Source organism: Podarcis filfolensis (genome assembly GCF_964270895.1).
Source record: "Podarcis filfolensis genome assembly, chromosome: 5".
NCBI lineage: Eukaryota > Metazoa > Chordata > Lepidosauria > Squamata > Lacertidae > Podarcis > Podarcis filfolensis.
Window position 1 is genome coordinate 40,889,316 of NC_139608.1, and position 237,598 is coordinate 41,126,913.

General features: G+C 46.7%; 10 protein-coding genes and 4 long non-coding RNA genes across 28 annotated transcripts; 7 read left to right on the forward strand and 7 right to left on the reverse strand.

Moving 5' to 3' along the window:
* Positions 1-6,495: 6,495 nt before the first annotated feature.
* Positions 6,496-40,034, forward strand: ENTPD1 (ectonucleoside triphosphate diphosphohydrolase 1). 2 transcript variants are annotated; one of them, XM_083615238.1, is made up of 10 exons: positions 6,496-6,644; positions 29,510-29,634; positions 30,759-30,876; positions 31,008-31,158; positions 32,528-32,687; positions 33,575-33,811; positions 34,803-35,063; positions 36,830-36,937; positions 37,864-38,001; positions 38,854-40,034. In XM_083615238.1, the coding sequence occupies exons 1-10, from the start codon at positions 6,533-6,535 to the stop codon at positions 39,058-39,060; spliced, it is 1,617 nt and encodes a 538-aa protein (XP_083471364.1). In that variant the 5' UTR covers positions 6,496-6,532; the 3' UTR covers positions 39,061-40,034. The 2 variants fall into 2 exon arrangements, with proteins under 2 accessions (XP_083471364.1, XP_083471365.1); XM_083615239.1 differs by lacking the exon at positions 6,496-6,644 and adding an exon at positions 28,619-28,812.
* LOC310763346 lies at positions 9,836-25,059 on the reverse strand. The gene is made up of 3 exons (XR_014548592.1): positions 23,367-25,059; positions 22,812-22,863; positions 9,836-10,198 (listed from the first exon to the last, which is right to left on the reverse strand). It is a non-coding gene; the product is annotated as an uncharacterized lncRNA (long non-coding RNA).
* Positions 40,035-42,846: 2,812 nt separating the features above from the next.
* On the forward strand, positions 42,847-55,147 carry CPN1 (carboxypeptidase N subunit 1). 4 transcript variants are annotated; one of them, XM_083616397.1, is made up of 9 exons: positions 42,847-43,336; positions 45,733-45,929; positions 47,558-47,713; positions 48,654-48,836; positions 49,065-49,176; positions 49,970-50,109; positions 51,152-51,251; positions 52,284-52,402; positions 54,863-55,147. In XM_083616397.1, exons 1-9 carry the CDS (start codon positions 43,114-43,116, stop codon positions 54,992-54,994), a joined length of 1,362 nt encoding a protein of 453 aa, XP_083472523.1. In that variant the 5' UTR covers positions 42,847-43,113; the 3' UTR covers positions 54,995-55,147. The 4 variants fall into 4 exon arrangements, with proteins under 4 accessions (XP_083472523.1, XP_083472525.1, XP_083472526.1 ...); XM_083616399.1 differs by lacking the exon at positions 42,847-43,336 and adding an exon at positions 43,490-43,678; XM_083616400.1 differs by lacking the exon at positions 42,847-43,336 and adding an exon at positions 43,562-43,665.
* Positions 55,148-60,219: 5,072 nt separating this feature from the next.
* DNMBP (dynamin binding protein) lies at positions 60,220-110,282 on the forward strand. Of its 2 annotated transcripts, XM_083615197.1 has the most exons (17): positions 60,220-60,347; positions 76,179-76,332; positions 78,536-78,658; positions 79,034-80,902; positions 98,799-98,992; positions 99,955-100,054; positions 101,494-101,641; positions 102,089-102,106; positions 102,880-103,079; positions 103,636-103,766; positions 103,854-103,958; positions 104,168-104,296; positions 104,782-105,114; positions 105,949-106,131; positions 106,300-106,498; positions 107,010-107,440; positions 109,124-110,282. In XM_083615197.1, exons 2-17 carry the CDS (start codon positions 76,185-76,187, stop codon positions 109,307-109,309), a joined length of 4,497 nt encoding a protein of 1,498 aa, XP_083471323.1. In that variant the 5' UTR covers positions 60,220-60,347; positions 76,179-76,184; the 3' UTR covers positions 109,310-110,282. The 2 variants fall into 2 exon arrangements, with proteins under 2 accessions (XP_083471323.1, XP_083471324.1); XM_083615198.1 differs by lacking the exons at positions 60,220-60,347; positions 76,179-76,332; positions 78,536-78,658; positions 79,034-80,902 and adding an exon at positions 83,210-84,393.
* A 362-nt stretch (positions 110,283-110,644) lies between these two features.
* ABCC2 (ATP binding cassette subfamily C member 2) lies at positions 110,645-149,083 on the reverse strand. The gene is made up of 32 exons (XM_083615192.1): positions 148,304-149,083; positions 143,727-143,900; positions 142,924-143,070; positions 139,177-139,311; positions 138,770-138,892; positions 138,384-138,439; positions 136,726-136,960; positions 136,008-136,183; positions 133,810-133,987; positions 133,033-133,287; positions 129,958-130,023; positions 129,402-129,539; positions 129,166-129,312; positions 128,527-128,611; positions 128,292-128,358; positions 127,890-128,016; positions 127,587-127,763; positions 126,567-126,734; positions 125,174-125,360; positions 124,269-124,395; positions 123,211-123,334; positions 122,403-122,622; positions 121,634-121,788; positions 119,561-119,716; positions 117,808-118,007; positions 116,527-116,653; positions 115,604-115,705; positions 115,350-115,493; positions 114,841-114,999; positions 113,517-113,683; positions 113,185-113,379; positions 110,645-111,557 (listed from the first exon to the last, which is right to left on the reverse strand). The coding sequence occupies exons 1-32, from the start codon at positions 148,343-148,345 to the stop codon at positions 111,428-111,430; spliced, it is 4,689 nt and encodes a 1,562-aa protein (XP_083471318.1). The 5' UTR covers positions 148,346-149,083; the 3' UTR covers positions 110,645-111,427.
* A 1,774-nt stretch (positions 149,084-150,857) lies between these two features.
* On the reverse strand, positions 150,858-159,008 carry CUTC (cutC copper transporter). 8 transcript variants are annotated; one of them, XM_083615281.1, is made up of 9 exons: positions 158,939-159,008; positions 156,728-156,799; positions 155,974-156,033; positions 155,126-155,335; positions 153,713-153,748; positions 153,241-153,374; positions 152,442-152,469; positions 151,608-151,713; positions 150,858-151,271 (listed from the first exon to the last, which is right to left on the reverse strand). In XM_083615281.1, exons 2-9 carry the CDS (start codon positions 156,795-156,797, stop codon positions 151,160-151,162), a joined length of 756 nt encoding a protein of 251 aa, XP_083471407.1. In that variant the 5' UTR covers positions 156,798-156,799; positions 158,939-159,008; the 3' UTR covers positions 150,858-151,159. The 8 variants fall into 8 exon arrangements, with proteins under 8 accessions (XP_083471407.1, XP_083471406.1, XP_083471405.1 ...); XM_083615280.1 differs by lacking the exon at positions 158,939-159,008 and adding an exon at positions 158,746-158,879; XM_083615279.1 differs by lacking the exon at positions 158,939-159,008 and adding an exon at positions 158,746-158,879 and having other exon boundaries at positions 153,241-153,377.
* Positions 158,982-165,180, forward strand: COX15 (cytochrome c oxidase assembly homolog COX15). Its single transcript, XM_083615268.1, has 9 exons — positions 158,982-159,122; positions 160,223-160,410; positions 160,976-161,098; positions 161,318-161,504; positions 161,793-161,960; positions 162,988-163,069; positions 163,358-163,512; positions 163,975-164,088; positions 164,524-165,180. Exons 1-9 carry the CDS (start codon positions 159,051-159,053, stop codon positions 164,653-164,655), a joined length of 1,221 nt encoding a protein of 406 aa, XP_083471394.1. The 5' UTR covers positions 158,982-159,050; the 3' UTR covers positions 164,656-165,180.
* Positions 165,181-166,684: 1,504 nt separating this feature from the next.
* Positions 166,685-169,597, forward strand: ATP6V0E2 (ATPase H+ transporting V0 subunit e2). Its single transcript, XM_083615304.1, has 4 exons — positions 166,685-166,957; positions 167,735-167,782; positions 168,461-168,582; positions 169,075-169,597. The coding sequence occupies exons 1-3, from the start codon at positions 166,854-166,856 to the stop codon at positions 168,552-168,554; spliced, it is 246 nt and encodes an 81-aa protein (XP_083471430.1). The 5' UTR covers positions 166,685-166,853; the 3' UTR covers positions 168,555-168,582; positions 169,075-169,597.
* A 397-nt stretch (positions 169,598-169,994) lies between these two features.
* ENTPD7 (ectonucleoside triphosphate diphosphohydrolase 7) lies at positions 169,995-182,831 on the reverse strand. Of its 2 annotated transcripts, XM_083615224.1 has the most exons (13): positions 182,110-182,831; positions 181,712-181,813; positions 180,258-180,437; positions 176,059-176,264; positions 175,782-175,932; positions 174,186-174,289; positions 173,647-173,703; positions 173,133-173,281; positions 172,864-173,030; positions 172,260-172,584; positions 172,093-172,178; positions 171,769-171,930; positions 169,995-171,066 (listed from the first exon to the last, which is right to left on the reverse strand). In XM_083615224.1, exons 2-13 carry the CDS (start codon positions 181,717-181,719, stop codon positions 170,838-170,840), a joined length of 1,824 nt encoding a protein of 607 aa, XP_083471350.1. In that variant the 5' UTR covers positions 181,720-181,813; positions 182,110-182,831; the 3' UTR covers positions 169,995-170,837. The 2 variants fall into 2 exon arrangements, with proteins under 2 accessions (XP_083471350.1, XP_083471351.1); XM_083615225.1 differs by lacking the exons at positions 180,258-180,437; positions 181,712-181,813; positions 182,110-182,831 and adding an exon at positions 178,375-178,625.
* A 5-nt stretch (positions 182,832-182,836) lies between these two features.
* Positions 182,837-187,001, forward strand: SLC25A28 (solute carrier family 25 member 28). Its single transcript, XM_083615264.1, has 4 exons — positions 182,837-183,292; positions 184,010-184,238; positions 185,423-185,479; positions 186,048-187,001. Exons 1-4 carry the CDS (start codon positions 182,852-182,854, stop codon positions 186,563-186,565), a joined length of 1,245 nt encoding a protein of 414 aa, XP_083471390.1. The 5' UTR covers positions 182,837-182,851; the 3' UTR covers positions 186,566-187,001.
* A 5,769-nt stretch (positions 187,002-192,770) lies between these two features.
* Positions 192,771-196,247, reverse strand: NKX2-3 (NK2 homeobox 3). The gene is made up of 2 exons (XM_083615000.1): positions 195,761-196,247; positions 192,771-193,952 (listed from the first exon to the last, which is right to left on the reverse strand). The coding sequence occupies exons 1-2, from the start codon at positions 196,092-196,094 to the stop codon at positions 193,336-193,338; spliced, it is 951 nt and encodes a 316-aa protein (XP_083471126.1). The 5' UTR covers positions 196,095-196,247; the 3' UTR covers positions 192,771-193,335.
* Positions 196,248-196,393: 146 nt separating this feature from the next.
* Positions 196,394-197,552, forward strand: LOC310763185. Its single transcript, XR_014548530.1, has 2 exons — positions 196,394-196,538; positions 197,396-197,552. It is a non-coding gene; the product is annotated as an uncharacterized lncRNA (long non-coding RNA).
* Positions 197,553-212,634: 15,082 nt separating this feature from the next.
* Positions 212,635-216,551, reverse strand: LOC310763136. The gene is made up of 3 exons (XR_014548507.1): positions 216,485-216,551; positions 214,233-214,291; positions 212,635-213,099 (listed from the first exon to the last, which is right to left on the reverse strand). It is a non-coding gene; the product is annotated as an uncharacterized lncRNA (long non-coding RNA).
* Positions 216,552-217,784: 1,233 nt separating this feature from the next.
* Positions 217,785-221,723, reverse strand: LOC310763107. 2 transcript variants are annotated; one of them, XR_014548489.1, is made up of 4 exons: positions 221,641-221,723; positions 220,539-220,738; positions 218,300-218,518; positions 217,785-217,942 (listed from the first exon to the last, which is right to left on the reverse strand). It is a non-coding gene; the product is annotated as an uncharacterized lncRNA (long non-coding RNA). The 2 variants fall into 2 exon arrangements; XR_014548490.1 differs by having other exon boundaries at positions 218,085-218,518.
* Positions 221,724-237,598: the final 15,875 nt, after the last annotated feature.

The following is a 237,598-nucleotide window of genomic DNA, read 5'->3' on the forward strand; positions in this document are numbered from 1 at the left end:
CTTCTCCTCTTGTAAAATGACCCCAGAGAGAAGAAGCCACATTAGAATGGTGGGTCTAGAGATCAGGGCTTCATAGGTCTACTCCAGACAATATGTTTATTGAGCATTCACCCTAACTTGCTTGCACAGTGGCTATGCATCTTCCTGTTAAGCAGCTGTTTATCCCACACTTTTTGAGTGCATTTCCCAGGCACTTTCTGAACCGCAAAGTTCAGTTTTGGTTTTGGTTTTTTAAGTGAATTTGTTGTGCTGGAGCACTTTACTCCACTTTAATTGTGTAAATCAAAATATCCAGTATGCTATTAAATCATCCCTGCAAAATATTGGCGGTCTAGAGGCGACCCTAATGGATTCCACACTACCTGAGTTGTATACAGGCTCATATTTACAACGGCAAGCTCAAGTCTCACTGGCACAGATCACTGGTGTATCTGGGGCTTTTAAAATACATTACAAATTGAGACGCCATGAAATGTCCCTTTATGTTCTAATACATTGCCTGTGGCACTGTTTAGAGAAAAACATTTCTCCCTAGAAAGTAGTGCTGCTCTGTGTTTCTTTTATTTAAGGCATGCTTTTTAGCATAAGGAAGTTGGGAAAGGCATGCCAATGCCTCAAGAGGGCATGTGGCAAGTCCCTGTGCAAGTTCAACTTTAAACCGTCCTTGTACAGTCAGCTGTAACAAGAGCGATAGTGCAGTAAAGTCCATTAGAAACCAAAGAACTGTTTAAAAAAACATGAGTTGATGTTGCCACTCGTCTGGGGGATACTAGCAGGAAAAACCCAGATGTGATGATTCAGCATGCGGGGTTTGTGGTAAGGGGAAGATATTTTGTGCTTAGTGAAGGCTGCAATCATTTACATACCTACTCAGTAGTAAATCCCATTAAGTTCAATGAGACTTACACTTAGGTAACTGCATAGAATTGCTGTCTGCTACCTATCTAGCCAATCTTGATTGGATTAGTCTCAAGAGACTACAAGTTGTGGGGCAAGTTTTTGAAAAACTGTATTGCCTGTAGTTTCTGTAAAATATGTCACTGCCTAAAGAGAAAAGGTTTCATTTAACTGTGAGAAAGATGGAATTCCCATTTATATGATAAGGGATCCTGAATCCTAGACTAGAGTATACAAGGATATGTTTTTATTACCCAAGATGTAATGTGTGGATTTGTAGCAAAAATCCAGCAAAGGATCAAACATTTAAATTATAACCAGACTAAAATATCTAGGATTCTAGATAGGATAAAAACTAATAGAGAAAATCCAGAAATAAAACCAGAAGAGAATTTGGCCATCTGTAGTTTGGTGGGTGGTGCTGTGGTCTAAATTACAGAGCCTAGGGCTTGCTGATCAGAAGGTCAGCTGTTTGAATCCCCGCAACGGGGTGAGCTCCCATTGTCTGGTCCCAGCTCCTGCCAACCTAGCAGTTCAAAAGCACATCAAAGTGCAAGTAGATAAATAGGTACCACTCTGGCGGGAAGGTAAACGACGTTTCCGTGCGCTGCTCTGGTTCGCTAGAAGCGGCTTAGTCATGCTGGCCACATGACCCGGTGTGATGGCCTGGGAATCCGATTCAGAGGCTGAACCGGAGGAATCCCAGCCTGCACAGGAGTCCCCGCCTCCAGGGCCGGCTGAACTGGGGCAGGGCCTTGATTCTGAAGCGCCTGCACCTGTGCCGGATCCTCAGGAGCAGGCACCAGGTGAATCCACTCTGGCTCCAGAGGTGGTTGAGGACTCAGTGCCTACAAGTGAGTCTCCCCCTGGGCCCAGTAACCCTTCAGCCTCTCCTGAACTGCAGAGGCTCAGGGCAGAGAGGCGAAGGGAACTGGTTTCTCCCAGGAGGAGTGCTCACCTTAAGGCCAGGAGAGGCGGGTCTCCTGGGGGCCGGGACCGCCCCTGGCCTCAGAGAAGATAAAGGCCAGTCAGCCCGGTCCCAGGTTGCGGGAGCAACGTCGTTGTTGAGTACCTGTTCCTGCCCGGACCCAGACCTGACCCTCCAGTGTTCCTGTCCCCACCTGGCTTCCTGCTTCGGACCTCGCCCCGCTCCTTGTGAACTGTTTCCAGGCTAGTGACCCAGGACCGGACTTTGACTACATCAACGGTAACCTTCCCCCCGGGACCAGCACACCCAGAAGCTGTCTACGGACAATCGCCAGCTCCCTCGGCCTATAGAGCGAGATGAGCGCTGCAACCGCAGAGTCGTTCGCGACTGGACCTAATGGTCAGAGGTACCTTTACATTTACATTTTAGTTTGGCCTCATACTGCATGACTGCCTTTTTATTAGAACTGGGAATGACCTGGCCCACAAATTTTGCATTTGTCTCCTGGTACCATGTCCCTGCTCCTCCCCATTCCTTAGACTCCAGCCTAAGAGAACAAAATTTGTAAGAGAACAAAATTTAAAACAGGAATGCAACTTTGAGGAGCTTTCCCAATGTTAGGAAAATATACTTTAATTATACTTCCTCATTTTCCTCATCTAACTAAAATAGTTTTTGAGGAACTACAGGACAGCATTGTTTCCTTGTGATGCCATGCAACTGTAGGGATCCGAACTCCTGGCAGTTGCTTGCCAGCCCAAAGATGTGTAGCCACTTGTGCTTCAGCTCTCAAATGAGTATCTCCTTGTACTGGGATGGAAAATGACACTTCTCTTTTCTAAATAATAATAATAATAATAATAATGTTAAGAATTAGCACAAAAGAGCTGCTTCTGTAGCTCACATGGAAAAGCATAGTGTACCTGGGATTGCCAAAAATGCTTTTTACAATGTACCTCAGCAAAGACCCCTGAGTAAGCCTAGCAGTACCCAATATCAGGTGTATGAACTGTGCAGTACAAATAAAAGCAGCCACAGTTTTAACGGATAAAAAGCTAACCATGCAGAAAAGCCCTAATTAGCCAGCTTCTTGCAAGCAGAAGCAGACGGCTTGTGGTTTAAAAACCCTGTGAACAAATAAACAATTGACTGCATAACCTGTGGAAAAGGCTTAGCAAGCTGAGTAGTGTTCATTTTCTGCTTACCACATGTCCACAAATGAATGTCACCCATGCGACCTGAAGTGGAGCTGACTCATCACAACTCTACCCTCTCATGTGGGAAATAGCATCAGTGGCGTAGCGTGGGGGGTGCAGGGGGGGCGGGCCGCACCGGGCGCAACATCTGGGGTTAGGGCAAATCCATGGGTTAGGGGGCGCAAATCCACGGGTTAGGGGGCGCAAATCCACAGGTTAGGGGGCGCAAATTACTTGCCTTGCCCCGGGTGCTGACAACCCACGCTACACCACTGAATAGCATATCCCCCCCCCCATACACACACTTTTGTGTGCTCTGAACCTACAGCGGAATAAACCACTGTTTCCTGAGGCTAGAGTGTCAATTGAATAGGACAGGGCATGCGACTCCTGTATTGTTCTTTGTAAGAAGAGAATTTAAACTAAAGATGGTAATATCCAGCCATTCAGGACTATGTGAGATTTTAAAGAAGTGAAACTGAGTCAAACAGTGAGAAAAACGACTGCCTGAATCACACATATTTTAGCTTAGCATTATGTACATGAGCCTTAGGCTTGTGTGTTCTCCTCTCTTCCGGGGCGGGCATAAGGAAAAATCGTAAGTTTTTCCTCTCATTTTCAACTAATTGTAGATGTGGTTTGTTATACGCAAGGTTCATAACTATGGTTAATCTTAACAATGGTTTAGGGAAGCCATTGACGTTGGATTGTTTATTTAAACCATAGTTAAAACTAACCACAATTTATCTGGGTTTGCCTATGACAAACCATAGCTAGCTGAAAATAGTAGCAAAACTCCTGAATCTCCTTATAGTCACACCAGAGGAGGAGGGCAGATCAGGAGCGTGAGGCTCATTCATGGAATGCTAAATGCATGTACTCTTTGTACACTAGATATTACCCTCAATCTCTAAGCATCTCATAGTTTATTTTCCTAAATTACTGCAATGACAACAACAAATCTTTATTACGGTTGTAGACCAAGCGTATAAAATACTGCACTTTGACGCAGTTTTCTCCTCAAGCCAGCTTCACTTATTTTACAATGTGTGGTGAATTCCAGGAGGAATTATACGATGAAAATGTTTATTGGGGTAGTCATACATTCCAAATATCAGGTGGGGTATCACAAAGGAGCACCCCACTTCCCATCCACCGCCACTACCTGCCATCTTGTCCTAATTCTGTTGATTTAGAACTAAGACTGCCTTTTAAACCATGTTTGCTCAGAAGTATGTCCTATTGGATTCCGTGGGGCTTCCAAACAGCTCCCTCCCTCCATGCCTCTCTTGCCAATAACAACACCCCATTCTGCACAAGATCACATCAGTTGCAACAGCCACTGCTCACCGGAGGAAAAAAATAGATTGCTGGCTTTTTAAAAGGTGGTAGTAGGTGAGTTGTCTGTAGGTCAAAAGAGGGGCTATAAATGCTAACGATAGGTTTAAACTTTACTTCTGTTGTGTTTCACTTAGACCTTTCTTCTCTTAAGGTAAAAGTAAAGGGCCCCTGACCGTTAGGTTCAGTCGTTACCAACTCTGGGGTAGCAGCGCTCATCTCGCTTTATTGGCCAAGGGAGCCGGCGTACAGCTTCCAGGTCATGTGGCCAGCATGACTAAGCTGCTTCTGGCGAACCAGAGCAGCGCATGGAAACACCGTTTACCTTCCCGCCAGAGCGGTACCTATTTATCTACTTGCACTTTGAAATGCTTTCGAACTGCTAGGTTGGCAGGAGCAGGGACAGAGCAACAGGAGCTCACCCTGTGGCAGGGATTCAAACCGCCAACCTTCTGATCGGCAAGTCCTAGGCTCTGTGGTTTAACCCACCCGGGAGTAAATCCCATGGCTGCAGATGGCAGCCACAGAAAGATGGTTTCTAGTGGGGCAGAGTTGCAGGGATAAAAGCTTCATCAATAGGAGTGGAGTGGGTGGGTGGGTGGAAGGCTGGTGTGGATGGAACCACATCAAATCATAATGATGTGTACAACACTGTGCAAACTTGACTCGAAACACAGTTTTAGGACACACACACTGAAGCAAACACATTTTAAAAAACTCTGACATCGGAAATTTCATGCTACCAATATATAGCGTATGCAAAAACTAGTGGGTGCATATTTGAACCTCCCAGGACACACTATAGCTGAACTTAAAATGTTCATTGGGCAACAAAGGAACTTCAAAGGGAGACTGCAGTATGAAACTACTGAATTACAATCCATTGAGAAGTTCAGTGCTATCACTTGTGGAACAAATCAGGACAAAGGATTTAAAAAAACCAAAACAACCCTTGCAACATATGTTGATTAGCTTGCCAATGCCAGGACGTCTGTGTTGTCATCAACAAATGTTGATAACGTAATTATTGGCAGCTCTACCTTTTGGCATTTCCTTTCCTTCTGATCTCACTGTCTATGCACACACCCAATGCATAGGGATACCTGCAACTCAGGAGATAAACGAATGTTTTTGATGAATATGCCATGAGACTCTTTGTAGTTACCCACAACCCCGCTCTGCATCTGATCCTATATTTCATTTCTATAGTGCCTTCCTGCACTATAGGCAATTTTTATCAAATGAAAATAAGGGTTTTGTTGTTGTTTTATTTTTTAAAAAGAATTATGGTGAATAACCCTCCATTTGATATAAACCAGGATGGAGGTGGTGTTCTGGGTGGAAGGCCAATATCACTGAGCATAGACTACATTTATACGTTAATATTGTTTGTGAGCTTTGCTATTTGCAAATGTTACTTGTTAAGCAATTTTGTTACGTAACTTGTTACTTGTTACCTTGCTATTTGTTACTTAATAAGTCACCGGGGGGTGGGGGTGTTGTATCCTGAAAGGTGGGGGATAAATAACGCTAATAAATCGACGGCAATATTTATAAGCCTGGAACATGGGCGTAGCCAGGATTTATGTTAGGGGGGTGGGCAGGCTTCATATTGGTGGGGGGGGAGCAGAACCTCAGTTAGTTAAGTATTTTTTATTGATTTACTTGATCTGGGGGGGGAGCTGCCCCCTTGCCCTTCTGCACTCCCCTTGGCTACACCCATAGCCTGGAAGCTAGCAGAATTGGGGGAGGCCAGGAGGCCTGGCCATGAACACGTCTCCCACTCCTGTACTGTCTCTTGAGTGCTAGGCAACTTCAGAGGCAGAAAAGCCATTGTTTTGTACACAGCAAAGTCACTGTTCTCCCGGCAAAGGACCGGCCACAGGGAGATAGATATGCGTCTATCTGCCTCTGGTTGCAGCTCTCCAAGTTGGGGAGGCAAAGCGTGCTAGTATTTGGATAAAAGGCACCTCAGCTGCCAACAAAAAAGGTGTGTGTGGCACTTGAGGCCCTGGGGGACTAGAGCAGGCTGCAACCCTGAGATATCTTGTGTGTGTGTGTGTGTGTGCCTTAACTGCACAACACTGACCTGCTTCTAGGTTCCTTCTGAGTCATGCCGAGTTAAGCTAACCCCTCCCACCCACAGTGCTCGACCGTTAAATAGCCCCGCTGAATGTGCCCCTCGCAGAGCCAACCGAAGCTGAGCAAAGGAGGCTGGAGAGAGAGAGAGAGAGGGGAGAGCGGGAAGTGGGCACAGGAGGAGGCAGTGATGGACGAGCCAAAGGGTAAGGAACCAAAATAAGTCGCTCTGAATTGGAACAGGGGAAGAAAAGAAGAAGAAGAAAGAAACCAGGCATCCCCCCTCCTTTCCCTCCCCCACCCCCTACTCTCCCCCAAAGGAAGAAACTGAAAGGCGGGGGGGGGGGGGAGAGAGAAGGATTTTTTTGCTGGCAGCTCTGCCGGGCTGTGATGTCAGCCTCGACACTCTCAGACAAAAAAGTTTGAGGAATTCATGAATATTCATGCGGAGGGTATAGTCATTCGGATTTGCCATTCAGGAGGGAGCTCGTGGAAGCGTCTTCCTTCCGAATGTGTCTCCCAGCAAGCAGGGAGGGGGCGCAGGCTGCACAAGCTCCCTGGGGAACCCTGTCTCTTCTCGTGTGTGTGTGTTGCTTCCCGAGGTGATGAGTTCACCGTTAAGGAGATTTAGTTCAGTCCCTGAAACATGCAGGTTTTCTGCATTCCTTCCAGTCTGTAAAAGTGGCATGGGTTTTTTTCTGCTCCTAGTTTGCGCTGTGTGGGAAGCGAGAGATGAAAGTGTGTGTGTGTGTGTGTGGTTGTTTTTGTAGCAGAGAGAGGGCGACCTTGCCTCGGGAGGTCAGGAACCAATGAAATGAACTCTGGTAATTGGGACATGTAAGGTGATGACACGGAGCTGGGTCTCCCACGCAGGGTTGTTGTTATCGTTGATAAGAATGAAGGACATGGAGTAGATTCTACTTGTATGTATGGCCATAACCTGGTAAGAGGGTGTGGGGAGGACACAGCGGTGCCTTGGGGTGTTTTTACTCAAGCAATTCAACTGTTCCTTCTTCAGCACACCGGCTACTTGGTGTTACCTTTGGCACTCCATACTGCATTAATCAAAATAATGTGTGACACAGATTCTGGGAGAGAGGCTCCAATGTGCTTTTATGTGTCTAGGGTTGCCACTCTCGGTGTCATCGCTGCATCCAAGAGAGAAGGATTGTAGCTTAGTGGTGAAACATATGCTTTGCATGCGAAAGGTCTTGGGTCCTGTTCTTTGCCTTTTCTGGTTATAGAGTCAGGGAGCATAGGGCAGGGTCATAGAACTGTAAAGTTGGAAGGGATTTCCCAACAATAATCTAGTCCAACCCCTTGCAATTTAAGGAATCATGGCTAAGGAATCTTTGACAGATGGCTGTCCAAACTCTGTTTTAAAAGCTCCAGTGAAGTGTCCACAACCTTCCAAGCTGGCCTGTTCCACCATCAAACCGCTTTTACAACCAGAAAGTTATCCCTAATATTGAGTTGGAATCTCCTTTCTCGTAAATTGAATCCATTGGTTCAGGTCCTATCCTCCTGAAAACAAGCTTGCTCCACCATTCAGGTATCTGAAGATGGCTATCATATCATCTCTCATTCTTCTCTTCTCCAGGCTAAACATTGCCAACGACCTCAACTATTTCTCATACGGCTTGGTTTCCAGACCCTTTGTCATGGGGAAAGCTTCTTTGCCTGGGACCCTGGAGACCTGTTGCCACTACTGGGCTAGATCACCAAATTCTGATCTAGTGTACAGCAGTTTTCTACCTATGTGCACGTGCGCAGCAGGGGTCACCAACGTGGTGCCCTCCAGGTGTTCACCACATCTCCCATCATTCCTGACCATTGGCCAGGCTGGCTGAGGCTGATGGGAGATGCAATCCACAACCCCTGCTGCTGCAGTCACTTGAGAAGGGAATGCAAAGCAGCTCAGGCTTTTCTGGCTTCACTGCTGTCAGAGCAAAGTGGCTTTTGTTTGTTTTGCAAAAAGTGCTGGTGGAAAGCAGTGGCTGCATCAAGGGACAGGTGTGAGTTGTGGAGGAGCTGGAAAGCTGTGAAAGCAGAAATTGGTCTGCCGGTAGTAACAAATGTACACAATGACACTCTTCATAGGAATATAGAGCAGGCATCGGCAAACTCAGCCCTCCAGATGTTTTGGGACTACAACTCCCATCATCCCTAGCTAACAGGACCAGTGGTTAGGGGTGATGGGAGCTGTAGTCCCAAAACATCTGGAGGGCCGAGTTTGCCTATGCCTTAAATAGAGGGTAGCATCATTTACCAAAGCAAATGGAATGTGAGAGTTGTCTATAAGTTGCATTGTTGATAGCAGTAATCTCTTTTCCCTGACAGAAGGCTGATTCTTGAGTCATGACTGTATTGGGGGTTTCTTCTGCTGGCAACTCAAGTTGGGCTGTTACAAAATTGTCAGTTACCTTTCCCACACATGATATGTTTTTCGTTGTTGCCCAGAAAGTTGTGCCATTCGGCTTGCCTGCAGCAGACGCAAGAAAGCCTCTTCTCCTTTTTTGTGGTCTCCTGGCTCGTGGCCTTCCACTTCCCCTTGGGACAGGAAACGGAGGAGCCACGAGGGGAAGCTTTACTTCATGCTGATGGGGTTGCCCTCTTTAAACCCTCTCCGCCATTAGTGCGGCAGAAAGGAAATCCAATTTGCCTGGAGTGACGCTGCCGCTGCTTCTCCCTCCCACTCCTTTCTCTCCCCAGCAATCACCTTAGATAAGAAAAGGAGAAAGTCAATCTCCTCTTCCCAATATGTTGCTCAACAGGTACTCGTAATAGTCAGAAGTTGGTTTGAAGTACGTATTCAGAAAAAGAGTGCTCATGTATTTGAGGAACATACTTTGCTAACCTCTTCCTGTTGGTTCTGGGGAAGAGTCTTAACTTCTATGAAATCGCCCTTTGAGTGATTACCTCTTTGTGATGCGGTAACCAGAGGATAACTGCTGTATGACTGACAAAGAAGTTTGAGATGGGTGTGAGGTTCTGTTGATGAAATCACGTCAGCTTTATCTGCCTGTTCCTGGATCAACTGGGCCCCTGATGGGGTGTGGGCCCCTTTGCAGATGCCTGGCAATGCCAACGCTTGACAGCAACCCTCCTAGTTATGCCCATTATTCCTCCTCCAGAGGCCACTGCATCTAGAGACTGAGCAGCTGGGAAATGCATGTAGGAAAGTAGTGCTGATGTACTTAGCACAAACCATGGTTCCCTTTAATGTATGGTTCAAATCTGAGATTTAAAGCACAGTGATTCCTCCAAAGAATCCCAGAAACTGTAGTTTGTTAAGGGTGTGTCAAGATGCTGTCAGTGGCTCCCGGCTGATTGCCCAGGAAAGTATAAAGACAAGGAAAAGTTTCTTACAATCCTTTTTTATTTCAGTCTTTTTACATAGAGAGGCTATAGAACCCAGCCTCATGGATAATGGTGTTGTCCCGAGTGAATCTCCACCCCCCCGTCTCTCCCGCTTCCTCATTCATCATCATCATCACCACCTCCTCTACGTTTGCTGCTAAGTGCCCTCTGTCTTTGAGCTCTCCGCTCTCCTACTTTTAAGGCTTGCCAGGTTCTGGAAGATGGAGGGTCTGGAATGCTTTCTAATGACAACGTGTCAGCCAGGTGTTGCTATGGCTCTCCCATGATTTCCCAACTTTTCTCCTCATCTGCCTCTGAGCTGTGACCTCCCTGAAAGGGTCAGGATGGGGAGGTTGTCTCCACCATTCCTCCTCTGCCCAGGGTGCTGGGAATTGTAGCTCTGTGAGGAGTAAGCAAGAGTTCCTAGGATTATTTGGGGACAGCCATGACCCTTAAAGTTGAATAAATGTGCTTTCAATGTATGCTGTGACTGTGACCTTTCTTCACCATAAAGTTCATGCAATACCAACTATCCAGTGAAAGATGTCCAATCGGGCTCCTGACAAATCAGTGAGGGAAAGATCCAGGACCTAAAGGAAGATAAGTCTGAGCACAGAATCACAGAGCTGGAGGGGATCTTGTCGGCTACCTGGTTCAACTTGGTGGATGCAGAAAGTACAGCTCTAGAGCATCACCAACAAATACTTGGCTAGCCTCTGCCTGAAGATTTCGGTGCAGTTAGGTGAAATGATGGTGAGTTTAAGGGAGGCTTCACCTCCTTGGTTGCTTAGAAAACAGAACAAGCAAACCTTAGAACCTCTTGTCTACAACAGAGATCTGTCAGGTTTTGTCACATTATCAGTTTTACCATGCTGGTTTCTAGAGACTTCCTGAAAGTCTGGCTTGTAAATCCCCTATCTCTTTCCTTCGGTCAGCTCTTAATGATGATGATGAACAGACAGGTAAAAGTCTTGTCAGATAAAATTTCCAGTACTACTATATTAATAAAAAGCCTTGTTACTGAGCTTTCAGACCCTGCATTCAGGTCCCACTTGAGTTTGAACCCTGCCGGGTCTGGAGATGGGGAAAAGGAAAACTCACCATCAAGTTGTTGCAATTGCATGCAACTATTCTTGGTCACCACTGCAGAGCATCAGAGAAGGGCAGGAAAAGTATCTGCCTCAACTGGTTGTTGCTTCCAGGAGGAAAGCAAAGAGGGCTAGATCCTGTTGGAGTGGTGTCTTTTCTTCAACATAACTGTGCCTGCCAGAGTCATACTGTGCCAGTAGGAGATGCAAATTGTGTGTTCCTAGGTGGTCTCCACAAGATGCATCTTTGTGGACGGTGCTTACTCCAGACACCAAGCAGAGAGTGTCTCGTAGTATGTGGTGAAGTCAAAACTGCCTTCTTTCTCCACATGGATATGAAAGATGCATTTCTAGAGAGCAAGAAACTCCCCATAGCACTGAACAGCAGAACTCAAATATGCTAAGTGTTTGGCAAACCAATTCCCTAATTGCTTGTGTCTGACTAGATGTTACATAGTCATCATGCAAGTGTTTACTGCATAGTCTGCTTCCCAGGTTAGACAACCCACAAAATTGTTATCTTGTTCTCATCAAGTCCTTTGCAAGAACCCAAACAGATTGGAGGTTGGAAGAGGCTGATAAAGTCGTGATGATGCTTCTCTTATATAAAAAAAATTCTTTCCCATGTTGGAATAAACAACAGAGGCTGTTATTCATGATCATTATCCAAATGACAGGGTGTCAAATGTCTCGTTTTCAAGCAGAAGGCAGAGAGAAATGAGAAGGAGAGGAGACACTGAGCTAAATTCAAACGCTTTTAAAAAACCCTGTATATCCCTCCCCCCCAGCTTTTCAGAATGATAAGCCCACAAAATATCATGAGTGGAAGGAACGCACCACCATTTTCCAAAACCCCTTCAGCAGAATGCAAAAAAATATATATAATTCACATTATTTTCAATTTCTGCAATGTGAAGCGCAGCTGGAAAAATTTAGCATTCATTTGTCTTTTATGAGGAAGGAGCTGACAAGAACTTTGCCATGCTTCTTAGCATACTTCAGGAACATTTCATAACAACACTGAAATGTAATGGAAATGTTGGCCGGGTTCTTAAAAGAGCCGACATTGTGTCCTATTACAGTACAAAACAGTATGGTAAATAAACCCACAAAAGTTATTAGCTTGCAAAGTTTTATAGTGGCCCACTATGAGGCCAGCAGCGTGCATTTTCACATCACATAACGCATTGCGTAACTATGGTGTTCACTCCCTCAAGAGGCAGGAATGGCCACCAACTTGCTTAGCATTAAAAGAGGATTAGACAAATTCATGGGGAATAAGGCAATCAACAGCAAAACCTGATGACTATGTTCTTCCTCCAGTGTCAGAGACTGTAGGCTTCTGAATAGTTCAGGATCATTCTGCCCCACCCTCTGCTAGTCCATGGCATGTTCCTTTCTCTGTAGGTAGAACAGAAACCAAGCAGGCTGGAGAAGGAAGGATGGGACAGTGTTTCCCTCCTGTGGGATTTCTCTCTCCCACCTGCATGGAAATCCTGAACTCCTTTGACTGCCAGGCAAGATTTTAAATACAAAGCTGTTTATAAAACATGATATTGGTTGGTCTTTAGCATTTTCAGAGAATCTGCCAGCAACATGTGACCAATGCTTAGAAATGGCTGGGTGCAAAGCGACCCTGTAACCTGAACTATCTGAAAGTGAGCTGTTTGGAAAGCATATGTCCAGAGGCAGTGCGAGATCTTTGTTGATGCTCAGATCTTTGAAGGTGTGCCTCCTCTTCCTCCATTCCCTGGAGGATAGGATTCTGATTCACTCTCTACAGTCCGTTACAGCACACCACCACCGGTCTGTAAACCTCATCCAAGGAGCATACGCATCTTGCATGACATAGGGTTATATCACCCTGTCCTCATGTCTAAAGAATTTAGAACACACATGTGGGGATTTTGATGATGGGGCCTGTGATGAAATGTCACGCTGCACAAAACTCTGTGTAAACAGCCAGGGCTAACAACAAAGTAAGGAAAGGCATATTGCTAACCCATGTCTTCTCAGGAGTCTCAGGAGGACTCAAGATGCAAATACTCAACAGGAGCCTCAGCTCCATACATGCCATGGGTGACTACAGGGCCGTCTTTACCTGGGGGTGCAAGGGGTGCTCAATAAAAGTTAATTTGGTGGTGGCTAAACTAAATTTGGGGGTGCTGGGCAGATCTTCACACCCCAGTGGTGCATATGCTAAAGACAGCCCAGGGTGACTATATTATCTAATACCGAAGGAGGACTTTGTGGCGCCAGAGACAGGGGACCTGAGTTGGTGACACACACAAAATAGAAAGCAGTACTTATTCACCCCTTACTGAGAATCTAGGCACAGGAACTATCTGTTGCATCTGCTGACCACTGCTGGTCATTGTAAGTTCCTGCGGTTGCATATACTGTACACACCAGACATTTAATGTACTTCACTTCCTCCCAAAGAAACCTGGGAACTGTAGTTTACCCTCACTGAGCTACAATACCCAGCATCCTTAACAAACCAAAGTTCCCAGGATTCTTTGGGGGAAGTCATGTGCCTTAAATGTATGGTGTGGCTCTGCAGGCAGTCCAGCAGCTCTCCTTGAGGGGCAGCAGCAAGGCCTGCAACACAGACAGCAGCATCAATGCCCAACCTGAAGCCAGCTGTTCCTCTGTGGCACAGTGGTTTAGAGCACCATTGCTGTTTTTGCCCAAGGGGTGTTCAAATGAACGTCCCACTTACATGGAGGCCACATCCATGCCATACATTTAAAGCTCTATTGTACCACACTTTGGCTTTCACCAAAGAACCCTGGAAACTGCGGTTTTGAGTTGCTAAGAGACTCTATCCCTGCCACAGAGCAGCATTTCCTAGAGTTCCCTGGGAAGAAGGAGTGATTGTTAAACCACTCTTGAGAATTGTAGCTCCATAAACTGCAGTTAACAAACTGCAGTTCCCAGGATCCTATGCAGAGAAGCCATGGCTGTTAAAGCGGCATCATAGAGTTTATATTGTCTGTTGTGGGTGTGGCCTCAGAGGGGGAGCAGGGTCATGCCCCCCTCAGTCCCCTTCATCCAAGCTGGCCACACACCAGACCAGCTGTGCGTTTGGTGAGGATGAGAAAGGGCGCTTCTTGGGCACTGACAAGCCTCTGTTGGCACACACATAGGACCTATGCTCATACTTGTTCAACTCGTGTCCTTTGAGGGTCACGGCTGGTGTGTGGTGGAGCTAACCTGTGCTGTTTAACTGAACCCCCTTTCCTGAAAAATACTTCCTCTGGAAGGACCTGAAGTGTTGGAACAATTGGGAACAAGTCTTTGCTCTTCTTCTTCTTCTTCTTCTTCTTCTTCTTCTTCTTCTTCTTCTTCTTCTTCTTCTTCTTCTTGTTTATCACCCCCTCCCATCTTTCTGGGCTTCAGATTAGCTGCCAGCCTCACCAAGGTGATTATCAGAAGCAGGTTCCTCACAACTAACAATTCTGAGAGTCTGGGAGTTGTACCTGCCAACATTAGCATGTGGTGTGCTTAACACAATGAACCATATGCTCTGAGAATAATTGTGAGCAAAATCAAACAAGTCAATGATATTGCAAATAGAATTGTTTTCAAACACTATCATAGACCGGAACAGTCTATCCTCTGTGGGTAAATATACTAAATAATGCTTCTTATGGGAGTAATCCATCTCTGAGCTCTTTGTTCTTGTCCTAAAAGGAACCTTTTAAATGAAAACAATACCATTACTTTTCTGAGAACTAACATTCAAAAACCGCCTGGGGGCTGAACAGAGAAATATCTTGGCCCTTTTTAACTGTCCACCACACGTTGTTATTATTTTTATTATTATTACAAATGATTTTGTACTGCTACGGAGTGGGCCTCATCGTACATGAAACGATTAAAATGCTTGCAGTGTTAACTCCTTGTTTTTGTTTATATTTAAAGTAACCTTTAGCTTAATGCTGCAAGAACTGCCAACTTAAATGTCTGCATAACTGCCAGCTTAAATGAACTGCCTGCATAAATGTCTGCTATTGTTGCAATAATCCGGACAAGCTTTGTTCTTTTTACGGTGTCTAATGACCACCTTTCAGTCTCCAGGAAACTACTGCTGTTCCTCTCCAGTGGCTGAGCTGAAACTAGGGGTATTTTGCAATGGTGTTTTGAAGTTTGTTAAATTCTGAAACTCCACCTCTAAGCGGTGCTGTAATTTGAATTGTGAAGGAGTACTTGCAGATTTTAGGAGCACTGAAGTTTGCGCTCATAGCTAAAAGCATCTGTATGCTTGGCACCCCTACAGGAAAATACCATAAATTATTAGAATCAGTGCTACCTTGGACATAGAAGCTATCTATGTAGACCCATTCCTATAGCTTACAAGTGGTGCAGGAAGCCCCTATTCTCAACCAATAGCTTGTCCCTCCTCTGCCCCCTTCCAGCAGGATTATCATAAATTACCCTTCATTTTTACAACACATCCATTCACACCAAGTTTTTATTCTGTTGTCTTATCATTTAAAATATCTTATACTGTATTGCAGTCACACCGCATTGTTCTCAGCCTCCCTAAGTGTGGGAAGTGTAGGATACAAATTAATAAATTAATAAGCGAAATAAGGCACCATTGCAGAGCTGTATACTGCATATATTCTAGTATGCACACTTGGCGTTGCAGAAATGGAAGCTGGTGCTCAGTGGTGCCACAGAGATTGCCCCATTTAAGCTTTGGAAACTGCCTGCAGAGTGAGACAGTTTGATGGGTAGCTCTTAATGTGAAAAAAGGGACACAGCGTGAGTATTGTTATTTGGGACATTTAGAACCAAATATGAAAAATGCAAAGCAAACAAAAGCTATGGAAGTTTAGCATCTGGTGTCATATGTTAGGAACACTTTGGTCAGTATTTAAAACTGCTTATATACCACAAACCAATATGGTGATTTGGATTTAAGCCAGTTTAGTCCTTTGTTCTTGATTGTATTCGAGTCTTGGCACTGTAGTATGGTGCATCTGCAACAGCCCAACTGGACGCCTTCATCTGACCAGCTGCAAGAAAACATGTCTCTCCCGTATCGGTCTCGGCATCCAACAGCTTGACCTCACAAAAACACATGCACCAAGGGGCAGTCCTCCATTGTCTCCTGAGACAGAAGGATGCCAACAAAGGATTTTCCTTTGAGTCTATGGTGGTAGCAGAAAAGACTACCACCACAGAATCAAAAGAAAATCCCCCAGACAAATTAGTCCACATTACCTCCTGCAAAATATAACGCTGTGTAAAATGATGTAAAGAAAATAGTTTTAATGCGGAAGTTCTGCCATTTCCCCAATGTGATGCTACTAACACTGTCATTTTATCTGAAACAGATTACACCAGTACCCGGCACTTTTCAAATAAATTGTGTTGGCCCCCATCCCTCCAAACTTGAGCTGACCCTGAAAATGACAAATTAAGCAAATTAACTGATTTAATCTCCTGCCTTCCTATAAGATCCAGCAGTTATTGCTGGAAATCATCCTCTAAGGAGACAATTGGAAGAGGATGTATGAATGAGTGAGTGGAGGCAATGAACTCAGATCACCCATGCAGTGCAGACACACTGATTATTTCCAGCCCTTTCTACTCCTGTCCCAACAGCTGTGGCTGATTATACTAACTCCCATTTCCTCACCAGACATGAACACAGTTACATAAAGCTGCTATGTAGGCAGCAGCATCTTAATCTCTTTGATGCCCCTAATAAGGTAAGTATGCTTGGTCCAAATGTGTGTACAGAATTTCTGTTTTGGGCAATCACATTCCTGAGCTTTTAAGAAGAACTAGAGGTGCTTCTTGGAGAAAGGTCAATGGGGGGAAAAACCCCTTTCTGCTTTCTTCACAGAAGAAGCAGTGTTTGCTTTTCATTTTTTTAACGTTTGCCATCCTTTGATCAAAGATCAGTTTGTTAGGTGGCCTGCATGAGGCCCAGGAAAAGGTGAATCGGCTGTCCTAGATAAATGCAGAAACAACTTTTTGCACGTGTCATCTCTGTTATCTTGCTGTACCAGACGGAGCACGCTACTGACTCTGATGTTGCTGCCCCATTTGCCTCCCTTCTGTAACCTCTGATGCCACCTTATGATGCATAGAAGAGGTGCACCTGGTGCTTGCTCATGTAGGAATGAGAGCACACTTTCCTCTGAACTTCAGCATCAGGAAGGTGCTGTTTTAAGTGGTGTTGATTATCAATAAGGATCAGGCAGCAGTATTTAAAAACAAGGAACTTTATTTAAACAAGCTTTCTTTAACTCCTAAACTGTCTCAGACCCTCGTCCTCTCTTTCTATACTTTCTGGGCTGAAACACTTTCTGGTAGCTGCCCCTGTGCCTTCCCTCTGTGTCACCACGTTTCTCTCTCCCTGACTGCTGCCCTAACCCTCTTACTTAGTTCCACACACTTTGATACAGGTGCAATCCAACTTGGAATGCTGTATACAGCTCTGGTTGCCTCACCCCAAGAAGGATGATGGAGCCAGTGTGGTGTAGTGGTTAAGAGCGGTAGACTTGTAATCTGGTGAACCGGGTTCGCATCTCCGCTCCTCCACATGCAGCTGCTGAGTGACCTTGGGCTAGTCACACTTCTCTGAAGTCTCTCAGCCCCACTCACCTCACAGAGTGTTTGTTGTGGGGGAGGAAGGGAAAGGAGAATGTTAGCCGCTTTGAGACTCCTTTGGGTAGTGATAAAGCGGGATATCAAATCCAAACTCTTCTCTTCTTCAATGGGAAGGAGTAACATTGCAGCCTTTGGGGCTTTTTTGTTTAGAGCAGGGTTTCCCAAAATTGTGTCTCCAGCTGTGTTTGGACTACAATTTCCATCATCCCTGACCTCGGATCCTGCTAGATAGGGATGATGGAAGTTGTGGTCCCAAAACAGCTGGAGACCCATGTTTGAGAAACCCTGCTCTAAACTAAACACCACTGGCATGAAGCCCTCATAATGTTGCCCAGAAGGGAGTCCAAGCCTTGGTCTGAGAGAGTCCCACCACCACCATCAGTGTAAGGGGAGAGAAGTTTGTCATCTTCTCCATGTGCCCCGAACTGCTTTAGCCCCCTCCAATCAGCATGCCCAATTGTCAAGGGTGATTGGCGTTGTAGTCCAGCAACATCTGGAGGGCACCACGTTGACTGCCTCTGCTGTAAAGCTTTTAAAGCAATGTGTAGTTTGGTCCTCAGAAACTCTGTCATGTGTGCAGAACTTTGACTCCTGTGTGCCTTTTAGAATCCTGGCTTAAGATTTCCAACTTCCCTCCTTTGTAGTGCTACCCTGGCAACTTTCCATTTTCTCGACCTTGTCCTATTGACAAGGCCCCCTTCACATGGAAGATAAGAAATGAGTAAGAACTGGGCGAAACAAAACAAAGCATCATGTTTCCAAAAAATACAACTGTGCGCCTTCCTACCCCCCCCCCCACCTTGTTGTGAACAACGATGGAATTTACTGCTGAGGGAAATGGATGGATTTAGGAAAAAAATGTCCAGAAGAGTTTGTGGAGGACAGAAAGGTCAACTAACAAGAGTTTCCAACATATTATTTTGAACAAATGTTCCCCACCCCATGTGGAAAGTGTTAAGTTGGGACTCTCATTCCTTGGGACTCTCGTTCCTATGGTAACTTTGGGTCTGTTTCCACAGATACCACATGTGCGACATCTGTGGAGAGGGGAATCAGAATGACATCCGTGTGGGTGGGAGAGTTATTAGCACAGGGATGTGGAATCTGGTGTCCCCCAGATGTTGTTCGACTACAGTCCCCATCACTCCTGATCATTGACCATGTAGGCTGGTGCTGATGGGCCTTGGAGTCCCCTCCATATGGGGGGATCACAGTTTCCCCACCCCTGCTTTAGGGATATACCGTATTTTTCGCTCTATAACACGCACCCGACCATAACACGCACGTAGTTTTTAGAGGAGGAAAATCCGTAGGCATGCCACCCATAGGCATTTCCTCCATAACACGCACAGACATTTCCGCTTACTTTCTAGGAGGAAAAAAGTGAGTGTTATGGTGCAAAAAATTCGGTAATCCTATGTACACTTTGCTGGGAGTAAGCCCCATGACACATAGTGATCAGCAGCAATAAGAATACTCTTATTAGCGACAAAGTCTGTTGCATATTTACTTGGCTTAAACCAAGGGTAACCACTGAGGTGCCCTCCAAATGTTGCTGTTCCCATCACCCTAGATCATGGACTATGATGGCTGAATCTAGTGAGCGTTGTAGCCCAAAATCTGGAGGCCACCACATTGGCTAGCCTTAGCTTAAACCTTCCCCAACCCGGTGCATACCAGATGTTTTGAACTGCAGTTCCTATCAGCACCAGCTGGCCTCGCCCAGTGGTCAAGGGTGACAGGGAGTTGTAGTTCAGAACACCCAAATAGCACCCCAGGGTGGGGGAAGTCTGCCTTAAAGCAAAGCTGGGCAGATTTCTGGCTTCTCAGATCCAGTTTGCTTTTTACTTGAACCCCACGATTTACCGAATGGAACCAAGTGTAATGACATACAGAAAGAATTAAAGATCAGTGGGACCAGTGGTGGCTAGTGCCTATTGAGACTGGTAGGGCAGAAGGCAGGAAGTCAACAGTAGGTAGAGTCAGAGCCAATGGCAGGTGCAATCGCAGCCAAGGACAGTCAGAGCCCACTGATTCTAGTTTTGCTGTAGATGAGTTCTACAACAGTGAGAATGAGGAGTAGGAAGCCAAGAGGCAGTGTCGCTTCCTGGGGAGTTTATAAGAGGGCAGGCAGGTGGGGACTGGCTGGTGGCAGGATGGAGTTTCACTGCTCCATTTGCCCTATTGAACTGCCATAGATCTTCATCTACTTTCTGCCTACCACTGTCTTAAAGCACTTAGCTCTGTTTCTTATTGGAACTGAACTACTGCACTGGCCATTATTATTTTGGGGTTGGAAAGCCAGTTCTAGTAATGTGATGAGCGCCGGCACTGCCTTTGTTCCCTCCTTCTCAAAACTGGAAGTCTGCCCACATGAATTAGCCTGAAATCCTGGCTGAGACTGGAATCTTACCTTATCAGTGTAGTGTAGTGAAGTCACATAATAAGTTGTTTCTTTAAAAAAACAACCAACAGCACCCTTCCCAAACCTCCCTTACTCCCTTTGTGTGATCTTCCTATCGTAATCAGAGCAGGGAGTTACTGGCGGCGGCAGATCTTTGAAACGCCTCATTCCTTAATTTGTGGGGCAGTTTGTTTGAATGTTAGGGATACTCAAAGAAGAAGGAACAGCCCACTGAAAAAAACTACTATAATTCTGTGTCTTATTTCACTGTGGTGTGGAAACTTTCACAGAATATGGACTTGCAATAAAATAGTGAGAGGGGGGTGTATCTGTGAAAGTATCCTACTATGTAACCAAGATTGCAGGAGACACAGATTTATGGCCTTGCCACAATGTGAGTTTCCAAAAAAGAGGCACTGTTTGAAATGAAATTAATCAGAACAAGTGGTGTTACGGCCAGGAAAGTTTGTATATTCTCGAGCTGAAATATTAACAATGGTAAATACAGAATCAATCGGCAGTGAGCTTTTATTTTCAGAATGAGACTAGTTTCCCAAGAAGAACTTTTCAGGGAGAAAAAAATAGGCAATAGATTTAGATTATGTAGCAAAACCAAGTACTCATTCTCCATTGATTCAAGAGCAAAATGTTGGGCGTATGCTGTCTGTGTCTCTCAACAATCTTACATAACTGGGTGTAGGCTAGGAAGAAATCCCATCTTGTCCAAATCTCCTTGAAAGAAAGGTGGGATATAAATCTGACAAATAAGCCATTTGTCAACATGACTTCTCCAAGCTCTAGGACTTCTGGTCTCTTTTCAAAACACCATCACTGCACCTGCTACTTGTGGACAACAAATGGGTCTCTGTGCAAGAGCTCATTCACAAAAAAGGAAAATCCATTTCATTTGGCAACCTTTCCTCAAGATCTTCTCTCCCCCCCCCCCCGCACACTTGAGCTGCTGTGATGTGGGGCTTCCTTCCACACTTGTATAAGGACTTTCATCTGGTGCCCTACAATAGGCTCTTGTCCTTGGTTCCCCACCCCCTACCATTTCTTGTTTAAAAATACTTCAGAACTTTTTGTTCATGATTGTTTGGAATGGAAATATGAGCAATATGGAGCACAGAGCAGGATATTCATGCTGAACAACATCCACTGACCTCCTAAGTTTCTAGGAAGTCCCACTATGGAAGCTGACCTCTTGGAGATCAATCTAGGCTTTAAAGAGCAAAGTCCATGGAGAAGAAAGGCAGACTGGGGTGCGGCTGGTTTCATTTCAGCCTGAGGGTTTAGAGCTTGACTTGGGGCTGCTGGGCTGGGTTCTTCCCGTTACAAGCCATTAAAGCTCAAATTCTTAAACTGGACATCTGTTTTTTGATGGACAGGCTGCCTGAGAGATTGCCTGGACTATACCACGCACATGGAAAATTGATCATCTGAATAATTTGTCATGAGGAGGACAAATCATGTTTTTGCTTGCTGTTTCTTGAGCCACATTAGGAAGGTTTGTGATAGTAGGCAAAAACACTCCTTGGACTTCTTCTTTAAAAAATAAGTAGCCTTTTGCATTTGTTTTTTTCCATTGGCACACCTGTGCAGGAAAAAAAAAGGTGAAATTGACAAGTGCATTGAAAGGCATTGTGTCTCAATAGCCATAACTTACCATGGCTGCCAAGTGACAATTTTATTGCAGTGCAGTGCAGTGTATTCATAGGAGTTGTGCTATTCACTTCAAACACATTATCACAGAGGCTATCCAGAGTTTTTCACCATTTGTTAGGCAACTTGTTTTTAAAAAGGAGAAAAGTGGAGTTAGGAACCAGAGAAGAGCAGGTAGAAGTACTCTAGGCAAGTGGAAACCATGGTGTGTACTAGAGCTTTTGCCAAGGGACCAGAGAGGAAGGATATTATGTGTATATTCAACAAAATTGCACATAAAATGTGTACAGGAGAAATTCACACACCAAAAAAGCTGATGAATTGTCGTGACTTTTTAGAAAATTGCGAACGGATGTGGAAATGTGGAAAACTGAACATAAGACTGGAAAAATGAAAAACTGAGACAAATCATAAATGACATTTGCTGGACTGGTTGGGTCTTTGGTGTGTTCCAGTAAGATTCTTCTTACACCAAGAAGAGATTCTTGGGGGATCCTAACATTAATAAGGGAAGTAGGGGAAGAACTTCCATTTATGGAAACATTATTTTATGTACACATAATTCCTTTTCCTCTTCCAGGTTCTTACCTAGGACTATTTGCTCAGGCTTTCCATGCCCAAGAGAGACAAGTAACAATGCAGAACTGCTGGCTCTGAACCCTTGCTTCAAAACATAAGAACATGGAAAATGAATTAACTTGAGAGTGAGATAAATGATTGTTGGATTGTGTGGCCTCTGCAAGAGTGTGTAGAATTGCATAGGCAGCTTTGCCCTTAGACACTGCTAGATCCAATAGGTTTCCAGACCACTCTGGTGGCATTTTGGAGAAGTTGGCAACTCTCCTCTTGGAATACCCAAATGACTCAGGTGGTTGACATGGTTGCCCCTGAAAGCGCTCTCCTATTGGTTCAGGGCAGCTCCCTGGTTCTCCAGGAATCTGCTAGAAATGAAACTGTTGTAACAATGACTACAGGGCTGATGGCAAAACACCCAAAACAAAACTGACCAAACACTACTTGAGAGTCCATTTGAAAGCCTGTTCCATGATAGCATAGGCAGCAATTAAATCTTAGCTTTTCCACCAGCTTTGCATCTGTACAATGCTACCCAGCACAACTATTTCAGATTGTCAAAAAGGCCTGCTCAGCTTTTTGCTGTTAAGAACCATACAAACACACAGTAGCCCACAACAAGCCTTAATTGCACTACAGACAAAGTTGCTCACATCCTCTCAAGGCTTTGTACTGGTGATCCCCTTGGCCTCTGCAAGAGTGGATCTACACACAGGAAAAAACCACGGTATAAATAAGTCAGAAATTACCATTTTCCCCCGTGTATAACATGCCCCCGTGTATAAGACATCCCCTATTTTTTGGGATTCTAAATTAAGGAAATGGGGGAAGATTGGCCAGAGTTCTTAAGCTTTTGGGGGGGGGGGAGGGTGCCGACAATCGCTCACCCGCCTGACCACCCCTGCCATTCTCACAACTCGACGAAGCCACCGATCTGCCCTTAGCCGTCAACAACCACCAATCGCATGCACACTTGCTGCAGCAGCAGGCATTGCTGCAGCAAACAATCACCCACCCAAATGCCGCTTAAAATCTGCTGCTCATGGCTAACACCAATAACACGTCCCCCTATGCACTATCCGTGTATAGGACGACCCCCCAATTTTAACAGTTCTTTATAATAAATAAACCTCGTCTTATTCATGGGAAAATACGGGAAATTGTTATAACAATAGAAAATAAACACTATGCAAAAATCTATGCCATACATAGCCCAAGTAGATCACTGTGAATATGTTTTGTCTGTGGTTGCCCTTGAGTGCGATTCAAGCCAAAGGACATGTTAAGCTATTCATGCTGCTGCTGCTTTTAAGTGTGCTTATGCTGGTCTCTTTTACTTTGAAGCAAAAGCAACCAAGGGTGAGGGGCAAACTGGGGCAGGGATCAGTGTCCTGTGTTGGTTCTTGCTGAAAATTGCCCTTCCCCAGTTGCTATTGGCTCTCTGCAAAGCGCTATTTACTTTATGCTCTGTAAATTTGTCTAATCCTTTTTTAAAAAGATGCTATCACCACATCTTGCATCAGTGAATTCCATTGCTAAAAGGTTTCTATATCAAAACAGTAGAAGTATCGGTGGGATTCTGCAGGCTTCAAATTTGACAAGGGTTCTGCCACCTCCATTGTCAAAGTCAGTTGTGCTCCGTTATCTTTTCCCATGTGACATGCCAGCCGCAAGACATATGTCAAATGCATCTGGCTGTCAACACCATCTAAGAAGCACTGAGGCTAACCATTTCATTTTCCTGAATTGGCCACTCACAGCGGAACCAGGGGGATGGAGAATGTCATTGATTAAGCCCATGTTATGAAAATTTGGAGATTCCTGACAGTGGTGAAGTTATGTAAATAAATGATCTTTCTAGGAGTGGGTTCTTAAGATGGCATTTGGGTATTACTATCCTTTCCTCAAAATGTGCAAAGCCTGTTGCATCTGGGGGCCCTTTTGCTGTGGGGTCCGGGGCCTCTGCCCCAAAGTCCTGCCCTGATGTTATCGCTGCTGCCAGGGTTGCTGCCTGCTGCCATTGCTCCAGCTTTGTGTCAGCAGGACTTGGGGAGATGCAGCTGGGAGCTGCTGTCTGCACTGTTGGAGTAAGGACCGAGTCTGTGGGACCGTCTCCAGATGGAAGGAATGCGCTTGGTGCTGATGTGGTGAATGGGGGGATTGTCAGGCCAAGCTGGCTGGGTCACAGGGAATTCCTGTCTGTAACCTTCCCCGACGACATTTTGCCAGAAATAAACCCTCGATTTGCTGCCAACACAAACAGAAAAGCTGGGATTCCACGCTGAGCACAAAGCCCCTGTGTGCTCACTTCCGGGCGGTGTGATCCTCTGTGGGAAAGGGGACTGGGATGCGGTATGTCTGTGTGTGGGGTCGTATCCTGGCTGTTCCTTCACTATAGAAACGGGTGCAGCCTCACAGCTTGGAATTGCAGCCTGCCCATCATATTCTGCTTACGCACCATACATTTCAAGCTCAAAATGTCCCTCAAAGCACCCTGGGAACTTGAGTAAATTACAGCGCCCAAGGAGCCTTTGCAGGAAGCTGTGTGCTGTAAATGTATGGAATACACGAGGCAAGAAGGATGAGCAAGGGTGTTCTGTTTAACACCAACCTCAGCTTTTTGTCACCTGCACTTGGTCTCCAAATGTTCAAAACCCTTCAGTTCCTCAAGGTTTTCTGTCACGAGAAGAAGCTGATGTTTTATTCATTTTACTCCTGAGAATTTCAGGCTACAATCTGTTTCCCACCTGAAGGGAAGAGGAAAATGAAGGTCAATGGTTTCCGTGGAGCCCTGAGCACAAGCTTGTGCCTTAGCATCAGAAACAGAGAAGGTGATGCATGAATAATAATTTGTTGTTGTTTAGTCGCTTAGTCATGTCTGACGCTTCATGACCCCATGGACCAGAGCACGCCAGGCACTCCTGTCTTCCACTGCCTCATTTGGTTAAACTCATGCTGGTAGCTTCGACAACACTGTCCAACCATCTCGTCCTCTGTCGTCCCCTTCTCCTTGCGCCCTCCATCTTTCCCAACATCAGGGTCTTTTCCAGGGAGTCTTCTCTTCTCATGAGGTGGCCAAAGTATTGGAGCCTCAGCTTCACGATCTGTCCTTCCAGTGAGCACTCAGGGCTGATTTCCTTCAGAATGGAGAGGTTTGATCTTCTTGCAGTCCATGGGACTCTCAAGAGTCTCTTCCAGCACCTTAATTGTACCCTGCCCACCTGACTGGGTTTCCCCAGCCACTCTGGGTGGCTTCCAACAGATATAAGAACACATAAGCTCTACTGTCAGGGGCAATATGCCTTTGAACATCAGCTGCTGGTAATCACAAGTTAGGAGAGCACTCAGGTCCTGCTTGCCGGCTTCCCATAGGCACCTGACTGACCATTGTGAGAATGGAGCACTGGACTAGGTGGGTCTGATCCTACAAGGAACATCTTACGCGGTGTTCTTATGCTCTGCATTGAGAGCATAGCTCCAAGCACTTGCATATCACAAAGTGGGGTTCAGAGGAGAACGTAAATGAGAAAACATGCATGCAAATGCTTTATCTCAGGAACAATGGCTTCAATACAGTTTTTCAGCTGAAAAACTACTGGGGAAACAATACTCATTCAAGAACACTTAAAACCCTGTGCCTTCTTTACAGATTGGTATAGCTTAATTTTCTATGCAGATGGAAAGCGTGTAGGCAGGAGACCTTGTTTCCTTTTATGGAATGATAGCTAGAGGTTCCCTGCTTGCTGCGTTTCTTTGTGAGATATCTGCACGTTCTTATTTGGTGTGATTGTAAAGAGATCTCTCTGCTGATACTGTTTGTAAAAGGAACAAAATGAGCTGTAAGTCTGCCTTCGGTTCTGTTAATGTTACTGTTTGTTAAATGAAACTGAATATATATATATATATATTTAATAACTCTTGAGAGTCTGTTGAAATGTGATCTGATCGTAAAAGGGATTGTTGTGCTTCTGTTATATTTTCATATTCATCCAGGTGCTTATCTTCGAATCATCAGAGCAAACGTAAGCACTAACTTAATTTGAACAAAAGTGGAAGGCTGCTCACCAAATTACTTTCACGGTGGACCTACCACTTTATTTCTAATGTTGTGTGTCCTGTATGTTCCTGTAATTTTTTATACTACAAATGTTCCAGGGATTTATTATCCCACTTTTGTCATGTTATAGAGCAAGCCCCTCCAGACAGCAATAATATTGTAATACTGGGGAAGCATAGCAGAAAAACCAACATAGCAGAATGGTGTGTGGATGGGCCAGTATAAACCCTCCACTAATGCACTATAATTACACCAGTGATGTGTTTCAGAATACACACAGAAACATACAAACCCCCCACACATTTGGAAGGGCCCTGACTCTCTGCTCAGTTAATTTGGTGAATCTCTGCTTCCAGCCAGCTGGACGCAGCCAGACAGGGAGTGTTGATGTGCAACTGCGGCACTTAAGCCACTTCCTCCTTCTCCTCCACCCCACAGGCCCAATGCCCAGTTTCCTCCTATTCTGTTGGACAGCCAAGGAGGTGGCTTTCTGCCACCCTGGGATTTCCCTTTGCTCTGGAGTCCTCTGATTTAATCATCCTGTTTCCCAGCCTTTCGAGGCATCGTTACCATGCTAATTGCCATCCCCGGCCAGCACCACGCAGCTCCAAGGACAAGAATAGATTCCACCCCTGTTCTCAGTGGGGTGTGTGTGTCAAAGGGGTGGGTGGGAAGGAAGACACTGGGAAGCATTGTACTCTCCTTCAAAGGGTTTAAATTTAGTTGCCTTATTTGTTGCTACAAATCACCTCAGCCAGGGGCCTCAAATGCTGCCTGCTTGGCAAAATGCTGCAGGGTGAACCTTGATTTCCAAAATGAGAGATGCTTAGCTTGAGCTGACCTGGAAGTCCTGCCCTTTGTGTCGGACGTGTGGGGGGTTAGTTAATGGTTATAAAGGCACCTCAGAGGTCCTCAAGTCCAACTCTCTTTCAGCGCAGGAAAGAGGCCCTTCAACCTTACCCAGAGGCTCTCTCTTCTTTTATTACTTAACACATGCTGAATCTTGACTTTGTAATATTGCTGGGTCTAAGTTGTGGCTAATATAAAACCCAGGTATTCCAAACCAACAGAGGTGGCTCTGATACCTTTAGGATAACAAATGAGAACTTATTTCAGTATTCCCTCTCTCAGCCTGGTAACATATGCATGTTATTTTTGATCTTTTTTCTCAAAGGACTTCTGCGTCTGTATGATAATCTTGAAGCCTATATATTGTGCTCTCACCATTGCTTTGTGTAGCGAGGCATTCCAGGTGCAGCACTAACCAGGATTAGCTTGCAATCCTATATCACAGCCTTCTTCAACCTGCTGCCCTCCAGTCCCAAGCATAGCTGTCAACTTTTTGCTTTTCTTGCGAGGAATCCTATTCGGAATAAGGGAATTTCCCTTAAAAAGGGGGGAAAGTTGACAGCTATGGTCCCAAGTATCTGGAGGCCAGTTGGTTGCAGAAGGCTGTTATATACATCTGCAGTCAGCTCCACTGAACTCAGTGGAACTGTGTAGACAGATGTAGATTTGCACTATGAGTTTCCCTTGAATGAAAGAGCACTGGGGGAAATGGTGGCATACAGTACTTGCTTCATTTACAAAAATGCATGCATGGTATAAGCAAGCAGGAGGCACTCCTATGAGGTGGGAGATCCTTCCATGGTTATTCGTCTTCAGGAAGGCATCTCACCACTCTTCCTTTCTCTTTGCCTCCATGTTCAATAGATTTGCTCCAAATGAGCACTAAAGAGTAGTTTTCCCAGGGGAAGCAGCAGGAGAAGAGGAAGTGTATATAAGCCCACCGTAATCAGACAGCAAACTCATAACCAAAGCTTTTTAAAGCCAACTAATACCACCTTCCTCTTTTGTTGATGGTTTCTATTTTCAACTTTTATTTCCTCTTCGTCAGTTAGCAAAACAATATGCTTGGTATCTAAGGTTGCAACAGCATGCTCTAACAGCCAGTATTTTGCAACTGGGTTAAAATAAATTATACTTATTAGATATACCACACACCAGTTGTTCTACTGCAGGGGTAGCCATATTGTGCCCTTCAGATGTTATGGACTACAGCATACATTGGACATGCTGGCTGAGGATTATGGGAGTTGTAGTCCAAAATGTGGAGGGTGCCACATTGTCTACTCCTGTTCTATTGCATTAAAGCTCTAACTCTGCCATTGTGTACAACAGGACAACTGCACTGACTTCAGACTTGCTGGCATGAGAAGGAAGAAAGGAGAATCATTCTTCCTTTCTTTAGGCTTGTGCTTAAAGAAGATTCTAATAAGTCTACTTATTAACAAATAAAGTGTTAAGTTAATAAAGCATAACCCTTTAACTTATTATGGATTTTCAAAAACCCATGACTTGACAGTGCTGCATTCACTGAATGTGCTTCAGTCCCTGAAAGACATTCTGGCAGAATTTGCATCCATTTCAAATTGTTGGCAGCAGTGTAATCAGACTGGAGAGCCCAGAACTGATTTGTTGTGGAATTTTAGAACTCCAGGAATAGCTTCTGCAGAAACGCAGAGACCAAAAATAAAAGCAGAGCTGGGGAGGCTTGTGCAGCTGGGCAGAGATCTAGCATCTGGACTAGCAGTGGGGTGAGTGGCAGCTGATTCCTGGCAAGCTTTGCCGCGCTGTGTTCCAGCTTCAAAGAGGAGTGGGATTGCTTCTTTTTCTGTAGCTGCATCAGATCAGGCAGTGACAATCAGCCTTGTGGTATAGCTGGCTAAAGGGTGGGAAAAGTGCAGGAAATTGTGGCTAAAATTATCAAGGGGGTGGAACAATTTCCTTATAAATAAATATTACAATGTGCGGGGTTCTTCAGTTTAGAAGAAAATGGTGAGCAAGGAGGACCACCAAAAGAGGTGCATAAAAGGGGTGTGGGAAAAGTGGGTAGAGATAAGTTTTTCTCCATTTCTCAATAATACTGAAACCCAAGGTCATCCAGTGTAGCGGAATGGTGGGGGATTCAGGAAAGACAAAAGAAAATCCTTCTTCATATATCACCTAGTTAGGCTTCAGAATCCTCTCTCGCAAGATGTGGTGATGGCCACTAAATTAGACGTGCTGTAAAAGAGGATTAGATTCATAGATCCCCAGTTGCAGTGGGGACCATGAATGGGAAGGGACTGCGGTGCTCATTCGCCACTTGCTTGCTGGCTTCCTGCAGGCATCTGGTGCCACTGTAGGAAAGCAGGTTGCTGAACCTGATGGGCCTTTGACTGTCCTGATCCAAGAGAGGCGTTCTTATGCTGTGTGGTTTGTAATGCCGTCTTCACTTTGCTGCGATTGCAGGTGCCAAGCTGTGCAAGCGTTTCCATCCAAAATATGCTGCCATGGGATTTCTTTTAATAGTGGCTATAATTGCTTTAATCACTGTGGCTGTCACGCAGAACAGTTCTGCCACCAAGAACAGAAAGGTAAGTCACAGGAGAGCCTCCTGCGGAAGCACTGTGAACAGTTTAGGCCAGTGATTCCCTGCACTAGTGCAGCATGGGAAGGGCTAATGCGAAAAACGGAGCATGTTGGATGCATCTACCACTCCCCGTGCATGTCGGAACAGAAATAATCTCTCCCTTTCTCTGCCAGTTTACCGGTAGTGGCAACATTTTGAGGGAGGGAGCAAGGATGCACTAGGGTTCTCTTATGCTATCCATTCTGCAGCTACAGGGCAATCCCAGAAGGTTCATCATTGCCCACAAAGTATGCTCCTTCACAAGTGTCCTGATTTCCTAGGCAAAGAGGAGGGTGGGTTACCTGGAAGCAACTTTGAATAATATAACCTGCATTTGCAAGAAGGATACCTGGTCCATTCTTCTTATCGGTGATCTGCGAAAAGATATATGTATTTTTCAGAATAGAAGAGTAAAGAGTGCCTTCAAATTTAAGCAAAAATGAAACACTTTTGCTCCAGGTTTCAAAGGTTTAGGAAGCACTGGCTTGAGTTCTTGAGCTACAAGATACCATGATTCTTTGTGCTCCCTCCCTGCTGTGCTTTTATGGTCTGGTTGATTCATCTTGTCTACCAAACATCTCTGCTGCAGAATTTATCCTGCCCTGTTCCCATGTCAAGTCAAATACCTTCCTATTGGTCACAATACAAAAAACCATTAGTGGTAATGTTAGTAATTCCTGCAAAGCCTGCTGAGGGTAAAATTCGGTCCAGAGACAGGTGCGTCTTTAAAAACCTACCGTGGCTTCTCATTTTAGGCCTGAGCATCTTACATTCAGCGCAGATGGACTTATGTCTGAAACCACAATCATGTGGGCAGATCACTCAAGAATTAATAAAAGGTCCCAGTTTTGCGTAAAGGCCATATTTGCACATCTGAAGGATGCAATGACTTGAATCTAATTTATTTGCAAATACAACATTGATTGCAAAAAGAGGGGTATGTTTGCTTAAAACACACACACCTGGCTTTTATGGTAGCTAGGAGAAACAAATTATAATTAAGTGCTTAAACAGAAATGCGTCTCCATCACATCTTCCCAATATGCTGAGTTTTACTGAGCAAAAATTGTGGTTTTGTTTCTTCTGCAGTATGGGATTGTGCTGGATGCTGGTTCTTCTCACACCAACTTGTATGTATATGAATGGCCGGCAGAGAAGGAGAATGACACAGGAGTTGTGCAGCAGGTGCATGTCTGTGAAGTGGATGGTAAGAAAGTGGGAAAGTTGGGGCTAATAGGATGTTGAAATGATAGTAGAGTGAAGAGGGTAGAACATAGCACGCTCAGGAAAACACCAGACTAAAACTAGCTGACAAAAGTTCTGCGTTTTCTCTCCCAGGTCCAGGAATCTCAGGCTATGCTGACCGTGTGGGAGAAGTTGGTGTCCCCCTAAGGCACTGCATGGATAAGGCAAAGGAAATAGTACCAAAAGAGAAACACCCAGAGACGCCAGTTTACTTGGGGGCAACAGCTGGCATGCGGCTGCTGAGGTACCAAAGGAGGATACAATCTGCGCTCTTTGAAATATCATGTTCGCTAGGGGTGAGATCGCAAATGACAGTTTTCAAAGGTTTCTTTGGAGTTGACAGGGATACTCAAACTTGGCCCAGTTTGTCTTTTCTTCCTCTCACCCCTGGGAAGATTTAGTTACATACCGGCACTGCACAGTGTCTGCATTTCACAAACATGTCATTGCTGCATTCAGTCCCTTGTTGTTTGGTCCATATATAGTGGTACCTCGGGTTACAAACACCTCGAGTTACAAACACTTCGGGTTACAGACTCTGCTAACCTGGAAGTAGTACCTTGGGTTAAGAACTTTACCTCAGGATGAGAACAGAAATTGTGTGGCGGTGGCGTGGCGACAGTGGGGGGCCCCATTAGCTAAAATGGTACTTCAGGTTAAGAACGGTTTCAGGTTAAGAACGGACTTCCAGAACGAATTAAGTTTGTAACCAGAGGTACCATTGTAGATGACAGTTCAAACCGGAACATGTATCTTTGCCTGGACACACTGATGCAAAGTGCCTAATTTGCTCTGTGTGCTTGGATTCCCAGCTTATAAAAGCAAGTGCAGGAAGGAGACCATCGACCATCTCTACATTTCCTTCACTTACTATTGTACATTGTGATGCCCAGAGGTGTTGCCATAAGCTTTGGATAAATCAGGATCTCCATAATGGCCATCATTCACTCACACAGCTATTCTGTGCCCAATCCACAGTCCTAACGCTGCAATAGTTGCGAAGATTATGAAGGCGACTTTTGCAAAGCCTCCTGGTATATCAGGTGCTCTTGGTCAGGAAGCTATGTGTGCAATAGAATGAAGGTTGCTTCTGATTATGATTAGATGTGATTACAGGGGCTTCGACTGGATGACTTTTGGGTCCCTTCCAACTCTACAAGTCTATGATTCTGTGATACATCCCCCCCCCCCGCTCCTGTTTGTAAAATCACATGGAAGTAGTATGGAAGGAGCCAGAAAAGGGCTGAAGGTGCCAGCCCTAGAGCAATGTTAGATAAGCCAGATATAAGTAAGATCTGCACCTTGCAAACCTCTCAGGTCATTCTTCATAATTTGCATGTCATATCCAAGCATCTGCTTTATCCATTGTCACAAACATGCACATCTTATATCATTTCTTGGCCACTTCCCAACATGCACTTTTAAAAAGCCAAAGAAGGAAATGGAACTATCAGACATCTGGCCTCAAGTAGCAGGGAACGCTGGCAGATTAATTTTTTTAAAATTGATGAGCTGCTCTTTGTCCAAACAGCTTCCAGGGCAGTGGTGAATGATAAAAATACAATATGATAAGACAGCACAATGTAACTCCTATCCCTCTTTTCTACATGCAGACTGGAGAATGAGAACACGGCTAAAAAGGTCCTCTCTGCAGTGGAGGAGAGCCTGCGCTCATACCCCTTCCATTTCCAGGGTGCCAGGATCCTCACTGGTGAGGAAGAAGGTGCCTATGGCTGGATCACCATTAATTACCTGCTGGGCAACTTCAAAGAGGTAACATGCCATGCCAGAAAGGAAACACTGCTCCCTGAAGCTTGGCCATGCTTACTTCCATTTTAATAGTGATGATTCCTTAAAGCAGGGATGGCAAAACTTGGGGCCAAGGGCTGCATGCACCCCACAAGCTCATTTCATGGCGGTGGCAGAGGAGGGGGGGAGGATGGAAGTGGCAGAGAGAGAAGGAAAGGGATAGCCCATCCCTTTTGACTCTGGCACCTGCCCACCAAGCAGCACATATCCCTCAAAAGATTGCCCCTCAAGGATCATGGCTCTTCAAAACAAAACAAAACAAAACAAAACAAAACAAAACAAAACAAAACAAAACAAAACAAAACAAAACAAAACAAAACAAAACAAAACAAAACAAAACAAAAAACAAAACACTCTAGTGCCATCTAAACCTCCAAAACAATTGTTAAGTATGGAATATAATGCATTGCTGCAAAACCGACAAAGCATATTGTGCTGCTTTTTAAAGATGCACAGATTGACTGTGGCACATGCTTTTGTTGACGAGAGGCCTGAATAAATGGGCTTCAATCTTTAAGGTGCCACAAGACTCTTTGCTGAAATACATATTGCTAGAATGCTGAGTTAAGAAGTCTCCAACCTGCCCCCCCCCCCCACAATTTAAACAAACTATTGTTGGCCTTCCCATACTGTATCTCATACTTGAATGATCCTTGGTTTCTCCCAACATGTCTATTCCTTACTAACCCACCTCTTGCCTGTGCTAGCACACCTCTAACCCTCTGATTCCCCTGACTCCATGCTTCCATTTTCCTGGGTCACATCCTGTGCCACATTTCCCACAAGCTTGGGTCTTCTGTCCCTTGACAAGCTCATGCAGCTTCCTCCCATCTGGTGTGCTCTTTTTGCAGTCTATCTGGCCAAAATTCCTGCCCCGCATCTTCTTCAGAACTGGAACCATAGGGGCGCTGGACCTTGGTGGAGCTTCCACACAGATCACCTTTGTTCCAGACCAGGAGACACTGGAGTCACCAGCAGATACAGCAAACTTCTATCTCTACGGCAAACAGTACACTGTGTATACGCACAGCTTTCTGTGTTACGGGAAGGACCAAGCACTCCGGCTCAAGCTGCTCCAAGACGTTCTGGTAAGTTTGGGGTGACTCTTAAGCTGCATGCCCAGCTTACAAGTCTGTTGTGTCCAGCTTTCTTCAATCTGAAGATTATTCTGGTTGCACTTGTACTAAACCAGGAGCAAGTGGAGCAGGGTGGCAGCAAGGTCAAAGCTATACAGGAACATTAAGAGGAACAGCATACTGACTCGTACTGTCTACCAAAGCAGCCCTGTCCCACTGCACCTATGACCTCATCACTTAACAACCTACATTGGAGTGGGGAACCTTGTCCAGCTGCTGGGCCAGATCCTATCTCCCCCATACTCTTTGGGCCACTTTGGCATCTTTCTGAATTCAGGCGACAAGTTTAAAGGGCCTTGTTCTCAGCACCAATCAGCTGATTGCTGCAGACGCTCGGTCCCACTTTGCCTGTTTACCTGCAAATGGACATTCTTCCTCTGCAGGCTAGAAAAACTGTCTGCAGAGCTTCTCTACAAAGGACACATGTCCACCTCTAGGTGGAATCCGAACAGCATCTGCCAACTCTAAAGGGGTATGCAGTCAGCTCCACTCAGTGCTGTTAGAGAGCCTCAATTTCCAAGGGATAATCAGGAATGCCATGTAAGCTCCTGATTGCTCCTTTGCAGCCACAAGTTTACCTGCCCATGCCAGACATCACAAATGTGGTGCAGATGAGTGTGGTTTGGGGGAAATAGCCTTGCAGGTCAAATTAGGATCCCTGCTGGCTGAAACTAGCTCCTAGTCCAGAGGTTCCCAATGGCTGACCTACATGCATGTTTTTCAGTATTTTTCCTGACATATTTCTTTCTGGCCATCCATTGGTGATTTTGTTTTGTTAACTTGGTAATAAAGTAAAAAAGCAAAAGCAAATATAGTAACAATATGGATATTACTTGCTGTGAGCCCATTCCTGCCTAGATGCAGGTTTTTCATTGTCTTGTGTCATAACTAGTTGCCGGTGTGTGTAACTACCCATCCACCCTTTTTCTTCTTTTCACTGCAGGACTCATCGAGTAGCAGAATCAGAGACCCATGTTTCCACCAAGGATATGAGAGGACTCTTAATATTTCTAACCTGTGCAAAAGCCCCTGTACAGCTCCAAACATCACCCTACCCTGCTCCTCACAGCTCCAAATAGAGGGCGATGGAGATTATGAAAAGTGCCTGACAAGCATTGAGAAAATCTTCAATACTGTCCACTGTCCTTACTCCAGTTGCTCATTTAATGGTGTTTTCTTGCCTCCAGTATCTGGGGATTTTGGGGTGAGTACATATAAGCACCTGCCTCTCTCCACCAGGCAGAAACTGGTGGCTTTACCCTGGAGGAAGGACTTTTGGAGTGCAATTTGCCTGTCCCGTTAGTGTAGGCTTGTATTTAAACAGTAGCCTGGTAGCCATGATGTGAGCAGGAATTACATGGAGGCAAAGGACAGACGGATTCTTTCACTCTTCCCCTGACATTCCCCTGGTTTTTCTGCTAGGTGCACCAATTTGTTATCTTCCTCTGTCTGCCACTAGGTGGCAAAGTCCAGCTGAGCTACACTTAACCATACAAGAACATGAAGGTTTCTTAAGATTTCATTAGCCCCCAGTTAAAGCAACAGATTGACTTAGCACATGGGTGGGCAAACTAAGGCCCGGGGGCTGGATCTGGCCCAATCGCCTTCTAAATCCGGCCCGCGGACGGTCCGGGAATCAGCATGTTTTTACATGAGTAGAATGTGTGCTTTTATTTAAAATGCATCTCTGGGTTATTTGTGGGGCCTGCCTGGTGTTTTTACATGAGCAGAATGTGTGCTTTTATTTAGAATGCATCTCTGGGTTATTTGTGGGGCATAGGCATTCATTTCCCCCTCCAAAAAAAATATAGTCCAGCCCCCCACAAGGTCTGAGGGACAGTGGACCAGACCCCTGCTGAAAAAGTTTGCTGACCCCTGACTTATTGGCATAAAACAGCTCCATGAGCAGCAGGAGAGAAGGCCTGCTGGGCATGAAGCATGGGGAGTGTCCATGGGGTCTACTGCTATTGGATGGGATGGGAACTCACAGCGGGAAGAGGGGCTTTAGCTTAGTGGTAGAGCACATGCTTTGCATGCAGAAGGTTCCAGGTTCGATCCCTGGCATCTCCAGGTAAAAGGAGCCTGCACCCTATGATGTAAAAGGCAGAGCCACTGCCAGAGTAGACAATATTGAGCCAGATGAGTCAATAGTATAAGGCGGATTCCTGCCTACCCTCAGAAAATATTGGCTCATTTATGTTGGAGACAACAAAGAACTGTTGATAATAATAGCTGATTAGTTAGTGAGCTAGAGATTACCTATCTCTTCTGCTAAACATATCCAGAGTAATGTACACAGCATAATCATGAAACCATACACATAATCATAAAAGTACATGTAAAAGCAAACAACAAAGAACATTTAACGCACTGCCACAACCTAAAATCATCCAGGGTAGAAGATAAAATGGCAGCAATAAGCCTAGATGTTAGGCAGAAAAAGTCTTTCAAAATAAAGATGTCTTCATTTTTGGTGAGAGAGATGCACAGGAGGCAGCCTGACTGACTTTGTTTGCTAGGCCACGTGGTGTTCTGTCTATATGGAGAGCCGAGGGAGTTGTAGCCTTCTAACTTTTGCCCCGGATTAGATGAAGTGGGAGTTCATTGTCTACAACCCATAGCCAACTACAGTGGTACCTCGGGTTATGAACTTAATTCATTCCAGAGGTCCGTTCTTAACCTGAAACCATTCTTAACCTGAGGTACCACTTTAGCTAATGAGGCCTCCTGCTGCTGCCGCCGCACAATTTCTGTTCTCATCCTGAGGTAAAGTTCTTAACCCGAGGTACTACTTCCAGGTTAGCGGAGTCTGTAACCTGAGGTGTTTGTAACCTGAGGTGTTTGTAACCTGAGGTATCACTGTACCTGCAAATCTCTCTCCCCAGACTAGTGAGGACTGATGGAGGCAGAGCCCTGGGCTCCATTTCATTTGCATTTTTTGCAAACAAGTTCATGTCTTTTGTTCTTCAGGCGTTTTCTGCTTTCTACTACGTAATGAACTTTCTAAATGCGACGAAAAAGCCTATGGACCAAGTAATAGAAGAAGTAAAGAACTTCTGCTCCAAACCCTGGAATCAGGTATGTCATTTCCCCAAACCGGGAGGAATATGAGTCTTGACTCTGAGGAGGTGTGGCTTCCATCTGGCATCAGTCATGGTTGGTTTGGTGGTGTGGAGCCACGCACCCAACACCAGCATTGCTGTAGCCTTCCTGGGCAGATCTGCCCTTGCCACTGCCCCAGCCCTGCTTAGGCAATTTGCAGCACTAGGGGAGTTGGGACGGCAGCTCTTCCTCAGCACACCAGCTGCTACTGGCATTAGTGATGCTTGATGCACCAAATCCAAAATCAAATTGGCTGTAGAAGAGAACCCCCACAGCCTCACTTGTCCTAACACAAGATCTGCTGGATTTAAGAGCTGTATTTGCCAGTATATATACGTGTTCATGGAAGACAATCTTACTTGGCTACCAGTGATCACCAAAGAATATACACATACCAAGAGAGTGATTGCAATGTTTGTTAATTTTTGATGCTATTATTGTGAACCCCTTTAAGCTCAATATTTGTTGCTGGAAAAGCGGAATACAGTGGTATCTCTGGTTACGTACTTAATTTGTTCCGGAGGTCCATTCTTAACCTGAAACTGTTCTTAACCTGAAGCACCATTTTAGCTAACGCTGCTGGAGCCCAATTTCTGTTCTTATCCTGAAGCAAAGTTCTTAAACCGAGGTAATATTTCTGGGTTAGCAGAGTCTGTACCTGAAGTGAATGTAACCTGAAGCGTATGTAAGCCAAGGTACCACTGTACAAAGATTAAAGCAAAATCACACCTATCTTTTTATCTATCTTTCTGTTGACACATGAAAGGGAACTTCATGTAGAAACACACAGCTCAGTCATGGTTGTTCCAGGGATGGTTGTATAAATCTGAAAGATGGAGCACTTTGCTTCCAGGAAAAGGAAGATGCCTGGAAATAAACTGTCTTCCTTTCTCTCTGTCCAGGTGAAGGCTGAATTTCCTGCAGTAAAGGAGAAGTACCTGAGCGAATACTGCTTCTCAGCGACTTACATTTTCTCGCTGCTCAGCCAGAGATACAACTTCACCAAGGAGAAATGGCAGGGCATCCACTTCCTGGGGAAGGTATCTTGGCATGCAGAGACAGGAGCTGGGGAATGGCGGGGGTGGTGAGAGGGAGGGCTGGGAAGCACCCCTTCCTCACTGGTGGAGAGGGAGCCGCATACAGGCCCGCAATACCTCAAGAACCGCCTCTCCCCAAATGAACCAACCCAGACTCATCGAACATCATCTGAGAGCCTTCCTCATGCGCCTCCTCTGCAAGAGGCCCGGCGGGTGGCAGCACAAGAACAGGCCTTTTCTGTGGTGGCCTGCCATCTGTGCAATGCTTTCCCCTGGGAAGTTCGCCTGGCACCTCCAATATATAGGCGAAAACATTTCTCTTCACTAGGGGTTTGGCTGATTAGCATTCTCTTGCTTTCTAAATGTGTTTGTGGGGGGATGTGTTATTGGTTTATTTTTGGGGTTTTTTATGTATTTTGTATTCTTCTGTTGTGAAGCGCCCTGGGATCTTCGGATGAAGGGTGGTATACAAATTTAATTACCATATTTTTTGCTCTATAAGACTCACTTTTCCCCTCCTAAAAAGTAAGGGGAAATGTGTGTGCATCTTATGGAGCGAATGCAGGCTGCACAGCTATCCCAGAAGCCAGAGCAGCAAGAGGGATTGCTGCTTTCACTGTGTAGCGATCCCTCTTGCTGTTCTGGCTTCTGAGATTCAGAATATTTTTTTTCTTGTTTTCCTCCTCCAAAAACTAGGTGCATCTTGTGGTCTGGTGCGTCTTATAGAGCGAAAATACGGTAATCGTAATAAATGTGTCACTGCCCCCATTCCTCACTTCCCTTAGCAGTTCCTCTGTGCTTTACATCTCTCCTGCTGCTAGTGACCCTTCCCTCTTCTTTTCGTATCTATTTCAGATTGGCAGCAGTGACGCCGGGTGGACTTTGGGCTACATGTTGAACCTCACCAACATGATCCCTGCGGAGCAACCCTATACACAACCGCTGTCTCAGTCTAGCTATATTACCCTCATGGCCATCTGCTCCATTCTGGTGGTCTGCTTGCTCATCATAGGCTATGTGAGCTATCGCAAACCAAAGTGCCTGAAAAAGGAAGTAATTTAGAACTGGGGTTGGCCTAGCCCACAGCAAAAACACAGCAAAGACCACTAGAGCCCAGTGTTCTGCTGAAATGGCTGATTTTGTACAAGGGCCTTCTGCGCCACTTACTCTAGCCACCGACAGATGCTAAGAGAGCAGCGTGCTTTCCTTCTGTCATCTTCCCCCATCCTGGAGATCCGCCTCCCATCCTGATCCTTGGTGGGGGGAGGGGAGCTGATTGGTGTGGGGCTCACATGCCGTATGAAGAACACCTGCTTCTCTCAGGTCCACCCCTCTGTGCATTGCCTCAGCCCTAGGAATGAAACATGTGGGGGAGGGGGGGCACCAAATCAAAAAATGGCCAGCTGGACAACGCAGGGACAGATTCTAGCCTGGAAGGACCAGCAGCTCTCAGGGTTCCACATCCTCTTTTTCTCCATTGGAAATGTCAACAGTCATTCATTAAAAAAAACCACCTCCCGGCAGCACCTGTCATGTTCATGGCGAATCAGCTAGCACTTGCCATGTCACTTCCTGGGGAAGATCCCCTCTTCGAGACTTTTGACAAAACAGGCTGTCCACACGACTAATCGCCAGCCAGGAGAAAGCAGCGGAATGCACCCTATCCAGAGAAGGGCTCAGAGCAAAAATGTGTATTTCACAGAAATTAGTCTGTGAGAGAAGAACTCTTCCCCAAAGTGCCATGGCTGCTACCTGGGCAATAGGCCTTGTGCTTACTGGTCGACTTGCCTGCTAATTGAATGGATTAGTCAAGGTGATCTGCAGGCGGCCGCTCCCTACGGACTGTGAGGATTCTGAACACTGAGGCCTGACGTAGCACACTCCTCCTAATGCGTCCTCCTATGTCAACAGTATAGGTCTCTGGGAACAGTTAAACCCCAGCCTTGGCATCCTGGTTCAAATGAAACCAACTATTCACTTTGCACACATGTGTACAGCTCTGTATTTGTATTAAATATTAAAGATGTTTTGATTAATGCCAGTGTAATTTTCTTGTAATTTTCCAAAGGAGGGGGGATGGGATGGTGCTATTAGAAGAGAAACCAAGTGGCCTTCAGAGAAAAAGGAATGACCTCACAGTCGGAGCAGGACTTGACCATACCTGCCATAGGTGGCAAGGCTTATTGTATTTATAGTTTCTCAGCAAGGAGAAGAAAAGGGGTGTGGCGGTTATCTTATTCCTTTTCTGTTGGCCAGTAATGTCATGAATCGGTGCAAAGGACTGGGAATTCAGCATCCCAGTGCTAATGCACAAAAAGGTGGTAAGATTGATTCCCACAATTGCAGGCTGAGGGCTTGTCCAGACTTCTACTTCTCCTACTACATTCCCCCAGGAAAAGCTGGTCTTTACCACTAAATCGGTACAAACGCCAATTGGGTTTTCTGCAGATAAATGTTTGCTCTGATTCAGCGTTAAGGAGTGGGTTTTCCCAGGGAAAGCAGTGAGGCAAACAAAACCTCTGGGACATGTGCCTACAAAACATGGGCCAAGTGGAAAGCCATTTGACCATACTTTCTGAGGAGATTTCACCCCTCCCATATCCAAGAATCTTCTGATGAGTCTGGTGATTCTCCAGAGAGGAGGGCGGTGTTCTGCTCTCTACTTATTCTGCTCCAGCACCACATCAAAGAGTCAGTCAGTCAGTGTGTCGGAGAGAGAGAGACTGAGTGTTAGAGATCGTGTGTATAGATAAGGTTGCTGCTAAGAGCAGCTGCAGACACTCAGTGCAGTGCAGCATTCTTTATGCTTAGACCTCATTTAGCTCTGTATATAGTTTGTATGATAGTTGTAGATAGAATAAATAAGTTATTCTACAGAGCTGCTCTCCGAGTCATTTATGCTCTGCTGTACTCTGCTATACTCTGCTGTGTGACGACTGTCTACTTGTGGAAGTGAATCCGGTGCTCACAACTCTAAGCTGTGAGTCCACAGCACTTTGACCTGTTCCTGTGCAGAAGGTGGTCTCTGGAAGTGCTACCCAGCTCACCTAGCCCAGTCGGGGCTGAAGTGTCTGAGTCCAGTTGGTGGCACTGGCTCAAGGGCGATGCTGACACTTTCTAAGGACAGGACAAGCAGGTTGGTGAGCCCTGATTAGCCATTTGGATGCAGCCTTAAAAAAAGCAGACCATTTTCCCCCTTGATGATTTAGAAGCTCAGTAGAAAGGCAACAACTGACTGTAGATGAACAAGGAGACTTCCGGAGAGGTAGCAGTACATTTGATCAATGCTTCGTTTTATCCCATCTGATTACCAAATAAATGCAAGATCTGAGGATTGCAGTGCTACAATCTCTGTCCAGTGGGTGGGTGGGTGTGGCTGGCCCTGTAGGCTCATCAAGCAGCAGCACTTCTGGGGCATGTGCTATGTGCCAGTCCCCTTCTGGGTTTCAGTCCTCTGCTTTATTACCTGAAGAGAACTTAAGGTCCCTGACACTGAGTAAATCAGAGACAAGTATGTTATCTGTTGCTGTACTCCGTCAGGGTGATCATTTGGTATTGAGCTATCTTATCAAAGATGATGCTAAGTTGTTGTTTTTTAAATATAGTAAATTTCTATTATGCATCATATTCCTTGTGCTGAATTTCACCTGAATTCTATTTTTCTGTGTCAAGTTTTCCTTTTTGCTGTTGACCTTTAGTTTCAGCAGATAAGGTATTGACTGGCAGACTGACTGAGCTTTACTCAAACGTTAAAGAGAACTATTGATTACTCCCAGAAAACAATCTCATCCATTTATCCATGACCTGGGAAGACAGCCTTTCCACTCATCCCCCCCACCCCATCCCCCGTCCATATCTGGAGAATGATAGGAGAAGGGAACCAAAGTGATCTTCATTCCAGCTGAGATAGCTAAGGGAACCAAATTAATAATGATGAACAACATTGTTGAAAAGTCATAATAAAGTTGTTTTAAACTGGCTGGCTAAACTAGGTGAGGGTAACCGATGGGTCTCAAACCCTTGGTGAGTTAGGAAGTTCCCCTGCATGTGAAGACAGGCCCTGGAAGATTTAGTGGATGAAACCAATAGTGGGTCCAATGTCTGAGAAGCTGGTTATGCACATGCAGTAGATGGAATTGAGGCAGCCCATCTAGGAGAAGGAAAACTCTGATCCTTTGCTCCCTTGCGGCTATACTAATCCATGAGAAAGGCTTCAGGAGCAAACCTGGAGGAAAAATCTGTACCCATTGTCTTGCAGGACAGAAGAAAAGGCTAAGGAATAAATCCTTTACTTCAAGGGAGACAGAGGCACAGGTACAGAATGTGCTGCCCTCTGTCCTTGGCCACATTCACTCTGCAAGGCACTTTATTTGGAACGCTGTTAGTTTGCTGCTTCTTGTTTTGGCATCATTAGTCCATGGGGCTGTGGCTTTTCAAACGGTCTGCCATACCAGGGCTTAACTTCTAAAAACAAAGATGTCAGGGCCCATGCCGGCTGTGCTTTGGAAGCCCTGTGTCTTAATCCTGAAAAAGTGGTGTGACAGGGTGCAGTTCCTCAGTGGAGACGGGGAGGCACTCTCCATGCTCAGAGGCGCTTTTCTTTATAGTCCCAAGTCTTAGGTCTGGAGCTGAAAAATGGCCAAGTCCTGGCACAACTGGAGCCCTCGGCAGAAGATGCCTCAGCTCCTGAATGCGCCCCTTGTTTGTAATAGTTTGATCAGGTTCCTCCTGGCCTGCAATGAGAGCCAGGCAGCTTTAGGCCCCTGTTTACCCTCGAGTTAATAAATGAACAGGAATCAGCACAACTTTCCAAATGTACAGAAGCTTGGAAGGATTCTGGCTCCAGGAACTCTTTGGGTGGGGGGAGAGAGAGAGAGAGAGACAGACAGAGAGCACACAAGAGCTCCGAGTTGTAAATTCTTCCTGAGCTGTGAGGGGCATTCACTGAGATAGCCCTCCCACCATGACCACGGCAGGTGCAGTGGGCTGGCACTTGGCTGTGAAACTGGAGAGAGCTGGTTTGAGTTTGCACTTTAGCTCCTGGTAGGCAGGGAGCCTGGGCTGTGCTCACATCTCCTCGGCGCAAAGAGCTGCCTGCCGCCCACCCACAGGAGGATGTCTCAGTGGCTCTGGATCCTTGGAAAGGTCCTGCTCCTGGCGAGGGTGGCAGCCTCAGTGAACTTCTTCCATCACCGCTATGAGGAGCTGGTGCAAGCCCTGTATGACGTGAAGGGTGCCTGCCCATACATTACCAGGCTGTACAGCATTGGGCGCAGCGTCCAGGGCCGCCACCTCTATGTGCTGGAGTTCAGCGACTATCCCGGCATCCATGAGCCCAGTAAGTGTTTTCCTGGGGTTGTAACCCTTTCCTGCAGCTGAGCAGTTGCTTCTTTGTGTGCTTCCAACCCCATGCCAAGTTCCGGAGCAGTGAGATTCAGTGCTGCCCTGGCTTCTAACCAGGAACCCCTGTGGCGGCAAAGCCCAGCCCCAAGGCACTCCTAGCTAGGGCAAGCAGAGACTGTGGGGAGGAGGAGCTGTGCAGGATGCAGCCGTGTGTCAGCTGACAGACACTCGCCATGGCGACCTGGCATGTATTTCTTTTCGTCTGTTGTTCATTTTACACTTGAGGAATCGAGGGAGAGAGATGTGTCCAAAGAGCAGTCCGAGGTCTGTGGCTGAGGTAAAATTTAAATCCAGCTCCCCGGGGTTCAAGTCCAGATCACTACCTGCTGCGCAACTCTGATTCTAGGAAGAAGAGCTGAGGGAACTGGTTTGAAGTTTATGGTTAACCTTGGCTGGTGAGGGAAACCTCCATTTGGGGCTGCCTAGCTTTTCATACTGCTATAGCAGATGTGGCTTTGGTGGAGCCTAATGCCTCTGGAAGAAGCGAGGGATGGGGTGTGCACTGAATTAGGTAGATGCTGAGGCCAATAGCTAGGTGATGACAGGCACCAGAGTCAGACAGAGGCAAGAGTTCTCAGGTCCTTCTCCAAGTACCTCTTCCATTGGAGGTGAGATGATCATCAACAAGAGGGGGGGGGCTTTTATCTGACAATGATGCCCTGGTTGTTGAATGACCTCCCCAAAGAGTTTCATCTGCTATAATATTGCTAACATTTCAGTGTTGGGCAAAAGCAGTTTTATTTACTCAGGCATTTCAACTGACATGAACTGATTCTAACTGATCAAGACTTTTTTTGGGTGCTTCCAGGCAAGTGTTTATTGTGGGAAGGTCATTAGTATCAAATGGTCAGCCTGTATTCCCCCTCCCCTCACCATTCAGCCCAGCATTTTGTCTACACAACAGCCCTGCAAGGCAAATTCTGCTAAAAGCCAGTGAGCTTCAGGCTGAATGTGAGGCTGTGTTTTCTCTCTCCAAGCTCAGCAGTATACAGTGTTGGCTAGGGGTGCTTCTAGATGGGTGCTTAATTTGCAAGCAGGTTATTGAGATATTGCAAATGGGCAATGGGATCATTATAGCACCAACCCCATAATAAACACCCAGCAGGAGGTACCATAAGAATGCCTGCAGGCCATCTATTTAGGTAGAGGATAGGAACACAGGAGAGGGACAAGGAGCAGAGGAAGAGTGGATAAGAAAGGGAAAGGGCTGTCTGCAGATGCCAGATTGCACAAGAGGTGTCTGGATACGTTAGGATTCCCTTTGACCTTGTTTTGTATCCTTTGGGACTGGGAAAGTTGTTGCAAGCACGCTGCCCTTCCATTTCTCCAATGTGCAATTTAACTGTCTTCTTCACCCCATAGTGCATCTCTGACTGTGGGGTTGAGCAGCAGGTAGGGTCCTTTTGCACCCTGAGGAAACCCTCGCCCTCCTGTACTCTGAAGGCTGCTTGTCTTGCATATGGAGTTAAAGGGGCCGCTTTATGGGGGGAGTGGTTTTAGAGAAAAGAATTTGAGGCCAGGCCAAGATGAAGGATTGATTTGATTTTGCAGTTCAGTCTAAAACCCCTCGAGGCTTTTGAAGTCTGGAATGTGACATAGCAGTGAGAGGAGATGAAGGAAGTGGGAAGGGGAGAGCTGGCTGTACAAAATAAGGGCATAGAGAGAACCTGACCTTTCTGATTTGAATGGACCCTCTCATCAGTCCTGAATCAAAGAAAATGCTTCTCTCCCACCCCAAAATTTACACCACTCCCATACAGGCCATTGCTTCTTGCAACTCTCTTGGGGCACGGATTCCCAGGGGTTGCGCCACCCTGATTCCACAATTCTTTGCGGGGTTCAGCAAGGTGGAGAAGAGCCACAGCTCAGTGACAGAGCTTTGTCATTATCAATGGCTTTGCATGCCAGAATATCAAGGTGGGGTTGGGAATCTCCCCGGTCAGTGCCACTGCCAGTCCATGTAGACAGCATCAAGCTAGGTGGACCAATGGCACAAAGTGGCCTAAGGCATCAGCAGTTGTCTATGACTCTGTGATACAGTAGATCAGCCTTTCCCAACCAGGTGCCCTCCAGATGTTTTGGACCCCAACGCTCATCAGCTGTGCTGGCTGGAACTGGTTGGGGAAGCCTGCAGTAGATGGTGGATGACCCCCACAGAGAGACTCTTCACAGCAGCACAAAAGGGCACAGCTAGAGTTTAATCCCTGTGGGACATGAATGGGGAACATGCGCCCTAGCCTTCTTCCCAGTGTCTAGGCTTCAGAGCACCAGCCAACCCTGGGTATTATTCCAGCCACTGTTCTAATATCAGCAAATCTCTCACTTTCCCAGTGGAGCCAGAGTTCAAGTATGTGGCAAACATGCACGGGAATGAAGTGCTGGGCCGGGAACTGCTGCTCCAGCTCGCAGAGTTCCTGTGTGAACAGTATCGGCATGGCAACCAGCGCGTCACGCAGCTCATCCATGAGACGCGCATTCACCTCTTGCCCACCATGAACCCAGATGGATATGAGGTGGCAGCTGCCCAGGTACCAGGCAAGCATCCCTTCCTTATCTCAGTAGCCATGGTGATGATGAAAGAAGGTTGTCTGAGGGAGGCAAAGGGAGGAATAGCAGAGGGGGAAACATGCAGGAGGTGGGGTCATGGAGGACAAGTCTATCAGACTCCACTAGCAGCTCATACCCATCATTGAACTTGGATCCAAATGAAATCAATGGGTTAAGATAATCATGACTTAAGTCACATTTATTTCAATGGGAACTAAGTTCAACTAACTTAGTCTGGATCCAACTCATGTTTAAATTACTATAATTATTTCTAAAGTTGCATCTATAGATATGAATTAGTATATGTACATTTTAATCCCTCTTTTTAATGTCCCTTTTAAATGAATGAGTGTATGGGTTTTGTTAGGGTCCTGAGCTCCTGGTCTTTTGCTGGATCTTTTCCTCCTTCTAAAAGGTTCTGTGTATGTGTGTATTTACTTTATTTACAGCAGGGGTAGCTAAGCTATCACCCTCCAGATGTTGTTGGACTACAACTCCCATCATCCATGACCATTGGAAAGACTGACTGGGGCAGATGGTAACTGAAGTCCAACAACACCTGGAGGGCCTCAGGTCAGCCACCTCTGCTTTACTGGGCACTTTGCAGAACACAGTGCTGGTGAGACCACAGTCACCCTCCCTCTTAATTTGCCCAGAGGCAAATTAGTGTCATGAGTCTGTGCCCCAAGATTTTTTTTAAGTACCTAGCAATGCTTTTGCCTAAGTGGTCAGCCTACACGTTGACCCTTCATAGCACAGTAATAGCCAAGCTAGTAGCACTGGGGTTTTTTTCTTAGGGATTTGATTTAGTCATGGCTTCTAGACAAGTTCTGTGCCCTTCCACTGCATTCTGGTGATGGGCAACCAAAGCAGGCCGAGATGCTTAGAAAGCCCATTTAATGATACTGGACTTGTTTCATCTGTCAAGAGTGGTACTAACAGCAGAGCCCCATGGGCCAAGCCCCAGAGCTATTGGTCTAGCTATTGTGTTGATTTATTTCCACTCTCACTGGATTTCTGATGAAACTCATGCGGTGTCAATATATATTCCCAGAGCTCCTTGATTTGAATGCATTGGTTTCATCTCTGGTACTGTCAGTAATTCCTAGCCTTTAAATGCCAGAACAGAAACTGTACTGAACAGGGCCTGGAGCACTGCCTAGTAAAGTATTTAATCTCACTGGAGACCCAGATTGGTCATGCTGCTCTTCTCATTACTTTTTCCTTTATTGGGCTTCCCCGTTCCGTTGTCTAGGGGACAAATAGATGCAAGAATTTCTGACCATAAAAATATGAGGATTTGCTGCTGGGAGGGGAGGCGGGGGATTCTGTGGATTCTGAGCTATTTTGAGTGCAACAGTCTGTTGGAAAGCAGCAAATAAATCAAACTCTAATCTAATTTAAATGATGGTGGCTGCTGATAATGTTAAACAGGGTCAGAAGATGCCTGCCAGCTGGGATTAACACTCAGAAACCCAGAGATTTTTGCATATCCTTGTGTTTCCTGAAATTCTCATTGACACATACACCAACAAAAGTGGCAAGGTGGGGTTTGGTGTGCACTTAGCCATGCCTAGAACTCACATGTTTACCATTCATTCTTCTCTAGAGCCAAAGTCCCTTAGGATACCTCGTTGGGAGAAACAATGCCAATGGAGTCGACCTTAACCGAAACTTTCCTGACCTCAATACTGTCATGTACTACAATGAGAAACAGGGTGGACCCAACCACCATATACCCTTGCCAGACAACTGGAGAAGTCAGGTAACACATTACTGTAGACTCACTCAATGCCTAGTCTGCCTGGGTGTCACAAAAACAACACTTGCTTTAGGACACCCCTCCAGGGCTGTGGCAGTTCAGGTTCCCCTCTCTAAGATCCTTCTCTTCTTCTTTTGCCTCAACTCCCACATTAGTTCCAGTGTTGCTACATCCAATATCCACCTCCCAGTTTACTCCCAATATCCAGCACACTGGATGTTCTGTTTCAGTGCCACTGACCCATGGCTGCAGCCTGACATATGGGGTGCTTGGGTTTCATCCCACCCACCAATCGGACCAGTGAGGGCTGTGAAGTCCACAAGGCTGATTTCTTGCAGTGATTCAGAAGTAAAATTTATTCCCCTTGCCATTCTCTTGGTCTTTCACTAGGAGCCAATCTACCCATTCAGGAAAAGCATGTACTTCCAGGAGTGTACCACTTCACAATGCAGATAGGGTAATCACATATTTGAAGATCCTCTTCAAAAAAACCATCTCCTCAGCACGTATAAAAGCGGCACATTCCAGCCTGGCACAAGCCTATGGCCTACTAGGGCAAATGCCAAATCCCTAGGAGGGCTCACTCCTGCCACCATTTTACTTTTCACAGGATGCAATACATCTGCTGTCACCATATGGTAAACAGGGGGGGGGCGGCGCTGGAGGGGAAGACCACTGAAGGTGTTTTATGTGGGCCACCCTCAAAAACCTGGCCATTAACACATTAAGGGGAAGGCCATGCAAGAACCTTTCTCCTTGATACAATAGCTTTCCAACACCAGGTGACTTGACATGGCAGAGCACTCAGTCATGGAGGTCTACCTCTACATTTTGAAGGGGTACGGTCCTAGCAGGACTCTGCCCCATGTTTGTACCAAACTGGGAATGCTGGAAATAAGGACGTGGTTCTTGCCTGGACTTCCCTGCTTCTCCCCCTTCACAGGTGGAACCAGAGACTTTTGCTGTGATTCAGTGGATGAAAAGCTACAATTTCATTCTCTCGGCCAATCTCCATGGTGGTGCCGTTGTTGCCAACTACCCATATGATAAATCCCAAGAGCAGAGAAGCCGGAGCGTCTGGCAAGCACAGAACAGCCCCACTCCTGATGACAGCCTCTTCCAGAAGGTGAGTGGTAGCAGACATAATAGCCACGGCACTTTCCCTGGGTGCTGGATTTTGTTAGCTCTGAACAGTGCTGGAGTGTAGGTCTTCTTGATGGGAAGCACAGGGAACTGATGTTGCAAAGTCTGTTCACAAATTAATGAATTTGAATCTGGATTCTGCCTGTGCCCTGCAATGCATATGAAACTGAGTGGGTAGGAATCTATGACTAGCTTGGCACTTTCTTTACAGCTGGCCAAAAGCTATTCATATGCCCATGGAACGATGCACCAAGGCACAAATTGTGGAGATATCTTTCCTGATGGCATCACCAATGGAGCCTCCTGGTATTCGCTCAGCAAGGGTAAGGCCAAGGGGGAAAGGCAGGGGCATTCAAAATAGCCCATGTAGGAGGAATGGGGGATGGAGAGATTGGGAGAAGAGGAAAGGGAGAGACTCAGCTAGGTAATTCTGGAGGGAAGAAACAATACATGTGACCCCATATGGAAATTCTGTACATTGGAAGAGGAGATGAAGAGCCAATGGTGCCTGTGTCTAAAGAAGCCTGTTTTGTAATATGATTGTTTTTCCATCTGTTCCTGAAATGTGGGGGTGGGGAACCTTTTTCACTCTAAGGGCACATTCCTTCATGGGCACCTTTCTGAAGGCCACATTTCAGTGGCGCACAGGGCCAGAGTCAAAGTGAGCACAGAAAGGGATGTGAAATTTACCTTTGTAACGTGGAAAACATTCCAGCCCTGCAAAGCTCAGACATTTGTACACACCAGAACTTACGCACGTCTCTTTACCTGGCCCCCGCAATCCAGCAAGGGGCTGAGGTGATTTTATCAAACAGGGGAGGGGAAACTTGCTTCTTCTTATGCATGTCGGTAGTGGGTGCGAAAGCACTGGATATAAATGTTACCTTTGTACAGCAGGCTGGTTTCCGCACAAACTCGCACGCCCCTCTCCATCTTCCATCCAGGTAAGCAAGAGGCATCATCAGAGGACAAGGGCATGTTCTCCAACCAAGCAAAAGCAGAGCCAGGAAGGGGTGTGGCTTGGGGAGAGTCCCAAGGGTCAGACTGAGAGGACTGGAGGACTGCATTCAGCCCCACTGTGGAACAAATCAATATCCTCATCTCTTTGCCTTGCAGGGATGCAAGATTTCAATTATCTGCACACCAATTGCTTTGAGATTACCCTTGAACTGAGTTGCGAAAAATTTCCACCAGAGAGCAGTTTGGTGTTTGAGTGGCGGAAAAATGCTGAAGCACTTATCACCTACATAGAGGAGGTAATAAAGCTGCCAGGGTGACATCCTGCACAATCCTTCTACAAAGTTGTCTCATTTCCCCCTGGATCCATTTTTAAAATATGGTGTTACATTGACTACTTTCCAATCCTCAGGTGCGGATGCTGATTTGGCAATTTGTCAGTTTTTATTTTGCCCATTAGCTAAATTTCTCACCAGCTCTACCTGCCTTAGTTCCCCAGACTCACCTCCAGTGCTCCATGGCAGCTCCTTATGCCCAGTGCTTTTTTTTCTTTAAAGAAAATGTTTAGGGGTACTTTAATTTTCCTTACTCATACTGAAATACTGCCCCTCAATGAGACCAAACTTAGATGCACAAAATGTTTAGGGGTATGCGTACCCTGCATCCCCCCAGAAAGCACTGCTTATACCAGACCATGACCAAGTAGAGCACTTGTCCATCCAATTGAGTACAGTGGTACCTCAGGTTACAGACGCTTCAGGTTACAGATGCCACTAACCCAGAAATAGTACCTTGGGTTAAGAACTTTGCTTCAGGATGAGAACAGAAATCGCGGGGTGGCAGCGGGAGGCCCCATTAGCTAAAGTGGTACCTCAGGTTAAGAACAGTTTCAGGTTAAGAACAGACCTCCAGAATGAATTAAGTTCTTAACCCGAGGTACCACTGTACTGAAAGTTACAGGCAGGGCTTTTGGCAACCTTATCTGGAGATACCAAGGATCTCTTGGGGTCTTTTGCATTTGGAACATGTGCTTTATCACTGAGCTAGAATGCATCACTTGTGGGGTGTGGGTCAAGCTCTGTTCTCAGGAGCTCTTCTTCCTTCTCCTCCTCCTCCTCCTCCTCCTCCTCTTCTTCTTCTTCTTCTTCTTCTTCTTCTTCTTCTTCTTCTTCTTCTTCTTCTTCTTCATTGAATTTATGTACCTCCCTATACCCGGAGGTCTCAGGGAGGTTCATAGAGCTAGGCAAGCCGAACTACTGCATTCTGGATCTAGGCAGTGTGGACTCCCTTTCCCCAGTTCTAAGGGTATCCACTTATTTGTTTGGTATTTGTGTTTTGTAGGTTCACCAGGGCATCAAAGGTCTGGTGTCCGATGACAACAACAACAGGCTCGCAGGTGCTGTCATCTCAGTCAAAGGAATTGCCCATGATGTCACTTCAGGTCGGTACCCAGCTTGACACAGGCCAGACTATTATCATAGGTGGTAATTAAATGGCATTACTGTATTTGTATGTCCCACAGTTATAATCTGAAAGAAAAACCTTCATAAAACTGCCAGGTATACTTTTGCTTTGAAAACGACTCTCTTCTGCTTTCTGCATTATGTTAACAACATTCGCAGTGAGTCATTCTGGAAGACTAAAAGGGGTTCTGAGAGTCTGTTGTGAAGATGTCTATTCCTTGTGACCATGTGCCCCACGCAGGGGCTGTAAAGGGTATAAGCTTCTCATATAAAAACAAGCAAAAACAAAATAGAAAACGCCAGGAGTTATGTCCGGTGCTTTTTTTCTAAAAAAAAAAAATGTTTAGGGGTACTCTCATTTTGACTCAAGAAAATCACCATTTTATAGTTCAAATTGTGAAAAATAAATACAGTAAATGGACAAAAGTACAAAGATTCACAAAATGTTTAGGGGGTATGCATACCCCTGCGTACCCCCCAGGAAAAAAAGCACTGGTTATGCCTATAGCTTTATGGTCTCTTATGCAGCCAATTTCAATATCTCAGTAGTCAAAGAGTTCATCTAGTCCAACACACACACCCCAATGCAGTAAATCTACTGCTGTAGCAGTGGGCCATTGAGCTCAATAAGCCTTTTTTTCCCCATTAAAATTTTGGGGTGCTAACCCCTGCCCTTCCCTGCATTTTCTGCAGGGAAGTATCAGTGATTACCGTAAGTGGAAATATTGTGAAACAAACAAACAAACAAACAAACAGATAAACTTGTTCTCTGGCCTGGCACAGAGCACATTGCAAGTTTGAGCTGTGTTCATAGTGAGTGTCACTGGGCAGATACATAATTCAGCACTTTGTTAGGGGAGCAATCAGGACCAACTGAACCCTGATTCTAGCCAGGGTTCCCCCCCCCCCGGACTCCCTAATTGTGGGGCTGAGGCCAGGCAAGTCAAGCCCAAGTGGTGTCCTCTGGCTCTGCTCTCTATACCTTCTCAGCCCCTCTTTCTCTCTGGTAGGAGAACATGGTGACTATTTCCGGCTGCTGCTGCCTGGTACTTACACAGTCACGGCATCAGCGGATGGATACCAGCCACAGACAGTGACGGTGACGGTGGGCCCAGCTGCACCCACGGTGGTGAGTGTTGGGGAAAGGTTAAAGGTGCCAGGTTCTGCTAAGCTGGGCCTTCAGGCGTGAATTAGAGTAGGGCCACCAGGGAGATAGTGGGAAGAAACCTTCCCTGCACCCCTATGAGAGTTGGGTCATGGAATTATGGTTAATAAAAATGTGGAAACACTGAGAGTATGGGAAAGCATTAGCCCAGCCCAGCTTCAGAAGTTCACCTTCCCTTCCAGACTGGTAAGGAGAAGACCTCCCCGCATTTCCCTTAACTATTGCCCTACTCAGCCCTGTCTATGACCTGCTCATTGGATGCACAGAAATCCAGGATGGATAGTTTAAAGCAGACCACTCATGTAAAGTTGCATCTCTTTGTGCTCCAGGTGCCCCACTAGAGCCTTGGCAGAGAAAACCATGCAGCTCCTACTCCTCAAGCTGTGCTACCTGGGGCCATGTCAGCACCTGACATCCTTAGGCCTAGGCCCCAGTTCTCCAGCACTGACACTGCCCTATGCCCCCCCTTTTAAAAATATTAATTCTATCCCAGAGTTCCAAGTAGCCAGGTGGCTGATATTAGCCACCATTTAAATTTTCCACATTTCTCCCCACATTAGTGTTACCTTCAGGCATTGTAGGAAATTAAACTGGCTGCTAGCCCAGCACTGCTCAGAGCACTCTTGTTGCCATTTAGAAATACCCAGCCCCAAATCTGGAACTGGTAGAGTGCTAAGTAATGTCTGTCCAAAGATATAAAATAGTTATTGCATCTTTTCTTGGCCCACCCCGATTAAAGGCTGTGGATGCTTTTTAGTTACACAGCGCTCTTCACCTCAGCTCTAATTCTGTCATTCTGTAGAGCTACAAGTAGCAAATAGCCTCTCTAAATTCTATTAAGCTGCTTTGGAAAACTGTATTTGAAGCAGGGGGTGTAGTTAGGGAGAATGAAGGCCTCCTGCCAGTCTGCAATGGAAAGTTGGAGAATCTCTAGATATGTTCTTCACCCCTGACCTTTTGCTTTGCTGTTTATTTGTCCTTGGGACCTTGTGTAACACAGTTGTGTTTTAACTCAGCAACCATATTCCATACAAAAGAAGGAAGTTTGGCAAGTTTCCATTTTTGGCAGTGCTGGAGTGTGGGGGCTGGGCGTTCTTTTAGTCCTGAGGTGCTGGAATGGTCATTTCTCTGCGTTAATTGTCCCTGTTTACCATCCCCTTGTGACTTGGGGCTGGCACAGGACTAGGCTTTCAAGACTAGGAAGCCCAGACTGATCTCAGTGAAATGAGCCATATACTTCAAGGGGCATTTAACTGTGATGTTGGGGAAGCAAAGGCAGCCTAACACCCCCTTCAGGAGAGCCTACTCAGTCACTGAGCTGCCTTCCAACCTCCTGGGCCTTAAGGCTGCATTCTGCCACTCAAACAGCCTGCAGCCCTCCTGCGACTCTGTGGAGGTGCCCATCTTCTCTGTGAGCTTCTGATCTTCCCCAGCTTAGCCCCACCCCATTTCAAGAGAGGAGACAGCCAGATTTTCTGGAATGCTCTTAATGCATTTCTGATGATTTACTGAGAGGCTCCACTGCCAGGGAAACCCTCACCCTGCAAGGGGGTGTAGCATATTGGGGGCGGGGAGTGGAGCGGTGAGGCAGTGCTGTGAATCAGAGCTCGGCTGAGCCACCTGCTGGTGGAAGGAGAGATGGAAACCTATTGCTGACTTTCTGGATCCCTAGCCAAGACCTCCATGTCCCATCAAAGAGTAAAATAAACACTTTCCCCCTTAAACTCATTGAGCTTTGTTACTGGCCAGGCCTTGTCACCCGTAGCAAGCCATGTTCTTCTGCTTCAAGCATTTAAAACATAGCATTTAGTGTATTTGAGGCCATCGCTGAATCATGGACTGTGTAGTTGTGGACTTGAATACTATGATGCCCTGTATGAGGCCAAAATTTGGAGCCAGCCCCCCCCCCCCCCGTCCAGCCCTTGCGCTGCCTTCCCAAAGGCAAATAAGGAAGTTCCCTGCTTTGGGAAGAAGGTGTGAGGCTCTGGCAGGGTGCTAGAGCCCTCCCATCTCCTTCCCAAAGCTGGGTAAGTGCTGATTAGTCTTTGAAAAGGAGGTGGGAGGACTCCAGAACTCTATCAGAGCCTCACACGTCCTTCCCAAAGCCCAGTGCCTCATTGACTGGGCTTTGAGATGCCCCCCCTCAGTTCAGAGCCCAGGCACCACTTGCACAGCCCAATTAGAGGACAGCAAATAGGACAAAGGGCCACCCTAGTATCAGCACCTCTGACATTGCTGAGTTGCTCCTCTTTAAATGGACATATCCTATATTGGGGTGATTACGTAATTTTACACCCGTTTTGGATTTGAGCTTACTTGACTAATCAAGTAATTAATCAAGTAACCAATGCAGGAGTCACATGATACAGGAGGTGGCTTTGCATTGAATGGCAGCAAGCACTCTAGTGGTCTTCTCTCTTCCAGGTGCATTTCCAACTCAGACAGAGCACTGTGGACAGCCCTCGTGTAGAAAAGGCTTCTGACAGGGTCCCCAACAGTAAAGCCCTGCATAAGAAGGTTGTGCCACGAGCTGCCCAATGGGAGACGCCACGGTGAAGGCTCGGCTGGGTGAAAGCTGGTGGAGATATCGAACATGAGATGTCAACAAGGCTGACTGATGAACTTTCCAAGATCCATCTGTTGTGATACCCATAAACATGAAATGAGCCTAAACCTTCTTGTTTATTAAATGGCTAGTATTTAACTGCACTATGGACAAAAAAAGACCTCTTCTAGTAAGGGGTGGGCAGGCCCTTCTGGTCTATGATGTGCATGCACAGGTGACAGAAATACCTATACACTTGTCGTGGTGGAAAAAGGTCAGGGGGGAGTAGTGATTGAAGGGAGGAACCAGAAAACATAACACCAAAATATTCCTTCAAGACTACCTACTAGTTCAGATCAGTGCTTGGAAAGTTCATTTTAACAAGAAATTCATTCCATTTCACCCCCTCCTAAAAGGAATTAGTTACCATTCAAGTTCACCCCCTCCAAAAAAAGGAACTAATTCTGTGCTGGTTCAAGTCTCAATTCATATTTTCCAGCCTTCATAATTTTACAAGCTGCTTGCTAAAATATATATGACAGCATCAAGATACACACACAGTGCAATGTGGGCAATTTTATGTATTTTCCCCAACAAGTATTATTTTAAAGTTTAAACAGCATCAGTTTTCAGATATGTAAAAATGGTAAATGCAATGGCCATAATCAAACACATAGTGGAATGAAAGTCCTGTAGAGTGGTACCTCGGGTTACATATGCTTCAGGTTACATACACTTCAGGTTACAGACTCCGCTAACCCAGAAATAGTACCTCGGGTTAAGAACTTTGCTTCAGGATGAGAACAGAAATTGTGCTCTGGCGGCGCGGCAGCAGCAGCAGCAGCAGGAGGCCCCATTAGCTAAAGTGGTGCTTCAGGTTAAGAACAGTTTCAGGTTAAGAACAGCCCTCCGGAATGAATTAAATACATAACCAGAGGTACCACTGTATAAAGTTCTGTGCACTGTAGTTTTTTAAAGGTTTCCTGGGAATTGTAACTCTGTGAGAAGTAACCTACAGTGCCCAGAATCCTTAGAAGGAAAGAATCTGCTTCAAATCTGCTTTATAAGTACAGTAGTACCTCGGGTTACATACGCTTCAGATTACATACACTTCAGGTTACAGACTCCGCTAGCCCAGAAATAGTACCTCGGGTTAATAACTTTGCTTCAGGATGAGAACAGAAATTGTGCTCTGGCGGTGCAGCAGCAGCGGGAGGCCCCATTAGCTAAAGTGGTGCTTCAGGTTAAGAACAGTTTCAGGTTAAGAACGGACCTCCGGAACAAATTGAGTACTTAACCCAAGGTACCACTGTATAGCATTTGCACAACCTCAATTGCGCTCCTCAATTGCATCAGAATGAGAAAGACCATGTTGCCCTCTACTGGCCACTGAATATTTTGATCATTGGTATGGAAGGCTTTCATGGGATGCTTTTAAGGTTCCTGGATATGTAAATTAACTTTTCAAATGTTTCCAGTATGTCGTGTTTCCTTCTATTTAAAAACAAAAAGCAAAAGCAAAAATAACAACCTTGTGCCCCTCCCTCTGATATTCTGAACTGTAGGTGCAACTATATTGGCTCATATGAGGACAGTGTGAAGCCATTTGGATGGGAGACCCCAATCCCAGCAATTATTCAAGTATTCACCAAGTATTCACTAGTGTTCAAGTATTCACTAGTGTTAACTGCTACGATCATCAAGTATTCACTAGTGTTAACTGCTACGATCATTTATAAGCCATTATACAGTGCAGTGATTTATATACCACTTTTACTGGTAAGTGCCTTATAATGGTGAGCATAGCAGGCTTTATAATCTGTATAATGCTTGCTAGCCTTGCAAAAGTGTTAAGATGCAGGCCCTTTTTAGTCACATTTTGCAGATGTGGAACTGAGGCTGATTTGCCCAAAGTCATATAAAGGGACCTTGGCTATTCACTGCACCACACTGGCTTTCTTGATCAGCCACAAATTTATTTGATAACCCATTCAAAAGCCTTTCGGGCTTCAAAATTTCCAGATTACATATCCTGGAAAGGATAGGGAGTCTTCCTACCTTATTAATTTACTGCAGATGAGAACCCATTTGGAAAACACAGCATGTAAAACCAGTCACAGTGAAACTAGCATTAAAGATGTAGGAAAGAGAGGCTCATCTTTTACAAATCACTTTCAACTTTTAGAACCTCCCAACAACCATTTTTGGAGCTCAGTTTTCTTTGAGAAAAAGTCTTCAAAAACCACACTCGTCAATGCTGCAAATTCCTTCTTTTAGCAGCAGCAATGTCCTCTTTGTTTCCCAAGAGGTCTTTGTGCGATTGTTGCCTGCCCCTCATTTGCATAGGTGTCCCACATTCCCTGCAAATAGTGTTAAACATTGCAATATATAATGCAGAGGCTTTGGAGGTCAACCCGCTTGGAAACACAGAGATTGCTGATGCAAAGCATTCTTGTGTCACGGTCCTTTGCCTTGCTTTGTTCCCCACTTATCCTTCAAATGGTTTCAAAGAAATAAAAACAACATGCACAAACATTTACAACAGGCACACACTGTACATAACTGTATACCTGATGAGCTGGATCTGTCCTTACGAAAAGAAACAACATGGTTTGTTCCCACAATAAGCTGCGGGTGAGATCCAACACAGTGCAAGCAGGTTCCTGCTTGTGAAAGCGGGCTTCTCCCTCTCCTCCTTCCTATAGCCCCCCCATGCACCCCCAAAATCTGCTTCAGAGGGCTGGGGGAGCCCATCTACTGTCATCTACTCTTTCCCATATAATCAACCCAATTATATGACTCATCTGGAAGAGCTGAGCCATGAGTGTTCACAATAGGAACAATGACCTACTGCAGGGGTGGAAGAGCTGAGTCATGAGTGTTCACACTATGCACAATGACCTACCGTACTACCGGGGTGGGGGACCTTTGGCCCTCCAGAGGCGGCTGGCTTCCCATCAACCCCAGCCAGCACAGTCTATAGTAAGGGATGGTGGGAGCTGCAGTGCAGCAACATCTGACAGGCCACAGGTACCCCATCCTTGACCTATTGGGGAATGAAAAGTGTGATAAAAAGACCTTTAGCTGGGGGCATTACCTTATAAAAATAAGTATTCAATGGAATAAATTGCATTGCACAGGCCTTTGAAGCCTATTGTGTCTAATGCATCCATCGTCCAAGGCAGTGGGAGGAAAGGGGGAAACCAAGAGAGTTAGCAGCAGTGATGGATGTGGGTGTCATCGCAACTACACTTAAGGGATAGTGCAGCAAACCCACTTCCCCCTGAAATCAGAGTTTGCAATAAGGAAAGTGACGGGAAAGGGCACTGGAAGGTGTTGCTCAATGAACAGATAATCTAGAAGTGACATTAGAGAGCCAATACAGTGGTACCTCGGGTTACATACACTTCAGGTTACATGCGCTTCAGGTTACAGACTCCGCTAACCCAGAAATAGTACCTTGGGTTAAGAACTTTGCTTCAGGATGAGAACAGAAATTGTGCTCCGGCGGCGCGGTGGTAGTGGGAGGCCCAATTAGCTAAAGTGGTGCTTCAGGTTAAGAACAGTTTCAGGTTAAGAACGGCCCTCTGGAACGAATGAAGTACTTAACCGGAGGTACCACTGTATACGGAGTGTTGTCCCTGAGCCAGTTTTGCTTCTGATGTCATCTGTTTTCCTTTCCACCTTCCTCGGTGTGGTGTTATCACAGTGAAACTTACTTCTGAATCATGCATAGGATTCTGCTGTGTTAGGCTGCATGCCTGCTGCTTATAGGCTGTTCCACCCTTCTTTCTTTTTGAATTTCTCCATAAATGGCAAGATGGCCACTACCCTCCTATATCACAGGGTAGTCAAATAGGGATCCTTAAGCCCAGCAAAGGAAAGAAAACAGATACACAGTGGTACCTTGGGTTACAGACGCTTCAGGTTACAGACACTACAGGTTACAGACTCTGCTAACCCAGAAATAGTACCTCGGGTTAAGAACTTTGCTTCAGGATGAGAAGAGAAATCGCGCGGCAGCAGCGGGAGGCCCCATTAGCTAAAGTGGTACCTCGGGTTAAGAACGGTTTCAGGTTAAGAATGGACCTCCAGAACGAATTAAGTTCTTAACCCGAGGTACCACTGCATTTCTCATATTTCAGACAGTTACATAGATTACAATCAGGGTTCTGTTCTGTAATAAATTTGGCACCATGGGCAACCCAGTTTTGAATGCCAAGACTCTGCATTTTGTGTGTGTGTGCGGATGCATGTGCAGAACATGGTACCAGGCACAAATGTGCAGTTCAGGAACACTACCATTTTAATGGAATCCTGCCAGGCAATGCATAAATGCATTGAGTTGGTATTTGCTGAGAAAGGCAGAAGATGATTTCTGGTCTCAATGAAGGAAGTAAATAAATAATGTGATGCATCTGAACTTTGCAAACTACCTGGAGATGCCTGGAACTGAAGCTGGGACACTTCTGCATAGAAGACAGATGTGCTACAGCTGAGCTATGTCACTTCCCCATTCTGCCTCTTCCCAGGCTCCTTTCTGGTTGTTCTCTCTGAAGCTGCAGCCTTCCACGCAGCGTAGCAAACCACTTCCGAAAGAAAGCAGGCTTTAAAAAGCAGCTGGGGAGAAATGGCATAGGCGGGGGAAGGGAGGGAGCCTCTTGTTCAAAGAAAATAGTCAAAACCCCCACGGGGCATGTCTTAGATCCCAGCCACAGCTGCATAAAGCAAACTTGTCTACTTGTTTAACTGGCTTGTGCAAGATGCGATTTCTCCAGCGCTTGGAGAACGTGCAGCATCTTTACTGCAAAGTTTCGAATTCCTGGTGGAGAGTTCTCGGTTTTAACGGCAATTATACATTTTCTTCCCAATTCATTTGGGACTCGAAAAAGATGGTGAAGATACATCCCAGCAGTATGGCAAAGGCGGATGCTAAAGAAAGAGGGAAAACACAGGGATCCTTCCCAAGATTTATAAGCCGTGGGATTAGTTTTCAGTGCAAGGCAAAGAAACTCAGAGCAGGGAGCGTAGGGGGGCACAGGGAGCGGAGCATGTGCAGAGTACCCCCGCGCCCCTAGCCGGCCCCAGCTCGCCCCTGGCCTCCAGATCTCCAGCAATGGACACGCCTCTGCCTGCTCCAGTGCCCGCTGCCCGTGGGAAACGGCTGCCTCGCTGGCTCCAAGAGCGGGATTCCGGCCCCAGCTGCACCCGCTTGCTGGAAGGGGGCGCTCAGAGCACAGCCGGCTGCGGAGGGCGGCGACTGGGGCCGGGGCGGAGCTGAGCTCCGGGCCGCGGCGGCTCCTGGGGGCCGAGGCGAGAGGGCGATCTGCCGGGGCTGCGACGGCTGGAGGCACCGCGCAACAGGTAGGGGCCGAGAGGGAGACATCGCGGCAGCGGGAAGGGCCCGGCCTGGGCGCCCCCTTCCCTCCGCGCCGTCGGGGCTTCCACTTCGTTCCCGTCCGCCCGAGAAAGCGCTGCTCCCGGGGCTCGTGTGGAAACTTCTCCGACGCGGCCCCGGCTCCTCCCTCCGCGGCTTGAGCTGCGTGGGCAACTGGTCTCCCCATCCGCTGCGGGAGATCGCGGGTTGCTATCCTGGCCAGCTCTCCACCCATCCCGCCCCGTTGGCTTAGGGACGCCCGGCTGAGCTTCTTAGTCGGAGGAGACTTCCTTAAGGCAGCACGCGCGCCCAGGACATCACCATGGTTTCCCACAGTTCCCCTGGGTCCAAGGGTCTTACCCCCTGGTAGTCCTCCTCGGTCCTGGTCTGGATCGCACCCAGGCGATCTTGCTTTTGGCTACTGGAGATGGTCCGTACTCCTTAGGAACACTGGTTTGCTCCCCGCCCCCAGGTGACAACACCCTATATAGGAATTCTGGGGACAGCATCGTTATTTAGCGGGTCTGATTCTGGCTCCTCATTCCGACCCTCCTTCACCCAAGTACAGACGACCCATGACTGACATGCCCCGTAGGGCGGATTCCAGTATGACAGTTGATGCTCATGGTGCGGCCTTTTCTTACAGAAGGAAAAGTTACATCAGAATCTTTGGGGTTTTTGGGAAAGTGTGTGTGTGTGTGTGTGTGTGTGTGAGAGAGAGAGAGAGAGAGAGAGAGAGAGAGATCCTATGGTTAGACTCTAGAAACAGGTATGTAGAGAGATGCTCAAATATTAGAAGCAGGAAAGGCTTTCTTGCTGATTGGAGATCTACTATAGGCTATCGGGTAACAGCTAAATTCGACCAAACAAGGTCAAAGAGTTTGTGTGTATGTTTTTTTTTTTGTTGTTGTTATATGTACATTGGTGCCTCGGTTTAAGAATAGCCCTGTTTATGAAGTCTGCAAAACTGGAAGTAGTGTCGCTTTGTAAACTTTACCTCGGTCTAAGAACAGAATCCGAATGGTGGAAGAACATTGGTGGTGGGAGGCCTCATTAGGGAAAGCATGCCTCGGTTCAAGAATGGTTTCGGTTTAAGAACAGACTTTTGGAACGGATTATTCGTAAACCGAGGTACCACTGTATATTGAGCTGCGATTGCAAGATTGCAAGATTTAAAGCTACAGTGGTACCTCGGTTTACAAACTTAATCCATTCTGGAAGTCCGTTCTTAAACCGAAACCGTTCTTAAACTGAGGCACACTTTCCCTAACGAGGCCTCCCGCCGCCGGTGCCCTTCCACCATTCAGATTCCATTCTTAGACCGAGGTAAAGTTCGCAAAGCAGGACACTACTTCCAGTTTTGCGGAGTTCGTGAACCGAATAGTTTGTAAAAAGAGCTGGTTTTCAACCGAGGTCCCACTGTATTGCCATTTCTTGTCTATTATTAGTTGTGATTGTGCATACTTCTTTGTGTATCTGCCCTGAATCTTTGGGATGGGATAAGTGAAACATTTCAGCAAATAAGAGCATTCTTCTCCTGCCCGACACAACAGTGCAGCCTTCCTCTGGATTCTTCTCACTCTTAAGAACCTCCCTGGAACAAGTAGGTGGGTCTCTTGAGCCCTCCATATTCCAGGCAGTTTGCCTTTTAACGTAATGGGATGTACATTGAGACCACGGTGGAGTTCAGAGTTGAGTTCATGTTTTCCAGGTCACAGTTCCAGCACTCATAGTTTGCACATTGCAGGATAGCAAATCCTACTGATCATCTATCATGTTCTAATTAGTTTAAAATCAGTATTTAAAATGTCACCTAATTGCATCTTGGGAATAGCATGGGACAGTGCAACTTAGAGACATATCTTTCTGCCCTGGAACCCGCTTCACACATTACCAAATTCCTGCACGCCAATTATGTGGTCCTCAAGTGCAAAAGTGATCCCACTTGTGTGGGAATTGCTGTGTGTAGATGACAATCTGCGTGTGCAGCCCTGGCATCATACTGTGGCATCTGCCAGTGCTCAGGTGCCCTGGGAGGTCCTACTGGGGCTGGCACCCTGGCTAGCCCACATACAGACCGCCTGTTATGGGCGTCTCAGTGGAGTGCTCCTGCAGTCACTAACTCCCCCCCACTTACTTATAGGGTTGTGTGATGGTCGTAGCTGCTCCTTACAGAGCCTCTCCCCATGTAATCTGATCCTGGACTCTGCGCTCATCTTCCAAGAGGTATGGAAGGTGGCAACACGAGAACGGGGCCTTTTCTGCAGTGGCTCCCTGTTTGCGGAATGCTCTCCTCAGAGAGGCTTGCCTGTCACCTTTATTATACATCTTTAGATGCTTTCAACCAGGCCTTTGGTTGATTAATATTCTATGACTTTTTTAATGTGTCTGTGGGAAGGGAGGTTATTGTTTTGCTGTTTTTGTTTACTTATTTACTTGTTTTTATTCTGCATTTTATTCTTTGAACCGCCCTGAGATCTTGTGATGAAGGGCGGTATATAAATCTAATAAAAATAAATAAATGAAAATAAGCCAGGGCCGGTACTATCATTACGTAAACTAGGCAGCTGCCTCGGGCACAGCTCTCAAAGGGGTGCAGTGCTGACCTTTGCGGAGCAGTTTTATACAGTTAGTTTTTGTTATAGCTTATAAATTTCTGATAATATTGTAGTTTTATATATTGAAGAATTTTATCATTTGTACAAGATATCTGTTTTTGAAAACTGAAGTCAGCAATTTTTTTGAGTGGTGGTGCTGCTGCAAGTAGTTAGCCTTACCAAGGGCGCAAAATAGCTTGGCACCCGCACTGAGGTCAGCCCCCTCACTTACAACCACAGGGGGAGTAGCTGGTGGCAGCACCAAGGTTCATTCACAAGTGTGTGAGGAAGAGACTGTGGCACGGGGACTGCAGTTGGCACTGGGGGTGCCCACCTTGAACAGCTTGCTCATGCCACCCAAAAAATCTGAAGCCAGACCTGCGCTTGTGTGTAGAATCATCACATGCTACTATATGTGACTTGCATGTAGGAATTCTACAACCTGTGAACAGAGCCTGAGCGACTTCAGTTTTACATTCCTTGCAACGCTGCTTTTAGTCTCTATTCATATTCCCTGTGCTTGTCATTTCCTTGGCAAAAGGCTGAGGAAAGGAGCTGTAGCTCAGCCATTGCTTATTCAATGGCCTAATATTTTAATCTAACTAGAAAAGGATCATAGCAGCATATAGGATGCTGGAAGAGTGAATTCTGGGTTTCTTAAACCTGAGTTTCGGAATTAGGGAGCCTGCAGTAGTCTGGAAGGGATAGGGTTGCAAAGAGATGTAGGCCTCACCACAAAGCTCTGCTGAGTGCGTTCCTCAGAACAAGTTTCCTCTCGCTGTGGAAAGAACGGTGTCACCGGCGCCCACGTAAAGCGCTCTCCTCTGCGTTTGCGTGCAGCTTTAGCTGGTGCTGGCCTTACTTGGCTCAAGCTGTTTCATAAGAGCTTGGGGGCATTTCTGCCATATGGACCTGCTGCGAAGAGCAGCTGTCAAGCCTACAGGGTGGGCCACACCAGTGCTGAGAACAGCAGTGCAGCTATTTCCTAAATCTTCGCAGCAACACTTTTGCCAAGATGCCCTAAAGTAAGCATTAGGCTTTCAGCACCGAATAAGCAACATTGCTTATTCATGTCCTTACGGAGATCAACACTCTGAATGTTTGCAGCAGTGCCATTCTTAAGGGTATGTGCAGATGAAAACATTTATGTCATTAAAAGGTTTGTAGAGCCCCCATTATATCATGTAACCCATCTTCCGCTGCAGTGCTATAGGCACTTACCCAGGAGGAATTCCTACTGACTTCAGTGGGACTTACTTCTGAGTAGATAGCCATAGGATTACACTGTCAGTTCCCAACATTGTCCCTTGTTAAATAGGCACTAGCCTTCTTGCAACGTTTCTTGTTTTATCTGGACAAATGCCACACAGTGTCCTTCATCCCAGCTATTATCCGAACCCCCACTTCCTTCGTTATTAGGGCCCTTTTCTCTTTTAAGGATTTACAAGGGTCTACTTATACTCATATAGGATGCGGGTGGCGCTGTGGATTAAACCACAGAGTCTAGGGCTTGCCGATCAGAAGGTTGGCGGTTCGAATCTCCGCGATGGGGTGAGCTCCCGTTGTTCGGTCCCAGCTCCTGCCAACCTAGCAGTTCGAAAGCACGTCAAAGTGCAAGTAGATAAATAGGTACCGCTCCAGCAGGAAGGTAAATGCCGTTTCCGTGCGCTGCTCTGGTTCGCCAGAAGCGGCTTAGTCATGCTGGCCACATGACCCGGAAAAACTGTCTGTGAAAGCCGACAAACGCCGGCTCCCTTGGCCTGTAAAGCGAGATGAGCGCCGCAACCCCAGAGTCGTCCGCGACTGGACCTAATGGTCAGGGGCCCCTTTACCTTTACCTTACTTATAGTCATGTGGGACACGGGTGGCGCTGTGGGTTAAACCACAGAGCCTAGGGCCTGCCGATCAGAAGGTTGGCAGTTCAAATCCCCACGACGGGGTGAGCTCCCGTTGCTTGGTCCCTGCTCCTGCCAACCTAGCAGTTCAAAAGCACAATTAAGTGCAAGTAGATAAATAGGTACCGCTCCGGCGGGAAGGTAAATGCCGTTTCCGTGCGCTGCTCTAGTTCGCCAGAAGCAGCTTAGTCATGCTGGCCACATGACTCGGAACCTGTACACCAGCTCCCTCGGCCAGTAAAGTGAGATGAGAGCCGCAACGCTAGAGTCATCTGCAACTGGACCTAATGGTCAGGGGTACCTTTACCTTTTACTTATTTGCCACAGCCATCTTTCTTTTGTTTGTGTAGAAGGGAGGGCCTTTATTTATTTCTTATTTAAAATACTGCTAACCCATAGCTCCCCCAACGCAGTGCATGAAAAAGAAAATCCAGATTGAACTGAGCCCCCTGGCTAGTTTCATGATCCTACTGATCCGTCTCTCACAAGTTTCTTCTCCCTGCTCCCCTTTTTTTGGCACATGCTGTAAAAGTTGTTGCACTGCACTAAAGCACATTTTTGTCTTTGTGTTAAGTCTCTCATGTCTGAACTCAACACACAACATGTTTTCCATTTCTCCTGGTGTTGTCACCCGCAACTTCCATAAATGTTTTCTCTAGTATGCACAAGTCATTTGGGTGAATTGTACTGGCCCGGTGCTCTCAAGAGTCTTGCCTACTGTGTCTCTCCGTGGCTTTCAGATTTTGACTGCAAAACTACTTATTGGCATAAAGGAACTGCTCATGTGCTACATAGGTAAAGTTTTTGATTTGACTCCCATTATATCTGAGTTATACATTGGAGAATTACTGGTAGTCATAGCTGACAGTGCCGAACTAGCTGTCTTATGAACGTGCTGTGCTCCTAAACCCTAAGTATACTGACTTGGAAGCCAGTTGGGGCGGCTGATTTTCTTCCAGGTGAACAGGTTTTGAGTTATTGTGTTCCTTTCTTATCTTTTCTCTTCTCCCCCATCCCCATTTCCCCCCTTTTTCTTAAGTAAACTCTTTGAAGTGTTAGGGGATTTGGCAGTATTGTTGAGGGTACTTACATGTTATTAAATAGGTGTTCAAAATAGTCACGTTGCATTGCACTGTGTGTTTATAACATGCCCGACCTCTCTCTCTGATTTTTTTTCTAAGAGACTTTCAGTACATGGCGGTATGCGGAGATGTTTTCTCGCCACACGTAAACAAGCTCTTGAAATGCAGGCTGTGATCTGGGGTGTAAGATCCACTGAGTGCAGTGGGACTTACTTCTGAGTAAGCGTGCCTAGGATTGCACAGTCCAGTTGGTTTCAATAGCACCATGACCTTGATTTTGTAGCCATTGTCCAATCAGGACTTTGAGAAGAGCCAGCACACAAATTGGCACTGAATTTTGTCACCCAAGAGCTACAGGCAGGTCTGTGTTCCTAAGTCAGGTGTAGGTAGCTCCATCTGTAGATTTATGGTCAGTTGTTTTTAGTATGGGTGAAAGCTATACCATTGAGCTTTCTCACCAGAGTGAACTCAGGTTTTCATGACAGCGCAGGAGAGGAGACTGCTTTAGAACTATGTAGGACGAGGAGCATGGATGACAAAGCTAGTTCTGCCTTGAATTTGGTAAATCCTTCCCCTGCTTATCATCAGTAGCTTCCTGTGGTTGTACGTGCTGATGTCACCTGTTTGTGGTGTGGCTTTTAAAATCCAGATGATTGCAGATGGGAAGGGAAGATATAATTTGTATCTAGGAACATGTGCTGCCTCTAGGCAAGCTCCAAGAGCCTCCAAGAGCCAGTTATCAACAGAAGTAAAAATATATGCTGCTCTGTAATGCTTAGTTTCATTCATTGATGTGATTCTGGGCCACGGGGCCGGTGACCCACCTTTTTTGGCTGAGTTGGCGTTTCTCGTGGAGTCTTGCCTATGTGGAAGCGGTTATCTTTTTCTGAATGCTCTGTCATGGGCACAAAGTACAGTTCATCATTTCACTCTCGGTCTGCTTCAGGATTGTTTGCAGTGGTAGTTTGTACCTGTGATGGAACACTCAGCTTCACCACTGACACATCGGTGCCCATGCAGATAGAAACTAAGTGGCAGGCTTTGTACCCAAAAGTTGAAGAGAATAGATTCTCAGTGCATTTCAGGAACAGGGCCAAAGTACAGTGGTACCTCGGGTTAAGTACTTAATTCGTTCCAGAGGTCCGTACTTAACCTGAAACTGTTCTTAACCTGAAGCACCACTTTAGCTAATGGGGCCTCCTGCTGCTGCCACGCTGCCGGAGCACAATTTCTGTTCTCATCCTGAAGCAAAGTTCTTAACCTGAAGCACGATTTCTGGCTTAGCGGAGTCTGTAACCTGAAGCGTATGTAACCTGAAGCGTATGTAACCCGAGGTACAACTGTATATGTATGGCATGAACTAGCCAAACAAGCTGCTGCAGACTCAGAGTGACACTCAGAGAGACCAAATTTAAAGGCTTAAGGCATTCATTGGGATACAGTCCCTCATCAGTGCTGGAAGGATGCAGTGAAGCTGCCACATGAGGTAGGCTTTGAAGATGCATGATTTGGCTTTCTTAAATATACTGCCCAGGGTGGCTGGTACCTTTTGAATGTTCTCTGTAAATGAATAAGGATGACAGGGACTTACTTGCACCATCTTTCCTGCTTGCATCAAATCTGCAGCTGAGGATCTCCCTTGGCATCCTCCAGTTTCTAGCAGCATTGCTGTACAGTTGAGTCATCAGCCCCTCTGAGAAAATTAGGTCCAGTTGTATGGAGCGGAATATCGGTGGAATGGGGAACATAGGCTTCATTGTACTTGTGAAACCCTTGATTTTCTGGTTTTGGCACTTAAGTGATGCAAGATCTTAGGTCTGACTTAGCAATACATTTGGTATTAATTTTGTGACACAGAGCATGATGGGAGATTATCCTAGCACTAGTAGCTGCTGAGGAGCACTCCCTCCTAAAAGTTCCAAGTCTATTATTACGATATATGTATTGAGGGGCAAATTGAGCCATTATTTCCCCGGGTGGGAAAATGCCCTTATCCCGCATGAGACTCTGTCACTGCTTAGGACTCCCTGCTGTGGAAGAGGCATCTCCCTTTGCTGTTTCTCAGGCCTGTGTCTCTGTGGCCTTCCTATCTAGGTCAGTGGGGTGGGCTCAGCCATATGGTGAGTGTATCATTGTTCCTTCCTGGCAATGCGGTATAAACTGGGTTTAAAAAAAGATGACTGAAAAAATAAAAGCAAGAGTCAGTTGTAAGAGCCAGGATGGATGGGGAAATGTAGCCCTAAAAATAAGCATTTCTAAACATGAGACTGCTGGAGGTAGGAATGTGTAGCAGGGCATAAGGGCTCTCTGTTGGTGTTGCCAGACATTCTCTGTGTTGTGCTGCACTTCCTCAAATATCAGGATCTGATCAGGAATGAAGACAAGGTATTTGGCATCAAGGTACCATAATCCAGCCCACTGGCCTTGCTGAAAGGTTGCTGATTGGTTGAGATAGGTAACTTGTAGGACTATAACTCCCACCAGTCCCAGTTTATGAAGGCAATGGTCAGGGAGGATGGGAGCAACATCTGGATGGCACCTGAAATCTATACGGAGGTGCCTTATACAGACTTTGGCCATTGGGGTCATGGTTAGAGCACAGGTGGCTAAAACATCATGCTGAAATTAGCTGGACTTATTCAGTCCATTTGACTCATGCTATGTTGGTTACCCACGCGGGTGGCGCTGTGGGTAAAACCTCAGCGCCTAGGACTTGCCGATCGCATGGTCGGTGGTTCGAATCCCCGCGGCGGGGTGAGCTCCCGTCGTTCGGTCCCAGCGCCTGCCAACCTAGCAGTTCGAAAGCACCCCCGAGTGCAAGTAGATAAATAGGGACGCTTACTAGCGGGAAGGTAAACGGCGTTTCCGTGTGCTGCGCTGGCTCGCCAGATGCAGCTTGTCACGCTGGCTACGTGACCCGGAAGTGTCTGCGGACAGCGCTGGCTCCCGGCCTCTAGAGTGAGATGAGCGCACAACCCTAGAGTCTGTCAAGACTGGCCCGTACGGGCAGGGGTACCTTTACCTTTTTATGTTGGTTAATGTGGCAAGCAATTCTTTCCTATCTATCAGTCCTGGAGTGTTGACCCAGGAGTGTTGTTGCTGTTTTTGCCAATGAAGGAACAGCAGATGCCCCCAGATATGGCCCACCCAGAAGGAGAGAAATCTATGGGCTGCTGTGACACATTTGTGAAGCTGTTTCCTCTCTGGTCCAGCTTGGAAGCCACAGTTGTGAGAGTGTCCAAGTCAGAGGTCTCCTTGACAACCTCTTGTTGTTGCTGCTTGGATCACTTTCAGCTTGTTTTGTTCTCGGATGTTGACAGGATACTTGGAGAACTGCAGGCGTCCGCTGTTGCTCCAGATTCAGGCCCTTGTCTTTCAGTGACAGATGGGGTTGGTTTACAAAGGCGGTTAGCTGAGGTAAAGAGAGATCCTATGTCCTGTACAAGAGGTGATCAAAACCTTCCTTTTAAAAAAAATAACATCACTTTAATAACCTCTCCAACTGCTGCCTATTCTGTAATCTCCCCTTTTGGGGAGAAACCATCAAGCAGGTGACAGCAATACAGTTTCAGGTACTTCTTGATGATCCCTCAACTCAAGGGGTGTGTTTTTTCAGTGGGAACTCACCAAAACTCAGTTCTGGCGCCTCTCAGGTGGGCACCATTGCCATTATAGGAGAATAAGGGAGCTGTTCTTGGTGAGTTCTGGCATGTCTTTTTCTAGAAAAAATATCCCTGAATCCAGCATTGTATTTCCAACCATGGCTATCCAGATGACTTGTGCTAGAATCCCCCCAATTTGTGGTTCCAAATGCAGTTTGAACAGCCTCACGTTCAGCCCAGGTTGTAGCTGGCTCTTTCATATAGCTTTTGTTTAACTTGGCTGCTCAGGCCATGGGCTTGGCTTTCCCGTACTGGCGATATATACTGCACTGGCTTCCTTTCTGTGCATGCTGCAGCATGTGGCTAGGATTCCTCCTCCTCCAGAAGCAGTTAAAGAACAAGAGAGATATCTACACCATGTTGGACACTGAGGGGACTGGAAGCAGGAGAGTCTTGCCACATGGAGGCCTGCTAGGAGAGTAGAGGCTTCTAGCTGACTTAACAGGCCTCCCTGTACTGCTGTGTTAGATGGATTTCTACTGTAGATCCATTTCCCTTTATCATCTCTGTTCAGTTGCAGATCTCCCAGAGGTAAAGGGGAGCGGTGCTGGCAAGCCAGCAAGGCGTGTGACTCATCCGTGACCCCAGGCCTGTGGGTGGGTGAAAACGCTTTCCCTTGGATCGTTGCCTCCTGCTGCAGCGTGTGCAGGGCTGTTACACTTGGCACGGATATGGCTGGCCAAGGGGAGGAGGCTCAAAGCACGGAATCTGGGAACAGTTTGCTGTTTGGGACAGAAGGCAGGGCTGTCTAATGATGCAGCCCGGATGGAGCTGGAAGGTTGTTTCCTCCCTCCAGGCATAAGTTTAGAGCAAGGCTTGGCAGGCAGATGTTCCTGAGAAGACAACACTCCGCTGTCATCCCAGTCGTGGAATAAGCAAGCCCTTTTGAGTCAGCCCACCAGAAGTGGAGGAGATCTTTCCACAGTGCATTAAAATAATCTTGCAAGAGGGGAAAAAATCCCAGGTTTCTGCCTGCTTATTCTCCCCGCCCTCACTGCCAGAACTTGGGATGGTTTGTGGCAACACTGGAAGTGTTGCATTTGTGGTGGACCCTCTTTCTCTTCATTATTTTGCAGACCTTTCACATGAGAGTGTGGTAGCGAATGCAGAGTGTTGTTGTTGCTGTTTGCTGCCCTTTTAACACTTTCCTTCCCCATGGCGTATAGTAACTGAAGGAATGTCCTGGCATTATCTCAACAGTCCTCCTCCTCCTCCATTTAGGACATTCTTTACTCATTAACACCCACATGCCTTGTCCAGCTGACTGAACTTTTTTTAATCAGTAGCATTACCAGGGCTCTTTCCTCAGCGTTCATCCTGCTGCATCAGCTGCTGTGAAAATGTCAGACCAGAAGCTGCGTCTTCTTTACCTGGGTGTATTATGGATGAGGGTGTACCTGAGTCTAGTGGCACTTGGAAGACAGTAGCTATTGCTATTATGGATCAGAACCCCTTGAGTGCAGGGGAATCAGCGTAACTTATGCTTCATGGCAGGCTTGGAACTGCTCCCAAATCCAGTTATTATCATTAATTTGTTTGTTTCATTTATGAATTGCTTTCCACAAGGCATGCCAAAGTATCCCCATTGTCTCAAGCCCCAATTGTTTTCCCCACCTTTCTTGACAGTCACAACAAATTCTGAGGAAGGGGATATGATTCCTGTCAGTTTACAGTAGTGGAGGAGACCTTTCCTCCTTGGAAAGGGAAGCTGCTTATGCCGAGAGCCAGCTTTTGGTCCATTTAGCTAAGTATTGTCTGCACTGAGAGACAGTAGTTGTCCATGGTTCCAGGCAGGAATTTTTCCTAGCTCAACTTGAAGATGTCAGGAACTGAATTTGGGACTTTTGCGTGCTAAATATGTTCTCTACCACTGAGCTGCATTTTTATTTATATAAATATAAATAACTCTATCTTTCTCTGCCTATATCCCATATCTCAATTTCAATCTGTATCTATATGGTGGTTCCTTTCCCCTTTCTTTTTCTACCATCTCAAATTCCAGATCTTGTATCCTATCCTGTTTTAAAGTCTGTCAGATGCTTTGGTGAATGTTTGTCCAAATCTGCCAGGGACTCCTGTTCTGTCCTGGATTGCACCTTGTGATGTTGGGCTGTATTTGTGACAGGTTGTGTTAATTTGTGCTCTGCATTTTAACACTGTTTAAACATTGGTTTCTCTACATTGTAGCATGTTATTGCAAAAAAAAACCAAAAAACCAAAACAACTTTTGGCCTGTGCAATTTTCTAGGCAAGACAGACACAAGGTGTGGCTTGTGCTTAATCATCCCTCAGTGCAAAGTAGGCTGAGATTTCTTGGCATGTAGCAGATTCCTGCATTAAGACAAATGGGCAAAGAATGTCTTTTGTTCCTGCCTATAGTGAATAATTAAGGTTTAGCATGCTACTTCATGGAAGTGTTTTGTGTTTGTGGTGGTGATTTCTAGATGCTCATGAACAAGGATTAGTGAAACTGAATGGAACCCTGTTGGGTATTTTAAATTGTTTCAAAGAACTTCAGGACATTAATTTGAGAGATTTCAGCTGTGTACACATTGCCATCTTAAAACACAGATAGATCCTTCTTTTTCTTAATTCACATCAAAGCTGACTTGGGCTAAACTTATAAAAACTCAGTATTTCATAAGAAATGTCAGGCTAGAAACAGGACAGGTGTGTAATGCACCTAATGTTGTATGTTCCAAACCACTGGAAGCAGAGTAAACTGAAGTGTGTACACAGCTTCACAGGCATGATACTTGAGAACTTGGTCTACTCTATACAGTTTCTTTCTTGACAACTGGAAAACACAGACTTCATGGAGGGATGTGGGAGCTATAAGAACATGCAGCTTGCATAAATTTGTTAGTTTGCTCCTTTTCCTTCTACAGAGCAGCAGCAGCATTTTATTGTCTTTGAGCTCAGATCAGTGCTATTGAAGGATAAGCATTGCTATTTTGCAGCATTCATTTTTACTGAAATGGTAGAGGTACAGTATAACATTTAACTTGTGCTGCTTCCTTAACTTGCTTTAATAGACAGCATTTTGCATCAGAATCTGAAACTTCATCACCCCGTTTTGCAAGTGAGCACTTTTCCTTTTTCCTGTGGTTTTGAGACACAGGAGACATGCAGGAAAATGGTCCCAGTCGCTATTGATGCTCTAGGATAGATACCTGTAGCAAGTCTACAGGTTGGTGGGGTGGGAAGTGTTGATCTGATGTGCTCCACAGAGGTCCAGGGAAGAACTCAGTGTACATATACTGCAGCCTGGGAGTATCATTTGAAGTGTAACCTATGGCATGTTTCTGGGTTTGCCTGGGGCTTAAACACTGGGAATTGCCAAGGCAGCATTTCTGAGAAATGCCAGCTTCACATTGTTGCCATGAGTGAAGCTGCTAGTGCCTGATAATAAAACAACGAATGCCATCAGCAAAACACATTTGTTCCCTCTAGCTCTTTCGCTCATCCATCCTGTATTATGGGTTTATGCACACACTTCTATAAAAACAACCCCAATTGTTCCTCCCCAAATCTAAGCACCTAGTGCCCTGGTTATTGCTCTGAGGTGCATGTTTATCACAGGGGGTATTTGGGTTTTTTGTGGGGGGTGTAGCATACGGTACTCTTCATTGCCTGAGAAAAGGCAAGTGTGTCATTTAATGTGTAACCATGTTTTCTGTGTCTGTTGATTTCTGATGTTGGTAGCAATGGGGAGTAGAATCATGGAAATATAGTGTAGGAAGGGACCCCAAAGTTATCTAGTCTAACCTGCTCCAGTGCAGGAATCAAAGCTATGCCAGTATATCAGCGTTCACAGTATATGGGGCTCAGGCAATCTGTATTCCTGTCATAAAGGGCTTACCCCTGCCCCCATTAAGTGCCCTGGGATAGAGCTGATTTTCTCTTTTCTAAAGGTACTGAGCATAGGGTTTCCACCTGACCTGAAAGGGCATCTGGCCCTCCTGTGCTTTTAGCAGCAGTTTGATGTGCAGAAACAGCAGACAAGCTTTTTCATAGTGTTGGGATCAGCCTTACCATCTGCTAACATCTGGTGATCGAGTTGCTGTTGCAGGTGCAGGAGCAGGAACCCGTAAAAAAGTTGGTCACCCTACTAGGGTCAGGAGGAACCCCCCCTTTTTTGAAGTGGCAATATAGGGGTTTGCTTCCTGGGTTTTGTATAGATTGTGCCTGTCACCATTTGCCCATAGCTTGCTGGTCGTTGGCAGCCCAGAGCCCAGTTTCTGTGCGTCAGGGAAATGCTAAGTTTCCGTTCCATCTTGCCGTCCCTTCCTGACAGGAATTCCTCCTTCTCCTGACCCTGCACTCTTGGTTCCTTTCACACAGCCTGATTCTGGAGATTGGGAGAATAGTCCAGAATGGCTACCCCCCTCACTGCCCACCACTTCCATTGCCTTCTCACAACAAACTTTCTGGTGGTCTGGTCATTTGGAAAATGCCAGCACAAACAGTGCATCTTTCGGAGGAGGAGCCTGTTCAGTGGTGGGACTGAGGTCGCTTGCCTGATTCTCTCTTTCCTATCACAGTATCTGATCTGTTTGCACACCATCTATGAACGAGGGTCACTCATCTTTCTTCTTTTTATGATATTTGTCCCAGCTGATACTTTGGACTTAGCTGTGTGCAATCCTCCCTTCCCTTTAAAAAAAGAGAGAAATAAAAATAAAGTCCTGATAGTGCTGTCTGGATCTAACACACAGTCTAGAGACTATGAATGTTTTCAGAGTGGCTTTCTAGCACCAGTGTTGTGCTTCTTTCTCCCCTCACATTGCTAAAAAAAGAAAGTGCGTGTTTTGTTTGTTTCGTTTACAAGTACAAAATTGTTTGGGGCTGGGGAGAAACACCTCCCCAGCAATGAAGTCCAAATAGATACTTGATCTTGACCTATTTGTATGCTTACTTAAATGTTTATATATGGTAAATGAACTCCTAATTATATGTATATCATAGAATTGTAGAGCTGGAAGGGACCCAGCAGTCCCTTACAGGGATCAAACCTGCGGCCTTGGTGTTATCAACACCATGCTCTAACCAACTGAGCTAATTGTTGGTTATTACTTTCTTAGTGTTGTGTTGCTGTGATATTATATGTCATATTTTGTACTTATGTCGTATTTTGTACTGCAGCTAGACTTTGTTTTTTGTGTGTGATCTGCTTTGAGCACATATTTACTTGTGGGAAATGTGAAATATAAATACATTGACAAGGACAAATGGCCCTTCCTGTAATGCAGTTGATGGAGAACAGCCCTCTGAGCTGGATGGCATTTTACCAAGGAAGTTAACTGCTCCCTGTGAATTATCGAGGCAGTTTGGGCTGTAGGAGAATCTTTGCAGGAGGCATTGCAGGATCCCAGGGCTTGGTGGAAGCTGGGTCAGATTCAGTATCAAGAACCTGTACCAGATAATCATAGGGATGTAGTCAGCCCCTGTATACCAGGTCAGGCTCATTGTCTTATCTAGTCCAGTATTATCTGCTCTGACAGGCAGGGCCTCTTCAAGCTCACAGGCAGAGGCAGAGGCCCTTTCCCACCATCAGGCACTGTATCACAAAATAAATAATTCTGGAGGTGCCAGGATGAAACCTTCTACATACAAAACAAGTGGTCTTCCATTGACCTATGGTTCCCCACCCCCACTGCTTCCCAGTCCCTAGCTATACAACTGGCAGCTACGTGTAATTATAAGATATGGAAGTTGCCACCCAATCCATCCAAGGTCAAAAGTGAAGCTGCAACAGGATGGAGGAACAGCTAAACTCATCAAGAACTAAACTTTGAAGGCAAAGCATGGGAAAAATGGATGGGGAGGGGCTGAAGTTCAACATACAAGAAACGTTGAAAAGGATAATAGATCACAGAATCATAGAAGAGACCACAAGGTTCACCTAGTCCAACCCCCTGCAATGCAATGCAGGAACCTTTTGCTCAACCCACGACCCTGTGATGAAGAGTCTCATACCCTACTAGCTGACGTAAGCAGAAAAGAAGGGTAGGACAGAATCAGGTCAAAAAAACAGGAGTCAGAATGGACTGCCGTTCAGACAAAGTCTAACTTCTTACTGTGAAGTGTTTGTAGAGAATGAGGGTCACTACCAAGCACTGGCCACAGATATTTGTAGGAAAGGATAGCAGTCTAGTGGTGGCTCCATTCAGTCCTGTTGAATGGAGCTGGCTGAGAAGATAGAGCATATGGAGCTCCCTTGCGCTGAACTTGAGGTACAGGGTGGCCACACGGGTTTTGGGTGCAAATGATTGCAATACTACACAAATGTGATCTTGTATCTGAGGAATGGGAAGCATGTGTCCCTCCAGATGTTGTTAGACTCCCAACACCCAGAAGCCCTGGTCACTGTGGTCAGGGACATTGGGAGGTGTAGCCCAACAAAATATGGAGGGTCATACATTCCCCATTCCCATTGTATCCAGACTGATGCAAACCTCCATGCTACTTCTGGAGTTGCTTAGTGCTTCTGAATCTCTGCTCCTATGTAAAATTCCCCTTGCAGTCTGTGACATGACATAACTGTTTCCCAGGCCTTGACTCTGTATCCTTTCGTTGCAGATCCCAATGATGGAGGCAGGCTCTGTGGTACGGGCTGTCTTTGACTTCTGCCCCAGTGTCTCCGAAGAGTTGCCGCTGTTTGTGGGGGATGTCATAGAAGTGTTAGCAGTCATAGACGAATTCTGGCTCCTTGGGAAGAAGGAAGGAGTCACAGGTGGGAGTCAAAAGGCCTGCGCTAGGCTCATAGGAATGGTTGGATTAGAAGCAAGCCAGCATGAAGCAAAACTCAGGGTGTGTAGGGATTAAAGCTATGTAAATGCCCCCCTTCTATTTGGGAGCTTTGAATATACCAGCCAAGTACCAGAAACAGGCCTCCAATATCTCCTTGGTGGCCCCAGCAGTCTCTCCAGAAGATGAGAGATAAACAACACAGTTAAGGAGTTGAGGGTCAATTTTGCAGTTACTAACGCACTAGAACAAGAGCTCCCTGTGTGATATGCATTTGCAGTGCCATGAAGGAAATGGGCTCGATTATGAACTTGGTGAACTACACACAAATGGAAGATACTATATGAGCAGCTACCACATGAAGTGGTCAGATGTGACCTCCGTATGTGGCCATAAGGTCTTCAAAACCTTCAGCTGGAACCTATCATCTATGTCCAAAAGCTTGCTTTGCTCCCTTTTCTCAGTTTCCTTCAACAAGCCAGCCAGTCTAATAAAAGATGCGTGTCTCAACATACTCAGGGTTCTCATATTGTGGGATTAGCATGACAACAGGGCCCTGAACAATATAGCAGATGGCAAAGCACTGAAACCAGCAAGCCAGTTGGTGTCCTGGTTGCAGTGCTGGGTCTTCCCTTGAGAGCCACCTTTTGATCTGTGCCTTGAAAAGGCTCATTTGGTGTCTCTGCCAGTGGAAGTGCACATCTCCCCTGGCTGTGCCAGTTTTTGTCATTAGCAAATGGCCACTTGGGGAGAAGTCTCTTGCCTTCAGCCCAGGGGAAAGAAGATGCAGTGCCAGTCCCTGCTCTCTCGCCCTCTTTTAATGGATCATTTCCACTTCTCTAAGCTTGTCCACGTTAGTGTGGCATGAACAAAGTGGCTGCTGTCTTGTCAAGTCGGCAGGATGCAGGTCACCGAAGCTTGAGAATTTCACTTCTCCTTTTGTAAATCCTTAGACTGAGCCTGAAGCAAGCTGTATAGCCGTCCAGCAACTGCCAGTGTAAATGAGACGTACCAAAGAGAGAGAATGCTTCATGGCCAGGAGAGGGTGCCATTCTCAAGCTTTCCTTTCCTTCTCCCTCAGGACTTTCGTCCTGCGTGCACCACAGGGCAAAGCTTAAAGCCGGATCTGTAGTAGTAGTCCTGTCTTGCCTCCTTCCTTTGAAAAAAACATGGAAGTTTTGCAAGGCCTTCTTAGCTGGAGGTAACATGTCAGCATAGAGGGATTTTCATCACCTCAACTCAAAATCCTTTCAAGTTCCAACTACATGCTGTGGAGTAATCTGTTCAATGCATTAAAATGAAATGGATCATTTCAACTTCGTTCTCAATGCTGAAGTTTAAACTGGAGTAAAATAAGGCTTATTCATTGGAGAGAAGAGGATCCTGCAGGTCTGGGATCCTACAGCTGTCTAGGTGCTAGGATGTGGCCTTTGTATTGAATGGATTCTGACATCTGGATCGGCCTCCTGGCTTACCAAGACAGGCTCCCAACTAATAATAATAATAATAATAATACCAGTCCATCACCATCAAGAAGTCCCAGAGTGGGTTACAGCTTAAAATTCAGTATTAAAAACAGTTAAAACAAATTACAGTCACAGGAATAGGGTGGATTCATTAAAAGAAAACACATCATGATGGATGGGTCTTTTATAAAAGATACATTTTCCAAGAAAGAACAAAACATATTAAACAAGGCCATTCAGAAAGGTTAGTTCAAATTACATCTTACAGTTTTCTTTGGAACTCTTCATTTGGCTAGATGGAATGGGGAAATGGTTCTTCACCCCTTTTGAAGATTCCTGCAGAACTTGAAAGCTTACATGCTATTTTGTGATGTTTTGGTTGGCCTAACGAAGGGTGGTTCAGTGAGAATTACAGATCCCTGGGCTGGATCTAGACATGTCAAAGAAGCAATTCAGTTAAACACATTGTAAACTCATACTGGAAATCCAGTTGGGAAAGACTAGACTCCACAGTGCCATCTGGTGCCACGGTGTTATATTGCATATACAATGCATATAAAACTTTCTTTACCAATCTTGCTGAGTCCCTGGAAAGAGATGCTTGCATGTCCTAGAGAACAGTGGGATGTATTGGTGCAGAGGCACTTGTGTAATCTGTGTCCACGGGAACATTTCCCTGCTATTGACAGTGTGTGCTCTCTCTTTCTCTCTCTCTTATTCTAGGACAGTTTCCCAGCAGCTTTGTGGAACCCATGGAAGTTCCTGCTTTGAAACAAGGAGAAAAGCTGTTTGTTTGCACCAGCAATTTTACTTCCCAGGAGCCTGGCAGCCTCAGCTTACAGAGAGGTACTGGTGGAATCCATCGGGTAGTCAAAGAGGGGCCTGTTCAGCCTGGTCCTTCTCTCCAAGAGCCCCTTTCCTAGTGTCTTCTTCCCCAGAACTCCAGCTACAATGATCCAAGGACTTTTACTGCTGGCAACTTCATGCTCTGCTGCATTTGCCATGTCTGGGGTTGAGCTCTGAGCACCTAGGATAGCAAGAAAGTGCCCAGAATAGTAGCCATGGCCCACCTTTCCTATCCCTGCGATGCCCATTGTTGGCAAGTGAGCCCTTGTGGCTTTGAGGTTACTCATATCTCCTTACCCTGAGGGGTTCTAAGCAAGGGGGTGCTGTAGGTGACACCTTAGAAATCCCCTGACTTCATATCCTTTATCCCTGCAGGAGACCTAGTGATTCTGGATGGTTCTGCGTCTTCTCCTTGGCCCCAAGGCCGAAGCTGTTTGGGAGCCAGAGGCTTCTTCCCCTCATCATGCGTGCGAGAACTCTGCCTCTCAGCCTTCGGCCCTCGATCGCCTTATGGCACCACCCTGGAGATGCCACCCTATGCCCTGGGCCAGGCCCGAGCGCTGATGAGCCTCTCAGCCCAGCTGGAGGAGGAGCTAGACTTCCGGGAAGGGGATATGATTACCATTGTGGGGATCCCCGAGCCTGGATGGTTTGAAGGAGAGCTCGGGGGTCGCCAAGGTATCTTCCCTGAGGGGTTCGTAGAGCTTTTGGGTCCGCTAAAAGCCAAGGTTGGTCCAGAGGAGCCCGGGACCTCAGAAATCCACAGCGTTAATGGGGTGAAAGGAACATACCCTCAGCCTGAGGAAAAGGCATGGAGTGATGGTGAGGAGTTTCTGGGGCCTTATGGGATCGCTCTCTATCAGTTCCAAGCCCTGGAGTCAGCAGAGCTGGACTTTGAGGTGGGAGACAGGATTCGGATTCTGGAAGTCCTGGAAGATGGTTGGCTGGAGGGGGAGCTTCGAGGGAGACGTGGGATCTTCCCTCACAGGTTTGTGAGGTTGGAGGAGAGCAGTCCTCCAGCTAGGGAGAAATGGGAATCTGGGTGTCTGCCAAAGGACATGGACTCTGAGGTGGTCAGCACCCCCAAAGCAGGTCCTCCTGCCATGTGGGAGGAGCCTGGACAGAGCCCGGCCTGCACTGAGGAGAAGCCTGGCCACCTTGCTGTACGTCATGAAGACCATTTGGACTCTGAGCTCAAAGAGAATGAAATGCTCAGCCGCCCAAATGAAGGCTGCCTGGAATCTTTTCCCTCAGATAGGTCAAGCTCTCCCTCAGTGGACCCTAACCAAGCCGTAAATGGAGTTTCCTTCATACCTCAGCCTGCTCTTCAGCCAAAGGGCCAACTCTGTGGTCAGGTGAGTAACGCAGAGTCCAACCAGAGCTCAAGGACCTCATGGAGCCACTCAGAGGCCTGCAAGCCCTTGGAGTGGGACAGAGAGGCTCACAGTCCTTCCCACAAGAACATGCGCTGCGAGGACTTGGCTGCTTACGTGGACATCCAGCGGCGGAAGCCCAAATCCCGCTCTTCCAGCTTCAGTGGGACCCATGAGGGCCTGGACACTTGGCCTGTCTGTCGTGGTGCTCGGGCCGAGCGCCCCCAAGGGGTGCTCCATGGGGAGAGCTGTGGAGACCTCGATTCCAAACTGACAGAGCAGCTGGCTCAGTTTGAGCAGAGCCTGGCAGGCCCCATTAGCCATGGCAGCTGCGGGACCCCCCAGCACGATAGCACCTCCCGGCACTTTTCCATCCTGGATTTCAGCTCTGAGAAGGACATCGTACGCGGTTCAGTGCAGCACACTCCACCGAGGAGGAAGGTGCTGCGGCCACCGCCTCCCCGGCCTAGCACCCCAGTCTCTGCCTCACTTCATTCGCCTGCAGGCCACAGCCCCAAAACTACACCTCCCTCTCAGGCTCTGCCAACCTCTATGAGGCCGTCCAGGCCAGCGCCGCTTCCACCTCCCAGCAGCCAGAGGAGGAGCCCAGCTCCTGCCAAGCTGCAGCCAGGGAGCAAAGAGAGACAAGGCAGCAGCGACGAGCCTAGAGGTGCATCTCCGTGCCACTTCCTGCTGAACCGTATCCAGGAACTGGAGCGAGAACTGGATGTTTACAGCAAGACCCGTGCGGAGCTCAGCACAATGCTGGAGCAGCCACAGGGTGGGCTTGGGCGAGCGGAGACTTTGGAAAACCTGGAGTTTTGCGACTGCAAAATGTCCAGCCTGCACTTGGAACTGCAAGAGCTGAAAGGTAAGTACAGATCAGTTCTTTATTTATCAGTTCTGACATGTAGAATGCTATGCAATTCGCTACCAGTAATCCAGTGTGTGAGGACATTACCGCTTGGGCTTTGGGGAAGATGCACTTAAAAGAAACCCTTTCTCAAATTCTTTGAGTGAATAAAGGATTGGGCAAATTTGCTTGCGTGTGGATAGTGTCATCGTATAGTTTAGCTGCTAGGTGGCACTAGACTTACTGGTACCTGGGTGGAGTCAGGAGCTTTCATTTTGCTGTTTTTTTCTTGTTGGAGAGAGAGGATAGATTTCTTGCGCAGCTTCCTGGCTGGTGTTTCCTCTAAGCCTCCCACAACTGCATGATTATTGTCCCCCAGGTTTTTCCCCTTTGTTCTTTGTGGTCTCTGGGCAGACCTGTACTTGGGTTCTGCACCTGCACAGACATTGTTTTGGAACTTTCTGCCACTGGACTAGCATTTTGACAGGCAGTTTGCTCCTAAATATATATATATATATAAATTATATATACAAAATATAAAAAATATTATATATATATATGTGTGTGTATGTGTGTGTGTGTGTGTGTGTATATATGTATATATATATATATATACAATATAAAATAAAATAAAATATATTTCTTGACTGTTTTTATTTTATATTGTTCCCTCTGTCTTTCCGGTTTTTTATGATTATTATTACATTTATACCTCACTTTTTCTCCAAGAAGCTCAAAGTGGCATACGTAGTCCTCCCCCTCCATTTTATTCTTGCAACAGTTCTATAAGGTAGGTTAGGCTGAGAGATTGTGACTGGCCCAGTGTCACCCAGTAAGCTTCATGGTCAAGTAGGGACTAGAACCCTGGTCTCCCAGTTCCTAGTCTGGCACTCTAACCACTACAACACACTCATTCTCCAAAATACCAGTTTTGTCATTTGCTTCCCTCCATTACTTGGCCACCCACCTCAGGGCACCTCTGCCGCCTTTTCTCAGGGCCTGTAGTCCTGCAGGTATCTCCTTTCCACAGGCGTTACTCCACTTGAATGAGTAAACAGCCTCGCTGACAGACACAGCCTGTGTCAGCTGTTCTGAGGTGAAAGGCAAAACATGCCAGCACCATTGGCGGTTTACAAAACAGGGCCACCAAAATCAAGGATGCTTCTCTAGGAAGAAGCAGGATGCTGAAGTGGAGTCCTGTGCATTTTCTTGTCCTCACTCTGGTCCTGCTGACGGCATTGCTTTTATTCTCTTTTTGTGGGGAGGGGTCAGGGAGAACTGGAAAAACAGGATTGAGTTATATGTGAAAAAATGTGCTGAGGATATCATAGTTGTCTTGGTAAAATATGGGCAGGGATCCAAGGGGAGTGGCTGGTAATTGTGTTTTGTGACCCTTGAAATCCCTCCCCAGATATCTCCCTCCCTCCCTCCTTTTCTCTAATTAGCAAAAACTGCCAACATGGTTTCAGGTTTTTCTCTGCATTCTTTTGGAATGAAAACTATTGGTTGCTGAGGCTACCAGGTTCCTGCACAAGCTGTTGAAGTCTGCTGGACTAGGTTTTTTGTCCCTTGAGCTTAATATTTCTCATGCAAATTCCTAGATGCTTGCAGTATATTTCTCAAGTTACCGGGACTGAATCTGTGAAATAGTGACTTGACCAGGGGCAAATACTTTTGACCTGAAATGTGAACCCTATTAGAGCCTGGGGCTCTAAAATCATTGGTTTCTCAAGGCTCTCACGGATCAAACAATACAGTCTTGTGATATACGTGTGGAATCAGAACAGCTTTAAATGTGTGCGTTTTTGTGCATTCTTGAGCGACCCATGGTGGCTGTATATATATTGATTTTATTTATATACAAGTTGGCTGTATATTTATTGATTTTATTTATTTAAGGTATTCAGGCACCATTTAATCCTTAGCATTTCTAAGTGGTGTCCATAAAAATAAACCATACAGAAAACAAAGCAGTAAAACACAGAACACTACCTTTAAAAACCAAGGGTGGCTTTGTTTCTCCCACGAGCAGATCAGAGGGAGCCCAGGTGGGTCCAGCCTATAGTTCCCCAGTGCGTGCATATCCCCCTTTTCCTTTGCCCCAGGGAAGCACTCCTGGGGTGTGGCCACTTAAGCCACAGGCTTTCTGTTTCCCTGTGTTAAGGAGCCCTGAGAGGGAGGGAGGGAGAGAGAGGTCACTGGCTGCTGCCTTCAGCATTGGAAAGCAGAGAAGCCGGTTTGGGCAGGGAACTTGTCCAATCCACAGCTCTCATCTGTGGGACTCTGGTTATTCATTACTTGCCAGCAGGTGGGTGAGGCTGTCTGGACTTGCTGCCTATTGGGTACGAAGGTTATGCTGCTTCTCTGTCGCTGGTGTTTAGTCAGCAGAGTCCCAGGCTGAGGTGGGGGGAGAGGTGGGGGTGTGTGGATGTCACCAAGAAACTGAACCCTGGGGAAGGGGGGGGGGCACGCCAAGAGGAACATGTGCACCTACCCCGAGGCAAGGAGCCTCTGGTTCCCCAGCTGGGAGTATGAGGACTACAATTCCACCGCCAGGAAAGGAGATGGTGCCAGAGGAACTGGCCAGAACAGTGATTGTGACTGGGACAACAAGCGCAGGAGCAGAGAACTGTATGGCACCACCAGGCCAGTGGGCAGAGCCTGTGGTCACTTCAGGAAGGGGGAGATCTGGTACAGAGACCGCGAAATGGCCAGAGTCTGCAGGGACTGTGGGGAGGAAGGTGGACAATATACTGACCGGAGGAGGAGAACCAGGAACAAGCTGTACGAAGATCACGAGGCAGTAGGCAATGGTCACCTGGAGGAAGCTGGCTACTACACAGACAGTGAGAAAGCCACCAGGGCAGCCTGCAGGAAGCCCTATAGCTGGTATCAAGATGGCTTTTACGTGGATGCTGGCATCAAAGCCTTGAGGAATGTGGATGCTTGGGGTGCAAACCACTGGAGAGAAAGTGGCAGCGACGATGACTATGGGAAGGGAGATGGTTGGTGCACAGCTGATCAACGCTTGGATGCGGACTTTAAGAAGGCAGGTGACAGGTACATGGAGCACAGCAGAACACATCGGAAATGTCGTGAGGAGGAGGAGGAGGAGAGGCAGTATGTGCTGCATGGAGACCTCCTTCACGATGCCCAGAATTCTGGGAGGACATTTGAGAACAGCACTGTGGATTGTAGAAACATCTCTGCCGGTCCAAAAGACCAAGTGTCCTGGCCATTAGGATGCGAGCGCAGCAGTGAGGGGTTGGCGCCTGCCTTTGAAATGACCAAGCCACATAATGTGGTGGACGAGGACTCTGGCACAGCAGAAACTGTGGCTGGCCAGTCTGGAGCACCGGGACTGCAGGTGTGGAGAGGTGGATGTCCAAGGACACGCACAGGACGGTCAGACTGGAGCCTGGACTGGGAGGGTGAAGCCTGGCAGCGGAACAGCTTGTACCGGCGCACGGCTCCCAGCGCCTTGAGGCACCACGTCAAAGAAAAGCAAGGTAGGTTGGACAGGGAAAGGTGTGGTGGTGATAAGGCTACATGTGCTTGGCTTTCCACACGTTTTCCGGTCAGCCAGCCCCATGTGAACAGCAGGGCTTTGGATCACAGCCAGCTGCCTTGTATGGTATCAGGCCATTGGTCCATCTAGTGCAGTATTGTCCACACTGACCAGCAGTGGCTCTCCAGGGTTGCAGGGAGGGATCTTGCCCATCCCTACCTGGAGATGTCGAGGATTGAACCTGAGATCTTCTGCAGGTGTTCTGTCATTGAGCTACAGCCCTTCCCTACAGCAGCACTTGAAAAGAAAACACCTGTTATGTCAATCATCTGGGATATTATGAAGGTTAATTGTTGTTTTCTCAGTGTGTGCTAATTGACAGCCTTCTCCTTAGGCTCTCCTTTGTGGCTGTGCCTTGTTTTTCCCCTCTTGGGCTGGGCATTTGCCAGTCAAGTCCCTTATACCAGGAATGTTTGTGCCGTTTTGTTAGGTTTGCAATGCGCTGTTGCCCTGCCAGGGGCTCCCTGCCATGCTCCCTGCCCAGGTGTGAGCCTGGCTTCCTAGATGCTCAGGTTTCAAGCACAGGGTTAGATCCTAGGCAGCTCTTTGAAACCAGCCTTTGCATCTCCGTTATGCTGTTATGTGGTGCAAGAGTTACTGCAAAGCTTGTAAGCTACTCCTACTAGGGCAAGTGCAAACATGGCCATACAGCACTGAGAAACCAAGGGACGGATTGTGCACTTTCCTGGAATTTTGTGGAGTGACACTCGTGCGCAATTCAAGGAAAGTGCAGAATATGTCCGAGTGGGACACTCTTGCTGCAAGAGGTCTTGCTTTAGTGCCCCTTGGTTTCTCAGTGCTGTGGTGGCCATGTTTGCACTTGCCCTAGTAGGAGTGGCTTACAGGCTTTGCAGTATTTGGACTAGCCATTTCTGGAACATAGAAAGCTGCCTTCTGCTGAATCAGACCATTGGTCCATCCAGCTCAGTATTCTCTACTGACCAGCTGCAGCTCTGTAAGATTTCAGGCATGGGTCTCCCCCAGCCTTAGCTGGAGATGTTGTGGATGGAGCCTGGGACTTTCTCCATGCACAAGAGATACTCTACCCCTGAACTACAGCCCTTCCTCATTTTGGTGTGGTTAGTTTGTATTCCTTATGAAAGGTGGCTGAATTGCAGTGGGACACGTTTTTCTGTTGGGTTCTACTCCACATCTCAAGCTAGCAGCATCTTACAGCTTCTGTGGAAGTTGCCTCGGGTCAAGCAAGGTTATTGTTTTTTCCTGTGTTCAAAAGCAGCAGGAACCACCCAGTTGTGTTCTTCAGCAATTATGCTGAAATGTGGGGTGTATATGAAGTGTTGCAAATGAATGTTGTTGCTATTATAGCACCATCAGTGTGCATAGTGCTTAACTTTAGCAAAAGGAAGCAGCGGCGTAGCGTGGGTTGTCAGCACCCGGGGCAAGGCAAGTAATTTGCGCCCCCTAACCCGGGGCAAGGCAAGTAATTTGCACCCCCTAACCCCTAACCTGCCGCCGCTGCCAGCTTCTTCTTGCTGCTGCCTGGGCTGGTCTGGTGTGGTTCTCTCCCGCGCTCAGCGCTGCGCTGGGCGGCCGCTGCACTGTCCCTCCCCCAGATAGTCCCTCGCTCTCTCTCCGCACTGCAGGCCTGGCACCCACCCCCTCCACAGTGGGCAGCGACCCAGCGGCTTGGATCAGATTCGCACAGCCAGCACTGCAGTGAGAGAGAGTGAGTGAGCCAGGTAGGGGCAGAGAGCTGCGAGTGCGAGCGCCCCCCCAGATGTTGCGCCCGGTGCGGCTGGCCCCCCCTGCACCCCCCACGCTACGCCACTGAAAGGAAGGCTCTTTCCCTCTGGGTTTGCACATCCGTCGCCCTCCCCAGCAGACTCCTTTTGGCCTTTAGAGTAGCAAGACAAAACTTGGCACAGTGGAAAACTGGTGGGGCAGGCTTGTTGACTGCTGCTGCTGCTGCTGCTGCTAGTGGGAGCCTCTGCTGCTTAGTGTTCCTGCAGCCTTGTCATCAGCTGGACCCTGGGCTAGAAAAGGGAAAGCAGAATTAGTTGTCATCAGGCAATTGATAATCTGTACTAATAAACAAGAAATCTGAGCTAAGATATCCCAAATTCAGCTGAAATCCCAGATTTAAAAAACTGAATTTTGCATGCAACTGTGTACATATTAAGCAACTTTGCTTATTGGGGCTCATTTATAATGCCTCTGCTAGTCACTGGGGAGTGCTAAATAGCTACGGATAAAAAGTTTATTTTTACTTGGACCTTCAACCTTGCCTATGCAGGACTTTAGATGTCTGTGGCCTCTACCAGTGGGTGGGATATGTTTGTTAGTACTATTTTGTAAAAAGCTTTGAGACAACCTAACTTTAAAGGGTGATGGAAGTAATCTGGGTGTTAAATTTGGTGGCCAAACCAAATTCTGTACTTTGCAGAATAAGCACAGACCTTGCTATCCTGGAGAATCTCTAGGGAGTAAAGCTGGTGGCTGTAGCAGGGAAGAGGGGGCTGCAGATGGAGTCCGGTGGCTGGTGCTGAGCTCAGAAGATAAGGAACCCACAGTAAACAGCGTGGAGATTCTGTGTATGGTTGGTGGATCCAATAATATGTGGGATTTGTTTGATATGCTGCAGACGCTGTAGAGTAGACCTGTCATACGCACCTTTGGTCCGGGCAGGCCTGGGTACCACTTAACCACATGAACTTTGGCTCCTGACATTCTTCAAGGGTGAACAAAAGGTCAGAAAACAGACACACTTACAAGAGAGTCTGCAATACACTAATTAGAGCAGTGCAAATAAGGATGCCGGAAAACTTAAGTCCCTAAGCCAAGCTTAAGGAACTTTTGGCCCTCCAGATGTTGCTGAACTACAACTCCCATCAGGTCTAACCAGCATGGCCAATGACCAGAGATGATGAGAAGTGCAGTTCAGCGACATCTAGAGGGTCAAAGATTTCCCACACTTGTCAAATATCTCTTTTCCCCCCTATCCATTCAACCCGCCCACTGAACAAATATGTAGAAAACAAGACTGCTGAATGTCTGATGTCCAGGCTTGATTAATGCTGTATGTAAACACGTGGGTTGGATACACTTTGGGGAGCCAGTGTGGTGTAGTGGTTAAGAGCGGTGGACTTGTAATCTGGGGAACCAGGTTCGCGTCCCCGCTCCTCCACATGCAGCTGCTGGGTGACCTTAGGCTAGTCACACTTCTCTGAAGTCTCTCAGCTCCACTCACCTCACAGAGTGTTTGTTGTGGGGGAGGAAGGGAAAGGAGAATGGTAGGCGCTTTGAGACTCCTTAGGGTAGTGATAAAGCGGGATATCAAATCCAAACTCTTCTTCCTGGTATGTATTTAGCTTCCAAATGTTATGTGTGCTCACTAAGAGAAACACAGTGGATAAGTGACATAAGTGGCTATTTACATGGCGAGTCTGTCTGTCTTGCTGATTAAGTTACATTTGTATAATGCACCTTTCCCTGCTGATCTGAGCAATTGAGGAGAGCTGGTCATGTTACAAAGGCCTAATCAGGCTGCAGGGATCATAGTTTAGGTACCATAGATGATGGTGCTTGGTTGTGAGAACCCCAAGAGTACACTCAAATGCACATCATTTGGACAGTGTGAAGCCTACTCAACACATTTTGTTCAATCTTGTACAATCTTCTCTCCAGGATTAAGCTCAGTTGCTGCAAGAGCTGGGTGGGCATTTTGCTAATTAGCTGGAACTTATGACCTCACAAGCCCACCTTCCCGTAATTCCCTTCCTGGAGCAGCTTTTCAGCTTTTAAAAAATGGGGAGGGTGGTGAGATTTAGGAGGGAAATGTAGTTTTTATTGCATAAATATACAAAAGATGCTTTAGCAAAAATAAAGGCAAATAAGCCTCACTGGAAACATAGGAGGAAGAGGTGCAAGTAAGCAGGTCTCAGGGTGTCATTTCTTCTGCATTTTGAAACAAACAAATTCTGACTTGCACTTCCATAGGCAGATAATACAATTCTTCTGTTTTATTGCATTTCTCAAAATTCCATGATGCAGTCCTCTGATTTTGGATAAAATACATAGTGAAGCATGCATTTTAAAGTGGCATGTGTACTAAAATACCTATTTTGTGAGGAAAATGCATCCAGAAATAATGCACATTTATGTGTGTAAAAATAATAATCATCATCACAGATTGACATGGAAATGGGACAGACTTGTGAATAAATATGTGCTACAGACACAGACAAGAAATAGATGCATCCCTCACTTGGTACCATGCCAATGACTGAATCAGTGTTTGAGTTGCTGATATGTCTGCCTATCAATTGCTTTATGAATGCAGGAGGGATGCCAGCCTGGCTCAGTGGGAGAAAAATCCATGCTAAGTCTGTTTTTTGTTTGTTTTTTAAAAGTTACATTTGTGCATGCCTTTAAAAAAGTCAGGAGGAAAGGGCTTGCGTCCTGTCTTGCTTAAAAAGAAGTTCTTCAAAAGGGAATTGGTGGTCTTGCCTGTCAGCAGCCCATCTTCTCCATCTCTGTCTCTGCTTTGACTATCAGTTATCGTCAGAAAGTAGTCAGAAAACTAGCTTCAGGCTGCATGATGACCTCAGCCTTAGCTTCAGGCTACAAAAAGGCAGAGGCCAGCCTTGTTGCCAGGATTTGCCATGTCATGCATTTTGTTGAGGGCTCACATACATATGCTGCATGCTTCAGGTATCAGAACCATGGTAGGGTGCACAGAGTGCAAGGGCTGCACCAGTGGAACTGACCTTTCCCCATCTCTCATCTCCCCTGCAGCGCACCCCCCCCCAACGCAGCTCTAGAAGGTTGAGGGGCACTGGAGAAGATTTGGGGGGCACATTGGGGGAGGAGAGGAAATGTAGCTACTGCTGCACCAGTGCTGGCTCTGCTCTATATACAGCCCTCTATGTTTCATGCTAGGCATATCCCATTGTGAGGAGCACTGCATATCTCGCTAGCCTTCCCTTTAGCTTTTCCCTGCCTGCCACCCAGCACGTGGTACCAGCCTGAAGTACAGTTCTCGCCCTTCCGATGTTTGCAAAGTGTTTAGGCACTTCTTAGTCATCCATTGCTGGAGGAAAAATGCAGAAATGGTGATTGGTTCTCCCCGTGAGCAAATGGGTGCAGCCCTTATCGGTCCTTGCTAGACTAGCTAGTGGAAGTTGGCGGTTTTAATCTTTTCTCAACTAAAGTTTAATCCTTCCTTAGCTGTCTGTCCATCTGGCTCCGCATTGTTTATATTTTTCTGTAACACTTCACTAGTCCAGCCTGGCTACAAAAGGCCCAAAGAGGTTAATAAATATAATGCTTAAGTATAATGCTAAGTTCTCTCACTTCCTGAAACAAATCAGAAATCCAGAGGCAAGGTTACAGGGTTTAGTTTTCTTTGGAGGCTTATGCTGTCTGTGATCTCTTTATATACTAATATACAAACACAGGTTTTGTAAACAGAGAAGCAGGCTCCTCAAAACAGGCTGCCCAACTACTAATCCCGCATCAGGCTCTAAGAACAAATGTGTGGACTTCTGCAGCTTTCACCGTAGTTTCCATCCAGCTGAACTCCAGCTTTAACTGACTTTGTCTTTCCCATATTCAGACATTGCTTCTCCCACTCTCAGAAGGGTCTCCCCTTCCAAAGTATGAGGAGAGAGTGTTCCAGTCAACAAGGAACATTCTGTTGTTGAAAGTCCCTGACTATCCATTAGGTTATGGGGTAGTGAACCTGTGACCCTCCAAATGTTGTTCGACAACAACTATTATTCCTACCTATTGGGTCTGATGAGAGTCTAATAACATCTGGAGGTTCACATGTTCCCTAGCCCTATTTTAGCTGTCTGGTGATAGACCTGCTCACAGTAATAAAGGCAACCAAACTCATAAACATAATGGTGCAGGAAGTGCTCAGGGCTTTGGTTAGTGCTCAGTGTTTAGATTAATGTCAGTCGGTGGTAGCTGAGAATGTGGACATAGCCTATGAATAAGATTCACCCAGATGTTGAAAAACATAGGGGGCAATATCAAACCTTGTTGTCATGATACACCATGAAGCATATCAGCAATCTACCAGTTATGCCACCTGGAACTTTTTCCTTGTTTTTTTAATGATTCAACTCCCCATGACATGAATAACTCAGTGAGTTTCAGAGTTGCCATTCTTGGATAAGGTGATTGTGTTGTGTCATTTAGCTCCATGAGTTTTTGGATGAAACTGGTTATCTAGAGCAAGCGTGGGCAACCTGTGACCCCTTAATTTCATGTAAGTGGCAAGAAGAGTGGGTAATGGGGAAAAGGGGTGGCAGAGAGAGAGAGAGAGGGGGGGGGAAACAGGTGCCCCACCCACCTTTGGATGTACCCCTACACACTACCACTATAAAGCCCCTGACAGATGTTCAGCCCAATGCAGCCCATTGACAGGGAAGAGCAAGAGGCTTCCCATCTCTGATGGCTTCTAGATACTGTCCAGTTGACCCATGCAGGGCCTTTTGGTGGTCGTTCCCCTTTTGTGGAATCCCCTCCCTAATGCATTTCAAACATTGCAAAACAGTTAAAAACACCCAAAACATTTTGAATATCTGAAAACATTTAAAACCAATAAAATGCAGTTACTGATTTCAAGGTTACTAATGTTTGCCACTTAGAGTTCCTTGGGGAGGAAGGGCAAGATACAAATGTAATAAACAACTAAGTCCACGTTTGGTCCTGAAATCTCCTTGGTCATTTTGGTGGATCTTCTAGGCTTAGAAATAGACAGGGGGAATATAAGACTGTTGATTCCTCTCTATCTCTCAGCTGCTTTCAGAGACCACTTACGTTGGACTTTGGGGTTGTTTTTAATTATCTGGCTCATGGGCTGTCTGACAAGATTGGGAACTGGAGGCATACTTTGCTGTGGTTCTGTTTCTACTTATCAGGCAGGTCCCAGATGATAGTGTTGAGTGACTGCTGCTCTGCCCAGTGGTACTAATTTTGAGAATTCCAGCCTTTGTGTCCCTCTTGGCTTTGAACATCTACATTAAGCTGCTGGGAGGAGGAGCCAGGAGATTTGGAGCGAACCTGAGGCCTTCCAGGTGTGGTTGAACTTCCCATAATCCCCAGTGGTTCGCCATGCTGACTGAGGCTGGGTGTTTGAGGCCAGTGACACCAGGAGGTGAACTTCCTTCCTGAATGTGGATGGTGAGGACTGTCTGACTGGTGCAGGGAAGAAGAGGGAGTGGGTGACAGAACAGAATATTCTGGAAAGGGGTGTGCCTGGCTGTTTGGAACCCTGGAGCATTTTGGAGTGCCTTCTTTCGTTCCAGGTCCCACATGTGCTCTCATGAATTTATTACCCCAGTATCTGAGGCAGGAGGCTCTTGAGTCACAGACCAGGGTGCCAGCTTCAGCTATTTATCAATTGTCTAGTTCTTCTACATGCCTCCCACTGTAATCTCCTGAGGCTGTTTTTGTTTTTTGCTTTCTCTTCTATTTTGCTCCGCTGCTGCAAGGCAACAAAGCAGCGAAGTCTGAAACAGAAACTTGCTTTCATTTGGAAATGGCAGCAGCTTGTGTGTCACACCAATGGAATGTCCTCTGTCCTCTGGGTCATGGTTTCCATGCGCTGGCCAGATGCCCTGGGAATTACTTTCTGCAGAGGCAGCAGCAGTTACTGTGCTGGGCTGCCACGTTGTTTCTGGGTACTTACGCACCACACAGTCTCCTTGCGCATTCCAGCAGGGGCCACACCTTCTTGGCCTGGATTTCGCAAACAATGCACCTGCTATTGGATGCTTGAAAAAAGAAGGGAGGTGAGTGAGAAGAGGGTGGGCAGGGCAGTCAGTCAGTGGCTGAGGCAGCAACAACAGGGGGCCTCTGAGGAGCCCTGTTTGCGCTCCCCACCCCCAAAGGCAACATGTTCTTGTCTGGGCCAGGAGACCCCATCAGCTTTTTGTTTAGCCAGTGAAATCTTTCCTAGGTTCTTCCGGTAAAAGGGATCTGCTTTGTTTTCTGCTGCCTTGTTTTCTGGCAAGACACCTGTGCCATCAAGGAAATATATTGTGCAATGATGAGCAAAACTGCATCTGTTTATTAAGCATGCATCCTGATTTGCAAGGAGACTAGACGATGTCTGCTCTCCATTCTGATTTGTTCACAGGGAGGTTAGATGATGTTGTATCAAGCAACATCCACGCTTTCCAGCTCATGTTTCTGTCACTTTGCTTATCGCAAGTCTGCTCTTCGGGGGAAGGGGGTTTGTTGCGCAGTATGTGATTGAATCCTGTCCAAAAATAGTGATAGCTCAGAAGCACCCTGTCATACAGCCACCAAAGGCACCAGAGTCAGCCAGATGAAAGGCAACTTGGAGGCGTGCTCTCCCTCTTGAAAATGTGAAATATCTTGGGGCTTGGAAGGAGAAACCCTGCAGTTCTATGTGTGGCATTGACACACATGCACCCAGGTTATTTCTAGGCATGTATAGTATAAGGCATAGGCCCGTAACACAAATTTGTACAAATTTATATGTACCATGAAATTAAGGAAGTGAGTGGCTGGAGTCTCACCATTACTGTCCTCTGCTACACACCCCAGCTACTCTATAAGTTTTTAAGAGTGGGGAGGACAGGAGAGATGCAGCCTGCTGCAAAATACCTGGGGTTTGGGCTCCCTGAGCCAGCCACTAACCCTGGACAGCTCAGTTGGTTAGAGTGTTGTGCTGATAATGCCAATATTGCAGGTTCAATCCCCATGTGGAACAGCTGCATATTCCTGCATTGCAGGCTGTCAGACTAGAATGGTCCTCAAGATCCCTTCCAACTCTACAATTCTATGATTCTATGTCAATGTCCCTGGGAGAGGATTGTGGCTCTTTCTCCACAGATACTGAAAATCTTTCTGAGGACCTTGTGGTGCACAGAATTATTTTGCCTATCTGTGCCACTCCTCCTATGAGCGCCCAGATGTAGAGAACATTTTAGCTATTGCTGGAGAGCTAGCACTGATCTTATCATGCAGATAGTAACTGTACCAGAGAAGCATGATGGAGGGCTGCAACTCTGGATGGAATTTAGTGCCTCCCAGGCGAAGAGCCCAGATATCACAAGGCCCCTGGGACTACAGAACCAAAGAGCAGCCCTCTCTGGTCCCATCTATCAGCCCAAGGGCTGCTGGGTTGTGTGAGCTTGGGAGCGCATGTGTATTATTGCAACCTGTTGTAAGCAACCTTGTGAACTGTTTGATTGAAAGGCAGGGTGCAAATCTTCAGACTTAGTATCTTGACCCCTTATTTTGAAGCTATGGAAACAGGCCCAGGAGTGGTGGGAGATGCAAGGTTTGGTGTAGGTAAGCGAGTTGCTGAGCAAGTGAGGAGCAGTCCATGGATGAACAATGCGCTTCTGTAAAGCACACTGTAGCACAGTGATGCCTCAGTGCCTTGCGAATTCTGCCCTTTTGGGATGGCCTTTTTCCAGCCCTTTGTCATACTATTGTGGAATGACGCATTAGCATTTTGGGCTGCCTCACTATGCACAGCAGGCTTATGGTTGAAAGGGCATGCATGTGTGTTCCTCTGCCAAGAACAGTGTTTGTCACACAGGCAGTGGGAGTGGGACTTAAAATGCATGCTGATCAGCTTCCAGCCCAGGGAGAACAACAGCCCAGCCAGTAGCAGAGACACAGAGATGGGCTCAGCTCATCAAAATTCAGCTCACGCTTACAGAATCGTGAGATCTGGCACCCAGATCGGGGTGGGGTACATCAACCCTGTTCATTGTGCCAGCTGATTATGTGCCCATTGGGGTTGGCTTTATTTGTTTACCAAACTGTTGAGAATAAATGCATGTGTTTTTTTAAAGACCAGTTTAAACGCAGAGGCAATGGAACATCTTTATCTCATAAGAACAGGCAAAAGTACACAATCTCTTTGAATTTGGGGAGGGAGATATATCGCTGTTGAGAAGTGCCTGTTCTGCAGGTGGTGGGGGTCAAAATATATACATGGAAGGAGTTAATTGGAGGGAAGAGGGAAAGCTTGTTCTGCTTGATAAAGTTTTCTTCAGCAGCCACAGAGGGAAATACATGCCTTCCGTTGGCATCCCTGCTTACTACTGTATTGTGAATTGCTTGTTTGCCTAACCAAACATTGCACAAGTGCCTCTCTCTCTGCGCGGCGGTTGGAGCTGATGGGTCACAAAGGAATGCTGCGGGGAGAGGAAGAGTCTGCTGGATGTTTTCCCTTTAAAAAAGAGCAAATGCCTGGGAAATGCCAGGCCTGGGGGTTGCTGGGCCCCAGGAATCAGCCTGTGAACCTGAGCCAGGGGGCTGGCCGGAGTCAAGACAACAGCAGGTGAGATAGAAAACCAGGAGCCGGCTCTGCCCTGCCCGAACTTCCACGAGCTGCGCCAGACTGGATGGGCACCTGCTTTAGGCGCCTCTTCCCAGTTCCGATTCCATTCGCCCTGGGAAGAGGGCTGCTATTGTCGCCTCCCGGGCAGGCAGCCACGCCCTCGTTGTGCCCCAGATTTGGCCGTGATTGCATGGAAGGGCAAAGACGGCAGTGGGTCACGAAGACGCAGGTATGGGCGGCGCTGTTTTCCTGCTGCCGCCGCCAATTTCCCGGCCTCCTCCTCCTGCCGCTCTCCTTTTTTAGCTTTGCCTTGCGGTCCCAGGGGTGCTGAGCTGTGCAAGGACCTGCCTGGCACCTGGTCCCTTGTCTCCTGCGTCCTCTCCTTTCCCTCGGCGCAACAGCTCAGCTGCCTAGCAGACTGGCCTTCTGCTCGCTCTGACCGCAGCAGACTTTGCGCCAAGAACCAGCCGGCGGGGGGGGGGGGGGGACTTTACGAGCGCAGTCCGGAGCGGGGTAGCCAGACTGGGGAGGCGCCTTTGCAAAAAGGAAGGAGGGTCCTCCTCCACTCCGGATTCCCAGCGCCGGGCTTTGGCTCTGCTCGACCCCGGGTGGCCGCTCCTTCCCTTAAGACCATTGAGATGCTAATACCCGAAGGGCCGGGGGCCGGGGGCTGGGCTGGCCGGGGTCAGCTTCGTCCGCCTACCCTACCGGTTGCGTACGTGATGGGCGATCTGGAGCCGCAGCAGCAGTAGGTGGGGCTGGGGATGACTTCTGAGCTCGGCTTGGTGAGGAATTTGGGGAGGGAGTGGCGGGCAGGGGTCGGAGATGGGTTACGGTTGGGGATCCCCCTCTCGATCCCTCCCCAGCTGCTGCTCTTATCCTGCGCGGTGCTGGATCGGAACCGATCCTCTTTCTCCAGCACCTGCCTGGACGGCTCTTACCCAGAGCCACGCCCCCTCTTCTCCCCTCTCTCCTGCCGCCGCGGGGAGGGAAGTCGCAGCCTTAGCCCCACGGACGCGGCGTGGAATGCTGCCTCTCGAGTTCGCCGCGAGTCCGCAGCCGCCGGCAAGAGCTAGAGCTTGAGCCGCGCATTGCACGGTTTTCACTCTGCATAACTCCCCCCTGTTGTTTCCTGATCGACGCCTATCGCCTTCCCGGTCGCTTTGTGTCCCTGCCAAAGTGGGCACTAGCTGTCGAAAGTTCACCCGGCAGTGCTTTTGTGTACAGAACTCCCGTTGTTGTTGTTGTTGTTCTACTGCTACTACGGACTTCATTGTTGTTGTGGAATGAAAGGATTTCTCCAACTCCTCCTTAACTTGCGCTTTTCCTAACCGTTCCCCATCGCGTGGTTCTAAGAGTGGCTAGTAGCTCCCCCTCCCCTTCCAGTGGACGTGGGTGCCTTTGTTTAAAAATCAGGCAAGGCACGCCAAGTGATTTGGGGGCTGGGGATGTCTTCTAGCTTAGCAGATGGTTGCAAAAAAAAGGATAGGATCTCGTGTTACCCATTCTCTCAAGTCTCCTAGACGACAGTGGTGTGTTGAGTCTTGCAGTAGTAAACACAATTTTAGTTTTACTGGATCAAACTGATGGATGACCCATCCAGCTCCATTTCCTGTCCTCCAGCAGCGGCACATAATGATCCACTTGCTTCAAGGAGCTTTGTATGTCTTCCTCTTGTGCTATTACAGTAGGATGCTATGCTTGTCTGTTCAGAAGTAAGCCCCCTGGAGTTCCCTGGGACTTACAGGTGAGCGAAGTACCTGATTCCGGCCCATAGGCATGTGAAAGAATCAGGAACATTCTTTCCCCTAATAAGTCATGACTCCTATAGCAACCTTTTTCAGGGCCAGTCCACCATCCCTCAGACCTTGTGGGGGGTCGGGCTATATTTGGGGGGGGTGAATGAATTGCTATGCCCTACAAATAACCCAGAGATGCATTTTAAATAAAAGGACACATTCTACTCATGTAAAAACATGCTGATTCCGTCAGGCCGGATTGAGAAGGCAACTGGGCCACATCCAGCCCCCGGGCCTTAGTTTGCCTACCCCTGCCCTATAGCTTAAAGTGACAGGTGAACAACTCTGCCTGTGAATATGTGGTGAGCATTTGCTCTAATTATTATAGCTCTCAATGTTTTGAAATTTTTGTTAGCTTGCTTGGATCCTTTACAAACTCATTTTTGTCTGTTGCTACTGTTGGTGATTGTGCCTTCTGGTGGCAGACAGTTCCATAGGTCAGCTGCATCTGAGAGATACCATGTACTAATTTAATTTATAACTGGTGTATTGTATTATTCTAGAGTGATATAAAGATATGAATAAGCTCCTTAGTATATTTTCTTTTTCCAGTCTTCCTATGCCAATGCAGTGCTTAAGTGGAAAGGCTTAAAACGAACTTTGTATTCTTCAGAATGAAACCTTATTCTCTTACAGTGCAATCCTATACATGTGTACTCAAAAGTAAGTCCTACTTGAGTTCATTGAGGCATATATATTGCAAGCTAAGTGGGTATAAGATTGCAGCCTTAATCCTCCTTTTTGAGCCTGAGGGTTCAAACCTATGTGTTCTTCCTTGAGAGCAGTGCCTGTTGAACTTTGTGTACCTCGCTTCTGAATAAAAGGATTGGGTTGTGAGGAGTTCTGATCTTTTTCTCACACCTTTTTTTGTATGACATACATTGCAAACTCCTGCCTATTGCTCTTATACTAGTTTGTTTACAACTGGTGTAGCATGGGGTGACTGAAATGTTGTATGAGGGTGGGGCACGTATTGTTTTTAAAACCTTTTTCAAATTACCTCAAATGTTGGGAACAAAATAAGCGCTCTCTCTCTCTCACACACACACATATATGTATGTGTGTATATAGGTATACACATATACACACACACACACACCATGTCAGTCCATTGGCCCATCAATCTGGCAACAGCCTTGTAGGGCTTCAGATGGGATCTCTCTCACCCTTCTTGGAAATGCTACAGATTGAACCTGGACCTATTGCATGCAAAGTCTGTGGTCTGCCACTGAACCACAAACCCTCCCTCAGATGTTTTACTTGCCTTGTGGTGGCTGCAGTGCATTGGACTGGAAAAAAAAAATCTTAGCTGAGCAGTCCACAATTGTTGTACAATCTTCTTAAGTAATACAATTAACCCAGTGAGAAATATGTAGGGCATAAAAGCATGCGTTAAAAATGTGTTGGTTAGGCAGCCTCTCTTCTGACTGGCTCCGTCATGACATGCCTCTATTGGAGGACATAATAATAATAATAATAATAATAATAATAATAATAATAATAATAATAATAAAATTATTTATACCCCGCCCTCCCCGGCTAGAGCCTTCCACAGATATTGTGTCCCTGGCTTGTGGGATGTGTGGCCATGCAGCCGTGGTGTGGTCATTCAACTTGTACCTTCCACAGATATTGTGTCCCTGACTTGTGGGATGTGTGGCCATGCAGCTGTGGTCAATCAACTTGATAACCTCTTTGTCTAACCTAGAGTGTAGCCAGTGTGGTATAGTGGTTAGAATGTTAGACCAGGACCTTGGGACACTGGGTGACTTTGGGCGAGTCACTGCCTCTCAGTCTAACCTACATCACAGGCTTGTTGTGTTATTAAATGAGGAGGGAGAGGACCACCTAAGCCACCTTGAGCTCCTTGGAGAAAGAGGTGGAATATAATTGCAATAAATCCGTAACTAGCACAAAGGCAAGGGGGCAAGTTATTTCCCTTTTACCTCTCAATTACGTGCCACAGCCAGCTAGTCATCACTGACGGGAAACCCTGTCCTCAGAAGGTGGGAGACTTGCCGGAAACATGTGGGTTTTATTGCTCGTGTGTTTCTGGCGCTTTCCTCCTACCCTGAAGCCAGCAGTGAGGAGGCTGTCCAGAACTAAAAGCCTCTTTCATCCACTAGGAAGCCGGCTGATAAGTCATCTGTAGGCTGGATTTGGCCCATGGACTTCCAGCTTGCCACTACTGCTTTATAAGGAGCTGTTGGCTCGGATGCTCTGTCCTGATCCCATTTGCTTCTCTTTCAGAAATGACTCTGCTCTCCTCCCAGCCGGCATCACTGGAGTCTGCGGCCACTGCAGCCACCACTCCTAACCCAGAGCAAAGGATGTTGGAGAAGAGGGCAAAGGTCATTGAAGAGCTGCTGCAGACAGAGCAGGATTACATCCGGGACCTTGAGATGTCTGTGCAGATGGTCCTGGTGCCGCTGCAGGAGGCACAGGTGGGAGTGGCCAGTTTGTGGCAGCCAATGGTGGGCTTTCAGTTGGCTTTTTTTTTTTTTTTTGCCAGGGATGGGGTGTGACTTAGCACTGTTTGGAGCCATTGGATATGGAGGGTTGGGCTTAACCAGAGATATCTGCCCTTAATTCTAAGCATACTGTCTCTCAGCCTGACCTACCTCGAAGGGTTGTTGTGAGGGGGAAAGGGGGTGCTATATGCACCCTCAACTCCTTGGAGGATAAAAATGAGATAACAGAATATTGTGTGAAATGGAGGTGCTGATGGATGACATTCCCTGGAAGGTGTGGTGGGTGCAGAGAACAACTGTTTAGGTCTGGGATAGAGAATCTATGACCCTATTGAATTGTATTAATCATTTTGATGAATGGTGTTTTATATTTTCCGATATTTTGAATTACTTTGCTTTATTTTATGTTACTTTGTTTGATAGTACAGTGATTGTAAGGTTTATTGTTTTTTATTTATTGTTTATTATTTTGCTATTGTGATTCTTGTGGGACACTTTGAGCTCAGTGTTTGTTTTTGCAAAAAGCGGAATAGAAATATTAAATCAAAATCAAACCTGTGGCTCTTCAGATGTTTTCATCATCCCTGACCATTAGCCCTTCTGGCTGGGACTGATGGGAGTTGGACTCTGGAGAGCCACAGGTTCCCCATTTAGGTGACGCTTAGGAGCTAGAAGGGCTGCTTTCAAGCCTGCGGGTGCTCATGCTGGCAGTGCTGATGCCAGTTTGTGTATATACTGGGATGTCACTGGGCATCAAGACCTGGAGAACTCTGGTGTTCTCCCACAATGTTTTGTGTCTTCAGAGAGAAGGAAAGCTGCCAAGGACTAGCTCATTCGTGTGAGCAGGGTGTGTCCTTGGGAGCAGCCTATCTGTAAATAAGAGTCCTCTGTGAAAACAATTTCCTTTTGCTTCAACACACTCCCTTGCTTCCTAGGTGCCACAGGTAGACTGTGAGGGGCTGTTTGGAAACATCCACGGTGTCATTGCCTTCTCTAAGCAGTTGCTGAGCACCCTGAAAGCTGCAGATGCTGTTGGTAGGTGCTTTGCCCTAAACTTTGGGGCATCTCTGACCCTAGGAATAAGAGTGGAGCAAAGGATGCTGGTTAAAGTGGTCATAGACAAGGCAACAGTTCAAGTGGTCTATTCCAACAAGTCCAATGCCTGGGCCTGACTTCCCTTTGTTTCCTTAATTTATAACCAGAGCCAGTGTGGTGTAGTGGTTAAGAGCGGTAGACTCGTAATCTGGGGAACCGGGTTCACGTCTCCACTCCTCCACATGCAGCTGCTGGGTGACCTTGGGCCAGTCACACTTCTTTGAAGTCTCTCAGCCCCACTCGCCTCACAGAGTGTTTGTTGTGGGGGAGGAAGGGAAAGGAGAATGTTAGCCACTTTGAGACTCCTTAAAGGGAGTGAAAGGCGGGATATCAAATCCAAACTCCTCCTCCTCCTCTTCTTCTTCTTCTCTTCTTTTGAGGTCTCCTGGCTTCAGTAGGGCTGGGATAGAGTCACTGTTCCTTTGCCAGCCTACAGACTGATCTGTATGGAGTCTGGCATATCAAAGTACATTAAAATCAGAGGTTAAGCAAGTGACTCTGCCCAAGGCAGGTGCTGCACCTTCTTCTCTGCTTGCAAGCAAAAGTAACTCCAGATGGCTTGAGCAAGTGAATCAAGCTGTAAGGAAAGGTTTTTTAATGGGTCACCAGTCAATAGGACATGAGGGAATCATTCCTTTCTGCTTTGGGGGCTCTAAATATGGCAGTTGCTTAGCCTTCAGCCTGTTCTTGGTTTCTCGTTTCATGGTGTCCGGGATGGAAGAGGGGAAAGCAATTTGCTGGTGGGTGTAAGCAAAACCCACCCTCATGCTCACGAGCCACATGCAGTTGCATTTGTTTATTTTTATTGATGACCCAATAACACAGTTCTCTGAGCAGCTCGCAAAGATAAAATGATGTAGTACCATATTAAAGATCACGGCGCAACTGCAGCATAAAAAATTCCAGCAGAAAGCGACATAAAATCCAAATATGCAGTAAGTGGGATTAAAATTCCGATTTTAAAATCTCAGTTTTTAAAAATCTGGGAGAATAAGAACTTCATCTGGTGATGAATAAATTGTAAAGAAGGTGCTACTCACCTCACTTTACCTGCCTGGGCCATGTGAAAGAGGGCCACTAAGGTTTGGGCAGGTAGATATCAGAGGAGGCAGATCTTTGGGGTATCCTGATCCCAAGCCCTTGAGGGCCTTATACATAAGAGTATCTCTCAATATCAGTATAGCCATGGGTATGTAAAAAGGCAGAGAGATGTGTTGTTGGGCGCCCATGTGTAAGTGTTGGGTGACACCCTGTCTGCTCCCCCACCCTTCTGGTTTTGCTGCAGTGTGGGAAGGGAATATTGTTACTGGCTGGCCATTAAGAGCCATTTCCATCAGGAAGAGAGCTGCTGAGTGACATGTGCCTTTTCTCCCCCGAAGGGCCAACATTCCTGGCATTTCGGGCTGAGCTGGAGGATGTGTACAAAGTCTACTGCCAGAACCATGACGAGGCCATTGCCCTTCTGGAGGCCTATGAGAAGGATGAGCGGGTCCAGAAGCATCTGCTGGAGTCCCTGGAGAGCCTCAGGTGAGAGGGCAGCTGCCCGGGCTCTTTTCTCACAATCCCACCCAACTGCTGTGCTCTTGACACAGAGGGATAATTTGGCTCTGATCCCCTCTCCTTCCCAGTTAGAGCAGAAGAACCTGCTTGTTTGTTACTGGACTCCGCTGGTTTGTGCTGGGAACAGAATTTCAGGTGCTGCCCAACCACTGAACATGTCCTCCAGACTTGACCCTCAACCAAAATAGGGCAGAAGTGTGGAAGCTGTGGCCCTCCAGATGTTGTCAGTCTCCCAATTCCCAGCATGTTTCATGGTCAGGGATGGTGGGAGTTGTAGTCCAGCAACATCCTCAGCTTCCCATTCCCCCCAGGCTAGGAGTTTCCTAGCTTGAGTGCATCTTAGGCTTTTGCTTAGAAGGTGGAGAGGGAGGAACCATTCTAATGCTTTTTCTTATTTTATTTTTTTCCTGTCAGGAGTCTGTACACTGAATGGTAAGTGACCTTTTTATACCATCAGTCTGTTTCTTGCTGTTCCCCAGTTACGTTCTGTGCCTGATTTCTCTTTGTTGTCCATACCTACCCACAAAAAATGTACAGTACGAGTAAGGGTTTGGGTCAATCATTCAAATCTTTATTATGGTCATAGACCAAAATACAAGGGTTTGAGTATTTGTGCATCTCTGTCTGAGGCAGGAGCAAGGAGCATGTCTGGGAATGGGGTTCCTACAGGAGTGGGAAGAGAGGGCTGTAAGAGATTATAAGGAGTTCAGACTGCTGTGACCATCTTGGTGTGCTCAGGATGGGGAAGGAACTGAGCAAGATGTGGGGCAGGAATGGTACTAGGCTGGCTGGCTTTTAGGAAACAACTAGTCAACCATCCAGGTATTGTGAGTTCAGCTAGAAGAGGATGAAGAAGTGACTGAGTTTGGGACGAATGAGATGAGCTGGTTTTATGTTGTCTGATGATATATAGTCTTTTGGGGGAGGAAGACAGGTACGGAGTGTCCAGCCTCAGTATGTGTCCCAATGTATTTATTTAATAAATGTGTAGGCTACCTTTCAAAAGATGAATATCTTTTCAAGGTGGCATAGGCGATTTAGTAAAAACATTTTTAAACAAAGCATCTCACATGTGCATGCACATAAGCCAAAGAGCAGTTGGAAGGTGGGGGTTGGTTTTCCTGGGGTGCAGTGTTTGTGGGGTGAGAGTGTGGGTGACAACATATGGGATCCTCTGTGCTAACTTCCCCCACCCCTTTTCTCAGGGGCTGCACCAACTACATTGACCTGGGCTCCTTCCTGATCAAGCCCGTTCAGCGTGTGATGCGCTACCCACTGCTGCTGATGGAGCTTCTGGGCGCCACACCTGAGTCTCATCCTGACCGTGCTCCCCTGGCAGCGGCTGTCCTTGCTGTCAAGGAGATCAACTGCAACATCAATGAGTCCAAAAGGCGAAAGGACCTGGGTGAGCTGTGGGGCAGGGGAGACAATGTGGGGAAAGGGGAGGAGCAGCACAAGCACCCGCTTGAGACAAACGAGTAAGCCACATGGGGAAGATGGAAAGCAACCAAGCATCCCTGTGTGGAAGAGTTGGGTACCGTGTATGGAGACTGAGTGTACAGCAGGCTGGCTGTTGTGGGGGGGGGGGGAGATTGAGAAAGGTGAAGCACCTTCTAGTGGCTGCTGGGTGTAATAGCAAAAGTCCATTTGGTTTAACCCAGTCATGCTTAGTTGGCAGGATGCATTATCCAGTTATTGCTCCCTTACAAAGAGACAAATGTCGAAAGGCAAATGAGCCACTTACCTCTGGTGTTTGGAAGTGGTGGTGTACTGTAGGCTAGAAGTGAACTGACAGAGGATTGTGTCTGGGCTGAGAGAGAAACTCCCCAGGATGGCACAGTCTTCAATGGATCTTCTGTACTCTCAGGGGATTAGACCAGGTGACCATTGTTGTCCCTCACCACACCCTGTTATTCCACGACTCTTAGGAGCTGACTCTTGCTTCCACCACTCTCTTTCAGTGCTGAAGTACCGGAAGACTGATGACGACAGCCTCATTGAGAAGATCTCCAAGCTCAACTTCCATTCCATCATCAAGAAATCCAATCGTGTCAGCAGCCACCTCAAGCACCTCACAGGTTTTGCACCGCAGGTAAATGCTGACTCTGGCTACATGTCTATGGGAATCCATCACAAGCTCCACGGTACCTATCAAATCTCCTCCTCCTCCCTGTTACAGCTCAAAGATGAGGCTTTTGAAGAGACCGAGAAGAACTTTCGAATGCAGGAGCGGCTGATTAAATCTTTCATCCGGGACCTTTCTCTCTACCTTCAGCATGTCCGGGTGAATAAACATATTTGTAGGGGATGGGACAGGACCTTGTGAAGAATTGGAGACTGAGGGGATTGAGTGACTAGCAAACTTGAGGGTCCTGCCTTGGCTAGCTTTGGGCAGAAGTTTCTGTGTCACAATCTTGGCTCAGGTTGTGGCTGGACTTGCAGGGGATGCAAACTGCTTTAGCCCTGCTGAGGTCTGTGTCTCTCTGCCCTCAGGAGTCTGCCTGTGTTAAAGTGACAGCAGCACTGAGTATGTGGGACCTGTGCATGGAGAAAGGCAGTGCTGAGTTGGAACAGTTCCAGAAGGTCCACCGTCTCATCAGCGACCAGCTCTTCTCTGATTTCGTGAGTGAGGTCTTTGCTTCCTTCCTGGGTCAGGTGTTTCCTCCTACTTTCTGGGCACAGAATCAGTTGGCTGCAGAAACAGAAGGAAAAGAACTTTGGAAGAGGCTAGAAAAATATTTCAGTATGAGGGAAAGGCATAGCGGGAGGTGGGGAGGAGGAAGCCTTTCAGGCTGATGAAGCCACTGGTTGGTGGAGGAGAGCTTGTGGCAAGGAGCTGGGATAGAAGAGATATTGCAAAATGGGCTTTCTCCTGAAATACATATGGAGTGGTACTGGGCAGAACAGGTGCCCTTCTTCCTTTATTGACACTACAAACAAATGTGTATTGTCTTCCTCCTCCCAAGGAATTTTCTGCAGCAAGATAGAAAAAAAATCCTTGCTTCCCCTAGTACAGCTTGTACTGAAACTATAACAAAATAATGATTTGCTACAGAAACGTGTGGGGGAAAGAGCATGCTATTTTGGTGTCCTTGTGCCCCTTGCAGAAGGAGCGCACAGAGCGGCTGGTGTTCTCCCCTCTGAATCAGCTGCTGAACATGTTTGCCGGGCCTCACAAACTCGTGCAGAAACGTTTCGACAAGCTCCTGGACTTCCACACATGCACAGAGCGGGCGGAAAGGCTGAAGGACAAGCGGACCTTGGAAGAACTGCAGTCGGCTCGCAACAATTATGAGGCCTTGAACACGCAGCTGCTGGATGAGTTGCCCAAATTCCAGTGCTGCGCCAAGGAGCTCTTCACCAGCTGCCTGCGCGGCTACGCGGAGGCCCACTGTGACTTTGTGCACCTGGCGTTGCAGGAACTGCAGCCTCTGCTTTCCGTAAGTGTGCAAGAGAGGCCAGGACCGTGCAGGCGGCCCATCCTGATTGGAGACTAGCAAGGGTCAGAAGGAAAGAACATATAGGGCTGCCTGATTTGCTGCCCCGTTGCATTTGCTCTATATTTTCAATGAATGCACTCTCCAGTTGGGGGCGGGGGAGAAGAAAAGGCACACACTAGGTCAGCACAGTGCTCTTTAAAAGTTGCCTTCTGTGCTGGGATTTCATATTGGCTGTTGCTTTCTCTCTCTAGTGCCTTTGGACCTTCTATCCTCAAATCCCCTCCGCTAGTCCGATGGTTGTGAGTGACCGTTGTGCCTTAAACAATCTCTGAATTCCCATGAGTTTATTCTTTGCCCCAGGCTGTAAATGCCACTGGGGGAAATGGCAACAGGAAGGCACTATTGAGCAAAGGAAGCTGCCTTTTATACTGAGTCAGACCCATCGGTCCATCTAGCTCAGTATTATCTACGTTGACTGGCAGTGGCCCTCAAGGGTTTTAGGCTGGAGCCCTTCTCAGCGCTACCTGGAGATGTTAGGGATTGAACCTGTGACCCTTTGTATCCAAAGCATGTACTCTGCCCCTGAACTATAGCCCTTCCCTTACAGGCCCTCTGAAATGGAAGGCTCCTTGGGATGAGGATCTTGACACAGGACATAACTCTTGATAATGGGCTCTATTAGTAAGGAAAAGAAGGGACCAGGTCCTGGGTTTCTAGAGCTGTCTCTGGGTCTTCCCTTCCTGGAGCATGGCTTCATAGTGGCCTGTCTCTTGTGCCTAGCTGGGCTCCCCGTTTCCACTGTTCTGACGGCCCTGCCTCCCTCCTCTCTCCTAGCTGCTGCAGGTGGTTGGCAAAGAGGGCAATCTGGTTGCCATCTTCCAGGAAGAGCATAGCCGCGTCCTCCAGCAGCTGCAGGTCTTCACTTTCTTCCCCGAGAGCACCCCCGCTGCCAAAAAGCCCTTTGAGAGGAAAAGCCTGGAGCGCCAGTCAGCACGGAGGCAGCCGCTTCTGGGAATGGTGAGCAACTGTGGGGGCAACGATGGGCGGGGGACTCCTCATTCAACATGGGCACTGTCCTGTGGTGGGCGGCGGCCTTGGCTTGAGGAACCAGGGCCAGGCATAGAGCACTGTGTGTCACTGCATCGCCTTCCCCATCACTGTTTGGTGCTGTCACTTCCCTCGCAGCCCAGCTACATGCTGCAGTCGGACGACCTCCGCGCCGCCTTGTTGTCTCGGTACCCCCCCGACAAGCTCTTCCAGGCTGAGCGCAATGTCAACGCTGCTCAAGAGTTGGACATTTCATTGCTGGAGGGTGACCTGGTGGGGGTGCTTAAGAAGAAGGACCCCATGGGCAGTCAGAACCGCTGGCTCATTGACAATGGAGGTGAGTGGAGGCCTCTCTCAGGCTCCAGGCAAACCGTGAGACACCTCCTGTCCGGAGGGGCTTGTTCTGTATCTATTCTTTAATTTGTGAGGGTTCAACACTCCCACCCAATCTGGCGCTAAGTGCACTTATTTTAATTTCTAAAGGAACCACCTGTTCTTTCCAGATATCAATCAAAGTCACTCTGGTAGAGCTTCAAATTCCTCTTTTAATGACAGCTGCTTATCACTCTCCCTAGTGGCCTCAGGAGCTATATTTACTGCTAAGCAGGCTGCTGAGTCCCTATAGGCCCCAATTCTTTTCCTTTCACATGACTTTAAAAATGCCACAAGTATTTTCCTTTTTATGCGCGCACAGCAGCAGTGCACATTCTCCACCTCCCCAGTTCAGTGTTGGTCCAGTGTCCACAATGATACAGAAATCTGGTGTTGGGAGACACCTGATGCAGCTGTTTCCCAGCGCACTGGCCATGCCCTGTCTGTGCTTCTGATTTCCAACCTTCCCTCTACAGTGACCAAGGGCTTTGTGTACAGCTCCTTCCTGAAGCCATACAACCCACGATGCAGCCACTCAAATGTTTCTGTGGGCAGCCATTCCTCGAGTGAATCCGAGCACAGCGGCTCCTCATCTCGTGGCAGCAGCACGCCAAGCAGCATAGTGAGCAACGCATCTGCGAACAGCCCTCAGAAACCTCCGCAGGACTCTGGCTTCCAAGGGGATTTAATGAGCTCCCTGCAGGCCCTTTCAGAGGTGGATGCTGCTGACCAACCTAAGACAGGTCCTGTAGACTCTGCTCAGCCCCCCCGCGCCATTCCGGCATCCCGCCGATACAGTAACCCCGACCCACGCAATGGGCTTCCGGCCCGGCCCAAGGCCAGGGCGACACCTTCGCTGGAGAATGGCAACTTGAGGCCGAGGACCAGCGAGTCTAAGGGGAACCAGGTGAGTGCATATTTCTGTCTCTGTTAATGGACCATTTCTAATTCGACTGGCTAGCTGGCACAACCAAGGCTTCCTCTGAAATGAGCATACAGTGCTACTTCAGGTTAAGAACTTAATTTGTTCTGGAGGTCCGTTCTTAACCTGAAACTGTTCTTAAGCTGAAGCACCACTTTAGCTAATGGGGCCTCCCGCTGCCATCGCGTGATTTCTGTTCCCATCCTGAAGCAAAGTTCTTAACCCGAGGTACTATTTCTGGGTTAGTGGAGTCTGTAACCTGAAGTGTATGTAACCCGAAATACCACTGTATTGGAAGCCCAGAGTGAGTTCTGTTCCATCTAATTCAATACAGCTAATTCTTGGGACTTTGTATATTCATACTTGTCAGAGCTACCCTAGGTCCCAGCTCACAAAGGACCAACGCTGCTTCGTTGTTAAGTACAAAAGTCTTTATTGAAGTTCAGTTTCACTTCCAAAGCCGCAGCGCGCAGCTCTACGTCTCAACCGTTAGACCGCTGATGCTCCGTCTGAGTCTCCTCCCCCTTGACACCAATTTAAGATTCTAGCCTTGCTCCACCTTTTCCGCTGCTCTTTCCTCCTCTGGGTCCGCCTGCCCGCCGGGGTCTCGCCCCTTCTAGCCTCCTCTGAGGCTGATTCCCCTGAGCCTTCTCCCTCCCTCCGGCGGGCTTTAGGAGCTGGTTCCCCATCGTTAATGAAAGTTAGAATGATGTTGGACTGGAAAGTAAATGGTTACTATTAGCAATGGTTAAGACAAGGAGAATAAGGAAGAATAGTCTAAATTTAAATTAAAATAAGGGAAGATTTGCTGAACAATCGATAAGAATTTGGAATACAGAAAGGGGAGGCATGAGGAAGTTGGGGAAGATAGGATATGAAATTAGGATATGAAATGATACATGTTTTTTGTTCTGTTTTTGTCTTTGTATGTTTATGTTTGTTGTGTTGTGTTTATATGGAAAAATAAAAATATTATAAAAAAAAAAGGAGCTGGTTCCCCATCCGGGTCTCCTGCTGTCCCGCGCGCCTGCACATTTGAACTTGGCGCGCGCGCCCAGCCAGCAGCTTTCCTCCTGACCGTTTCACTGCTGCTGTCACTGCTTCCCCCTTCGGGGGGGCTAGCTGCAACTGACCTCCCTTCCGTTCCTCCACTCTCCGATGGAGGCGTGGTCAGCCCTGACTCCCTCTCTGGAGGAGACGCTGGCCCTGACACATGTGACTCTTCCCCCCCACTACGCTCTGGTGGGGAAACTGGTCCCGATCCTCCACTGCTGTTTTGGGGTTCCCCTCTGGCTCCTTGTTTCTGGTGCGTCCCCCCTGGGACCCCCCTTGCCCTGACCATCGGCGCCCCCTTCTGGGAATCTTCTGATTCGCTGGAGAAGCTCATGGAATCTCTCGGGCCACTGTCATACTCCCCTACGCCGCCCTCGGATTCTTCCCCTTTGCTCTCCAATTCCTCTCTCCCCATTGCTCCTGCTCCTGATTCCCTGACAATACTGTATGGGCTAAGATATTTTCAATTTGACAACAAAATTCCCAAAGCACGTGCTTACATTGTAAAAAAAAGGAGGGGGGACAGCCTGGGACTTGTTCTGTGGGGCTTTGAATGGTGCAGCATGTTTCTTCCTACTTTTCCACTGACATCCTCCCTGCTCTTTCTACTTTGAGGTCTACTATGCTGTTTACACTTTTACGGGACGGAACTCAAATGAACTGAGCGTCACCGCCAATCAGAGACTAAGGATTCTGCAGTTCGAAGACATCACAGGGAACCAGGAGTGGTGGTTGGCAGAGGCACACGGGAAGCGGGGCTACGTGCCGTCCAGCTACATTCGGAAGACTGAGTACACGTGAAGCATGCTTGTCTGGAGTTGCCAGGAACTGCTGCCTTAATCGCTGTTGGAGCCAGGCTGAAGAGGGAGGCCTTGTGCTCTCCATCTGCTTCCCCTATGGTTTCAATTGGATACATTTTGGGGGAGCCAAACCAGGTTTCCCGTGAAGTTGAATGAAGTGCTTCCAGGGGGTTCTGCTGTTTTACCCTAATGAGACTGAACCTCTCTGTGCCTGGTCCTGAGGGGCAGTGCCCCTCGCCTCAAGCATTGCCGTGTGGAGTTTATTCCCCCTTGAAGTAGGTGTTTAGTATCCTTTGACTAACAAGTTTCAGACTAGCGGCCGATTATGCAACTGTGAGGCATCTGGCAAATGGTAACCCAGGGGGCTCAGTGTGCCCTGTCAGATCAGTCTAAGGATCCATCTTACCTGCTTCCCAGTAACCATCCTCACGCTTCTAGGAGCCCACTAGCAGAGCCTGCAGGCAATGGCCCCTCATCTGCCCATTTGTCCCCCAGCAATTGGTATGCAAAAGTCTGCGCTGTCTCTGAACTTAGATGTTCAATTTAGCTATCATGGCATGAAACAGTTGCAAGACTGAAGATCCACTACAGTAGTGGATCTAATACAAAGACAGGTTGCAATTTTGTTTTCCTACAGACTGCAATGTTGTATGCAAGGGTGCTGGAGATTAGCTACTGAAAACGAGAGCGCTTCCTTTCTCTCAGTGTTACTTGGCATTGGCTGTTGCAAAGTGCATAAGGGCTCCTTCACGCAGCTTCAGGTGGGGTCTGGTGGCACACCTTGAATGCCGCTCTGTGTGTGTGTGTGTGTGTGTGTGTGTGTGTGTGTGTGTACATACTGCTAGGACCACCTTGCCCCAAGTCAAGAGTTTTTTTTGGGGGGGGTATTCCTGCTCCAAGTTAAAAGAGCAGAGAATAACAGCTGCATTGTGCCTCCTGAGCTGCTGTTTTGTAAATAAAAACTTTTTCTGACATATCTTGAATGATTCATGCACAGTCCCCCCGTTTGCGTTACCCCTTCTCCTTGTGACAGCAAGCAGCTTGCCTCAACTCGAGCACACAAACACCAAGATTGTCAGGAACAGTCAAATATTATGATGGTCCAGGGATGAATGGTAACGGTACTGGCAAAAATGGGAGATTGACCTATAAAAGTAAGAGCCACTTATGCCTAACTTTCCTTTGTGCCAAGGAAAATCCTTCTGGAATATTGGGAAGGATGGGGACACCCAATAACAAGAAAAGCAAATTTGTATTTTCATACTTTGCCTCTCCAGTGCCTGCTGCATCTTGGGGAAGTTTAGGGCCAGGAACATGCAAGAAACGTTTGCCCCGCTTCAGAAATTATTGTCCGTTTTATTGTATATTAAATACAGCGTAAAATGCCTCAGGAACTTTGGTCAGTAGACAGGATATGAAAACTTTTTTTAAAAACCCCAGTGCACCCCACATTTGAAACACCTTGTGACAGCAAATTTAAAAGAAGGGTACAGAGAGTGGACTGTTTGGGACAAGATTCCCAAATAGTTATTAGTCAGCACCTTTGCAGCACTTCTCCGTGTACTAAGTGTTGTGAAGTTCTAATTTGTCACCTAAATCCTCTCTCCACCCCACCTCCAGATGAAGGTGTGAAACCCCATGCAAGGAGGAGGAAACAAAAGCTGCCGATATCCCCAAAGAAACATGAATCTGGAAGGTGATGCATTTTGGGGGCAGCGGGGCAATAAACGGAACCAGTTGAGACTAAACACCACCGGCTTGTTTTTGCCTACTTCATAGCACGGAGAATTGTATGGGAACTTCTGCGCTGTGTCTTGAAACAAAGGAGGAGTGGTAGAGCTTCCATTGATCTTTTCTATCTTGGAGGGCGATAGTAAAAGTGCACCCCTTCTGCTGCAGAACCATGGTTGGCTTATAGGCAGTGCTTGAGTTCAGGGCCAAGAAAATATCAGGTAGCTGTCTGTGAAGATACAAGCTGGTTGAGTGCAGCGTGCCCAGAAACTGTATGATGATACAATCTGTGCTTCAGGCATAATATCACTGCTGGTACAGACAGTGTTGGCACCCGGTAAAAGTCCAGGGATGCGTGAAGCTGGCCTTGGTCTTGCTGCCCTTGCCTCTACATGGCAGTGTTCTGGCTTCCTACAATTCCAGCATCCTTGGCCATTGCTGCAAAGATGCTTTGCTGTTTAAGCAGATGATCAGGGCTGTCAAACTCCACAATCCTTCCCGCCTGAAGCACCATCACCCTGGAGTGGAGAGAGAGACATTGGAGACTGAGCACAAGCACCCATATCTAGTTGCACACAGCTCCTAGCACCTTCCAGGTTAGCAGTCAGAAACTAAGTGGTGTCAATCTGTATGGCCCCCGCAGCAAAAGAAAAGTTGACACCAGAAACTCTAAAACTGACCCCGCCATCTACATTCCTGAGGAAAAGACGTGGAAACTGCAACAGGGCGGCTCCAGAGGGAGTTTCCGGAATGGAAAAGGGAAAGTGGCCAGAGGGTGGAGGGAAGGATAAGAATCCCTTCAACTGATCTGGGTAAATAATTATTGGCACTGATGGTCAACCTGGCTTGTGTGGTGGGGTTGAACGTATTCCATCCCTTAACGATTCACCACTTCACTTTAAAAAATATGGGAGTCACTGAGCTAATAATGCATCCAATATTTTATACAGCAATTTCTGTGTCCAATTGCTCACCCTGAAAGGTCATCATCCTATCACAGGAACTTTTGTTTTGCTGAGTTGAGTGGGAAGCGCAGGCTCAACCATTGTCCTAAAAGGTTGGGCTGATGGAGCCATTGCAGCTCCAAAGGCTTCTCTGTTTTGTTATATTCTCCTTTGGAAGTATTGGTTACTGTAAAGCAGATTTAATGAGGTCATCGCTTTCCTTCCAGATCTGCTTTGTAGCAACTTACAGCCCAGTCTTGGATGCCAAATGTTGTTAAAAGGTTTCTAGAAATCCATTGTTCTTCTTGTTGTTTATGTGCTTGCAGCTAAAAGCCAACCTGAGAAGGGATTTGCTTTCCCAGGAAAAAATTGAACTGCACAGCATTTACTGTGCTTTTCAAGCATTTGTTTAATGCAGGCTTAGGAAAACAACAGGCTTATTTTCTAAAGTTTTATTTCACTGCGCTGCATGCTGAGTTATTTCTCTTGTTTGACTATCAAAGAAAACCATTTGTATGCAGTAGGCCTCTAAATACAAGTTGCTGGAAACCACGGTTGGAGAGAGAGCTGTCAGGCTGAGATCATGCTTATGGGTTGTGGGCCAACAGGCACCTGGTCGGCCACTGTGAGAACAGGATGCTGGACTAGGTGGGCCTTTGGCCTCATCCAGCAGATTCTTCCTATCCTCACTAACCATTCTGAAAGCCTTTCACTGATGGACATCAAATATTGGCTTTCTTCAGGATTGTGTGTCAACGTATGTACGGATATTTAGTACAGGCCACAAACTATCTGGATTTAGATTTCCAAATGTGTTGTCAGTTCTAGGAGCATCCAGTGGAAGTTTTAGTGGGATGATTACTGAATGACAGTTTACTCCATGCAATTCCACTGTTGCTGTAGGTCAGTGTTTCCCAAACCTGGGTCTCCAGCTGTTTTCGGACTACAACTCCCATAATCCCTGACCACTGGTCCTGGTAGCTAGGAATGATGGGAATTGTAGTCCAAAAACAACTAGAGACCCAAAAGTTTGGGAAACAAGTGCTGTAGGCGCTTCAACCATTGTGGGCCGAGGGAACCTTTGCTGCTTTTTTCATGAGACCATGAAGCCCTGAACCATTACAGCTGTGTATGATGAGAGAACGCCACTCCAAATCACGCCAGATTTCACATAGCATGCCCACAACCCCACAAATTGTACCTGTGGCTGTCCATAATGGTGTGCAACCGATGGGCAATGGTGAGCACAGTGCAGTCTGCAAACTCGCTCCGGATTGTCTCTTGGATTAGGTAGTCAGTCTCCATATCCACAGCTGCCGTGGCCTCATCCAGAATCAGGATTTTGGATTTCCGGAGGAGGGCCCGTGCCAGACAGACAAGTTGCCTTTGCCCCACACTGTGGAAACAAGATCAGTCCATCACTAGCTAAATGGATGCAGCTGCCTGCAAGGGGCTAGGGACCAGCTCTTCCAACAGTCTCCCAACTCTTAGGGTGGGAGTACCGCACAGCAGCCCGTATTACCCTTCCTATACCTCAGGTTGTCTCCTGCTTCGCTCACTAGATGCGACAGTCCTTCAGGCAGGCTGTGTACATAAGACTTCAAGTGTGCCAGCTCCAGAGCATGCCAGACTTCTTCATCCGAGTGCTGGTCAAATGGGTCCAGGTTCATGCGCAAGCTCCCCGAGAAAAGAACAGGATCCTGTAGGTGCAGGCACGAGAGGCTTAAGGCAGGTACGACTGGAAGCAGCAGAATGGCTAGGCTGAACCAAAGTGGTGCTCTTCCTTTCAGCCACACCCAAGTGCTGAACAGGGAGCTACAGTATGGACAGGGTGAAGTAGGCAAGGTTCTTCACCATCCCATCTCTGGGATCCAAAAGCTACGGTTTAAGCCAGCATGGATGGTCTTCCACTAGGGATGATCTTGGTCTGCAGCCATATATGCTTTGGGGGTGTAGAACATTCACGATGGGCCCTGCAAATTACCCCCTTCTAATTCATGCCCCCTTGTTCCACTGCGTTACAAAACAGGAGGTGGTATTTGCCATCTCATCAATATAGGAGTGGAGGACACAGATCTAATAAGGCCTGCTAGACCGTTTTGTCCAAACCATGTGCACCTGATGTCATATATGACCTCAGCTGAGGGGCAAGTAAAGACGGACTGGGTCAAAAAGTGGTTTGCAGTGCATGGCACTTTGAAGCCCTAATTATCACCAGCTTCTTAAAGGTAAAGGGACCCCTGAACATTAGGTCCAATCGTGACTGACTCTGGGGTTGCAGCGCTCATCTCGCTTTATTGGCCGAGGGAGCGTACAGCTTTCGGGTCATGTGGCCAGCATGACTAAGCTGCTTCTGGCGAACCAGAGCAGTGCATGGAAATGCCCTTTACCTTCCTGCTGGAGTGGTACCTATTTATCTACTTGCACTTTTATGTGCTTTCAAACTGCTAGGTTGGCAGGAGCAGGGACCGAGCAACAGGAGCTCACCCCGTCACGGGGATTTGAACCACCGACCTTCTGATCAGCAAGTCCAAGTCTCTGTGGTTTATCCCGCAGCGCCACCCGTGTCCCCATCTGCTGCTTAGGGGGCTGTAAAAGATTACTGAGGGTTTTAAAGCACCACGCACAGCATGTGGGCAAAAACTGGCCACCTGATGTTGTCCATGTGATATTCTCCACCCGTCAGCCAGAGTGGGGAATAACAGCATGGGAAGCCCTCCACCACGGGAATCAGCAGCATCAATGCAATAAGGGAGGACACCCCACACAGAACTTGATATCGGTATTCCACTCCCTTCCTCCAAGCATCCAAAGCCTGGCCTCAGCTCCTTCAAGCCAGGTTTACTGGGCGTCTCACCTGTGGGATGATGGTGATGTTCCGGCGCAGATCATGAAGTCCAAGCGTTGCTATGTCCAGCCCATCAATCAGGATTTTGCCTCCAGCTGCCTCCAGGATGCGAAAGAGGCAGTTGGTGAGCGAGGATTTCCCAGCCCCGGTTCGGCCCACGACACCAACCTGAAGCAAGAGCATCTCAAGGGTTAGATAAACCAAATCGCTTTTATTTCTCAGTTATCCTTTCCTGGTTCATTCATCCAACTAGACAGGATGTTGCATCTCTGCTCCGGTTCCTGTTGGACAGGTCTGTGCTGGTTCTGAACTTTGAGCTAAGAGAATTATTCTTGGAAGCTGAGCAACCTAGAGGTTTTCAGGTCCATGGGATGCAGGCTCAGCAAATAAAGGACAGTATCTGCTATGTTGTAAATAAGAGCTTTCCCCCACATGTGACTCCTTTTTTCTCCCAATGTGTGCTTCCTCCCCTTCTCAGCAGCCTCAACCAGCTGTTTACCTTCCCCCCAGTGCCTCACCTTCTCTCTGCTCTGGATCTCACACTTGATCCCATCGAGAACCAGCTCCAGCCCAGGCCGATACCGCACTTGATAGTCTATAAATCTTATCTCTCCATTGTTGGGCCAGCCAGAAGGTGGTCTCTGGGCTGTTACCCATGGTGCCTGCAGGAGAAAGAATGGGCATCACACAAGATATGTTTGAATCATTGGGACCTCTCCTGCAGCACAGCAATCTTGCAAACCCCATCCCACATCGCCACAGCTCCCCATACCTCATTTTCCACATGTGTGTATTCATGCACTCTCTCCACAGCCACAATGTTGGTCTCCAGCTCTGAAGTCATCCGCACCAGCCAGTTCAATGTTTGGGTGATCTGCATGGCAGTGGAACTATCATTAAAACCACCCTGGTCCTCCAGCCCTTCCCCTTCCCTGCCCCATACTTAAGAGAGCCCATTGCATCCCATTTGGCCACATCTACAGACACAAGGAAGAAAGGCACAGGAGCATGTCTTCTTATGAGAATCCCTTTTTAAAGGCAGAGTGGCCTTCTCTCACACTCCCATCATCATTACTACTATTTATTAATTAAATTGATATCCTGCCCTTCCTACTGAAGGAACCCAGGGCAGCAAACACACAAGTGATAATTAAAAACATCTAAAAACAAATTCCAATACAGATGCAGACTGGGAAAGGTCTCTATTGAAAGACTTAGTTGAAAGAGATAGGCAACAGAGATGGTGCCTGTCAAATATTTAACAGGAGAAAATTCCAAAGCGTAGTTGTCATAACAAGAAAGGCTGGGTTCCTATATTGTGTGGAATAGACCTGATAAGACGCCATCTGCAAGAGGCTCTCACCTGCGAAGTGCAGTGATCACTGATGGGGTACATAAAGGGTGAGATTGTATTTTAGGTATCCTGATCCCAATCTGTCTATACCAGCACCTTGAACTTAACCTGGCACCTTGCTATGTAGTGAGTAGCTCTTGGGCTTCATGACAATAGGTTCTCCCTAACTCCATCTCTAATCCACTTTATTTTCAACACCTGATGGTTTATGAAAACAGGTAAAAAATAAATTGCAAGAAAACCCCCAAATTAGGCATTGGATCCCTAGCTTGTGTATCAATGCGCCTTACAAAGTCCCAGTATAGCCATTATTCTGGCTGCTTTTGGCCTCAGTCACTTACATTGAGAGCTGAGGAGACAGAGAGTCCCACAATGCCACTGTCCAAAGTATCCTTAGCAAAGACTGCCAGTAGCGCTGCAAAGAAAACCACCAGGTTCCCCACAAATTCTAGGCGCACAGCCAGCCACCTGTAAGGAGGAACAAATGCGTAAGGGAAAGGTAAGTGCTCCATCAGTACCGCAACCTGCAGCATCTCAAATCCAGCCACTGCCATTGAGCAGAAGAGGCGTTCCTGCTTTCACTTCAGAGTCACATTTTAATACTTGGCTTCTGGCAGTGATGCCTAAGCACAGCCTCCTGATCTCCCAAATGCTCAGCCTGTACCAGCCCACTTAGAGTCATGTGAGAAAGGAAGGCATGTTACTTTGAAGTAACCTGGATAAGCTGCACACCTAGAGAGTCTCCACCAGGCCAACAGAAAACTGTACAGTGCTTTGCTTTAGGCTTTGTAAAGTGAAGGTAAAGGGACCCCTGACCATTAGGTCCAGTCGTGACCAACTCTGGGGTTGTGGCTCTCATCTCGCTTTATTGGCCGAGGGAGCCGGCGTACAGCTTCCGGGTCATGTGGCCAGCATGACTAAGCCGCTTCTGGCGAACCAGAGCAGTGCACGGAAAACGCTGTTTACCTTCCCGCCGAAGCGGTACCTATTTATCTACTTTCACTTTGATGTGCTTTCGAACTGCTAGGTTGACAGGAGCAGGGACCGAGCAACGGGAGCTCACCCCATCACGGGGATTCAAACTGCCGACCTTCTGATTGGCAAGTCCTAGGCTCGGTGGTTTAACCCACAGCGCCACCCGCGTCCCTTTTAGGCTTTGTAGTAACACCCAAACTAAAAAAGTGCACCTGCTGGTGTTGTCTGAGGACTGGTGGTCCCTTTTTGAGGACTGGGGGCACCTTTTCAGTTTGGGGGCCACATTCCCCTCTGGGCAAAGTTGCAAGGGCCATGTGCTAGTGGTGCACAGGGGCAGAGGCAAAGGTGGCCAGAACTATGGGTGTAAAATTTACCTTTGTACGGCAGGCTAGTATCTACACACACTCCTACACCCCAACACCCATCCTCCATCCAGAGAACCAAAGGCACGGCCAGAGTTCAAGGACACATTCCAGCCTGGCAAAAACCATTCAGGGTCTGAAATGGAGCGAGGGAGGCGTGTGGCCTGGGGAGAGGTCTTAGGCACAGAAAGAGAGTCCCAAAGGGCTGGATTTGGCCCCACAGCCTGAAGTTCCCAACTCCCTGATTTAGAGAATAGGCCAAAACCTTCCACATCACAGCCTCACCTGTTGGAAACGATCCAAGAGTACACAGACTTCTGGTTGATGTCCACAAGCTCCTCGTTGTGTTTCAGGAAGCGTTCCTGGTGCCCGTAGGCCCGGATGACAGAGAGGCCCGACACTGTTTCGCTGAAGTGGGAATAGATGGGAGACCGAGTGACTGAGTCCAAACGCCGCAGCTGGCGGGAGGTGGCCACATAGAACCGCTAGGAGGAGAGAGATGCACTAGTGATAGCCACAAGGAAAGCAGAGACCTCCCAGCCTTACCATTATCCCTCACTCCTAAAACCATTGCTTGCAGCAGACCCTCCAAGTGTCCCTATTTTCCAGGGTCAGTCCTGTATTTACAGAAGCCATCCCATTCTGATTTGATTCCAGAATGTCCCACTTTTCCTTAGGACGTCCCTATTTTCAGAGAAATGTTGGAGGGTATGGTATGCAACCCATCCCTGAGCCAAGGAGATAAAGTAACTATATAACCTTTAGAAGACATCTGAAGGTAGCCCTGTATAGGGAAGTTTTTTTACTGTTTATTTTTTTTACTGTTTTTTAAAATGTTGGAAGCAACATATGGGCAATCTAGTCAGATGGGCAGGGTATATATAAAATAATAATAAAAATTATTATTACTATTACTTTTGAATAGGATGTCCCTATTTCCATTGGATAAATGTTGGCAGGTATGTTGCAGCTGTTAGTTCATATTTTGCCAATGGGAGAACAGGACTATGCCATTCTACAGTTTCAGAGGTGTTTGGTGAGTCTGCCTTCTGAGAGGAAATGCTAAATCAATTCTGGGGCTCAAGTTTTGCTTTATTATACCCAAGCATCAGTTTTCCAATGGTGTTAGCCATAATCTGTTGTTCACTAGTAAGCCCATGCCAGGAGAGCTTTAGAAAGGTTTGATGGAGTCACCGTTTCTGGTGTGCTTTAAGAACATGGATTTCGGAGGGCTGGCATCTGCAGTGACTTACAGCGCCTGTTTGTAAGCACATTAAATGCAAAGAAGCCTGTTTGGGAAATGAAACCTATCTGATGGTATTACATTGGCAGTTTTACATCATTCAAAAATAATTAATACAGGAAGGAAGTCAACATAGCAGCTATGGAAATTGTTCCATCAGTGAAAGTATTTTGGCTTGCCAGACAAAATGTCCCCCTCTCCTCCTCTGTGTGCTATTCTGGGGGTTCTCCTGATCCCAACAGAGCCAGTTTTGGGCAGAGGAGAGAGGCAAAAGTCCCATTGCACTAGTGGAAGTCCTTGCATAGGGTTCTACTAGTGGGACTCATTAGTTGAATCCTGCCCACAGTTGGGTATTTTAGAAGGAAGAGGTAAGCAGCTCCTATGAAACAAGAAGCAGTTTAAAGAAAACAGTTTGCACTGCTGCAAGCTGAAAGGTGTGTTCTATTCTGCACTTGGTCTTGTGGTCTTTCTCTTCTTTCAGCTGGCAAGAGCATAGCTCCTTCCAGTCACTGACATTCTGGATAGCAATATAGTTCTGCTCTAATGTTGAGGATTTTAATCCTCTGCACTTTCCTGGTCATCACAGAACTAAGGGTTTGACCAAGTCTCTCTCAGAGGAGACCCACTGAAATTAATGAACCCAAGTTAGTAATGTCCATTAACTTCAGTGGTAATGAACAGCAAAGCAGGTAGGTATTGGAGCTGAAGCCCCAGGGCTCAAGCAACAGTTCTGAATGGATGCAACTTGGCAATAAAAGGAATGTCCGCTTCCAAAGAGGCTGGGCCCCAACTCACCTGAAGAAAGTAGTATATGATACCCAGAGGCAGCATGACAATTGCAAAATAAGGTGTGGCCAGACAGATTATAAACAGAGTGCTGAAAATCCCCAACAAGCAGTTAATCCAGGAGCGGAATGACATGGGAATGCTCTCATCCACAGTGAAAATGTCCTGCAGGGGGCAGAGAGGAGGGAGTTGACAAAAGAAATGAGAGTTGGTAGCATCAAGCTGTACAACCTAGATTCATGAGTGGCCAGATATGAACGAGAGTGGTTCAAAACTGAGCTGGAAACAAAGGTTTCACTTTTAGGTCTATCACTCTCACTTACACTCTCACTCTGCCATTATTATTATTATTATTATTATTATTATTATTATTATTATTTCACACAATCACTTTATGCAATGCTCACACACAGTTTTTATGTTTTAATAGTCTTTTATGATCTGTATTATATTTTATATGTTTCACTTCTATAAACTGCTTGGGTGTTCCCTGAATGTAGAGTGCTTTACAAATTCTGAGATGGGGGGGGGGGGCATGAAATGCCAAAGTTCTTCTAACTTCATTCAACCAGTGCCCTTTTCTACTATTATGAACTTACTCAGGTTTTCTCATTTGAATTCTCTCTCCTTAACTTTAAACATTTTTCTCATTATTCTCCCTAACCTACAAACTGGTTTTGTTGTTTGAAAGTTCCGTTGGTACAACCATAGACACGCACCACACCTTTTCTTCGCATTATGAGCTTTCTGCACCCATTTCATACATCTCAATGTATAAGATAATGGAGACCTCTGTGTGCACCGTTAGACACTCAGGGCTGATCAGTGAATCGCATTCTCTGCTCAAGGGAGGACTGGTGGTAGGAAACTCCCCAAGTGGAGCAAGGCACACAGGAATGGAGGTGGTGGAGGATGTAAATTGCAGCTGGATCGGGTCTAAATTCTTCTAAGAAATTATGCTTTTTTTCTTTTCCTTTTTTAGTTTTTTAGTTTTACTTTTCAAATTTATACATTTCATTAGTTCTCCAATCAATTTAACATTTCAAAATTTGACTTCTTTCCCCCTCTTTCTGCGGTTCCTTAAATTTATTTTTTAATATATTCTGAATATCCAAATTCATTTAACTTGCTCATTTAATCATCTACTGTAAGTATATACTCTTATAAAACTGCAGGTTATTACAATAATCCTGCTAATGTTTTTATCTGTTTACAATTTATCTGTAAAGATTAAATATTATGCTTTTAAAGTATTTTTGTTATTTATATCAGTATAAATAGTTCTTTACATACGTAAGTCTCCAGAAAGGTTCTTGCACAGAACTTTACAATCTAAATTGATAATGGAAAAATCTACAGGGGCTAGCAGGGGGGGGAGAGATTATTTTCCCATTATCTTGGTCCCACTGATTAAAAAGAAACTTTTTTTAAAAAACCACCCAATTTACTGAAAGCTGGCGGACATGTGTCATGGCTGGTGATGGGAAACAGACCAAAGTTACACAAATTATAGCCCAGGGAAACCTAACCATGAAAGGCACCCATCTTTTCTCTGCCTGTTAACTTCTCCATGTTTACATGATTTCAGCTTGAATCCCCCAACCCCAAACTTTTTGGTTAGCTTAAACCAGGACTGCAATGCTTAGGGTGCAATGCTGCTATAACAAGGGCAACTGGCAAAAGTGTCTAGAAACTACTTCTGCTGCTGCACCTTGAAGGTATGGTCCAAACCAAGGGTGGTGCCAATCTGGTGCCCTCCATATGTTGCTCCCATCATCCCTCACCATTGACTGTGTTGCCTGGGGCTGATGGGAGCTGAGAGTCCAGCAACACCTCCAAACGGTTATACATCTGCAGTGAGTTCATGTGCAGTTGTGCAAGGAAGGCTGGAAGCTAAGCCTGCTAGGATCCCACAAGAATCTCAAAGCAGCTCTTCATGCATCATCAGCATAGGTGCCCCCATTCCCAACACACTCTCAGCAAGTTATAGCTTGAGGCACTTGCCAATTCCTCCTGGCCCAGTTAAAAACTTCGGAAACTACTTTTGAGTCTCTGCAAGCCTCGCGGAGCGTGAGCTCATACCTTGGCAAACCTGTTCACGATGCGGCCTGTTGGCGTTGTGTCAAAGAAGCTCATGGGCACACGCAGGATGTTGGACAGCAGCCGCTCGTGTAGGACCCGGGAGGCCCGGACAGCACCGTGGGCAGCAAGAAGGGCTGAAGTCAGCAGGAATAGAGCTAGAACAAAGACATCCATTGGTAAGGACCTGATGCATAGGGAGATACTGGCATCAACAGCCTTAGGCCATATGGTACTAGAGGACAAGGATAGGAACCTGTGGCCCTCCAGGTGCTTTTCCTGACAACAGCTTCCATCATTCTAGATCATTGGTTATGTTGGATAGGGCTGGTGGGACATGACATTCTGTTCCATGACATCTGGAAGACCACAGGTTGTCCATCTCTGATCTAGAATTATGGTGCAGTTCCATCCGCCTTGGTGTTGTGCCCTGATGATATCACCTCTATAGACCTCTAGTGGTGCCCTCTGCAAAATGCCACCCTGGATAGCTGCCCATGTGTTCCCAGTAATGAGTCTATTGCTTTCAGCTGTGGGTCCGAATTTCGCAGGTCTTTGTTGGACCTTGAAAACTGCTACCAGCTCAAGAACAGAGCTTCCTGCACTCAAGTGCAAGCCGTGTCAGATGTTTTGCTTCTGAAAAACGTTCAAAAACCGGAGCACTTCTGGGTTTTTGGTGTTTGGGAGCCCATTTGTTTGTCAACTAACAGGGCACAGGGCAGTTCCTGGCCACTCTACATTTCTCGAGTGGTTCTGTTTTTCAGAGACTTACACTGGCCAGCACCCAATGCCCCATAGATTCCAATACGCAGGTCACGTTGAGAAGCTGGGTAGGTCTGGTTCGCGTACTTTGCAGCATCATTTGTCCACTCACTAAGCCACAGGTTGGAGCCAATCGTGGCTACAGCTTGCCCTATGTAGGCAAGCAAGACCATTGTTGACAGGCACCAGCCAACAGCACGGAGGTATTGCAGATACATGCTGAACTTCACCTACAAGGCAGAGGGTTGTTATCAGACACAGTGTGCAGTAGTGCATGATCATTGCGCGCACTCTGAAATAGCAGCCCTTGAAAACCTCTTACATTCCAGCATATGCTATGGCATATGACTCAGTTAACCAGAAAATAAGCAGGAACAGTCCAGTAGTCAGTATATAAGGACAGAAAGACTGAACTGTTCCTTGGAGGGGCAGGGCGCAATAATGGACACTGCAAAGGCTCTTAAAATTGAGCGGCAGGTTAACAGGAAAGAAAGAATTTAATAAAACCCAAAATAGAGGGCATTATTGTATTCTCATTTTTTATTTTTCTGTTTGAACCACTCAGGGATCTTCAGATGAAGGGTAGTGTACAAATTAATTGATTGATTGATTAATTAATTAAAACAGCATTACTACACCTTTTCCTTTGGGGTAATGGAATGAGGAGTCCTTCAACTAACCTCCTGCAAGGAGGTCATTCTCTGTTCCCCATCTAGCTCTGGGACAGGGTCTCCACAGGCCTCCTCCCTTCCATCTCTTTGAGACCCTTGGTTGTCCTAATTATGAGGCAGGAGAACATTTTGACCCCTCCCTCTCACCTTGCCGGTTTCCATGGCCTCCTTGTCAATCAGCCTCTGTCCTTTTATCTCAGTCACTGGCTTCTTCTCCTTCAACTTCATTCGCTGTGACATCGTGAGTGACTTGTGGCTGCTGTTACTAAGGCTAATACAGGAGAACAATGATGAGGGACAGAGATTCTATCGTCCTTCCCCGCATGCTCTGGGCACTGTGCTGCCCTGCCTGCCATTTTGTTTTTCTAAAGTATTTATACCTTGCCTTTTAGCCAAAAAGGGTCTCAGAACAGTTTACAAAAATCAGTTCTAAGATGATTCCTGCCCTCAGGGTGACAATCTAAAAATACATGACACATGAAACCTGTTGTCTGGTGACTGGTGCTGCAACCCTTTATTAATCTAAGAGCACATTATAATGACCCAACATCCCAGTTCATCGTTTTGCCCTGTATCACCCAATTTGGTTTTTCTCAGGTCATCAGAGGTGGCTGAGATCAACAAGGATTCTGGAATGAAGCTGAAAATCTGAATATGCCCAATGAGGAAAACATCACAGAACTTTGGAATCAAGGCAGCTGCAGGGTGAAACTCAGCAAAGTATCAGCTATGCCAAGTCCAGAGAACCTGAGCCCACCCACCCCAGATGTTGTTACAGTATACCTCCTGAATGGGAGTGACAACATCTGGAGGGCCACAGGCTTCCCATTCTTGAGCTACACAGAGACAAAACCGTTCTGATCCCAGGCCCTGCAAGCCCTAGGAGGATGTTGATTGGGCAAGTGTGTGAAAGATGAGGTGACTGGATGTGGTGGTGCTGAGCGAGTTTTTTAGCCATGTGAGGAAAGATGCTAGGATCATAGACGAGACTCTAGGAAGGAATCAACACTTGCCTAGGACTTCTGGTTTTGAGGGGGCCCCTTTGGTCCCCACCTACCCCAACCCTAAGGCCTTGCTCAATAACCTTAAATACATTCCAAATGGAAGAAAAGAAAGGGAGATATTAGAAAGACAGGGAGAAAGATGGGGAGAATAGGAAGGCAAATTAGCAAATAAAGTGGCTGTGAGTTCATAGGAGGCCTAACCTGCGGATGAAGTCCTTTTGGTGGACACTGGCCTCACTCTTCTGGGACATGGTCACCACATCAGTTGGTACCTCCTCAGCTCCAGGTTCAGTGTCCCCATCCAGTTCTAGGTCCTCTTCCATCCCCACTAAATAAAAAGTCAAGACGAAGTCAAGATGAAACTCAGGAAGGAGGCAAGTTCAGGAAGAATGAAGTCTGAAGGTCACTAAATCAGGTCATTATCTTAGGTGGATCCTGCCCCACCTGCCCCACAAGAGTTGTCTCGTTGCTGTTCAAAATGGAGTTTTGATACATGGAAGTTACAAATCATATTTATGGCACCACCTTACTGTGACTCACTCCAGCACAAGATGCATACTGGACGGTCACTTTGATCAGTGTCCCTCAACTCTGTATACAAGGCGTGAGGAACCTCTGGGCCACAGGCCAATCTTAGCCTGCCAGTGGTACCACCTTGGACCTCAAGGCCATTTTCTCAAAACCATGTCAATTAGCTGGCATTGCTCTGATGGGCGGCTGCAGGTGAAGTGCATACAGCCAACAGCAACAGAACCAGTTCCCCACAGGAAAGTTGGCATGTGCAACCAATGCAACAGGATTTAGGAGAGTTAAATCCTGCTCCATGTGTCAGGATTCAGTTCAACTCCCTTCCTAATCAGGAAAGGGTTTACACTGAAACCCCTGCTAGAGGGGGGAAACCTTAGTTGTGGTAGACGTTCCAATGCAAACCACCTCCCTGATTACGCTACTAAATCAAATACGTTTTCTTCTGTTTCAGCAGCACCTTGCTTTTTTGTGAAGTCAGGCGACAGGTGAGGAGCCCAGCTCACCTGTCAAATTTGGTTTAAAAGGCCAATCCTAATAAGGTTCCCCTACCCCTGCTGTATAATGTAATGCTTTCTTACCTGTAGCTTCCTCTTCAGGACTGTTTTCCTGTTGGTTTCCATAAGTGTTGAGCAGCTGAGCAAATGCTTTACCATTAGCCAGTAAGGTGCTGTAAGAACCCTGTTCGGAAACAGCTCCAGCCACCAGCACCACAATGTCATCCACTTGGGCTAGGAAGCTTAGGCTATGAGTCACCAGGATCCGAGTCTGTGGCACAAACCAGCATATCACAAATTAAGGGGGTAGTATCAAGAAGATGGCACTCCCAACCACTCCGTACCCTGGACCTATGACATTATATCAGGAAGGCTTCTACAGGCACACCGTGGACTCACCTGTCTCTCCTTTACAAAAAGCCCACTTCGCTAACTTAAACTAACCCTCCTGAATCCTCCTCCTGCAAGCTTTGAAAAAAACAAATGCTATATCTATTTCCCCATCGAAATGGCCACTCCTCCTTCAAACACAGGCACCAGAAACCCCTCCCAGCAGCTACAATTTCTAGGACACAGCTCCAGCCTGAAAAGAAGAAGCTGAGCTTCCAACTTGAAGACTCACAGCTGACTCTCCAAGCCAACTGGAACATGCCAAAACCACTGCAACCAACCTAAGCCACTAAGTAGAGAGGCTTATTGTGGAGATCTCTGCCAACTCCTTTTCCTTGGACTGTGATGACAGCCTGCTACCTCACATCTGCTCCTGACCCCCATCAACCCCCTGTTGCTGCCTTTCTGCCAGGTTCTGACTCTACACATGCCTCTGGCCTTTGGATCTTCATCTGCATGAACTCCAGACTACCTACGATCGCATCTATTGACTTCGATCCAATGCTTGACCTCCACTCCATCTGTGGCCACATCTGTTTCCCTTCGGATCCTTGAACACCTCTACCTGAACAGGACCCACTCTTGGAGCTAGGTTAGGTCCTGACATTTGGCTTTCATGCATCTTAATATTGCCGTATGTTGAATTTCTAATCCTCTTTATTTAGCATTGTTGTTTGCTTAGCCTTCTGCCAGCTGCCTCAGTTTTCTAAGAACACACTGAAAGGCAGCATCACAAAACAGAAGCAAATGCCAAATCCAGCTGATGCAGTTGATTAAATTTACTGATTCAAGTAATATGGACCTCAATCCCAAAGACGTTTGAGCTCTACACTCTTTACCAGGGGACAGAGCAAGCTTCCATCTATAGAAAACAGTCACAGACCATTTGGAGTCAATGACTTCTTTTGGAGCCAACTTTCAATTACCTGAATCAGTAACGCTAGTCTCCCACACTGGCTAGACTTTTGTTTGCTTTTTTCTTCGCTTTGGAAGAAAGGTGGAGTATCAGTCTTGTAGCACTAACAAACAAAACATTTCTCCATCTGCTCTTCACAAAACAGGGTCTGCAGGGCAGGCAAGAGCTCACCTTATGCTGCAGCAGCCCCTGTGGCCCCAGCACTTGGTCAAAAATGTGTCGTCCTACATGGGAATCCACAGCCGACAGGGGGTCATCCAGCAAGTAAATGTCTGCCTTGTTGTATACAGCTCTGGCCAGGCTGACACGCTGCTTCTGGCCTCCACTAAGGTTAATGCCCTGCAGAAGAAAGCAGCCAAGCTAGGATCTCTGAGCTTTCTCTATGGTTCAGTGCATGGCAACAGCTTGAGCTCTGATTACTTGACTCAGAAGCAGCCCCCTCCAATGCATTTGGCTTGGTCAGCCTTGACTGATGAAGATGGTCCTGCTGAAACTCACACCACATGACAGTGAATACTATAATACTCTACAACAATTCACCATTTTCCTGTAATCATCCATCCAATCAAATGCCCTTTCAGGACTTCTCCTACCCTTATGCACTCTCCCAATAACAATTCTCCTGCCCTCCCTTAGTCCTGCACAGCTGCCTACATTAAAACTTGCTCTTCCCACACCTCATACTGATGTCCAAAGATAACTAAATATGATCAGGGAAACTCTCAATGACAGTCATAGAAAAGTAGAATTTCAGAGTTGGAAGGGACCCTGAGGATCATCTAGTCCAACCCCACTCAATGCAGGAATGTGCAGCTGTCTCATATGGGGATCAAACCTGCAAACATGGTGTTATCAGCACCACACTCCAACCAAGTGAGCTTCCATTGGACCACTTAAGAATCACCACGGAAAGTTTTTGTAATTCAGAACAGAGTTGGATGTTTTTGTTTTCTTCCAGGCTCTCAATGGGCCATGAAAGAAAAACACAGCTACATGTGGCCACAAGAGCACTAGTAACCATTACTATTTGGCTAGGAACTTTTGTAGATTTCTTTGCAAGGCTGGACCATCACCCACAGCATCCCTTGTTCCTGTATAAATCAGAGTCATCTCCCTCCCTGTTCTACTTGCTCCATCTCATCACCTCAGATTACCACCTGCCCCTTCTGCCATTAAGCCCAAGGTTGGCACCTTCTCTCCAATCTCAGTAAGGTCTCCTCCTGGCAGCAGCTGCAGATCTGGGAGAAGAGCACAAGCATCTATGACCTGTTGGTATCGGGCCTCATCAAAGGGTGACCCAAAAAGGATGTTGTCCTTCATTGTGGCATTCTGGATCCATGCTTGCTGAGACACATAGGCTATGGAGCCCTGAAGAAGCAAGAGGAAGGAGGAGGAGACATCTATCTAGTCAATAGTACTTGGGAAAATCAGTGAATTGCAGATTAGCCTCCAGCTTCTCTGAGGCTTCTTAGCAGAACCGCCACCTCCTCTCACCTGAACATTGATATGTCCTTTGATGTTCTCCATCTCTCCCAACATGGCTGACACCAGTGAGGATTTGCCTGATCCCACAGGTCCTACAATGGCCAACAGGTGCCCATTTGGAATTTTCAAGTTTATGCTGCAGGAGAAAAGTAGCACATGGAAGAAGCATGTATACGGAAGTGGACTGGTCTTTGGGGCCAGGAAAGAACCATCCCGATTGAGAGAAACTCTACCAGAACTTTCTCATTATCGTTCAAGGCCTGGTTTACCTTTCCCTGCCTTATCCAACAGGCAAGTGGGTAAGAAAGAACCCCCCCCCCCGCTTACAACTTTAACGCAAAGGATCACAGACATATCCCTAAATCTCCTCCCCACATACATACAAAATTGGTCTGGTATATGGTGACTTACTCTCTAATGGTGGCATCTGAATTTTGTTCCCAAGCAAAGGAGGCCTCAGAGAAAGTCACAGCACAGCCTAGAGGAGAAAGAAAAGGTAGCATTGTCATCAAGGACAGTGTAGGAACGATTCCGGCCCCATCACAGAAGAAGTCACACCTGACTTCTTACGCATTTTTACCAGCCTTCTACTGGTTCGCTTCAGAACTCTGCCTGCTATGACCTCCAAACCCTAACCTTCAATTACCAGAGCTCGGTTCATGACATATGGCCGAAGTGTTCAGGTCTTCACTGCCCAGGTAGCGCTCCAGCCGTTCAGTAGATACATTGACCTGTAAGGTGTAGAGGCAAAGTCAGGCACGCCAGGCAGTGATTGGGGTACCAGCACACCTGCAGAATCCAATTATGATGCCTGTGCCCACTTTAAACATTTTTAGAGCTATGATCAGCACCAACTGATTAGGTTTGGGAGCTTCTCTTTCAATTTCCCTCAATGCCTCTGACATGGGGTTATGCTGAGGCATTACGGGAAATTAAAACTGCAGCACCCAGACTCAGCCATCCAGCGATGATCAGAGTGTTGCCAGTCATGGCTGCCTCCCTTGCCAGGTAAAACTGCCTGGGGGCGCTTTGCCAAAGACCCTCTCAAAACTGGAGTAGCTTGGTGCTTTCTGGTGCTCCGTGACTTGTTGAGAGAGACATTTGCCATACAGACTGATAATGAGTCTATGATATGCAACCTAAAGCTAAGGGAGTCCCAGTGCCATTTGCACAACCCAGGACCCAACCATCTCTCTCTCCGAACAGGGAGTGATAACCAAAACCGGGGTCAGGTTCCGCCTCCCACCTCAGTTACAGGATATAGGTCCCTCACCAGCCTACTCACCTGTACCAGGGAGGACAATGTCAATGGCAGGAAGCCCAGAGGGAAGCGCAGGACGTTGAACAGAGAGATAGAAGTGAAGGCTTTCTGCGCATCCAAAACATTGTTTTCATCAACCATCACATACACAGCAAATGTTACCACAGAGACCTAAGGAAGGAGAGTCACGGGGTGAGGGGCATCTTCTACATTGCAAGGATTGAGCAAAAGGAACAAAAATAGTGAGTGTGCTGTCTTACTATGAAAGGAGCACAGGCGAAGAGGAAGATGGAGATGGATTGCAGGTAGGCAAAGCGCAGCAGCCGCTTCAGCTCCTGTGCCCGGATACCTCCGACTCGTTTCTCAAATGACGGCTCCCAGGCAAACAGCTTCAGGATCTGAAAGGATGCTTCTGGTCAGATATGGGGGCTCAGTTCAACAGAGCGTTCCATCCAGTGAAATCAGGAGCAGGGCTCCATCCTACCATGTCTCATTTCCAGCACAAGCCCCTTCCCAACGCACACATTGCAGGCAAAGGCTAAGCAGGCGCTGACCTTGCATGCCTGCTTTGGGAAGGCATCTGGCAGAGATCAGAGGCAACACTCCCCGTTATCCTCTGCCTTATCTGCAATTCAAACTCCACTTACCGAGTAGTAAACCTAACTGAATTCAAATAGACTTAATTATCAGTAGACGTGGCTAGGATTGTGCTGCAAGCAATGCAAGGTCAGACTAAAAAAAAATAAATCCATTGATGTTTCCATCAGTACAGCCAACTCATCACTGTGTTGGAGCAATCTGGTCTCTGCTACTCACCTTGATGCCGCTGAGAATTTCATTCATTATTTTCATGCGCTCATCCTTGTGCTTCATGTTCTTCACCTGTGCAAAGAAGTTGAAAAGAGAGAAGACTTCCGGGTTAGTGCCATCGGCAATGGCGGAGTTCCTCTGATCGAGAGGAACCCGCTCCGCGAAAATCGGGTCTTGCCGCGGCAGCGAAGGCGGAGACCCTTCAAAAATCCCAGGCGGAGGAAGCCTGGGAATGTGGGATTCGGCTGACACCAGGAGCGCCTCCCCTACTCGCAAGGAAACCCCTTTTTCGGGGATCCGAAGCAACGTGGGGTGAGCGGCACGGTGTTTTGAATCGACCGCTATTTTTATGGAGTGAAGCCGCACAGCCGTTGCTGGAGAGCGCTGACTTTTTCCTGTGGACAATTGGACTCTAAACAAGTACCCGTGAGTAGAACGGAAAATTGGATTAAGAAACATTTTAATTTGGCACTGAAGCGGGAAGGTTCGAAACAGGAAGTCCGCCTTCCGCTTTTGTAAATAGACTGAAGCAAAAATTGTGCAAGCTAAAGTCTGGAAAGTCGTATATAAAGGTCTAAAATTCCTCCAGTTTTAACCACCAAAACCCCTCTTGGAAGCAGGAGTAAAGAGGGGGAATTTTGATTGTTCAAGCCTGCAGGAGAGAGAGTAAAGAAAGATAAATTTCCACCGTCTCAAACCTGGGAACGGGGTGTCAGAGACAGAGATTTTTGGGGAAGTTCATTGACTGTGAATGGAACGTCTTTTGACAGATAGTTAAAGAAGAGAAACAAATTGATTCCAATGTTGCCTTTTGCATTTAAAAGAAACAAAAAATTTGAAAAATGAAAGTAATTCTCTTTTGTTGGACCTGCTTTCAAAAGATGGATACAAATAGAAATTGTCTCCTCTAGAGGGAGCTTGTTAAATTGTTGCTGGAGTCGATCTGTGGATTTCACAGCTGTGGAGATTAGGATCGTGGGACCAGACTCTGACCTTGAATAAAAATGTGTTTGGAAGAAGTTTTGGTGCTTGCTTTTTGCAAGACAAGCGCTTTGTTGGAGCAGATGCATGAGAAGATGGATTTGATGACTGTTGCAGTCAAAAATTTTGGACAAACAGCGAATATTTATACAGAAACCATTCAGGAACCAACCCAGGAACCTGTTTTGACAGGGCAAGTGCAAATGCAGAAGATAATGGAGGAGGTTGCTGCTGAACCTCAAGTAACACAAATGGAGAGACCCGAGGCCCTGCAGGAGCATAAGCCACTGTTCCTGAAGACTGAATTTGGAGTGGGCCGGGGGGGGTCTGGAGTTGTGGGGGCCCTTAATTTTGGAGGGACTTTGAAACATGCTTTTAAATACTCTCTGGACTACACTGTTGACTGTGGGGAACGGGACTGTGGGGAATGGGCTGATCTGCTGAGGAGAGACGGAGATATTTTTGAGTTGGAGTATCCCTGAGACCTACTCCTCAATGAGAAAGGAAAGAAATTAAGAAAGAGATCAACAAAAGACAAGGTAAAGTGCAGGTATAAACAAGAAGAAGATCTGCAGAAGGGACATGGAAAAGACTTAAGAGCCTCGGACATAAGATTACCAGGTTGATGGACTAGATGGAACGGACAGTAAGGACTGACATAACCCGAGACCAGGAAGAAGAGACGTTGGATGAAGATTGGAAGAAAATTTTTAAAAATTTATTTTGGGAATTAGTGTAAAATTAACGAGTATTAGGAAAAATGTTGGAATGAAACTATTTGGCTTTAGTAGAAATGATATAAGGAATTATGTACAAATAAATATTAAGTTTTAAGCTTTAAGGTATTTTATGGTAAGATAAGGTTAAAATAAATTAAGGTAAATTGAATGACAGAATATAGAGAAAGATGGAAAGGATTTGCTGAGCTAATTAATAGGTTAGACTGTTAAGACAAATTACCCAATAAAAATTGAGAAAGATGGAAAGAATTTGCTGAAACAAATAACTAAACTAGAATACAAAAAGGGAGGTGTGAGGAGGTCGATGAAACAAGCAAATGAAAGATAAAGATATGGAATATTGGATGTGTGTTTTTTAATTGTTATTGTTGTATTGGTTTTTATGCTTTCCCCCCCCTTTTTTATGTACTGTTATGTATGTTTTGTTAATTTTTTTGTTGTTTTTTTTCTTTTTTCTGTAATTTTTGAAACTTCTAATAAATATCATTTAAAAAAAAAAAGAAGTTGAAAAGAGGGAGTTGATCATTGTTCCAGCCCCACATAATATGTTGCCCAGGGACAAGTCATTTGTGCTTTGTCTCTGACAGTTAGAGGCACCACGTTGCCATAGTTTTGCCCTTAATTCTCCCACAGATCTCTGAAAGTGAAGCTGGGGGGTTGATGCTGTGCCCTATGGGACTTATTCTACAGAGGTCTACAGTGCTCAGTAATATATACAGTGGTACCTCGGGTTACATACGCTTCAGGTTACATACGCTTCAGGTTACAGACTCTGCTAACCCAGAAATAGTACCTCGGGTTAAGAACTTTGCTTCAGGATGAGAACAGAAATTGTGCTCTGGCGGCGCGGCAGCAGCAGGAGGCGGCCCCATTAGCTAAAGTGGTGCTTCAGGTTAAGAACAGTTTCAGGTTAAGAACGGACCTCCAGAACGAATTAAGTACTTAACCCGAGGTACCACGGTAGGTGTATGTGTGTGTGTGTATACACACACACACACACACACACAAATACATGCATTGTCTCTTTTTTTCAAGTTGCGTTTTCTACAGATTACAATGCTCAGTCTTGTCCTAAGCTCTGAGACATCTACATTAAACTGGGATAATCAGACTTCAGGATTTTGAATAAATGAACTGTACAGACTATTTTTAATAGGCTGCTTTTAATAGAATGAAATCTAATCACTGAAGCCCAGTGCAAAAAATGACACAGGGCAGTTACATTCAAAATTCAAGGTTAGCATTTGGAGCACACGCTTGACCTAAGAATTTGTCCTTTGTAACAGAACTGACCTCACAGCCCTTTCAAACACAAAGGCACTGCTGGTTCCCCACCCGCCCAGGACACTCCTTCCCTCACCTGGATGGCTCTGGCCTTTGTGACCAGCACAGCATTGATGGGGATAAGCAGGACCATGACAGCAATCCCAGCGAGCACAGAGGGGCCGAGCTCCAGCCACAGAAACACTATAGACAGCACAATCTGCAGGGGAGCCGACCACAGCTGGTGCATCATGTTTGTGAAGTCCATGAAGCGCTGGGCATCCGCGGACATCAGATTCACCGTCTCGCCCACCGTGGATTCCTTCCGTGTGGCATTGGAAACAGTAAGGGCCTGAAAGCAGATACAACAGTGGCTGTAAAAACTTGGGGTACCAGATAATGCCATAGCCATTAGGGACCAGGGCACAAAGCACTCAGGATGAGCAAATCTGTCAGCGACTTCCTCTCTCAGTTTCTCACTTTTCCAATCTTCACTTTAGTCCTCCACATCGGTTTGCAATTTTTAAAATAAAATCCATGAAAATCCATCAGCATTTTAGTATGAATTTCTCCTAATACACCCATTTGCATGCAAACTTGCCTAATGTACACATCTCTGAAAAGCTGTTTTCCCAAATATAATGCATCTGTGTGTGCTATTATCATGCATATTATATATGCATTTTGTGCAAACTTTATCCCAGTGCATGCATTTTTGTATGCATTCCTTGGCTGGATAACTGCACTTCAAAAAATCGAAGAAGTGTGAATGTCAAAGGATCCCCCCATCCCAAGATCCAGGGGAAAGCAGTCAAAGTTGATTGGTCAGCACTAAGGAAAGCAGCCCCCACAAAAGGTGAAGGACCCAACTGACCTTCTTGTAGATGGCAGCCATAAGAGCAGTGCGTACGAGCATGCCCAGTTCAAAGCAGAGTTGGAAATACTGCTGGAGGCAGATGGACTGCACCAGTGCGGTCAGAAACAGCAGCACTGCATAGAGATAGCCATGCCAAAGGTAGGCATTTGGGTCTGACACAAAGGAGATCATCAGCCTGCAAGAGAAAATAATGATGAGCATCTCCCTAAATTCGACTCAGACTTGCACAAACCACACCCCAATAACACGCCCGCCTCCCACAAGCCCTATGCATCAGCCTCTTGTTCTTCCACACACAGGCTACAGGCTCCTCCTCAACCAGGCTCATGCAATGCAACCAAAGGTCACATGTGGACAACCCACAGGCCACATGCAACCTTTGTGGCTCTCTCCTGAACACCTCCATGTCTCCAGTGGAAAATTTAAGTATACACGTCCACTCAGAAATAAGTCCCATTGTGCTCAGTGGGACTTATGCCCAGTCCCAGCTAAGTATATATGTGATAGCAGCCTTAGGGATATATCTCAATTAAGTCTAAAACATAACTCATCACTATTCCTCAATGCAGAGACCAAACTGTGTCCTTCCCTGGAGCAAGCTCTGCTACTTATCCCCTACAGTGGACAACTAATATGAGACAGCTAAAACGGAACCACAGTATAAAACCTGATCATTTTTCAGATCCAAACCCTGGCTTTCTCTCAGAATGTTCCTCATCTATAAAAGCCATCTTAATGCACCATCTTACAGCAGAAGTGCAAGGAAATTGTTTTAATTATGCCTGGAATCTTCAGGCACATAGTTTGTGCCTTTAAAACTGTGAGAATGTTTTAAGGAATTCATTAGTGTGTGGATGGTCCAGACCGTATATATGGATTTCCAGCCAGTGACAAGATCTTCCTGTATCAGAAGCTTATTTAAACCCCATCGCCCACCATCCAGGGCACCAGGAAAACTCAGAATTAAAAAGTGGAGCTAGGAGATTAAAAGATAAAGTGCGAGATTGGCTTCACTATTATCAAATAAGGGAGGCTTATAATTTGGATTAAAAAATTGGCTTCCAGGTGGAAAAATCAAAATTGGAAACAGAACTGCTAGACCCCAAAACAAAGATACTTTCAAGAATGTATAACTTGCTGTTGAAATGGAATACTCAGGATGAAACGGTTAAATCTGCTATGATTAAATGGGCACAAGATGTTGGACATAACATTATGTTTGCTGATTGGGAACAGTTGTGGACCACAGGTATGAAATTTACGGCATGTAATGCCCTAAGAGAGAATATTATGAAAATGATATACAGGTGGTACATGACACCAGTCAAGCTTGCAAAAATCTATCATTTGCCCAATAATAAATGTTGGAAATGTAAAGACAATGAAGGTACATTCTTTCACCTTTCGTGGACATGCCCAAAGATTAAGGCTTTCTGGGAGATGATCTAAAATGAAATGAAAAAGGTATTTAAATATACCTTCCTGAAGAAACCAGAGGCCTTTCTTCTGGGCATAGTCGGCCAATTGGTGCCAAAGAAGGATAGAACTTTCTTTATGTATGCCACAACAGCAGCAAGAATACTCATTGCAAAGTATTGGAAGACACAAGATTTACCCACCCTGGAAGAGTGGCAGATGAAGGTGATGGACTATATGGAACTGGCGGAAATGACTGGCAGAATCCGAGACCAGGGAGAAGAGTCGGTGGAAGAAGATTGGAAGAAATTCAAAGACTATGTGCAGAAACATTGTAAAATTAATGAATGTTAAAATGATGTTGGATTGAAATTAAGCGGCCTTAGCAACAAGGTCAATAAGAATATGTAAAAATGGATTGATAATGGATGAAAATATATAGCTATAATAGGTTGAGATATAGAGTTAAGATAAATGAAAGAGGGTAAGGATTTGCTGAATTAACCATGTGAATGGGAATACAAAAAAGGGAGGTGTGAGGAGGTCGGGGAAATAAGCAAACGAAATTTAAGATATGAAAAATTGATTTGTTTTTAATCTTTTTTTCTATATACTTTTTGCTGTATTTTGTATTTTTTTTCTTTTTTTCCCCTATGTATTTTTGTATTTTTTGTGTATTTTTCTCTTGTTTTCTTTTATTCTGTATTTTCTTCTTTCTGTAAAACTTCAATAAATATCTTTTAAAAAATAAAATAAAAAGTGGAGCTAGGAGGACTCACTTCAGTAGCTGAGGGCTCACAAACACCAGGAGGTCTTGCACTACCTTGAGTGCCACTGATTTCATAAGGTTCCCAGTAAAGGTTCGGAATATAGAAGCCATCAGCCAGCTCTTCGCGTAGTCACCACGAGAGTCTTTCTTGTCTGCCTCCTTCTTGCCTTTTTCCTTTTTCTCTTCCTAAATTCAGAGTAGGGTTTAGGTTTGGCAGGCATCAAGCAGCCCCAACTCTCATGGTGGGGCAACTGCCACATAAAGCCAGCCATCGTATTTATTTATTAAGATTTATTAATTTGATAAATTTGTATCCCACTTTACTTTTCAAAGGAGCCCCAGGGTGGCAAACAAGAAGCTATAAAATATAAAAACATATTCCAATACAGATGCAGACTGGGAAAGTTATTAATTTAGAAGGCTCCTCAAAAGAAGATGGTCTTCAATAGATGCCAAAAAGACAATAGAGACAGCACCTGTCTAATTTTCAAGGGGAGCAGGGACCGCAACATTAAATGTCCAATTCCTAAATTGTGCAAAATGGAGCTTCTGTTATATGCAGAACCCCCCCCACACACTTGTAAAGCACAGTGATATTGTCACCGCCCCCCAAATAGCTCTAAGCTGCAGTGGGCTTGGGGATCCTGTGTGTAAGATTTCCTCCCATTCAGCCCAGCATTTGGATCTGAAATGTAAGCCCCACTCTCTCTCCCAGCAGCAGTAGTTACCAAAACCAATGCATCCTGACTCTGGGCTTTGCTCAAGCCATTCATGTGCTGGTCAGCAGCTGCTGAATGAAGTTTCCTCTTCCGTTGCCGGATCTCCAGTTTCCGCTGAGCATTTTTTATTCCAGCTGCCATATTCTTCTCAAGCGAGCCTAAAATTTTCCCCGTCTTATGTTCTTCCTTCAAGTCCCAGAGGTCATCAATTTCTAGCGGCTTGCGATAGCCCTTGAGCACCATCCTGAAAGGTACAGCAGATTTACTCAGGTGCTCAAAACCCTTCACCCCACTAACTTGTTGCTTTGACCATGCTCAGGCACAACAGTGAAATGAGCCCAGTATCCAAGGACTGGGGCTTTGGGGGAAGTGAGAGGCTGCCAGCTCCCCATCAGTTGGCACTTGTTGAACAGAATGAAGAATTCCAAAAGGCTAGACCAGTGGCGTAGCGTGGGTTGTCAGCACCCGGGGCAAGGCAAGTAATTTGCGCCCCCTAACCCGTGGATTTGCGCCCCCTAACCCGTGGATTTGCCCTAACCCCAGATGTTGCGCCCGGTGCGGCCGGCCCCCCCTGCACCCCCTACGCTACGCCACTGGGCTAGACCCTCTAGTTAGACACAGCAGAGGAAATAAAAGACTGAAATAGGAGCTTGGTTTAAAACACTACATTGCAGTATGGCATTTCCCACCATGCAAATATTTCAGATCCAGAGCATTTTGCTCTTGCTACCCTTAGCTCTCCCATACTCAGCTCCCCGCCCCCACTTTCCAATTGCTCCACACTCAGCTAAAGACCCATATGGGGGAATCCGACATAGTGCTAAGTGGACATTCCATCAGCACAAGGATTTCTCCTTGCACAACAGAACATTCTCCTCCTCTGGTGCCCCCTTAAATCTGTTCTCAGGGTTCCCCAGAGGGTGCAGGGTATGCACTGATGGGAACTGGTAAGAGGAAATTAACTATATCTAATCCTTTAGAGATCCACATGTGTGGGATAACAACAAAAGAAAAAATGGCTGGTGTCTGTTTTTAAATCACGGGGCTAGCACATAGAGAGCCCCAGTTAGCAGAGTATTAAGTCCCATTGTTAGGCAGATTAATGAAGCATAGGAACTGGCCATTAAAGGGTGTGTGTTTTTTCATTTCCATTCAGCTGCATGAAGCAGCTGAGCCACACTACCCTCATGCAATGAAACAGACCACACTTAACTGAGGTCACAGTCATGCATTTTCCTTTATGCAACAGCAGTAAAATAATGCAGGTAAAATACTTAGTTGAAATACATCAAAGGAGCCTCAGACACATGTCTGAGGATGGGAGTTAAGTTGAGGCACATCCACCTCCATTGCTTGCAGCGTAAAGAGAGAGAGAGAGAAGAACAAGAAATAAGCTTTACTTCCTCCCTTTCAGAAGAAGAGGGGGTGTGACCTCACGGAGCCTACACTAGTGATTAGAACTCTGTGGTCTTAACCCCTTCATATACTAACTAGCACTGTTAGGTTTGACTGCAAATCTCCCACAAGCACAGAGGGAGCAGAGCAGGGGGAAGTCCTGTTTCATAAGCAGAAATCCTTGCACTAATGGGACAGATTAGTTGACCCTAACCCTAACCTTTATTCTCCTAGATGTAATACACTTATCTTTTCCACTCAGATTTGCATACCTGCTGTACCACTGGAAAGTGAGGAAGCTCAGGAAAGAAGCCACAATCTCTGGGTTCTGAAAAACACGGGAGGCAGAATGTCTAGGTGAAAAATTCAGGGAACAATAGTGTGACTAACTTGGCTGTCACCTTTTGAAACAAAGCCTTCAAGACACATATGGCAAATGTTCCTTTTGAGACCACTCCCACCAAACAGTGCATCAGGCAGCCAGGTGTGGCCTATGAAACCCAGCTTCCTGGTGAGCTGGTATGTGGAAACATTCCCTATCTCATCAAGCCCACTCTGAGAACCTATACAAAGTGGGGGTACCATGCAGAATACCAATGGCCGTTCCTGTCCCAAAGGTTATCCTACAAGTCAAGTGCATGCAGCTGAAGACACTCACTTTCTTTGCAGCTTCCTTCATTTCAGGGGCAACGTCGGAAACAATAGAGATGAAGAACAAAATAAGTTGAAGCCCATAGGAGACAAGGAAGAAGCTAAAACGTGGCACATCAGTGATGGAGCCCTGCAAGAGAAGAAAGCAAATGGGAGATACTAGTGGAAGTAACCAAATTGTGGAGCTGGACCCACTTCTTCCCAAGCAGTTAGGGCTAAAGTCTGTGCACCTTGACAACTTCTTCCTGCAGCTTCTTTTTGGCCTTTCTTCCCACTCCCCCCTGCCTCAGGACTGTCCTGAGAAGCAGACAGGCTTGCAGAGCTGAATAACCCCCGAGGTGGCTTTGCTGGGGCCACCTCAACCTTTGCCATCCTGGGTTGCCCAGTTTTTCATAGACCTCTTGTGTTTCTGACCTGTATTGCTTGCCGGATGAGAGTCTGGAGCTGAAATACACCACAGAGCACAGAAAGGAAGAGGAAGATGAAGAGAGTTCCCGAGTCTCTGCGGACGGTGAAGCGGCGGCTGTCATGGATCAGCAGAACGAGCAACTGCAGTAGCGAAAAAGAGCCAAGAGTTTGCAAGACTGGGTTGGTTTCAGGGTTAGGAAATGGAGGGAGGTGTGATGTAAACTCATGGCACCAGGCTGGACATCAGACTTGATAATGAAGAGGAACCTGAGAAGATCCACCTTCTTAGCTCGCTGAACATGCTCACTTGAGACAAGCTCAAAACATGGCTTGTGACTTCTAGTCGAACTTCCAGAATGAGATCTGGAAACAGACTGATGTATTAATTATGAAATAAGAGAACGGCCTTTGTCTTCATAATTCTAAATTTGTATAATGCTAAAAAAATCTACCTCTACTTCCTAGCTCAGATCAGATCAGCTAGCCAGGGTGTAATTAAATGTGACAAACTAAATCAGTGGTTCCCACCCCACCTACGCCTGCAGAGCACTTGAAAACTGCGGAGGGTCTTGGCAGAACCACTTAATGGTTTTTCTGCCTGTTGTAGCAATTGTGATGTGCTGTGCTAGAAGCTGTATGATTTTCAACTGTATTTTTATTGCTTCTTTTATTTCTTAAGATACGGCTTTTGATGACAGAATTCAAATTACAATAAAATAAAAGAAATAGAAGCAGCAATAAAAATACAATTAAAAATCGGACTTCCGGGTTGGTGCCATTGTTTAATGGCGGATTCCCTCCGAGCTCCGGAGGGAATCGGCTCCGTAGCGTCTGGGTCTGGCCGCTGCGGCGAAGCGGGGACCCTTAAAATCACAGGCGCGGATGCCTGTGAACATAGAGACTCGGCGGGCACCATTTGCGCCCCCCCAATCCGCGACGGAGCCTTTTTAAAGGCTTCGGAACGGAGGCAGGGTAAGGCGTGGTGCTGAGAGTACTCCCTCGTCTACGGAGTGAAGCCGCAAGCCATTGACAGAGAGCGCCAACTTCTTCTAAGATTGATTGGATTCTAAAACATCAACCCGTGAGTAATACGGAGATTGGAACTTTAAAAAATTTCTTATCTTGGATTTGGAACGAGCGGGAAGGGGCTAAAAAGGAAGTCCACCCCCCCCTTTGTAAACAACTTAAAGCAAAGGACTGGGCAGCTAAGGTCGAGAGAATCTGTTTCTTGCTTTTTTTAACAAAAGATCCTGACCTCACGGTCTGGACATTATAAGAAGATATTCTGGAGGATAAAAAGAATTTTGGGAGCTGAAACTACACCCCCCCCTAGACCCGGGAACGTCCGATGAGAAAGCCTGTTGCATGGAAGATTTTGACAGCTGTCAAGTGAGCTGCTAGTCAGCTAGTTGTCAGCTGGAAAAAGAGAACATTGTTTCTGCTGTTTTTGCTGGTTTATTCGGGATAACTTGTTGAAAATAAGGTTGATACAAAATAACTGGACTTTTGGTTTTTGAGCTGAAAGGAAGATCAAGGAATTAAATCCCCCTAGAGGGGTAACAAGGATACTACATTACAAAAATGGCTGGAGTGTCTAAATTCCAAGCAGAATTGGACAGAGCACTTGTTCTCTTGGGAAACTTACAAGATGAGTACGATGCTTTGTCTACGGAGGTATCGCTATTACACTGGACAGTAAACAACAGCTTGGAGTCTGATAAGGATTTGAAACAGGAAGCCTATTCAACTGAACAAATAAATGAAACCGAAAGCGTAGACACGATGGAGCAATATGTTCTTTTTGAAGAAAACGAAGGAGGAGATGGAGGTTTGCAGGAGTCAAAGGAGAGCTACAATATGAGGCCTGACATGATGATAAAAAAGGACAATAAAAACTGGATGCGGAAAGCCTGGTTTGATTGGGAGTTTGGAAAATGGAGAGATCCTCTTTTGAGGAGAGCTGAAGACCTGAGGATTATAAATTTGTTGAAGGTGGAAGCTGGAGCTGTGGGGACATTTGGATTTGAAAGAAATTTGAAACAAGAGTTGGAATACCCCATAGGCTTTGCTTTTGCTTTTAAGTATGGAGGACTGGCTAGAAGCAACACCGATTCTGTTGGGCCAGAGCCCCTCCGAGACCTGGGGCTTAACATCAAGGTCTATCAAAGAGACCGGCAGAAAGGAACTGAGAGAGACATAAGGGCCTCGGACCTGAGATCTCCAGGCTAAATAAATAATATAAAGACTGATGGATATTGGTTGGGGACTGGAACCGGGAGTAGGGTGGGTGGAGGTTGGGAATCCAAAGGGTACATAAGGATAATTTGCATTGCTTTGTTTGTTTTATATTTTGTTAGTGGTAAGGAAATTGGGTAAACCGTGGAAGGGAAATTTTGGTCGACCTTAGGAAAAAGGTTTAAGAATAAATTAATGAGGTATAAGTATTGATGTGTAATTTTAATAAGGTGAAATTGGTTTTTTTTTCTTTTTTTTTTAAATTAAGTGAAAATAAGGCTGTTAAAAATAAATGGAGGAAATGGAAAAAAGAAGTAAAGTAAAATAACAGTATGTTAGAATAAATGTTTAAGTTAAGGTGAAGAAATAAGTTAAGGACTTGCTGAATTGACAATTTAAATTGGAATACAAGAAGGGGAGGTGTGAGGAGGTCTGAGAAACAAGGTTGAGGAAAATAAGTATCAGAAACTGTATGTGTTTTTTCTATTTTTCTGTTTAGTTTCGAATATGCTTTTTTGTGTTGTTTTTATTTTGTTTATTTTTTGTTTTTGTTTGTTGTGTGTTTTTCGAAAATACCAATAAATATTTTAAAAAAAAAAAATACAATTAAAAATCAATAGGAATATATACCACTTTTATACCAGTGGAAGGGGTATTGGGCAGGTGTGAATCTGATTGGGTTAACAGTTCTAGTTGCTGGTTTTAACCCTTTCTCCCTGTAGTATATTCCTAATAAATGCTGCCTCATCTCAAATCTGCTACTTGCCCCACAGGAGAAAATACACAGGTACCCATCTTCAGGGGACATACCAAATAAGATGTGACTTGGGGTGTATGATGCACCTTGGGGTAGCAGGTTGCCATTGAAGGGACAATGTGAAAGGGATCTACCCTCGTGGAGAAGCACTTTGAGAGTAATATGAGGGTGATGGACAAATTTTGTTCATTGAATATTTGTACTAAGATTGTCCCACTGGTTTTATTGTATTTTAAACCACCCAGCAGACTTGGGCCAATGGGCAGCCATTATTGTTGTTGTTGTTTTCTCATATGCAGCTTAATGTTCCTTGTTAGTTTGTTCTTTTCATGGTGTACTTGGGAAATATGGGAGTTTGATGATGGGGAATTAGTGTGGGATCACTTTTTATTATGTTGTAGTGTCTGCGTTTTATGTTGTGGTATAAGGTTTGGGTTAATAAATAAATTTATTATCATCCTAAATCTCCCTTAAAAAAAGAAAGAGCTGTTTCAGGCAGCTGCTTTAAAGATCAGAGAAGATCAGAGTGCTGGCATTTGGGGGGGCAGCATTTGCCTTTTCTTCCTTGTTTTTTCTCTAATGTAACCCCCTCCCTTCAAAGTACTATTCTGGGTCTCATCAGGACTTGTATTCGCACACAGCCCAATGGAAACAGCAGGGCTGAAACTGGAGTTGGCATCTCTGTGGTGAAAAAAACTTGTCCTTTTAAAGGACACTTTAATTCCAGCACAGGACATGGTTTGATGAAGGAGAGCTCTCACCCAACTAATGAAGTAGAGTGCTGGATTCAAGTACTGGACAATTGGGTTTCGGCTAACAGGGGTTGAGTGCGGGAGGTTTCCGAGGTCTTCGGCAACAGTGAAAAACACTTCAGCAAGGGCCATCAGTAAGAGCAGCGCAGCCAGCACCTGGCAAAGGAAGAGCAGAAGTGTCAGATTGCTACCTGCAACGTTCTAGGAGAATAAGGTTGCAAGGAGCTTCTAAACCCATCGTGGAGAAGCTACATATGCAGGGCAAAGCCACATTCCACAGGAGCCAAGTGGCCCAGGAGCACTGCTGTGCATCACACCCTCCGTCAAGTAAAAATCAAGTGTACCGATACACCCCTTTCTTGCAAGGAATGCACTCAAAATGGGTTCAAAACACATAAAAATCCCTGTGTTATTTATAATATAAATATATATATATATTTGTTAGTTTTGATTGAGTAGTCCTTTTTATAACAATCACAGTGCAAACTACATTAACAGTAAATACACTACAGTACTTGATTCCTAACAATTCTGTATATACTAAACACCACCACTATCGTGATGGCATTACATAAGCAAGACATGGTTCAAATGCTTCTGGCCAGAGGACACTTAAGTTCATCTGACCCTCCGGCTTTCCTGCTCTTTCCACCCACATTTCCCAGTTAGCACAGATCCCTACTTCACTTAAACCCTTTCAGGGTTTCTCACATCACCACCACCCACCTCCCAGAGAACTGCTTTGCCCTTTGATCTGCATGCCCTTTGCTTCCACCCTGCTACTAACTCCGGGGCACACCTTTCTCTCCCACCTGTTTAATAAGGTAAACTCTTGTGACAGATGATTTCTTCATCCTGGATGTGCAGATGTGGAGAAGCTGCACTGGGCCAAAGAGCCAGAGGAAGCCCAGGGGGATCCAGACCAGAACAGTCTGTTCAAAGCAGAGTGGCAGGTCGGCATCATTCCGGTCCAGGAAAGAGGAGTTCTGGAGGCATCAAAAACAAGAAAATAAGGCATATGCCAACACTTGCTATGATCTTTAGCCCACATGTACTACCTGACATAGTTTCACATGTATCCATGCCCCACACCACTATGCGTTGCACCAGGGATAGAGAGCCTGTGGTACTCGAGATGTTGATGGAGTCCAACTCTCATCTGCCCCAACCAACATGGCCAATGGTCGAGGGTGATGGGAGCTGCAATCCAGCAACTGTGGTGGTGGGGACACAGGTTCCCCATTCCTGCCTTACACCTCTGTCCCAAGTTCCACTGCGGATCTACACAATTACCATGTAAACATTGACAGCAATTGCCACAATTCCAACACCACAGCACCTGCCTTGAACCCATTACAATACTATAACATCTTCCAAAGATTTACTGCATTTGCCCAATGCATCATAACACAACCCCAGGATAACTGATTTCCACCTCCAGTCTCCGCTGCTGTTCTGAGGGTGTTCTTGTTCCATTGATTGACAACCACCCTTACTCATCCTTATGCTAACCCATTATGACTCACCTGCAATAAAGCCAGTTAGTGATGCTTTGTGTTAGAATCCAATGACATTTTCAAGTGGGCAAAAGTCAATGTTTGTATTCACCATAACACAGCACTGGTGTTTACTACCAGAATGTAATTGCGTTGAACCTTTGTTGCACATGCTATCTAATAAGAGCAGTTATCAATTAGAGATACCCTGGTGGGATATCTATATGGGTGATGGTTTATGATGTACATGTGTGAGCTAACATTGCTGATACTGTGTTTAACTCTCAAACTGATTTGGATATCCGTTCTTCCCCTTAATTCAACATTTACCATTATTTCTGCAGAACAAAACTGGATTTCGTTTTTACTACAGTGGGATCAAAACAGCTGTAGAAAAATCTGTTTCTTACAGCGCAATGATTGCAGCCCACGTTCCCTTTAAAGAAACTTCAGCATGCAGCTTGGTTGAGCAGTTTTAATGGAGCAAATATAATTATTTAGTATTTTTGCATGGGACGCGGGTGGCGCTGTGGGTAAAACCTCAGCACCTAGGACTTGCCGATCGCATGGTCGGCGGTTCGAATCCCCGCGGCGGGGTGCGCTCCCGTCGTTCGGTCCCAGCGCCTGCCAACCTAGCAGTTCGAAAGCACAATTAAGTGCAAGTAGATAAATAGGTACCGCTTTCTAGCGGGAAGGTAAACAGCGTTCTGTGTGCTGCGCTGGTGCTGGCTCGCCAGATGCAGCTTGTCACGCTGGCCACGTGACCCGGAAGTGTCTTCGGACAGCGCTGGCTCCCGGCCTATAGAGTGAGATGAGCGCACAACCCTAGAGTCTGTCAAGACTGGCCCGTATGGGCAGGGGTACCTTTACCTTTACTATTTTTGCATGACTCTTTAGGGTTTGTATTTGTAAAGAACTTTTGAGTTAATTGTTAAATGGGGGAAACAGCTAACAAATTTACAGTGGAGAGAGCCCCACAACAACACATCCCCATGATATACAACATGCAAGATGATATGACAGTGTCCCACTGGAGGCAAAGCCAGTAGTGACCCCACTGCTGCCAGCCCCCAGGGCATCCCTCTAGGAAGAGGACTTTTATGTGATACACAAGCACCATTTTGGAGCAGAACAAACACACACAGGGCAGTGGTGGACCTTCGTGTCTCAAATGTCAGTGGCACCTTGTACAACACCAAATTCCGGCGCTCTCGCCAACCATTGGAAGTAATAGTGGACTGCACTCCCCTGGAGCTGATCAAACCCCATGCTGTACACTCCTGAGTTGTTATCTGTCAACATGGGATCTATATACAAGTAATGATGCGCTGTAATTGGGTGCTCTGCTGTGACAATATGGGCAGGACGGTTGTTGTCATTGCTGGGGGAGTGCCTGTTTTTTGTTTTAAATTAAAACCTCCCACTGAAATCTATGGAAATAAATTCCTTCTACAAGGGTCAGGACGGTGTAAAGTCGCACTGCGACTAGGGGCAAAACCATGATCTGGAGTACAGAATATGTATCCTCTTCCTGTGTCACCCGCACAACTCCTCACTGGTTCAGCTGCGCCGCAGACACCCAATTGCCAATGAAACTACATCAGTGGAATATTTTGACGCCGTTATCAGTCATGTGTTATGTCATGTGACTCATCTAGTCCAGTATTGTCTACTTGGACTGGCAGTGGTTCTTCCAGGTTTCAAGCAGGTACCAATGGGCTTTTGATGTTTGCCCTGACAGTTTGAAGTAATTGCTGGAGACGTCACCATTTCAGAAACACAAAATCTCGTTTTATTGGAGGCACCGGGAGAGTCCTGCCTGTTATGTATGAAACAGACTCTTGGCATGAACAGAATCAGGGGAAATCCCAACATCCTTCACTCCAAAGGAAAAGTTAGTGTTGTACTCTACTTGCCAAGAGGACTACTAGTAGCTAAGGACGTAAAGAGACAGCAATTTCCACCCTGTCCTGCCTTTGTTGCAATCATCACTGTTTCCATTCTGCTACAGTTCAGTTACAACCTAAGTTAATTTGTTTTGCTATCTGCTATAGCCGAAACTAACATAGTGAATTATGCAACCGATTTCAATGCATTTTAATGAAAGGGAAACATCAAAAACAAAATTATGCATGTAATATTCATGGACTTAAATAAACAACAGCTGATACCATTTGTATTTGCATGGTTACTGTTCCTGATCTTGGGTGAACATACAAATTGTGGCAATTTCTGCTCCCATTTCTGTTTCTGGTGGAACGCCCTGAGATCCCTACAAGCAGTAGATGAGACAACAACTCTCAAACAAAGGCAGCTGCACTCTGATCAGCTTAGTCAGCTTCACTCATGAGCTCTTGTTTAGCAATTTAAATCTCCTGGTGCCCAGGACTTCTCCATCAATGACAAGGAAACAGATCTGGGCAATTCACTAGAAAACCAGTACCTGACAGGGTGGCGCGACAATTTAAATTTACTTCACAGGGATGTAGAGTGATCTAGATCACGCAAAAGACTGGAGACTCCTCAAGTCAACAGCTAACCTACATGGTCATAATTATCAAGTACCAAAAGCCCTGGGTGCATACCACTTCAGAATGGAGCAGGAGAGGACCTGAACCAAGTGAAATGTTCTCTGGGAAGCTAACACATCAAGGAGAGACTTAGCCTATGGGCCTACGATGGACATCTTTGTCAACTCTAGAATTTGTTGTGGGCACCACACACACACACACAACACAGCACAACCAGTACTTTTGGCTACAAGATCATGATTCTTTCAGACAATTTCAGCTGAGGGAGAAGTGGAGGAAGAGGCCCACATTCAGAACTCCAGTGACAGATTTCATGAACAGGAAAGGATTTTTTTTTTACATATGGAATGAAACACTTGATCCCCCAGTTGCATTTTGCTATACTATGTGGCATGCCCAATAATGTAGATCACCTAACTGTGCCCCCATCTTCCGTTTCTGTGTGAGATTAAAGAACCCTCCTATTTTCTCTACAGTGAATCATTTGAGTCAGAGTTACAAGTGAAACGGTCATGATTGTATCATACATGGAGTGTTAACATCTCCACTAATGCTTTGGAGCCTTCCTGCCCTCTAAGACACTACAGTGGTACCTGGGGTTACATACGCTTCAGGTTACAGACTCCGCTAACCTAGAAATAGTACCTCAGGTTAAGAACTTTGCTTCAGGATGAGAACAGAAATCGTGCTCCGGCGGCACAGCAGCAGCAGGAGGCCCCATTAGCTAAAGTGGGGCTTCAGGTTAAGAACAGTTTCAGGTTAAGAATGGAACTCTGGAACGAATTAAGTACTTAACCCGTGGTACCACTGTATTATTATACAGGTGACCCCTCCACTTGCATAGGGGTTATGTTCCAGGCCCTCACGTGTATAAGTGAAATTGTGTAACATGGGGAGAACCTGCTAAAAAGCCTCCAAATGCCTGTTTCTCCCTGCTAAAAGTTGTATAATTCTTTATCTCCCTGACATCTGATGGGAGAGTGCTCCACAGGGGAAGGTGCCACCACTGAGGAGGCCCTCTGCCTGGGAAAGGTCTCCTCACAAGCCACGAGGACTGTCCAGCTCTCTCCCATCTTCCAATGCTCAGTGCACCCACTGGAGCAGTAAGCAACACAAAGATGATGTATCTGTTCATTGTAAAACCCCAGACTCGCTACGTTCAGCTTTGCTTTTACTAAGCGTGCACACAGAACTAACACACCACTGCTGTCCCAACTCTCAAAGTAAACAGCCCTAACAGAGGTGTTTAGCCATCCTCCCACAATTCAGGACATTCCACTGCACTCTGGCCTTTAAATTTACAGTGGGACATCCCTGCCAGAAGCTGAGCTACCATCCACTCAGGGAGAAACCGCCACTCACCCAGAAAACTGAGCCACAGTACTGCTCCAAGGCTGCTGCCATGGCAAGGCACTTCTTCCTCCTGCCTTTGTCCGACAAGTCTATCAGCCAGAGAGGCTGAGCAGGATGAAAGTCTCACAGGTTCAACCGAGGGGCGTTGGGCACAGCCTCTCAACAACAGATCATTAATCGTTAACTCCTGGTGTGCAGTCAGCCCCATGGATCAAATTCCTGAACCTTGGATGGCATAGGCAGAGGAGCTGCCTGGGTATTGCCAGAGACACTGCAGGAGAGGTGGTGGCATGGATTCCGGTGGGCAGCAACGTGTGCTGTCTTGGATGAGATCCCTCAAGTTGACTCACCACTAGTCTAAGACCCACTCCCCAGGGATGATAAAGTTGAATAATGCCTGGGAAGAAAGCGTGGGAAGACAACCATGACTCCTTTTCCACACTAGGGAATTTCCTATGCTACTCTCCACCTCCGCAGATTTCCAGGACTGTCTCGGTCTGATTCTGCCCCATTGTTCTTCTGCATCATGATTTCTGTGGGCAAGGGGTTTCTGAAAGTATGCAGCAGAGTCTTCCCCATTCCAGCAGCTAGGTATCCCCATTGTGTAATCCTACACAGCCAGTCAAGCGTCACGGAGTGTTCTAGTGTCCCATCAGATTGGTACTGCACTGGGGGATCCATAAGATCTCAACTGGGAAGTACTGAATCACAAAAAGTGGTCTGAGAGTGAGCAAACCAGGTTGGAGAGGGGTGGGGGGCCGGGAACTATGAAAATACTACTCGGGATAAAAGACAAAAACCACCAGCAGCAATACTGACCTCATTTTGTGTCTCCCCCCCTTGCCCAAAGTGCTCCTGAAATGAACTGGAAAAAAGCCAAGAGAGATTCTGCTGTCTCATTCTTTATACAATCAATAAACCCAGAACCGACTGTGATTCATAGTCCTGACTAAAGGGTCCAATGTCCATGGAACAATCAATTTAAATCCCTCGTGGTTAATTATTAGATAGTTAATCAAATCTCATCATATTATAAACAGTGTCCCTATCTGTATGGCAGCAGTCTGTTAAAATTCAGGAGCACACAACACAACCTTAGGAAATGGGAAGTGAAGACCACCTTTCCATAATGGACAACTTTCTAACTCCCAATTCTGCCTTAAGCTGAGACACAGGGAAGGGCCAATGTGTGGTTCTACCGCAGGGTGAAATAATTCCTTTCCTACAAATTGGTGTTAATGGCAGGCTGTTGCAACGGTGTTCCCCTTTCTCAGAGTACTTTTATTTGTAACGGTGGAGGGGGGCAGAGTTGAATTTCATAGATCAGACACACAGAGTTGAATTTCATAGTTCAGACACACAGGTTCTCAAAATTCACATCTGCTTTGCTCCTTCTCTAGTCCTGCTGTTGTAAAGTAAGCCCAAGACCATGGTTTGTCTTGCTTCAGACATGGGCCCAGGCTTAGCTTGAAGCGGCAGGCCCAGAGGAGCAATCACAATCTCTCCTCTTCTGTATGCCAGAGAATTTGTGGCAAGTCATGATTTGGCTTAGCTTTACTTGTGAGTCATTGTGTGAGATCTACAATGGCCTTTAGCAGCAGAAACCACATGACTATCTCTTACACAATCTATGAATCTCTAAACTCCCCTTACCAGAGTCAGATAAAACCTCAAACGTTTTCTGAACTTCTGCTCCTCCTCAAGATACTGATTATTCTGGAAGGTTAACTTACCTGAGGAGCTGCCCTGCTTGTCATGAAGCTATGCAAATGGAGGCAAATGCCATAAGGGCAAGAAAATGAAGCCCTTAGGGCAACCTTGCAGCCTGGCCACTGCAGTCCATGTGTTGATAAACGTGAAGTTGGATTACTGCAATGTGCTCTGTGTGGGGCTTCCCTTGGCCTCGTTCTGCCTGAACCCTTATATCCCAGCTCAGTCACTAAGATCATTTGCAGGAGCGTCGTTGGTCATTCCCCAAATTGGTGGAGATCTGACAATAAGCATCCAAGCCTTTAGCATCATCAGTCCAGCACTGTGGAATGTTCTGCCAATAAGGATTAACAGGTTCATGCAGGAAATCAAGAATACATCTTTCTGTAAAAGCTACCTCATTTCTGATTTTAACTTTTCAATATGGTTTTTGTTGTGTGGTTCTATGTATAATTGTTGCAAACTACTCTGGCATTTTTATGAATAGTGGTATATAATTTTTTATATATAAATTACATAGAAACTTCACCCTCTCTAATGACTTCTGTAGGACAGAATCCAGAACCAGACAACAATGAAATTTTGCTGTCAGGTGTACGGAATTGCAGTGCTTGGTCACCTTGTGATTGCTCTCTAACCCTCTCAGAGAGATTCCTCCTCCCGCAATTGCAATAGTGCTTTACCACTTTCCTCTATGTACTTCAAAGAAGTAGTCTTCCACTCCAATCAAACTGAGGTGGGATGAAGGAAGCCTGCAACACCCAATGTGCTCTTCCCCCCCACCCTGGCCCATTTCCTTTGGGAGCAGTTCAAAGTCTTGCCATGGCCTCTACAGGAAGAAAAGCCACAGTGATACGGAGTGGCTTCAGGGTTTATTTGAGAAGAGACCTTAACAGGGAGAGTGTTGCCCGATGGCGAGTACCCCTTTAATTAAGCCCCTCCCCGTCATTTGCTCCCCACAGACAAAACGGCATTACGACATCTGAGGAAAAAACGCTGTGGAGCAAGTGGGAATAGGAGAAAAACAAGCAGAGGCTTCTTCATTTGATTGACCCATGTCCTTTAAGCGCTGGCAAGGATGCGGTTGAAATGTCTAAGTCTATGGATTGCGCAGGTCACAGGGCTCTGGGTCTTCCTGGCCCACAGTAGCTTGTTCTACAGGATATTCTTTGCAATTGCATTCAGGGTCCTCACTTTAGCCACATCGGCCACCTTGATGGAATATTCAGGTGTGGAGAGGTAGGCCCCCATGGTAATGTAAGGGTTTCTAAAAGAATACCAACAAGTCTTTGGTTACTGTCTGGAACCTGGACCTAGAAGAGCCGGAAAAAGAACCATCCTAAGTCCTACCCACTGGGCCATAATCTGCTGTCATGTTGCCTTTTGGGTGCTACCTTAACCCATTGCATCTGCAACTATGAACTACAGACACAAGTCCATCCCTAATGCAACAATGCCTTGCTCCCAGCTAAATGCACCTGTCAGGTTCCAGTGCCCCAGATGTTCTTAGTCAACTTACTACCCCAAACGGTGGAGCTGCATCGGGAGATGGAAGCAAGGCTTGGGCCCCTCAGTAAGTCAGGATAGAAACTTGCTCAGTTACCTGAACTTCATTCCTGAGTCTTTGAGTGAGCGCGCCGAGCAGTGAAACTCAGAGGCGCCAGAGCCTTCTAAGATTCTCTGCAGGTTTCTCTCGGTTATGCCTCCCCCTGGTGGAGAGAACCCATCACTCAGTCACAAACATGAAGTTAAGCAGGAATAGACAGAGCTACATTCTGGGTCATTAAATAGATGGGGGAAATCCCTTTGCTCTGAACCAGGGGCTAATCTTTAGGGTCAATGCAGGCTGCACTCACAGCTCTGAAGCAGGTAGAGCTCCTAAATATGCCTCTGGAAGGGAGCAGATGCCCATCAGGTATTATCTTATCAGTTTAGCTGCTGATTAGCAAATGGCCCACAGCTTTTGTTTTGCCTGACAGTTAGTGATCACTCAGGAACACGATAAGGGAACATTAGTTAATGTTCCTTGATGCCTGGAAATCTTTGCCTTCATAATGCCATACCTATAAGAGTTTAAGGAAGGGACAGATAGCTAGAAGCAAATTGAATTTGGATTGACAGAGGCAAAGAGTCTACAGCAGCAAGTTAAGCAGGTAGGGGTTGTGTGTGGGTGTCCACACTATTCCTTTAACCTAATGCAGTTTCAAGCAGTTGTGACATCCATCTATTTCTACTACGCTCTGTTTTTATATCTGCAAATAAGTAAATATTATGAAGATTAAGTCTTTCGTGCACTCTCATCCAAAGGGAATTGCACCCTAAAGCTCTGTTCCTGGACTTCTTGCCACTTGGGCAAGTGGGGCTGCCTAACAACATGCTTGGTTGGTGCTAGAGTTCTGATCTATGCCAACAAGTGGTATTCACTGCAGAGTCTTACCTGGCACTACAACGATCCTGCCCTTAGCCTGAAAAGGAAGAAAAAATGGGTTTAGTGGTCTTGCTTATAGGAGAAAACACACCAAATGGGTAGCACAAATATTCTGTTAAGGAAGATGTAGAATGTATTTATTTGCAATATTTAATTTCATTTTTTTAATGCTGCTTTTCAAAGGGTTTGCTCCAAGTAATACTGTCACGTTGAGTTTCGTACATGCTCCTCTAGGAAAGTATGCTCCCACACTCCGTCTATTATTGTGTATATTTCACCTCTGCAAAGTCAAACAACTGAGGATCTACCAAGTTTCACCCCCATCCTGGGATGGTTGAACTTCAGAAACTATATGCTGTCAGATCAGTATCAGCAGGACTGCTTCAACTTCACCCCAGTGTTAGAGACTGGAAGCAACTTTAAAATAACCGAGTGACTCCTTCGTAGACTTTTTTGTCTGTTGTGCATTCTGCTGGACAGGTGTGAGATATGGGTGTGCCATGCACATATTGTATACTTAAAAGAGAAGATGGGAGCTAATTTATTGCGGTAGCCTATGGGAATTCATGCAATACTGAAAGAAGCTATTGTATCAGAAGGTGCAAGGCACAGTTTCTGTATATTCAATGGGGAGGCCAGTTTTTACCCTTAATCGTTGAGAAACCCTCACCCATCTGAAGACCATGAAAGACTGCTAGCTGGCATTTCTCTGCCCCACCACACTCTGTCCAGTTCCTTGGATAGTCCACTCTTAAGTAGGCAAGAAAAGTGTATCAGAGTTACAAATTTGGTAGAGATGACACCTCACCTGTTCTGTCAGTCGTTTTATCAAGGGCAGCCCCTCTAGAACAGAGCTGTCACAGCCACTAGTCAGGACCCGTTCAAAGCCCATCGATATTAGCGTTTCCAAGGCTGCCAAAGGGTCATAGACCATGTCAAAAGCTGCTGATAAAAATGGAGCATGTCAGTCTTTACTGCCAAATCTTCTAGAAGGCAAATCTACTGGCATATTCCAGGCTTTAGCCTAGTCCCAAATCCCTGGTAGACAGTTCTAATATGTGCAATTCCTAGAGTACATTCTCATAGTCCCCCCACCCCACCAAGGTAAGGCCATTGTGCCTGAGCCTACATCCTGCAATTAGGCAGTCAGGCTTTCATTCCCCACTCCAAGCTCTGTAAGAAGAGTCTGCTGGACCTGTCCAATGGTCTATCCAGTCCAGCATCATGTTCTCACAGTGGCCAAGCAGATGTCTGTGGGAAACCAGCAAGCAGAAACTCACCTCTGTGGAAGGTGACTGGCAGAGGGCGGGAAGCAGCTGCAAAAAGAACAGATCCCAGATGGTTAGTATACCTTTGCTTAGGGGTTGTCTTTGTGAAGGCAATGCTTCTGCTACTGGCCCTGGAAAGAAAGGAAACTTCTCCAGATGGTTCAACCAAGGTGGCTGTAGTCATCTGACACCATTTCTGCAATATGGATTCATCATCCTTTCTCATTTCCACTGAGACTGCCCACTAGCTAGCTCTTTGTATGGCATTTCTTTTCACATTTTGTGTATCAAACCCCTCACACATGTTGGGCTTATGCACTTATTTTAAAAAGCAATCCTGGAGTAGACTGAAGATGTATCCACTCTTCCCTAGGTAGCCTGTAGAATAATCAACCACGGAGTGAATGGATATTGGCTTCTGGTTAAAATAGTTTAGCTGCTGTATTTCAGCTTGCCTCACAGAACTTTCCCCACCTTTCCTCTTCCTGTGTGCTGTTCCGGGGGGGGGGGGCATGTAGGAAGAGGACAGGCTTCACCTAGCTAGAGCCAATTTTGGGGGGTATGCAGGGGAGAGGACAGGCTTCCCCTAGCAAGACTAATTCTTCATCAGAAGATATACTGTCAGTTTCAGTTAAATAGAGAAAATAGCTAGTAATTATATTTTTTGCATTTTTGAGGGTCCAGAAAACCATACAATTATCATTCTTTCAATAAAGTTTCCTATTCTTCTGGATAATTCTTCCTTCTGTGCAGAATTTATGGCTACCTATCACTCTCTCCATCAGATCTGCACAGTGCCCCTTCTTACAAACAAAGGTCATTCATCCCAACCATTACAGCATTTGGCTCCTGCTTTATCTGAATAATTCATTCATTTATGGAATGACCTATGGAATGTCCTCCCTCTAGAGCAGCCTTTTTCAAATTAGCTGGGGCTAATGGGAGTTATAGCCCAAACATCTGGAGGATACCAGCTTGGTGTAGACTGCCCTAGGAGCACGACTGGTGCTAAAGCGCTGTTGTCATTTTGGCGTCAGGTGAAATTTCAATATTTCCCCAGCCTCTTTTTTGGGAGTGGGGAGTCAGAAGTTCTGTCACTTCTGCAACTGAAGAGACTGTAGCACCATGGCCGTTTCCCCCCTAATAAGCTCCATTTATATATGTTTTTATAAATTGTGCTGCATTGTTTTTATTCTGCTGTAACCCACCCTGGGATCACATGATGAAGGGTGGATTAGATGTTCTCCTATACTGTAAATTAATGAATGAATAGCTCAATATAGTGAGGCAGGCTCTAGTATCTCATGGATCTTGCCTGTAGGAAATATTTCTTAATTTGAACCAAGGAATTATTAGCTGGTGGCACTGTACGACAATCACTACTCAAGCACCAAATAAGCCCTATGAAAAGTAAAGCCTGCTCACCCAGCAGCGCTGTGCAGAGTTCTGTATCCACACGTCCATCCTCAGTCAAGGCTCCAAACACCAACCCATCAGCCCCATGTTGCTTGGCAAGTCGGATGTCTGCCTTCATCACCTCCACTTCTCGGTCAGAATAGAGGAAATCCCCCCCACGGGGGCGGATCATCACAAATACAGGCACCCTTGTACACTGCTTGACCACTTGCAAAAGGCCTGCAGACAAACATGTTTGGGACATGGTGTCAGTTATGTACTGGATTGTTCTATGAGATGGACAAGAAGTGAAACCTAGAACATGGTACGGAGGAACTTAGGAACATAGCAAGATGCCTTATACAAAGAGAGAACACTGAGCCATCTAGCTCAGTTCTGCCTATGTCTGGAGTAGCCAACAAGATGCCTTCCAGATGTTGGTGAACCACAACTCCAATCAACTGACCACTGACCGTTTAGGCTGAGGCGAGTTGGAGTCCAACAACACCTGGAAAGCCACACGTTCCCCATCCCAGAGCTAGACCATCAGCACTGGGTCTAAGAGAAGCAAGGGAGAAGAAAACAGGGCAGATGTCAAACCCTTTTTGCAGAATTTAGGAGAAGGGGCTGCTGAAGAAAGGAAGGTGAAATAGGGTGATTAAATAACAGCCTGTCTTGCAAAAAGCCCAGGAGGTGCTGATGACACAGAAGAACACAAAAAGAGCAAGCAGAACAACAGGTATTTTCTTTCTGTTCCAGGAGCAGAGGGCCTAGAGGGCAGAGGTCCAAACATTTCTCCACATTGCTTGGCTGCTCAGTACTGCTACATCTTGCAGGGAAATGGTGGATTAGATCTTGGCTTGTATGTGCCAACTCACCTATAGTAGGTGTTGTTCCTCCTTCCATGAGGTTGGCACACAGTTCAAGGCGGCCAGCACCTGCAACAGGGTCACACATTAAACCTCTGAATATAAGTGGTTTGCAAGATTTTAACAGAGATCTACATTATGAAGAAACCATGTGGGGGTGCTGTTTGTTTGTAAGTAGCAACTAACAAATTTAAGTAATAAATAAAATAAACCAGTGGGTAGGAGCGCTGGAAATTTTCGAGCCAAGAGTGAGATTGGTCACCTGTATTTAGCTTATCCACATAGACTTCAACCCCTACTCAGGCAGTAACTAAGAAAATCAATTAATAGGTGATTTGAGTATCTCAGCCCATGTTTTATAATGCACTGCAGCAAAACAGAGCAGGAAAACTTAAGTAGTTAAGGCAGCTGAAGACAAGGCAAGCTGACATTTGTTCATTTAAATTTGCAGTTTGCCCTACTCTCAAAGGCTAGAGTAATTGGGTTGCAGGCAATTAAAATATATAAATGCATATCCTGAATCTATGTGTCCCCAACCTAGATCAGAACTTTGGAAGTCTTTACTTATTGACCAGTTTATAACATTTAATATCCTACCTTTCAAGCCTAAAAGGGTTCATAAAACAGTTTCACACTGCTTGGGGAAGTAAGTGTGCCTCTCTTTTCAATACATATAGCATGTGTACCCAGAGGTGTCCTGGCCTAGAAAGACCCCTCAATGATCCTTAAGTATTTTCATCTTCCATCTTTTTTATGGGATTACCTCCTCTCTCTGCATTCACAGCAGACTCCACAGAATCAACACATACTTCCATGAGAAAGCCATTGGCCATTCCTAGAAGAAAAACACAACCAGAGGTTATGGGGCAATCAGGCTCTGTCTCAGAGAAAAGTGACAGACAGTGATTGAGAGAGGCGATTCCTTCCACCTCAAGCTCCAGCGCTTGTTTTGTCTTTTAACTGGCTTCTTTCATCTTGCTCACCCAAGCACACCCAGCTCTCAGAAATAGAAGCTTCATAGATTCCCCATCACCAGTAACCTTACAAAGCCTTAACCCGTCAGCAGCTGCTTTAAAGGGTACACACAATAAGAACAGAAAACTTGTATCACCATGCGAATTTAAAGAAGAAATCAAGCTTGATTTGTATCAGCTCAAAACAGGTACAGAAAAAACACATGGGAAGTTGAACGCTACTTTTGCTGTAACTCTTGATCCCCTTGCCTTCTTGCTCTCCCTGGATCTTGTTCTCTGTGTTGCATTGTCTGAACAGATCTGTCTATCTGTCTATGTATTTATATGTTTGTTTATTTATTACCAAATAAGTCACTTTTCAGCCTGGTCTCCCAGAGTAGTATACAAAATTAAACAAAGAATACCAAATAATTAACAAAAAAGCAACTGTGAAAGTGGCACATACAAAAATCAGTAGACTAAAAACCTGAAAATTCTAAAATATTTTAAAAGACCTGTGCAATTAAAAAATGTTTATCTGGCACCAAAAAAAAATCAGCACTAGGTGAACCTTCCAATGGAGAGAATTATAAACATCCGCTATCCCAACTCTTCATCAGCTTCATTACTTACAGGGGCACAGGAGAAATTAATACACTGGCAAGTTTATTCAGTAGGTGGTCCTTAATGTAACTGCATCATTAAAAGAGACTCTTGAACCTGATTTCTGCAGATTAGCACAAATCTAAAGTGGAATAAGGGTTTGAAGGGGGGGCTCCAATTTGGAGGATTCAAGGATGGGTCACAGCTCAGCAGTAGTGCCTTGTATTCAGAAGGCCGCAGGTTCAATTCCCAGTAAGTCCAAGTAGGGCTAGGTTGTTCCATTTGAAACCCTGGAGAACTGCTGTCAAGACAGTGCAAACAATACTGAACTAGATGGCTCTATGGTCTGACTCACTTTAAAGTAGCGTTCTACATTCCGAATAAAGTCTGTGCTAGTGATCCAGATTTTTCCTCCTTTCAGAATACTAAACTGAGTAGGGCTGACTTCCCTTCCACCTTTCTCCAGATATTTCAGAGGATTCAGGTTCTCCAGCAGGAAGATGAAGTTGGGATGTGTGGGAACAGCTGACAGCAAGGCCAGCCTGTAACCTGCGGAGTCTCCCTTAGGCAAATGCAGAACTAAACTCCAACAACAGATGGAACTTTGGCCAGTAACATAGTGCATTAAATGTGCATTCTGTAGTTGACCTCCTTTTGTAATGTTTTGTTTTGAAATCTTTTAAGGTAATGTTTTAGTTTCCTATTAACTATGTCGCTTTGAAGGTACACTTTATATTTGACTTTATTCCGTAATGTTTTATTCAGGATTGCTTTAATTGATGCTTCAATGTAGCTTGTAAAGCACTTTGACTCCCCCCCCTTAAAAATATAGAAAATAAATAAGCAAGCAAGCAAGCCCCACTGAGTGCAGGCAAGATTGCAGTCCTCAGGCCTACAGCTACAACCCTGCAGACGCTCACCTGAGAATAAGGACCCCTTTGGGCTCAATGGCGTTTTACGCCTTAAACACATAAAGGCCTGATCTGTAAAAATGCCAATAAAATCTATCCCACTTGGTTTTGCTGAATGCACATAGCGGCCGTGAGTGTGCACAGGGCACCCCCCCCCCCGCCAGAACAACAGCATTAAAATTTCCGGCTCCTCTTGCATCTGTGGAGGGGGAAAGGGAGGCCTTGAAGCCACCCGGATTTCCGGCCCCGGCCCCACCCTCGGGATTCCTCGGGATCCCTGGCGCTTCCTTCCGGCCGTCCCTCCGCCCACTCACCCTCACACCCTTCTGCCAGGCCCTGCTTCCGGTCCCATCTCCTCATTCCGCCTCGGGGCCGCTCCGGAGGCGCGGCGGATGTCGGCAGTTCTGCGCCAAACCACCCCTGAGCTGAGGAGGAAGCCCCGCCCACCCCTGGGGCCTCCGCTCCCGCGCGGCGGCGGCGCACACGCGAGAGGAGGCGCCGTCCTACCTGTCACGTGGCGTCGCGGTCACCGAGTGCGCGGTCGCGGCGTTTCCGGAAATAGCTCGGATTCCTTTCCGTGTCAAGAGCGAGTCGCTTCCGGGTTGCAGCTTGAGGAGCGATGCTCTTGCGGGCGGCACTAAGAGGGTCCCGGCTGCTGCTGGCCCCACGAGGAACGGGGTCCCCCGGCCAGGTACTCCAGGGGCGGCGCTTGGTTTCCATAGCAAAGATTCTATCACGCTCGCTAAGAGACGCTGCTGGGGAAAATGCCAGGAGTTTCCGCCTTTATGTATCCTTTGCGCTGTGGGAGGTGCTAATCAATGCTACCTCATTTCCACGTGGGGAACTCTAATTATGGGTGGATATTCAAGAAAACTACAGACTCTATTGTCTGCACCTGTCACAACCAGACACGTTAAAGGGAGCAGACTGAAAACTTGTTTCTCTAGGAGTTTCGGTGACTGCCAAAATATTTCACTTGTATACCTACAGTAAGCCCTCAACCTATGTGGGTTACATTCTGGGAATCATGCCGAAATCATAATTCACAGATAGTCAAAACATATTAGGTTCAATGGCAGTTGGGATTGCCAAAGTCTTTTTCCTTGGACGCTTGGTCTCTTTTTAATTATTTTTTTAATTGCCAAGCGTGTATAGTTAAATGTGCACCAGTTAAATGTGTAAGTTGCAGGCTTTCTCTCTCTTTATATATAACTTTAACAAGAGGTATAATGTTTCATAGGATTTTTTTTAAAAGGTTCTATACCATGAACTACTGTGGTCCCACCTAGATGAAGAGTAGTGTATACGTGTTTTAAACAAATAAAATAACAATTATGAATATAACATCACATTTTATTACATGGACACAGGCCCTGTAAAAACATGAACACTTTCCCCTCCATATGCTTTCAGCGTTTTAATAACATATGAAAACCTGCTAATGGTGGCCAGCCAAATGCTTCTGCATATTCCACAAGCAGGACGCATATGAACATATTGAAAATAAAAATAAGTTTTGCTGAGCATCTCAGTGAATTCCTGTTGTCCAGTTTTTCTGTGCTTGCACCATTGATGATCTGGTCCTTTATCCTTGTCCTTGCATTTTGTGGAATAATGTCTGGCACTGAATACAACCTTTCTGATGTAGTGAACACAGGTGTGAACTCTTTACAGTAAAGAGAGTTCATTCATCTTGAGTAATTCTCCTCTTCCATATCATGAATTGCAAATGTATGTTTAGTGGGGTGGCATAATTATAAACAGCCTCCTCACTACCTTCTCTGTCCTCAGCAATGTCAACGGTGGTGGCAGCTCCCACAGAGACGGTCACAACACAGCGTAGTGTCAGAAGTTGCTTCCCATCCCAGAGTGGTGGTACCACCTGTCCCCAATGCTGTGACCAACCGGGCTGTAGGGCGCTGGCTTCTAATATGCAGTGGGACTGTGGCCGGAGCTGTGGTGTTGGGTGGAGTCACTAGGTAAGGAAAATTAGCACCTCCTCTTCAAGCCTCTACTATATTTTATTTACCCTTGACACCATGGTTCTCCAACTGTCATAGATTGTATCTTTCTGCAACCAGCAGAGATCTTCCTAGGTGCATTGCTTCCTCTTGGTCATGCCAGTGTGTGGGCCTAAACTAACTTCTGGTATCTCTCTGCCCTTTGAATGCCTGTGTCTACCCTTATTTTATAAATGCATTGTAGATAAACAATGCAGGCCGTAAAAGAAAGGTGGGATTAAAGGGTAACAAACAAATATGTTTTGTACTTACTGTCATAACAACCTTTTGAGGTATGGTAGTTAATTTAGACTATTTCAGAATTTAAAAGGTGTGATTACATATATATTTGCATCGAATTGATGACCGGTATGTTTTGTGTGTAGTCAGACTTTGCATCTGCATTGCCCCCAGTGTCTAAATTTTCCCATTGTGTCTTCATTCTGCTTTTCTAGATAGATGGATACACATGCACACACCATTATATCCCACATTGATAGCACCTTCCCTCAGTGGTATGTCATTGCTGTTCTTTCCTTTTCAGGCTGACAGAGTCTGGGCTTTCAATGGTTGACTGGCATCTCGTGCGGGAGATGAAGCCTCCTCAGACACAGCAGGAGTGGGAAGCAGAATTCCAAAACTACCAGCAATTCCCAGAATTTAAAATGTAGGCATGGGTTGAGCTAAAGTTCCTAGAGACTAAATTTAAATTGGTGGTGGTGGGGGAAGCCTAGTCTACTATCCCAGCAAAAGGGAAATGAGAAAAAAAGAGTATATTGAATGCTACTTCTTGATAGAACTTGTCAAGGAAAGAGGGGAATGGGCAACTACACCTTACTGCAGGGTGTGTTGTTGTTTTATAAACCTTCTCTCTGAATCTTAACAGCCTGAACCACAACATGACACTGACAGAGTTCAAATTCATCTGGTACATGGAGTATTCACACCGAATGTGGGGACGGCTTGTTGGACTGGCTTACATCCTTCCAGCAGCTTACTTCTGGAGGAAGGGTTACCTCAACCGGTCCCTGAAGGGTCGTGTCGTTGCCCTCTGTGGACTTGTCTGCTTCCAGGTGGGAAAGATCACTGGGACCTTGAAATTGTTAAATGAATCATTAAATTACTCTGCCCAAGATAACTGAGATAGAACATGAAAGGCATTGATCCTTTGCACGCTCCAGGAACTGATTTGTATGTGATCTTAGGTCTCTGGTGCACAGAAGCCCAGCAGAAGCTTCAGATCATGGTGCTTGGAGTGTTGTTAGATCTTAGTTTCTTGGAAGAGAATGTACATGATATTGGCAGGAGTAAAAGTGGTCTTAGTTTCATGCCTCTATGGTACTTTTTCTTTGTTTTGGCAGGGCCTATTGGGCTGGTATATGGTAAAAAGTGGATTAGAGGAAAAGCCAGACTCTCATGATATCCCACGGGTCAGTCAGTACCGTCTAGCCGCACACCTGGGCTCTGCACTTGTTCTTTACTGCTACAGCCTGTGGACTGGACTCTCATTACTGCTGCCGCAGCACAAGGTAAGCAAAAAGTGAGGCAGACCGGGGTCATGTATTGAGTCCCAGTTGGGCCAAGAAAGCCTGTACACCAATTGCACTTTTGGAGGGAGGCACACTGCCACTGTGCAGACCAAACTGCCACTGTATCCTATATGTGCTCAGCCTAGAAGAGGAAAATTACAAATCTTGGGAAATGTCAAAGAGATAACATTCCTGGAAACACCACCAAAGCTTACCAATCAAGAACTCTGTTAGCACTGACACTCCGATGCATAGAGGGAGCCAATGAACCTGCAGTGGGAGGCACACACTCCTGCATCACATGCAAAACTAGCGCCTGTTGCCAATTCTCAGGCAACCCTTCAAATCCCTTTATGGTGATCACAGCCACTGCTTCGGAGCATCACACGAAAAGGGAAGAAAGGAGAGCCCACACAACACTGCACCCTCATAGTTCACTTGGTAGGATGGCCTCTTAAGAGGGTAGTTATTTAAGAACGCATAGCAAGAGAAATGCAGACTGAGAAGAATTCAGCCTGGGATGAGCTATTTCGTTTCTTGCAGTGCAGTCTGCCACAGCTTCCCCAGTTCTAGCAAGCCGCATCCCTGCCACAGAAGATATTGCCATGCACTTTTGCCCTACATATCCAGGCAGTAGATGTTTCTGGGGCCTGTGAATCTGGTCTTGGGTATGGTGACTTGACAGTAGGATTAAATCAAGCATGCAGATGCTATCTGACTGCTTCCAAGAACGCCTAGTAATTTCTATAAAATTTGGTAGATTTGGATTCATAGATATACCGGTAATTGGATGTAAGCCATGTCCACTAAGGACCGTGTGGCATAACAGCTGAGTAAGAAGAGAAGAAGTCCTTGCTGCCTTAGCCACTGAGAGTGAAATAAATACGTTCCTTTTCGGTCAGGAGTCTTACTGGAAATGTGTGTTTATGCTGAGCCTATGGAACACTAGTTTCCTTTGCACATACTCCCTTTAGAATATATAAAAAGGCCATTGCATATTCTTGTGATCCTCCTCCTGTTTTGACAGTTACCAGAAACCCGTCAACTCCTGCGCCTTAGAAGGTTTGCTCATGGAACATCAGGCCTGATCTTTCTCACTGCCCTCTCAGGTAAAAGTCCCTGTCACTTTTGCACCAATCTCTTTCTTTTGAGAAGCAATAGACAGCATGGTCATGGATGTGTGTGTCTTGCTTCATTTCCCATTGGGAGGGTCTAGACTTTTTCAATACCAAGTTACTGAAATGCTTCCTCTTCATGATGGTCAGACAACATCACTGGGAACTATTTTGTGGCCTTGAGGGAAGGACCTAAAACTCTCACAGTGGTGGTTTTTAGGTGGCTTGTTCTATTACATTCATACTTCCAGGTGTGACAGACTCTCTTCTCTGGAACTCTAGGGGCATTTGTGGCAGGACTGGATGCTGGTCTTGTATACAATTCATTTCCCAAGATGGGGGAACGCTGGATCCCTGATGATCTCCTTGCCTTTTCCCCAAAGTTGAAGAACATATTTGAGAATCCCACAACCGTGCAGTTTGATCACAGGATTCTGGTATGTTTCTTCCTCTTTATGCTCTTAGATAACACCTCTTTTTTAATTGGTTTGCTGTTCTTGGGTTTGTGTTCATTCCAGGTGGCAGTGTAACTGGGAGTGTGGGAATGCAGGCCCCTTAACTCAGAGTAGAGCACTTGTTTGCATGCCTAAAGTACTGGTTTCCATCTCCACTGTCTCTAATTAAAGGGTGCAAGTTACAAAAAGGGGGGGGGTTAGTCTAAACATTAAGGAGAACATTATGATGACATGAGTTGTTTGAAAGAGGAGCAGACTGCACTAGAAGTGATGGACTCTTTTTCAGAGGCTGGAGGGTCCGGGATGCTGTAGTAGTGAGGTTCCTGCATTGCCTTTCGACTAGATGACTTTTTAAGATCCCTTCCAACTCCACTTCTAAGCCCTTTGTTGTCATTGCAAAGCTTCTCTGGTTCCCTCACTGGATATTTACTCTTTTCCCTTTAGGGAGTTTCCTCTGTCGCAGCCATTACAGGTCTGTACCTGTTTTCCAGGAAGATTCCTCTCCCATGGAGGACAAGGATGGCAGTTGCTTCCTTACTGGCTGTGGCATACCTCCAGGTATTAACTAACTATTTATTTATTTATTTGTTTGTTTGTTTGTTTGTTTGGCTGGCTTTGAAGAACAAAGGGGGGAAATAGAGCTGCAGTCATGCTCTTCTGTGGAAATATTGCACAGTGCTATGGTCACTGCCCTTCTCTGCCTTCTGGGTTTAAACCGAGAAGGCCAAGTTGGGAACATCAGTGCAGTTTCATTAGCATTATATCATGAAGCACTATGACAGCTACCTCATCCTGTAGCAGGCTATTTACAGTGGGAGAGAGACAGAACATATAAAAATCCCCATACCAATTGCTTATGAAGCTTCTTGTGTACAATTCTGTGCTATAAGAATACGATGCAGATGTATTTGCACATACTTCTATATTTCAGGTATACTGGTAAGCAAACTTTGCTTACGTCTGAAACTTCATTTTATTCTTGCTCCTCTGCAGGTTACCCTAGGCATCAGCACACTTCTCCTGTATGTCCCAACTCCTTTAGCAGCCACTCATCAATCAGGTTCCTTGGTATTGCTCAGTGTGGCGTTGTGGCTGGTGCATGAACTGAAGCGGATCCCAAAATAACGCTGCTTCCCTATTTAGCCAGCCTCTTTGCTAGTGCTGAAGGTTCACGGTTGCTGTTGCTGCCTTTGCCCCACGTGTTGTATGCTCCTCTTCCTGAAAGCCTTAATTTGAACAGAAGGCAAGGCTGAGCAGCACCTCGACGTCATGAGTTGAAGTGCTTTGTTGCAAAACCTGGTGAACATGAATCACCATCCTTTGCTTAAGGTGTGAGGTTGATAAGGCGGGCTCTGGCAAGAATGATGGTTGTTTGAGGTGTGTCTTGCTTCCTGCTGAGCTGTCTGTATGAGGCTACAGCCATGAGCCTTTTACATTCTGTGTAGGCTGGATATAGAGAATGGATTATGGGGTGAAGGCATTTCAAAACTGTATTGTAAGGGTGATGGGTGGCATAGTTTGTGGATTTTCTTTAGCAGAATGGGGTTTGAGTGCAGTTTTTTGCATTAGAATATTGAAATGTGCACTGTAATTTAACCATGCAGAAGACCCACAGTCCTTTCCTTATTTAATAAAAAAAGTTTCTCAATATTTCTCAGTATCTCAGTATTTTAAAACTGACTGTTCTTACAATGTTCCTATGCAATGTACCTTCATAAGAAACTCTGCTGCAGCAAACCAAAGGCCCCATCAAGTCCATCATCTTGTTCTCAGTGGCCAACCAGATGCCTGTGCAGCTTTCAAGCAGGCACATGAGTGGGTTGATTAGGAACATGTTTCATTAACATCAATATCCACAAAGGATTTTTTCTGGGGAGGGTAGGGGGAGAGTAAATGCTGCAAATGACTAAATAAGCATAACTAGCAGCAGAGAACATATCTAACAATTCTGGTGGATCAGGTGACTTCCTAGACTTGGGTAGACCCCTGAGAAACTTGTATTACACATTTATCCCTTTCCTTCTCAGTGGGTTGACCTGCTACAATGGGTAGATGGCTTTTCACTCATTGCTGAAGCCCTGAATTCTTTCCTGGGCAGTGCTGCTACACTCAACTTCACAGTCTCCCACTTTGCTTCATTTCCCTAAAAAGCCCTATCATGTACCCTACAATTCAGAGTTGTACTACACTACTGCAGTTCCCTACCGCTGCCTCTCGGCAAAATGAGCCTAACATGAAATCAGCCCCAGCCCAGCCTGCTTCAATATTGGTATAATTATGGCAGGTTGGCAGCAGAGTATCTTTTAAAGTGTTTGCAGATGTGGGGGGGGGGTTGCTATGAAATGTGACTTTGAAAGATGATGGGCTACTTACTGTCTTTGCTGCTACATTTTTCTTTTATACATTACTTGCCAGTATTGGATGCCTGAATTGTTTTCAGTGGGGTAGCATTCACTTCACCAGCAGTGAAGACCGGCATGAAAGGCTTTAAACCAAACCCAAGAGCGGAGACACAGGTGTTTCACTCAAGTATTAAATTGGCTAGATCTAGTTTCCTTAATGTCATCCATTGCTTCATTCATTAGCTAGAAACCAATGAATGCGCTTAGTGAGAGCCCGGATACTGAGAGGGGATGGGTGTCAGAAGGAGAAGGAACTGATACTGGTTTCTATGTATTAGTTATGTTGCAGTAATGCAACATTTTTATACATAACATCATATTCGTAAAATTTTCTGATCAGCTTGTTTTCTGTACGCCACTTAGAGGAATTTTTTGTATATTTTAAGTGTTATAGAAATGGCCTAAAATGGATAGAAACCCTGAAAGGTTGGAGGGGTAAGTCTTCTCACAAAATAAAGGTGGAGATTGGTGCCTGCACATTTTTGTTCATATCTGGGTCTACAAATTCTATAACCTTTCTGTAGAGCGGGGGGAGGGGGAGGGGGAGAGTAGAAACCTGTAAATCTGGTGATCATGGCTCATTAGAGGGAGCAACTACCCCAACCCCGGCGGACGCCTATACGATGCCCTTGCCTGCAACGACTCGAGTAAGATTCGACCTGCCTTCTCCGCTCCTCGCAATACACCCTCCGAGGCAGCAGGGGGCGGTACGAAGCAGCTCCATTCGGAACCGAGGCTCCAAAATACGGGGTGGTGAAGGGGGAAAACACCGGGAGGGCGCACGGAGTTCTGATTGGTTGCGGACCGGGCCAGAAGCGAAGGAAGCGACCGGCGGAGAGGCGGAGACTCACCCTTCTTGCGGTCTCGGCGGCGGCGGCCTCTTGTCCTTCATCCCGTCGGCCGCTCCCAACCTGCCTCGCTATGACGGCGCACAGCTTCGCGCTGCCGATCATCCTCTTCTCGGTCTTCTGGGGGCTCGTGGGAATCGCCGGGCCGTGGCTCGTGCCCAAGGGGCCCAACCGCGGGTGAGGCTCCCCGCCCGCGCAGCCTCCGCCCGCCCGATCCATCGCCAGGTCTCCCGGTCATCGCCATCGCCAAATAGATCAATATATAAATTGTGATCTATAATTGCGAGGGAAGGGTGATGGTGGTCCCTGCTAAAGGCTTTGAGAATATCTATATCTATATCTAGATAGATGATTGATTGATAATGTGAGAATGACCTATATATCCAAAAAGATCACTATATAGAGATATTGATATATTGGGAGATGACATCACACACACACACACACACACACACACACACAGCCTTTAGCAGGGACCAGCACCCGCTTCCCCCGCAAGTGCGACACTCGCAGGCTTTCCTTCTCCGCAGCCGCCTTTGGCCTTGAAGGAGGCCCGATCCACGGATGCTGTGAACGGGACTCCGCATCGCTTCAGACTGCCAAGTGGGGGGGAATCACATTTATGAGTGCTACCTCGCGTTGGAAACACCAGCGACCCTGCAAATAGCAAACTAGTATAGCAGCCAAAGGGCTGGGCTAGGGTATTTTTCTCTTATGAACATGGTATATAGGAGCGGGGGTGTGGGAGCAGGGAGGAAGAGCGTTGAGGAGTGCCTGATCTGGGAATCCTTTCTCCTGTGTGACCCCCTTGACTGTTTCAGTAACAGCACAATGCTATCCATGTCTACTCAGAAGTAATTCCCAATATATTCAGTGGGGTTTACTCCCAGGTAAGTAGGGTTAGGGTTGCAGCTTTACTCAATCTTTTTTCTTTTTCATTTTTTCACTTCACAGAGTGATTATTACCATGTTGGTGACCACAGCCATTTCCTGCTATCTCTTGTGAGTATTGTGTAGGGGAGATGGGTTGTGGGTGTAGAGCTGGGTTGTACCCAGCAGGAAACCAACCACCCTCATAACTTTATCTAACTGGCTGCTTCCTGAATATTGGGAATCTAGGAAGGAATCCCAAATAGCAGCAGCTCTCCTGTATGACCACCTTGGAGATGCTCAGGTTTCTTCATGGTTGCCAGGTCCTTATTCTACACATAGGTGCATAAACAGCCTCTTTCATAAAATAAGCTTTTGGGTAATCTTGGATCATGGTACACTGTCTCTTCCAATATGTCTTGGCATCATTCATGCATGATGCTCCCAGGACCCCATATATGAACAAGGAGTGGATTTTGCATCCCATAACAAGCCTTAGACCATCTCTGATCATACACCAAAGCAGTAGACTGTTCTAGCTGCCCTAACATCCTGTCTGGCTCAGCTAGACACTCTCAGCCATAATGCACCAGGGCAGATCTTCTTGTAGTACATTTAAAGAACTAGAAGACTTTGCTCCCTATATTATATATCCCTCCTACAGGGATACTGTCCTCTTTATAAGAATAACTGTTACTTGCAAAAATGACCTAGCAGTTACTTGCAAAATATGACTTTTTGTATTTCAGCACTAGTGCAAAAGGAGTTGTGATCCAGTTTATATGTCTCCTTCCTATCTTTCCCTTGCAGCTGGCTTATAGCACTCCTGGCCCAGGCCAACCCGCTGTTTGGACCCCAGCTGAAGAATGAGACCATCTGGTATGTGCGCTTCCTGTGGGAGTGAACTGGACCACTATCAACCAATTCAACAGGTACTTGCTCTGTCCAGCACTACCTAACCTACCTTACTAACACACAAATACATTACATGCAACTCATTAATAGCTTGTAAGAAAAAGGAATCTAGTTGCTTCCAGTTTACAACGATTCCCTTCCTTGGTTCCTTGCCTGACTCACCTGTCAATGGCATAGCCCAGGGATGGGGAGCTTATGGTTCTCTAGATATTATTGGATTCTGACTCCTATTAGCCCAAGCCAGTATAGCCAGTCAGGGATCATAGTCCAGCCACATGAGAATCACAGGTCCCATCCCTGGCTTAACCAATAGAACCAGAAAGGTACCTGTAATCTGTCTCCAATAGTGTTGCCACTCTGTGGTTCTATAGGACAGGTCACTTTCTCATTGTCTGTAAAAGGTAGCTATGGTAAATCTCAGTGAAAGGGAACAGGTTGATTGTTCCCAGATATCTTCTATCCTGCTGGGGTAAGGTCAATACTAAGAAATCTTTTTCTCTTTTTCCTAGGCTTCCTTCTGAGGCTAGATAACAGCTCCACCCCTTGTCCTTTCCAGTACTAACTCAACGGATCTTTTGTTTGCACTCTAAATTTCCCCACAGCAGTAGGGCCAAGACCCAAACATATGAAGGGACCATTTCACTTGTTTAACCATCTCCCACCTGTTTTAATTGATGCATCTTGGTGGCATCTGCTCTTGGGTTTGATGTTGTAACTAAATGTCCCTCTCGTGGCAGTTAGGGGAAATGTTTGCATTTTGAAAGTCCTGTAACAAACGCTAAGTTTGAATAATTGCTGATGGAGCTCTGGAACACACTCTTGGGCAAGAGACAAGACACCTTCCTTACTTTTACATGGCGATGCTCACCCAATCAATCTGTTCTCTCCCTATCTTTGTCCATTAGCAGTGAAGCTGCTGCACTAGGATGCATTTGCCTAGAATTCCCCCTTCCACTATTATTTATAATGTTGTGTATTTGTATTTATTGAGTGTAAACTGGTATCGTGAAAATAAATTTTTTTAGTATGTGAGCTTTCTTTGTCTTCTGTTAAAGAGATCTGATATGGGGTCCAGAAGTGCTTGAAATTCAGCCAGGGTAATACTCCAGCCTCCATCCATAGCATCTAATTGGTATTGGGCTGAAATCAAAATTGGTGTGTGTTTCCTGACAAGGAGCACTTCAGTAAACTATCTGGGTGGTGTAAGCAACTAAGCCACTGCAAATTTCCAGACTAGGATTTATGATAGTAACCCTATTGTGTTCACGACCATACAGCAATAAAGCAAGTTCTTTTCCTTAGGCCTACAATTGTGGATTGGTTCTCATTCTTGAGCACAGGTGAGAAATTATGGTTTTTACAGCTAGTAAAACCAACCAGCTACACCAACCAACAAGCTTCCAGCACAACTAGCATCAAGAAACTCTGCTTACACAGTTCAGCATAATTTATTGCTACAGTAACTGGAGTTCAAGTATGAAAACAAATTCATAATTTAACTTAGCCCATAGTTGATTGAGTTTATGGGCTAGGTGTTGTTAAAACAAGTACCAGGGACAGCGTTCCACAGTGCAAGGTGGTCTTCTGTGAAACTTGGAACTGCTGGAAGCCCCAGTGCTAGGACAACAGCACTGAGACACACTGAATGATGGATAAATGTGGGATTTGAAAGGAGTGTGTGCAAAATGTATTTGTGGGGAGGAGTGTGAAGGAAGGCAGCAAATTATCTGCCTTGGTTTTTTTAAAAGGTTATTTCTTACCCTCAAGGAATCCTGTTTGCACGACTCCTTTTTTGGTCCTATCACAGACATCAACAGAAGTAGCGGGGCGGGGGGGAGGCGTGCTTATAGTAAAGCACCAGAAAGAACCACTTTCTTTCCTTTTGCGGGAGAGCTGTCCAGTTCTTGGCCACACAAGGTCCTTCTCCCCCCTTCCTGAGTAAATCAAGTTTCTTTGGTCACTTTCAGCTATGCTGCCTTTTGCCCACTGTCAAGGGTAACAGAGATCAGCTTCCCTTGCCTCACAGCACCTGCAGTGTGATTCTCCTCCAGTGACTGGGGATTTCAGCCACGGAGGAAAATCTAGAGTCCATTAGGGTTGAGCGGCTTGGGTTAGGGGCAAGTCTGAGCAGACACTGTTTAGGCCCTGGGGTTGGGCTGGAGTCCTGCAGAATTCCGGACTAGCCCGCAAGAGAATCACAGCTTCTGGCCCATTAAAAGCCAATGCCAATAGGGCAGACATGGAGAGAGTTCACTGAGAGGTAGTTCTTTTGTCAGGAGGCTGCCTCCTGTGCTGGCAGCGGCACCACTTCTGCTAGCCACAGCAGGTCCAGCTGTGCCACGTGCAACTGCTTCTGGTGGATGCGGCGCAGACGGAAGAGGTAGAGTCCAATTGCAAGCATCACCACAAGAATGCACACAAAGAAAAGATAGTGGTTATAAACAAAGGAGAGACGGAGCCAAGGGCTGCGAGGTTGGTGGATGCTCTCCTGGCGGAGATCCCTAAAAAACAGAAAAATCAGTCTGAAGTTGAAATGTGAAGCTGCGCTAAGCTTGAATCTCTTGCAACTAGCAGACAAAGAAGCCTTCCAGATACTGCAGTAAGTATGATTCCCAAATACCTGGCTTTTCTCAGGCCTATGCCCTACAGACCATTTGTAAATAGATGAGAGGTGTCAAAAACATAGGTTTAGTTTTTTAACATTTAAGACACCATGTTACTGATAAAGGATCAACTTCCTTTTCACGCAGGCTCTGTGCTTCATTGAGAGTGCATTTAATGTCTCTCCTTTAGGTACCTCTTAAAAACAAACCAGGTCTCTGCATGCCTCTGCTTTCTCCTTCTCTGTTTTTTTCAGAAAAGCACTGCTGGCAGATCACTTGCTTTCTCAAGTTTAAAAAATGAATCTTCGGACTTTAAACACAGAGTACTGAACTCTTCCATGTTTCAAGCTCAATCCTATGCATGCTTATTGAGAGTAAGCCTCCTCATGTTGAACTCTGTGAGGCTTACTCCCAGGTTCACATATTAAGATGACTGAACACTCTAATTAGGGCTAGAAAACCGGCATTTTACTCCTAGTCAAGCGCCATGGTCCAGTTCTTTACTGAAGACCTTGTTTGAAAGACTGATTCTGAAGTAACCAAAAGAACTCTACCACTCTTAAGATGAGAAAACACACAGTGGACAACAATTTAGATTACCTGAGTGGCAGGAAGCGAGTTTTATAGAGAATGGCTCCCAGTGTCCATTGTACCTCACGATCATACACCAACTGGGCTGTGCGCAGACCAGAATAATCCTTGGGGAAATGAAAGCCTTCGTGTAGGACTTGGTGCATCCATGCTGATTTGAAGCACTGGTACCTGCAAGCAGAGCATAGAGACTCCATCACAAATACGCTGGACTGAGGCTCATCAGTTGAGAAGACTGCTGGGGGGCAATCTTACCCCCACCCCTTCACCGTCCATGGAAGAAGAGTTAAGGACCAAGCACATTCTCTGTGAAAGGGAAGAATGGATTCTTACTTGACACGGTGCAGGTCTGCATGTGCTGAGTATAGATGGTCTCGGAACCTCTGGCTCAGTACGGACCAGCTCAGACTGCAATAATCCTGGAAGGAGGCAAAAGACATGAGTGGGCACAGAAACAACACCCCCTATCCTGGCAAAGTGATCACATACTTTAGAGTCACCTGGGCAGCGCGTGTGAACGTGGGCATGTGGTACAGTCCTCCCAGGCGCAGCACATCTTCGGTACAGTAGTAGAATTCAGAGAACCCATAGAATTCGCTGTTAACAAAGTCAATTGGTGCCTGATAGGTGTTGCGCAGAGACACCGTGGTTCTGTTGTCTCCCGCCAGCAGGAGGCGCACTTGCTTCGCGCACGACTGCCAGTCCCCCTGGCCCTTGATGTGCAGGGTCTGTCCGCCATGCTCCACAACATCCTCCAGTCCCACAGGCAGGCAGGGGTCCAAGACGGGCACCCCAGCATTTGCGCCGAGCTGCTCACCCTGCAACCTGCAACGAGAGCCTAAGCTTCAGGGTTGGGAAAACACAGACATCCCCAGGGGCAAGTTATGATTGGTGAGTTCTTCTGTGCCACCCTGAAACAGGCTAGAGGTATGCATGCGGACCATCAAAAACTTCTCCCGTTGATCTCATCACTCAGGGAGCCTGCCTCCTACAAATAAACACACACCCTCTCCCAGGCTGCCACTCCTTGAACTTCTGGGGGCAGTGGAATCCAGAGCTGCCTTTAGCCAGACCTTTTGAAACCTGGCAGCATTAGGACATCACCTGTTGCGGGTGGTGGTCTGATTCAGCACCAGCTCTTCATAGCGCTGTCGGGCGTAGTTGCCCCCAAAGCCCAGGAAGGTGCTGACGTAGACTCGGTACACGTGCTTCGTGTGTTGCATGTCACAGCCAAGGTTGAAATCAGCAAGCAGGCTCTTGGCAGCTTCCTCCTGTCAGTAGCAGAGGGGAGGGTGGCAGGGGGAGGGAGAGAGGGAGTAAGAAACAGTGCCCAACCTGGACCATAGCACATATTTCCTTCCCAAGCTACACACCTCCTGCGGGGAAGAGAAGGACGTGGAAGTCGGCACCTCATAGGCGATTTGCAGAGAGGCACCTCCCATGTCAAGGATCCCAACGGTCCTCTTTCGCACCAGGGTTTCTTCCTGGCCAGCCAGGGTCACAGAAATCACTGCATCTTCCTCTACAATCCCGGAGGGAGGGAGAGAAAGAGAAAGAGAGAGTTTCCAAAGCAATGGAAAATGGAGGTGGAAGATGGCACATCCCCATACCTCTTGGGCTGAACACTAGAAATGTCTAGGGTTTGAGGGGGCAGAAGTTAGGGAAGAAGTGGGGATCAGCTCTAGTCTCTCTTGCTCACCTTCACTCCTGCTAAACTGCAGAATGGGAAGGGGCCTTAGGTCAGGTCATGTGGGAAAGCCAAATCTCCATTCCTGCTGGGAATCGAGCAAACTGTGCTGGAGAGTCCCTCACTCAAGAGGGAACTGAGCCAAAAGAGAAAACTTCTACCTACCCATTCAACTCCACTGTCCCTTCCCGCAGTCTCACCTTCTTCGTGGTCAAATCTTCCCAATACAAAGTTGATGCCTATCCAAGAATAGACTCCTGGGAAATTGGGGGTGGGGGAAGAAAGAGAATCAAGAGCAGTGTTGGGTTCCTTGAAGGTACAGGACTTGAGTAGCACCCTGTGAAGTTTGAGGGGAGGGAACAACCCCAAGGGATGGGCACCGCCAACAGCAAGTTAAGCTGGTGTAACAGCTAGCTAAGCCCCCAGATCCTGCGCAGTGCTGCCTCACTACCTACCTTCCCCCCTCTCTCCCTTCACCCTTTGCCAAACTCCCTAAGATAATAACAACAACAACAACAACAACAATAATAATTATAATATTTTTTTATTTATACCCCGCCCGCCCCAGCCAAGGCCGGGCTCAGGGCGGCTAACAAGCAATAATAAAAACAAGTTGAATGAATACAACTTAAAAACAAAATTAAAAGACAACATTAAAATATTGAAACATTAAAATATTAAAATGCAGCCTCATCACAGTGATGACGGAGTGAGTGAGCCTTTCTGGCCCAATACCTACCTTCTTGCTTCCCAGAGATCACTTCTGCCTGAGATTCTGAGAAGAGGAAATCAAATTCCAAGGGCACATCCCTCACCAGGTCCGCCAGGATGGCCGTCTGCTGCCTGCGAAGATCCACAAGCAGACAAACTGAGCAGCTCCCATTTCTTTGTACTGAAATATAACGAGCCCCCCTCTCCACTGCTCCTTTGCTGAATGGCCAAGATGTCTAAACAGCAGACTCCACCTCATTTCAAAAACCCGCCCTTTTGTCCCCCTGTGCAAGTCACCCTTCTCACTTGGTCTCTTTCCAGCCACGAATTTGCAAATACTCACACAACTTCATAAGCAGGACTTAATTTTTAGCTCCACTTGGGGTGGAGATGACCCATTGCTCACTATCAAGTTAGGGAACCCTGTGTGGGAATGTTGTGGATAGTAGGAGAGGATATATTGATTAAATATTATCCTTCCTCATTCACGTTAGTGAGCTAGTCTCCACCCCCATCGTTCAGCCCGGACGCTGCAGTCCAGCGCCGAGGGCCTTCTGGCGGTTCCCTCACTGCAAGAAGTGAGGTTACAGGGAACCAGGAAGAGGGCCTTCTCGGTAGTGGTGCCCACCCTGTGGAACACCTTGACATCTGAAGGCAGCCCTGTTTAGGGAAGTTTGTAATGTTTGAAGTTTTATTCTGTTTTTAATGTTCTGTTTAATGTTTGACCAAACTGCGGGAGGCAGTGGAAGACAGAAGTGCCTGGCGTGCTCTGGTCCATGAGGTCACGAAGAGTCAGACACGACTAAATGACTAAACAATAACAATGTTCTGTTGAAAGCCACCCAGAGTGGGTGGGGAAACCCAGCCAGATGGGCGGGTAGAAATAAATTTATTATTATTATTATTATTATTATTATTATTATTATTATTATTACTAGTAGCAGAGCACATTCCCTTGCACATTGCTGGAAGCTAGTTGATGGATTCGTTAGAATCATTTGAATTGAGCAATCCAGTCTGGCTTGTCCAGATTGGATTGTTCCTGGTAAATTTCCCCTTTAGTTCCCTCTTAAAAACAATACTGACATGACAGTCTTCTTTTAAAAGTAATGATAAAGTTTACTTACATTCAGTTCACAGTATTGTCCTGAAGGCAGGCTTTATTTTGTAGTCACAGTTACAGTTGTAGAGAAAAAAAAGTCTGAGCTAGGTCTCAGACTTTCTACCTTGTGGCTTCCATCCTCTGTAAGAATGAGCCATGTGCTGCTGGCTAACAGCCAGCAGATGTGTCGCAAAAGAGCAGCAAAAGAGGTAGATGGCTGCGTGACTGCCCTTTTATAGGGTCTGCTAGGGTCACACCTATCTACCTGGTCGCACACAGGGGGAGGATGCTCCAGAGCAGGTATGACAGGAAATCCTCCCTGTCTGGAGCAACATTCCCATGTGTCCACTCTAGGAAACAGGAAATGTTGTATTTGACTGCTACAGTGAAGATACACCCCACACCCTGTCCCTTTCCACTTCAGGATGCAAGTCCACCTGTAGCTCCAAGAGTCCCAGCACTTCCTGCTCCCCAGTCCCAAGCCTACTCTGCTCAGGTCTTGGAAAAATACAGCTCACTCACCAGTCAGGCAGCAGCCTCATTCCTGCAGTACACAAAATGTAGAGGGGAGTCTCCTTGTGCTTGGTACTGGGCACATAGGCAGCAGCAAAGCTGAGCAGCGGCCTGATGTAGTCACTAGCTTTGTCTGGAGTGGCTGCCAGAGTAGAGATCCCTGTACAATGAAAAGGGAATATTCCCTCAGCTGCCATCTCTACAGAACAACTCTGCCCACCTCCAGGTGCTTGGTGCTTGTGGGTTCACAGCCACCAACAAAAACGGCATTTGGAAATCTCCAAACCTGGCTTGATCTTCTTGACAACAGGCTGGCCGTTACGGTCTCGCATCTGCCGGATGTCCAGCAGGTCGTGCGGATTCCCATTGTGTGGTGGCCAAAAGTATACAAAGACTCGGGACCCGCTGCTCCCGCAATCAATAACCACCCCGTAATTCAGAGATGGGTTATTTGTGTCCGTTGCCTCCAAGGTATGAAACCGTTCCAGGTACCTGCAAGGGGAATGAGGAAGATTTGGAGTTAAGAGACAGAGACCAGACCAAACAGTCTTCACACCCCTAAAAGAAAAAGGCAGATCCAGCATTCCATAGAATGCCTGCTCTGCTCTTTCAGAGGCTGTCTATTATCGCACAACAGAAATAATAGGAATTACAGGAACACAAAATGCCTATATCACTTCTCCATAAATGCTTCAAGCGATGCTGACCCAGCATGTGCATCCAGTCCCTGCGGAGGCTCTCGTCCCCCCTTCTAGAAACCAGATGAAAGTTATTGGAATCCCCCTAGGCACTGGCTTCAGCTCCCCAAGAACCGGAGAACTGAAGTAGACATCCCAACCCACCCACTTTGTGCCATTTCATCGGTGCAATCAGAAAAAAGGACTGAGAGACCACAGCATGTCCAGCCATTAAGAAGAAAGCTAACCAAATTAGTGGGTTTTGCAGATCCATTAGACAGAGGATTCATGCCACCACAGTTCTTATTGATCCTGCTCCCCTTTCTGGTGCTGAAGGAAATTCTGGCTCAGTCAGCACAGCCTCTGCTGCTTCCCTCACCCAGCAGCAGCAGTGGTGGAACAAAGCAAGGGTTTGAAGAAGGCCATCCCACGGCCAACTGCCATAGGGCCAAATGTTCCAACATCCTGACTTTTGCAGAAGAGGGCATAGATTCCCTGGGCACTCAGCTAGAGCAGCAGCTCTCACAAATGCCATGCACCATCCCAAGTATTCCAGTTGGATTTCCCCATGGACACAGGAGCCAAGAGATGCACAAATACAATTGCATCTTATCTAAGAGGGAGGAGAAGCCAGACCTATCACAGACAGAAGGTCAGGTCACAAAAGTTAAGGCATAAGCTACTATATCAGTCTTTGTTTACATCTGTTAATCAGCATTCACGGAAGGAGGAAAGGGCGAAGGAAGAGGAGAAGCAGGAAGACCCAAGGCCTGCCATGTGGTAGGACTACCATGGCTGAGGCAGTGCCAGGCCCCCTAAACTGTGTCAGGTGGGACAAGAAGTTGATCAGAGTCTGAGTTCCAGAGGAGCCATTGAATGTCATATTATTTGAGTACAGTAATTGGTAGTCTGTCCCAACAAGAAAATTCTGTCCAATCCACATCACATTGAAAAAATAAAAGCCATGCAGCTAAATGCATCTTGTAGTATCAGCTCTGCTCTTGAAGGAAGAGGCACAAGCATTGGTCCCAGGTCCAGCAATGAACCTGCTGAAGGTAAGCTGGTGTGCATCTGATGAATGGCTGGGGTAACCCAGCCAGATGAGCAGGGCATTATTATGATTATTATTATTGCCAGGATGGGCTCACCTTGGATTCCTATATATGCCACCTTGAGTTCCACGATGAAAGAAAAGCAGGATATACCGTACATTCCATAATTAATAAATATAATTACTGCAGGATGTTATGCAAATAAATGCTGGATGTTACTGGATATTATGCAAACAAAAGCTGCAGCAGAAATGCCCTTTTAAAATTAAAGGCAAGTTGCTACCTGCCATAAGGGAAGCTGAGAGAATGTATACAATGTGAATGTATAGTTTAGAGGAAATGTGAATTTAAAAGTAATTACCAATCTCTCCTTTGGTCTGAAAATGACTTGTTTAAGGTGGTTGTCAAATGCAAATAGCTGGCTTTTGCCAAAACATTTACCCTACCTTTATCTTAATGGCCCATTTTAAAGTGATAACATCAACAAGTCTAGACTTGTTAATCTTATAAAGAACCGCAGCTGGAGAGACCCTCTTTAGCATATCAAATAAAATTTTGGCTTCAGAGGAAGTACTGTCATTTTCCAGCAGACCATGAGAAGTCTGGTTCAGATTGGGGGATCCTAACTTAGAATCTTAAAACTATCCCTTTATTTCTTAAGATGCAACTGGGGGACAGGCAGTATTGCCTACAGAAAATCAAAAGCTTTCATCTTGACTTAAAGAACTGCTCTTTGTCATCTTATGGACAGAAATGTAAATAATTACTTCCTAGTTTAGTAATTTTTAAGTCTTAGTAATCTGCCAAGCATATTTAACACCAACGAAGAACCAGTTAGTAATGTTAAGAAGTTTTGTTGTTGTTGTTTTTTACCTTTTGTTTTCTTTATGAGTTGCTTGTTGTCTTTTATGCTTTCCTATCTCTCTGGTGTTATATTTACTGACAACTTCCTTTCTTTAGGAACAGCAGACTGGTGTTAATACTTCAAGTCACACATCTAGTCATTTTGAAATTTTACTCATCTTAAGAGGAGTGGGTATAGGGAAAAGTGAGGTATCTGAAGTGGGAAGCCTCTTCTCCTCATGGCAGTTCCTTGTGCGATTTAGAAGTCTGCTAAATCAGGACTTCACACACAGAGAAAGAGAGAGAAAGAGAGAAAGAGAGAGAGAGAGAGAGAGAGAGAAAGCTCTGAACTTTGTACAGATGATGCTGTGGAGAGACTTTGGCAGCACAGTTCTCCAGCTTCTCCTCACATGTCTGCTTACATGTGAAGCCTGAATACCCAAACAGGGACTGTGTAAAAGAAGGTGGGCAAACCAGTTCAAGCAACTGCTTCTGTGCCAGATACCTCACACTTTCCAACTGCAGAACATCAACTGGCAGCAGAATTGCCAGTCCCTGTGCAAACGTACTGGAGCATTATATGTGTGGGTTGGGAATCATTTAAGGGCAAAATTTGGGACTTCCCATCAGTTAAACCTTGGGTTCTTATGTTGACACGCTGACAGTCCTTCGTTCCCAACATTTCACTAAATGAAGAGCGCCAACAGAAGCCCTGTGAAAGCACTGCCCGGCAGGACTAGCGCAGCATCTTCCTCCTCCCCCTCCAGCTTAAAAGGGCTTCAGCCTTTGTTGGTGGGAAAATGCCAGCTGAACTCAGTCCACGTAGCTTCTTCCCATCACTCCCATTTTGTTGTTAGATGGGAACTGTGAAATATGCCCTGCCATTTCCTCTGCAGTTTTTTCCATCAAGCATCTCCTTTTCTACTGCTATATTTGTGTTACACAAAAAAATGCAGAACAATATGCCCAATTTTGTAATCCAAGACCGGGATTGTAGAAGAACAGAGGGGAAAGGGGGTGGATAGTAGGACTTTGTGTGCCATAGAAACTGCCACCTTGTTTGGTGCCACTAACTCCCCCCTTCCCCATAGTTTCCCCAGGAAACCAGATTCTACATTATGCGTAGCATGTATAGCAAGGGTGAGGAACCTGCCCCCCCCACCAGGTGGTGTTAGGACTCCCAACTCCTGTTAGTAACAGTGACCATTGTCAATTGTCAGGAACAATGAGCCTTGTAGTCCAACATCTAGAGCAGGGGTAGCTACCCTTGGCTCTCCATATGTTGATGAACTTCAGTTCCCATCATCCCCAGCTATTGGTCATGTTGGCTAGGCATGATGGGATCTGGGAGTCCAGCAACACCCAAAGTACAGAATAATCTTAGCTTTGATTAAAAGGCACACAGTACTTTCTGACCCTGAAGACACCTAATATACGCCATACAGCATAGCACTTTCCTTTAGGGTTGGTTTCATTTCATGCATAAACTAATTTGTCTTGCTGGACAATTGCTTCCTTAAACCCATTTCATTTCCTGCAGCTCTCCTCCATTTTAGAGCAGGAAAAAAATAATTATATCTGGCTTTATCTCACAAAGATGTGCAAAAAGGGTATTTTGTGCTACTGTAGCTTACTTTAGAACATACTGTTTTTCAGAAGTCTGTTGGCTGCCCTAGCTGTCTCAGAGCAGTAGTGTGCTGTATTCTTAACTAATCTCTCTATGTGTTTTGTAGGGTACAAAGTGGCCTTTTTGCCTATATGAACAAGCCATTTCAGAAGCAATTAATTTAGAATGCTTTGCTAAAGTTTAGCTAACTTGGAAATGCAAGCAATGGAAGTCGACTGACTCCTTTGAAAGCATCTTTTTGCCTTATCTCAGCATACTTCATGCCAGTGCCGTCACATTCACCCACCTTTCAGACTGCCAGTCCCGAGAACTAGTTTTCCAACGCCATAGATTTGTGATTCCCACAAGTAGCAAAATACTGGCTGCAAGTAAGAGGCCCAGCAGGCCCAGCCGCTGACGGAGACAAAGGCTCACTGAAGGCACTGTGAAGTGCCAAGATGCTGGACACAGGCAGGAAAAACTGATCCTGGAAGAGGGGATAAATCAGATTAAACAGTTGTTAAACGTCTAGCAAAGCCTCATCAGTCAGCCACAGGTACTTGCCAACAAAATGATCTTAGAAATCCAAGTGCTAAAGCTTCCAATGTACACAGCTAAACCAGCTTAGCCTACAGCTGGAAGTTTGGAACAGGAAGATCCTTCTTCCAAAGCAGCTGGGAATGTAACAAGGAGCAGATGGGACCCATGTGAGTACTGAGTGCTGCAGTCTGAAAAGGACATTTTAATGGCATTGGCAACCTTGCATCTAAACAAGCCTATTGACTCAGCCAGCAATAGCTTGCAATTAATCACCAACAATGCAAGCCTATGCATGTTCATTCAGAAGTACATCCTACTATATTCATTGGGCTTACTCCCCGGGATTGCAGCCATAATCATTAACACAGATTTGTGGCATGGCACGCATGACGTACATTGTACATTTTCAATCTTTCCTAACTTGCAGGTGAATCTCTGCTACTCTGTTCTTCGTTCCCACTTCCCCTTTCCCAACCATTCATTTGGGACTTGAATAATAATGGGGTTAAAGTGCTGGGAAACAATCACAGATACTCTGCAGAGACTATGTGGAAACACTCAGGCTGCCCTTCTACCCTGCACCGATTAGCACCAAGCTGTGATCTTTGAACTTAAGTGGCTGCTAGCCAGGTTGGCTGTAACAGCAGAGGTTTTTAAGACATACCAGCCTCACAGAGGGAGCAAGGGAAGAGGCTGACAGCGTCACTGTAACTAGGGTCATCAGGGGAAAGGGAGCAGAAGAGAAGAGTAGATAACGCTGTGTGTATCCCAATCTCTGAGCGGCAAGAGAAGATCGTGCCATGAGAACAAATCAAAAGGCAACGCCAAAGCTTTCAGGAAGAATCCCTGCAGCAAAGCTGTTCTAAATGCAAAACCCCTGTCCCAAAGCCATGCCAATCAACACGCAATCTCGAACCCAGATCAGTGCTGGGCTATATCTGGTTTTCAGATCAAGAGTTCTTTGTTGAGATCCTTCCATTTCTTTGTTGGTCTCCCCCTGCGCTTGTGGGTCAGGGGTCTCAAACTCCAGGCCCCAAGGCTCCCACAGCGCACCTGCTCTTCCAGTGGCATCAAGGTCGCCACCGCCCTGCCTAGCAGCCGGGAAGCAGCCCACGCCCACGGGGTACGACGACGAGGAGGAGGAGGAGGAGGAAGCCGGCAACGCCGGAAAGGAGACCGTGTGGGCAATTCGTTGTGGGACCCGCGATCCCATCACCTCACCTGGCCATGTGCTCGCCCCGCAGTCTGTCAGCTTCCAGTGCGGGTCCCAGGAGGAAGTAGCATCTCTTTCGGCTCCTCCAAGTTGCGGGATGATCCTGAACCCTGAAAAAGGAAGGAAGAGAGGGAGTGGTTAAACCAGGGATCAGCGCCGACGACCTTCCCGCCTCTACCCCCTGAAAGGGCCACAAAATTGGTCCTTTAATTAATGCTCCACATTTCATCCCATGCTGAGATCAGCTTCACAGAGAGAGAGAGAGAGAGAGAGAGAGAGAGAGAGAGAGAGAGAGAGAGACGCGCCTCTGGCCGCAGAGCAGGCTCCTCCGCCCGGCAGTGCCGCGGTTCCCCTTCCACACAGGCAGCGCTCCTTTCCCCCCGCTTCCCCGGAGAGCCCGACTTACCGCTTCCTTCGCCCCGCGCTCGCCGTCCGGCGCCACGACTTCGTCGGCCCTTTGCTCCAGCCACGTCCCCAGGGCGACCGGGCTGGGCGGCAGCCAATGGCAGAGCCCGGGTAAGGTTGACGCAACGGAACCGAGTCGGCCTGGGCTCCGCCTCCCGCGGCGGGCAGCCAACCAGCTGCGCTTTCCGAAGGGCACGCCGCGCTTTCCAGGACGGGACCCGATACTCTCCTCAAGTGTCATTCAGTAATTTCCAGCACGTCACAAGCTCTGGGCCAACCCGGCGAGGGTCATTCGGGCGGGTTTTCGTTACGTCATGCGTATATTGCCCAATTCGTAGGCCCAAGGGTGGCTTTTCAACGTACACCTCCTTTTTTTTTGTGGGCCTCGTCTTCGCCGGAACGCGCAGGCGCCCTGTTGCCCATTCGCAGCCCCCAGTCAACTCTCACACTGCATGTTTGGTCCACCAATGTACAGGCATATTCTTCCCACGGCAACGTCATCACTGAAAGCAAGCCAACCAACATCCACAAACAAACCCCACGCACCATAGAAAACTGCGCAGCCTTATTACAAGCCTGTCAGTTTGAACGGCAGGCATCGTAGCCAATACCTTTCTCCTTTTCCTCACGTATCTTGAATAAAGCGGAAAAGTAGCCAATCGGGTGAGGAACGAACGAAAGGTCAAAGAGGTATTGCCCAATATCCTCTCTGGATAGGCGGGAGACAGGACGGACGTTAGCCAATGGAAGAGAGCGTGAGTCGCAGCCTACCAATAGACATTGGCTCGGGGCGGCGCGAAAACCGTCCGCCGCCAATGAGTGACATCCATGGGCGGGGCGGACAGCGCGGGAGCCGCAGGACCGAGTGTGCAGCCCGCAACGGACTCGACGGCGGTGCCATGGAGCTCGGGGCGGGCGGCGCGGCGGGGCCCGGGCAGCGCGGTGGGGCAGAGCCGGGCCGCCAGCTCCTCCTGCTGCTGGGCGGGGGCGACGGTGGAGGGGCGGGTTGGGCGTGGCCCGCGGGGGGTGGCGGGGCGGGAGGGACTGGCACGGACACGGAGGCCGGCCCGGAGCCGGACTACGAGGCCCTCCCGCGGGGCTCCGCCGCCTCCACCCACATGCTCGCAGGGGCTGTGGCGGGGGTGCTGGAGCACAGCATCATGTACCCGGTGGACTGTGTCAAGGTGAGAACGGGCGCCGAGCTGCTCTCCGGGAGCAGGGCGGGTGCTGGCGGGGGGCGGGGAGCTGAGACGAGACGCGGGAGTCCCTGGGCAGGACCTGAGAGCGGTTAACCGGCACACGATCTTCATTAGTGTTGCACTTTAATCCGCATCACCGGACGGTCCGACTAGATCCGAATTTGGCAAAAAGGGGGGGGGGACCAGAGTTGACAGAAAGGCGAAGGATGTGTCCCCCGATGAATGCGATGGAGCTAACGACTTCGGGGAGGGATGGATCAAACACGTTCTCGGCTCTTTTGCTGGCTAATGGCATAAGTGCCAACGAACGATCACTTGACAGGAGAGTTATCTGTTGCCGCCACTAGTTGACAAGACGCAAGATCGGTTTCCTTGATCACGTTTCAGGCCTTCACTTTTGCCGCCAAAGCGACCGACCTGGTTCCAGAAATATTTGGTCTCAGTCATGGGGTTGGGAGAAAGGGGTAAGGTGTGGGGGGGGGGTTGTACATACGGTAGAGTCCTGGCAGACGCGAAGGCCCTCTGGTGATCTGCAGACACCTGCAAAGGTCGCCTGCGAGCACTCATTTGTGTGCAGCCATCAAATGCAGCTGAATGGCTCTGAAAGGAAGGAGTGTCCTGGGTTGGGAGAGCTGGGTGTGGAGCGCTTACTAGGCTAAGTCCCTTGGCATATCTAACCTGCTCCCCTCCCTGCGCTGGCAGACAAGGATGCAGAGCCTGCAACCGGAACCTGCTGCTCGCTACCGGAATGTGCTGGAGGCCCTGTGGCGGATCGTGCGGACTGAAGGGATCTGGCGACCCATGCGTGGATTGAACATCACAGCCACAGGGGCAGGCCCTGCTCATGCCTTGTATTTCGCCTGCTACGAAAAGTTGAAAAAGACACTTACCGACATTATCCATGCTGGGGGCAATAGTCACGTGGCCAACGGTATTGTCCCTTCTTGCCTCCTTGCCCCACCCTGAGGGTCCCTATGTTCCCAGCTAGGACTGTTAGTGAAATGAAGAACTGGATGCCTGGTTCTTTCTTCTTCTTCTTCTTCTTGTTTAGTCGTGTCCGTGACCCCATGGACCAGAGCACGCCAGGCACTCCTGTCTTCTTTCTTACTGCTGTTATATTGCTAACTTCTGAATCCTATTTACTATTGACATTCTTCCCTGATGCTGTGTTCTGCTTCACTCCAAGCATTATCTAACCATGATAATTAGGAATGTAGGATTTCCCATTGACTTTTGAAAGGAATTTGTGAATAAGAAGGGATTGTGGGAATATGGGGCAGATAGCTGCAGTTTCCACCAGAGCAGACAAACTCTGTATTATGAAGATAGTTTGAAATATGATAGAAGAATGGGTGTGCTGCTGTTTGTATTTCATTTTGACTTTATATAGTGCTCTTCCTTTGAAGCAGCTGTCCCAGATATGTTCATGTTCGTATCTGCTCTTACATTTGTCCTTTTAGCATCCTCATTTTTGAGTGGGGAGAACCCCAAGCTTGCTGTAACGTGTTGTAGAGTCTGGTCTGCTTATATTTACTTTTTCACACTAGCATGCTTCTGAGGCTCCTTCATCTCTGATAGTCTGGACAGATAATAGGAAGACCCAATTAGCTGGAGATCCTAGAATTTTGGAACTAACTCGCCTGACTGAAGCTTGTTGGATGCGTTAGCAGGACGGCGGCAGAATCCTAAATAGCTGCAAGAATCCTGAATAGCTGCAAGACGGTCTTGGCTCTTCTCTGCTCTAGGAATTAAAGATGATAGATAATTTACAGTGCAATCCTAACCATGTTTACTCAGAAGTAAGTCCTATTTAATTCAGTGGACTTACTCCCAGGTAAGTGGAGTTAGGATTGCAGTCTTAGTCTTCTGATTCCCCCGCCCCCAATCCTTCCAATGTGGGTCGAGATTAATATGATAAATATTGCCTGCACTGGAGCCTTGAATATTTCTGATATTCCCTTTCTGAAAACTGATTCTAACTTCTCAATGAACTTTCATTCTGTCTTGGGGAGGGGGGTGTCCCTATTTGCTCGCATACACTTCTCCGGTGGCACATTGTGAGAGTTCCTTAGGTCTTCTTCCCACTTTTCACATGTAATAGTCCTTGTTTTGCAGGCGCAGCAGGCTGTGTGGCAACATTGCTTCATGATGCAGCCATGAACCCAGCAGAAGGTAATGTTGCTTCCCAGCAGTCCTGCAGCTTTCATGCAGCTTGTGCTGCTCCCTTCTTGTCACCAGGGGGTGCTTTCATGTTGCTTGTGATACAGTTCAGACATGCAGCCTTACCTGCTACAAGGGTTCTTTGGATGCAGCGGGTGGGTGGTGGACAAGACTTTGGCTGAAGCAAAAAAGCTATTTGTGTGTCTGCCCTTGCTCTTGGTGTTGAAAAAAGACATAAAAACAATATTGCAACTTGTCTTTCATATTTGTGTTCCCTACATTGTGTAGGCATAATCAGATCACATTTCAGTAACCCCCGTTTTACTTGGTGTCTCACAATTCCAGAATTGGGGCATTACTGTTTTTTCATGAGTTGTGGAGTTCTGCAGGATTTGCTGGGTGGGTAGATAGATCACACTGAGGCAAGTTTGAGGGATGCAGGGCCCCCTGAATCTATTAAAGTGTTTACATAGAATGCACACTGTTCAGATCACTGCACTTACTTACTTATTTTTTCTTTGCTCCTCCCTGCCCTTCTCTCGTCTCCATGGCTGGGCTGCTGCTGTCATCTTGTGATCAGTGGTAAAGCAGAGAATGCAGATGTACAACTCTCCATACCAGCGAGCAACAGACTGTGTACGTGCTGTATGGTGCAATGAAGGGGCGGGAGCTTTCTACCGAAGCTACACCACTCAGCTGACTATGAACATCCCCTTCCAGGCCATCCACTTCATGGCATATGAATCTTTGCAGGAACACCTCAATCCTCACAGACAGTACAACCCTAGTTCCCATATGGTGGCAGGGGCCTGTGCAGGGGCCATTGCTGCTGCTGCCACCACCCCATTGGACGTTTGCAAGACACTGCTGAATACCCAGGAGGCCCTGGCACTGAATACCAACATCAGTGGGCACATTACAGGCATGGCTCATGCATTCAGGACGGTGTACCGCGTGGGTGGGCTGACTGCCTATTTTCGAGGGGTACAAGCACGTGTCATTTACCAGATGCCCTCCACAGCCATTGCCTGGTCTGTGTATGAGTTCTTCAAATACATCCTTACCAAGCGAAAGGAGGAGCGATTGGCCGGGAAGTGAAATGTGACTCCACCCGCTGGATTGGCTGGTGCCAGACTCAGATGACAAGCAAGCCTTTGGAATAACGATGCCGCCTCTTGCCTGCTGCTGCATTTTGCACAGCCCATCATCCTTCTCCCAAATGGATAGTACACAATGAGCAGCAGCTTGGCCTGCCCTTTTCTAGCCTGTCACCTAACAAGCATCTCCCTTGCCCCAAAAGTTGTAATCCTTTAAAAGAGGTGGAGACTACCATGAGCTACCATGAGCACATTGGAACTTGGGGTGATGACCTGCATACCCTGAATGGGTTGCTGTTACGACTACGTGGTGATGGAGGCAGGGGAAGTGTTAGCTGAGCTGTTGTCTAGTAGCACACACACAAACCTCATGCTCTCTGGGAAGGCTTTGATTGTTGTGGCCCTTGGCACCTCCAATAAAGTCTGCTTTATCGTCACAGCCCTTGTTTGCTCTTATTCTCCTTATCTCTTGCTCTCTTTTTAGCGGCTCTATAGGGCTTTGTTACAGGTAAGTTGGACCAACCTATAGCAGAATGGTCTAAATTGTTTCCTCTTGTGGTAGGTGGGAGAGTAGAAGTGAGATTAGTATAATATAATGCCATATCTTGTATGACTAATATTGATTCATGAAGAACCAGCTTTCGATTGTCATTAAACAGTATTTGGAGAACATTTATGTTCCTACAGGATACCAGCACCAGGCAACTGACAGCTTTAAGTGATTTTTGTTCCTCCCATACATATTTCAGTGGTATTCTTACCTACTAACATAGCTCAAACACACACTCTTATAGTAGCAGGCAGTGGCGTAGCGTGGGGGGTGCAGGGGGGGCCGAACGCACCGGGCGCAACATCTGGGGGGAGCGCTCGCACTTGCAGCTCTCTGCCCCTACTAAAATCCACGGGTTAGGGGGCGCAAATTACTTGCCTTGCCCCGGGTGCTGACAACCCACGCTACGCCACTGGTAGCAGGGGAAAAGATGCAGTGTCTGCCTCAGTCAGGTGTTCTTTCAACTGGCTTGCAGTGTCCTCCAGTAATATATATATTGTGGTGGAAAAGACACAGGTGCATGTGTGCACATATGTAAAAAAAAATAGTTCTTGTTCCTATTATCCTCTATCACAACAGAGTAGCAATATGAAAGAGCAGAGCCAGGCTGTAGTTTGAGAACAGGCAGACAGGTGATATTGGGGAACACCATTTATCCATCTGCAGTTATAAAGCATGCATTCTCTGCTTGCCGTGTCCTATGATGCTGGCCCCTCCATGTTGCAGGAACTCCAAAAGTACGGCACTTAGGTTCCAGGTAACTTTTAACTTGGAATGGCCAACAAAGGTGACTGTGTTAATGGGCTTCATCTTACTTCTTAGGGGGGAAGTGTGACAATCTTTCCTCCTACTCTTGATCCCAAGATTTGGAATGTGTCATTTAGGAAGAGGAAGAATACACAAATGAGGCGAATATAAACCTCTGACTGAGCCAGTGTCTTACTGAACAGCCTGTCTGCTTCCTATGTGTGCCCTTTGCCTTTTGCAGCAAGGAAAGTGAAACCTCAAAACAATACATCTGTCTTCAGTGGCTTATGATGGATATAGCCAAATTTTAGATTTTCTAATGCATACTTTCTGTTGCATTAGGATTATGTGAGGGATGGAGAGAGAACTGATGTTTTAGAGCTTTGAAGTTGAACCGAAAGGGCAAATAGATCTTATGTTCAAAATGCCTGTTAATACATGGGTTTGCTAGCTGTGCTTCTTGCTGACTTGATCTGTCTTGGAAGGGTAGACTTTGACAGGAAATTCTTGTCTTCCTGGGAAAGAAAAGTTGACAAGGCGGCTCACCTGTTGCGGCAATGCAGAGGAGAGCCTGGTGCTCCCTGACTGGCATTTCCCCTCAATCTTTGAGGTGGTGTAAACATTAATTTTGAGAAAATTTTCTCTGTGGCCCAGTTCACATGTAATTCAAACCATGAATAAACAAGAATGCATAAGCATGCCAGGTACAGGTGGGAAATCCTGCTGCCACACTCCTGAAACTAAGCCATGGTTTGGCTTAGTGTTCTATCCAAGCCTGGCCTTGTGGCTTGTCTTCTGCAAGCAAACCACAATTGGTAAGCCAAGAACAACCCCTAGTTGCAGCTTGTGCATTGTCAGGAGCAAGACAAACCACGAACCTCAGTATGGACATAATGCTAAGTCAAGCCATGGCTTAGATCTGGGTAGCAGGGCAACAGGAAAAACACAGAGTACCTGCACACTAGTGGAATTCCTGGCATGTGGCTTTTGCTAATTCTTTCAGGAAAACTATGGATGTGGCTTGGAACTTGTACATAACTTCCAAGTTATCAATCCCTCTTCCTGCAGTAGTGACTTAACAGGCATAAACAGAGGAGCCAACTCTCTCCCCTCACCCCCAGTTAATGGGCATTGTCATTCAAATGGTGTGTGTGCACCATGTCATGTGATCGATTATGGGGGTGGCTTACATGCCCCCCTAGTATTTTATTCAAGTTGGCACCCCTGGGCAGAAGGTGGGCTGGCAATGGGAGTTTCTCCCCCCCCCCTTTTCCTGGGACTAAGGTAAATGGTGGGGAGGACTGTACCTGCTTAATTACTGACAGGCTGCTGCAAAAGACAGAAGAGCAGTGCCAGTTAAAAGCTCCAGGTTCAGTCCTCAACATCTCTAGATAGGTTTGAGGATGTCCCCCACCCAAAACTCCAGAGAGCAGCTGCAAGTCAGAGCAGTTCAAGACAGACAACATCTGGAGTGCAAAGCCAGTACGATGTGTTCTGAGGATGACAGCGAGGCCCAGAGGGCTGCATTTGCCCCCTGGGCCTGAGATTCCCTACCCTGCCTTAAAGCAGGAGAATCAACTAGGCAAAAGAAATGAGCTGAATAGGATCTGTTATCTGGATCATATTCTATTATAATTAGTGCAGCCTTATTTCCCTTCCATTCTATTCCAGGTTTATGTATTATTAATAAATACAGTAGTAAACTTTTGTCTCACTTTCTGATTTCCTTCAACACCTCTTCTGGTCTTTTCCCTTCAGGGATAAACCTTCCTTCCCTCTGTCCCCTTCCTCAAAATTTTATGTCCCCACACCAGGCTATGTTGGCTTGAGGCTGATGGGAGTTGGGAGTCGTGTCCAACAACGTAAACCTTAACCTGATCTTTTATTCCACTTCCTTCCCTCCCACCCCCCTTTTTATGAAGATTACCCGCTCTGGGATCCCAAAGCTAATTCTCCCTTGGTCTCCTCGCTGGCCCAAATAAGGACTAATTTAGCCAGCTAGCCCTGGTGATCATCTAATGTTTATTGGATGGATTTCCCCCTAAACTGATTTTGAATTTTGAATTTATTGTTATTCACGTTTTGTACTGTATTTTATGCTGTTTCGTTGCATCAATTAAGTGTTTTAAATTTTGTTATTAGTCGCCCTGAGCCCGGTTTTCTGAACCGGGAAGGGCGGGGTATAAATAAAATTTTATTTATTTAACAACGTCTTTAGAGAGTAGAATCATAGAATCCTGGAGTAGCGTTGGAAGGGATCCCGAGTGTCATCTAGTCCAATGCCCTGCAATGCAAGAATCTCACCCACAGCTGTTCCTGGGTTGGCTGGAACCACCAACTTCTGGTTAATAGCCAGAGGCACTGATCAATTGCATCGCAGAGGTTTAAAATCTGGTCAAAGGGATGTGTGTCATTTGCCAACTGCCTCACAGCACACTCAGACTGTGATTCAGGGTTATGGGAGTGACAACTGCCTCTTTTCCCATCACCCCAACTTCCTCAGGATCGCCAAGACCTAAAGAAAGGAGGCAAAGCGACTCCTACAGTAACCCCACCACCAACGGAGTGATAAGCAGATCCCTAAAAGTTTTCCCTCTGGTGGGCAGCAAATGCAATCTCTTTTTACCCATTGGACTTTTTACCTCAGGATCCCTTCCAACTCTGTGATTATATGGCTCCCCCCGCCCCGCCCAGCCCCCTCATTCCTTCGGTTAATATTGTGGGCAGCATTAAGCAAACTGCTGGTACAGTATCCGGGAGGTCTATTTGGGTGCGACCCCTCGTGGTTTCTTTCTTGTTCACCAAAATTACTGTACTTTTTTCATTCCGTCTCCCTGGCCAACTAATTCAGTGGCGGTCGGATGGTGGTGCCCATCTACAACAGGCAGGGAAGAAAGCAGGAAGCCCAGACAGTAGACAGAACCGAAGCAAAAAGAACTACAAACCTGTACGCTCTGGACCGGTTGCAAGTGTGGAGGCAGCGCACCATTGACCCTTAATGGAGCCGCCTCCTCTGGCTAACCTGACATCTTCGGCGCTAGGCTCTTGTTCCAGACCATTTTAATCGCCAAGGGCTCACCTCCGGCGGCTGCCTTTCGTTCGCGGTCCCCGCCGGGGCTACAGTCCGTAGGGTCTCTTGCGGGGCAAGGCGCCCAAGCTCGCGCAGGTTCGAAGCAGCTCTTCGCGGCCATTCATGTGCATAGGAGCCAACTCCTAGGGGCCGAGGGGGTCTTCGGCCCCCCCATAAAATATTTGAGGAGGCTCCCTCTCCCAATGAATGGGCATTGTCATTCAAATGTGTGCGTGCACCACATCATGTGATCGGTTATGCGGGGCGGGGCTTACTCCCCCCCCCAATACTTTATTCAATTTGGCACCCCTGTTCATGTGGGAAAAGACAACCCTGCTTTGAAGCAAGGAATGGGCGGACACACACTCCCCACGTGCCTTGCCCGTCCCAGTGAGCTGGGTCCCCCGCACAGGCAGACCGAGAGGGGAGTTCCTCGGCGGTGCCTTTGGCGAAGGCTACCCCATCTATCTCGAGGGCATCCCGGAGGGGCGGGGCCAAAGCGCAACTGACGGCGAGGTGTCTTCCAAGCATGTGCAGGGTACCTTTTCCTAACCACTAAGTAAGCCAGGCACATTTCTTCGCGTCAGGCCTGAGTCACACAGCAGCGCTTTTCCTTTACTGGGGGGGATATACACTCTCTGTCTGCTTCTGCCCCGCTTCCCCACCTTCCTCGACCCCGACTCAGGGCAGGGGCGGATCCGACATTGAACTGCGCCTCCTAATCCCCCGCTCGCCCCCCGGGATAAAAAAGGGGAACAAAACCGCAGCTCCCCCGCCCTCCCGGGCGCAGCGGGGGAGGCAGCGCGGGCCGTCAATCTCGCCCTTTGTCCGGAGCCCCCCTCGGCCCGCCTTTTGTCCCCCAATCCAATAAGCGCCGCTTCTCGGCCCCTTCCAGGCGCTTCCTTTCAGAGCCGGCCCGGCCGCCACAATGGGCCTCTCCGCGCCGCGCGCTGCCCCATTCAGCCCCTTGGCACCCTCTCCTCGCCCGGGACAAGGGGATTACAGCGGCCGGCTGGCCACCTATTAAAGGCCCGAGGGAAGGAGGCACCTCCGGCCGCGGGCAGGTACCCGGCCGCGCAGCCCGCCGTCTCGCGGCGCCTCCACAGCGGAATCCAAATGCTAGGAGAGCCGAGGCCACGGAGGCGCCTGAGGCCTGGCGGCGGAGGGGGGACATTGGGCGGCCCTTCCAAAGCCCGTCGACGGGCTAACGGGCCTACCTTCTCCCTTCAGGAACCGGGAGCCTGTGGGCTACGGAGGCTGCAGGACTCCAACTCCCATCGTGCTCGGAGTTGTAGTCCCGCCGCGTCTGGAGAGCCGCACGCTCCGCAGCCCTCGCGGCCTTCGAGCTACTTGAAGCAGCTCCGGGTCCTGACAGGGCGGGTTTCCTTTGGGCTTGCCTGCCCTCCGGAGGAACTGACTCCGGATTAAGTTACTCCGGATTACACCCCCCACTTTTCGTGCCTCCAGGTTGCTGGAGGCGGCATGAATCTACCTCGGCTGGTGGGTTAGGAGAAATAACTGTCCCACAATTAGAAGCTGCATGGATCTGCACCGCAGGGGGAAACGGGTGGCGTCGAAGGAAGAGAGGAGGAAGGAGGGAGAAGCTTCAGAGACAGCCGTCTATGATGGCAAAGCGGCTCTGTGGCTGCGACTTTTCCTGCAACACTTGCGCATTTTAGGTGCGCAGTGTGGTTTGTTTAGAACCAGCGCAACAGGAGAGGAGCTCTACCTGGAAGGGGCGCTTATGCCAGAGGAGAAACCCAGACCTCGCACACGCGCTCGCTCGCTCGACGGTCTCTCCCTCCCCGCCAGCGCAAAGCCTGCGATGGATATTGCACCTGGTTTATTGGATCCTTTAACTTCCTTGCAGCGGTGGCTACATCGATACACTTTTAAGATACAACAACAACAACAACAGAAAGGGGTGGCTCGCGGCGGCCTCCACCCCGGCTTTGGCTTTGTACAAGCGAAGCTGCTTTCTGGCAGAGCCTGGCCTCCCCCGGTTCCCGTCCCTGCTCGGCCTTGGCGCGGAGTCTCCCCCCGCGCCCCTTTCCCCAGGAGAGCTTTGGCTGCGGGCAGCTCCGCCGGGAGTGAGGGAAGAGAGTCTAAATGGGAAGAGTGTCCAGCAGAGCCAGTGCCGCCGCGCGCAGACGTGGCGATCGAGGCCGTTTAGCACCGTGGACTGCAGCACGGCTGGCTGTCGGCTGGCAAGGTGCTGAGGGTGGAGGATGGAGCCGCGCCCTGTGCTAGCGCGGCGCACCTTCTTGCGTGGTCGGGTCTCCCCGTCGGAGGAAGCGCCGCTTCTCCGGCTGCCCGCCTGCCTCGCCGGGCCCCAGCCAGCGACCGGGGACTGGGCTCGTGGCTCTGAACCGCGCTCGCTGCTCGATCTCTCCGTCGGCCGGGGCTACCAAGCTCGGATGCCCTGACTACAGGAAGGCCCCGCGGGACCCTGGTGCAGAGGCTGCGCGCCGCCCGCGAAGCCGCCCATGTTCATGTAGGGCCCCGCAGGCGGCGGCACCGACGGGCCCCCGCTGTTGGCCGCCGGGTAGCTACAGCCGTAACCGGCCCCGTAAGCAGCCGCGGGGGAACCGCCGTAGGCGTAGTTGGGGAAGCCATTATAAGGATAGGCGGCGGCGGCGTTGTAGGGCGCGCTGTAGGCCTGCGAGCCGCCCAGGCAGGGCTTGCCGTCCCTCACCAGCACGGGCACGGCCACCCTGCGCGGCGGAGGCGGAGGCTGCTGCGACGGCGGAGGCATCCCCGCCGTCGGGCCGCCCAGGTCCAGGGCCTTGTCCTGCCGCTGCCGCTTGCACTTGTAGCGTCGGTTCTGGAACCAGATCTTCACCTGCGTGGACGTGAGCTTGAGGCTGCTGGCCAGCAACTCGCGCTCGGGGGCCGACAGGTAGCGCTGCTGCTGGAAGCGCCGCTCCAGCTCGAAGACCTGCGCTTGCGAGAAGAGCACCCGAGGCTTCCTCCGGCCGCGCGCCTTGGGCCGCTCCGACGACTCCTCCGTGGGCTCCTTCCCTGCAGAAGACGGGGGACAACAGAGAGAGGTGCTCCAGTCAAGAACCGGGGAGCTGCGGGCTGCGGGACCGGTACAACACATTGACACCCCCCACACACACACTTATCACCTTGCAGAAACCTCTCATTTACGCATTTCTCAAGACAGATGAATACATTATATAAAGGGAGAGGAGAGAACACGTTGCGCGGGCACCTGGAAGGGCCGACATCTGTTTTCGTGTTCTTTTTTAATGCACCGAATGCCAGATCACAACATAATTCCGTCGGTGTCTTACAGGGCACTCCTAGGCAGGTTAACCCAGAAGTAAGTTCAATGTTCAATGGGGCTTACGCCCAGGTTAAGGGTGCATACCACCGCAGCCTTAAAGGGCATAAAGACACAGCTGCAACAACAACCCCAAAACCCTTCTCCCGCAAAATAAGCCTGCAGCAGAAAAGCGCGCCTCTAATTTTATAGGCGGGGCAAATTAGAAACACGGTTTGCAAAGTATTATTAGTAGTAATAGTATTCATATTATTATATAGAAAGTTGAGTCTTCCGCAACGGAATATGGCCGCTGCTTCGCGGCCTTGCAAACGAAGGAGCCAGCGCCGCCTGGCATTCTGCAGGAGCTCAGCCAACTCGTGAAAAACTTGAGGGAGCGAAGTGTGTGTGTTTTCCCCCGTGCCACCAGGACTGCTTACGGCAGCCGGAAGGAAGCAAGGACTTGGGAAATGGATTTATGCCCACTTAGGAAGCAGACGGCAGTCTTTATGCCCCCCAAGATCCCGCAGTGCGAACACGATCTCCTCCCTTCCAGGGAGGGAGGCCAGGCCAGGCCAGGCCCGTTACTGACTGACACAGCGCAAGCTACAGCTTTGCTTGCCGCGCCTCGGACAAAATCTTGGCGCAAAGGACCCTCAACTAGATCCCCTCGCGCTTTGACCGCCCCTCGACCCACTCCGCTCCACCTCACCCCGGGTGCTTTCCTAGAGGGGGCTTGGAGCCAGCGGAACCATCATTCCACCAAGGCGGCTCTCCTTGCCGCCAGACCACCAAGGCTGCGAGGCTGGGCCTCAGAGCGGTTCCTTGCCTGTTTTGGGATGTGGATGGCTCGGCGTGGCCAAACGTGTCGTCCCCTTTCTGCCTAAGTCTCCGACTGAACCGAGGACGCTTTCTTGTAAGCCAGGTCCACAGGACCTGCTCTCAAGTAGGGGCATTAGGATGCACTCCGAGGCAAACTTGCAATGGGGAAGCGGGACTAACTGAGCAAGATTTTACATCCGAGACGAAGAGGGCTGCAGTGTGACCACCCAATCCGGTGCATTTTACCCAATGGCAAGTCTCGTTGTGTTCAGGGAGGCTTAGGCTCAGAGACGTGTAGAGCGGACAGCAGCCTAAGCACGTTTACTCGGAAGTAAGTCCTTCAAAGTTCCAAGGGACTTATCCTCTTATTGTTTGTTAGTTGGAGCCACAAATATTTTGCAGCGGAGGGAAGAGGCGTCCGCCTAAGCGACTTGGGTTTGGAGGTGCCCAAGCACTTCTGAGCAGCGCTGAACCGTTACCGACGTGCTCCCGGAGACGCGGATGTCGCGTGTCCCACTTTCAGCATCCCATCTGGCTGGAGAAACGGTGGTTCCAAGCCACACACGCGCAACCACGCTGCGATCCAGAAGGGGAAACTTTCGGAATTAGTTATCCTGGCAATGTGAAAGATTGGGAATCGCTCCGCGTTCCGAGAGGGACTTGGGCGCCCGCCTGGCCCTACGATTCCCCAATAAAGCCTCCCTTTTGGGGTCCGGATCCCGCTCTCGCTGGTACTCACCGGCTCCGGAATCCAGCACCGGTTCTCCCTCTCCTGCCAGGGCCTTGGGATCGCAGGTGCCCCGCAGCACCGCCTGCACGTAGCTCCCTGGGGAAAGCCCCCCATCCGCGGCGCTCTTCCCCGTCGCCGCCATGGAGCTGAGGAAGGGCAGCTTCTCGTCGTCTTCGTCGTCGTCCTCCCCGTCGGAGAAGCTGCGGCACCCCAGCAGGCAGGAGGCAGCGGCGGCGGTGACGGGGAAGGGCGGCTCGAGGGAGCCCCCGAGACTCTGCTGCTCCAGTTTCAGAATATCCTTGACCGAGAAGGGGGTGGAGGTGGCGGGGCTGGGGAGCATCATTGGGAGGGGGGACGGGTGCGTGGGAAAGAGGGGAGCGAGCCGGCTTGGGTGCAGGAGCGCCGCGCCCTGCCAGCCAAGCCCGGCTAAGGGGCGTCCATGCGAAGGGAAGGATGCCGCTCCGCCTTTGCAGTCGCAGCCTCTGCGCCGACCAGCTGCAGCCTCTGGACTCGGAGCCGCCTCTGCGGCCAGGGCGGGCGCGTCACGGCGAGGAGGGGCCGGGCTGGGGCGCGGGCTGCGCCCCCATTGGAAGGCGGGGGAGCCTTGAGCCGGCCCCCTCAGTGACACACACACAGAGACCCTGCCGGAAAGAGAAATCTGCAGGCTGGGCTGCACAGGCAGGCTACGCGAGGCGCCCACGCCGTCGGGTCACACAGGTTGGCGCACAGCCGTCGGGGGCGAGAGGAGGCGGAGAAAAATCCGCGCCACTGGGGAGTCCGAACCGAGGTAGCCCACAACCCCTCCCCATGGCTAGACAACCCCCCCTCCGCCTTTCCCTGGACAACAGCCTTCCCTTCCTCTGGTTCCGGATCTACCTCCATCTCCTCCCTTGGGGACTTACCACTCGCGGTTTTTCTTTTTTTAAACTTCGGAGGAATTGAAAGAAAAGGAACTCCTTGGGGAAAGGGCCCAAGAGGAAACTCGCCTTTCTTGGGGCAAATAGAACCAAGGAAACGCGGGAAGGTGGGTGTGGGTGCGCGCGTGCGCGCGTGGGGTGCGTGGGGTGAGCTGTCCTGTCGCGGGGCGCAGTAAATACAGGGACAGGGCCAAGGTAATCTGTCCAATTTAACATTCAACATCCGCTTGGCAATTGGCCTGTGGAGGGAGCACCAAGTCTCTTCCGGCGGTCACCTGCCCGCGAGGAGACGCAGGGCTTTTGCATACCTTTGGCAAGACAAACCCTAGGACGCAGCTGCTTGCCAGTACCAATGTGGGCGTAGGACGAGATATGCATGTGTTTAGTAGTAGTAGAAGTAGTAGTAGTAATAATAGGTAGCAGTAATAGTAGTAATAGGTAGTAATAGGTAGCAGTAATATCCAGAGGCGAGTATTATTGCAATGTGTGGTTATGGCCACCACCTTAGATGGCTTGTATAACATGGATATAAAACAGTCTGCGAAAGCGGCATCTCAAAGCTAAGCTCGTGATCTTACGTACTGGGATATTATTATTATTATTATTGTTGTTGTTGTTGTTGTTGTTATTTCTTGCTCCTATTATGTGTCTGTGGTTAGTTAAAAGGGCTCTTGAGTTTCGTTTTTTCCTCCTGCATCTTAATTTTCTTTATTTCTTCTTCTTATAGTGACTCCCCGGGGACACTCGCGAGCAAAAGGTGTGCGTTTTTGTTGGGCTCCGGCGAGCGCTTCTGTCTGTCTTTCAGGGAACCCAAAAGAAGGTAGACCACTCTGGCTCTTCCGGGGAGCTCTCTTAAAATAAAAGCGATCAAAAGGGTTTCGTGATTAGTGTCAATGGCCGTTTCTGAAATTCGTGCTCATCAATGGTTCCTCTTCATCCTGGAGAAGAGTGACTAGTGGGGTGCCACAGGGTTCTGTCTTGGGCCCGGTCTTATTCAACATCTTTATCAACGACTTGGAAGATGGACTCAAGGGCATCCTGATCAAATTTGCAGATGACACCAAACTGGGAGGGGTGGCTAACACCCCAGAGGACAGGATCACACTTCAAAACGATCTTGACAGATTAGAGAACTGGGCCAAAACAAACAAGATGAATTTTAATGGGGAGAAATGTAAAGTATTGCACTTGGGCAAAAAAAATGAGAGGCACAAATACAAGATGGGTGACACCTGGCTTGAGAGCAGTACATGTGAAAAGGATCTAGGAGTCTTGGTTGACCACAAACTTGACATGAGCCAACAGTGTGACACGGCAGCTAAAAAAGCCAATGCAATTCTGGGCTGCATCAATAGGAGTATAGCATCTAGATCAAGGGAAGTAATAGTGCCACTGTATTCTGCTCTGGTCAGACCTCACCTGGAGTACTGTGTCCAGTTCTGGGCACCACAGTTCAAGAAGGACACTGACAAACTGGAACGTGTCCAGAGGAGGGCAACCAAAATGGTCAAAGGCCTGGAAACGATGCCTTATGAGGAATGGCTAAGGGAGCTGGGCATGTTTAGCCTGGAGAAGAGGAGGTTAAGGGGTGATATGATAGCCATGTTCAAATATATAAAAGGATGTCACATAGAGGAGGGAGAAAGGTTGTTTTCTGCTGCTCCAGAGAAGCGGACACGGAGCAATGGATCCAAACTACAAGAAAGAAGATTCCACCTAAAAATTAGGAAGAACTTTCTGACAGTAAGAGCTGTTCGACAGTGGAATTTGCTGCCAAGGAGTGTGGTGGAGTCTCCTTCTTTGGAGGTCTTTAAGCAGAGGCTTGACAACCATATGTCAGGAGTGCTCTGATGGTGTTTCCTGCTTGGCAGGGGGTTGGACTCGATGGCCCTTGTGGTCTCTTCCAACTCTATGATTCTATGATTCCTTCACTGTCCCTAAGCGCCGGTCCCTCCGTCCTCTCTGGGGAATAGTAACAGGGGTGGCAAAAGGCAGCTTAGGGAGGCTCTGCCGGAGAGCCCGGTAAGGGGGGTGGGTTGTTCCCAGGCCCCGGTCCCCGTCCCCCCCCCAAACAAATATAAGAAACCATCAAGTCACTGCTCCTGATTTCTTGGGGGGGGGGGGGACGGGGACTGCTGAGCACTGGAAGTAGTGCGGTAACCCAGTGGAAGTTCCCTTTCCACTCAATAACAGATTAAAGAAGGCTTTTATCTTTTATTAGGGGACTCTTGGGCAAGGGGTTTCCCCTCGAGGGTGGCCTCGACTCGGATAAGCCACGAGGTTTCAATGCGAGAGAGTTAATGTTCCCGTTGAAACCAAAGGATTTTAATGTGCTCTCTTGTTATCAGGCGGTGGTCGCTTAGTCAATGCAACAACCATCGATGTAGCATTTATATTCGGTGTCTGTGCAGTATAAACGGGAGACACTCTTTCTATTGTACGAGGTTTGCGACTGCCTCGGTTTTTGCCAGCCTGTCAAGAAATTTTGTTATGAGGCAAGGAGGCTTCACAGCCCCTCCATTTGTGTGTTTTGATGGAGCCCAAGAAACGCCGAAGACCCTCCTTCGTTTAAGGACTGAAAGAATTAGAGGTGAAGGTGTGGAACGGATTTTTCAAGGCTAAAAATAAAAAATAAAAATGGAACGTTGACTGAACAATTCCTCTAAACAGATTTGATGCAAATAAATAACGATAAGCTTGCAGTGCGATTAGTTCACGGTGAAATTAGTTTACTGCAAGGTTGCATGATATTCTATTATTTCTTCATTATAAACGTTTATTGCAAAACTTGTAGATATTACCATCGGATAAGGAAAAACTTTAGTATTTACGTGTCCTCGGACTGCAATTCTGCACACACTCGACCGGGAATGTCTTCTAACTGTACTCAATGGCGTTTACTTCTGAGTAGACGAACTAACCAGGAGACACCGGCACAGCAATCTGCACCTACCTTTTGTCCGCAGCGCATTATTGTGGAAGCCAACGCGATCAACTCTCGAACCAGATATTTCCTGACAATTTAGATTTGCTGCTTGGGCGGCAGCCCGAAGAATACTTAAAGTTCAGTTGAACAACAGCGCTATTTCCTTTTCAGTAAACAGGCCTAGGATCGGCTGAAAATCTACAGCAGCAGATTGAGTGAGAAAACAGCCTAGTTCACGGGACAAGTTATAAAGCCCTTTTAACTGGTTGCAACAAAAGCAAAAGTACCCCGTGGACCTTAAACACGGGAATACTTTCATTGTGGCCAAAAACTTTCTGGGACTTGGGTCTTCACCACAGAGACGCTGAGACGCCCAAGAAGCGGGTCACCTAAGCCGATAGCGGGGTGTGTGTATGCAAAAATAAATAAATGCTGTGGTTGTTTTTTTATTAACCTACAGGCACACAACAAAAGACGTGGCAATGCAAAACAGCAGCAGATGTGTCAAAGCAAGCACAGCGAATACATCGTTGGCATGTAGCCTTCGGAGGGAGGCCTGGTCGTCAATGCGGCCCGCGGGCCGGATAAGGTTAGCCGTCCCTGGGCATCAGGACTTGGTCAAATGAATACCCTATCCAACCAGCTTGACTGTGCCTGGTGATGAATAGTCATTTGGAGATCGATGGTGTAAAATGATTTTACGCTATCAATTGACACCTCATTCAGAGCATCTAATTAACTTCTGAAGCCAACTGACCAGTTCCGAGATGGTCCACAGCGTCAAATTAGCTAATTAATTTCGATTATTGCAGCTTTATGCCGGGAACAACATTTGAAGCGTCGTCGTCAGTATGTGGAGATCCTTGAGGTTTTCCGCAGCATTTTCGTGGGGATTTAAACGCTCGCCCTGGTTTGAGGATGTTCCCCTTTTTTAGTATCTGGATTGTGTCCGTTCGTTCTCTTGCGCGGAGACTGACCCGTCTGGCTCAAGCCAATAGCAGCGGGGCATTGTTGGCAGACGACTGAAGGCATCGCGTTAGAAGGCGGCGCAGAGCAAGGATCCATGGCGGGCACGGCTAATGTTGTTTGGCCCCCGAAGAGCGTTGCCCGAGTTAATACGGGCTGGCACGCGCAGTCGTATTCTGGATAGGACCGTGACCCAGTTACCACTGCCTCTTGCTTGATCTTCTGGTCTCCCTTTCCAAAAAATCCAAGCTCAACTCCCCGCGACAATCTCTCCCCGCCCCCGCGCCTTTCTCTGCGTTCAGCCTATATATACTTATCCACTTAGGAAACCACTTTGTGCATCTAAGGAAGTGGGTTCTGGCCCAAGGAGATTTAGACTTCAATAAATGTGTTAGCCTTTAATCCGGTGCCGCGAGTTTCTTTGTTGTTTCTCTTGCGCTGGAGTATATCCATCCAGATAGCATCTCCTGGGGAGACCTAAAATGTGCACTTTATCCCCGCTCAAAGCCTCGCGGTTTGGCCCCTCCTGGTTCCGTCCTCGGCCAAGACTAACCTACTCCAGCCCAGATCCCGCTGGTTCTACTCCCGGCAGCCTTCCTCCTGCTTGCTGAGGGAGGCCGTCTTGCTCAGGGCTACCTGGTCCTCATTTGCCGGGGTCTGGGGACAGGGTGGAGGAAGGCGTCCAAGCCAAGCAGCCCGCCATGGGATGGGGAAACAAGGTCTGGCCAGTGGGTCTTTCCGAACGCAGGACCCCGTTGTGGTGGGCTTGTTGTCTCTGACTGCCCCCCCCCCCACAGTTGGGGGAAAAGGTTTCTTGAGCTGTTGCTGGAACAGCTGGATTGTCCGCCGGGCCAGGCCAGCATAACGCAGTGGGAAAGGCTGGCGTCTGGGCAGGAGGATTTGCGCGCTCCAAGGCTTCTGGGCAGAGACTCGCGCTCGGCAGGCCGCGCTCTCCCGCCGGGCCCCTTGGGGCTTGCCTACGGGCAGCCTGAAGCAGAAAACCTTCATTGCCTTTGGAGAGCAACGACGGCAACAACAAAACAACAGCCCTGGCCCGGCAAACGTCCTTTGTAACCGCGCCGTCGACCGCAGCGAGAAGACGTGCAGAGGAGATATTTTGAAAGTACTCGTAAAATTAATAATGCGTCTTCCTCGCCTGGGACAATCTGGAGCGGGGGGCGGGGGATTCGTGGAAGCTTGGATGGTTTACGTCGAGGACTGCAGAGAGTAAGCCCAGGCCGCAGAAAGGACAGCACCCTGCTCGGGTGGTTTGGGCTGGAGTTTGCTCAGCTGCGTCCAGCCCTTTCTCTCCAAGGTTCGTTGCGTCCCCAGGCCCCCTTTCCTTCTCCTCGGCTTACCCTTCTCCGCAGCACCTCCAGGCTCTTTCCAAACCAAGGCTCGGCTGTAACCACTCCCTTCAACTTTGAGAAGAGCTTCTTCTTCTTCCTGGCAAAGTTTCTCTTTCCACAGGCCCGGGGAGCTATCCTGGCCCTTCAGACGGTGTTCTTTGCGCGCGAGGCCCTGCGCTGGGCTCCTCCTGCTATTTCGTGCAGGCCTGGATAAATGTTTTGAAGGGATAAATGAGCGAGAAACAAGGCGAGCACCTCGGGCTTTTTGCGAAAACTCTCTCACACAAAGCAGATATTGAAAGAATACAGAGCTCTGATCACGCGCGCCTGGTATTTGTTGAACAGGTAAGCCCCTTGTGCACATCTCTCACCTATGCTAGGAACTAACTAAGGTGGGTTTTTGCAAGCTGCCCTCTCCCAGCGTCAGTCTCGCATCTGCAAAATGGGGACAATAATATCCAGCTGTCAGTAAGGATCAATGCATGTTAAAGAGCTAGGGAGTAAGAGGCACGGAGGCGTACTTCAATGATAAAGCGCAATCACTTTCATGTAGCAAACATGCGTAGGATCGCGCTTTAAAAGTGCTGTGTAAAAGTTGCTGTTATTATTTTCACTGACTTGAACTGCCAGCGTAATATCTTCCCTTCTGTTTTGAGCCCTGACCCAGATCATACTTGAAGGAAGTCCCGAAGGAAGCCGAGGTTTGCATTTGGACTCATAACATCGACTCCCTTGTAGGCCCGCTTAGGACGCCAGCATTAGAAATTTAATGCTGTTTCGAAATTCTGAACATCTTTGGAGAGTCAGAGGACATTAACGTTCGCATTTTGAGTTGCAGGAAAACATATATATGAGATTCTAATCATTATATTTTATTTTTAAATAAAAAGAAACTGAATCCCACCGGATATCTCTGACCTTCTTGCGCACATCGGTTGCATCTTTTCAAATACAGCTGCTTGACTCTCACTGGTTTGAATGGCACCAAACTGCGCCACGAGGCTCTCTGTTTTCTTCGCCAGGACTTGGAGAGTTTGTTGTTGGATCCCATCTATGCGCGTCGCCGACTTTCTCCCACCTCGGATCTCAAACCTATAAACCGTACTACTTTTAAAATTTATTTTCTTCAAAAGCAAAACAAAAACAAAACCCTACCATTTTGCCGAACTCTTGAGGCTGGACGGAGAGGGGTGTGGGAGAAGCCACGCTCCCCTTGTCTCCAGGCCTCCCTCTTTGCGCGCCTCCTCGCGCTGGGTGTGGGTCGGTTTTTTTTTGGGGGGGGGGGACACACGGAGGGCGCTGCTCCTAATGGTTATTGTCTCGAGCCCATTAGCTTTTTTTCGCTGCCCGCTCCTGGTTTGAGCGCTGCCTCGTTGTCCCAGCCGCGCTGCGCACTGTTTAGACAAGGGATTAAGGTAATGGATGGAGCCGGAGTCCGCCCAAGCGAGGGGGATGTTGGCTGGAGCCGCGGCCGGAGCAGGAAGCCCTGCCGCCGCAGAAGGGATCCCCCACCCTCGTGGCCTCTAATGGCTCCATCAGCCCCGCAGGCCGGGGAGAAGACCCGGCAGAGCCGACACGTCCGGCTGCTAATGGCCTCAAAACAAACAAGCAAATAAACAAACAACATCCAAGTCCCCCCATTTTAGCGAGCTCGGCGCCTTTGATCAGCTTTGGGAAGCTTCCGCGGGTCTGTAAACCTGGAAGCCAGGAACGCGAGACGAGGCATCTCACTAGGTGGCCTTAGAAAAGCCAGGATTCTTTCGGCCCTCCCCGTCTAACAATCTGGGGAGAACAGCCGATCTTGGAGGGCTGCACAGAGGGTCGCCCCGATTTCTCTCCAGCAGACGGCAAGGTAGATCTTAAGCAGGGGTTCTTGGAAGCCAAAAGTTCCCTTGAAACTGACGGCGTTTTTTCGACTGATCATATGTTTCCATCATATAATGTTATGTTATATGTTATATTTCTGTTAAGATGTGCCAACGTGTGTTGAGCAGACCTCTCTCCTAAGAAGAGGCACCCCTTTATTCGTTGACGCGCAGGAGACAGCGCCTCTTTTAAAATAGCGCTTGCCTCCTGCAGTTTTATGGTAATAATACATTAAAACAAACACGACGTTGACCGATTAATCTGAGGCATCTTTTTAGTTCATCCAAATATTCTCAGGGGATTAATTTGCCGGACTACCGTTGCAAGCCCTAGAGGTACTTAATTAGAAATAACTGCTACCCATTCACAAAAATCTTCAGCGAGAATTCGAACTTCCCTCCTAATTGGAAGGGTGGGGAAATTAATTCAGTGCCTGCAATCCTATGTTATGCTTTCTCGAAAGAAAGTCCCACGGTGTTCGGTGTTGACTCGAGTCTCGCCCTGGGTCAGTATGCATGGGATTGCTGTCTAAGGCGCGCAAACTGTGAGTAACGCAGGGTCGGGAAAAGTTGTTCGGGTGACTTAGCCCTGTCAAGTCATCTGAATTCTGAAATGTGCGCCCTTTGGAAGACTGAGCGCCCCCCGCCCCCCAACCATCCCGGGACCTCTGCGCCCACAGCCCCACATATCTAATGCTGCCATGCGCACCTTCGGAGACCGCACCATCTTCCAGCTCCTTCCCCTTCCAAATCCGGTCCACGAATCTTATTAGTTTTATTTTTATTATTTTATTGGTTAGTATTTGCGCCACTAGCATTCATTGCAAGCCTCCTTCAGCACATTGTATGGAAAGGCGGAAGTAATTAATAAACTAAGGCACAGAAATCGTCAGAGCGATACAATCCGCGCGATCCAGATGAGAGAAAATTAAGCGCTTTCTTGTCCTACTGATTCAAAAGCGACAGTTTAAAGAGGTTTAGAGATTGCCCATTGAAAACAATGAGACTTCACCATGCTTAACACCGATTAGATCGGGTCGCTGCTTTATCAGGACTCTTTGACTTTTTATAGCCCGAACCTAAACTCTTTATCTGGGGAGGAACAACTCCTCACTAGGTGTTTGCTTCAGATATCTAAGCAGGAATGCTAAAACGTTGCAGTGATTGTATCCCACAGCAAAATGTGATTTCCCATGCAAGCAAATAGGTACGGGAAAATCTGGTGGTTTGGAAGCAACTAGATTCGTATGGGAAAGCGACACCCATCTCTTTCTCCTTCGCTCTCGGACTGTGTGAATACACGTGTGAATGTTGTTCACGCAAGCTAGAAGGCAAAAGAGAACCATTTTTAAATTACAGGTATCTGTATTTTCAGGATAGCGGTTGCCTAATGGGCTTTAGCTTCTCTATTTCGTAGCTAGCATTGTTCACCTTGGAGCTGGTTCCTTTGGTTAGTTTTTAAAAAGCGACTAGGGCAGCACTTCCTTTGGCGAATTTCGTTTGGCTTAGTCTGCTCTCTCCTCGCATTTAAAAGACTTCCACGAGGTCCGAGCAATTGCTGGCGGGCATCCCTGGAGCAGTTAAGGCTGGCGACGCGGATTGAAACACAGGCGTAGCCCCCAGTTTGATATTGGCTTAACTGTCCCCCACTAAAATTCACTCAGCGGGTTGGCAAGACATTGGCCAAAGGGAAGAGTTTTGAATTTCCATTGATTTCATTGGGAAATTAAGCAGATACTTAAAAAGCCTTTGCCCCTGAAAGCGGGAACTGACGCGCGTTTACTCAAAAGTAGGTTGTAGACAGTCAGTTTATTTATTTATATTTTATATACCGCTTACCATTACAAATAAATCTAGAAGCGGTTTACGAAGGAAGAAATAAAAGCACACTGAAACATTTAAACCGTTCCATTTTTAATAATAATAAGAATAACAATAACAATAACAACAACAGCAGCAGGCATGAAACAAAACCAACATTAAATAAACCACGGGTATGTGGCTGCGTGGAAAGTAGCGACTAAAACATAATCGTTAGATAAGACAAGGTTACAAAACAAGGACCCTGTTATACCAAGGGAGAATAATCCGGCTATTCAACAATAACAACAACAACGTATATCAACATTAGTAGAGGGCTGTAGAATCAGAGAGGAGGTGTTTAATGGACTTCGGAAGCACCCAGCGCTTTCCCAGTCGAGGAGCGCGGGGGCGCTCCAGAGGGCAGGGGCCACCACCAACAAGGCACACTTTCACCTGTTGTCGCCTGAGGGCATTCCACAGCTCATAGAATCATAGCATCATAGAACTGCAGAGTTGGAAGGGACCCCCAGGGTCATCTAGTCTAACCCTCTGCAGTGCAGGAATCTCAACTAAAAGCATCCATGGCAGATGGCCATCCAACCTGTGTTCAAAAACCTTCAAAGAAGGAGTCTATGACAGGCATAGGCAAATTCGACCCTCCAGGTGTTTTGGAACTACAACTCCCATGACCCCTAGCCAGGGATGGTGGGTATTGTAGTCCCAAAACATCTGGAGGGCCGAGTTTGCCTATGCCTGGTCTACCACCTCACCGGACCTTCAGTTCAGAGAGGGGCAGCCTTAGAGTCCAGCAACGTCTGGAGAGTCACAACTCTCATCACCCCTGACCATGGACCAGGCCGGATTGAATGAAGCCCTTTGCTTTGGGCTGGATCGTGTCCCCACGGCCTGAAGCAAGTGAGCCCCATTGGATTTTAATGCATTGCACTTCCGTGGCCACAGCCGTCGGGGCATTGTCTCTCCCAGGCCCCCGAGGAGATAAATTGGAGCGTCCCCTCCCTTCCCGTGCCCCCTCTTTCCCCCCATCCCGTTCAGTGGGTCTAAGGACCTCGCCTGGAGCGGGCGGCGGCGCTGGCTCGCCCTCCTTCCCTCCCTCCCATCCCGGCTCCATATTTACACAGCGCCTGCCCTTGTGTAAACTCGGCCCGGGCCGTGGTTATTCTCAGGCCGGTCTGTTTGTCGTTGCCTGTCAGCAGCGCCCGATGAGAAAGTGCCCTTCCCGGCGCTCCGCCCGCGCTGATTTATGTGGGAACCTCACGAGGGAATGTGGACGGAGCGTCCGGGCGGACGCGCCCACGGGGGGCAGCAGCAGCAGCAACTGCTGCGAAGCCCAGGGAGGCCCTCGGGTGGGCGCCTTCGCTGCCAGGCAGTCCAGCCCCTCTGGCAGCCACCTCCGCAGAGAACTCTGGTCATGTGGACCGACCGCAGGATCTCGAGGGGGCCAGCCAGTGTGGCATAATGGTTAGAGCATTGGACTATGACCTGAGAGAGTGACCTGGGACTGGATGACCATGGGCCAATCACCATCCTTTAGGTTCACCTGCCTCACAGGTTGTGAGGATGAACTGGGGTGGAGGAGAACCATGTAGAACCACCTTGAAATCCTTGGAAGAGAAAGGTGGGGTGTAACACTAATAAATAAAAATATATGCCCTTAAAACACATTCCCCACCTTCAATGAATTCTGAACACTGTCGTTTACCCCTCACAGAGTTACAATCCTAGCAGCCTTTAACAAACTAAAGGTAAAGGGACCCCTGAACATTAGGTCCAGTCGTGACGGACTCTGGGGTTGCGGCGCTCATCTCGCTTTATTGGCCAAGGGAGCCGGCGTACAGCTTCCGGGTCATGTGGCCAGCATGACTAAGCTGCTTCTGGCGAACCAGAGCAGTGCATGGAAACGCCGTTTATCTTCCCACCTGAGCGGTACCTATTTATCTACTTGCACTGGAGTGCTTTCGACCCCCGTCACGGGGATTTGAACCGCTGACCTTCTGATCTGCAAGCCCTAGGCCCTGTGGTTTAACCCACAGGGCCACCCGCGTCCCTTTAACAAACTACAATGCTCATAATTCTTTGAGACAGAGCAGATCGCATAGCACACACCAGCTGATTCCCCCAACACCTTCCTGCCACTGCTTCCTACCTCACATCACCTGCTGCCTCACTCTGTCCTAGTTATTGCAGAAGGTGAAAACGTACTTTCCCCAACTGGTACCTTTTACAGTGAAATCTAATTCCTCCCAACACGGAGCTAGAAACCTGATTTCCCAAACCAGCCCCCTTATTGCAGTAGTTTAGTTTGAAGTGTAGTCACATGTCATGATCATCTGCTGACCAGTTTTTGCGTTATCATTACAGATAATGAAGAATTCACACACAGTCTGCACCATAACATTCTGCATTATTATTTTAAAAAGGAACCGTACAAGTCTGTAGTTATGCAGAAGTTATCTATGTTTGTGATTAAAATAAAGCAAAGGAGTGACAAGATTGAAGATGGTCCTGAAACTTTTTATTCCAAAACATCACAGATAAAATCCGCCTTTCCACAAACTTATTCAGTTGCTTGTCATCACTCATTCTTCTGCACTATATTAATTTAGGCAATATTACTATGTTCCATATTCTACTAAGCCCACTCCCCCAGTTTCATGCTATCCAGATCCTGGCACCAGTAAGAAGATTAAGAACCATTTCCAAGTCAACTCAGTTGTTTTGCTCAACTGCTTTCTTTTGCAGAGAAATCTCATTTCCCCAATGCCGAATTAAACAATTGATTTCCTAAATGAGTCCACTTATTGCAATAGTTTATGCAGTTTGAACTATAGTCGCATGTCAGGATCACCTATTTATTAATTTTTGTATTATAACAGATAAGGAGCAACACATACATACACAATCATGCATGCATGCACACACACATGCACACATGCACACACAGACTATGTCATAACTTTCTGCATTAATTTTTTTTAATGAAAAGAACTGACCTTTTTAAAGGAGCTAAACATTACTTGTTGTATCATTCCTATGGCTACACTCATCTGAGCAGCAGCAACAACAACAACAACAACAAAACTCAGTGGATCATACTCTTTTCCTTAGCAATTCTAAGCAATACTAACAAGACAGGGGAAATATGTAAGCCCATTGCATCATCATCATCATCATTACAGTGGTACCTCGGGTTAAGTACTTAATTCGTTCCGGAGGTCCGTTCTTAACCTGAAACTGTTCTTAACCTGAAGCACCACTTTAGCAATGGGGCCTCCTGCTGCTGCACCGCGGCGGCGGCACGATTTTTGTTCTCATCCTGAAGTTCTTAACCCGAGGTACTATTTCTGGGTTAGCAGAGTCTGTAACCTGAAGCGTATGTACGTAACCCAAGGTACCACTGTATTACCATAATCATCATCTGCCTGCCCTTCAGCCTTAGGTCCCATGGCAGATTACAACTATTAAAACACAGTGTTAAAAGCACTTAAAACAACTTACATGTGCAATGTGGCAAGGCTATTCCCACTGTCCAATTGCTTTGGGGTTATGACCCAGGACAGTTCAATTTTAGCACTAAAGAAAGAAAAACCTGTATGAGCCTGAGGTTTTCTGCTGCTATAGACCAGGGGTAGGTAACCTAAGGCCCATGGTCCACAAGCGGCCCACAGAGGTCATTTAACTGGCCCATGAGCCGCCCCCGAACTGAACCGCTTGCTCTGTGAGTTCCCACGTGCTGCGCTACAACGGTGCAGTGTGGCATGGGGACTTGCTTCCGCAGCGCCGAAAATTGCGTCTGTGCATGTGCAGACACTGTAAATTGTGTCTGCACAGACGCCGGAGGGATCTCCACTGGAGTGAACCGGCCCTGGTGAGGTAAACTTTGCCAACCCCTGCTATAGACTCTTCAGCTCATACAATGTGTTTATGTGTCTGTTTGTAACATGGTACCTTGGTCTCCTAAGGCAGCCCGCAAGTTTCTCATGAACGGCCACTCAATGAACACTGAGGCATATCTAGCCCGGCCCAAATGCTTAGCCAGTTCTTCATGCTAACTGGAAGGATATCAGTTCTGGAAAAATCATTCTCGAGTCTCCTGAAATTCATTGACAGCATTCCAATTTGGACATTTCCTAACACATCATTGGGGAAGGGACAGTCAATGACATGAGAAATCCCTTCCTGAGAGATGACACCAAGTGGCCTTTCTCTTGCCTGGATCTGGATGAAGATCACAAACTGCAGAATTATTCCGGGTAACCACCAAACATTTCGGGCCACTGCAGTCTTCTAGAAAATGTTAGCAATGTACAATATGATGAGTTAAGTGAGATGAGCTCTTTCGTAAGGCCCAGCCTTTTAAAGGCTTTGGGATAAGCAGCAGTTGCACATGCCCAAGCCTGTCTAGGCTCCCTGAGATGATCTCTCCTTGCATTTTGGAGGATCTTGCTTTCTCTGGAGTTACAGTCCAAGAAGCTGCTTCTTAAACCGAGCTGCGTTGGGAGAAGAAGCCCATTCTTTGATTCATTACTGTGGCTCTTTCTTTAGCTCATTCAGCAGTTGTAAAACAATAAATAAAACTGATTTCGTTCCTATACAAAGGAAGGTGTATTTGTTGAGTACTGAGGATAATAACAGCACAGTCCAAACCCAAGATCTGTCGGGATGACAGTTTGGATTTGGTCGGTCTTGTTTCCCACCCCCTCACCCCCACCCCACCCCGCTGAGCCAGGGCTCAGCTGGGGCTATGCTGGTAGAAGTCTCTCACCCCGACCAAGTTGTAGATACAGCAGTGTAAATCCCTCACTCTGGCTCAGTCAATGCTCAGCCAGCAGAAATTAGGATGGCTACTAGTAGCTTTATTTGCTTTATGTAAAACACAAAAATACATAACATTTTTGTAGTTTTATTTGCTTTATATTGGCTCTTGGTAATTAAAAAATCAGACCAAATTTACATACTAATAATCCTTATCCATTTTGTTCCTAAACTAATGTTACTGGTCATGCAAATTATTTAGTAAATTCCTATACCACCCTTCAAACAAGGATCACAGGGCAGTTTACAATATAAAAACACAAAAATACATAACATAGTAACAAACAAAACCAGTACCCCACACCACAGTTTAAAAGGTCATATATGGTTTAATTAGCCAAAGGCCTGGGAGAAGAGAAATGTTTCTGCCTGGCGTCCAAAGATATGTAAGGAAGGTACCAGGCGAGACTCCCTGAGGAGAGCATTTCACAAGCTGGGAGCCACCACAGAAATGGCTTATGAGGTTTACGGGTTGGAAAATGGGGTTAATATTCTTCCTTCAGCATTTGGCTCAGCTTTACGCCACTTCTAATTCTTCCTTCTGGTAGTTCTGGCTCACCTACTTGGTCATTAGTGAAAAAGCACAGGAACAGCAAGGCCAGGAAAGGGAAACCAGGGTGTCTCCAAGCATATCAGTTCCTTGATGGATAAGGAAATATCACTTTCTGCAGAGCAGGCAACTGGGTAGCAGATTCCTCAGTACCAGAATCCATTGGCACTGCTGTGCTATCTTTTAAAATCCACATGGCACAACTGCATCTTCTACTGAGTTATCTTTGCTGTGGCCCCCGATGCATCTTCCATGCTGAGCTTGGAGAGAACATAAGCCCAGATTCAAAAAAGTTCAAGACTTTGATTGGCAGAGTGCAAGGTGTGGACTAAGACAGGCAAACTCAAGGCCTGAGTGAAAACAAGTATAAATATAGAATCCCCTTTTAGCCTTTCAGCCCTAACCTATCTCACAGGGCGGTTGTGGTGATTAAATGGGGAGGGGGAAGAACAATGAAGGCCACCTTGAGTTCCTTGGAGGAAAAGGTGAAATATAAATGCAATAAATAAAAAATAAGCATACATCCAATATCCTTTCCAGAGGAGGATAAACCTGCATCCCACCCACCCTCAAACCACATCCCAGAGAAAAGGGAAAAGAAAAGAAAGGAGAAAGAAAGCCAAGTTGGGGTGAGGGGGGCGGAGAGAGACTTTGCTTAAGGAAGAGAGTCTCCCAGCTGTTCACTTAAAGGATGAAGCAGTAGATATGTTTCATCAACCCTCTCAGTTCCTCGTTTGACTGATTCTCTGCTCACCTTGGACTGCGCAAACTGGAAAATGCAATAAGAAGCTTGTAGGGTAAAATGCATGTCAGATTGAATCCGATTTATTTGTGGTGGCTGGGAATGTCCTTATTTTTAAGGGTTTATTTTTAGAAATTTTTGAATAGGGCTTAGGGCCGGGAGCTTTTAAGGGTGGTTGCAATAACATTAGTGACGGTGGGCAGAGCTGATGTGTAAAAGCTGTCCTCAAAATCCAATTACAGGAGTGCGAAAAGGTCACGTTGTCGTTGAGTCAAAGCAGGGTAGGAAATGCCTGCACCAGGGAGCCGCTGCTGGCTGATTTTATATGGAATATTTCATGCTAGTTGTATATGCAAGCTCCATGCTGCCTCCCAGTTACAGACTGTTAAAAGCCCGTTAAGACTATTCCTCTTCTGAAAGAGGGTTGCTCGTAAATCACATCTGAGCAGTTTGTTAGATCACAGCTCTCCGGTGTCTGAGGCTCAGTTCCCATAAAGCACACTACAATACGCGAGGACCCAGCTGCCTGCTACTCACTCAGCATTCACCGGCCTCGACCAAGTGGTTGAAGTTAGGAGGCCTATGAGAAATGGTTGATGTGAGTTGAGTGACAGCAGCCAACTAAGGTCTCTGTGCTTTCAACAGCTGCATAGCACACAACTGAGTCAGCTTTCCCAATTGCTGCATCTCTCTTGCCTGGCAAGGCAGCATTCACAGAATTTATGCCATTCATTCAGTTTTACAGGAACCCAGTGGTGGGTTGGCTAATAGGTACACAGCAGCAGCCTTAGGGGGAGCAGGGGGAACCCTGCAATTTGCATGGAAGGGGTAAACTGAACTAGGCTGATTTTGGCACCAGTTTGTTGAAACCACTGGAAGAACAGTGTCTGCATGTGTCAGAATGGGGGGGGGAGGATGGGAATTTCAGCCAATAAAAATGTAAATGACCTGGTGAGTGTTTTATTGTTCAGTAAAATGCACAGCTTAGTTTGCTGTGTGTACAGTAGTTGGTGGGTTCTCTGCCAGGGGCTGCTGCAGAGATTCCGCCTTTCTCTTCTCTTGAAGAAGTTGGAGACGGCTGTGTCCTTTTGCCCATCATTCTTTCTCACGAGGCAACTATAGTCCTGATTCCTCTAGCTGGTTCTTCCAGACGTCCTGTCTATTGAGCATCCATCTTGATTTGTTTGCAGGAAGGGTAGATGATGTTGGCTATTTAAAGAGGATTTGTTTGCAAGGAGTTAAAATGATGTTGCTTCAAAGCGTTTTCCAGTGTATTTTCCCATCACTTTCCTTATTACAAGACATCCTATCTTTCGGTGAAGCATGTTTGTTGCACAAGACCCCCAATCGGCTTTAATTGTGCAACCTGGATTTGATGGTATGTGGTTGAATCCCAGCTGAAAATAGCACAGGTAGGTGTGAAGGGAAGGGCCGTTGAAGCAGCAGCAACATAATACACAATCTATGGTTGGCTCCAGTTGCTTAAGAGGGGCATATGAAAAGTCTACGGACAAATCAGGCTTGTAAGTGGCTGTTTTGGCCCATTATTTATTTACCTAAACAGGCTCACACAATCACATACACATACACAAAACCAGATGTAAAAACAATGAGACAATGAAACACAATAAAAATAATCATAAAAATAAAATCAACAGCAGGAAGAAGGAAAGAAAGCATGCTAAGCAATAAATAATGCAGCAGACAAAAAGAAAAATTTCCTGAACAACAACAAAAATGTTTTGACATAATGCTGGAAGGCCAGACCTGCGTAAGTTAAAAGGCCAGAGGCAATGGCTGGAAAGGTCCCTGTCCTGTGTACCCACTTGCCTAAATTGTCAGGGTGCAGGAGATCTAGAGAGGGACCTCAGGTGACTACCAAGAGTGTTGCCACATTCAGAATAGTGAAAGAAGGTGGTCCCTATGATTGGGAAAGGGCTGTAGCTCAGTGGCATATTTATTTATTTCCAGGGGGATATCTGGGCTAATTTCTTGCAGCAAAAACAACTAGGAGGCCACCTCTCAATCATCACTATTTTCTGAAAGGGATTCCGTTGCATACTGGAAATTTAAGTTTCTACAACTGAAGGGCTCTGTTGCTCTACAGCAGCGTTCACCAACCTGGTGTCCTCCAGATGCCATTGGACTACAACTCCCATCAGCCCCAGCAAGCACGAGAAAGGTCAACATGTCCAGCCATCCTCACTAGGGAGCATGATGGGGAAGGCTTCACCTGCAGAATGTCATGCAGCTGTAAAATGCACAGGAGCCCTACCAGAAACAAGGAGGCAACCCTTCTGCTCTGTGTACATCCACCCGCTCAAGTCATGTACGAGCATGACTTGGAGTAACGGCTGTATTTTGAACACTGAGAAAACAGTGCAGAGAGAAGCTACTATTAATATCTTTTTTTAAGAGTGGGAGATCCTAGTCATGGTTTGGCTCTCAGGCTGTGAAGCTCGAAAGCCCGAGGAATTGTTTGTCATGCAGAAGAGAAGGTAGCTAAATTTAATTTGCAGTATAAACAGACCAACATTACGTGCCACTTCCTGGGAATCATTTTGGATACATTGTGGATGTGAAGGATCCCTGCAGACAATATAAAGGACAAAGGTAAGAGGAAATACGTGTTTCTGAGAAACTTGCAGCTCACTATTCTGTTTTCATCACCTTCTGAATAACTGCATATAATATTTATGCTTTCCTGCCATACAAAGTAGTTTTCAGTGGTGAAGAAGACATCAGTAGCTTTCCATGTCACTTTAAATGTGTTGGTTACAAGAGCAAACTCCCATATAGTAGACATTTTGATCAGTGGCCCTTGGACAGATGTAGTCAACATGGCACCCTCCAGCTGCTGTGAACTAGAACTCCCGTTACCCTGCCCATTGGCCATGCTGGATGGGGCTGATGAGAGCTGCAATCTAGGAACATCTGTGGGACCCCACATTGGCTATCGCTGTCCTAGAATATCAGCAAAAAACATTTTTGCTCACAACCAACTTCTTGGAACAAAACATGGTACAGAGTTATGGCCTTTCTCTTTTTAAAGTGGCTTTGCTCTTATTTATGCCATTAACTTCTCATCCCATTCTGCTTTATTTTTCTCAATTTTTCCTTCTGCCTCCCCACTTTGCTTCTCCTTGAGCTCAATTTCCTAACATTATTACATCTCACCTCTCCATGAGGTTAAGGTGCTTCTGTAACTAGTCAGTAGTCTCTCTCCCCCCACTCATCCACCCCACTTTATGCCATGGCAATTTAAAATCTTGTATTTTAAATTGCACTACTTTAAACCTGCACTACACAGACAAATCCTTGTGTGAAAGTCACTGGCTGTTTGGTTGTGTACACCAGTGGTTCCCAATTAGCGGCCCAGGGACCTCTGGGGGTCTGCAGAACGCACCCAGGGAGTCTGCGGCCCCATCCCTTGCCTCCCCCCAACTAGTTTTTGTCATTTCTGCATGGTAATATCACAAATTTTATGGTCTGTTTTAGCGCCTTGCAATTTTTCAATATATTGGCCAAAATCGGTTTTGAAATCACACAATGATAACAATTTTGACCAGGCAATATGCAGCGATACATTACTCCTCGTATGAGAGAGAGAAGCGCAGCCAGTTTCAAGGCATCGCTGATATCGCAGTATTATCTCAGCTGATCTGAGCTGCCTTCCCTCACACTGAGGGAAAACAGGGCAGCCGATTGCAAGGCGCTCCCTTCCCCTCATGATGAGGGAAAACATGGCAGCTGATCACCCTCACTTTAAGGCACCATGGCACTACCTTCCCCTGGCATGGAGGTGGAGCAGCTTTTCTCAGTCCACAGGAAAGCAGCAGCAGCCACTGTGGATCTGCACTTTCACCGGCTGCCACCAGAGCAGTAGCTAGGTGATCTTGCGCCCCTGGCAGAACTGTCCAGATTGTGCCACCCTAGCCACTGACAAATTAGCTCTTCTTTCCGCCTCTCTTCCAACCCCCCATTCAATTCACCCTCCATTTAGAACCTTTTCTTATGAGGCAATAATCAATATTTTTATTTATAGACATATTTCTGGACATATTTTAAAACTGATTTTGCACACACCCCTTGCCTGTGCCCCACCTCACCACCCCCTAGCTATGGCCCTGACTGCCAGCACTGGCTGCCCCTCCCACTCAATCCACTTCCTCTTCTCCTCGCACCCACCAATCCGATCTCTGCGGCTGCTCCTTCCCTCATCCCCACACCTGATCTCCAATTTCAGGCATTGTGATATATCAGAATACCATGTTTAGCTGCTGATACATCACAATGTTGAAAACCAGGTATCGCTCAGCCCTAGTCTGTTTTTTAGTACAGTGGTACATCAGGTTACATACGCTTCAGGTTACATACGCTTCAGGTTACAGACTCCACCAACCCAGAAATAGTACCTTGGGTTAAGAACTTTGCTTCAGGATGAGAACAGAAATCGTGTGGCAGCAGCAGGAGGCCCCATTAGCTAAAGTGGCACCTCAGGTTAAGAACAGTTTCAGGTTAAGAACGGAACTCTGGAACGAATTAAGTACTTAACCCGAGGTACCACTGTATACCTAAAATCCGTTGCTTATTAGGGGCCACCCCACATTTTGTTCAAAACATTGCTTTGCAGAGGTAACTCCCATAAAGTTATCAAAATTTTCAAAAGTCCAGGAGGTCCGTGGCTTGGCTTTTGAAAAATAGGGGGTCCTCAGAAATTAGCTAATTGGGAACATAGCATGGCACCCCTGTACGAAAGGAAACAAACATGGTTTTACCCACAAATGCACTTTACCCAAATCCTGCTGACAGAATGGAAATCAGCCACCGTGTCCTTGCACCAACCTTTGGGTGACCTTCCAGGGACATTCTAGAAGCCACTGGAAAGAATTTCTCATTGTATTATCTAGGAGTTTCCAAGGAATTAGTCAGCAGGCTGGAATCGGGCTGCTTCCCCACCCCCGCCATCTCTGGAGCTGGACCGATCCGAGAGAAATGTTGCCAGGGTGACAGCAAGATGTGATGGATGGGCGGAGAGTGGCTGTGGAGTGGCAGGGCTGCTGGTCAGTTACCCAGGCCTGTGTTTATAAGAAGGAAGAGGCTGTTTCCTGCAGCGAACATAATGCAGCTCTAAAAATGGCAAGGGAAATACATCATGTGAGGGGAGGGCTGCTGGGGAGCTGAGGACCAGAGCGAGTCTGCAGGTCAAGGTGCCTCTGACAGGCCTTTTTAATAGGCTGTTTGCGTGAGAGTTTGCTGCTGTTTCTCTGGAGCCTGATGGCAGCTGAAGGGACAGCCAGGATTCGGGAAGGGCTGCTCTAAATTACCTCTTTCCAGGGCGTGCTGATTTATTTAGAAAATAAATAACCAATACTCTCTATTGTTTAATGGCTGTCAATGACAATCCCTCCCTGGTGCAGCGGTCTTCTGTCGAACAGGGAGCGCCGGTCTCTGAGTCCTGGTATCGTGGACAGAGTTCATCTGTCAAGGAAACTGCAAGATGAATTTTGCTCCCAATGGAACAGTGCGCTGCCATACCCTTATCCTCCCCTGCCTTTACTTTGGCTGACTCAGCCCTGGAGGCAGGGAGTCCAATCCATCAGCCCAAACAGAGGAAACAGGGTCCTCAGTTCCTTTATCACCCTGTGCACCTTATAGCGCAGCTGTACATTAAATGGGTTTCCCACAACATGCTGTAATTATGAAAGGGCCATGCATTCATACGGACTTTATCTGAGACCACAAAGCCATTTCCCCTTAAATTTGATCTTTTCCCCTGCAAAAGCACTCCAGGAGTTGGTGCTGGTAGAATTGAGGGCCAGTCTCAGCAACAACAGCTAAATACCATTTTACAATGCCAGGACAGATTGCAGCACTACTCCATCCCTTTACACAGAATAATAGACCGCATGGTAGGCGTGGCACATGGTGATGGAGATGCATTTCCCATTCTTGTTTCAAGATGATTAAGTAAAACCAAATCCTGCTTTTCTAACAAAGCCTCAAGGTGTCTTCCATGAACAGCTCACAACAATTCATATAATGCAAAAATTCCTTCTGTTGCAAATTAACACTGCCCACCCTTTGCTTTTCTGCTCTGATGCTCAATGTTTCTTCTTCGTGTGTTGCTTTTTTCCTTTGCAATTCTACTGCAAGCTGCATTTCGTTGCTGTTTGAGAACCTTTAGAAAGTTGAGATGTCTGCCAGTTAAGATGGAACGTTCTCTTAGGGTGTCTGTGTCTTGGGAAGAAAAGACAAGAAGTTGTAGCTCCAGCACTGGGGTGAGGACCCTTTTTCAAACTGAGGGCCACATTCTCAATGCGGCAGCCTTCCAGGGCCCATGTGTGGCAAAAATGAGCAAAGTAACTAATGCAAATTTTACCTTTGTAAAGTAGGGCAGTTTCTTCACACACCCCTCTCTACCCTGCCTCAAGGCAACCAAGAGGCATCATCAGAGTTCAAGGGGACATTTTAGTAGGGCTGATGAGGGATGATGCCTGGATAGAGGTGATGTGTCTTAGGTGGAGTTTGAGTCTCAAGAGCCAGATAGAAAGGTGTGGAGGGTCACATCTGGCCCCCAGGATTGAAGTTCCTCACCTCTGTTCAGGTACAATGAGCAGAACCAGCTCAGTTCTTTTCTTTCTCCAGCCACTGGGATCTGGCAGGTGAGTAGAATGAAATTCTGCTGGGCATCTGGAATGATGAGCACTCACGGTAGCTGCTCAATGTTAGAGTTGTTCAGTGAAATCCCTGATCTGGAATTCTTTCCACTGCAAGAATGCGCTTCCAAGCTTTACTGCAAAACAGTCTTAAATACTCTTTACAATATGATACATGTTACAAAATAACAAAACAATCCACAGCAAGCAAGCAATGAGGTTGTCCTTTATGAGGTTCAGTAAATTTCCCTCTTTCTGGTCCCAGAGGGAAATCCTAAGCTTGTTCATCATTGCAGAACATCTCTGCAACCCACTGCTTCTACCTGCCATCTCCAAGCAACCACACACACAGTTTCTCAAGCTTCCTGCTGTGAGCTCACTGCAGCTCCTGTCTCCGGAGATGAGTCATCTTATCTCACTCTAATGGGAAAATGCTTTCTCTGATGCATTTGCCAGAGTGGAACCTTTTTGCCTAAGGCAGGCATGGCCAAACTTGGCCCTCCAGATGTTTTGGGATGACAGTTCGCATGATCCCTAGCTAACAGGACCAGTGGTCAGGGATGATGGGAACTGTAGTCCCAAAACATCTGGAGGGCGAAGTTTGGCCATGCCCAGTGGCGGAGCTTCATGCTCTGGGACCGGGGGGTGGAGAGCAGGCGGAGGTGGGGCTGGCATGCATCCTGGGGGCATGGCACCCAGCACGGGATGGGGGCAGCCGTGATGGCACCCCACCGGGGTTGCGCTGTCGGGGGCGGTACGCTCCCCCCGCACTCCTCCTCCTCCACCAGTGGCCATGCCTGGCCTAAGGTAAACTTCCATTATAGCATTTTAAATACAATGCATTCAAACACAACATTTTATGTAGATTAAACGTATAACTTTAATACTCAAGACTCTGGTGAATGGCAGTCAGAATGATTTCCTCCCTCCATACAGCCCTGTCAGTTTAAGAGTGAATATTTATGGGCATGCCCTTTGTTTTACTTCACTATATATCTTCACAGAGACTAACAGAACTGTCAGTTCCTGGACCCAGAGTCTGATTTGGCAATCTCAGATTTACAGACCTTCTCTTTAGAGGCCAGCCTTCTGTGATTCACTCACTGAATTCAGTTTCATTCTACTAAATATTTATCTGCCTAATAGCCCAGTTGTGTGCATGTTTACGTCACAATCCAACTGAGTTCAGTCAGGGATGGGGAACTTGTGGTCCACCTGTTGTTGTTGAACTTCAGCTCCCATCAGCTCCAGCTGGCATGGTCAATGGTTAGGGGTGATGGGGATTGTATTCCAACAGCATATGGAGAAGCTCCTTACCTCTGCTTTTCCCATCCTGCCTTCTGGCTCATTTTGAATTTCCCTGCACCTGCCAATGTCTTTCTGTGTAATGATAAATGATTATACTATCTCAGCTTGAGTAGGATAAGAGCATAACAGTTGCATCTCTGACACTTGCATGCATCTGTGGTTAGGGATGTCAGAGAATTCCGATGAAAACAGGGGTGGAAATTGCTGGTGTTCACTTCTTTGTCCTATGTCCGGAATGGAAATCAATCCAGAAAATATGATCACGACTAGCTGCTGCTATTGCTTTCAGTCTGCAAACGATATATACAATTTATTATGCCCCTCTATTTGCATTGCATTTCCTTTGCATTGAAATGAATGGGGTGGAAGAATGTAAGAGCAGTGTAAATTAAATAAGTTATGTAATTTACATAGGTTACAAAATTTCACCGTGGTGTACAGGGAGATGAATAATGTCATTTGTGGTGGAAGATGAACTGCAGTGGAATAGAAACAGTGCTTCATGAGATGAATTCAGACAGAACAGAAAACAGCAGCTTCTTATATCCCTACCTTTGTGTATGATGCCTGTCTCTAGTGTAGGACCCATCTGTCAGGCACCTGAGCATTTAATTTAATCCCATGCTACAGTGTTCTTGCTTAGCAGACGCTTCCTAAACAAGCTAGTCATCTGCATCTTGTTCAGTCAATGGCTATCTACCAACTTTCCACCTTTGAATCTGTGCAAGAATTCACTGTTTGTACAGAGCTGTTTCCACATTCATTCTGGTTTTAAAAATACAGTTTGTTTTTAAAATACTGTAGGCCTTGTTTCCTGTTTGTTTCCATGTTCCCCAGGGGTTTATAGGTCTGATCTGAATGAAACATACCTGGTATTTGTCCTTTCCAATGCCCACTAGACACCTCTCAACAACCACTTCTTCTTCACAAATTGCTTTGCTATCCAGGATGATATTTTAACTTCTGCTGTGTGCAGCCTCTGTTATTCCATTCCCCAAGTTGAAATCAGATGTGTCAGAGTTCAGATTCATAGCAGTTTGGGATTTTTCCTCTGCTTTCTCCTCTGTCCCTTCATGCCGTTAACATGGGAGAGTTTGAATAGTGAAGTTCTGAGAGGGAGAGCTGCTATTTTCTATCACTTCCCCCTTGCCCAGCTTCCCCCCTCCGAATGATCTAGGTTGCCAATGGAAAGGGTGTGTCTTCTCCCCTGAATGGTAGGCAGGGATATTCCTCCAAGCATGGTATATATATATATATATGCCAGTGAGCAGAGCGTTCCCACTTTGTGGTAGGAGCAGGGCATGACTCTGCTTGTCTGGGATGATAGCCTGGGGGCCTCTCTCCTGTGGCTGAATGAAAAGTTGGGCTTGCTGACATTCTCTTGTCAATCTCTGCCAGCAATTGGCCAAATGCAGCATCTCCGTCTCGTCAGACAAAGGGAAGACATGGGTGTTTCCTTCAAGGAGGCTGAGGAGCGCTGAGTGAAGCTCTAGGAATGAGACTGAGTCACTCAGCCGATGGAGATGCAGGCCCTGCATTAAGAGCCTGGGCTTGCTCTGCCAAAGTCAAAAGAGGCTTCAGGCAAGGTGAATAGGAAGCTGCCTAAACCATGGGTAGGCAAACTGAGGCCCGGGGGCCGGATTTGGCCCAATCACCTCCTAAATCCGGCCCGCAGATGGTCTGGGAATCAGCGTGTTTTTACATGAGTAGAATGTGTCCCTTTATTTAAAATGCATCTCTGGGTTATTTGTGGGGCCTGCCTGGTGTTTTTACATGAGCAGAATGTGTGCTTTTATTTAGAATGCATCTCTGGGTTATTTGTGGGGCATAGGAATTCATTCTCCCCCCCCCCCAAATATAGTCCAGCCCCCCACAAGGTCTGAGGGACAGTGAACCAGACCCCTGCTGAAAAGGTTTGCTGACCCCTGGCCTAAACTGTAAAATAAGCTGCTGAGTACAGGGCTGTGGAACCTTAGATCTGATGTCTGGCCCTCAGGACTCTCTCAAAGCCACACTCTCTCCCCAGGCTGCACTCCTGCTCTGCAGCCTCCTTGAGTGCTTTTGCCTGGCTGGAATGTCCTTGGACAGTGACAATGGTTGCCTGAACAATGGATGGAGAAGTGTGTGTGTGTGTGTGTGTGTGTGTGTGTTTGTATGAGATGTTCAGATGCTCTCTCCCTCCTTGCTGGCACCATCTTTTGGAGAAGGATGTGCTGAAGGCCACATTTGTCTCAGTTTCTATAAGGATAGTAAGCTGTTCCTTCAGATATTTTAGGATTAGTGAAAATATATCATTTACACTGGGCTTTAAGGAATGACCACTTATTCATGCCATCAGCATCAGTGACAGTCTTAACAATGTGCAAAGTCAGGCCTAACTCTGGCTGGGTACATACTATACTTTTAAAGCACATTTGAGACATTCCTCAAAAAACTCTGGTCACTGTAGTTATTTAAAGAGCTGCTGGGAATTGTAACTCTATGAGAGGTAAACTGTAGCGCTCAGGATTCTTTGGGGGAAAGAATGTGTTTTGAATGTACTTTAAAGGTATATTGTGTAGGCAGCCTTTAACATTCCCATTTGGCTGGTTTTAAACAAATTCAGTCATGTTGTTTTTAACAAAAACAACTTGTTTCAAATACTTTGACTTTGGAAAATATGAAACTCACATCAGAGAGTGTTTTTCTTCTTCTTTTGCTAATGAATTGTAGAACTTTTCACCAGGTATACTGCTTAGCTGTATGATACAATGAAGAGTAAACAAGCAAACCAAACAAACGCCAGCCCTGATAGTGTATTCAGTTCAAATTCTCATTGTGTTTGGGATTTTCTGCTTCTTGACATCTTTCTGTTACTCTAGCCACTGTAGAGACATACATTTAATGTACCAAATGACTAGGGCTATAGGAAGCCCCTTGGCACCATATTACTTCCTCACTGTGTACTGCTAATGTGCCCTTCACAGCCATTAGTTGGAGATCTTCTTCATAATTACATTGACACTTGTTTCTTTATCTTCTTCTCCTCTGGAATTTCATGCTTGTACATCTAAGAGGCAATTTCATTGCCTATCTCCCTGTGTTGTTAATGGAGATTATATTGCCACGCTTGCCTGAATATTAATAGCTACAAGGTGGTCTATTTGTTACACAAAATGTGGGTAATGACCAACGTTGTGATAGAGTCTGCAGAAGATCCTTATTTATCATGAATACTTGATTTAATTAATAAAAAACATCAAATCACAGAATGAGAGGAGAACAGATGACATCTAAACTAGTTTAGTGATCAGGATGTCAAATAAATGATTGGGAAGGCCCAGGTTTAATTCCCTACTCACTGATTAGGCTCTCATTGGTGACTTTGCTGCCTCAAACTCCTTAGATGAAGGGCAGGATAGACACAGAACTAATTCACTTGGGCTAGATCAGTCCCTTCCTAAGGCAGGCTTCTTCATTCCTCATTCCCCAGTGCAGAAAGAGGCATGTGGACCAAAGAGTTCCAGAGGACTTGTGCATCATCCATGTTTTAGGAAAAGATGACTCCCTGGTCCTACCTACAGTTCTCTGAAAGATTCACATTCAGAAAAAAGGTAAGAATATTTTGCTTTTCTGATGCTTCTCCATCAGAGAACTGAGGATGTGTTTTGAAGCAAGCTTCTCAATTTTCTAGCTACTAACTGAGGATACCCCTTTCTTTCTTAATGCATTGGAATCACCCAGGAAGACTTATAACAATTAAAATAAAATTTAATAAAATTTTAAAAGCATAAAAATGAAAGGTGTGCGGTTGACTTAGCCTGAAGCTGGACATCTTCTACACATGTAGAGGGTTTCTAACATGAGAATGTGAACCCCAACTGGTCAGGGTTTCTGTCTCAATGGAGAAAACCCTACACATATTGAAGTGGCCTTGTTCTGATCAAGCCTATATTGCATTGACTGTGGAGCATTGCTGGCATGTGTGTCGTCGTCGTCATCATCATCATCATCATCATCATTGAGGTGGGGCTAACTCCAAACGTTCTCACTGACTCCTTTACATGTTTAGAAAAGGACATCTGGAGAGGGCTAGTTTCAAAGTAGTTCTTCCAAACAGTTGTGACAAATGGTGGCAATCCAAGAATTAACAGAAATATGCTGTGCTTTACATGCAATGAGATAGCCCCTTCTACTCTCAGCAAGTCTATTATCATGGAGAACAACAATAGATCTTAAAAGATGTTTTGAATTATCTCCAAGTACTAAGGTCGTCATGTTCCCATATTCTTCTCCCTACAAAGTTTGCACATGGATTGCAGCTCTAACAGCTCAGCATGGTGGAACGATCATGTTTCCTCTTTGCAATCTCATAAAAACAGCCTGTGTAGGGTACAGTGATACCTTGGGTTACAAACACCTCGGGTTACAAACACTTTGTGTTACAGACTCCACTAACCCAGAAGTAGTACCTCGGGTTAAGAAATTTACCTCAGGATGAGAACAGGTTAAGAACGGACCTCCAGAATGAATTAAGTTTGTAACCAGAGGTACCACTGTATAATGGTTGGTAGGGGGAGAGCTTCAGAAGCACCTATGCATGGTCTCTGAAGGGAAGGTGTTCTTGGAAGCAGCGGCTCAGTTTGTAGCTAACCAGTCAAGCATCTTCCAGAATGTGCTCTTCAGAATCCATGTGTGATGCAGAGAATTCAGGGGTGTATGTGTGCACTGGGCTGCCTCCCAGACAGCTGGTGGGTCCCTTCCCTCAATAATCTTGACATTATCTCCCAAACAGTTGTTGCTTGTTTTCTTTGGCCTGGTCTGTTATTTACAGTCCCCATCCTGCTTATGGTTCATGGTTTCATTTTTCTTCTGGTGTTTACTGAGATCTTTCCCGAGTATTTGTGACGTGATTTTATTAGGGGACATGGGAGAGATGTCAGACACTCACCATCTGGCTCATCCTCTCCCACTAGGATCTCAGGCAAAGCTTGTGTAGGATTCACAGTCCTACACCCATCAGTTAGGCTCATGGCTACCATGCCTATTGTTACATGTGCCCCACTTTCCCATCTGGTGAGAAGTTCTAGGGGCAGGGCTACTGGGGTAATTTCCCAATGGATGGAAGACAGCATTGGAGAATTAAGATGTGCTTGTAATCAGTGCTAATCTTCTAACAAAAGAGGTGCCAGAGCTCACAATGAACTTTTTTGTTCTCTTAGAATGACAATGGCATCCACCTGAGAGATGCCAGAGCTGAGCAATGGCTGAAAAAGCCCTGCTTGTAACAATTGCTTTGTTTAGAAACTGACAAGCATAAGTGAAGGCAAAGAGGGGCTCCTTCAAGGCAGAAGCTTCTACTCTCCATAAGGTCCCCAGAGAGACCTTCAGCCAACTCTCATCTTCCAAATTGTCAACCTCTTTTTGTTTCACACACACGCAGTAGGCTATGTGTCCTACTTTATAGAGGGCTGTCCTCTATTTGAAGGCATCTTCTATTTGAAAGTCTGTCTAGGTCCAAATTTGGGGTGAAGATAAAGAACCCTAAGAAGGGAGGACAGGGTTTTTGGAGTTGCCCAGAAATACTTAGCACCTGGGCAGCAGACGGAGCAGGAACATAGCTTAAAAAATAAATAATTTAAAGCTTACGGTAATTGTTACATGCACCTTCCTATTCTCCAATGCTGTGATATTGTAAAACCATGATTCTAGGGTGTTTCAGAAGACAATTTCTCCGAAACATGAATTGGCCTAAACAAATCCTTAACTTGCAAAAGTTCCTTCCTTTTCCAATTTGACTATCATAATTATAGCTTTGTTAATCATTTAGTTCTACATCTTTGAGGATAACCTAGTCAAAGATAAGCACTTTCTAATCCCATGTATTTAAATGGGAGGGATTTTAGCCTGTGTTTTTTATTCACTCGTCCAAACCATTGGGAGTCAGAAAAGTGCTTAACTACCACATTTTAGAATCCTGTGAATATGGCTGAAGGACTGGAAGGCAAGCTATAGTCTGCAATGTGTAAAACACTCTGCCAAATATTGTGCTTATAGGTTTTATACATTTCTATTGATGGTGTCAATAATTTTCGGTCTTTAAAGTATTTTGTGCATTCTCCCCTCTGCTGAGAAACCTCATTGCACACACCTGGTCCACTCACACAGTCAGGTTTCTCTTTATTAAGGATAGGAACTCTTCACATGTTCTGAGACTCTCAGCTTGTACTGGGAACTTTTAAAAAATATCCAAACATAGCAAACCTCCTGACTAGAGATGAATGTCAAGGATCAGTTTGGCATCTACGCAGTGCATGGCAGGTGTTTGTGGAGATAACTAGTCCTTGGCTTTTGGGAACATGGACTGCACTTTCCTGCCAGCAAAGCATTGCTGTGTTTGTGGGAATGCGGCAGCCTCGGAGGGAGGGACATGTCAGTGCTTTTGTATTCCAGCAGGAGTTTATCTCATGGGATCTCACCAGGTTTCCTGGGTCATGCTACACCTCTTTGTTTTCTGAAAACACAGGAACAGGCTTCTCCAGAGTCAAGCGGCACTCAAACTTCTCAACCTCCATGCAGTGGCAACAGCACACAATGCAGTCCCACCCCCACCCATAAGGGAATATGAGACTGGGCTGGGGGGAGAGGGGAGGGAGGCTGAAATTCATCTGTTTTCTTCATGCATTTCCAGTTCCACACCAGCACTGTCTCAATTGCAGGGTTCCTTCACTTTTCAGCAGGCAGTATTTCTTCATATTGGGTAGCCAGAGTGCCCCCCCCAGCACTGCCCAGGAGAATAATTTTAGGCAGGGCCTTCATCAGGGAGTGGAATTGCTGGACACATCAGAAAGTGCTCATTTTTTGGGGGGGGGCACTGCCAGTCCCCAGAGCCTCTTGGCTCTGCTGTGCCCATATCCTTGCTTCTACTGCTTGTTTACTTGCCTTTCCAAGTGAGCAGTAAGAGGAGTGAGGAGGTAGAACAGGAACCTCCCACTGGCGGTGCTAATTGGGCCAGAGACAGAGAGGGAAAGAAGGAAGGGAATGTGCTGTGACAGCAGTGGCAAGGAAGAGCAGGTGAGGGGTGCCTACTAAGAGCATCTTGCCAAAGGACCCCCTAGAACTGGCAGTAGCTATAGGATGAGGAATCTTCACTTGCAGATGGCTTCCCATTGCTCCTAAGATCTCTAAGTGTGTTCTCTTTGTGGCAAAGTAGGCTGCAGAATATCTCCAGATGAAATAATTCCACACATGAGCTCAGCAGGAACCCATTGATCTGGAGCTATGATGCGTTTCCCCAATCCTTTAATGCAAAGCTAGGGGTCATCCAAACTAGCGTGGTGCCAGCTTTGTGCCAGGACCAGAATGAGCAAAATACATTTTATTTTATTTTAAATTAATATTTGTTTATAAAAGTATTTATAAACCACCAACACATAAAAAACATCGCTGTGATGTGCAATGGAATCATTCTAGCATCAAATGCTTTCCACCATTCCAGTTCCTATTGAGGGAATGAAGCCACAAGTTCTCTCTGGACCTCAACATATACCTTGTGTCCAGTCCAAGAAATGGGAATATTCAAAGTCTGTGGAGGGCCCCATCCCTTAGCCTCAGAGTGATTGCTATTTCCCCAGATGCCTCTGCATGTCAAAACCCTTTGTATGTCCTGCTCCAACATTTCTGGTAAATAATTGGTGACGCCATGTCATGAGGCCTGTGAATAACCCCAGCGTGGCTTGTGAGCCTAGGATGGACATGGCCACCCACAGCCTGACCCCCTAGAAGGGCAAGGCTACTTTTGTTTGAATTCCTGGATGACTAAATGCTTGGGCTGATTCTGCCCAAACAAGGGGATGTGGGTATTTTATTTTTAATACTATATAAACCATGTGCAGTCTTAGTTTCAGTAAGGCCTTGACATCTCTTTTCCCAGCACCAGCTCTGGAATCCTCAGCTGAGCTTCTAAAAGAACCCTCAGTTTTCTCCTGGACCCTTCAGAGATCCCCCCCCCAGTCCATATATTGGTCTCTCTAATGTTTGCAGGTTTCACGCCAGAGAACCGCACTGAAGCTTTGAAACTACCAAGGATGTCGAACATGAGGCAGCTGCAGCTTCTGCCACCAGTTCCTTCCCTGGTCATTTTTTCTGCTCCCTCTCTTGCCTGCTCTATCTATAAGGATTTGGGTGTGCTGTTCAGGGATCATCCACAGACGATGTCAGACCTCACATGGGAGACTGGGCAGCAAGGTTGTGACAAAGGAGGAATTGGCTATTGGATAAAGTGGGGGTAATTTTCAGCAACTGCTATTGTCTGTGCATCCAAGGCAGTGCTTGGTTATAATGCTCACCTTAGGATCAGATTAATATTTTTAGGAATGCATAGGGTGCCTAAAGTCTGTCAGTATTTTGCGGCAGAGATTCCAGCATATACAAGGAAATTTAAAAATGCACAATTAAAGTGGATTAAAACATCTGTAGTTTTAGTGCATCAAAACTCTACTTCACCCACACTAGAGATGTGAAGACCTGGTGAAGAAATGGAAACACTGGGGGAAACCAATTTGGCTCCAGTTTTTCCTTACAGTGGTACCTCATGTTACAGACGCTTCAGGTTACAGACGCTTCAGGTTACAGACTCCGCTAACCCAGAAATAGTACCTTGGATTAAGAACTTTGCTTCAGGAAGAGAACAGAAATTGTGCGGCGGTGGCACAGCAGCAACGGGAGGCCCCATTAGCTAAAGTGGTGCTTCAGGTTAAGAACAGTTGCAGGTTAAGAACGGACCTCCAGAATGAATTAAGTTCTTAACCCAAGGTACCACTGTATTTGTCTCAAAAAGATGGGGAACCCCCCCCCCCGCAGAAAAATTTGGATAACATGCAACCCCCACCCTGTCTTCTGACCCTTGATTCCAGGTGCATGGGAAAGAAATTTGTTTGCAATAGATCCTGACCTTTCTCTTTGCCCTTAAGTCAACATTGCTTGTTCTTTTCCATCAGGAGATTCCAGGAAGATGTCAGCTTCATAGAAGCATAAAAAAAGCCCTGCTTCGTCAGACTAAAGGCCCATCTAGTCCAGAAACTGGTTCTCACTGTGGCCAATCAGATGCCATGGGGAAACTTGCATGCAGGACATGAGTGTAACAGCACTTTCCTCACTTCTGATTCGCAGCCATTTTATTTACCGGTATCTATCACATCAGATCAAGTTTAACTCTGCCGTGCTGGAAAAAAATACCATTAACATTGGGTGATCTTCTGAGTACTCCGTTCAAGTGGATTCAACTTTCAGTATGGAAAAGCCAAAGAGCCAGTTGGTTGGGTTCCTGCAGTGGCTTAAACAGAGATAGAGAAAACACACACAAGATTGCTTATTGTTTCAGCTCTAGTCACTGCCTCCAAGTCTTGCAGCTTCTGTAAACCCTTTGAGCTATCATCACCCTCAAGCGATGACAGACAAATTCTGGGATCCAGTGCAGCCTTGGCCTGGAAACTCCTGATTCTTCCTTATCTGCCAGTTTTCTTCATTGGCTTGTTATATGCTCATATTTCCAGTCACTGTCTATCCCCCTGCTGATACACTCAGCTGTCTAATCATCTCAATTCTCTGCTTGTCTGTTTTTCCTCCTCCTGTTTCTTATGTGTTAACTGTAGACACAGTCCAGTCACTAGCAGAAGACAAAAAAGTTTGAATAAAGCTTCTCACTTATGAATCAAGTTTGAACATTCTTTTGAACCTTTCAAATACAGCATTCAAATAGAAACCTATGAAATCACGGGCAAAACAGAAGGGTTTTAAAATGATTTTTAAAACTTGGAATTTTTTTGTCTGGCAATTTATAACTTAAGGTTTGTTTGTTTTTAACTAGAGGATGTAGTTTTTAATGTAACTTTGGGGTTTATTTTAAACCCCTGCTAATTTTATTTACAAATTTTATGGTCAACTTGTTTTTAATGCTTGGTTTTCTCAGTATATTTTAATGAATGTCTTATGTTGTTTTATGTAAATTAATTGGCAGTTTCTGTGGAATAAGCATTATATAACTCTAGTTAGTTAGATAGAGAAAGAAGTAAATGATAAAATGAAGGGAGGCTCTGAACTGCAAATTTGAATATCACACATATTTACTTATTTTATTATTGATGAATTTACATACTGCCCTTCCTCCTGAAGGAGCCCAGGTTTGCAAACAAATCCAAAGCAATGCATTCGAAAAAGTGTTAAAACATTATTAAAAAAAAAAATTCTAGTAGTTTTTATATGTAACATGTTTGTGAATTAACAACAACAACTTAAGAAATGATGGCCTATATCTGTCACCTGACACAGGCGTTTCACTTAGTTTAAGAGTGGGGCTGGCCATGGGCTCATATTGGGGGAATAATATCCACCGATATAAGTGGTGTTTGCAGCCACTACTGAAATCTTTTGCCATTGCACGCAAAACCACAAGGCTGCTGCATTCCCAGATCAGGGAGTTCTTTTATCCTGAATGATCATTTTCCACAGAAGTGGCTTCCATCTCTCCTCACTCTTCCCTTTTCACAGAGAAAGTACTTGCAGGCAGAGGAATGTAAACACATTGGAGCTTTGCTCTCTTTGAGTCTCTGGTTCTTGTCCTGGAGCAGGCATATACAAATGAGGAATCCTGGACAATGGAGCTCTCGCTCCTCCATTTCTATCCCAAGCATGGCCTGCCTTGGCCTGCCTTTGGACTGCTAGTTCTGAGGAAAGACAGCTGTGGAGATTGGCCTAGTCTGCTAAGGGCATCCTTCTGCAAATGCTTGCTGCCACCTTGTTAGAGGTGCTCGTGCTCACCTTGTTAGAAACCTACCTAGCCATTTCCTACTTCAAACACAATAACCCTTGAGGATGGGGAAGGTCTCTTCCCCAATAAACTCATCAGGAGTGAGGGACCCGTAGCCTTCTTCTATGTCTTGAGTTTCCAAGAAGGAGAGCTAAAAGAGCTTATGGCACAGGCCTTCAATTGGCATAAGAACTTAAGAGCTCCAATCTGAGTGGGCATCTGGTAAGGGAAGTTTGGTCTTCATTGAGCATTAGGGTCCTACTGCAGCCACAGTATAAAGAGAATGTCACCATGGCATCAAAGTTAAGGAAAAGGAACCAGGAATAACTTTGACAGATGCATTCTTGCAGAACAAATCAGTTGAGGTAAGTTTGAAGGAGTTGGGTATGTTTAACGTGGAGAAGAGTCAGTTATGAGTCAATATGATGGCAATCTTCAAATATCTGAAAGGATGAAGATGGTGAAGCAAATTTGTTTTCTGCTGCTCAGGTGTGAGTAGGGCCTGAACCAATGGGTTCAAATTAGAAGAGAGGGGATTTTGACTAAACAGTAATAACGTCCTGATGATACAACACGTGTGGTAGTCCAACAGATTGTTTCAGAAGGCAGTGGACTATCATTTGCTAGTCTGCATACACACTATACCTTTAAAGCACATTTAAAGCACATTTCCCACCTCAAAGAATTATGAGTACTGTAGTTTATTCCTCACAGCAACCCTTAACAAACCACAGGGCCCAGAATTATTTGCGCGGGGTGGGGTGGGGGATGACAGCTGGGAGTCAGAAACATCTACTGCAAATCATGCAGACATCTACCAGTAGATCCCAGTGTATCTTCTGCCCACCGCTGAATTAATGGTACTAACATCAGAACAGTTTTTATCATACTCATTATCATAAAACAGGAAACAATTATGATGTAAGTAACTATTTACACAGCAGACATAACTCTCCATGCATCTGAGTTATTTGCTTATTTATATAGAGCTCATAACAAACGAGAATGTCACGTATGCTCAAAAATTGAGGCAGCTCTGTGCTTTGTAACATATTTATGGCCAACTTGGATGGCAGGACATGCATCTTGTTTGCTGTGCTCGTCTGACACAAAGCTGCCAAGTAAGTGACTTGTCTGAGACCATAAAATGAGTTCTTGCCAGAGAATTCTTAAAGTGTGCCACTATTCAGCTTCTTGAGAGCGGCACTTTTGCTCCTCATTTTAACTCTCCCCTCTTTGATCTAATATATAATTCCCTCCTTAAGCACACACAAAAATCATGGTTATCCTTGTGCACAAGTAATTTTGTTGCTAAAAGTCTGGGTTAACAAGTGTGGGGTGAAATACATCAAGGTTAGCTAGCGTGCTAGTTGTCAGCTGGCTTGCAGCAAGTGACCCGCAGGGGTGGCACAGCTGAGAAGAACTTCCCACATGCAGGTGATATTTTGCTCACGTGGTGGCAATGTTCAAAAGCACAGCCATCTCAGTGCAGTGGTGTAGTGTGGGTTGCCAGTACCCCAGGCCATGCAAAGGGGGTGGGAGGGAGGGAAATGGAAAGAGTATGCACGCTCATTCAACTGCCTATTGGCATCTGCATCACCCAGCAGATCGCAGCAGCACAGGTAAGAAGAGTTGTTCCCTTGTCTGGAGAGATCACTTCCTGGTTGATGTGCAGAAGCTGTTTTCAATGGAGCCCCACAATGGAAGCATGCAACTGTATTGAGACAGCACTAGGAGTTGATTAACAACTTTCGATGATCACTGGAAAAAAGCTCGGCAACTGTGTCTGGATTTATACTTCTTGAAATATGACAACCCTAGATTTGAACCTGGGACCTTCTACATGCCAGGCAGGTGCTCTACCACTGAGCTCTGACCGTAACCCAGATACCAGATACAAATTCTTCATGATGTGGCCTTCTACCCAAACAGGTGTCAAAGCCTCGTAGTTCATGGACTCATTTTGGTGGCATTCGGTGGCAAGCTACTGTCTTGCAGAGTCAGTTCCCCCAGCTGCAAAAATAATGTAAGTTTCCTACTCTGCAGGTTGGAAGAAAAAGGCCACAATGCACCTGGAAACCTAAAAGGTTCCATACAAATGCTTTGCCAGGGCCCAAGGTAGAGGCCTTTTGCTTGCTCTCTTAGGTAGACATACCAGGGATTGAACCCGAGATCTCCTTGGTATTCCCCCTCCCTGTTAACCATTGTGATCAGTGGTGTAGTGGTAAAAAAATGGCATGCAGGAGCTCATCATGGTAGCCCCTTAGCCCCACCACCAAAATGCAGGGACATACACACATAGGTATGTATATGTGTGTGCCCATATGACCTTACTTTCCGACTTTGTACTGATATGGCACAAACAATAGTAAAACTCAAAACCCCATTCACTTGCCAGAGCAAGGGCATCAATTACTCTGGCACTCCAGCTGAGGACATCACCACTTCTACACAGAAGAAGTTCCAGAACTGTCCTCCCCTGTTTTCCTCCTCCAATACAGCACATTATGTGATGCTCGGTCATGGGGACACATCGAAGAAGAGTTACATCCTTTGGTATCCCAATTATGCCATAATTATTGTAAAAAATGGTACATGGATGAAGTGCACAAGAATGCCCCCCCTCTATCCTTTATCTAGGAACTCATTGTGTTTCCAAAGGCCTTCCCTAACCATCCCTTCACAGTACTTTTCCTTTCGGTATAGCATCTCTGATCCCCGTCTCATGCAAAAGTTGAGGCTTTCAAGACAATCTTGGGTTGGCGGGTGTGCGTGTGGCAACTAAGGGTTAATGCTGCAGATCTGGACATGTTGTTAGGGATCAGCTAATCTGGGGAATCGCAGCAGAAAAAGCTTCCTGACCTGACCTTGGGGTCTGAGAATGAAGACAGCCCACTCTCCTTAGTCTGGACCCATCTGCCAGAAAACAGCTGTGGTCAGAGGAATGCTAATGTCACCCAGATTCTGAAGAAATGCAGCTACCTCAGAGCTGTCAAGAGAGGATAATGACTACAAGTAATGTAACCCCAGGACAGGAAACAACTGAGAGAGGCTGGGGCAGAGAGGACAGGGCAACACTACCCTGGCAAAATTATAGAGCTCCAGGGCCGGCTCTACCATTTGGCAGAGTTAAGCAACCACCACCTCAGGCTGCAGGTGCTCAGTTGACAGCCACATGGCTTCTCCCAGGCCTCCTAATCTGGCCTGCTTTGCCGTAGAGTGCAGCGGAGGATGCTATCCTGTCACTAGTGTTAAGAGTCAACTGATGGTCCAGTTGGTTTCTCTGTGTGGTAGGGAGGTGCTGCCATTTTGTCATTTTCTGGCCCTTCAGGCAACAAAATATCTTGGGCTGCTCCTGCATAACTCTATGTTTCCTTTGGAGTTTCTCGGGAAGGACCAGGAGATTGACTCACTGGGTCCAAAGAAAGCACAGTTGCCAATTTCTGATCTGGAAGCACCACCTACGGCTGAGACTGTGAGCTGCTATTCAGAAATAGTGGCCCTTGCCCTGTGTGACACTGGTTCAATCTCCCATCTTCGTCTGTGCCTTGTGTAGCAGGCTGGACTTTAGTCCATTCCCCACCTGTTGTGAACAAGGACTATTTGGAGCATCAGTATGGGAATCCTAATTCGGAACATTTCATTGCTAAGGTGCTGCTGAAGCTGTCTCCCAGTTACAAAAAGTGTCTGCAGCTTTTGATTTAAGAGCTAACTTTAAGCACATTTAAAGGACATAACATCTGCCAAGAACCTGGGGGTCTGTAGTTTCCCCTTCACAGAGCTATAATTTTCAGCACCCTTAACTGACTACAGTTCCCAGTATTTGGGGGGGGGGGAGCCATGTGTTTTAAATGTGCATTGGCTATGCTTTAAATCTGTGGTGTGGATCTGCCTGTGGTCTGCTTGGAAGCGACAACTTGGGAGATTGGCTTGATGGATGCTACCTGGAATCGTTGGCAGTGGCAACAAGAATCTGCATGGATGGCTTTTCCGTAAAGCTTCAGGTCAGGCTAATGGTACAGGTAAATAATAATGCTGTCATTGCAATTTAACCTGAAGATGGAAATGGTGCGCTTTGCGGGAGGTGGAGTTAGCCATGATACCTATGCTCTGCTTCCACAATTGTTTCTGAATGACAGTTGCTGGAAACCCCAGGAGGAAATAGCGCCCTTTTGCTCAGGTCCTCTTTGCAGGTTTCCCACAGGCATCTGGTTGGCCACTGTGAAAGCAGGATACTGGACTTAGATGGGCCATTGGCCTGATCCAGCAGGCCCTTCATATGTCCTTGCAGGTTTGACCAACTGCGACAAACCAGAAACTGCTTTCTAGAGAGCTTGCATCTACACCGTGTTCTCCTCTCCTGGGCCCCCTCTCCACTCTGTGGGGAGTCTCTCTCCACAGCCTCCATGGTGGATGTGAAAACATAAACATGGATTCCCTGCCAGGGCATTGCTGCAGGGTGGGGCTCTGTAAGTGTGTGGGGTGGGGGGAGGGTCTCCCTCTTTCTCGTCTCAGGTATATGAATGCTCACGTTGACTGGCAGGTCATTTCTCTGCGTCAATCATAGTCAAGAGATTATGGGGCAGAGGTGCCTCCGGGCCTCTTTCTATGTTTTCTCTTTTTACAAACTTTTCCATGGCAGCCTTTGTGTACCTGTGCAAGATTAAAGTACAGTGGGTGGGGAGCTTGAGGGGTAGGGAATGATAGTTCTTGCAGCAAACTGCCACATGCATCATTACCGGGGGGCCTAAATAGTTTGGGGGGGACCTGCGTATGCGTTTCCTCCATTACTGTCTTTATATCCTAGCAACTACACTTGGTTCTAAAGTGAAGAACCGCTAAGATGGTTGTTGTCATTGTTGGTAATTCATTTACATGGTGAAATGGGCTCAAAGTCTGAGAGCAAATATTCCATTTGAGATTTGGATAAATTTATGGATGAAAGCATATACATTTTATTTGCATACAGTGGTACCTCGGGTTAAGTACTTAATTCGTTCCGGAGGTCCATTCTTAACCTGAAACTGTTCTTAACCTGAAGCACTACTTTAGCTAATGGGGCCTCCTGCTGCCGCCGTGCCGCCGGAGCACAATTTCTGTTCTCATCCTGAAGCAAAGTTCTTAACCCGAGGTACTATTTCTGGGTTAGCAGAGTCTGTAACCTGAAGCGTATGTAACCTGAAGCATATGTAACCCGAGGTACCACTGTATGCCAGTTAAGAGAGAATTGTTATAAGCTGCTAAGTAGGTGGCATATTATAAAATACATAATATCAATCAGAATCACCTGTATACGTGTTGGAAATGTCCGAAAAAGGAAAGAGGTTTCCCCTCCCCCAATGTGTGGTGGAATTGTGAGGAGGCTTTTTTTTTCAAGGCGGGGAGGAGAAAAAGTAATACTGAAGAAGGATTGCTAGAGCCATTGTTATTTTTACTGAATGAAGCAAGAACATGAGGAACTGGCTTCTCATATGCTGGCAGCAGCCAGAATCTTATATGCAAAGAAATGGAGATTAATAACAATACCATCTATTAGTGAGTGGATTGAGTAAGTGTGGGAGTTTGCTATAATAGCTAAACTAACATATTACATCACTGAAAGAACAAAAACAAAGACAGGATATTTCATGGCTCATAAGATTAAGCTTATTGAATATTGCAAGCAATATTGGTTACCACCCAAAGTTTATGATGGGTTTACAATATTCAGTTAGCTCAAGGAAGCATATTTATAAGGTACTGAAATAAACTGGGTGCCTATTGTTATAAGAAGGTAATATAATTAGTTTATGCAACAGTCTTGGCAAAGGCTAGCAATTTAAAGACTACACAAAATATGGATCTAGGGATCTCCCTTGCAAATGATCTGTAGAGCCTGGTGATTCTCTCCTGGTATGCAGAAAAGAGAACAACAATTTTCTTTCCTGTATCTTGAGGGTATCACTGAGAGTAGTGGGGACCCCCAAGTTTTAAACAACCACAGCCAGAGGAGGTATATTCCTCACCTTATTTATTATTACATTCAGGGCTTTTTTCCAATATAATTCCAGGTCCTAGTCCAACACTAACTACTACACCATGCTGGCCTTCCTGACAAAGGCGCTTCCCAAATTTTACATAATTTCATTGTGAGGTTCCATGATGTGTTGATTAAGCAGCAGAGGATATGAATAGAAGGGTACAGAAACTTCCTAAACTACATTTTCATTTAGCATGATTTGGTGTGTTAGGATTTTCCTTCAACTTGCAAAAGAAGTAGCAAGGAGACTAAGTTATGGTTTCCAGTCTGTCAAAAAAATATTTGGAGACAAAAATATGGGCAAAGAGGATGGATGTTATAAAAGAGCTTGGTCTTACAAAGCTGTAATCTCTTGTTGAGAGATTTTTCTTTTCTTTTTTAAGAACCAAGGGCCAGTCCATAATTGGGATTATCTCTCTGGGAATGGGAGATTGAATTTTAATCACAGAAGCTTGTGTTACGTTCTGTGTATCGAGTCTCTGAGAAAACTCCCAGGAACAGAAGATATAATCTTAATTTGGATTCATCTGAAACTATTTTTAGATGCATATTTGTTTTATAGAAACATGCACAACTTTGTGGAAAGAAGAGTTTTGTAAGAATCCAAGTTTGATTCTCTTTCTACTACGCCGTGGTTATAGGGGTGGAGGTAAAACCAGTCAATGGAAATACTTCTATCCGTTAAAAAATTAGTAGACATTATTTTTATTTCCATGAAAAACCACTTCCACAAGTAATAGATAATTAGGCACTTACAATTTGGAATCTTAAATACTTACATAATTTTAAATATTCTGTTAACACTTTAAACCTTTAAACTTTAAACCACAGGCTCAAACTTTTCTTTTACAACATCCTTTCCCTCTTCTTCAAACCTAGTTTTAGACCAATGTGTCAAAGTACCAGATCCCAGCTTCTTAAATTCTTCATGTAATTCTTAGGGTTCCTTAAAGATGCCGCAAACTTAATAATTTATATTTGGTCCATTCCCTCCCCTGTTTATTGCAGGATCTGTGCTCCTCATGTGTGCAAACTTTTTGTAGCAGGATTTTCAAAAAAAATTTTTTTTAACTTTTATTAAAAATAATGTGCCAACATGTTAGATTTTAGGTCACAAAGAAGCA

Excerpts from the sequence above, each read along its gene's own strand:
- ABCC2 (XM_083615192.1), bottom strand. The coding sequence starts at position 148,345 with ATGGCAGCAGCCTTGGAGCAGTACTGTGGCTCAGTTTTCTGG. Across the intron at positions 138,440-138,769 it reads TGAAGGAAGCTGCAAAGAAA|AACCCAGAGATTGTGGCTTC; the intron begins GTGAGTGTCTTC and ends CGTGTTTTTCAG. Across the intron at positions 129,313-129,401 it reads TCGCCTGTGCTCCTTTCATA|GTCTCTGTGGTAACATTTGC; the intron begins GTAAGACAGCAC and ends CTCCTTCCTTAG.
- ATP6V0E2 (XM_083615304.1), top strand. The coding sequence starts at position 166,854 with ATGACGGCGCACAGCTTCGCGCTGCCGATCATCCTCTTCTCGGTCTTC. Across the intron at positions 166,958-167,734 it reads CCCAAGGGGCCCAACCGCGG|AGTGATTATTACCATGTTGG; the intron begins GTGAGGCTCCCC and ends TTCACTTCACAG. Across the intron at positions 167,783-168,460 it reads GCCATTTCCTGCTATCTCTT|CTGGCTTATAGCACTCCTGG; the intron begins GTGAGTATTGTG and ends TTTCCCTTGCAG.
- CPN1 (XM_083616397.1), top strand. The coding sequence starts at position 43,114 with ATGTCTCAGTGGCTCTGGATCCTTGGAAAGGTCCTGCTCCTGGCGAGG. Across the intron at positions 47,714-48,653 it reads CAGACAACTGGAGAAGTCAG|GTGGAACCAGAGACTTTTGC; the intron begins GTAACACATTAC and ends CCCCCTTCACAG. Across the intron at positions 48,837-49,064 it reads ATGACAGCCTCTTCCAGAAG|CTGGCCAAAAGCTATTCATA; the intron begins GTGAGTGGTAGC and ends CTTTCTTTACAG.
- DNMBP (XM_083615197.1), top strand. The coding sequence starts at position 76,185 with ATGATGGAGGCAGGCTCTGTGGTACGGGCTGTCTTTGACTTCTGCCCC. Across the intron at positions 78,659-79,033 it reads CAGCCTCAGCTTACAGAGAG|GAGACCTAGTGATTCTGGAT; the intron begins GTACTGGTGGAA and ends TTATCCCTGCAG. Across the intron at positions 98,993-99,954 it reads TGCCGCTGCAGGAGGCACAG|GTGCCACAGGTAGACTGTGA; the intron begins GTGGGAGTGGCC and ends CTTGCTTCCTAG.
- ENTPD1 (XM_083615238.1), top strand. The coding sequence starts at position 6,533 with ATGTGCCCCTCGCAGAGCCAACCGAAGCTGAGCAAAGGAGGCTGGAGA. Across the intron at positions 6,645-29,509 it reads AGTGATGGACGAGCCAAAGG|GTGCCAAGCTGTGCAAGCGT; the intron begins GTAAGGAACCAA and ends CTGCGATTGCAG. Across the intron at positions 29,635-30,758 it reads CTGCCACCAAGAACAGAAAG|TATGGGATTGTGCTGGATGC; the intron begins GTAAGTCACAGG and ends TTTCTTCTGCAG.
- ENTPD7 (XM_083615224.1), bottom strand. Across the intron at positions 175,933-176,058 it reads TGTCAAGAAGATCAAGCCAG|GGATCTCTACTCTGGCAGCC; the intron begins GTTTGGAGATTT and ends TTCATTGTACAG. Across the intron at positions 173,704-174,185 it reads GATCTCTGGGAAGCAAGAAG|GAGTCTATTCTTGGATAGGC; the intron begins GTAGGTATTGGG and ends CCAATTTCCCAG.
- NKX2-3 (XM_083615000.1), bottom strand. The coding sequence starts at position 196,094 with ATGATGCTCCCCAGCCCCGCCACCTCCACCCCCTTCTCGGTCAAGGAT. Across the intron at positions 193,953-195,760 it reads GGTGCTGGATTCCGGAGCCG|GGAAGGAGCCCACGGAGGAG; the intron begins GTGAGTACCAGC and ends CGTCTTCTGCAG.
- COX15 (XM_083615268.1), top strand. The coding sequence starts at position 159,051 with ATGCTCTTGCGGGCGGCACTAAGAGGGTCCCGGCTGCTGCTGGCCCCA. Across the intron at positions 161,961-162,987 it reads TACTGCTGCCGCAGCACAAG|TTACCAGAAACCCGTCAACT; the intron begins GTAAGCAAAAAG and ends CTGTTTTGACAG. Across the intron at positions 163,070-163,357 it reads CTTTCTCACTGCCCTCTCAG|GGGCATTTGTGGCAGGACTG; the intron begins GTAAAAGTCCCT and ends CTGGAACTCTAG.
- SLC25A28 (XM_083615264.1), top strand. The coding sequence starts at position 182,852 with ATGGAAGAGAGCGTGAGTCGCAGCCTACCAATAGACATTGGCTCGGGG. Across the intron at positions 183,293-184,009 it reads ACCCGGTGGACTGTGTCAAG|ACAAGGATGCAGAGCCTGCA; the intron begins GTGAGAACGGGC and ends CTGCGCTGGCAG. Across the intron at positions 184,239-185,422 it reads CAATAGTCACGTGGCCAACG|GCGCAGCAGGCTGTGTGGCA; the intron begins GTATTGTCCCTT and ends CTTGTTTTGCAG.
- CUTC (XM_083615276.1), bottom strand. The coding sequence starts at position 158,630 with ATGCAAGAGGAGCCGGAAATTTTAATGCTGTTGTTCTGGCGGGGGGGG. Across the intron at positions 156,800-158,440 it reads AAAGGGGTCCTTATTCTCAG|GAATGGCCAATGGCTTTCTC; the intron begins GTGAGCGTCTGC and ends TTTTTCTTCTAG. Across the intron at positions 151,714-152,441 it reads CAGGATCGTTGTAGTGCCAG|GGGGAGGCATAACCGAGAGA; the intron begins GTAAGACTCTGC and ends TCTCTCCACCAG.